At 46.1% G+C, this 288,358-nt stretch overlaps 1 protein-coding gene across 1 annotated transcript; it reads left to right on the forward strand.

Annotated features, from left to right (window-relative positions):
- The first annotated feature begins 2,791 nt into the window (after positions 1 to 2,791).
- On the forward strand, positions 2,792 to 219,136 carry SETD6 (SET domain containing 6, protein lysine methyltransferase). Its single transcript, XM_078671270.1, has 9 exons — positions 2,792 to 3,045; positions 55,502 to 55,624; positions 90,462 to 90,606; positions 92,690 to 92,831; positions 130,933 to 131,127; positions 131,571 to 131,688; positions 146,536 to 146,716; positions 186,180 to 186,322; positions 216,459 to 219,136. Exons 1-9 carry the CDS (start codon positions 3,013 to 3,015, stop codon positions 216,771 to 216,773), a joined length of 1,395 nt encoding a protein of 464 aa, XP_078527396.1. The 5' UTR covers positions 2,792 to 3,012; the 3' UTR covers positions 216,774 to 219,136.
- The last annotated feature ends 69,222 nt before the right edge of the window (positions 219,137 to 288,358 follow it).

A 288,358-nucleotide genomic window follows, 5' to 3' on the forward strand; every position in this document is an offset into this window, starting at 1 on the left:
ATCGAGATAGAATGTGTAAAGCTTGGGGCACTCCCCGTTAGAGCCATGTCTATGTTCCTGTTGGGAGGGAGTCTCTTACAGAGGTAGAACACGTTGATACCAGGAGCAGTGTGAGGAGGGGGTCTGAAGACAGGATTTCAGGGATGGGCACTTCTTGTTGTCGTGGTATCTATGTTTATGAGAAAGCCTCTTACAGAGAGGTGGCACGGGGTGGGGGACGGGGCTGTGTGTGGAGGTGGTATGGAGGCAGACTATGGTGCCAGCCTAGTTCTCGAGGAACCTATTCTTACGTTGCTTGGGAGCCTCTTCTAGATGAAGAATAGGGTGGTACCTGGGGCTGTGGAGGTTGCGGGGGAGGGGGGAGAGGCAGCTATTCTAGTTGGAGAGATGTCTTGCCTGTGTCTGTAGTGAGCATCTTACACATGTACAACGGGGTGGTGGGGGAGCGCTATGTGGGTCATGGGTATGGCAAGGGGTGGTGTGTGTATGAGGGGGCAACTCTTACCTATGTGAGATGTGGACACGGTTGCGTTGCCCGCCTTGGGCTCGTTGTAAATGACCACAGCGGCGGCGATCCTGCGGGCGGCGTTGAAGACCTTTTCCTTAAAAGTGCAGCCCCCCTGGGCCACCAGCGCGATCCATGAGCCGGTGACGCCCTCCTCTCCTTCGACGGGGGGGTGAAGCCAGGCGGCGGCCCCCGCCACATAGTACACCGTGCCTGCAGCACAGCCCTCCAGGGCATCGGGGGGTGCCTCGGGGACCAGCGCGGCCCTCGGGACGCCCACCAGGCCCTGCACGCTTTGCTTGGGCGAGCTGTCCCCGTAGCGGCCACTCTCCGTGCTCCCCGGGCACCGACAGGTTGCTGACCGGGTCCGTGTAGGCCGTGTTCACCAGCACCGTTTACCACTCCAGGAAGCGGCCCAGACAGGGCGCCGAGCAGGCCCAGCACTAGCACCACGGCGGCCAGGGGAGCCCGCACCACCGCCATGGCCCTGGGTGAAGAGGAGCAGCGAGCCGGGTACCAGGCAGACGACGGTGGGAGGACGGCACCGGACCCGGAAGTGTGAGAGGAGAACAGGTCACATGGGAGGAAGGGAGCAGGAGACACAGCCGAGCACCGCAGGAGCCGGGCACCGGCAGCCCAAACTGAAGGCCTGAACAGGAAGCTTCCTGCTGTCAGAACAAACACACAGTGAGCAGGGGGAGGAGGCGAGAAGAGGGGGAGGCCGGTGTACAGGCCTGGAAGCAGGCATGCACTGGCTGAGAGGAAGGCAGGGAGGAGACATGCAAGGGGGGGCCGCCTGAACCTTTTCACTGATAACCAGAACAAGCTGTGCACTATCTGGCAGAAGGGAACATTTAAGGCACATGGAACGGAAAATAGACACAAACAGAGAGTAACGCTGTGAGTAACAAGCGCTGGCCATGACGTCGTCATTTTCTCTTTGTCTGCCGACTTACTGCTGCGGTAAAAGGTTCCTTATCTTCTTTATGGGCCGAAACAGATGGCCCCATAAAGAAGATAAGAAAGCTTTTACTTCAGCAGTAAGTCAAGTAAGCCAGTCTGAAAAGGACGGAGCTTAGAGAGAAAGAAGAACGTCACTAGGACCTCTTCTCCAATGGCTGGCCACCGTTTAGGACGCCAGCCAATGGAGAAGAGGGGCGGGGCTTAACCTCGCTAGTGAAAGTTCCTCTAGCTCATTAAGTCTCGCCAGCTCGACTGCGCATGTGCGCAGTCTTTCGCAGGCTGAGACCTAAAAACGCACAGTTGCGTTTCGAATATTCGATCCTGCAGCAGCAGACTTTAAAAGCCCATACATGACAGTAGCCCGATTCAGGCCCAATAGAAGTCAATGGGGCAATTATATTCTACCTATTTTTTTATAAATCCTCCACTTTTCTCTTCTAAAATGTTAGCATGTATGTTGTATGCCTTCTTGTTGTGGAAGGTAAATAATGATGACTGCTGTAGCAGAAAGGGGAGGCGGAACAGACCACCGTTGGCACAAAGAAAGAGGGTAAGAGGAGGATGACATAGACTGTTTTGAGGGGCATTGTGATTGGCTACTGTTACATGTGGTATTGAAGTAATTTTACTGTTATCCGTGAGAGTTGTAGTTTTAAATTCTTTGCTGCTGTGAGTTTTGAAGTAAAGAAAAGTTAAGCATATATGCACCGCCGTGTCCTTAATAGAATCGAAATTTCCATTCATACTAGCTGGGAATGTATATGTCTCTGTGTTTGCTTGCACTGTGCAGGGCCAACTTTAGGCCGCGCGTGCACACAACACTACCTATGTAGGCAAGTACTTCAGCGATCCAGAGGGGGTAGTAAACCCTATATTATATAAATATTACAATACAACACAAATCCCAGCATATATGCCAACAGACCGGGAGACTATCAATTTCTACATTTTCATTCTCCCTATTTTTTTCCTAAATCTCCCACGTCCCTGTCCTAATATGTTGGCATGTATGTCCCAGCAAGAAATGACACAAACTGCATTGGATGAGCTATGGCATTGGTACTTGCTCAAGAGCCTGGGAAACTTGAGAACTGTGTGCGCTGCAACATGCAAGCGCTAATTGCAAGCAGCACTGACGCTAGACAATAGTGCAAAAACTTGCTAAAAAGTAATTTTTGACTTTTCGCCCTGCTTATTTTCCACTTTAAAGCTCAGGGAAATGGGTGTAGAAAATAATCCGGGGAAAAGTGAAACTAGTCTTCTTTTAGTTTCTATGTACAGAGAGATTTGTTATTGCAGTCCTTCTTCAGTTTTCATATCCGAGGAAGGCTGATATCGAGCTCCTCCGGTTTCTATGTTTAAAGGCTGCCACTGTCAGGATTGTCCTGTTTCTATCCCCGTTGCCCCTGAACTAATTGATCGGTTAATGATGGCGGCTGAGACCTGATGTTCAGGGAAGTTGTTTGTCCTCTGCCTGTTCAACTTGCTCTATCCGGGAGGAGGTGCAGCCGCCACACTTGCAGAGAGTGTGCCGGTCGTTGAGCATGCTAGCGGCCATGGAAGCCAAGCGGCAGAAGGTAATGAGAGCGATAACTAAAAGATGAAGGGTATTAGAGTGAATTGCCACTGTTATTTGTGGTGCTGTTCCCCGTGTGTTGGTGCTCCTTGAGGTTCATTGTATGGGGAAATTACATTGGTTTTGGAATAGGGTGTGTTGCCTCAGTCTAATCCTGGAATACATTTCGGGCTGTTGAAGCACTGACGTAAGCAGGATACACCTTCGTACAAGCTTGATTATTTGAATTCGTTGTTAAATTCCCAAGTTGAAAACACAATAGTCCACGTCTGCAGTACTTATCAAAATTGTTTGCAGACGTTCCCAGGTTTTGCAGAAATATTGTCTGCATATTTTCCCCTAGAAGCAGTGGGTTTTTATTTTTTGTTTTTAAAGTTGGATGTGCTGTATTTTAAGCTAAGGAAAGGGGAAGAAACAAGACTGGGAAGAAAGTGGTTTTAATGAGGAAAACCAAACGACATGTCCTGTAATGCAAATGTTGTTGGCAACAAAAGTGACGATTGGCTATGCTTACACACTCTGTCAAGCAAAGTCGATTGGTTTTACAGCACATTCAACCTAGATATGTTTAAAATGTAGGTATCAGGGCGAGCAGGATTGTTATGTAATTAATATTGCTTGGTCATCCCTATATGCGCACCTTGGTCTCAAACATAAGTATCCGTTTCCAAGGAGATTTGCTGTAATGCTAGGCACTTGAGCGAAATGATTGTGAACTGGCTGAATATTCTGATGTATTGTATTTGCATTTATTTAGCGCTTACTACCCCTGACGAGGAGTCAAAGCGCTTTTTTGGCGAGTAGCACACTACTCCAGAACCCATAAAGGATTAGTGTGAATTAGTATGGTGAAAATATTAAAGTAATTTGAGTGGTGTATATGTTAGTCAGTTATTTGGATTGAGAATGGGGAAAAAGGTTTGAATTTATATAGAACTTGCTACCCGTGATGGATGTTGAAGCGCTTTTTCTGTGAGTAACACGCTGCTTTGGAACCTATAAAGGATTAGTGGTGAATTAGTATAGTGAAATATGTAAGTAATTTGAGTGGTAGATATGTTAGTTATTTGAATTGAGAAGGATAGTGAAAGGGTAGAAGAGGTAAAAAGGTTTGCATTTGTATAGCCCTTGCTACCCCTGATGAGGTGTTGAAGAACTTTTTCGTGGAGTAGCACGCTATTCCGGAACCCATAATGGATTAGTATAGTGAAATATGAAATTAATTTGAGTGGTGGGGACGTATTAGTCTGTTATTTGGATTGAAAAGGATAGTAGAGGGATATAAGGGAAGGATTTAGAGTTATTTTTTGTTTGTTTTGGAGCTCATAGCAGTAGGAGGAGGTTTGGGTGAGTAAAAGGAAGGTGGAGGGGTAAGTAAAAGGGAGGGGGAGAGTAAAAGATGGAGGGGGAAGAGTCAGAGGGAGGGTTTAGAAAGGCTTGTTTTTCAGGGATCAGAATAGTAAAAAGAGGTATGTGATGATGCAAGGAATGGTGGAGTAGGGAAGAGTCTTGAAGGGTATTTTGGGGATCATAGTAGTGATATGGGGTTTGAGAGGAAAGAGTGGAGGTAATGGATATATTGATAGAGGTAGAGGGTGAGATAGGCTAGTGTATTGGAAAGAGTAGTAGAAAGTGGTTTGAGATGTCAGTTGAGCTAGAGGCTATATTGAGAGCAGTATAGGGTAAAAAATAGGGTAGTGCATTGGATATGCTGAATTAGAAAAAAATAAATAAGTAAAAGTAATAAATATATAGATCCAAAAGTAATAAAGATCTAGATCCATAAGTACATGGAAGGTATATAGATACATAAAGGAAGGTAGTATATGTAGATCAAAGATGCATTAAATAAACCCCCGGGTTTCAAGTGTTGTCCTTTAAATTTGTTTATATATATATTTATATATATATATATATATTTTGGTAGATCAACAGTGAAGCAATTGTAGATAGTTATGATTAAAAGATTTACTTATTTATGCAGTCACTTAACATATAATAATGTAACTATCAGTAATATGTACATTTGTTAAGCAGAGCTAATAAATATCTATAATTTTTTTTTTAAATAACTATTCTACACATTTATACAAAGCAATACACATATGTAGGTACATATCTATAGTACAAATAAATGCTTATATACAAGGAGATATGCTGTATATTTCCATCTATTTGTGTATGGTGGTTATGTGGGGAAGAACCAATTCTTGATTAGTTTTCTGAATATAAAGTGGTTATCCGTGGATCTTATGTCTGGGATAAAGAGTTTCATAGTTTAGCTGCTTGAACAGGGAATGATGTTCCACCCTTTGTTTATTTCTTGTATCTTGGGAATTTGAGGCGAGGTGCCACTCTAGGACGGAGGTTCCTTTGTTGAATGTGTTTGGTGGTTTTATTCCTGATGAAGTGGTCCCTTTCCATGTATCGCTTTGTGTGTGATACAAATCAGCTTGAGCGTGGATCTTCTGGCAACCGGTAACCAATGCAGGGCTTTCAAGGCAGGGAAGAAGTGGACCTTCGGTTTTATACGTAAGAGTAGTCTGACAGTTGAGTTCTGAATCCGTTGTAGTCTTTTCATGGTCGTTAAAGGTGATCCATGGTAGAGGCTATTGGCGTAATCAAGTTTGGACAAAACAAGGCAGATGGTAGCCTGGACTTTGTGTGGAAATCGGGAGAAGATTTGTTGCTGAGTTCTTATAGTAACAAAGCTTGATTTTGCTAATTTGTCCACTTGGGCATTCATTGATAGCTTGGAATCCATGGTCATTCCGAGATTTCTTACTTCATTGAATATTTTAGGCGGTGTTCCCAGATCATCAGACCACATGGCGAGTGGGTCATAATGTTCCCAGTTGCCACACATGAGTATTTCCGTTTTGGAAGCATTCAATTGGAGGTGGCTCCACGTCATCCATTGATCCACAGCTCTGAGACAACTGAAAATTGGTTTCCAAAGTTTCCAGGGTCTTTAAGGCATTGCAGTTGAATGAGTATTTGCGTGTCATCTGCGTAGTTATTAAAAGGGGGTGGCCAGCCTGCTTTCCTGCCTGCTTGACTCAGACACGCACAACTATAAGTGATTTACAATTTGTTGACAGAAGTGTAAACAGAAACTAAATTGCATTCAATATTCTTTATTCATTTTGATTTAGTTATACTTTCTCAAAAAAATGTTTTTGACATCTGCATTGTATAAACAAGAAAATTGTGATGTTTGTACATATTTATTGAATGCCATAGTGTTTGTAATTTAATTTTGTACACATCAAGTGTAGGATGTCATACTTTTGTTGGAAATTCTTTTTTGAGAAAGTATAACTAACAATCAAAATGATTAAAGAATATTGAATGCAATTTAGATTCTGTTTACACTTCTGTCAACAAATTGTAAATCACTTATAGTTGTGCTGTCTGAGTCCAGCAGGCAGGAAAGCAGGCAGGCCCCCCCCTTTCAGTTTACATAGAGTGTGATTAGGTACACACCATTGGGCACAGCACACTGATCGAATTAGTTAGATTCAATTTTTTTAAATAGGAGTGCGTAGACCACCCACCATTGAGATTTGCATAGTTATAGCACATTAGGTGAAATCAATTGATCAGTGCTGGTAATTACTTCTTGTAGATGTTGAAAAGAATGGGTGAGATAATAGAGCCGAGGGACCCCTGCTTTTATGACGTACGGTTTGGACAAGAAAGGTGGGGATGGATGACATTAGTTCTGTTGCAAAGGTAGGATGTGATCCAGTCTAGAGCAGTCCCCTCTATGCAGGCTTCGTGGAGTCTTTGTATCAATGTCATGGTCAACTGTGTCAAAGGCAGCCGAGAGGTCTAAGAGAAGTAGCGCAGTAACCCTGTTGCAGTCAACTGTGTTCTCCAGGTCATTCCAGATGGCAAGGGAGCAGATTATGTGCCTCTTCCTGGACGTAACCCCATTTGGAAGTCTGAAAGTATGGCATTCTCTTCAATGATTTGTGACTTCTGTGCGAAAGCTGCTCTTTCTATCAGTTTGTCCAGGAAAGGTCCATTTGATATCTGTCTGTAGTTGTCAGAATTCAGCTGATCCAAGTTTGTTTTCTTCAGTAATGGGTGTATGTATGTTTTTGTTTTTTTTGGAGTTTTTTTTAGTTCTTTTGGAAATATTCCGATAGTTAAGAAGTTGTTGATGATTATCCTTACTGGAGTGGCAGCAGAAGTTGTTATAAGAATTGCCTTGAAGGTTTGCGGTGGACAGGGGTGAGAAGGGCTGCCGGCAGCCTCCTTGCTTTGACCAGGTCCAGAAATTCATCGTGTGAAATGTGTTGGAAGGAACGGAGAGGCTGGGTTGGAATATTCTTGGATTGTAGCTTTGCAAAAGGGTCAGTGCTGATGCTTTGTCTTCGTTTTAAATAGGAGTCCAACATGTCTGCTTTGTCCTGGTAATGATTTGCCAGTTTGTCTGTGAACTCCTTGCGTAATGGGATGAGCTGCTTCAAGGCAATTTTGGTTTACAAAATTAATTTAGAATTTTTATATAATTCTTTATTTGCACATTTAGCCTTTTGAATTCTGTCTGACTAGTATTTTCTCTTCACTTTTTTGATAGCTGACTTGTTCAATCTGTTAATTTTCTGTAGGTGAAGTTTGTCTTGGTTGGTGTTTGTCTTGAGCAAGGCACGTTGCTGCTTTCTAATTTGTTGTTTTATCTCTTTTATGTCTGATTTCTCCATGGTGCTTGTTTTCTTGTGTTCTGTTGTGTGGTTTTTAGTGGTATTGGGATATCAAAAACTTCCTGTAGCCACTCATATAGTTTTTTAACAGAATTTATTGCTGCTAGATCTCCACTAGATGCTAGTTGTGTTTCTAAGTGTTCCAAATTAAGTTTGTTCCACCACCAATAGGTGGATGAACGTAAGGTGATTTTAGGTGCGTCACTTAGTGTTGTTTTATGTTAGAAGGCAAGCAAATGGTGGTCTGACCATGGACTGGAGTCATCGTTTGAAAGGTAACTAGTTCTGTATTAGCAAAAATGACATCTAGGATGTGTCTAGCGATGTGTAGGGGTTTTGTGGACGATCTTATGCAAGTTCAGGGCTTCTAGGCCAGAGATGATTGTATAACATTCTTACTCCCCCCTCCCCCCATATGTCATTTACATTAATTCTGGTTGCCCTGTATGCGATTTACTTTTCTCATTTTCCTTTGTGAAGCTGTGAGTTTAGACCTTCAATCTGATGTTTAGACAGTGGTCAAGAAGAGCGATGCTTAGAAAGTTGCCTGTGCAATAAGTAATGATATATATTTATGATTATGTCGCTCATTAGTTCGATCCTTTGCTGTGGAGAGCTGTGCATAACCTGGCAGTCACTGGTTCAGTTCCTCCACCCTTAGTTCTTCTGTGATTTTATAAAATAAATACTATTGATAATAGGCTTTCAGATCACCCTCATGCGACCTGGAATTTAATAACCCACACCTGAGCATTATGTAACTATAATTCATTCTGGGAGTTGTAGCTTTGGATCCCTTCGCAGGAAGCGATCATGAGAAATCAAATGCAGCACATAAACTGCCAAACAAAACGAGCTGCACCTGGAGGGAAGGTATTGAGACCTTCTGGGTAAAAAGTAAACCATTCCACATTCGGAAAAAACTGTTTAGTGTGCACCAGCCCTGGCTCCAGGAATTTTTATTTGGGTGGGTCAAGGGTGCATTTGGGTAGGCCACTGTGGGCCCAATTTGTTGCTTCTTGTGGTAGCCTACAAGCCCTAGATTACATCGTATCTACTTGCACACAGTCGTAATGATACAAGGGATCGATGTTGTGTGTATACAGAGCATGTGGAGAGTTATTTGAAAGTAAGGGCAATGTCTGGACCTAAGTGCAAACCCTCAAATTCCAGCATGCCAGGCTTCAACAAAAGTACTTCCAGGCCCGATTATCCACTTTTCTAACATCCCTCACCTGTGCACCTTATCTTACAGCTAACCATGGGCTCCAGCCCCATATCAGCCACCGTCCAGCTCCACTTCCATTATTCCTGCAAAAAATATTAGCAAAATCACCTTCAAACTTAAAACATTGAGTAAAGCAGTAAATATAATTAGCACACACTTTAAAATATGTTCCACAGTTGCCGTAATGACCTGACTGCAAAATTAAATAAAAACAGAAAGGCCATGACAGTCGGATTTAGCCCTAGTGTGAAAGTCTTTTTTGGCGCCCCACCAATGACCTCTTTCTCCAGATACCATTACTATCCCCCTCCAACAGTGCCCCTCATCTCTCCATAGGCCCATCTCTCATATGCATTTCATTTGTTGTATAGCGCTACTCCTATCAGAGTAGGGGCGTTTCACAGTACTTTACATCACACACACATTATACAGAAACAAGGAATCATACAAGTATGTAACTCAGTATATAGGTAATGTCACATAAGCCAATGAGAATTACAAGGTGTAGGAATCACATGTCATCCATACTGGTGGGCAGTATATTTTAAGAGGGTTTGGGCTGGGGAAGTACAAACTCAGGATTTAAAGCATACCCCAGTGGTTGGGGGGGTTATGCTTTACTAATAAAAATGTATATCTGCCCAAACTCTTTTAAGCAACATTAGAATAATGAAAGACCGGGGAAGTTCTATATCGCAACACAAAAAGTGAAGTTCTAACTATACCATTCATGTTTGTATGCCGCACTTTGATGACAGTTATAAGGTCACTGTCCAAAGTTAGGACTGTAACTTCTGACCTGCAAGTAACACAAGAATCTCTGACAAAGGCAGTAACCCACTGAGCTATCCACACTAAATACAGTTTATCTGCATTTCAAAACTACCAACATACTAAGGATTGCTCTCCAGCAGGATCATTAATCACCAGGTATCGGGACATTCATTGTCTTACATCCATGGCCATGGTAATGATAAACTATTTAAATGAAGCATACTCAAAGTATGTGCTTTTCTGGTCCTGTGCAGATTTGAACAATAAGAACAAACAGTAACACATTCTCTTACCAACTAGGTTAGTCAAACTTTGTGTCACAGCCTGTTCTAATTAGCAGCTGCAGGGGTCAGGAAAGGCGAATCAAACTAAACAAACTTCTTTTCTCCAGCGCTGAGTAGAAAAATAAATATTCACAGCAGCCTACCTTTCAAAAAGAAGAGAAGATGCGTGATTAGGGATGCCTGTGAGAAAGAGCCCAGGCCTAATCACGCAACTCCCAGAATAGGAAGAAAAACAAAGTTCTAAGGAACGTTTACAAAACCCACTTAGAAGAACAAAAAAGGAAGGGAGCTGCACTTGCTTTTGCAATTGGATCAATCCATAAGGAACTACAAGGCCCAACTTTCGCACCAACAATACAGGTCGCTCAGGCAATAATCATTCTCACACTAACCTACGGCAGTGAAGTCCTCAAAGGCTTGGACAGTGGCCAATTGGACAAAATCATCACAAAGATCTACAGAACAGTGTTCAAGTTACCGCCCCAAACATCACCGGCACAAATCAGGTTGGAACTGGGAATCTGCCACCAAACACACGCCAGAGCCATGTCTTTTCTCGTGTGTTGCCATAAATTGAGGTCATCCAAGGAAGGCAGCCTAGCTCAACATCTGTGGGCTAGTCTTGACAAGAACTTATGGCGTGCAGGGCATGACTACTGGGAAAAAGGCCTAACAACTTTGTCTAAATGGCCTTTGGAGCATGCACATAAGTCAAAATGAATTCAAATGGCTAGCGAAAATAACCACATAAAGCAATCAATAGTCGAAGACAAGGCTCGTCAAGCAAAAAGAAGTCTTGGGTGGTTAACCTTGCAATCTTACGCCTTGCTGACCCCACAGCAGTACTTAACTGTATCTTTTACTGCACAAACAAAATTACGTTTTTTAAAACTGAGACTGGGAGTGATCGACTTGTTGGTCCATCTACCAAAATGGAAAAGAGATTACGGACGAGAACTATGTCGACTTTGTGGGATCCACAGAGAAGACATAATACACATAATTTGTCTTTGCCCAAAACTGCTGAATGAAAGACGGTTGCTCCTTAAGCATCTCTGGAACACTAACATGATTAGATCGTGTAGAGCAGCTGTTTTGGCCTGCTTTGACCCCAGGAACACCAAATTAAACTGTACCCTGGTAAGGTATATGGATCACGTAGCAAAAAAACTCTGTGAGGGGCCCACAGTCTGTGATCTATCATCGGCATAACATTTCGGCAAGCTCCATCTCACACCTGCATCCAATTTGGACTTAATCCACTCCCTTTTTAAATGTATTTTTCTGAAATCCCATGCTTGCAATGTTTTTGTATTTTTTAATAATTAAAGTGTCTATTTTTTATTGCCCTTCATGTTGTCATTGCAAGGGCCAAGGCTCATGTTTGGGTGGGCCAGGCTCCTGTTTGGGTGGGCCTGGCCTACCCGCTTGAACCGGGCCTGGCATGCAGGAGTAGTGATGTGCATGCATGTATTTCTTGAAAGAAAATCACGCCAAGCAGCGTTAAACCTTTTGAAGATGATGCTCTTCAATGCTGTGCTCCTAAAGAGGACTTTTTCAACATCATTTGTCCAGTTTTAGATGCTTGGAGGGAGCTACGTTCATCAGTCTCATGGACTGGTGAGACCCTGTGAGGGAACCCATGTACCCAATCCCTCTCTAAACTGGTCACAGAGATTCTGTGTCCACTGCTAAATATATAACATTTATGGGAAGGTATGATATCAAGATATCTTATCAATCACATGAGCTAGTGAGGGCCTGTGAGGAGAAAGCTGTTTTAACATTCTTTAAACCCATGAGAACTGTAGACTAGAGGCAGAGAAAACTCAGCTATTCCTAAGCATGGCATGAAACTTAAAGCCTTTGGGTGTATACCTTTACCCTAGTCCTAATAATGCTTCGAAGCCAGGAAGATTAAAAGAGATTTTGCAGGCACTTGTTGGATGCAAAGACAGAACAAAGATTGGCATTTTTAGGTTTTGCGTACAGACAACTGTAGCTGTGTGTGTCAGAGGTGTTCTGTTATTTTTATACACGCTTGCACGCATGTGTACAGTACGCAAGAGTGGACTTTTGGTCAGTCCCCTTAGGCATCAGTGTTTACCATTTTTTGGAAGTTTCTTTGACTGAGTGTGCTGTCCATAATTAAGCGATAGCATTTCCATGAAGGTTAGATGGGATTGTAATCAGACCTCAGTGATAACCTCTCTAATTTTCTGCTGCCCTTCCTTTCCTTTTTGTGTCCTACCTCCAACCCCTAGTTCAGGATGTGGACCGCGGCCATCCCTGCAACCGACACAATCATATTTTGGCAAAGGCAATCCTTGTTGATTTGCTTCATAAGCATAGCTATCTTGCATGCAGAAAATCAGAAGGTGGCCATCTTGTGAATTAGTTTCACGCACAGATAGGAAAGAGTATAAACCTGGTGTTGTATCCCTTCTTTGACACTGAACCCCAGTCTTTTGCTACTTTCCAAGGGAAATGAGCCCTCTCATACTTAGATTTCTATGACTTTATGAAAATCAAAACAAAGATCTTCAAATCAGATCTTCACAAACCACCTTTCTTTACCTCTTTGAACTGAATGTGTATGGGGGACATGTTGCGTTCAAGATTTACAAATCTCTGTGTAGTCAGGACTTGAAAAATCCCACACATTGCGTGATCCTAGGCAAATATTTCATGTAATCGAGTAGCCTTTTTCTTCTTTATCAAATAGGAGAGCAGCTTCAAATATGTCAGTTCAGCATGTGTGCTGTCCAAAAACTATTTTGATTGACTTAATAGACTGAACTTTTGCTCCATGTGAAAATATAAATCTAGACCAAAAAAATGTTAACATGACCCCTCACTTACCTCTTGGTTCATCAACAGCATTGTCATCAGGGCTGGGATAGGGATGTTTCTAAGTTCATGTTTAAAAACTGTCCCTTTGAATAGATCTGTTACTAAAGTGCACTGTCATTTACGGACCGCACATTTCCATTGAAAGGGTCACAAACTCACCCACTAACATGCAGTTTTACTGTACAAATCATAATATGGTAATTGGAATTCAGCATATATTTTGCATTTGCAAATTACCAAGTAAAGTGTTCAGATTTTTTATTTTTTAATCCTATTAAAATATTTGTTTCCAAGAGAAGACTGTGGAGTCCACATGATCGTCTCCTGAGCACACTCTAGGTTCCCCGCCCCTGTCAAGACACTGTTTACGCTGTTCATGCCACCAGGTGCAGGATGCCAAGCGGAGGATGCGTGTGGTTGAAATGCTTTAGAGCATGCTCGCCACTTTCGTAAAAAAATAATTCTCCATGGTAGCACTGGCAGCTGAGAATAAAAAGAACAGTGGGCTTGTGGCCTGGGGAGTAAGGGCGGCATATGACAGCAAAAAAGGTTTGCATTTGAAAGTGGAGGCAGAGTTCTTTGCAACCCTGTGCAGCGGGAAGGAGGCTCGCTAAACCTGCATGTTTCAGCTGCCACAGGGGATGCCACCAGGTGCCTGGTTCTGATGAGTAAAGAGCCCAGCAGCTGTGAGGAGTCAGGTAGCTTTCAATACCTGACCTAGGGCCCCTGGGTAGGTCCTCCGGCTAGGTGAGTTTGTCATAGGGCTGGTCAGAGAAAGGACGGTACTCTATGATTCAGCGATGAAGACTTTGCAAAACTATTGGGACAAACCTCTGTAGGGGATAAACCTTTTACTCTGTCGAAGGGACTCAATGATGATTTGGATCAAATTGTTAAACTTGAAAAAGAAATCTAAAAGAACAGAGTCCCATCCCAATTTTATGTTGGAGTACCTCAAGGCTGGCACTATACCGATAGGCCTTAGAGTAAGAAACATCACTGGTCTATTTATTGAGATAAAGAAATACTTAGAGAAGTGGGCTCTTATCTCAAACTGATGCTCGCAGGACTGGATGATCATGATTATTGAGACGGCTAGGGAGGTAGTGACACTGTTGAATAAAGAAATACAAGATCTAGAAGAAAAACTCAAAACAGATTAACTCCCTTGAAGAGGCTAAGAGGAGAATCGAAGAAGTCAATCTTGAGCTTGACTCATTCAGTGAATATCTTATTAAAAAGAAAACTGAGAAAGGATATTTGATTCTTTTTCCAAGAACCTATTTAGCCGTTCCTATCTGAAAATTACTAGTCTGGTACTAGAGAAGTGGTGGCCAATCAAGACCAACAACCAATAGAACAATTCCGACCTTTTCAGATACTACGGACTCTGACGGAGAGGGTCCCTCCAATCCAACCAAACCCTATAACAGGAGGGAACCATACCATAGATCCATCCCTAATAGCCGTTTTTTAAGGAATCGAATGGGCAACTATCGCCCGAGATTTAGGAACAATCCGAGAGATTGCTTTGTGGATACAGAACAACCCCAACAATATATTCAAACCAGAAGACAGCAATATTAGTGGAAGTAAGCATACTCGTCTTTAATCTATCTTCTGAAAATCTAGACCCTAATACAGAGAAACTTCTTACCAAGGTACTCCGTTCCTACCTCTGGTGCTGACAAATTTGAATTGACCTCCAATCTAACACACCAATAGACTATGGCTCTTGTGAAATTGAAAAAAATAAAACTCATTTGACTATCGAAACCCGTGACAAAGGGGGTGGAATTGTCATGCTTCACACCGAGCAATACAAAAATAAGATGGCAGCTATGTTAGAGGTTAAAGAACACCATATTAGAGTCAAAGGGTACCTGGATACCAGAGGGAAAACCAAAATATACCACATCTGCAAAAAGGCAGAGAGTGATGGGGTCATCTGCAAGAAGGAATTTGAATTTCTGACTCCACCCACAAACCAGATTCCGGTGAAATATGGTGTGCCCAAAACGCACAAAAAATCCAGGATCCTCCATTACGTCCCATTGTGCCTACAATAGGGGCAGCCACGGAACCTTTGTCTAAATACATAAATGTCTACCTTAAACCTCTAGTTTGTTTGCTCCCATCATACATCAGAGACACTGGCGATCTCGCCTTCAAAATAGGTGTCCAGTTTGACCACCAAAGAGCAATCCTGGTTACCATGGATATAGAAGCCCTGTACACTAATGTACCACAATAACAGGCATAAGATGTTGTACAGGACTTCGTATCGAGATCAGAATTACTTCAGAACCAGGATTTTCTAATACAATGCCTTGACATAGTACTTAGCGAAAACATCTTTGAATTTGATTCTGTGCTGTACAAACCAGTAAAGGGAGTCGGCATGGGGGCAGCCAGTGCCCCCAGCATAGCTAATTTGTACATGGGCAACTTTGAAAGGAAGTTTAAACACAATGCAGTAGCCCCTTTCTTTGTAAAAATACCCTTGTGGTATAGTTTCATAGAAAATATATTTTTTATTTGGAAGGGTGTAGAAGAAGATCTGGACCAGTTTCCTGAATGGATTAATCTTTACGATGAAAATCTCGAATTTACCCCTGGAAAAAAGCAGAGAAAGGGTTTAGTTCCTCGATATCTGGATAGGAGATGAGAACCAACAGATGGCGGTCTCTCTATACACTAAACCCATGGCCGCAAACACATGACTTCAGTATAACAGTTTCCATCCGCGCTGTCAAAAGGATGGGGTACCTTTCAGCCAATTCCTGCGTCTCCGCAGGAATTGTTCAATTCTCACTGACTTCATGAAGCATGCAGAAATACTTAAACAGAAACTAATGGATAGAGGCTATCCCAAGAGATTGGATACTTTCTGTCAGAAGTCCATCACTGGCACACATCCAGTGAAAGGCAATCCTAGATGTGTCTAGTGTCAGGTGTGTGATAATGCCATAGTATCTAGCCTAATTAATGTGGCAACAAGAATATTGAGCTAAGAACCATGACAAACTGCAGCGCTGCCAACTCAGTGTACTGTATTGTATGTCCCTGTGGACACCCCTGTGTAGGGGAAACGGGGAGAGAAATTAGAGTCCGGATTGACAAACACAAATCAAATATTTGCAGTCGTAAAACTCTGCCCCCATTGTCCAGCACTGGATGGACCAGGGCCATACCGAGAAGGAACTCTGATGGACCATATTGGAGAAAATAACACCCCTGAATGGGAGAGACAGCACCGAGTGCCGTAAGAAGAGGGAGGTTTTTTGGATCTGGCTTTTGGACTCGCAACAACAGGGATTTAATGAACTGACCCCATGGGAAAATGCCCTATAGACTGTTTCGGGTGACTGATGTCTGCCTGCATTTTCTATCTTAGCAGCTTCCTTTATGCCCCCTGTATGCAAGATATTTCTGTCCTTTGTTTAATAACTTAAGGCCCCTTTGAGACCTTTTGCCCATTTTTACTCGCTCTTTATAGGCTGCGGGTGCCTGATTTTTCTGCATATTCATTAATTGCCGCTGGAGGGGTTCTTTACCTTCTTCCAGCGCCAGATTCTACCACTGGTTATACTTCCCCCTTTTTCCTTGGTGTCCCTCCATCATGACCACCGCTGTCTGACACGTTCTCCTTTTGATACGCTCTAGTTGTTTTTAAAATCTTCTAAGCTATGCCCGATCACGTGACGGGGCGGATATCAGCCCGCTACCGAAATCCACTTAACTCCATAAACACGGGTCAAGCCTAGACATAGTCGTTGGTGAATCTCTTGACGTTGGTCGTTTTTCTGTATCTCTCATTATGGGCCGCGGAGATGTGGAAATGGACATGTATTTGTAAGAGATTCAAGTGAGTCCTATTTGTAACATTCGTTCCATTTTCGACTTAGCACGAGGATGAGTATTTTAGTAGCTTTAACCTTGATGGAACCGTTCTCCAGTGTTTATTGGTTTATAAATCGGCAGTCTTCCCCGTCATTACTTTAATATCTCTGTCATGTGCCACCAGCGTCACTCGGCACATTCTTGTGAGCTCTTTTACAGCTCCAAAGTCTGTCCTCTCTCCATCCTTCACATCCGAAATAGCGATCTGTCTCGGGGACTGTGTATCGGATTGATTTCTATAGCCTTATTTAGCTATATTGTTTGATTTTTTTTTCCCCTCTATTGATAGGGCTCTCTATTTCAACTTGAACTGCCGCCCAAGAGCACCAGACACACAGGGAATGGACCTTATAAGCTTAAGCCTTCCATAGCCAACTATATACTGTCCTGCATTCATACAAACTTTGGAGGTAATCTATTCTCGTCTATACTCTGAAATAGTTGGCATCTATTCTTCTGTTCCATCTATTTCATGTGGTTCCTTTTCATATCATTTATAGGATCCTAATGGGTCTCAATGCTTCTTAAGCATTTCTTGTATGTTGTCCTCAGTTCCATCAAACTTCTAGAATCTGAGAAGAATTGTGAGTAAGTCTGCTTGCTTTTCTGGATTTTTCCTGATTTCTCTCTTAAGTTGGGAGTCAAGTCTTTTGTGTTTCAGTAACTTTTTTTATCCTCCTTTATCTGTATGGTATCAAACTCTCTACTTATATGCAACCTGGAGCTGCTCTGGGAGAAACCAAGTCTCTATTATTATATATTCACGATTTTATTAATCTGCATTATTTTCGTGTGCGGATTACGAACTCTGGGGTATATCCTTGCTTTCTCACTGTGAGTGAACTGCACTCACAACACTGGGTGTTGGTATCTGTATCTTGGACTATCTATCACTGGTGGTGTGATCACTGATATTCCTTGTTCGGGGTCACCCACCGTTTTTTTTTTTTTTACTTATCTTCACTCTTCTCATCCTTAGAATCTCTCTGGGTGGTCTCTTGAGCTTGTACATCTACCTAGTTTATGTATAAAATATAATTATTCTGGCATTGGATTGAGTAATTCAGATTGGTTATATTATTTTATATTTTTGTTTTTAGGGTGTCTCCAGTAAAACTGAAATGTACCCTCATTGGTAGTCCCCTTACCCCCGTTTATATATTATTGAAGGAAACGATTGTGCCCTGAGGAAGGTTTTGGCCCTACTTTCGGTCCCTACCGAAACGCTCGTCGGCACAAGTCCATGATACAACAGGGATATTGGTCACTTTCTTGACGAATTAAGCATAGGGAAATTTCTTACTAATATAAAGACGAGCATCATAAACACTGCTATTTTCTATATATTTAACTGCCTTGAGACAAAGTATATACAAGACCTTTTGTCTGACTCTACTGACTGATGAAAATACTTTTCTTTATGTGAACCTGTCTAAGTTATGTGTCATGTTTGCTCTTATTCCTGTTATACATATTGATTTTCACATTATTCTTTGCCTTAAGTGGTATAAATATAGATGTAGGATGAGAGATTTTTGGTTGAGGATGGAGTGAGTGAGTGTGAATGTTGTGGGGTGAGTGTGAGAGTAATAAGGGGAAAAAGGAGATAAAAAGATTTTTAAAAAAAAACTCTTTTCTGTTGTGGCACACCTACTGTTATAGTAACTATTTTATTGCAAATAATATATTTCTGATATGCTATTCGAATGATCCAATAAATTGCAAAAGGATTAACAATTTGATTAAGGTTATTGTTTGAATTCTCGATCCATGCTGGTTCTTTCTAAATTCTGTATACTTTAGCAAGATATTTCCGCATTTATATAAGTAAAGGCAGGCGGCAATTCTCTCCCCCTACGGTTGGTTTGTCCAGCTCTGTAACTACCACGAGGCAACACCTTACTCATGGGGGGGTCAGTTGCCGGTACAAACACTTCTCCCTTAGCACAAAAAGTGGAAAAACGTACTGGAAAGCCATGCCCTACCACATTTCATAAAGATAACATTTCAGTCCATAGAGTCTAGCAAGTGAGACTATGGAGAAAGTGGCTACAGCAGATTTTTCAGTATCAAGTATGGAGAGAACAATGAGATTGTTACTTCTTCTAGTACAGGATTGAGGAATGGTGATCTGACGCTGTCTGGACCCTGCTTGGGGAAGGAGGTGCCGTGGCCAATAGAGTAACATCAGCAGTAGCTGGGCAGAGTTTAAGAGCCAGGTTAAACATTTTTACTGTATTTGCGAGACCTTCGAGAGGACATAATGAGGTTGTTACGCTAATTAAGCACCCACCAACCCCCTTCAAGTCTGTATTGGAGCCAACAGGTGGAGTAGAATCTAGTTTGATTATTGTTCCAACACATACCTGTCCCATCGAAAAGGTTAATTTGAGTACCGCAGGCTGCAATTTGGAACAGCCTTCGAGTAGTCCGCTAATAGGCATGCAGGAACAGGAAGGGGTGTGATCCGCCGGTCTAGTGGACCAACCTGTTCTATTCCAACCCTTCTAAAACCATTTTAGCTGAAATCCGCAAATTCAAGTTAATACAGGCCCAGGAAGTTGCTGCACTTCATCAAAGGCTAAATAAAATTGAGGAGATTGTTCAAATTCAAGAACAATTTTAGCAAGTCGAGCAAATGGTTACAGATTTAGAGGATCAATTCCTTATCATGGGCATGGATTTCAGTAATATCCAAAATAAATTACTGGCATCACAGAAAAAGATTGATTGAAATGGAAAAACTACGCTAGGATGAATAATTTGTGTTTTGTGGTGGTGCCTGAGGGGGTGGAGAACTCGAACTCATTCAAACATCTTGCAGTGTATGGACTCTTTGATCAAATCATGTATTCTTAACAATGCCCCGTCGGACCTTACTATTATGAGGGTTAATTGAATCCCCTTTCAACGTCCACCCAATTCTCGCCCCAAGTATCCACGCACTATTGTAGTCCATTTTATATCATATAAAGGAGCGCATTATATCACTGGCTTTCCAGAAAAGAACCTTTTCAACAGCAGACAATGTAGAGTATTGAATTTTGTCAAATATGTCTGCCACAGCTGCTTGCCGGCAAAGAGTCTTTTTGGGGTTGGTGAGCCAATTTAAGGCAGCCGGTGCTCAGGCTTCAACGGCCCAACAATCCAAGTTGAAAATTTTGTTTAAAGGTCCGTTCCCTTGTTTGACACACTGGAAGAAGTGCAAAGACAGTTTCAGGAAATACAGGGCTGATTTAATTTAGTAATTGTCGGTTTTATGATTGGATGAATATTGAGGAAAAATAGAATGCCTTATTTTAGACCTAGTCTGATGCTGGTTTTTCTTTACCGATCCTGTTGTTCTTGCTTCTTTTGTTCTTTCTTCTTTTTCAGGGGTTGTGGGTGGGTCATCTAGAGCGTTGGCAGGTGCAGTTCCATGTTATTTACTTGGAGGTTAGGGGTAGCTGTGCGCTTTAAAAATCAATAAAAATGATAGGGAAAATGGTGGGTAGTTCTCCCTCACTGGATGCTAGGTGTAGTAGCAAGACACCAGCAGTTGAGGTAGGGACCGGAAAAGCAGGCACTTCAGAATGGGGTATTTCTGGGTTGGGAGGGGGGTGGGTCACTAGCAGAGAAAATGAGCAGTAATGTGATTAAGAAGAATTGTTTTATACAGCCCGAGTGTATTAATTTAGTAGGTAAAAAAGGAGGAGAAAATGAGGTGGAGGAACATGTCTGCAAGATTGCGTTTTTTTTAATGGCCTAAGAGATTAAGATCTTTACATGCACTATAAATGGGATGTTAAAAAAGCATAAATGCGATGCCATGATTAATTGGAATATATACATTCAACCCAAAAGTGATTTTTCTTAAAAAAAAAAAACATAAGGGGAACAATCCAAAGTTGTTTATTCCAAGAAGGTATTCCCATGCATACTTAGCATCATCCGTCCGCGGTAAGGGGAGCAGTGATCTATCTGGCAAATTCTATAAATTGGCAAGTGAGAGAGGTGATTAGTGATGGAAAAGGGAGGTGGCTCTGGATTAAGGGTCTAGTTATGGGTACCACGATTAATTCAGTGCATTATTACTGCTCTATTAATGATGACATAGAACCATTAGTACAACATGCATAATCTAGCAATGGTGGCAAAGGGACCAATTGTATGCAGTGGTGATTGGAATTCTATACAGGATTTAAGACTAGATACCTCTAATAAAGCCAAGAGCCAGCTGGAACCTAGCATGTTAAGTTTTTCATCGCATGTTAGTGATTTTTCATTGGTGGATCCATGGCTTGTTAATCACCCAGAGCACACACAATTCACTTGTTTTTCTTACGAATATAATACTGCATCACATCTGGACTTTGTTCACCTTATACGCTCAATTATGTGGGGTATGGTTAACATCTGGGCAAAAGCATCTTCAGACCATTCAATTGTTTTGCTTCAATTTAAAATAGATATCTCACCAAGAGAAAGACCTAGATGGCGATTTGCCTACTCTCTACTTAGACCAGATTAGGATAGAACATACAAGGGTCTTTATAAAATCTTTCTTCGAGATAACTCATAATTAAGTTAACGATTCTGTATTTTGGGAAGGCATTTAAGGCCGCATTTCATGGTCCTGTTTATAGCTTTTCAGGCCCATAAAATCAGGGTACCTCATACCAGAGTTCGCACATTGCAAGCAGCTGTGGATTGTGCCACAAATGCTTGTTTGGCGTTAGGGAAGGGGGACTCACAGAAGGAATTGCTTGAAACATCAAAGCAGGAGTTGCAAGATTTCTTTTTGATTAGAGATCAATGGCCAATCGAGCCTACCAGCAAAAAATGTATGATGAAAGCCAACATATTGGCCGATTTCATTCATGGTCCACAAAACTTAGGCAGAATAAGCTGGAAATTAGTGGAATTGAGAACCCAGATACCCAGGTATTGGTGGAAGAGAGCAGTGAGATTGCTAAGGTCTTCGTAAGTCATTACATAAACTTGTATGAGACAACAGACTTGGTGCCCACTCCGATGTCGTACAGACCGGAGTCCGTCCAACATCTGTTTTGGAATTGGAACTGAACAACCTCCTGTCATCTGTTCCAGCCCAGGAAGTAGAATGCAATGCCTATTCTTTACAATAGGAGCATGCATTCCTTACGAAATGCATGCTGTCATTGGAAAGAGCAGAGGTGCAGTTCATCCCTGCACCTTGTGGGAGTCGCCTCAAGGCGCCTGCCACAGGGTGCAGGGATGAACAGGGGGTGGGGTCCCTGCTGGGGGCCCCTGCTGTGAGCACCCAAAGACAGATTCCCAGTGCCTTTATGTGTCAGAGAGGCCAGCACAGAAAGCCAATAGGAAGCTGCCATTGTAATCCCTCAGCCGGAAAGAGGTGGCCGACGGGTTACTGCAGACTTTCCGAATGGTGGACGGGCTCTCCGAGCCCGTCGGAAGCCATCCAGAAAACCGATTCAGATTCCCTTCTGACTGAGCCCATTGAAATGGGTCGGTCGGAAAGGAATCTAAACGGGCAATTCCGATGCGGTCGGAGCTGTTCCCAACCGCATCAGAATCTGGCCCTTAGTCGGGAGATCTAAGTTGCAGTGGTTATTTTGCCCCCTCACTTTACTGCAGGTAAAACAAAACAAAGACGAGATGTGATAGTAGAGAATGTTCAGGTTGCAGAGGTGACAAACCCGCTAAAAAACATGCCCAACGCAAAAGGTATCCCTACCGAGGTTTACAAAATGTTTGCCAAAGAGCTGGTTCCTTTTTTAATCTGACCTATTTAATCAGTACAGTAAGCTGTAAGCATCCCAAAAGCGTTCAAAGAATCGATTATAGTCCATTTAAAAAAAAGAAAAATACAGCTACGACAAATATTAACTCTAATAGGCCGATTAGTCTTTTGAATTGACTATAAATTATTTCCTAAAGATTTGGCATTGCGTATCAGTCCATTGGCCCAAAGTTAGATCCACAAGGATCAGAGAGCAGTTTTTTGACACATAGACAGATCTCTGCTAATGCAATTTTTTTAAATGCAGGCAATGGATTATTTTTCTAAAAAATGAAGAGAAGGCACCTATTTAATTATGGATGCAAACGGGATAATATGCAAGGGATGTTGATTCAGATTGCGGAATATACTGGAGTTGGGGATATTAGGGTAATCAAGCAAAAACTGATATATTATTGTTCATCTTCTCTCCCATGAATCTTCCAGGTGGCTTACGGCATCAGTACACACCCCAAAGCCCTATTCGATAACTAGGTATTTATGTCACTAATGACTCTTCACAATTATTTCAATTAAATGATAACGCTTCGTTTTTCAAGGTGAAAGGCTTATTGGATAGGTGGGCCCCACTTCCGCTCTTTTGATTGCTGGGTAGCATTGATTAAAATGACAATGCTTCCATTCGTAATACTTCTTTTGGCAAGTCTACCGATTTAAATTGATGCATCATATTTTAAAGAACTTGATCAACTTTTTAGAAAGTTTATATGGAACAATAAACAGTCCAGGGTCAAGATTGCAGTTTAACAGTTAGACAAATCACAGGGAGGACTTGTCTTACCCCAATGTCAGACTTATTATCAGTCTGCCCTGTGGGATAATATAATCCAAATGTCGGTAGACATAGATGCGTTTGCCAATTTTATTGTAACTCGTATGGCTAACGAATCTTCAATTGATATACTTTTCTTTTTAAGAATCGACCAGTTTCCCCCAAAAAACAAGATGCTCCAGGCCTTTGGGCACCGTATTAAGACAGTTCATGGTACCTTGCGGGTGCTGCAATAATATGCGTTTACATTGATTCAAGATTTCAGATTGTCACGCCTGGTTTTGTCTAAATCTATTTTGGAAGCTTAATGGTTTTGTGAGGATGGAAGATTTTTTTTTTGTTGGCGTGAGGAGGTTGTGTTACTTCTTGATGGAGAAGCCCACCAGCTGATGTTTAGCTATAGGCAAATAATACATTTTCTAACTGCAAATTACCAAGAGATGAGTAAAGATGTAGAAGTGATGATTCGGTTTTTACTGATGAGTAAATTAATAGGGGTGGGCAACTGGTACCGAGCACTGCGAAAAATATAGAGTTTAATAGTTCCCGGGTTTTTGGTTAGGCTTTATAGTGCAACTGGCTCTAAGATAACTAAAGGGGAATGGCAATATATTTAAGAGATGAGGTATAAATCTTTGTTAAATTTATAAAAGGATGGCCTTTGTTTGCAGGTGGTTGGCATATTAGACCCTCCCATATCATGCATAAGATGGTAGACATAATTCCTGATTGTTTTCAAAGCCAGTCTAATGCTTCGGGAGATTGGCCCGACACCTTCTTCACTTGCAGTGCACTTCTGTAGTACAATTTGTTTTAGAAATAAGCAAGTTGGCCAAAATTCTGATAGTGTCTGAGATTACGATAGCTTTATTTGGTTCATCACATGCTGTCAGACGCATACATAAAAATATGCAATATCTTGTGTTCATTGTCATAGCAGTTGCTTGTAGCTTATTTTTGAAAAAATAGAGAACGCTAGATTTTTCAAGTATCGATTATTGGCACTCAAAAATGAAGAAGACTTAATAATTCAAGGAAGCTTCTGCATGGTGGGTGGGGTGCCTCCTGAGGTTTTTGGCAGTTTGGGTTACAGTTGAGCCGGGTTCTCTAAATGATGAAATAATTAATTAATTGTGGGTTTCTAAAGCGCTAGAATCGACTCCCGAAGGAGTATCTCTGCGCTGTAGACCACTGGGGAACCTGTCCTGGCTTTCCCTGTGAGATGGTCCCTACTGGGTATCTCCAAGGTGAAACCAGGCATCCCCGGCGTATGTGGGGGGGCCGTTGTGGAGATGAGGCAAGCTAATGCCCAGAGTTGCCGAGTGTGATCCCTGGTTAGAGTGGGCACCGAGACGAGAATTATCGAGTCCGCTGACCCTGGACCACGACCCTGCCGCGTCGGGAGTAGAACCATGGATCCGGGCCGTCCTCTGCTTCCGGGTCTGCCGCCTCTAACCAGTGAGCCACACCACACCACTCCATATACAAAGATATTCTGCTGTTTACAAATATGATATTTTGAAAGTAAAATAAATCCAGGGGTTAGTTTGTAGGAGCTTATTACCCAGGAAATTTGAAAGCTATGTAAATTACGGCATGATGCACTCTATTTATTATTTAGGCTGTACTGAATGTATAGGTCCGGGTAGAATGACGATTCCTTGGGTCTTAGTTCATAGGTAGTGTCGTTTAGGTATGCTAGTTATGTTAATTTCTGATGAGCTATAAAGATATCTGGGCAGGACATCCAGTAAATAGGTGTTACGTCTTCAGTGTTTGGGAAACTGCTATATAATGTTTGTACCTGGCATTGTAGCACTTTATTTGGGATGCAGTAAACCTACTGGGGGTTATCCGAGACCACCTAATGGTGTGCATAAAAAAAGTAAGCAGCGGTATATTGTTTATGCACTAGGTAGGTTTAGTATTCGATTGAAGATTTAAAGAGCCTGTTGGTTTTTATATCTGAAACCTTATTTTCAGAATTTTTTGAAGTTAAACTATTGCATTTGAAATAATATTTTGTAGTAAACGCCTTTAATTCTGTTTATGCCTCCCCTCCCATACTTTATGGTATGATGAAGCTACTTCATCGTCGTCTGAGAAAACCCATTGCTTAGATATTTTGAACTCTTATTTGAGAACATGCAAGGGGTTATTTAAGGTAAATGATGTTTGCACTAGGCACTTGTAGCACTTTACTAGTGTTGCAGTGAACTTTCCTGTCATTATATTAGAGACTCCTTCTTTTATTTATTTACATGCTCTTTATGATCCTGAGTTTGAATCTCAATGCTATTTAGGCTTTTTTCCAGAACATGTAGTATAGCGTTTTTAGGTTTCGACCTGGCCGTAGCACCTGCGAAGCAGGTGCTCCGCCCAGGGCGAAATCTTATGATCCTACACTATGGGGCTTCGTCCCGCCTCTGTCTTCCATTGGCTAGCTCCATAAATGGAGGCTAGCCATTGGAAGAGATTGGCTGTCAATCACGCTTTCCCCGTGAAAACGCGATTCGGGGCGTTTCTGTGTCTTTTTTTAAGTCCCGCCCTCTCCTCTTCCCATTGGCTGGAATTTTACCTTCCAGCCAATGGGAAGGGGAGAGCGCGAAAAACACGCCCCCGAATCTGCCGGCCGGGACACCCCCGTGACGTCATTCCCCGGGCCGCGCTGTGATTGGCTGCCGGCCCGGGACCTGACTTGTTTATATCGCCATTGATCACAGACTTGGAAAAGGAGCCATTCGCATCAGTTATTTACAAACGCTAGCACACCCGTGATTAGCAGGCAAGTGTACCAAATGCCGAAAACGCTCTCTACAGCATTAACAAAAATATGTTATTTGAAACCAAAATTTTGTATAGCTTCCGGGATTATGCCACTAAGAAATGTCACGAATTATATGCGCGCGCTAGTTGTTACGTGACGTTCTGTAGTTTAAAGCCTTCCTATTAGTTCATTCTATTTTGGAACTGATGTCCTTCGTTTATGTCTACACACAGCTGGCTCTTTCCAAACACTCGCACGAGTGCACCGGGTGAATGGGGCGGCCGACTTTGGAAAAGGGCTTTCAGTCTTCCGCAAGAGGAGGAGTTTGGCTCTTGTTTAATACTTTTGTTTTTATCCCGTTCCCGACCCCCCCCTCCCGCTCTCCGTGTGCCCGTTCCCGCAGCACTTGTAAATGCTCCCGCCCCCCCTCGCGCTAAAGTTTTACTCTTGCATTAACTCAGTTCTACTCTAGGCTGAGAAGCCCTCGTGCGCAACGTCCCCGTAGCCATGACAACTCAGTCACTCTATTGTTTGTGAGCAACGGCGCAGGAAGTGGTTTGCGGCGTCCAACAGGAAGTAAACTTAGTGTTTGCCACTTGCCAGCACTGTAGCCGGTGCACGGGAACTGTCACCTCCTCTCTCGTACCGCCCTCCGCAGGACAGGAGAGTGCCCCGACATCGGTGCGAATAATTAGACTTGAAAGCGCATTTTAAAAACAGAACCAGGAAACTCTGCTTCCTGTGGCTGTTTCACCAGATGTTTATGAGGCGTCGTCTTGTAGGTGCGTGTAAAGAGGCACGGCAACACATTAGTTGGTCTCCCAAAGTCACTGTACCTGTGTAAAATGAAAGTGTGAACTGGGGTAGTTGTCGGGACCTCTTAAGTGCTCCGTGCTCACAATTAAGTACTCTGCTTTGCAGAGAAACAAAGTGCGACCCGACAGCAGTTTAGATTGGGAGATGCCGTTCAACAATTAGGGTTCTCACTATCTCTGCTCATTCGTCAGTACAAAGGGAACTGCGGCAGGACTGTCCATTGTCAATATAACATTTTGATTCGGTTCTGAAACATTGGGCAAACTGCGAAGAATGTCTTAGACGAGATGGCCCGCATTTTATCAAAATATGGCAACAACGTTATACTGTAGTTTAAAAACTCACATTTAAAAATCTCTGCTGCTTCAATCGCCTCTTTAGTCTCTAGCCTTGCTCAAAAACAAGCTCAAGACCAACCCCTCTGGCCGTGAGATGCCACAATCTAAGATAACTTCATGTAACGAATGTTGATCTGTTATATGGCTGCAATGTGAATGTGCTGAGGCGTCATTGCAAATCTCCCACTGCTTCTATGTTTCTGCGATCCACTACACTCACTACAACCTCACGTCCTGGTTCTTGCTGTGTTACACCATCCTCATTAAAAGAACTACTTTGACATACCAATAAACAAACATTGGCAAAGCCAATAGGTTTCGCCTATGCAAGATTTATTGGCTTTGTAAAAAAAATTGCATGTTGCACAGCGGTGCGAGCTGCTGTGCTACATAGCTTAAAGTAAAACAAAAGGAAAACGGTATGACGTGGCCAGACTTTGTCACAGTGCTTTTTATTTTTTTACTTTAAGCTAGGCACATGCAAATAAATTACAATTGTAATCTTCCCTATACTTAATATGCAGTTTATATTCTTGAACAAATGCCCATTGCAGTTACCAGCGTGTCAAAGTGTAGCTATCTGGAACACAACATGGAGAGGCTATGGCTTTTACGGTCAGAGCTACTGACTTTGGGGCTATTGTCTGCAGCACTCCCTTTCACCAGTGTACATGATTGCAGCCCCTTTCACACTTGTTTGTTGCCTGTACAATCCCTTGTACACCTGATGTTACACAAAGAGCTTCTCCCACCCAAACCTACCCATTATCTACACACTCCCTCTCAGACTTCTTGCTGTGTACAACCCTTTTCACACTCTTTTTTTATCTACACAATCCCTCTCTCTCTCACTCCTACATCATCATCTCTCTCCCCAGTCTGTCACCTTTGAAGTCCTTTTTACACCTGTTGGTTACCTATGCGGTCGGTTCATCTCTAACAGTGTATAACTTGCACAGGGGGGCTCTGTGTGGGTGTGTGGAGGGCTCTGTGTGGGTGTGTGGAGGGCTCTGTGTGGGTGTGTGGAGGGCTCTGTGTGGGTGTGTGGAGGGCTCTGTGTGGGTGTGTGGAGGGCTCTGTGTAGGTGTGTGGGGGGGCTCTGTGTGGGTGTGTGGGGGGGCTCTGTGTGGGGGGCTCTGTTTGGGTGTGTGGAGGGGCTCTGTGTGGGTGTGTGGAGGTGCTCTGTGTGGGTGTGTGGAGGGGCTCTGTGTGGGTGTGTGGAGGGGCTCTGTGTGGGTGTGTGGAGGGCCTCTGTGTGGGTGTGTGGAGGGCTCTGTCTGGGTGTGTGGGGGGCTCGCAGTGTGTGTGAGGGCTCTGTGTGGGTGTGTGGAGGGGCTCTGTCTGGGTGTGTGGAGGGCTCTGTCTGGGTGTGTGGAGGGCTCTGTCTGGGTGTGTGGGGGTGCTCGCAGTGTGTGTGAGGGCTCTGTGTGGGTGTGTGTGGGGGGGCTCTGTGTGGGTGTGTGTGGGTAGGGGCCCTGTGTGTGTGGGGGTGGCTCTGTGTGGAGGGGCTCTCTGTGGGTGTGTGTGGCATTTGCGAGAGATTAAGCTATTGGCATTGTAAATGACAATGCCATTTATTTATCGGTTTTCAAAACGAACACATAAATAAAAAAATTGTCATTTACAATGCCAATAGCTCTAACTTTTCCAAAGGCGAAACCGTTGCATTGTAAATGCTTGTTTTATATATGTGTGGTATGATGCACCTTATGTGTTACTTGGGCCTATGTTCCCTTATTGTACTGTGTGCTGACAAATTTACTTTATTGCTGATCTAGTTAACCTGTTGGCTAGAATTTCTGTGCTCCTACTTATAAATTTGTTAGGTCATGTAAGTGCGTTTTATAATTTTTGCATTAGACACTCTTAGCACTTTATTTGCAAGGCAGGGATCTTCTGTATTACTATGTCGGGGACTCTGTTCTCGAGTCTGTAAAGTTATGCAACTGTGGCATAATGTTTCTACTTATAGTACTTTTTAGTACTATATTGAGGTCTTATAGAATTAGAGGATAAATTGCCTATTTTCTATGTGATCTTGGTAAAGAGATGCTAATGTCCCTAATGTTTTGCACTGTGCCCTTTTTTATGTTATCTAGGCTTTGTTTCAATATGCACTATGGGATTCTTATATGTATTGTACTTCATGATGAATTTGTAAGTGGATGTTTCAAAATTTCTGGTATTTTTCACACGTTGCTCATTAAAAAAAATATATCTATATCAGCTGCTCGCATTCACAGAACTCCAATCATCCTTAGAACAAGCATTTACAATGCAATGGTTTCGCCTTTGGAAAAGTTAGAGCTATTGGCATTGTAAATGACAAAATTTTTATTTATGTGTTGGTTTTGAAAACAGATAAATAAATGGCATTGTCATTTACATTGCCAATAGCCTCTGCAGTCACTAACAATGCAGCAGACACACCTGACACGGACAGGCAAGCAATGGAAGAATCAATGGGACACAGCGTGCTCTCGCACAAACTTCCATTCCGTATGACGCATGACACCTTTTCCATGTCCCAAAGGATTTTGCTCGGATACCATTAGCACCACATTGGGAGGCATGATCAGCCACGTCCGAACGATGTCCGAAACAAATAAGAGGGTGAGACTAGAAATGGACTGCCTGTGGAGAAACGGAGATAATGCTGGACAGGTAGCTGACTCCAACGTTGGCGTGTGCAGAGGACGTAGTTGCATGTCAGGCCTTCCTGACATAGGAGTGGATCTTCAACAGCCTCACCAGCCAGCTAAGCAGATACTGTGATTGGTGTCAGGGATGTCTCAGTTTTACATAAACAGCCCCTCTCTGCCATCTCTTCAGACTGGGCACGCCTCCCTCTAATGATGAAACCCCCCTCCCTCATCCCCCTTTCGAATAAGCCACAGTGAGTCTGCAAGGCTGCCAACCCCACCCACCTCTAAAGAAAGTAAAAAAAAAAAAAGACATTTTTTCATTAAATTACATTCTGCTAGTGATCTGACCTTGATTTGAGGAGGGCCTGTAGTTTGTTTTCCCAGTTTATGACAGCACTAGACAGTCCAGTTGCTAATTATGCACTTTAAAGTGGGCAGAAGTTGCCTCAAAAATGTTGGGCTCAGTACCCTGCTCAAGAGTTTATGCAGATCACTATACTGCAGAATGGCAGTGCTTTCTTCTTTTCAAAAGGTGTTAGGTGGCTTACAGAAACGTAAGTATATCCTACTTTCAACATGACAGCTCTATATGAAACTACAGTGTGCAAGAAAGAGACTGCAGCCTGCTGTCGATTATACCTATTTGACAATAAATATCGACGGCACTGATTAACGCCGACCGGTTTAATCCAAACAACCACTTTCTGACTCGTTTTCAAGACCTCTCCAAGACACAACTGGTCTTCAAATGTAATCTAAATAAGTCGAGTTTTTCTTTACACCAACGCAGTAGTCAATACCTAGCTATTCCAACTTTCCATCCGTCCCCCTCCCACCCCCGGTTCCCGTCTAAGTGCTTTGAAGCGAACGTATGCTGGCACAAACCCCTATACAAAATGATCAACTTAGCATCCAATAAGCAAGGAAGGTGCATTCATCGTCATTTACCCCGTCAAACGGGAGCTTCTCGAATAAATGCGCCCCTGTCCACTCCACAGAATAAGAGCAACAACGGAATACTTAATGTGCGTTTCGGTGCTCGAGATGGCAGTGCTTCCTATGACTACGACACCATTTTCACATGCCGACCGGTAGCCATTCAACATATAAATTATTCATGTATTTACAGAATAGGAGAGGGAAGATTCATCTTACGTACAAAAAGCATTAAAAATACAACTACCGTTTGCCCAAAGGCACCGTATAACAACACAACAAAGTATGTTGTATGGAAAACCTTTACCAACAATAATAAAAATGCATTAAAACATTTATCCCGAGTGCTTATTTCTCCTAGCGATTCAGTTTTTAAAACGCACCGCTAGTCATGATCATACTTTGCTGGGCCTCTGAAACATGCATGCATCGTTAATTAAAAGGAATTGGGCATAAAGCGGTGACAGTTCATGGTTATCCAGTAAAAAATGTCACTCGGGATAGGAGTTTCATCTGTAACAGAAGTGGATGGATTTTTTTTTCATTGTTGGCAGAAGGGGTAAATAATATTAAAGGAGAGAAAATAAAAAAAGAATAAAACTGCCCGTTAAACAATAACAATGAGAAGAAAATGAAACTTTTCAACCCCACCCCCCTTCTTTGTTTGTGAAAAGGACCCTCATTTAGTGTCCGTGCCTTGAGTGGGGTGAGAAGAGCCGGAACCAGACACCCTCAGGACAATAGCGCCGGGAGACGCATTCACCTCTCACCGGTGCCGCTGCGGCTGCTGCTGTGCCCGGGGAGGATGGGCCGCCGTTTGACAGTCGCGATGCTAACGGTGCCAGCCATAGTATCACTGTTACTTGCCTATATATTTCATCTTTCACATAAAATGACCCCTAGATTGTGCTCTACGTTTTCAACACTTTGGCTTTCAGTGGATGGAGCAGCGAGCGGTTTTAGCAGCTAGAGATCTCTGTAAAACTCGAAGCGCTGAGTGGGCCGCCTCCATGCACTATTTCCTACTATATAGCTTTCTTAAAGTCGAACAAAATCTACACTGAAATTAATATGCTACCAATATTTTAAAATATACTTAGAAAGGGCCTTGGCTCCTCCCAGAGTAGTATTTCTCTTTCACCTCATGATACGGGCTGTTGTATTTTTCCAAATCCAGTGGAGTGATTTCATTATTGCATAAAGCACTCGAAATCACCACACATTAAATTAGCTCTCTTCGTTACCGTTCATTGCATAAAGAAAGCAGTTTTTTTGCTTCGGTTTTTTTCACTGCAGCAGTGTTTTTTTTAACTAAATGTTTAAGACTCAAAACGCGAGTCAGATCAATCAGCTTTGCCACCACTTCTTTTTTTCTTTTAAAGTAGCATTTTTTGATACCATTACATTGTGCAACAAATATTTTGCAATGTGGTTTTTTTTTTTGGGTGGGGGGGGGGGAGGGGGGTCACACAGCCCAGTTTCAACCATGGCCCATGTTGTGGTCATTAGATCGCTCAAAAGTATAACCTGTAATTGACATTTTAGGACTGCCTGTTGTGGCACAGACAGCCTGAAATCACTTTCAAGATGCAGGATGTAAAGCATTAATCACAGAACGTATGATCTGTTTGGCAGGCAGGGGGGGGGCGTAGAGTAGCACTGCTCGTAGCTGTGACGATCAATAGTCTGATTGCACCCAGTTATCAGTTTCTAGTGGAATATTCTGCATGCTCGAAAAATCTAACTACTCATACAGACATTGTGCTACTGAATCAAACTTCAAATAGAGTTTATCATGCACGGCAGAAAAACACGGCCCACTGTTAAGCTTCCTCATTTCTTCAAGGACATTTTGCCTCCTATCTCGCGCAGAAACTTTGTAATAACTTGCTGGCTTGCATAAATGTTCTCCTGAAGCCAAAGAATTAGTGAGACTAAAATGTAGCAGTGAAAGTCTGAACAATGCTTTTTGTGTTGCTCTGGCCTTTCACTCTCTATTAGTGTGATGAGCATAATATGTCGCACAGATTTAACAGACAATCACAGTCATGTGCTGCTACATCAATGTTTAAGTTAAGAGGCTCTCGACTATCAGAAAATAATGAGGTACGTAGTCCAAGGCCCAATTAAAACATCCACAGGGAATTGAAAAGGAAGGATACATCTATGGGAATCGCCTTATTTTAACCCACAGTACTCCTACTGTTCTGTGCATATGACCCATATTGAAATGGAAAACAAGTCAGGTCCCGGGCCGGCCAGCCAATGACAGCGCGGCCCAGGACAAAGGGGCGGGGCTTAAAAAAAGACCGAGAAACGCCCCCGAATCGCGTTTTCTCAAGAAAGCGTGATTGACAGCCTCTGTCTCCCAATGGCTAGCCTCCATTTATGAAGCTAGCCAATGTGAGACAGAGGCGGAACCAAAGCCAATATGTAGGATCATGAGATTTCGCCATGGGCGGAGCAACTGCTTCGCAGTTGCAACGCCCAGGGCGAAACCTAAAAACGAAAGGCAGAGACCCAGGTTTCTTGTGCAAAAACGGGTTTATTCGGCAACTGCCCGCACCTCCCAAAAAAATAACACACACACACCGAGCCCCACACACACACACACACACACACCGAGACACACCCACACACACCGAGACACACACACACACACACACACACCGAGACACACACACACACCGAGACACACACACACACCGAGACACACACACACCGAGACACACACACACCGAGACACACACACACACACACACCGAGACACACACACAACACACCGAGACACACACACACACCGAGACACACACACACACACGCCGAGACACACACACACACACCGAGAGACACACACACACACACCGAGAGAGACACACACACCGAGCCACACACACACACACACACACCGAGCCACACACACACACACCGAGCCACACACACACACACACCGAGCCACACACACACACACCGAGCCCCACACACACACACACCGAGCCACACACACACACACACACACACCGAGCCACACACACACACCGAGACACACACACACACCGAGACACACACACACACCGAGAGACACACACACCAAGAGACACACACACACACACACCGAGCCACACACACACACCGAGCCACACACACACACACACCGAGCCACACACACACACACACACACACACACACCGAGCCACACACACACCGAGCCACACACACACAGAGCCACACACACACACACACACACCGAGCCACACACACACACACACCGAGCCACACACACACACACCGAGCCACACACACACACACCGAGTCACACGCGCACACACACACCGAGCCACACACACACACCGAGCCACACGCACACACACACACGAGCCACACACACACACACACACACACCGAGCCACACACACACACACACCGAGCCACACACACCGAGAGACACACACACCGAGCCACACACACACACCGAGCCACACACACCGAGCCACACACACACACCGAGCCACACACACACCGAGCCACACACACACACCGAGCCCCACACACACACACCGAGCCACACACACACACACACACACACACCGAGCCATACACACACACACCGAGCCACATACACACACACCGAGCCACACACACACACCGAGCCACACACACACACACACCGAGAGACACACACACACACACCGAGAGACACACACACACACACCGAGAGACACACACACACACCGAGAGACACACACACACACACCGAGAGACACACACACACACACACACACCGAGAGACACACACACACACACACCGAGAGACACACACACACACACACACCGAGAGACACACACACACACACACACACCGAGAGACACACACACACACACACACACCGAGCCACACACACACACACACTCCGAGCCACACACACACACACACTCCGAGCCACACACACACACACACACCGAGCCACACACACACACCGAGCCACACACACACACACCGAGCCACACACACACACACCGAGCCACACACACACACACACCGAGCCCCACACACACACCGAGCCACACACACACACCGAGCCACACACACACACACACACCGAGCCACACACACACCGAGCCACACACACACACACACCGAGCCCCACACACACACACACCGAGCCCCACACACACACACACACCGCGCCACACACACACACCGAGCCACACACACACACACCGAGCCACACACACACCGAGCCACACACACACTCTCTGAGATTATTGCCCAAGACTGTATTTTTCGATAGTTCGCCCTGGAGCATTATGGGATTGGAAGTCTTTGTGCGGATGTGAAAGTTCACCGGGAGGCGGACATTGCGTGGAGAAATGACACACTTCTTGGTACTCCGTGGTATTTTTGTTAACACTATCAAAGCTTCCGGCCCCTTGTGTACGATATGGATACAATGTAGCGATTTCACCGGGGTGCAAGTAATCCCCAACTTCGCCCTCATATTTATCAGAAGCAGCGTGAGAAACTTTTTAAATAACTCTGTTTCTTCATTCTTAAAATAGCCATAGCACGGCAGCATGCATTTCTATCTAAATGTGGGTTGTTTTATTACATGAAGGGCTTAGGATTCTAAAGTGATTGGCGCCACCGTTTTGATTTAGCCTAAAATACACTCCCCCCCCCCCCCCCCCCCCACTACACTCACTACAACCTCACGTCCTGGTTCTTGCTTTGTTACACCATCCTCATTAAAAGAACTACTTTGACATACCAATAAACAAACACTGGCCAATCCAATAGGTTTCGCCTATGCAAGATTTATTGGCTTTGTAAAAAAAATTGCATGTTGCACAGCGGTGCGAGCTGCTGTGCTACATAGCTTAAAGTAAAACAAAAGGAAAACGGTATGACGTGGCCAGACTTTGTCACAGTGCTTTTTATTTTTTTACTTTAAGCTAGGCACATGCAAATAAATTACAATTGTAATCTTCCCTATACTTAATATGCAGTTTATATTCTTGAACAAATGCCCATTGCAGTTACCAGCGTGTCAAAGTGTAGCTATCTGGAACACAACATGGAGAGGCTATGGCTTTTACGGTCAGAGCTGCTGACTTTGGGGCTATTGTCTGCAGCACTCCCTTTCACCAGTGTACATGATTGCAGCCCCTTTCACACTTGTTTGTTGCCTGTACAATCCCTTGTACACCTGATGTTACACAAAGAGCTTCTCCGACCCAAACCTACCCATTATCTACACACTCCCTCTCAGACTTCTTGCTGTGTACAACCCTTTTCACACTCTTTTTTTTATCTACACAATCCCTCTCTCTCTCACTCCTACATCATCATCTCTCTCCCCAGTCTGTCACCTTTGAAGTCCTTTTTACACCTGTTGGTTACCTATGCGGTCGGTTCATCTCTAACAGTGTATAACTTGCACAGGGGGGCTCGCAGTGTGTGGAGGGCTCTGTGTGGGTGTGTGGAGGGCTCTGTGTGGGTGTGTGGAGGGCTCTGTGTGGGTGTGTGGAGGGCTCTGTGTGGGTGTGTGGAGGGCTCGGTGTAGGTGTGTGGGGGGGCTCTGTGTGGGTGTGTGGGGGGGCTCTGTGTGGGGGGCTCTGTTTGGGTGTGTGGAGGGGCTCTGTGTGGGTGTGTGGAGGGGCTCTGTGTGGGTGTGTGGAGGGGCTCTGTGTGGGTGTGTGGAGGGGCTCTGTGTGGGTGTGTGGAGGGGCTCTGTGTGGCTGTGTGGAGGGGCTCTGTGTGGGTGTGTGGAGGGGCTCTGTGTGGGTGTGTGGAGGGCTCTGTCTGGGTGTGTGGGGGGGCTCGCTGTGTGTGTGAGGGCTCTGTGTGGGTGTGTGGAGGGGCTCTGTCTGGGTGTGTGGAGGGCTCTGTCTGGGTGTGTGGAGGGCTCTGTCTGGGTGTGTGGGGGTGCTCGCAGTGTGTGTGAGGGCTCTGTGTGGGTATGTGTGGGGGGGCTCTGTGTGGGTGTGTGTGGGTAGGGGCCCTGTGTGTGTGGGGGTGGCTCTGTGTGGAGGGGCTCTCTGTGGGTGTGTGTGGCATTTGCGAGAGATTAAGCTATTGGCATTGTAAATGACAATGCCATTTATTTATCGGTTTTCAAAACGAACACATAAATAAAAAAATTGTCATTTACAATGCCAATAGCTCTAACTTTTCCAAAGGCGAAACCGTTGCATTGTAAATGCTTGTTTTATATATGTGTGGTATGATGCACCTTATGTGTTACTTGGGCCTATGTTCCCTTATTGTACTGTGTGCTGACAAATTTACTTTATTGCTGATCTAGTTAACCTGTTGGCTAGAATTTCTGTGCTCCTACTTATAAATTTGTTAGGTCATGTAAGTGCGTTTTATAATTTTTGCATTAGACACTCTTAGCACTTTATTTGCAAGGCAGGGATCTTCTGTATTACTATGTCGGGGACTCTGTTCTCGAGTCTGTAAAGTTATGCAACTGTGGCATAATGTTTCTACTTATAGTACTTTTTAGTACTATATTGAGGTCTTATAGAATTAGAGGATAAATTGCCTATTTTCTATGTGATCTTGGTAAAGAGATGCTAATGTCCCTAATGTTTTGCACTGTGCCCTTTTTTATGTTATCTAGGCTTTGTTTCAATATGCACTATGGGATTCTTATATGTATTGTACTTCATGATGAATTTGTAAGTGGATGTTTCAAAATTTCTGGTATTTTTCACACGTTGCTCATTAAAAAAAATATATCTATATCAGCTGCTCGCATTCACAGAACTCCAATCATCCTTAGAACAAGCATTTACAATGCAATGGTTTCGCCTTTGGAAAAGTTAGAGCTATTGGCATTGTAAATGACAAAATTTTTATTTATGTGTTGGTTTTGAAAACAGATAAATAAATGGCATTGTCATTTACATTGCCAATAGCCTCTGCAGTCACTAACAATGCAGCAGACACACCTGACACGGACAGGCAAGCAATGGAAGAATCAATGGGACACAGCGTGCTCTCGCACAAACTTCCATTCCGTATGACGCATGACACCTTTTCCATGTCCCAAAGGATTTTGCTCGGATACCATTAGCACCACATTGGGAGGCATGATCAGCCACGTCCGAACGATGTCCGAAACAAATAAGAGGGTGAGACTAGAAATGGACTGCCTGTGGAGAAACGGAGATAATGCTGGACAGGTAGCTGACTCCAACGTTGGCGTGTGCAGAGGACGTAGTTGCATGTCAGGCCTTCCTGACATAGGAGTGGATCTTCAACAGCCTCACCAGCCAGCTAAGCAGATACTGTGATTGGTGTCAGGGATGTCTCAGTTTTACATAAACAGCCCCTCTCTGCCATCTCTTCAGACTGGGCACGCCTCCCTCTAATGATGAAACCCCCCTCCCTCATCCCCCTTTCGAATAAGCCACAGTGAGTCTGCAAGGCTGCCAACCCCACCCACCTCTAAAGAAAGTAAAAAAAAAAAAAGACATTTTTTCATTAAATTACATTCTGCTAGTGATCTGACCTTGATTTGAGGAGGGCCTGTAGTTTGTTTTCCCAGTTTATGACAGCACTAGACAGTCCAGTTGCTAATTATGCACTTTAAAGTGGGCAGAAGTTGCCTCAAAAATGTTGGGCTCAGTACCCTGCTCAAGAGTTTATGCAGATCACTATACTGCAGAATGGCAGTGCTTTCTTCTTTTCAAAAGGTGTTAGGTGGCTTACAGAAACGTAAGTATATCCTACTTTCAACATGACAGCTCTATATGAAACTACAGTGTGCAAGAAAGAGACTGCAGCCTGCTGTCGATTATACCTATTTGACAATAAATATCGACGGCACTGATTAACGCCGACCGGTTTAATCCAAACAACCACTTTCTGACTCGTTTTCAAGACCTCTCCAAGACACAACTGGTCTTCAAATGTAATCTAAATAAGTCGAGTTTTTCTTTACACCAACGCAGTAGTCAATACCTAGCTATTCCAACTTTCCATCCGTCCCCCTCCCACCCCCGGTTCCCGTCTAAGTGCTTTGAAGCGAACGTATGCTGGCACAAACCCCTATACAAAATGATCAACTTAGCATCCAATAAGCAAGGAAGGTGCATTCATCGTCATTTACCCCGTCAAACGGGAGCTTCTCGAATAAATGCGCCCCTGTCCACTCCACAGAATAAGAGCAACAACGGAATACTTAATGTGCGTTTCGGTGCTCGAGATGGCAGTGCTTCCTATGACTACGACACCATTTTCACATGCAGACCGGTAGCCATTCAACATATAAATTATTCATGTATTTACAGAATAGGAGAGGGAAGATTCATCTTACGTACAAAAAGCATTAAAAATACAACTACCGTTTGCCCAAAGGCACCGTATAACAACACAACAAAGTATGTTGTATGGAAAACCTTTACCAACAATAATAAAAATGCATTAAAACATTTATCCCGAGTGCTTATTTCTCCTAGCGATTCAGTTTTTAAAACGCACCGCTAGTCATGATCATACTTTGCTGGGCCTCTGAAACATGCATGCATCGTTAATTAAAAGGTATTGGGCATAAAGCGGTGACAGTTCATGGTTATCCAGTAAAAAATGTCACTCGGGATAGGAGTTTCATCTGTAACAGAAGTGGATGGATTTTTTTTTCATTGTTGGCAGAAGGGGTAAATAATATTAAAGGAGAGAAAATAAAAAAAGAATAAAACTGCCCGTTAAACAATAACAATGAGAAGAAAATGAAACTTTTCAACCCCACCCCCCTTCTTTGTTTGTGAAAAGGACCCTCATTTAGTGTCCGTGCCTTGAGTGGGGTGAGAAGAGCCGGAACCAGACACCCTCAGGACAATAGCGCCGGGAGACGCATTCACCTCTCACCGGTGCCGCTGCGGCTGCTGCTGGGCCCGGGGAGGATGGGCCGCCGTTTGACAGTCGCGATGCTAACGGTGCCAGCCATAGTATCACTGTTACTTGCCTTTATATTTCATCTTTCACATAAAATGACCCCTAGATTGTGCTCTACGTTTTCAACACTTTGGCTTTCAGTGGATGGAGCAGCGAGCGGTTTTAGCAGCTAGAGATCTCTGTAAAACTCGAAGCGCTGAGTGGGCCGCCTCCATGCACTATTTCCTACTATATAGCTTTCTTAAAGTCGAACAAAATCTACACTGAAATTAATATGCTACCAATATTTTAAAATATACTTAGAAAGGGCCTTGGCTCCTCCCAGAGTAGTATTTCTCTTTCACCTCATGATACGGGCTGTTGTATTTTTCCAAATCCAGTGGAGTGATTTCATTATTGCATAAAGCACTCGAAATCACCACACATTAAATTAGCTCTCTTCGTTACCGTTCATTGCATAAAGAAAGCAGTTTTTTTGCTTCGGTTTTTTTCACTGCAGCAGGGTTTTTTTTAACTAAATGTTTAAGACTCAAAACGCGAGTCAGATCAATCAGCTTTGCCACCACTTCTTTTTTTCTTTTAAAGTAGCATTTTTTGATACCATTACATTGTGCAACAAATATTTTGCAATGTGGATTTTTTTTTTGGGTGGGGGGGGGGGAGGGGGGTCACACAGCCCAGTTTCAACCATGGCCCATGTTGTGGTCTTTAGATCGCTCAAAAGTATAACCTGTAATTGACATTTTAGGACTGCCTGTTGTGGCACAGACAGCCTGAAATCACTTTCAAGATGCAGGATGTAAAGCATTAATCACAGAACGTATGATCTGTTTGGCAGGCGGGGGGGGGCGTAGAGTAGCACTGCTCGTAGCTGTGACGATCAATAGTCTGATTGCACCCAGTTATCAGTTTCTAGTGGAATATTCTGCATGCTCGAAAAATCTAACTACTCATACAGACATTGTGCTACTGAATCAAACTTCAAATAGAGTTTATCATGCACGGCAGAAAAACACGGCCCACTTTTAAGCTTCCTCATTTCTTCAAGGACATTTTGCCTCCTATCTCGCGCAGAAACTTTGTAATAACTTGCTGGCTTGCATAAATGTTCTCCTGAAGCCAAAGAATTAGTGAGACTAAAATGTAGCAGTGAAAGTCTGAACAATGCTTTTTGTGTTGCTCTGGCCTTTCACTCTCTATTAGTGTGATGAGCATAATATGTCGCACAGATTTAACAGACAATCACAGTCATGTGCTGCTACATCAATGTTTAAGTTAAGAGGCTCTCGACTATCAGAAAATAATGAGGTACATAGTCCAAGGCCCAATTAAAACATCCACAGGGAATTGAAAAGGAAGGATACATCTATGGGAATCGCCTTATTTTAACCCACAGTACTCCTACTGTTCTGTGCATATGACCCATATTGAAATGGAAAACAAGTCAGGTCCCGGGCCGGCCAGCCAATGACAGCGCGGCCCAGGACAAAGGGGCGGGGCTTAAAAAAAGACCGAGAAACGCCCCCGAATCGCGTTTTCTCAAGAAAGCGTGATTGACAGCCTCTGTCTCCCAATGGCTAGCCTCCATTTATGAAGCTAGCCAATGTGAGACAGAGGCGGAACCAAAGCCAATATGTAGGATCATGAGATTTCGCCATGGGCGGAGCAACTGCTTCGCAGTTGCAACGCCCAGGGCGAAACCTAAAAACGAAAGGCAGAGACCCAGGTTTCTTGTGCAAAAACGGGTTTATTCGGCAACTGCCCGCACCTCCCAAAAAAATAACACACACACACCGAGCCCCACACACACACACACCCACACACACCGAGACACACACACACACACACCCACACACACCGAGACACACACCCACACACACCGAGACACACACACACACACACCGAGACACACACACACACCGAGACACACACACCGAGACACACACACACACACCGAGACACACACACACACACCGAGACACACACACACACCGAGACACACACACACACACACCGAGACACACACACAACACACCGAGACACACACACACGAGACACACACGCCGAGACACACACGCCGAGACACACACACACCGAGAGACACACACACACACACACCGAGAGAGAGACACACACACCGAGCCACACACACACACACACACACACCGAGCCACACACACACACACACCGAGCCACACACACACACCAAGCCACACACACACACACCGAGCCCCACACACACACACACCGAGCCACACACACACCGAGCCACACACACACACACACCGAGCCACACACACACACCGAGCCACACACACCGAGACACACACACACACACACACACCGAGCCACACACACACACCGAGCCACACACACCGAGACACACACACACACACACACACCGAGAGACACACACACACCAAGAGACACACACACACACACACACACACACCGAGCCACACACACACACACACCGAGCCACAGACACACACACACCGAGCCACACACACACACACACACACACACACAGACCGAGCCACACACACACCGAGCCACACACACAGAGCCACACACACACACACCGAGCCACACACACACACACACCGAGCCACACACACACACACCGAGCCACACACACACACACCGAGTCACACGCGCACACACACACCGAGCCACACACACACACCGAGCCACACGCACACACACACACCGAGCCACACACACACACACACACACCGAGCCACACACACCGAGAGACACACACACACACACCGAGCCACACACACACACCGAGCCACACACACACACCGAGCCACACACACACACCGAGCCACACACACACACACCGAGCCCCACACACACACACCGAGCCACACACACACACACACACACACACACACCGAGCCACACACCGAGCCACACACACACACCGAGCCACATACACACACACCGAGCCACACACACACACCGAGCCACACACACACACACACACACACACACCGAGAGACACACACACACCGAGAGACACACACACACCGAGAGACACACACACACACACCGAGAGACACACACACACACACCGAGAGACACACACACACACACCGAGAGACACACACACACACCGAGAGACACACAAACACACACACCGAGAGACACACACACACACACACACCGAGAGACACACACACACACACTCCGAGCCACACACACACACACTCCGCGCCACACACACACACTCCGAGCCACACACACACACCGAGCCACACACACACACACCGAGCCACACACACACACACCGAGCCCCACACACACACCGAGCCACACACACACCGAGCCACACACACACACACACACCGAGCCACACACACACCGAGCCACACACACACACACACCGAGCTCCACACCCACACACACCGAGCCCCACACACACACACACACACCGAGCCCCACACACACACACACACACCGCGCCACACACACACACCGCGCCACACACACACACCGAGCCACACACACACACACCGAGCCACACACACACACACACCGAGCCCCACACACACACTCTCTGAGATTATTGCCCAAGACTGTATTTTTCGATAGTTCGCCCTGGAGCATTATGGGATTGGAAGTCTTTGTGCGGATGTGAAAGTTCACCGGGAGGCGGACATTGCGTGGAGAAATGACACACTTCTTGGTACTCCGTGGTATTTTTGTTAACACTATCAAAGCTTCCGGCCCCTTGTGTACGATATGGATACAATGTAGCGATTTCACCGGGGTGCAAGTAATCCCCAACTTCGCCCTCATATTTATCAGAAGCAGCGTGAGAAACTTTTTAAATAACTCTGTTTCTTCATTCTTAAAATAGCCATAGCACGGCAGCATGCATTTCTATCTAAATGTGGGTTGTTTTATTACATGAAGGGCTTAGGATTCTAAAGTGATTGGCGCCACCGTTTTGATTTAGCCTAAAATACACTCCCCCCCCCCCCCAGTCAAATGATATCTTTCTGGACAACTGTTTTCACACACAGTAAGCACAGTCAAATGTAACCAAGCCTAGTGATTCAGGATGATGCAATGTGTTTTTTTTTATATTGATCACACTATGTGATTTAAAGAAGCATTATGGCATTTCATGCTTTTATTTAATATTTGCGTTTCTCTGTTTATAGATGTCAGTATTATGCTTGCACATTTGCAATAGGTTTTTCATTCATATGTGTTTTGCGCACAACAGTATTTCCTTGATGTCTATTGGTACCTTAAGAGGGGAAGGGCTTTGTAGACTCTCTAAGGTGCATGGCGCTAATTAGATTGATAAAGCTTTCTGTGAAGCCGAAACGCGTCTCTCTAGCCTTTGGATCGTGTGAGACCTGATTTATTAAAGAAAGCCATACCTTCACATCTTTGAGTACGTGCCTTCTTCTTTGCTGGAGTGGGATGGAATATATATAAATATAGATATAGATATAGATGTAGATGTAGATATATAGATATATATATCTCTATCCTTTACGCCAACCTCCAAATTCATAGAAATGACGAACGGACACTCTGGAAAGTTGCAGAAAATATCCTTTATTACTGCAGAAAGCAACGCGTTTCAGCAATAAGCCTTGTTCACGCTGAAGACGTAAACTGACACAATTCCTTATGAAGCCACCATTACAACTTCATAGAAAGAAGACTAGTATCCACCCATTGAAAAAGGAAAATAGCCGCCATCTTAGCCTAGTATTTTCTTAATAGACACACAATGTTTAAATAAAGTTTTGTTGAGATTGTAACGCCAGTTATTATGCATCACAAAACATATATATAGATTCTTATATTTTTTTTTAAACAGAATTTATTGGGTTTTTTGTTTTGAAGGCATACATCCGTTTCAAGGTATCAATAAATGCATGGTGAGCTCATTACGTCCAAATTATACAAGCAAACATAGTAAAACAGTGCTTCACCGTTTAGCCAATCAGTTTTATTCTCTGCCCTTTCAGCGTGCCGTGCACAGCCTTCCTTGAGTCAGGTGTCACAGCTTCGTCGCATAGCTGCATAACTCCGCAGGACAAAAGCTATTTGGTACTCAATCATACTAGATAGTCCTCTTCCATTCAGTAGATCAGGAAACATATTGATTCTTATATGCATTGTAGTATATCAGATAGCATAATTGATTACGTATTTCGAGTGCATTCGAAATTCACTGTTGTTCAATCGTTTTTGCACTTATTAGCCCCCACATATTTAATGATGGCATTTCATAACACAATATTCCACAGATTATCAAATGATATGTAAAATAAGTGAATACATGTGCTAGATAGCAGGGCAATATAAAAACGTTACGATTCATCATGCTGGGGCTGGCGCATGCGCAAATATGCAAATCCTATTGTGTACTTGTTAAGCATGGATAATCTTTACCGGATTTCTTAACAATGCGTTCCCGCATCTAGGCTCAATAAAGCCCCAGTGGGCTTACTGTACTTAATGCCAAAAATAAATCTAATAAAAGATGTAACAATCTCACATCCCCGGTATCTTTTAGCAAGTCCAAGTTTGGCATTTGCAGTTTTGTCCGACTCACGCTCCGCAAAGCCACCAGCAAAGCCCCCATTCCATGGTACAATCTAAATTTAAATTTCAAATGAAGACAGTCATGTCTTGTTAAGAAATCCGTTTAAGATTATCCATGCTTAACAAGTACACAATAGGATTTGCATATTTGCGCGTGCGCCAGCCCCAGCATGATGAATTGTAACGTTTTTATATTGCCCTACTCTCTAGCACATGTATTCACTTATTTTACATTTCGTTTCGATAATGTGTGGAATATTGTATTATGAAATGCCGACATTATATATGTAGGGGCTAATAAGTGCAAAAACGATTGAACAACAGTGAATTTCGAATGCACTCGAAATACATAATCAATTATGCTATCTGATATACTACAATGCATATAAGAATCGATATAGGTTTTGTGATGCATAATAACTGGTGTTACAATCTTTTCAACAAAACTTTATTTAAACATTTTGTGTCTATTAAGAAAATACTAGTCTAAGATGGCGGCTGATTTCCTTTTTCACTGGGTGGATACTAGTCCTCTTTCTATGAAGTTGTAATGGTGGCTTCATAAGGAATTGTGTCAGTTTACGTCTTCAGTGTGAACAAGGCTTATTGCTGAAACACGTTGCTTTCTGCAGTAATAAAGGATATTTTCTGCAACTTTCCAGAGTGTCCGTTCGTCATTTCTATGAATTTGGAGGTTGGCGTAAAGGATTTTGAGGGTTGCCGGTAACCCAGGGACGGACCGCCCTGCTTGACAGCCCGCATCCTTACCGGGATCTGTGAAGTGTGTTTATTTTGACTGGGAGGGTGACCCCGCTGTTGTATTTGCTGCCGCCGAGAGAGGAGTTCTGAGAGATCAAAGAATTCCACGGACACCAGTCAACCGCAGGTGATTGCATCGGACGGTGAGTGTCGGCGGCAATTTGTCATATTGTTATTGCCACGAGACTGTCTACCGGTCGTGGTGAATCTCTGTGGCGGGGTGGGCGCTTTGAGCGGTGGTGTAATCTTACGCTACTGCCCTGGGTGCTAACGCGCTACGAGCGAACTAGGGCCGGCGTGGCTATCTGCGTGTCGGGATTGCAACGCGGGAAGGGAGCTGTGATAAGTCCCAGGCTTACTAGTCGGGGGTACGGCACTGGAGAGGAGCATTTGTATACTTAACATGGCTGCAGCTCTGGAGGCGAGAAGAAAAACTACGGCCAATAAACTGTTTTTCACACAAGTGGACGCCATGGGTGAAGTACTCACCGGAACTACTAATCTCACTGAGGAATTGAAGGTGCAATCCTTGAATGTGCAATTAGAAAAACTACATAAGAAAGAACTCTCAAAATGGTGGGAGGCTGAGTCTTTACAACGATATATAGAGGTGGCCCGGGTACCAAGGGGGTTGCGTATATTTACAATCCCCACCTATGAAGAACCTGACCCAGAGATGCTGGAGGATTGGGCCAATAACTCAGCAGCTTGCTCTACCACTATGTTGAAGATATTGGTCAAGTATGCCCTGAAAGATCAGAGCAAGTTACTAGCAGAAATTGATGTGGTCCTTAGTAAATTGGGGAAATTGGTTACGAAAGACACCCTAGATGTATTCATAAAGACCCTAATGACCAAAATGGAGAAATTGGAAGAGGAAATCACGGCCAAAAAGCAACGGAAATTCCTGCGAGACTATAAAGACTACCAAGCAGGCCGTACACTAACCTTCCATAAAAAGTATGATCATTTGTTTAGTAAGGAAATGGGCATTTTGCAATCAATCCAGTTACCGAATAGTGTGGAGATCAGTGAAAGTGATGTGTCCGACAGCAGTCTTTCAGATTCATCAGCTACGGTAACTAATGCAATGGCCAAACAAGCTCAACAAAAGAAAGGAATAATTTTTGTACCAGTTCCAAATGTTGAGCAAAGGAAGGACAGACCAATTTCAGGATCAAAGTGGAATGAGAGGCAGAGGACGAGGCGGCAGAGGAAAAACAAGAGGAATAAACAATCAAAACAGAATAGCAAAAAGCGACGTGGGAGGCCCTGTGGGAATGGTAACAAGGTGCAAGAAGGCTCAGCAATGACGGTTGTCAACCTCTCGGATCGACTGCTCTCCAAGGAGGAAGAGGAACTACTTGAATTAGGTTTGTCGTTTTGCCCTACTACCCATTTTAATTTTGTACAGACCAAGATTGACTTATTCTATTTCTCTAGGAAACTTAAGTTAAAAAAAGGTATGATATCAAACTAAGGAGGCAACATTGGTCAGTGTGTCTTTGAGTAATCTTAACATTGATGATATTGAAGTTATGCATGCGTTTTCTGAATTAAGTGATCGAGACATTTCGAATGAGCATGCTATTTTGAATTTACACCATTATGATGTTGACTTGGATGTGAATCCAGTGAGTGGAGTTAAACCAAAAAGTGTATTTCTTCCGATTATTGAGTGTGATGCCATAGAGGTATTTTAGAGGGGCGTTTTGAAAGATCTCAAGAAATTGAGAAGTTCGAAAATTCCAGGCTTTAAGAACAACCTCAATGTTGAACAAATACATGCATTAGAAAGCCTTAAGTCAGACAGATCTTTTGTTATCCAACAGTCTGATAAAGGCGGAAATGTTGTGGTTTTAGACAAAATGGCCTATCTCCGAGAAGGGTACAGACAGTTGTCAGATGGAACATGTTATATGGTCTCGGATAAGCAAGCGGTCGTGGAATCAAATTTGAAATATGGAGAAATGTTGGTGGATTGGAGAGAGAGGGGTTTACTCGAATGGGAGGAGTTTAGTTATCTGAAGTGCTCATATCCCAAGAGCCCCCTGTTATATCTGCTCCCTAAGCTACACAAGGGTCCTTTGAACCCACCGGAGAGACCTATTGTCTCCTCGATGGGTTCACTACTAGAAAACACATTGCGATTAATTGATCAGTATTTAAGACCATTTGTGGCGGCATTACCAGCTTATCTGCGGGACACAACTCATTTCTTGACGGTGATAGATGGCATCCATTGGGAGCCCACTTACACATTAGTGACGCTTGATGTGTGTAGTTTATACACAAGGAAACAACATCATCTAGGGCTACAAGCCATCAGATTTTTTTCTCAAGACCTGTTGAATTTCACTATTCTTTCACTCCGAGATGATAGTGGATATGATTGAGTTTTGTTTGTGTAACAATTTTTTTCTGTTTCATGATGGCACCTGCTACGCCCCCAGCTACGCCAATCTATTCATGGGCTGGTGGGAGGAGCAGGTGGCCGCCCAGTTGGAAGAATTTGCCAACTGTGTCCTGTGGCTTCGATTTATAGATGACATCTTTTTAATTTGGAACGGAGACCCTGATTCAGCCAGAGCTTTTGTACGGAAACTCAATGATAACACCTGTAATTTGGCATTTACAGAACAAATAAGTAAAGACAGAATCGAATTTCTTGATGTGGTTGTTGAGATTAAAGAAGAAATGATTCATACACATCTATTTCGCAAGAAAACCGCAGGAAATAGCATTCTCAATGCTTCTAGCTCGCATCCTCGGAAACTGGTATACAACATACCGTATGGCGAGCTACTACGCGCGAAGCGCAATTGTAGTTCGGATATCAGTTATAACAAAGAAAGAGATATTATGTCTCAACGCTTTCAAGAGAGGATATAGCCGTAAAACCATCCAGGAAGCATGTAATAGTGTGGAGAATGTGACCCGAAACCAATTGTTGCATCCGATGAGGATTCAGGACGAACCAGAGACCCTAAGGTTCATTACGACCTATTCTGGTCAGGCCCATGATGTTCGCCAAGTGTTACAAAAACATTGGCATGTATTACTCAGACACACATTTGCAAAAACATCTAAAGAGTAGTCCCCAAGTAACATTTAAGAAGAATAGATCTTTGAAAGATGAACTGAGCCCCAATTTAATAACTAAGACTACTAAATATGGTAATGAAAGCAGACCTGGGTATCGACGTTGTAGGAAGTGCAAGGCCTGCAGCAACAGCACGGATTGTTCCATACTCACCATATCGAGCATAAGCAGGGGGTGGGAAATCAGAAAAAGCCTCACTTGCAACACTACACACTGTGTGTATGCCTTGGTTTGTCCATGCAACATGGCCTACATAGGGAGTACTATTCATTGTGCCAAAAAAATGAGTCCTGGAGCATGTCCGTGCCATCGGGCATAACAACAAGCAATACCCAGTGGCCAGGCATTTTTTTGAGCATTACTTTCAAATTGAGAAACTGTTACGGATGGTTGTCTTGGATACCATTGATGTGAATGTCCGTGGGGGTAACAGGTTGCTCCTTTTTAGACAACCTGAGTCCAGGTATATTGTAGAATTGGGAACTACGAGTCCAATGGGATTGAATTCAAGTGAGGAATTGGCAGTCCACTTGCATACTTGATGTATAATATTTAGAAGATTGTGGCTATTTGATAATGTTTTCCGATGTTTTTTACTTATTTTTAATCATTTTATATTTTTGTATTTTTTCTAGGTGTGGTTTTCACTTTTTTCAGCCGCTTTCTTGAAGCTGTGATACAGGATTGGTTGATTAATTTTGCCCACTTGGGCGGGACTGTCTTCATTTGAAATTTAAATTTAGATTGTACCATGGATTGGGGGCTTTGCGGAGCGTGAGTGGGACAAAACTGCAAATGCCAAACTTGGACTTGCTACCGGGGATGTGAGATTGTTACATCTTTTATTAGATTTATTTTTGGCATTAAGTACAGTAAGCCCACTGGGGCTTAATTGAACCTAGATGCGGGAACGCATTGTTAAGAAATCCGTTTAAGATTATCCATGCTTAACAAGTACACAATAGGATTTGCATATTTGCGCATGCGCCAGCCCCAGCATGATAAATTGTAACGTTTTTATATTGCCCTGTTCTCTAGCACATGTATTCACTTATTTTACATATCGTTTCGATAATGTGTGAAATATTGTATTATGAAATGCCGACATTAAATATGTGGGGGCTAATAAGTGCAGAAACGATTGAACAGTGAATTTCGAATGCACTCGAAATACATAATCAATTATGCTATCTGATATACTACAATGCATATAAGAATCGATATATGTTTTGTGATGCATAATAACTGGTGTTACAATCTTTTCAACAAAACTTTATTTAAACATTTTGTGTCTATTAAGAAAATACTAGGCTAAGATGGAGGCTGTTTTCCTTTTTCACTGGGTGGATACTAGTCCTCTTTCTATGAAGTTGTAATGGTGGCTTCATAAGGAATTGTGTCCGTTTATGTCTTCAGCGTGAACAAGGCTTATTGCTGAAACGCGTTGCTTTCTGCAGTTATAAAGGATATTTTCTGCAACTTTCCAGAGTGTCCGTTCGTCATTTCTATGAATTTGGAGGCTGGCGTAAAGGATTTTGAGGGTTGCTGGTAACCCAGGGACGGACCGCCCTGCTTGACAGCCCGCATCCTTACCGGGATCTGTGGAATGAATGAATGAATATGAATATATATATAATCACACACCAGACTTTAAATTTTAAAAAAAGTAGTTTCCTAACTACTTAAATATTTTGAAATCTTTGTACATTTCATTAACAAGATGTTAGAAAACAACTGACATCTGGTAGCCTTTCATTTCATACAGCACGATTTTCAGACTTTGCACTTTATTTTTCTTTCTCTAACTGCAAAGTTAGAGGATTTTGTAAACACGACCTCCTAGATAGAATGAAGAACAATTTGCAAGAAGAACGCACAGCAAATGGAACAAGATTTAAAGCCTTCTATATTGCTCTGTTAATATCTTACTTAAAAGAATATCTGTTCTTTATCAGCTGGAGTCTCTCGCCAGACGGGACCAGTAGTCCCTAAAAATAGTTTGCCCTGATAACATCTGACTCGTCATAGCGGCTGGGCTAGTGGATTTCTCAAGGTCTGTTAGTCCCACTGGTCAGTCCTAAAGTGGTTTTCTTATTTTCACGATACAGGTAGAACATCTCCCCCAGTCGAGGGCTTGCCCAAAATCTGCTCTCATTTGACCCAGAACAAATGTATTTCTTTAACTCAGACCAAATTTGTTTGCATCTCACTGTCTATTGTTTTTTATGTAAAGCACCCCCTGGTGATCCAGAACATGTTATTCACATGTGAATGGGTGACCTGTTACTGGGATAAAATGTGTTACTGAGCTAAGCAAAATCTTCAGCACAGATGTTCTTATATATTTTCCAACAAAAATCCTTGGTCCTTATGAATGCCCAATTCCAGTTGCACATTCAGACTTAGAACTTGCCCTCCTGGACCTTTTAATATCTATTGTGCTTAAAGTCTTTCTCCTAGACTGGATATTTGCTTATAAAGTATCCTTTCAAACACGGTGGGCCTGTATTACATACCTCAGAATTGAGCACAATGACCAGTCAAAGATCCTGGGGAACGCTATCGCTTCTCAATACATATGGAAGGCACTGGGTGTGATTCAGCCACAACACATAAACTTTCTATTTCCCCAGGGCTCTTTGTCCTAGTTATTGCAATAACTCTGGTTTGGTGATCTCCATTTGGACCACTTGATTTTTTCCCTCCCTGCCCCTGTTTCACCTCTCTCACCCATTTCCACTCTCTTTTGTTGTGTATTTACTTATACTATTCTTTCTCATCTCAATACATGGGTGCCTTCAAGACACTGCTATAGATCTTTTTTTATCTCTTTTTATTTTTCTTCTTTTATACTCCATCCAAAGTTTATTTAGTATCTAAGATCGCTTTCCTACTGCGGCATATGTTCCTGTATGTGTTGTACGCTGTTTGGCAGACCCTAATCACTATCCAGTTTTTCTATTTAATGGTATTGGGTTTTTTTCATAGTTGTTTTATTGATTATGAGCCAATCCATTTACACAGTCTATCTTTAAGCACTCAACAGTGCAATCAATGTATTGTTAATGTATTTCATTTCTCATTATTTCTAAAAATCGATAAACTCTTTAGAACAAAAAAAAATAGAAAACCTCATTCATGCATAATAATAAAAAAATCATGGACAGGAGTACCAATAGCAACTGTGTGCTGGCTCTTCAGGCGCTGCATTATTGATTGGGCCTGCTCTTTCTCCCTCCTTATCCCATGTAGTCTTAAGTGCTTACGACTCTCTAACATCGCCTCCATGCTCCCCTGCTCTTGCAGCCTCAAAGAGCCATAAGTGTATGCTGAGTTTGAATCCATCAAATCAATTGTTTGGTTGTATTGGCCTGAGTGCCCTTTCAATAGTGCGCATTACACCCAGTTATACTCCCTATCCCAGAAACTAGGGTTCTCAGGCTCTACTTAAAATGCTCGCTTAAGCCAGTAAATTTGCTGACTCACAAGTGCACCAGCTCCTGGTCAGCAGTGGGACCACAGATGAGGCCGCAGAGGAAACATTTATGCCTGTGTCCCTGACCGTTCTGAAGCTAGCACCATCGCCACTTTAAGACAGTGACCTTTCTGCATGTCCAGGACCGCAGCAGGTGGTCTGAAGACCTCTTTAGGTGGCATGAGCAGAAATGTGCTCTGCGAAGCACTGGCACTGCATTCAAACATGGGGTTCTGAGGGACTTCTAAAAAGGTGTAGGCATGGCAGTGAGAGCTTCACAATTATACCTTTCATAAAATTGGCCGCTGCACTAAAACAAAGGTGAGACCTATTTGCATTTACAGTGCTTATTAAAATGTTTACTTTTTTCCAGATACCAATAAAGCATATATATTTTCACTGAAAAAAACAAACTTTACAGGGACATAGTTATGTTGACGTTTTACCCACACTAAACCATAGAAATTCAGCAGTTCTAGTTATAATTGTGGTAAGAAACTATAATACATGGCCTAAAGTTAGTTAATGGCACAAGTTATAGTTTCTTCAGATAAGTATAACTGCTGAATTTCTATGGTTTTGGGTTGGTAAAACGTCCCTGTAACCTTTTTTTTTTCCAGTGAATTCTATGTTTTTTTTCGTAATGTAAAGTTATATACATACATACAGGCTGTTGTGGGCACCAGGCATTCCCGGTGCGGCGGATGGGTGGGGGCCGTTTTTGTTAATGGGGGCCGGTGCAAAATCAGCCCATTGTAACAAAAGCACAGCAGCAGTGGTCTGTCCAATTGACCAACCCCCTCCCCCCCCCCCACCCCCAATTGCCAGGGCTGGTTTGCGATCCTAGTCTGAACCAAAAATATATGATACACGTATATGTGTGGGTATATATAACATACCTTATGGGTATATTGTGCGAGTGGGTGAACTTTCTCCCCCCACTGGGCTTTGGATCACCGTGAATACCTCCGGATCCTCGATTCGGGCTCCCAAAAATTGTTGGGGCAATTTCTTGGCCATGAAGGTTCCCTCAGAGACACTTCATGTGTCCTATGGGGTCAGGGTACCTGTATCCTGACCCCTTATATATTGTAATACTTTATTTTTCCCTCCCATGGGCCAAGCTGCAAACAAAATTGCAGCAGCAACTTTCCTTTCAAGTTGCGACCAGCCAATCAGGGCGTTCCTTTACCCTCGGATATGTGGGTACCTTCTAATCCCCTGCGGGTAGATCCACGAAGGATCCACGTCCCTGGATATATATGCATTTCTTTCTTTCATAACTCCAATACCACTGGTCAGATTTACCCCAAATCACAAAAAGCACAATCAGCGCTTCGGGCTGTAGCAGTTCCTAAAACTTGCAACATCTCCAAAGACATTGCATGGGGAAAAATCCCCCCCCCCCCTTTTTTCAGCCCCACTTGATAAATCACCCAAAAACTTTCCAAACCAGCTAAAGTAGCTTGCACACTACAATTGAAAATGTTGATTCGTCAGATGGTGCCAAAGTTTATGGCAAAACAAAACATGCTTCGTTTATAGGAAAGGTTGGTCCTACCTATAACTACCCACTGGCTATAGTATGCATGTATGTATGTATATGTATATATAAATGTTCGTATGTTTTGATGTTGGCCAGTGAATAAAGAAAAATACATCAAAACACTTGCACACTATGTCATCATCTTTGGGATCAAGGAGGAAGTTGAGATATACAACTGTGCTTTTTGAGGCGAAACGGAGTGTTTCAATGCCATATTGGAGCATAAGGCTGTGATGAGTGTATGATGATGTACTGGAAAGTTTTGAGTCTGTAGTGGGACATACAGATGCCCCTGCCTCTATTACATTTAGACTGCACCCATGACATATCCTAGCTTTACATACCTGATTTTTAGTTAATTTTAAGTCATGACATCAACCTTGTTCATAATTTAATTTGGTTCTCCAAGGATCCATAGTGTGATGTCACTTGATTAGAAGCCATGCCATTTTTCACATACTGTGATGTCGTGGGGGTACCAAAAATGTACATGATGTCCCTTTTGCTGCTTTGGCATGTTGATAAATAGACATCTGATATAGAATGTGCACAAACACCTCTAAGGAATTATATCTGAAATGCATGTAGGTGTGTATTTAATTGTGAGAGTGGTGATGGATGGTCTGGGACAGTAGTCAGTAACACATTGGATGGGGTGAGTAACTACAGATGTGGCAGTGATCTGAGCACAATCACCAAGGATGCACATCTGAAGGATTCTTTTGTATTTAGCCTTGTATGTGTGTAGCAATACCAGAAGACAGAATGGTGTAGTGTCCATTTCATCGCCAATGTAACACTCTTCTTATTTCCTGTTCCACGTTGGGGAAATAGAGCAATTCTACCCAGCATTAAAAAAATCATATCTGCCCCATCTGATGTATATCTCATGTGGAGGCTACCAGGAGCATGAGAGCACCCAGTCTATCCATAAGAAATGAGCAAAGCGAGAGGACCTCTCTTACAACAGCCCTCAAAAGAGTACAAGCCCCTTGTACCTTTTGAGGATAGAAAAAGCAGTCCGCAGCACACTCCTCAATGTACGCAGTCCAGCAGAGTCCTTAAGATAACTTGTCACAGTCAGAGAATGGAGAGGAAATCCACTGGTGCTCTTCAACATTGGTAGAAGTGGCTAGGGGAGTGTAGGGCATGAGTATTTGGCTGTCAGAATTTGTTGTACTTTGTACTTTTTTTAATCTGTCGATTTATGTCTGTCAAACTCCCCTGCCTGTTTGTATTCTCAGTGTATGTGCTTACCTGATAACTTCTTCTTATGCAGATGTCTCCCAGTGAGGATGGGGCACTGGATGTCGCTAAAAAGCCTGCATCTGTCAGCAGCAGTGATGCACTTTCAGAGTTCCTCGCCTGGTGTAAAGAGCTGGGGCTGAAAATGAATCCAAAGGTGAGCAGTGAATACAGAGGGATATGGAGAGCTTTGGGAGTGATTGTGTTGAGCTTAGCAGTAGGAACTGGGATACTGTAGGAGATAAAATTGAGGAGTGAGTGCTCCTTGTGAAAATAATTTAGGCCTGGCAAAGTAAGATGTCTCTCTTTGATTCTGCCTGCATATCTTTCTGCTTACTGATCAAAAGTCTAAGTGTCTTGTTGTAGGCATTCTAGGCACACGAGAACCTCGAGGGAGTAAGAGCTGACAATACCTCAACAAGATATTAAATGTTGTACACTTTTTGTTGATCCTTCTTCTTAGGTTGTCCTTTCATTTTATCGCAAAATAAATACAATTCCTTTCAAAATAGCCATATTTTAGAATGGATGGATGAATGGACCAGGAAAACCACAGTGCTCTTCACGTTTTACATTTTCAGATTCTTTTATTTGCCATTGTTGCAGGATCCTTAAGCAGTCTGGTCATACTGTTCATCTTTCGATTATTCTTCAACATATGAGTGTAAAGACATTTGAAAATGTTGAAAGGCTTATTAGTTTGTCTTAAAGTTTGTGACTTTGATATGGGAAGGAAGCAGTTTTTTTCTTAATCATACTGAATGTCAGACTCATCGCTTACCTCCAGGCCACAATGCTGAAAGCTATGCATCGGTATGTTCTCTTTACTAAACTCTCCTGAATTTGACTTATGCTGGATGCTGACAAAATAATAAAGGGGAGCATCTCCTCTTTGAAAACAAAGGCGGATTCTTCACCTGATCTCCAGATCCGTCCCCGCCCGCCACTCATTTTCCCCCGCCATATTACTATGGCGGGGGGGAGGGGTGGGGGGGACCGCGGCGGACGGAAAGACCGTCTGCCGCTTTTCCGCTCGGTCAATAAGTTGACCGGGCAGAAAAGAGTTTAATATGGTGTCCGCCAGCCATATTATCATGGGTGTGGAAACATGCCTATGGGGGGTGGGGTTGCACATGGGGGGTACCTATGGAACCCCCCTGCAGTTCCATGCACAACAGTGCAGGCACCGCGCGGTGCCTGCCCTGTTGTGCATGGAAGTGCACAACATGCTTTCCTGGCATTGTGGCGGGTGGTGCTGAGTGCACCGCCCGCCACAATGATAGGAATGCAGGATGCGCCCACCACAGTGGCGGGCCCATCCAAATGGCCCCCACGGGACCCCCGCCCGCCATCCTAATGACCCCCATTGTGTTTAACTGAACCCCAATAGCCACTTGTACCTTCAGAAAACACTAGGAACAGCAGCAGCGATTTCAGTGAAGGCAAATTCTCAGAAAACAACTGTGCAGACAAAATGTTTTTCTTCTCACTGAGCCTTTGGGATTATTGGATTCACATTTAGTGTGGAGACAATCAGTTACATTACCATGTAGATCGTGCATGGCCTTTTGGACTTAATCTAAATTTTTGTTTAGTCTATCTAGCATCCTGATGTCTGTACTCTAAGTGCCAGGGATTAGCTTGGCAACAGCCCTAAATATAAAAGTCAGCCTCCATGTCAAACAGCTTTCCGTTTTTACGAAGCTAAGGAACTTTGATGTAATTATGAAAGAGGTAATGTATTTATACCAAACTGGTTAGGAATTACTTGCAACTACGGGCAGGACTGAAAAGATGTTTCTAAACAAAAGAGAAGAGTCACTTTAAAATAATTTTGCAACCCTTTGTGACTTTTTCGTCTCTCCAGGAAAGACCCTATATGGAAGGCACCAGAAGTTCAAGGCAGATTTTCTGTAACTGAAATCCCTTCTTCAAGGGAGAAGTTGTTTACATCATTGGGGAACATCACTGCAATATTTTATCTGAAAAAGGAAGAGTTGAACTTATGCTGCTTCCAATCCAGCATTATAGCTCTGCATCTGGTCTGTGGTCTGCAGTCTTCTCCTGGTAGTGTCCTATCTTTAGGGCAAAAGAAATGTAGAGGCTGATTTTCTCAGCAGACTGCAGCATGATCTGCATGAGATCAGTCGACGACCTCAATGGAAACCAGAGGTTCTCAGTGAAAAGACCAGTCCATGATTAAAAAAACACAACAAAAACTCTATACCCAGATTTTTCATCAAGTCTGCAAAAGTAGAAGCAGTTAGGAGTTGTTCATTCTTTCGACTGATTTGAATATATAGTTGTTTGCTTCTCAAATTCTGGGTTAAGACAGATAGTCCCTTTTTAATTTTTGGCAAATATAATCCACAGAGTTTCCTCTTCTCTCTTAGAAAACAGTTCAGTTGTTTCCTCATGTTCTGGATATATTTAATCCAGAAAAGAGAGGTTTCTCCTTCATGGCCTACCACTGCTGAATTTGAAGGCTTGGTTCCAAAAGAAAACAGCATAGACAAGTTTGTACTTTCCTGAAGAAAATAAAAGCCATCACTTGTATGGATCAAGAGGATCCACCTAGTGGTAGCATTAAAGCAAATAAGTAATTGTGGGACGATTAATGAATTCCATAAAGGCATTTTCAAAACGTTTTTTATTCCTTTCTTATTTTTGGACACCATAGGGATTAAAATAGAATCCTCTAGACACTACCTGTCAGCTATTGCGTTGTAGTGTTCTACTGAACACATGCCTTCTAAAATGGTCTGCTTTAGAAAATGAGGTTGTAAAGAGGCGCTAAGATGGAGTTCCTGTTCATACTTCTGTCTCAGCAGTACTTGAATCCTGTGTGGCCTATATTATTAATAAATAAACCATTTGAGCCTATGGCCTTCTGTGACACAGGCTTAAAGAGAGAAAGACTGCTGTCTAGGTGGCAATATTTCCTTCAAACCGTTTCATCTGAAGAGTCTTGCATTATCCTCCACAAGAAAATGGTTGTTTTTTGACAATCCAACTTCCTAATGTGGAAAAAAAGCCTGCACAGTCTAGACTTTTCCTAGGGTTTGGAATTTGTACCTGGTAATGACCGAAATCTTTGTATTTCATGTGTATCATTTATATTTATTTAATGTTCTTTTATAGCGTCACTCTACCTGTTGGGTGTTGGAGCTCTCTACAGTATAAAAACTTTACTTGAGTTTACCGGTGTTGCATTAAAAACCATGATCTCAGGGGAAGGGGGGGGGGGGCGGGGCGCGTGGCTTGCAGCCGATCAAGATGGCCTCACTCTAGAGGAGCTCCGGGGAGTGCAGTGAAATCCCGGTAAAATCCGGCATGGATCCGTGACCAAAGTTAACCTCAGGAACACCCAAGGTAACCGGAACCCGAGGGGCACCGAATGCGCCGTTTGTCTATCCGGCAGGAGCTCCGGACGGGCCCGTGATACAGAGGCCTGCATCCTAGAGTGAAGCTGGGGTCTGGCGTGGTACCGCGGCCGCCGGAAACAAGTGCGGCCAGTGAAGAGGCGAGGAGAGTGGCAGACGCCTGAGCAGCACTCGGGGGCAGGACGCATACCGTGCCTCCCGGACACCGTGGGACCCCCGCTGTGCTGAGACTGCGCCGTGGAGGAGAGGAGGTGAGAAAAACACCCGGGACTCGGCGGGGAAGAAATACGGACCCCTAATTACTGGCGCGGCGTGCATAGCTCATCCGGCAGAAGTTCAAATGAAAGCAGAACGCTGAAGGAAAGTTTAAAGGACACCCGCAGTGCTACAGACCTGAGGGGCAATAATTGCACTGGAGACTACTCGGCAGGAGCTCCGGACGGGCCCTGGCGCACAGCGGCCTACACGTCAGTGTGAAGCCAGGGACTGGCGTGGCACCGCGGCAGCTGGAGGCAAGTGCGGTCGGCGAGGAGGCGCGGCGTGAGGCTGACACCTGAGCTTCATTCGGGGGCAGGACACATGTAGCGGCCCACTGACGCCGTGAGGGCCCCGGTGTGGTGACTGGGTGCCGCGAAGGAGCTGAGGAGAGAGCCTTGCGTGGCCCGGGCGGTGAAAGTACAGACCACTGGATACTGAAGCGGCGCAACGGAACAGTAAAATGGCGGCATGGTTGAGTGGGTACTGACATGTCAGCCGCCGACCGGGGTGGCTGAGTGCTTCTCATTACTACTAAACAGTGCCCACTATTGACTGTTACGTGCAACCCACATTACGGCCAGCATAGCTATCGATTTGAACAGCTGGGAGCCAGGGTCAGTGAATTGGGCCCCGGGCACAGGCGCACTGACAGTGCCAACGAATAGCTGCGTGTCCCCTGAAGGTGGTGGCCGGGTGGCGGTGGCCAGTGGGAGACACTGCAGCGCATTGGCTGTTCTCAACAGTGACCAATTGGTGATGCGTTCAAGTCTTACTGCTACCCATATTAAACATGACTACCCCATACCCAAGGGATTGTACTACGGTTACCACCGGCCCCGGTGGCTGGTGGCCCCCGAAGGCTTAAAGGAGATACGCTGAGCATAGACGATATTGCACTGCTGCAAGCGCATAAACTGCGGTCTAAGGCCTTATAGGTCAGGAGGGAACAGCGCGGCGGGAAAACCGACACGCCGCGCGTGGAGTGGGGTCCTGTGACAGTTAAAAAAAAAAAAAAAAAAATGACCGCTAGAGTCACGGAGGTTGAGCAAGTGACAAAATCCTTTTCAAAAGACACCACCATGTTACTCAATAAGGTCAGCCGTCTAGAGGCTGAAAATAAACTCATGGCTGAAAAGCTGGACGACCAGGAAGGGCGCTCACGTCGGAACAACATGAGAATCACAGGCCTTCCTGAGAGTGAAGGGAACTCCGCCATGGACCTCTATTTTGAGGAACTTATTAAATCCAGACTCCAGCCCAGAGGTCTCTCTATCTTCTTCTCTGTGGAAAGAGCACACAGGATCCCTGGGGGTAAGCCTAAACCTGGGGCGCCCCCCCAGACCAGTCTTGGCCTGTATTTTTAACTTTCGCGACAGTCATGTTATATTGCAAACAGCGAGGGTGGCCCCACCACTCCGTATTCACAACTCGTTGGTGTCCTTCTTTCCGAACTATACAGCGACTGTACTAAACGTCGCAAAAGTTTCCTCGAAGTTAAAAAAGAAATTAGACGCAAGGAGCTTCCATACTCCATGCTGTTTCCGGCAAAACTGCGAGTGGTGGCGGACGGGAAGACCTGGTTTTTCGAGTCGCCGGAAGAAGCACACGACTGGCTCGAGGGTTGAAGGCGAGTCGGAGGGTCCAAGAGGACGGAAGCCACAGCGACAAGAAACGGAAGACTCCACGGACAGCAGACAGTCGTGAGGAGGCCGGCACACAGCGGGCGGACAACGAGGACTGACAAGTAGCATTACTATAACGAGGAGGTATTCTGTAGCCAAAAGGTGGCTATTTGGTTGGATCACATCAACGAGGAGCATTATGACAATGGTGGAGGAGACCTGTGCGATGTACTCTTCAACCTTAGCGAGGGAATGCCCTGGAACAGAGCAATGAGACGAGACACAGAGTTACAGCGTATCATAGTTAATAGTTCGTTCCTGGGGAGGAGACAGCCTGTGGAGCTCTACGGACTTCTATTTTCCAACGTACACGCAAGTGCTGTTGATGGGGTTGAAGCACTCTGCTAAGTTGGGGTGGCGGATGGTTGGGGATCCGTCTGGCAGGGAGGGGTAGGCAAGGGGGGGTATTTTTGCTTTGTTAGTTTGTTGGGGTTTCATCTGTGCTTCCTGGGCTGCACACAGTGAGAAGTCAGATCGGACACTAACGGAGTAGTCGAGTATCGGCCCCTGTCTGCAATTAGATGTGTTACTCCGATGGCATCTGCCTCACATGGACGGGGCCTGCTCTAAAACACACCGACAGCAACATCATGCTGAATCATACACAGAAGCATGACTCTACGGTCTGGAAGGTCTAGGTTGGGGAGGGAGGGTGGGTCGCTGGGGAGGGACGGTGGGTCGCTGGGGAGGGTGGAAGTGCTACTTTTCTATAGTGAAGGGGGTGCAGGTATGGGACGAACGGGAAGTTCTGTTTTTTCAACAATGTTCGCTCTTTGTTCAGCAAAGTTTTCAGGTGTGAGGCCTTATTCTTCTCTTTCCAGCAATTGAGATACACATTATATTCCGTACTTTATCACACACATCATCCACCATGGCAGCACAGGTTCCACCTACCCCTGATCTCGCAGGGCACCTTACAACTCAAGTGACTTCTCTGTCTATGCTTACATGGAATGTTCACGGTCTGGGGGACAAAATAAAGAGGGGTTTAGTTCTGCAATGCCTGAAACGACATTCACCAACGGTGGCCCTGTTGCAGGAAATGCACCTTACTGGCGCGGCATGCAAGGCTATGGACAGATGGGTTTTAAAATGGTAGTACACTCGGAGTCCTCGTCTGGCTCAAGGGGAGTGGGCATTCTAATCAAAAAGCAATCCCCGTTGATAGTGCTTAACACAAAAACGGACGATCACGGCCGCTTTGCAGCCGTTATAGGTCAATGGGAAGGATGGTCCCTAAACATTGTCTCTGTATACTTTCCCCCCCGCCCTTCACACAGTGACACTCCCAGTATTCAGTATGTTCCTGCTTGACCTTCCAGAAGGGGAGCTGCTGATCGGGGGGGGACCTCAACGCAATTATGGACAACACCCTAGATCGCCACCCAGCAAAATCACATGCCCCTGGCGGGTCTCGTCTTGGGAGTTTCATGGAGGCAATAGGGCTCACGGATGTGTGGAGATGGTACCACCCCACGACGCGACAATTCACCTTTCACTCAGGGCACATAACAGCCTGTCCCGCATCGATTACTTTTTAGCTACAGCGGACTGCCTGCAGAACGTTGACAGCATAGAGATAAAACCCAGGGGTATCTCCGACCACTCCCCAGTGCTATTGACATACACACACTGTCGCAAGGTTAGGCGACGCATTTATCCCATTTACCCGGGCTACTTACAGGTCCTTGAAATTAAAAAAGCGATTCTTGCGGCGACAAAGCATTATTTTCAGGAGAATGAGGCGTCTGTTGATTCCCCAACTATTCTGTGGGAAGCATACAAAACGGCCCTTAGAGGGCAAGCCATTGTCTCAGTCACGGGGCATAGACGGGAGAAGCAGCACGACCTACATGAGCTGGAGCTGGCGCTGGGCGAAGCGGAGGCTCAACACACCAGTGACCCCACGCCGGCAACAACTCAGAAATTGCGGCTTGCACAACAGCAGCATAGGAAATACTTAGAAGTACTGACAAGTTCGCATCTGACGGCTACTCAGCATAAGATTTACGAGATTGGGGACAAAGCCGGGAAGCTTCTGGCATGGCTAGACAAAAGGGAACGAAGTACCAAATGGATAGCGAGGATTGGGATGGTAGATGGGAAAATTACAACAGACCCGCAGATCATAGTGCAGACCTTAGCACATCAGACCTTAGCACATCATTTTCAGAGCAGGTATATACCTCGACCTCTGAGATGTCGGTAGAGGAAGCGCTAACCTCCATTCAGGATATTGACATGCCCGGGCTCCCTCCGGAAGCTGCTCTAGCACTTAAGGCAGACCTCACCGTGGAGGAAATACAGGGGGCGATAGGCGCAATGCAGTCTGGCAAAGCGGCAGGCCCTAATGGCATCCCCATTGAACTCTATAAGAAAACGGTGGGAACTGTTGCCCCCTATCTGCTATACATGTACAATGACTGTTTTAAGAAGAGAGAGTTACCATTGGATCAAAGAACGGCCACAATAGTGGCAATACCCAAACCGGGCAAACCTGCAGATGAATGTACCTGATATCGCCCAATCTCACGGATTAATGCGAGGATGGCGTTTGATTTGGTGGAGTGGCCATTCCTGTTTGCGGTGCCTCGCCACTTAGGCTTTGGTCCTAAATTCTGTACATGGGTCCGTCTGCTTTACACCAAACCTATAGCTCATGTAACGGTAAATGGGCACATATCTGATGACTTCCCTTTGGCACGGGGCACCCGCCAGGGTTGCCCCTTGTCCCCACTGTTTTTCGCGCTGGTAATCGAGCCCATGGCAGCGTGGATCCGTTGGGAACCAATGATAAAGGGATTCAGATGGACGGAAGAGTGGGAAGACCGCATTTCATTATACGCAGAACACGTCCTATTATATCTGACCCTTCCCAGGCATTCCATACTGGTACTCCTGAATTTCTGTGAACTCTTCGGGCGGGCATCGGGATACACCATAAATTGGTCCAAATTGTGGTACTGAAATTCTGGACCCGTGTCACAAACATCGTCGTATCATGACGATTTTGGTATCAGCAGACCGAGAATGACGAGTATACTATATTCAAGCATTTTCGTCGTATTGGAGTGGCGAGACCACCCTGAAATCAGGGATTCCGTCCTGGACCCTCGGGTTCCATTTTGTGCATGACAGCCATCTTGTGGTTGCCCTCACATAGGCCGATGACTAAGGCCGAATGAATCTTTTGGGACACGTACACCTTTAGCTGACTTCTGTGTGACCTGGGCAAGCTGACTCCACTGCCCGAAGCCAAACCTGTTCGGCCAGTTCCTTTCCCAGTGGCCGATCGAGATTAGGATCAAGGCACAGCATACCATAAACCCTTCATTGCACACAACTATGTCTAATCTTACTCACACCTGTCTCTGTTCCTTTCTTTATGGCCTGCTTTACGATGAGGAGGTGCCCAATTTTATTAGGGGTCCGTCCGATATCTGATGAAAAGTGTTGGGCCTTGCCGGGTAATTGAGCTTCGTGTGAAATTCTGGAGGAAGGCCAACCACTTCATCGACCCCTGTATGTCGTCGTGGTCCGAAAGTCTTTGCTGCGAGGTTCCCCGCTTCCAACGGCTACGAAGGACTGCTGCCCTGACTATCGCCCTGCCTTGGACCCTTTGATGATTTGTAGAGCGAGACGATAGACGAGTCTTCTGGTGACGTCATCGATACCTCAGTTAAGTATGAGTGGAGCGTCTCCCAGTCCTTAGGTTTTGGTTCTTAGTTTTTGGGTATCCCCTTGGGATCTTTGATTTGGAACTTGCAAGTACCAAAGCCGAGGGACTCGTGTATTCACGAGACTATCGTATTCGATAATCCTTTGAAGTTTGAAGCTAGACTAAAGAGCGAAGATGCCTGGTCTTAGCAGACTTGGAAATTTGTTTTGTCTTGGTTGTAATAGGGATTCCCGATTGGAGGACTCGTGTCCGGTTCCTCCGATTGGAACTCCAACCTATGAGCTTTATGTGAAGCATGGCGTAGGCCCCATCACATATAATGAAGTATGGATCCGATACACCAGGAAGGATGGTGTTCTAAAGTGGCCCCAATATGGTAGTTTTGACACAGAGATTTTAGATAATCTAGAGGTTAGACTTTTTAAGAAGAAAGCCCGGCTGGCAATGTTTGACTCTTTCCGCCTATGGCGAAAGGAAGCCAAACAGAAAGAAATTAAATTAGCAAAAAGGAATAAAAAAGAAAAGGGTATCTCGATAATGCAAGCTGCTATGCAGTATAAAGATGATGAAGAACAAGCGAGTGAGCAGTTGCACAGGCAACGTAAAATGGCGATTGATAAATGCTATCCAGTTTTGCCGCCTCTTCAGCAGGAAGCAGCAAAGGAACTTGAGAAAGAACCTCTAATGTCACATTTATTGAGTTCGCCACCCCCCTATGCGCAGAGTGCTACTGCACCTCCGCAACCTTTAGTTGCGCAACCTCCGGTTGTTGTGCCTCAGGTTCTTCCACAGCCGCCAGCTGCTCTTCAGTTGGCTCCTACTGCTACGGCGCAGCCTCCTCAAGGGCCGCCGACTTTGCTACCTGTTCCACCTGTATTTCCCACAACTTTGCCTACTCCATCAACTACCTCTTCTGATGTTCCTTCTGATACTGCCTCTGCGTCTGCATCTGCGTCTGCCTTGCCTCACTCTGTTTTTCCCCCTGTTCTTTCGTCAACTTCTCCTTCTGTTTGCCAGAGAATGACTGACACTGTTGCTAGTCTCCTATCTCCTCTCTTTGGGGCAGCAAGTATGACCCCTATTCCAACGCGCAAACGGTTGCGTAGTCAACTTCCCGACTCTAGAGAGCGGGAAACATTGGATTATTTGGCACATAAGTGGGTTACGGACCCCACAAGATATGAGCTAGAGTCTGTTATGGATGTCTTCCATCAGTGGGAAGCACCGAAGCAGAGATATGTTTTCGAGAAAATTTGCGCATTTCTTTGTGAGGATTTGGAGGATAATGGTTCGGGACCCAATCCACCTGAGCTGTGCCGTCTACGGTTCGAATTCGCGAAAGGCACGATTGTGGGTTCCGATGTTGAGAGAGCAGTTGCGACATTGTTGTCATTTAGGAGTGAGGCTATCTCTCGGTCGTTGTTTGAACCTGATCCCTCTGCTAGGAGAAAAGCGTGACAATATCCGATGAGAGAAGTTCCCCCAGTTTGGAAAGAAGGGGACCTAACAGCTAGCCCACCTATTCAGCCTCATTTTCAGCGTGTTTGGGTACATGTCCCTTGGAAGCGAGCTGAAGTTTTGGCCCTTAAGCAGACTTTACCTGACCCTCGTAAAAATCCTGCAGGGTACTATAAGGAGTTATCACAGACTGCAGACTCATGTTTTATGAATCTAGCTGATATAGACATATTGTTTGGAAATGTTGTTCCACAGCCTTTATAGGGTTTAATTTGTCATACAGATCATGCGCAAGAGTTAGGTGATACCTGGGTTAATATTGCTGCTGCAGATGGCCGACAAGTTGGTGGTGCTAAACCTGAGCCTGTAGTAGCAGAACTCCCTGGTAAGATCGTTACTTATATGAAGACTTTAATGCCTGCGATGCGTGTAAATTGGGATAAATTGTCTGCATGTAAGCAGAAGAAAGAGGAAACCGTGTCTGATTTCTTCACTAGGTTTGAGGAAACATTTATCGACCACAGTGGTCAAGACATGAGTACAGAAGGTGGTCAACGGTTGTTCGTTGACAAGTTTGTGCACAATTTGCTTCCCGAATTGTGTAAGAAATTGAAAGATTCAGAGAGTTCTTGGGCCGTTTCCTCATCAGCACAGATATTGGCTACTGCACAGTATTATGAAAATAGGGATAAGGATGAGAAGGATAGAGCAGACAAGAAAACGAAAGAGTTAAAAACAAAGGTTCTTTTACAGCAAGCTTATCCGCCTCGTAATGGTCAGCGTGATTATCAGCAACCTCGGCAGTTTCAGAGAAACTCGCAAAGGTTCGAGTTTTCTCAACCACGTTTTCCTGTAGGCCCTAATCAGTGTGCATATTGCAAAGAAGAGGGTCATTTTAAACGTAGCTGCCCTTCTTTGTTACAGCGTATGAATGGTGTTCCTAGCGCAAGAGGTCGAGGTGTTCCACAAGCATCTAGAGGTAGAGGACGTGGAAGTTTCCCCCAGAATGCACGTTCCTTTCCTCCACAAAATTCAATGAATAGTTTTGATCAGCAGAATAACGCGTCTGGTAGGACGACTCAGTACTATGCTGATGACTACTATGCAGAGGATGAGACTATGGAAGGTAATGATTGCTAGGACAGCCATAGACAAAGAGAGGGAGTTGTTTCAGTTCCAGTAGATCAGAGTGGACCTTATGTTGAGGTGATTACATCGGGTGTGTCAGAACCTTTTCTGTTGGATACTGGTGCTACAAAGAGTTCTATTATGCACTCCAAACTCCCTGGCGCACCTTTGTCTGGCGAAATGAATGTTTCAGTAGGTTTTTCTGGCGCCCCGGTAAGGAACCCGATTTCTAGTCCTATGTCTCTGTCTGTTGGACCTTATGAATTCGAAGCACCCCTTATTCTGACGACGGGTTGTGGTGAGAATTTGTTAGGATTGAATCTGTTAAAGAGATTGTACGCGACATTGTATTGTTCCCCTTCGGGAGTACAACTCACATTGGGTAAGAAAGTGGTCTGCCCGATGTATTTATCGAAGGATAAACTTCCGGCAGAATTGTTTTCTCTTCCTGATACTATTTGGGCTACTGGTCCTAATGATGTGGGTCTTTTGGAGATACCGCCATATGTTGTGACATTGAAAGCGAATGTTAAAATGCCACGGATTCCCCAATACAAGATCTCTAGTGAAGGTGAAAAGGCGTTGCTAGCGATCATTCATGACTTGATTGAAAAAGATGTAATTGAAGAAACAAGAGGTAACGTTTGCAATAGCCCTGTTCTGCCTGTTCTGAAACAAACTGACTCTTCCCAGCCACCTGTTTCCAGGTTTGTGATTGATCTTAGGGAGGTGAATAAAATAGTTGTGCCACAGTTTCCAGTTGTCCCTGATATCACTGCCTTATTAACGATGATTCCAGCTTCCGCCACTTGGTTCTCGGTGATTGACCTAAAAAATGCCTTTTTCAGCATCCCGATTGCCGAGGAGAGTAGGGATATTTTCGGCTTCTGTTTAGGAGGACGAAGCTTCCGGTTCAAACGCGCTCCCCAAGGCTATTGTGAGAGTCCATCAATATATAGTCAGGCGTTAAAAACACAGCTTGATACAATTGTTTTACCTGATGGCGCTACCCTTATTCAGTACGTTCACGATTTGCTAGTCGCTGCATATACTGAGAAAATTTGTAAAGAAGCAACGTTGTCGTTGTTGCGTCATTTGTCTGATTTGCATCACAAAGTGTCCCTTTCGAAGTTACAATATTGTCGACAAGAAGTGACCTACTTAGGTCATTTCTTATCGAAGGAGGGAAGGAAATTGACCCCAGAAAGAATTCAGGCAATTACAAAATTAAGTGTGCCAATGACACAGAGAGAAGTGCGTGCTTTCTTGGGTATCACGTCATATTGCAGACAGTGGATACCGAATTTTTCCCTGCTGGCCAAACCTTTAGTGGCATTGACCTGTAAAGATACACCGAATCCCCTTCCATGGTCTGAAGATTGTCAGAAAAGTTTTACCGAATTGCGTGATGCATTGTATTTGGCTCCTGTGTTGGGTACCCCCGACTACAGTAAGCCTTTTACACTGTATGTCCATGAGAAAGAAGGTTGTGCATTGTCAGTGTTGACACAGTCTTTTGGCGACAAGCAACGTCCATGCGCGTATTTTTCGTCGACTTTGGATCCGGTAGCTAGAGCGTTGCCGAGTTGCTTGAGAGCCACAGCGGCAGCAGCTGTTTCTATTCGACAATCCGCTGGTTTAGTGATGAATAATATGCTGATTGTAATGGTTCCACATGCAGTGGACACTTTGTTAAACAGGACCAAGACACAGCACTTAACTAGTGCTCGATTGTCAGGTTATGAGTTAACACTTTTAGCGAGTCATGTGCACATAAAGAGATGCAACACGTTGAATCCAGCTACGTTGTTGCCGATTGTAGCAGAGACAGATGATGTTGAACAGCATGATTTCCTTTTTAGGACGGAAGAAGAAACGAAAGGGAGAATAGATCTTAAGGACACTCCTATTGTGAAGTGTGATGGTACCTTATGGGTGGATGGTTCATGCTTCAAGCTTCCGAATGGTGATACAACTGCGGCATATGCTGTTACGACTTTGCATACGATTGTTGAAGCTGCACGTATCCCACATAATTCAGCTCAAGCAGCCGAATTGATTGCACTTACGAGAGCGTGTGTGTTATCAAAAGGAATGAAAGTGACCATATATACTGACAGCCAGTATGCATTTGGTGTGGCTCATAGTTTTGGACGATTGTGGAAAGAACGTGGGTTTTTGACTTCGCATGGAGCCAAGATACAGCATGGTCAGTTGGTGAATGAGCTTCTTGAGTCACTTACTTTGCCGTTGCAAGTTGCGATTGTGAAATGCAGTGCACATAAGAAGGTTACTGATGATGTTGGTCGAGGCAATGCATTTGCTGATGAAGTCGCGAAAGAAACAGCAAGGGATGTGATGAGTCGAATGTATGTTGCAGGCCCTGCGAGATGGGTTGGTGACATTGGAATGTGTGAAGATACGATAGAGAGTGTGAAGTCTATTCAAGCTGAAGCTACAGCGAAAGAGTTGAGTGTGTGGAGAGAGAGTACGGGTAAATTGGACTCGAATGGTTGTTGGGTTGAATTGTCAGAACATCAGCGATGGTTGTTGCCCGATGCATATGTGCTTGCAGTGGTTACAATGTCCCATGGGATGGCTCACATCAGTGTGAAAGGGATTTGTAAGGTGTTGGCCCCAGTATGGCAAAATGCTAAAATTCCTAAGTGTGCAGAGAATGTGGTCAAGAATTGCATGGTGTGCTTGAAATACAATCCTGGTAGGGGAACTCCAACTCCAGCTGGTCATTTTGCATCCTCCAACGTACCTGTTCGAGGTTTTGCAGCTAGATTTCATCCACATGGAGAGGTGCAACAACTTGAAATACGTACTCGTTGTTGTTTGTGCCTTTTCGAGATGGGTAGAAGCATAGCCCCTGAAAGACAATACCGCCTTATCCACAGCTAAAGCCCTTGTCAAAGAATTTCTTCCAAGGTTTGGCTTACCGAGAATGGTCTGGAGTGATAATGGGAGTGAATTTGTGGGCCGAGTGATGAAGAGAGTATGTGAAGGGCTAGGTATACGCCAAAGGTTTCACGCTGCAAATCACCCCCAATCAGCTGGACTAGTAGAGTGCTATAATGGCACGTTAAAACTGAAACTGGCCAAGATACAAGCAAGCTCTGGTCTTAAATGGCCTGATGCTTTGCCCCTAGCCCTTCTATCTACAAGAATGACTGTGCACTCACGAGTGGGACTTGGTCCATGCGAAATTGTGTTTGGCCACCCGGCCAACATATGGGGAGTGCCTAGACCAACAAAATTCAGTGAGATTGAACACCCTGTACTGCTTGATTACTTGTATGATTTGACGGCTAAATTGGGTGTTTTACACCAACAGGTTCACGATACTCTGCCTCAGGACTCTGAAGATCCAGGACACGCTATTGATCCTGGTTCGTGGATGCTGGTAAAAAAATTCCAGCGGACAAAGAATGATCAGCCCCGTTGGACTGGCCCCCACCTAGTCCTTTTGTCAACGAGATCAGCCGTGCGAGTGGAAGGGAAGAAGAACTGGATCCACGGCGTACATTGTAAGAGGGTGCCTTTGCCTCTGCCGTACGACCGGTGGGTCCAGGAGGGTATTGCTGACTCTGAGACTGTGTCTCGTTTCCTGCCTTTCAGCGATGCACGTGTAAAAGGAACAAATTCCGAACGTGAAAGTGACAATCTTTTGCAGGAAGCTGTGCCACCGTCAATTCGATTGGACACTACCGAACCTGAACTCTTGTTCCAAGACCAGACATTATCTGGAAAAAGTCGTTATAATCTGAGGCCGAGAACTATGGACAAATAAAATATTTTTCTTTACTATTTTTTAAAAGTGCAGCTCTCCCATCTGAGAAACTTTTTTATTTTTGTTTTTCGAACTACCATCCGGGTTGCGGGCGACAAGTCTTTGGAGTGCAAGCCGAAGACACAAGGTCGACGGTTCTGGTTGGTTCTTGGGCGTTTCCCTTGGACTGACAGGCGCATTCCTTAGCACGGAACACCCTACCTCCGCGAGCACCAAGGATAGAGGATGGAGTTTTTCAAGATGGAGAGACCTGCCAAAGAAATGAACTTTAAAGCCAAAATATGTATAATGATGACCAGAAAACGCTTTTTGATATTATGCATTTTCATGTTGTTTAGTGTAATGACGTTTTTAATAGGGTATGTTTTATTCTCTTTTCGAGTGACATTTGCACCCACCGCACAGCCCATGCCTCCTTCTACTGTTTCCTCACATTCTTTTCACCCTTTTCCTGAACATGAGTCCGTTAGAAGATTAGAGTTTATCAATAACTCCTTCGTTCAGCTTTTGCATCAACACCAATTAGTAAAGAACACGACTAACTGTTGGGTGTGTGGTCTTATGCCTCATACTACTGATAAAGGTATCCCTTATCTGCTCCTGCCATTTAGCTACAATGGTTCTGTATGGGCATACAGAACGATGTTCATCTATGCTCATGAAGTCCACCCCCTACGTTCTGTAAAAGATAATCCAAAGAATAGTGTTCTAGTTAAGGGTATAGTAGATATGATTAGAGAAGCTACTTCCTATGAGACTATCCCGAGAGATGAGGCACTAGCGTATATTGGATGGAACGTGACCGGATATGGAGTTACTCTGAGTGAAAACCAGCGAGCAACGAGATCCTCCCCGATTTGGATTGTACCCCATCAGGGTCACCTATGTCTACAAGGTAATGGCAAGAATCCCAGAGCTCAGTTAGGGAAGAGTATCTGCACTGAGACATACGTCTTTGCATCCCAGACTTCCCCTTCGTTCCTAGCAGCTAGGGGTACCTATTTCCTCTGTCACGATAGAGCCTACACATGGTTGCCCCCTGACTTCTCGGGCACATGTTTTGTTTCGTTCCTGTTGCCTCCCACCTACACAGCTGCGGCAGATTACCACAGGACAAGGATAGTTAGAGGTGTCTTCAGTAAGGAAGATACTGCAGGACAAGAATTGGGAGATTTCGTGAAGGGTTTACTGCCGTTTTGGGGACCCATGATTAACAGCAGGAACATAAGGCAATTGACGAGGGTGGTTGAGTCCACCGTAGTTGAAACTGCCGGTGCCCTTAGTAACTTGACTGCTGAGCTCCAGTCGGACTGTCTTATGACTCTTCAAAACAGAGTTGCGCTAGATATCATACTTGCAGACCGAGGTAGGGTATGTAAAGTGATCCAATCAAGTTGCTGTATTTTCATCCCGGATAATGCTCCAACAGTGTACCAGGCCATTTCCAAACTACATAAGATCTCTGAATCTATTCATGTGGATAACGGAGATTGGTCGTTGATGGGGTGGTTCTGGGAACTGTTATCCGCCTGGGGATGGAAGAGTCTGATGGTCATTGGGATGATCTTAGCCATTCTTTTCCTGTTCTGTCTATGCGTACAGTGTGCTCCTGCTATATGTGGCCTCTGTGCTGCATTATGTGTAAGGAAACCTGTATCGAGAGATGAGCTAAGTAATAGGATGATGCTACAGCAACATCTCAATGATTTTATGAATATAGACCTGGACTCAGATTAGCGTGAGTGTAGGTTAATTGCCTATGTAAGGGCAAAAGGAGGGTCTGTGGTACTGAAATTCTGGACCCGTGTCACAACCATCGTCGTATCATGACGATTTTGGTATCAGCAGACCGAGAATGACGAGTATACTATATTCAAGCATTTTCGTCGTATTCGAGTGGCGAGACCACCCTGAAATCAGGGATTCCGTCCTGGACCCTCGGGTTCCATTTTGTGCATGGCAGCCATCTTGTGGTTGCCCTCACATAGGCTGATGACTAAGGACGAATGAATCTTTTGGGACACGTACACCTTTAGCTGACTTCTGTGTGACCTGGGTAAGCTGACTCCACTGCCCGAAGCCAAACCTGTTCGGCCAGTTCCTTTCCCAGTGGCCGATCAAGATTAGGATCAAGGCACAGCATACCATAAACCCTTCATTGCACACAACTATGTCTAATCTTACTCACACCTGTCTCTGTTCCTTTCTTTATGGCCTGCTTTACGATGAGGAGGTGCCCGATTTTATTAGGGGTCCGTCCGATATTTGATGAAAAGTGTTGGGCCTTGCCGGGTAATTGATTATGGGCTGGACAAACTGAAAATGGGCTTGTCATCATGAATCTGCTTTTTCTTTGTCGTAGAAATATGTGAATGGTCAACTGTAAAATAAGGAATGTTTGCCTAAAGCATAATATTTTGTATAAAAAGGGATGGCTGGCTTTGTAAGTTGAGCAGTCTCCTGGGAACATACACCGTGTTGTACTTCTAGGATACCTGTTACTGGCTGCAGCCAATAAATCTGATCTTTGACGTCACCAAGAAGTCTCTGCGTTTCTGTAGTCTGAGACAGGAGAATCCGAAGTCTTTGGGTGTGTCCCCTGGCACCGCTGGGTTCTTAAAAACCCAGTACTTCAAAATCTATACTATACCAGGGCTCGACAAATCCACTCGACCGCTCGCATTTGCGAGGTAAATTTTATGAGGTCGAGCTATTTTTAGGTCCTACTCGCCCTTTCTGGCGAGTAGGAAAATATACTAACTTTTGTCCTCCGTCTTTGAAAACAGAGCAAATGTCACAATATAACAAGATTTAAAGGCCTCTTTTATTGCTCACAAAGCAAATGAGCAATAAAGATGCCTTTAAATCTTGTTATCTTGTCACATTTGCTCCGCTTTCAGAGATGGAGGTCAAGTAGGTTACTGTTAGGTCGAGGAGATTTTTCAAGGTACTAGTCCTGCAGGACTAGTACCATTTTTCAGATTTGTCGAGCCCTGTATACGTGCTACACGGCCCACCGCCGCAGCTCCCCCATGACTGCCCGCTCATGATCGCAGATGGCATGTTCAAATATTTGGGGATCAATGTTACAGCCGACTCCGCGGACTTTTATAAATATTATCTGCAGCCCCCACTGGAGCACCGTAGAAGTGACCCATCACACTGGGGGGGGGGGGGGGCGGCTGCCGCGTACGCTGTTAGGGAAGGCGGCACTCTTTAAAATGATGGCGCTTCCTCGTTTCTTGTATGTGCTGGAAAACACGCCATTCCCGGTGCACCCAAGCTACTTTAAGGCAATAGAGGCCCAGGTCTCCAACCTGCTCTTGGGACACAAGCCAGCGCGCATAGCACAGACTAAGTTACTTCGTAGCTGGTACAATGGGGGGTGGCGCTCCCGAATATACAGTTGTATTACTGGGCCGCACAACTGAAAATAATCAATCAATGGATACATGCCCCCCAGGAGGATCCGGCGTTTAGGGCAGACAGGGTGACTTTGGGTGTGGGTGATATACTGTCCCCCCCCTTTATGACAAAAAACGCACCAACCCTTTATGACAAAAAGCGCACCAAATCCCTCATTGGACCCGCACAGCAGACAGTCACCATATGGCATGAGGCGCAGAAGAAACTGGGTTGGCAGGGGACTATAACCCAACTCACCCCTCTTTGGGACACGCCGCAGCTGGGTCAGCTCAGGAATAGCAAGGGTTTTGCCCAGTGGGATGCAATTGGAATCTCCACGGTGGGGGACGTTTGGCGCAAGGGAAAGGTTGTGACATTTGAGCACCTTCAGCAGCAGTATGAGTTGACGCCAACTGAACTTTTTAGGTACACACAGATAAAACATGTCCTGTTGATGGCCCTACCTCCAGGTACTGAGGTCCAGGAAGCCTCGCCTCTGGAGGACAGACTATTAACGGACTATATACAGAAGCGGGCTACTTCATTCACATACCGGAAGCTAGTTAACAATCTCCCAGACCACACGATAGGGCTCAGAGGGAAGTGGTCCCACGATATAGGTGACTTTGATGACTCGGACTGGCAGGAGGCACTTGCCTCCCCGAAGGAGGTGGGCATACCCTCGCGACTTAGGCTGGTACAACTCAAGATATTGCACCGAGTCTACTTCACTAGACTCACCCTACATAAAATAGGTAGAATGTCACATCCATACTGTCTACGGGGATGTGGGGAGGAGGTAACCTTCTACCATACCATATGGCAATGCCCGAAGATCATGGATTACTGGGTACAAATAATGAGAACAATATCACAGGTGGGGGAGGTGTCACTTTTGCCAGAGCCCAGAAGATGTTTGTTGAATGTCTGGGAGCCTAATGACCTTAATCACCCTATGCTGGATTGGGCAATCCTTGGGTTAATGGTTGCAAAGTGTAATATTGCACAGAAATGGGGGGCGGCGGAGGTACTGAAGTTACCCCCATGGTGCATGAACATGGATATGGCAATGATTACAGAACGGACGGTGTTTGTTAATCGTGGTTGCCCGGGGAAATGGAACAAGATCTGGGGGGCTTGGAATATGTTCAGGAAAAATGTATGTGAAGCGCTGAGGGTTCGGGTAGATGAGCGTGCGGATGAAGAGTTCTAGGAGGGAGGAGGCGTGGGATGGACGGGGTGTTGGACACGATCGTGGTGTACTGTATATTGTTATACTACTGTACTGGAAACGTGTTGTGCTGGAATTTTTGATGATGTATAAGTATTATCTGGAGGAAATGTACCTTCCTAATGCTGATTATATTAAGAGTTTAAAAAAAAAAAATCATCTCATCGATGTGGACTTTGAATGATTTGCTAGCTCTTCAGTCAACAAAGTGGCTAAAGATGCTCCTACCAGGTGGATAGTGAATGTCTAAATCCAGTTTACGTCAGGCTATATTTGTCTTGTCAAAGACTTCATGGTCATTCCATCTTAACACGTGGTGTGGCGTTGGTTGCCTTTCAGAAGTGTATCTCTTTTACAGGTTTGAAGAACAGAAACCTGAGGTCCTCTACATGATGTTTGCAAGCACTACTGTTTGGACGCACTTTAAAGAAAAGATGCTGCTTTTTGGCAGAAAATTTGGCTTAACTATTTGATTGAAATCCAACTGTCATTTATTATCTTCTCTCCTTCCTGAACTTGAAGCAAAGAAATCCGATTTCTAACCCATTGAGAAGGAGAGTGATCGGGAAAAGATAAAAAAAAAAATATTATCTTCACTGTCAGTTTGTTTAAGTTGTCTTAGGCATTGCTCTACCCTATTCACAGAACCCACCCAGCCACCCTCCAGTCTGCATACACTTGGGCTACAACTTTGCTTTCTGGAAAAAGCAATAGGAATTGAGTGTAATGCTTGGTAACACACAGGTAGGGGTGGATTGCGCTCTTTTAAAGCGACAATGTTTATTTTATTTTTATTTATTTTTTAAACAATTGTTTTTTCCCTCATCCTGCCTAGCAACTAATTTTGGCCCCATCCAGGTTTTAAGGAATTGAGAGCAAGGGATAGGTGTGCTCAAAATACTCGAACATACGTTTTCTCATCTGCCACAATATATTGGTGGCATACGCTCCCAAAGTTCCAGAGAGACCTAGGAAGCTCTGTCCATTTATGGAAATTAATATTTGCCATTTTAGCAAGCTGGCTGGGGCCTTGCATATTTCTCCTAAAATTATTTATTTGAATTTCAGTGAGAAATATGACCTACAAGAAAACACAGTAACAGATCCGACCACAATACACAATATATTTATTTACTTTGAGAAAAATAATGTTTTGGGTGATTGTGCGTCGTTTAGAAAACATTTTAAACGATGATGTATATACTAAGGAGTGGTGAAATTATAAGTGGGGTTTAACCCTACTAGAACTTGCTTGTTTGGTTAGAGTTCAGTCCGTGTGCTTCAGTTACTTTTATTTCTTTTATTGTTTTTCATTTGTTTTGTTTAATAAAAACATTTTGATTTGATTCAGTATCTTAATTGTTTGCTTGGATTTGTTTATAAGTTTTTATTGGGCATATATCAAAGTTACAAAACAAACCACTTCGCAGGCAAAATTAAACTATCATTGGTGGACAGTTCGGAATGTATCCCTAGGGAAGACAATACATACATACATTCTGCTGCAAACAATTCATGAAAAGGTGGAGAACTCTGTGTAGCATTAGCAGATCCCTCTTTTCCCATTCCTCTTGGCTTCTTCCCTCTTTCTCTCCTCTAGTTAGCCCGTGGAAACCTGCTCCTGCTGCTACTGTATCTTATGTTTCTGAGGACTGTACCTTGCCTTGTAAATGGCTGTCTCCAAGTAGAGGCACTTGTTCGTTCCTCAAACTCGCCCTTCATTGGGGCGGGAGGGCGTAATATTCTTTGCCCTCCATTGTTGTGTGATGTTCCACTGAGCAATCAGTAGACTTTGCAGAATTAAGACCAGGTGATATGCATTGATGTCATAGTCCTTCCTTATATCCAGCAGGGTCAGCTTGGGGGAGGCACCAGAGGCCATTCCATTACCCATGACAATGAACTGAACTGAACTGAACTCATCCTCCAAAAGACATTTATCATGGGGCAGCTGCAGATCGTATGGAAGAATATTCCATCATTGTGATGACAGCTGAGGCATATGTTATGTTATGTTATGTTATAGGTTTTTATTGTGCGCGCAGCTACTCCAGCTAAGGAGCGTCCTAGCGCATTGACAAGGAGATAGCATGAGAAACATAACACAGCTAAAAGAACCAAAGAGGACCACTCTAAATACATAGCACAAACTGGGGGTAAAAAACTAAAACAGGAATGTTTTCAAGGCTTTCCTAAAAGCCATAAGATCCTCTAACAGGCGCAATTCCACCGGAAGGGAATTCCAGGCTGATGCCGCCTTTACACCAAAGGAACGGCCGCCCATGCGGCAGAGCCTGTATCTGGGAACTACAGCCAGGGCCTGGCCCTGGGAGCGAAGAGCGCGAGTAGGGACATAAAGGGAAAGAGAGCCAGACAAGATTTCAGGACCCATGCCTCTCAAGATCTTAAAAGCGAGGCAGAGTATCTTAAAAAGAATCCGCTTCCGTATTGGGAGCCAGTGTAGGGAACGAAGAACATTCGTGACCGAACAGAATTTAGGGAGGCCGACGATTGCCCTGGCTGCGGCGTTTTGTACTCGTTGTAATCGAGTAAGTTCGGCCTGGTTGGCCCCGGCGAGAAGGGAACTCGCGTAATCCAGGCGAGAGATGATAGTAGCCTGGATTACAAGCTGTCTGGTTGGGGCATGAAAGTACTTAAGAACAGGTCTTAAGCCTCTCAACAGACCGAAACAACAAGCCGCTGTTCTTTTAGTGTGCCCTACAAAAGTCAGGCCCGAGTCTATCCACACTCCCAGATTTTTCAGCTCCAGAACCGGCGTCGGGGATGGTCCCAGCTCAAGTGGCCACCATTGGTCGCCCCAGAGTTCCGCTCCCCTGCCGACAACCATAACTTCTGTTTTAGTGGCGTTCAGCTGGAGACAGTTCCCTGTCAACCAGCTAGCCACCGCCTTCAATCCATCCTGAAACCTGGGGGCATCCACTTCTGCGTCCCCGCTGAGAGTAACCGCCAGCTGTGTGTCATCGGCATATGAGACCAAGGTTAGGCCCCACTGCCTCGCGACATCAGCTAGCGGTCTCACGTAGAGATTGAACAACGTGGGGCTCAGCGAGGATCCCTGTGGGACCTCCATGGCCAGTGGTTGGAAGTTGGACTTGAAGGGAGAGATGGAAACACAGAAGGAACGATCGCCAAGGTAGGAGCGGAACCATTGCAGGGCCTGTCCACCGACACCTATCTCCTCGAGCCGATGCAGGAGGATGCTGTGAGAGACGGTGTCAAAGGCGGCGCTGAGGTCTAACAATATCTGGGTGTCTGGGTGGGGGACCAGTCCTCTTTCTCTAAAGTCTTCCCCTAGAAGACCCTGTGCAGGTATTTGAACTGAATCGCAACCGCTCCGAAGACAGGCAGAGCATCCTTCAAGTCCTCCTCCTGAAAATAAATGTCTTCCTCTCGGGCTCATTTCAAGACCTGACATTTTTCTGGAGTGTTGCTAATCGGAGATCTATATAATTTAAAGATCCGTCCCAGGATCCCTATTGTAAGTTTGGATTCAAGCTGATTGAAGAAAATTTCAAGAGTATTGAAGTAAACTATCTCTCCGCATCTCAAAGGGAACTTAAGATTCCAGTCTGCTCTGTAAGTTTTGGAAGACATGGGATCCCCCAAATCAAAGTCGTGTTGCAGATCCAATAGGGACAGTGAGGTCACATCTTTGAGTGGGGAGATGCCTGATTCATCCCATTTGGTGAAGCCTTCAAGGATAGTTACTGGAGTCATTTGGGTACCACCCACAGAGGGGGTATCTTGTGAATTTGCCCGCTCAATCAATCAATCATGCCACTTGTATAGCGCGCTACTCACCCGGGAGGAGGAGGGGGTCCACTACTGCTCGAACAGCCAGGTCTTGAGTTGTCTCCTGAAGGCGAGATGGTCCTGCGTCAGCCGAAGGTGGATGGGGAGGGAGTTCCATGTCTTGGCCGCCAGGTAGGAGAAGGATCTGCCTCCGGCGGTTGCTCTTTGGATGCGTGGTATGGCGGCGAGAGCGAGGCTAGTAGACCGTAGCTGGCGGGTGGGCGTGTAGAAGGTCAGGCGGTCGTTGAGGTACTTCGGGCCCAGGTCGTGGAGAGACTTGTGTGCGTGGGTGAGGAGCCTGAACGTGATCCTCTTGTTGACGGGGAGCCAGTGCAAGTCCTTCAGGTGGCCGGAGATGTGGCTGCGTCGGGGGATGTCCAGGATGAGTCGGGCGGAGGCGTTCTGGATGCGCTGGAGTCTTTTCTGTAGTTTGGCTGTGGTTCCGGCGTAGACGGTGTTTCCGTAGTCCAGTCGGCTGGTGACGAGGGCCTGGGTGACCGTCTTCCTGGTTTCGGTCGGGATCCATCGGAAGATCTTGCGAAGCATGCGTAGGGTGTGAAAGCATGATGAGGAGACGGCGTTGACTTGTCTGGTCATCGAGAGGGAGGAGTCCAGGATGAAGCCCAGGTTGCGTGCGTGGTCCGTTGGCTTGGAAACGGTGCCCAGGGCTGGGGACCACCAGGAGGCGTCCCAGGCAGAGGGTGATGGTCCCAGGATGAGGACTTCCGTCTTGTCTGAGTTCAGTTTCAGGCGGCTGTTCTTCATCCAATCGGCGACGTCTTTCATCCCTTCGTGTAGGCTGGTTCTGGCGGTGTCGGGGTCGCTGGTGAGGTAGAGGATCAGCTGGGTGTCGTCGGCGTAGGATATGATGTTGAGGTTGTGTTGGCGTGCGATGGCGGCAAGAGGTCTCATGTAGACGTTGAAGAGGGTGCGGCTGAGTGATGATCCTTGCGGAACGCCGCAGATGACTTCGGCGGCCTCGGATCGAAACGGGGGGAGGCGGACTCTGTGTTCTTCCGGCGAGGAACGAGACGATCCACTCCAGTGCCTTCTCTTGGATGCCGATGTTGCTGAGGCGCTGTATTAGGGTGCGGTGGCAGACAGTGTCGAACGCTGCGGAGAGGTCCAGGAGGATGAGTGCCGCTGTTTCCCCGTTGTCGAGCAGGGCTCGGATGTCGTCCGTTGCTGCGATGAGGGCGGTCTCTGTGCTGTGGTTGGCTCTGAAACCGGACTGCGAGGGGTCGAGGGATCCGTTCGTCTCGAGGAAGGCGGCAAGCTGTCTGTTGACGATCTTCTCGATGACTTTGGCAGGAAAAAGAAGGAGCGAGATGGGGCAGAAGTTTTTGAGGTCGGTGGGGTCTGCTGTTGGTTTCTTCAGTAGGGCGCTGAGCTCGGCATGCTTCCAGCTCTCCGGGAAGGTGGCGGTGTTGAAGGAGGTATTGATGACGTCTCGGAGTTGGGGTGCGATGGTGGAGTTGGCCTTGTTGAAGACGTGGTGGGGGCAGGGGTCAGTCGGAGATCCGGAGTGGATGGTGTTCATCGTGCGGGCTGTGTCTTCGGTGGTCACCGTGGTCCAGGTGCGGAGGGTGGCGGTGGGGGGCGTAGGTTCGGCGGTTGGGTGCGTGGGTGGTGCGCCGAAGCTGTTGTGGATGTCGGCAATCTTGCGGTGGAAGAACGAGGCGAGGGAGTCGCAGAGATCTTGTGAGGGAGTGATGTCGTTGTTGCCGGTGCTGGGGTTGGAGAACTCCTTGACGATGGTGAAGAGTTCCTTGCTGTCGTGGGCGTTGTTGTCCAGTCGTTCCTTCAGTGATTTCTTCTTGGTGGTGCGGATGAGCTGGTGGTGCTTGCAGCACACCCTCATGGCAGGGGGGCACATCCAAAGGGATACAATTCATGTTTATAATGGAGAGGGTATGGTCCCCCAGGGCACTTCTCTCAGTAATGTAGGCTGATCATCCAGTTTATGGTAAATGCAGCTGTTTATGATCTCCTGATGCGAGGCCCCCTAGAACGAAACAGTGTAGTAGGCTGAGGCCAACATCATAGGGGCACTTAAAGCATTTGTCATAGCGTTACGAGGGGAGCCACCCAACCTTGGAAAAATCTTATGCAAGGAGTTAATCTTCTTTGATCCATCAGGAGAGAGTACTGTACTCACGGAAGCAATCTGTTGGAGAGAACTTTGGCCTGGACAGTTACTTCAGTGTTAATCACTGAGATTAATCTGTTTGACAACATTATCTGATAGAGACATCTAGCCACAGGTTCCTTAACTTTTGAATTCTCTCCAGGCGGCAGACTGGATCTAGAAAATTTTCAGCAGTCCCTCTGCGTTCTGCTAGACTGTGCACACGACTCTGTGATTCGCCTACTCCGTTTATGATATCCGTGGAGTCATTTAGGTCTCCTCTGGTGCGTAGAGGTCTGTTTTCCATTCTGCAATGCGGATCCGGAAAAGCAGTTCCTCAGGCTGTTTTTCTGGCCGATTTCGACAGTTTTTGTCAGTAGGGAACAGTGTGCCTTATTTCCTATGTCGTGAGGCTTTAAGCCTTGTGGGTCTTGTACTAGGCAGTTGTCGGCTACAGACCCACATTCTGTTTGTATGTGGTGTTTGGGAGAACACCACGGCTCTGAGGAATGAGCCTCTTGCCAGAGGCTAAAGCCGAAGGCGCTCAAGGAATGTCGTATTACGTCACTGGCGGTGTGTCTGCCGCTTTCCTTAGAGACTTCACGACCTCAGTTTACATCTTCCAAAACCGTGGGACGTTCACAGGGCCATTCCTGGAGCCCCAAGCAGATCCAGGGTTACGTCGCTCTCCAGAGATGTCCAAAGGTGGGCATAGGCATAGCCATTTGAAGTCGTGACCCCCCACAACTTTGATGTGTGCAGACTCCGTCTCCCATGACTCTACCCCACTATTCCGTGTTTCCAGGAGCAGGGGCATTGATGGTTCAAATGAGAGAGTACTATAACTCTCTGCATCTCATCCTTGGGCCCCTGCCTTCCTCTGAAGAGAACTCCGGTCCCAAGGAGGTGAGTGGAGGTACGTCAGTGGATGTGCTCTTGGTGGTACCATCTGAGTCACTGGGTCAGCGCAGGCCGGCGTTGGACGACTCCGCTTCTGTGCCGGTGCACAGTTCTTCGGGGACTCCACCCTCACCATCTGTTCTTGATCAGCCGACTTTGGCATCAAAATCGGCGGCACCAATCTAAGTCACCCCTCCTCTTATCATCAATATTTGTCGGGTGCGAAGTTGACAGAGCAAACTGAGCGGAATGTGGCATTTTTACTTCCTACTCATGGTAAGACTTATGGGAGTCACCTTATGGAGGGTGATACAAGAAGTTTGGCCATTTCAGGCGATTTTTTTGTGGTTTTTTTGTTTATTGATTTATTTATTTTTGTTAGATTATTGTACCTCAAGTGGAGGAGTGTTGGATATCTGCACTTGCTGAGGCTAGTGGGCTGAAGTTTTCCCCAACCTCTGGGCTACTTTCCCCTCCTACTTTCGCTACTGAGTCAAGTTCCTCTTTTGCTGATATGTTGAGGAGGGTGGCTGCAGTTTTGGAGTTGTCACTGCCGATGTTGCAGAAGTCCACCGACTCTCTAATTGATGTCCTTTATCAAGGTCAGACGGGGGAAGGACCTGTTCTTCTTACAGTGATGCTCTGTTCGACATATTGTTGGGAACTTGGCACAAACATGATACAGGGGACTCGGTGGACCGTGCTGTATCTTGCCACTTGTAGTCTGGTAGTTCAGGCTGCTGCGGCTTCACAGTATGTGGATTCCTCACCTAAGACTCCTTTGAATAGAGAGTCTAGGAATGAAGATGCATGTGGCAAGCACATCTTTTCTTCTGCTAGTTCTGCTTTAAGATCCGCAAACACGTCTGGGTGGTGTTGGGTGTTTTTCCCACACCTTGTGGGATTCTTAGCAGACTATGTTGCCATCACTTCCGGATAACCTCCGTTCTGATGTTGAGCAGCTGATTAAATATGGCCATCAGTCAGCTAAGCTAATAATTTGATGTGGCGTGGATACTACTGATTCAGTAGGTCGGGCCATTTCATCTACGATGGTGCTACAGTGTTGTGCATGGTAAGAACTAGAGGTTTTTTGCAGGCGTCCAGGCGACTTTGGTCAATATGCCCTTTTACTGCACCCATCTTTTTGGGGCTCAGGCCAACTCTCAATTAAGGAGCTTCTGTGATGGGCGAAGTGATGCAGAGTCTTAATTACTCTTCCTCTGTTTTGTGTTCTTTAGTTGTCCCAATACTTGAGTTGTATAGGTGATTAGGGTTTTTATATTTTTGAGGTATCCTTGTTAGGACATTGGCATGTCCACCTTTTGCTTACACCAGATTAGTGTTCCTGCGAGTAGCTGAGCTTATTGTTTTAATACTGTCTTTAACAGTTCATGTGGTAAGGATGTCTGAGGTATATTTTTACTTTAACTTTTTCCTCTGAAAATGAGCTTCCTGCTCAAGAGGTAATTTGCAGGTGTGTTTTCTGGTTAGGAAGTTTACCTTTTGACATGCTTCTTTAAAGTAGTTTGTATGCTGGTGTGCATTGCTGTTGACTTACAACAATTCGAATAGAGCATAAACTTATGCCAATTATGAGACCTTGTATGCAGAGTGTATACTTGTTTTTTGTGTATGCTCTGAATTTCCACTTCAGGGACATTTCTAATCTCTATTTTGCACAATGCAGTTCTTTTATTACTTTAGCGGAGTGCACTTTTCATCGAATTCAAATGGTGCACGGATAGCTTTTGCATTGGATAATTTTGGATTATGCTTCCCTGGGAGGGGGTCAGACCAGCTTTATTATGTGAATTGTTCCAAACCTGCGCTTAGGAATTTGTTCCATGGAAGTGTTCTCCTTTTTTACTGAAGACAGTACGTTTGGCGATTTGTGGTGTCTGATTTGTATTCTGCTGAATACTTAGTCTCAGTTTCCTCCATTTTTGAAGGAGTCATTTATTCTTATATTCAGTTTTGGAACATGGTTGTCCCGTGAGCTCTGCTTCTGAGGTTATATGTGATGCAATGGCTGAACATTTACCTTAGGGCTGTTTACGGCTATGTCCTGCATGTTTGAGAAGATTTCAGTTTTTTAAGAAGAGAAGGGTTTTTTTTTTAAATCTTCCTTCAATTTAAGAACATCCTGGATATTTCCTTATTGGTTGGCTGTGGAACTATTGATAGCCATGTATTTCCTGTCCAGAGATTGGATGTTCTCAGTCTTCATGGGGACATTTCTCTTTTTCTGGACCTTACAGGCCTTCAAGGGATCATAGAGCGATGCATGATGTGGTGCTTCGTGTGTTCTTATAGAACTAAATACGTATATTAAAGTCCTTGTCTACCTTCCGGTCAGATTAAATTTTGTCGCATTTGCCTTGCGGACAGTTACTCCAACTGGTTTTCCTTTTTTTGGGGTATTTTCCAGGGGTTTGGTTTATCCTGGTTGTCTTGGCCTTCTAGGCCAAGTGTGGTAGTAAGGGCTTGCTGCTGGCAAAGGCTCATTTTCATGTGGGTTTTCTTTATGTAGTACCTGCTGGTTAGGATACGTTTGACAGGCAGTATTTTCTTAATGCTAAGTCACCCAAGTTGTTTCATTAAGGTTGCGCATCTCCCTTGATATTGTATGGTATTTTGGGATTGATTTTCAGTTCCATTTGTCCACGTGTACTTATACGGAGTTTACATAAGTGTGTTGCATATGTGTTCCCACATGCTGAGAGATAGTTCTGCTATATGTAATAAGAAGGATATTACGTTCTATTTTAAAGTTCGGATCCATATGTTGGTGTGGAATGCGGATATATAGATCTGGGTGTAACTGATCAATATTTATAGCGGATTCATATCTGTTTAATTGCCATTTTTCATTCTCTACGGACACTATGCATTGTGTGATCCTTCGTGTGGTCATTTTGTATTTTTTTTTTTTAAATGTTCTTTATTTTAGGCATGGACTATGAAGTTCATCCTTCTAGACACTTGGTCTGATCTTCCCTACCTTGTTAGGAATGGATTTATTCATTTTGGTTTGAATGGAAATAAGGTTTGGAAGCCATTATTTTCTGGAGTTATCAGCACAGATTTCCTTCATATATTTCTATATTGATGTAGCGAATCCGGGTGGCATGGCATTTGCGTTGCCTTCGACCTTTCTAGTCTAATGGTTCACTCACCCTATGGGGGTTAAATACTATTGTCTGTCTGTCTGTCAGATGTCTTCAGACAGGGATTTATCCTGTTCCCCTCAGGCTTTTGTTTTTTTGTGCCTGCAGGATTGTTCCTATTTACATTGGCTGCGGTTGGTACCACGGTTTCTATAGAGAGTCCTGCTCTTTTGCATTTGATTCCTACATAGGTATGGTCTGTGGTGAATTCTGACCAGCTGGGTCTCATTGAGAGTGTTTGTAGGATTAGTTTGAAGACCCTCCTCCTGGTAGGTATAGCTATGGTATCTAATTCAGAAGTTAAGAAATCTGTGGCTAGATGTCTCTATCAGATTAACAATTTACTTACCTTCAGTAAAGTATTATCGGGTAGAGACACAGTCTAGCTGCAGATTCCTTAATTCCCTGTCTATCCTTCCCGCTCTGGGACCGTTTTGTAGTGTAAGGGTTATAACCTTTTCAGTACTAGTTTTATATTCCAGTGATCACTGTTTCACAGAATGATGTGGTTTAACGGACCATTTGGTCTTACTTCTTAAATTTTGACTTGGTATTGCTGTACCCTTCATTTCCAATTTGATTTGTTTCATCATTGGATCTTTCCGTATGGGCCTTGTCTGGGTATTATCATACCATTTATTTCCATATTTGAATTGTTTTTAAAAATGCAGTAAACTTTTTTTGGCATACCATTTAAACAGCCAGTTTCTACAGGGGCGCCGTATTTTGGCACGGAAGGTTTCACAGAAGAAACAGACGTCCGCGCTCCACATGGGACTTATGACTCCACTAACATCACTACGGGAGTCGAGTTCATCACAGAGTCGTAAGGTGCTGACCCCCAGTGACTGTTGAAAAATTTCCAGATCCAGTCTGGCACCTGGGGAGAATGTAATAATTAAGGAATCTGTGACTAGATTGTGTCTCTACCAGATAATACGTTACCGAAGGTGAGCAACTTGTTTGAATTGCTGGCTTCAGAAGGACTGCTGCGGCAGAAGAACTCCATCTACTATCAACCTCCAGAACATGATTGCCTTATGCTGAGTCAATTTGGAAGGGAGCTGATGACTGATGAAACCATTCCAACGGAAGGCTGTTCTGCCTAGTGGGACTCATAGTCCTAAATGGGAACCTTCCCCAAACCCTGCCCCCCCCCCACCTTCTCTTCATATGTGATTGTCCAAAATGTCTATCTCTGCTTGGGAAGCCCTGTGCTATGTACAGCAACATGAACAGAAGATGTAGTGTAGTTCCTATTATCCCAATAGGCTCTGCGCATTGGAATAATATCTTCAATAGTATAGACGTAGGACAGAGGTTAACTAGGTCTTCTACTGACGATATTAGACTTGAAGTTTAGTGTTTGCCAGCTAGCTCAGAGTTCATTAGAAACTTTCTCGAATAGACAAGGAGGAGTTTAACCTCCCTGGATAGACAAGAAGGGATTTAGTTTCTGACAACCATAGAACATGACAACTTTGCTCTCCCCTAATCAAGAGTGTATCTCTAGAGTCGTGTGAAAACAAAAGACAACTTATTTTACTCAGTCAGTTCAGTGCATTCTTAGTTTCACCAGATTGTAGAGAAAAGGAAGAGACGGGCGTGTTCAATAAAAAGATGTTATTTATTGATCAGTCTCTTTTCTCATACAAGAGAAATGAATCGCTATTATTGCAATACTTTAGAGTTAAGTAAAGTGCATACAGTAATAACAGAATTATAAAATAATACTGTAAAAGCATTGATATGGTTTCTTAGCCATATGATACTTAAAATGGATAAAATAGATACATACATATATACATTGACTAATCGTACTCAACTGGTGCTTCTAACTACGCCTACCCCAATGTACCTGACCTAAGCCTAATACGTGGCGGGAGTAGATAAGTAGCAGTTTAAGTTAAGTTTGTTTTGCCAAGGGTCTGCTTCAAGAATTCTCTACAAAGGATGATTCAGTTCAGTACCTGGGAGTTTAGAAGGCTGGAGGGCTGGTATCTCTATCTCAGGTCTTGATATTCCAGCTGCCTGCGAGGGCTGCTTGGAAGCGCCGGAGCTGGATTTCTCGGCAGGAGAAAAGGCAGCGTCTCTCTCTCGCAGCGCGTCAGAAAGGAGGGGCAGCGTCTGTGGGCTTCGCTGTCAGCTGGGCTCCTCGGCAAGTCTCGCTGCTCCAATCTTGTCACCACCTCGTGTGTTTGCTTAAGGCAATGTCGGTATTATTTATACCTGAAAGGTGCCGGGATTGACGTAAGGATGGACATAAATACGTCAATAAGGATGTCATACGAACTTGATCGTTCGCACATTCTTTACTGAAGTTCTCGGCTAAATCAAAACAATGGCTGTGGGGATTTCCCAGATCGTGGTAGGTTTGATTTGTTTTGAGAACACCGTATGCCTATTAGGGGGCTGGAGGAATAGTGCTTGCCTAATGAGATGGCATGCGCTATGACCTAATCAGATAAAGGGCTTCTGTGCCGTTGTGTGGCTAATCAGATAACGGATTTCTGTGCAGTTGAATGGCTGCTAGTTAATTATTAACCAGACAAGGGTCAGAAACAGGGGGATCGATACAGTACCCATAATAAATACACCACAAAGATGTGTCTGTTTTGAACACACAGAAACAGTCTTACCTCAGAGGATAAAACTCGCATTAATTTTGAGGCCTGAAATTGAGCCCTAGCACAATTCAGGTAAGTGAACCCATTACTCCTTGCCATCCAGCGCTCAGAGATGTACTATGTTGTTTTATGAGGGACTATGAGGCATGTTTACATAATTAAAGATATTTAAAAAGTGCCTCCACTCAACTTGGAACAAGGATGAAAAACGTGTCAGTGAGTTGTGCCTCCCATTTTGATTATTTACTTGTATATACTTAACCATCCTTATGGGAATATACACAACGGAAAGAAGGTAAAGCCTGTACCTGGCCTTTGTTGACCTTACGGCCGCATTTGACTGCGTACGTCACAAAAAACTATGGAGTATTTTTGCCTCAGTGGGGGTGGAGGCTCCATTAATCCATTTTCTAAGGGAGCTCTACAGAAATTCAAAAGCTCGGGTGCGGTTGGGCCCAATGGAGAGTGTTTAGCCTTGTTCCGAGAGGGGGGTTGGGCAGGGCTGTGTTCTGGCACCTTTCCTATTTACATTATATACCAATGGTTTGGAGCAATCTATGTTGGAAAGGTGCCGGGGCCTACCTCAGCTGTCTAGTCGTCCAATACCTGCCCTACTCTACGCTGACAACGCTGTAATTATGGCTTGAACACCAAGGGGACTACAACGGGCTCTTGTTAGTTATGAGTTAATGAAAAACATAGGCCTGAGAATAAAAATCACTAAAACTTTTATAATGAATTGCGGGACAGGTAGCAGGAAGCAGAGGGACATCTATATAGAGAATAAAAAACTACTATAACGTACCCTTATTTAGGAATTTTAATTGACCAAAAGGGTTCATGGCGTTGGGCTATCAAGGCTAGAAAATTTCTCTTCATGAGAACAATGACCGCTTTGGTGAATTTTTCAAAAAAGTTAGGGAAGAAAGCCTCAGTAGAGTTGATCCTTATCTACCAAGCCCAGTGCGTCAGCACAGCCATGTATGGCGCCGGGATATGGGAATACTATGACGTAAATGAAATCCAGAAAGTGGCGAACGCATTTCTAAGATATTTGTTGCCGGTCCCACGCTGTACATCATCCTATATTTGCCATACAGAGTTGAGGCTACCATACATCAGACATAATAAAGGTGCAACCAGCTCTGCTATGGCATTGGATCTGGTCTTCGACTAAAACCATATTCAATCGTAATGTATTAAGTGATGGCCTTAAACTAGATCATGCATTAGAGATTAGGTGGTTAAAGTACGTAAAAGTTTTTATATCCGACTTGGGCCAGCCAGAATATTATCACAATCCTTCTTCGATGGGTTCCATCTCTAGAAAGGCTTTCAAAAAACAATGCATGACCCATTTGGAGGCAAATAGATGGCCGTTGAGGCATCACTGCCCATGGTTCAAACCAACCAAATGATGCGCTGTACCATTGGCATGCAATCATATTTAGCTTAAGCATTAAGTGGGTACGATAGATTTGTTCTTACACGTCTTAGACTCGATGTATTCCACTGTTTGTTACGCTTTCCGACTATAAACGATTGGTCCAAAATCTTACCAAACTGCCCCTGTGTCTGCGTCTCCCCGCAAACATCAATTCATGTAGTCCTGTTTTGTAAATTCTATTTGGAACAGAGGAGGAGGTGGATTAAACCTTTACCGAAATTATGGGGTATGAGGCAGTGTCGCCCGGCCTGTCTTGCATTGCAGTTTTTAGATAATGATTGTTTTGTGAGATACATGGCCCTATTTTTGAAGCGCACAATCAAGTGTAGGAAACACTTATGATCTTTGATCCATTTAAAGTACACTTCTAGGTTCTTAGGTGCTATGTTTGTTTTTAAATTATATTTTTTAACAGACAATTGTATAGTAATGTGCTATATAACTTTGCTTTTATGTTTTTTTTGTTTGCTGATTTGAAAACTGAATAAAGCAAATTTTAATTGATTGATACTTGTATATATGTTGTCATAAAAGGTCCTTTAAACGCCACAACTAAATAACGAAATGATGCTGTACTTAAAGAAATTGAAAGGAAAAAGTGGGTACAGGATAGATTGTTTTGTCATATATATGAATAGGTATTGCTTTAATTTACTTAGTTGTTTTTTTATTTTCCCTCCTCTCCATTTGCACCTGTGTGTTACCTTGGAGGCTATTTGATTCTGTGACAAAAAGTTACTGTGAAAGCCAGAAAATATTGGAGACCGCTTTGACAGGACAAAATTGACTTCTGGGGCTTCCGGATTAGGTGCTTGAGAAGACAAAAGAGAGAAAGGATGGATTTGTGGTTGACATGTATCCTTGATTCTAATATTTGTCATTTTTCCAGGTTTGCATCCGCAAAGAGGGGACTGCGTCGGAGTATGGCATGTTAGCCCAAGGAAATCTCTCAGCTGGAGAGCTTCTCTTTTTGGTCCCCAGGTCAGCTCTCCTGTCCCAGTACACAACCTCCATCTCTTCTGTTCTTCAGAAAGGTACTCTCTTGCTCACATTTGCATGTTCTACTCCATAAAACAAGGCAAAACCTATGTAACTCTGATAGTTTCCTAGTAATGAGTTAGGGAGGAAAGGGTGGGGGACCCCACTTGGTGTTTGACAGATAAGTTACATCATATGGGAACATTCAAATTAAATAGGCACTTCTCCCTATGTAAAGCATCCACAACTTTCTAACTGAATAATCCGACTGAGGATGTCCACTTTGGTGGGGCTGGCAGTCTCTTAAACACAGATAAAGGTCCTGCATAGCTCTGCCAAAGAGGTCCTGGAGAATCAGGCTGCTAGCTCCTATTGTCTGGAAGCGAGAGCAGTCCTAGAGAACTATGCTGGCCCAGCAGACCCATTCCTTCACTCCTAGTACCACCTGTAATGTCTTAGTCCCTTCTGTCTCCTTTTAGCCTACTAATGTAGTCTCCACTACTAGTCTTCTGGTAAATGTATTAACAATTAGTTAACTGTGCAGTAGAGGGCTGGTACATTGCATGCACTCTTGTGGACATAAGAGCCTTCTTGAAGGTGGGACAGTTATAGATTCATTGTCGGTTTGATACTGAGGTTATCAAGCAAATCCTCTTCAGTATAGCAGATCACCTTGAAAATGGCATTTTTTGACCACCAAGAACAAAAGCTACTGTTTTTGAAAGCTAATGAAGTACATTTCTAACCAAGAGATCTCATTTAATATTCAGATCAATTAGATTTAATTTGAATATCACACAACACACAAGTGTGTGTGCGCGCAGGTGTGTTTTTTTTTGTGTGTGTATATATATATATATATATATATATATATATATATATATATACATCTCTTTATGAAAAGGACATATATGGTCAAATACACATATTGAAGCGCCAGAGCCCTCCCAAACCTATCCTTCATTCAGCTGCTCGGCTCCCGTAGGTATGAACACAAATAACTAAGGAGCAGAGACACTTGAGGTTTGAATTAAAAAATCTGAAAACCCCTACTTGCCAAATCACTATCATTTTCCAGAACAGCTCTTATGCTCTTGAACTCTTTTCCTGTTCAAATGCTTTGCCAAGAAGACTAACATTCCGGTAGAAGCCAACAACTTTACTTTATTACTGGTATCTGAACAACCTTTTGCAATAAACATGTTCTGCTCCAAAAATAATTCCAGAAAAGAAATTAGCCCATACGGTGAACTTAATTACTACATCTATTCACTCCCCGTCCCCTTTTTTCTGTTTCCCTCGTGCCCTCTCAGCTTCCAGTTTAGATTCCTTGGCTTTGAGTTAGTTAGTATCAAGAGGCTTCCCAAAACTAGAGAATTTCCTTTAAAGGCCGTATTAGCACTGCCTGTGATTACTACAACACATTTTGAACTGACCAAAGTTTATGGATCGTCTGCATTTTTAGGTAAAACGAGGACACTCTGGACAAGAGTCTCCTCCTGCTACACGTTTTCATTGGACTATAGAATTCGTTCTGTTCGCCCTCAAGTTTGTTTTGGTTTGTGAATGCCCAGTTTGACTGGGAGCTGGCCTCCCAGTTAACTCCATCCCATGTTTTATCGTAGTGTCTATCAACATGTGTGGGCTCTCTTCTAGTTGCTCTTGTTGATTCTATCAGGTTTTCCTGTTTGAAACATTCTATTGGTTTGACATTATGTTAGTGTTCTGATTTCCCAAAGAGAAATGTCTAAACTTAGTAGAAAAAAAGAAACTGTAATAATATTTGTTGCATTGAATTATAATGGGCCAATATAAAGTCCTTTGCACTAGTGTGTGGACATAACTGTAAATATCACACAGCCTTGTTGATTCTATTAGGTGTTTCCTGTATATAACATTCAGTTGATTTGACATGTTAATACGATCTGATTCTCCAAAGAGGATTGTCTTTACTTTGAAGAAAAAAAAAAGAAATTGTAATACTTGTTTAGTATTACACTAGTGCACTAGTATTACACTAGTGCACAATAAAGGCCCATGCACTAGTTTGTGGACATACTTATAAATATCACACAGACTTGTCAGTTGAAAAGGTTTCAGTACAAAAACAACTGATTTTATTTTTTATTTAAACTGCAGAGAAAGCCTCACTGGTGAGTGACTCTGGCTGGGTGCCCTTGCTTCTGTCTTTGCTGTATGAATACACCAACAGTGACTCACTCTGGAAGCCTTACTTTGCCCTGTGGCCAGACCTGAAAGGCTTGGATCATCCCATGTTCTGGTAAAAACACAATTTGAGCTGCCCGTTTGTTTGATCCCTTCTATCTTTCTGGGATGTCACGTTATAGGTTAATGGCATGAAAAGTGTTTACATTTGTTGAGTTTCACAATATTCCTAGTTGCATGTGGGTGGATGCGTGGTGGGAAGAAATGATGGAAACATTAATCTACTCAATATAAAAGTTTCATCACTTAAATGGAATAGAATAATAGCTTTGTATGTACAGTTGTATCCTATTAATTAAGGAGCTGAAGACGTTCAGATACTTCTTTTAAAAATATTGTATGATTGAAGATCTAGTCTAAGCCCATAGTTCTAGTCAAGAACATTTTATGCCATTTAAAGCCAAAACTGAATCTTTCAGACTCACTACAATGCAATACCTCAGTACAACGGATGTTGGGGGATAGGGTGTGATGCACATGAGAATGTGGAGGTGCACAGAAAGCAGTAGATGTCAGCTTAATTCTTCTAAGGGTCAATCCGTTCCTGAATTTTCATATTTTTGTTGGTCATCTTCAAGTAGAGTTGTGGAGGTGTACCCAAATGCAGCAGAGTTGCATTCAGTGCTTCAAAAGAAGTCAATCTGTTTTTAATATATGCTGCAAAAAGTCTCCAGTCTTATGATTTTATGCATTAAGCACTTTGGAAATATTATGGGGCAGATTTACAAGAGGGGTACAAATTAACAGTTGGCAAGGTGATAAATATTTTAAGGTGAATGGATCAGACCTGACTGAATTAGTTGCTTTTGTAACAAGCATTGGCCGCGCAACAAGCAAGACGTGCGACCGGGAGTTGTGTGCGCACGCATAAACAGAAAGAAAACGTGCGGCCGCGAGTTGTGTTTGTGTTTAAAAAACACGCAAGTGGTGCGCGCTGGGCGAGCGAGAGGAAAGCCAGATGGCGCCTCTGCTCGTGCCTGTGCGCGTAACAGCACGCTCCATGCCACCGAAAAAGCTGTGGTTGGACTTTTAAAAGCCCACTCATAAATCTCTCGCCAGAGTAGCGCATGCCCTGGCCAGACCTAAAAAGTTGAGTGTTGTCTGATCACCACATTTTCTGTGAGTCTTGAAATGTGTTTGTATTAGATTAGCGAAGCCTTGTTACAGGATTTTACTTTGATCTGCCCCACCTGTTTTGGCACCTATCTCGTAGATTGCCTTTGAGTTCCAAATACACATCCAGTCTGTCCACAAACAGTACCTTAGTGTTTGGAATGTGTCTGCCAATTTGACCACAGCAGTGATAGACCAACCTGGAACTTAGAGGAAAATAGTGCTTCAAAACTGATCACTTTGTAGTGTGCTGTATAAGTGCGCTCCCACTATGCTGTCCGTTCAGACTGCATGTGATAAAAGAGGATGGAAAGGAATTTTTAGCAATTGACAGTGCTATTGTAGCATTGGGGCAAGCTTGTGAAGGGGCAAGTGAACGGTCACAGTATAAAACCTCACATCATTGGGATTGATAAGGGTGTGTAGCTGAAAAACCTGGTTGGCACAGATGGCATTTCAGACTTCTTTTGAGACACAGGTGGATGACTGTGGCTTAAATTATACATTTGCACACCAGGGTAGTTGGTAATTGATTGATTGGGTGGTGGTAAGTGAAGCAGCTTTTGATGTTGAGGCAGAAGCAAAGGCTTAGTTCTTGTTCATTGCTACCACTTTCAGTTCTTCTGGTATCTTGTTCTCATATGGGAATGCGAATCTCCCCAACAAACTGGCATCTCTGAACTTAGTTTGTCAACTCTAAGTGATTCTGGTTCCTTGCTGAGCAGTTTTGTTCTACTCCTTGAGTATTGTCTTGTACTCCTCTTTTCTTGGCAGAGAACTTGGAGTCAGTAGAATTTCTATTCATTCAACCTATCCTCTCATTTCTTGATCTTCTTTTGATTTTTCTGACAAATGCACAGTTTCGAAGGCATAGTAATTAACGTTTACAGCAATGCCTTTCTCTTGGTTTGTTGCAACCTGACAAGATTCAAGGACTCTGTTAGTTATCCAGCAACATCTGGGGTGAGTACTTTGCCTTCAGTTGCACTGGAAATTCTTGATTCAGAACTAAAGTAAATTTTCTCTGAATCTTTTCTTGATGTTTTAGCAGGACAACACATCTGTGAAACCGTCACTGCAGACAGGAGTGAAGCGGATTCCCTCAAGCATTTGAGCAACATGTGGTTCTAGATGAAGTTTCACCAAGAAAAAGTGGAACTAAAAACCATTCCTGATAAACATTTTGACACAAAATGTGATCAGCTTCACGTCCCAAAATAGATCCATTCTCATGTATTGAAGGTTAAGCAATCTTTGGATTTAATTCCACATACTAAGTTTTTATTTTTTAAACTTGCTCCCTCAAACACTTCTAAACCAATGTTATCAATTGAACAGTCGATTGTAGACTGATCTATAGTCAACTAATCATAGCCTGATTCAGAACCTGCACATTGAAGGCTTTAGATTCTGAAGTACAACACTACTAAATAGGATTCCTTCATAGTTCTGGAGAATCTTCCTGTCGGTAAAGGGCCGGCTTCTCCTGCTTCTTCATTTCTGAACAAAAAAGAGAAAGCTTGGGAAAATCAAGGAGAAACAAAATCTACCATTGCAGTTTCCCCCACTGTTATTTGCTGTTATAGTTGATAGATTGAGAGAACACTAAAACAATTTGCAGAATTCTGCCTCAAGAAACTGCTAACATTTATATTCTGGAAGTCCGTGGACTAAGGTTATGCAGCACGGCACTTCAAGAACGTGGTGGACAGTGCGGGCGAAAGCCTTAAACTATACCATTGCATATGCAGACATGCATAGCTAAGACCTCCTCTCTCCATTCAAGATAATGTTATGGTCATTCATTTCTTGTCTACCACTGAAAAGGCCCTTGAAAATACAAGTGGGGAGTGGTGATGGTTATGTCCATTAGTTCCATCACCAAATACTGAAGGATCGCAATCCGCGCTTTTATGCCTTTTGGAAAACTTTTGGTAATTTCTTGTGGAGAAGTGTGGCTCAATGGTTAGAGCGGCAGACCCTGATGCAGAGGTCTAGCCCGGGACCAGGGTTCAATTTCCCGCCTCGGCGGGTCTTGGGCTCAAAAATTCCACGGACCTGATAATTCTCACCTCTGTGCCTATTCCAATCATGGAGTCCCACTCTGCAACTCTGGGTAATAGCTTGCTTAATCTCCACAACAGCCCCCACAACGCTAAGGATGCCTGGCCTCCACCTTGGGGGTGCCCAGGAGTGGACACCACACGGGGAAACCCAGGATGGGTTCCACAGCGGTATTCGTAGAAGCGCCTTGAAACCCTTGCGGGTGAGTAGTGCGCTATACAAGTATCAATTTACATTACATTTACAATTGGGGATATGGATTTAAAACATTTTGTAGTACGAAAAAAATGATTTGAATGGCATGCTAATGTTTCCTAAGCTTAATCATTATCTGTATAATATTGAACTCTTTGTCCAAAATAAAATCAGTCCCACCAGTATAGTAAGGGTAGAGGTGCATTTCAGATGAATATATACATCTGCCCTCTGGAGCGACTGACTAATAAAGGAATTCTACTTCAAAACACACACAAAAAAGTCTAGTCAAAGGTTGGAGTTCTGCAAGTAATGGGGCTCCAAGATGAAACTTTCTGTTTCTAATCCAGTCTCAGTACAGCACATCGATCACCCTCCTGTCTGAAAGTAGTGCTGGATTCATTTGGAAAGACCTTCTTCAATTCCATAAAAATGTGCCTTAGATCTTCCGTGGTGTGTTTTTTTACAGTTTAAAGTGAAAGTTTATTGAAAGAATTTGCAATAATAACACTTAAATGTACAATGCAATCATTGACCAGATAATCGTTAATCATGAAAAAAGAACACAAAATAACACTATCAGGAAAAATAAATGATAATAACTACATTGTTACGATGAATTAAACAATATAAATTCAGAAAATAAAACATAATAAAGTAGAACAATTTCATTAGTCTAAATAGATAATGGAGGTTTAGGCACTTCTTCAATTCGAGGATTATGAATTTGATTTATGAGCAGACTTAACCAAAAAGTAAGTAACTGAAAGCCATAAAAGGTCTCTTTTAATAATTAATGAAACATAACATACACCGTACCTCCATGCTTGAAAGGACACTTGAGGTATCCTTCCAAGATTTGGTAATCTGTTGAAAAACTACTGCAAGGAGTAAATCAATTCTACAAAAATCCCTGGATCGAGATGACCAATAATCAGAAGTGCTACCCAGAAAAAGGTTAATAAAATTAATAGGAAAATGTGAGTTAAAGATAGAATTTATCTGTTTCCAAACTTAGCCAAAAGTCGTATATAAAAGAGGGCATTCAAATAACATATGTTTAAGATCTGCCAACAGTTGAGAACAGGACCAACAGTTGGACAATATTGTACAGTCTAATTTATGGAGCTTAACAGAAGTAATTAATAGTCTATTATAAATAGAAAATAATGATTGGGCTGCGTTAGCCACTCTCAAAGATTTTTTTATTTTGGTCCAAATTTTATTCCAAAGAGATGTGGGAATAGTAGATTGTGGATCTATTTCCCAAAGATGTTCCACTTCTGATTTATTTCTATCTACCGGAATTCGAGATATATGTTTCTATATTTGATATGCAGATGGTAATGTATCTAGTAGCTTGCAAATAGGAGAGGGAGAAAATGAAGATAATTGTTCTGAAGAGAGATTGTGATAAACCACCTGTAGTGCTGAGACAAGTAATTTATATTTATCTTCATACGAAGCTGGAAGCAAAAAAAAGAGATTGCGCTTCTGAAAAAGGAGGACATGAACCATCATGATATAATTGAGAAACCCATTTCAAACCTTTAGAATGCCAATCTTTCCAAAAAATAACTCTGTTGTTAATTTTAATCGAAACGTTATACCAAGTAGAAGAGGCTAAAAATGTATCTTTAGGTGCTTTGAAGGAAATAAGAATGGGGGAAAGTATCATGCACATATTTTTGAAAATTGGAGGAGATAAGAATGTAGGTTTGGACGTGAAAGACAAACATTCCAATCAGGGAGAAGGGACTGAAACAAGATTTTTCCAGATCTGCCCATAAAGGTATAGATAAAACATCATTATCCTGTGATAAAAAGGAAGAATGTTAAAGACAAAATGCTAGATGATATGTACAGAAATCCGGAAAGTTAACTCCTCCGAATGCTTTGGTTTTTTAAGTTTACAAAGAGACATTCTATATTTTTTTCCCATTCCATAAAAATTTGGACAAAATTTTGATTTTTTTTGTAGTAAGTTTGGGGAATATTAACAGGAATATTTGAAAGATAAAATAATATTATAGGAACCAGCATCATCTTGATGGTATCAAGACGACTCCACCAGGATAAAAATAGTGGGTTACAGCGAGATGTAAGGTCCAGCAAGATTGTAGATAAGGAGTTAAAATTCAAAGTTATAGAATTCTTAACAGAATCCGAGCACCATAAGCCAAGATATTTAATTTTATCTGGACTCCAGTGAAAAGAAGATGCATTAAAGTCAGCATGGAAACATACATTATTTAAAGGAAGAATTTCACATTTTTCCACATTTAATTTATAACCAGAGACTGATGCAAAACTATCCACTTCCAATAAAAAGGCTGGCAAAGACAACTGTGGATGTGAAATAAATAATAGGATATCATCAGCTAAAGCTAAAAGTTTAAGTTGAGAATTTCCATAAGAGAAACCAGTAATTTGTGGATTCTTTATTAAAAAGGGTTCTAAGGCGAGAATAAATAATAAAGGAGAGAGAAGGCAACATTGTCATACTCCTCTGCGAAGAGGAAAATAAGGAGACATCAGACCATTAACTAAAATAGAGGATTTAGGAGAAGAATAAAGTAATGAAATTCATTGAATAAATTTCGGACCAAACCAGGAAAGAGTAGCAAAAATAAAAGACCAATTAACTCTATGAAACGCTTTTTCCGCGTCTAATGAAATCGCTGCTAGGGAAGACTTTATTTGGATTTACTGATGACATTAAAAAATAAGCGAATATTATCGAAGATAAGTCTGTCTTTAATAAATCCACATTCTTCTCTCCCAATTAAATTTGGTAAAAAAAGTTTCTAGACCCAGAGCTAAGATTTTTGCTAAAATCTTATCTAAATAAATTAAAGAAATTGGGCAAGAATTCTTACACAATCTATGGTCTTTACCGTCTTTAGGGAGAAGGCATATCAATGCTTCTTGAAAAGAACCACCAGAGGAATTAGATGAAATAAAATAAAGAAAAAGTTGGTGTAATTTAGGTATAAAGAAAGATGAAAAGTAGGAGTAGAATTCGATACTGAAACCATCAGGTCCAGGAGCTTTGCCTTGTGTAATGGAACAAATAGCAGTGGACATATCTTGTATCTGAATATCTTGTTCTAATGAAGAAAAATCGAAGTTGGGGTGTGTAGGTGAAGGAATAGAAGATAAATAATTAGAAGAGTCATGCATGTCTGACTGGAGCTCTGGGGAATAAAGCGTCTGATAACATTTTGAAAATTCTGAAAGAATATCTTTCTTCTTATATAAATTTTGATTAGAAAAAGATAGAATAGAATCAATAATAGTGCATTCTTTTTTGATCATAAGGTAATTCGCAAGAAGTTTCCCTGATTTAATTTGACCTCCATAGTACTTTGCACTGGCCTTGAGTAAATAAGAATTAGCATTATCTGTAGAGATGTTATTAAATTTAAATTTAGCTTTCAGAAGATCATTTATGGTATTCGTAGAGTGGGAATTATAGTAAGAATATTCTAATTTCTTAATATGGGAAGTAACAGTCTTTAACTTATTGGCAGCTGATTATCTTTTTTGAGAAACAAAATTTATAATAAAATCTCTGGAAGCGGATTTAAAAGCATCCCAAACTACTTGAGGAGATATCTCAGGAGAATTATTTTCCATAAAGAAAGTATGGGCAAATTGTTCAAAAGTACGAGTAAATTGTGAGTCTGGCAGAAGAAAATTATTGAACCTCCACCGTCTGGTTCCCTGGAAGGGGGGAAGGAATTCCAAATCTAAAGTTACTGGTGCATGATCAGAGATCAATATAGATCCTATATCAGAATTAATAACTCTCTGAGCAAGATTATTGGGAATAAAAATATAATCTAACCGAGACTGAGAAAAATGGGCAGGTGAAAAGAAAGTGTACTCTTGAAGAGTGGGATTGCATAATCTCCATGCATCGACGAGATCTTTGGGATAGAGTTGTTTTATATTGAAAGTGTATGTGCGGAGGTATGAATCTAGTTTTGGAGTGTCTGTCTAGGATAGGATTAAAAACCATGTTACAATTGTCACCCACGATCGAATAGTCAGTATAGGTCATCAACTTAGATAATACTCCTGGCCAAAAAGATTTATCCGGAGTAGTAGGTGCATAAAGATTAACAATAGTTACTGGAATGTTATCAACAAGTAAAGAGACATAAATCCATGTGCCATCACAATCCACATCTTGGGTAAGCAAATTGTATATTGAGACGTTTATGACATAAAATTACTACCTCATTACGTTTTCCTGAACCTGGAGAGGCGAAAACATGGCCAACCCATTGACGTTTAAGCTTGGCAATTTCTTTATCTGCACTATGTATTTCTTGCAACAAAACAATATCCCCCTTTAAAAAGGAAATATGAGACAAAACCCTCTGACGTTTTATAGGGGAGCCTAAACCTTTAACATTCCAAGAATTGATTCTCTAAGTCATTTATCACGTAATATTAACCTATAAAGATTACAATATATAATAGTAACTGGTGTTTTATAAAAACAATAAGAAGAGTATGATAAGAAATAAACTTGAAACAATGAACGTACAATAGAGAAAATTACAAATAGAATAAAGATTAGAAGTTGAAGGTAAAAGAAAGAAAAGCGATGCGAAATAAAGTTGTGTGCAGAACTAGTGTTGAAAAACATTAGACAAAGAAAAAAGATATGTAAGTAAGTGATGAAATCCTTTGTAGGAGAAGGAAAAGAAAAAGAGGAAGAGAAGGAAAAAGCACAAGAGTTCGAACTATGCAAAAAGAAAAATACTAAACCATGTGTAAGATACAAAAATTGACATACCAAAAACACACAAAGGATTGAGGGTAGTGGAGCCACAAAGGGGGATGGTACATCAACCGTAGCTCTTGTGACTGGTACGGGAGGAAGACAAAATACCATCAGACGAGCGGGTATTCACATGAATGATTATGAGAAGGTTGAACCTAATGAAAACCGAAATAGAACAAGTTATAAACAAAATAACAAATACACTATACAAACAAACAGCCAGAACATTCCAATAGAATACAAAGACACAACAAAGTTAAACAGTGGATCTTGAAACGTCCATATGTTCCTATCTGCAATTCTCCAAAAACCGTTGAAGGAGACGGGGATCTTTGTAAGTTGTAGTTTTATTTTTATATGTAACCTTAAAAAGGCAAGGATGAATGAGGCCGAATCTGGCATTGATGTTCTGTAATGCTAGTCTCATGTCCAAAAATTGCTACCTTCTATCTGCTGTTGCTTTGGCATAATCTTGTGAAAAGAAAAAGGTAGAGCCTTGCCAAGAGATATTACCTTTGACCTTAGAAGCTTGTAAGACTTTCAACAGATCTGTGTACTCCAAAAAATACAATATTACTCCTCGGTTTATTTAGGGAAGCTCTCGAGTGTGGGACATGACCCAAACGATGGGCTTGTTGAATGTTCAGAGGTGGAGAATCTGGGATACCCAAAAGCTTTGGGAGAAAAGATTGAAAGAAGGAGAGAGGGTTAGTTCCTTCAAGTCCCTCCATTAAACCATAAATGCGTGACCTTTTAATTGTATATAAATGTTTTATTTCTTTTATGATTTTTGATAAATCGAATAAAGTGTATTTGACTGACTGACAAACCATAAATGCGTAAATTATTGTATCTATTGTGATTTTCAAGGTTTTCAACCTGCTTTTGAAGACTTGAAATCTGAGACTACATTGAGGGAACTTGCACCACAGTAGAATGAAAAGAGTCCACGTTATTCTCCAACTGAACAACCATACTCTCCATATGAGACCATTTATCGTCTAGTTGCTGAAAACGGCTATTAGTCTCTTCCATATGAGGCTTAAGAGCTCGGATTTCATCCAGGATTAACTCCATTGAAATTGGAGGAGGGGACAATGTTGGTGAAGGAGGGTCTTGTTTAACTCTCTTCACTGGTGATTGCGACGATGTGCCAGGTAACTTCGATAAAGCTTTAGAAGAAGGCAATGAAACATTCGTCATGGGCGAATTTAATAAGACATGTTCAGAGTCAGCCATATTATCTTGGAGAACACTGAAAGGGTTATAATCCACCACAGGAATAGAGGACGCTGCCTTGGAATGCTGAGCAGATTTTGTTGTCCCCATACATGAAAATCACAAGAAAGCAGGAGCAAAGAGTTTGAAGAGAGGTGCCGCAATACAATATACATCAATTTTTTGAAAAATATTTTTTATTGCCATTTTCTGTATTCATACAATATACATCCATACATAAACCTCCAAGAAAAAAGCCAAAGGTATTCGAGGTTATTAAACATACCTTGGAAATGATTCAGGAGGTATGGAAGAGGCAACCTAGAAGAAGCCAGCATTAAAATTCCTGAAGAAAAAGCAATAAATCATGGTTTTCCACGCTTGGGAGAAAAAGTACCTCATTCTGTGAGGAAAAATCAATGCTCGCGGTAAAAACAAAATGGCGGACACGATTCTCCAAACACTCGCGCCCTCACAAGAGGATAAAACAAGCTGTCCGCTCACCGCATGGACTTCATAGGGCGAAGCAAACTGTGGCCAGCAAGTCCATCACTGTTGCAGCTCCTTTCCGGGCCGTTCGCTGAGGTTCCGACCGCCGAAATCCACGTCGAACTCCTGCACCATTACAGAGCTCACGGGAGAGCGGCGTCCAAGCCACGCCCCCGTTTTTAGGTCTCGTGACCTATCAATGCGCAATGCGGAGCGAGATATAAAGGGGCTTAAACAGAGCTTACCGAGATCGGGCGATTCCATGCAGTGCCCGTGAAAAGCTCGCTCAATGCGCATGTGCATTGCCATAAAAAGCACGTGCACAGACACCAGCCTCCCTCCCACAGGCATCCCCCAGCGTGCGCTGTGCCAACAAGCCTTTGAAGTGTTCGCAAGGGTTTCTGCCAGTTCGCGAGGGTTGTGTACCAGTTCGCAATTGCGAACTTACTTGTCGGCTCGCAACGGCCGCGACTATGTTGTTTCTACGTCTGGTTCATCATCACAGGTTCACAGCACCCTCTGTTTCACCACTGCCACCCTCTGGTACACCCATGCCACCCTCTGGTACATCACTGCCAACCTCTGGTTGGTTTATCACTGTAGATTATGGGGGTGAAAAAAAGCAAGCACACCTGCCCTGCTTCAACTGACATGAATTAATTTGGGGTTGAAAAATGTGTCACTGAATTTAAACTTCCAGTCTGGCTGGCACCTGCTTCCTTATCTGTAATTTGCTTTCTGTTGCAGTGCAATTTTTTTTCACAGGACCTTTGTGGCCTACTTGTAGCTATTCTCTGAGCCTGCTGTGAGGGTCAGAGCAGGGTCATAGAATAGTTGCAAGTAGGCAACTGAACTCTGAAGGGGCCCCTCAGGAAGCACTACAGGGAATGGTTACTAATGATAAGATTGAACTTTTGCACCTGCTGAGTGCTTTCAGTTTTGTCTGTAATTGCTTTCTGTTGCAGTGTAATTTTTTTAACAGGACCTTTGTTGTATACTTGTAGCTATTCTCTGAGCCTGCTGTGAGGGTCAGAGCACAGGGTCATAGAATAGTTGCAAGTAGGCAAATGGACTCTGAAGGGGCCCCTCAGGAAGCACTACAGGGAATGGTTACTAATGATAAGATTGAACTTTTGCACCTGCTGAGTGCTTTCAGTTTTGCAAAAATCCAAATATCCAGCAGCATCCACAAAAAGTAATCCTTCCAGGTCAAGATCCAAATCAAAGTGACCAGCACATGAAGAAAGCACTGGGAGGAGCCTGCTGGACAGGAACAGGAAGTTGGAGACTGTGGGGCACTTCCTTCCTCCCCCCCCCCCCCCAAAAATGGACTCCTTGCAAAGAAAAAGTGCAGGCAAATGTCAACCTGAGGAGTTATTCTGATAAAAATCATAATTTTCAAGGTTTATGCTGCCTGCTGGTGGATTTCTTGTGCGAAATTGCAAATTTTGCAATCTCGCAATTGCGAGATTGTCGCTGCCCGCCGCATCTACGTGTTCGCAAGTGTTTACTCCCGCGAAATTGTATAGTATTCTAGTTACCAAGTGCGACCAAGCAAAAAATCTGCTTCGCACGGATTTTACGAATTTTCGGCAAGTTCGCGAGAGTTCGCGGATTGCGAATTTGCCCAAAATCCGCGAGCGCAACGGATTTTACGCTCATGCTTAGTTATGGCAACAATTTAACCGCTTTATAACAATAATGAAAAGAATACATAACTAAAAGAGAGACATCATATTACCGAGGGTGCATGCATCAGGTGCCTAGGTTATCATTCGTGCAGGGTCACGGCCTGGCTGGTGTGTGTGTGATGTAGGGGCTGCTACTTTACTCGTCTGTGCGATTGTGTGGCTATGTAGGTGACGCGCTGCATGAGCTGCTTTATATATATATATATATATATATATATATATATATATATATATATATATAAATTCCCCCCCCTCTCCCATCTGGGGGGGTAGTGTGGGGTACCTGCTCAGCCCAGTAATTGCAGTCGGGGTGTCATGTGTAAACAGCGTAGTGTCGGCGACCAGGTGGCTCCTTAGGTGTCAGGTCCTGCCTGTTGTATCGTGGGTGCCTGCAGCATAGCGTCTAAGTGTGTGAGTTTTCTCAACATTTCATCCCAGGTCTGCGCAATGGGATACTTTCGCAACCCTGCCTTTTCTTCCCTGTGCAGGGTGGTTCCCTCCGCCCGCGCCTAGACTGCAAGGGATTTTGTCCAGTGCGATACCTCTGGTGTATCCTCGTGTCTCCACCTCTTAGTTATAAGGCACTTCTCTGTGAAGAGGCACAGGTCCGGAAACCTGGAGCCCACTTTATTGGCCTTAGTTCTCTTATAGAGCCCCAGAATGCAGACCTCCCACGTGGAGGATATCTCCTCATTTGTGCAGTTGGCAAGTGTTTCCAATATCGCACGCCAGTAGGGGAGAAGCAGGGGGCAGGACCACAGCATGTGTAATAGATCAGCGCCCAGGAGACGACACCTAAGGCATTTGGAAGTGTTGACATTAAAGTATTTGTTAATCTGGTCTGGTGAAAGATACGCCCGATGTAATATGTAAGTTTGGATAAGTTTGAATCAGGAATTTCGTGGTACATGCGTGGCACTGGCTGTAACGCGCTCCCACTCCCTATCCGTCCAAGGACGGCCTCTGTCTTCTGTCCAATGTGTGAGGAGTGTCTGTAGTGGTTTCAGGACATATATGAGCAAGGCCTGCACCAGCCAATGTATCACATGCGATCCCTCCCCCATTACATGAAAGTACTGCAATACTGATGTGTCACTGGCTTGTTGGTCATGTCACCCCACTTTTGTGTAAATGTTCACATAATGGCTGCGTGCAGAAGAAATTGGCCCACTGGTAGCCCATGGTCTACCGCCAGTGTCACGAAAGGTAGTTAGGCACAGTCAGCGTACAAGTCTCCGAGTGTCTCCTCACCCACTGTAAGCCATGGTGCCAATGCGTTGTCTGTTATAGGAACTCTGCCTCTGGGCGTCCCGAGAAGCGGTAATATGTGGGCATATGGTAGTGTCTTTTTAGAGGTGAAGGCTTCTCCTGAAACACCTGTGGGCCAGCTCGACGTGTATTTGCGACGGGCGGGGAGTGTTGCCTAGCGGATGAAACAGTCCGCAAATCTGGGCCAGCGCCCAAACTGTATCTCCGGTTGCCGTGTCTGCTAGATTGTTACCGCTTAGCCACTTTGCAACCCACTGAATTGCGCTGCTAAATAATATAGTTCCAGATGTGGGACCGCCAATCCACCACATTCCGGGGGTGCATATAGTTTCTGCAGTGCTATCCTAGGTCGCCCCGCATTCCAGATCAGGCCACGAAGCAATCCCCTCCAGGTCTCTGAAGAGCTTCACTGGAACATACACCGGAAGATTTGCGAAGTAATATAACAACCTGGGTAGCACAATCATTTTGGTTAAGGTGACACGGCCCATCACGTTGAGTGGCAAGGACTTCCAGAACTGCATCTGCGCTCTGATTGAGGAGACAGCGCGAACCAGATTACCCTCCAATATGTCAGAACGGGACCTGTAAATATATATTCCTAGGTATCTGAACCTGGTCGGATACCAATTAAGCGCAGTGTTGTTAATGGTTATATCAGTTGCTGCCACGTCCTCACAGAATGAGTAAGCGCCCGACTTGGCCCAATTTACCCTGAGGCCCGATACAGCCTCAAATTTGCAGAACAGAGCTAATATCCCCGGCGGCACAGCATGTAGATCCCGTACATACAATAACAGGATGTCTGCATATAGGGACACTGCATGTAATCCGTCGCTTAAGGGGATGCCCCATTCCATGCAACCCTCTCGGAGGAGTACCACCAATGGTTCCATGGCCAGGGAGAAGAGTAACGGAGACAGGGGGCACCCCTGTCTCGTCCCTCTCCTTACCCTGATTTCGTCTGAGAGGAGCTTGCCCGTGCGAGCCCGCACTGTGGGCCGTTGGTATAGCAATTGCACTAGCTGCAGATAATCATCCCCTAGCTCATATTTACGTAAGACCGCCGGAAGATAAGGCCACTCCAGCTAATCAAATGCCTTCTCCAGGTCCAGTACTAGACAGCCGGATCTGGGCCAGCTCTCCGTGGCATATTTCTGGACCCGGAATAATCGCCGATTATTTAGGGAGGTGTTTCTGGTGGGTACAAATCCATTTTGGTCGGCATGTACCAGGGTTGGCACAAACTGGGCAAGACTTCTACGGAGGGTCGAGGCAAGAATTCTGTAGTTCGTGTTTAGCAGGGCCAATGGGCGATAAGATCCCAAGGGATTAGGGTTCCTGCCTGGCTTCAAAAGAGAAACCAGCGTTGCCTCATTTTGTGTGGGGGTGAGCGTTGAATATTCCAGCGCTGCCTCGTAACATCTCCGGTATCAATGCATCCGAATATGCCTTGTAGAATTCAGCCGGCTACCCATCCTGTCCCGGCGTCTTGCCATTCGATAGAGAGTATATGCTATCCCTTATTTCCTCCAGCGACAGAGGAGCACCTACTTCTTCCCGTTGACTGTCCGTAAGCTGCGGCAATGTTGGTGTCGACAGGTAATTCTGTATTTCCGCATCTGTAACCGTCAAGCAAGATCTGTACACCGTAGAGTAGTGTTCCTCAAAGGCGTGGTGTATATCTTTTTGGGTGTGTACCATGACCCCTTGAGTAGTCTGTATCGCTGTTACGGGTGCAGTAACCATGTCTTGCCATATCAGCCATGACAGCAACCAACCAGGTTTGTCTCCCATGTGATGGGTACGCGCTGAATGTGCTGCATAGTTTAAATTACGGTGTCGGTCTAGTAATCTCTGAAATGTTCCAGAGCGCCAGCATTACCCTCCAGCGCCTCCCCTTCCCTCCGAAGCAGGTCTGTTTTGAGGCACGTAAGATCTGCCTCTGTCGCCTCAAACCTGCCTGTGCTCCAAGGCAGTCCCCCTTCACCACTACTTTGAACGCGTCCCACTCCACCAATGGCGTAGTGGCCGTGCCAGCATCCTCCTCAAAATACCGGGGGACACTAGCAGCTAATAGGTCTCTGAAGGGCGAATCTAGTAAAAGGTCTGGTTGCAGCCGCCAGGTCGGGATTGGCGGGCGAGGGTATTCTCATGACACTTCAAGAACATGCGGGTTGTGGTTAGAGTGTATCCTGCCTAAATAGTATACCGCCGATACATAGGGGAGCAGCTCATCCGAGAGCATATGCCGGTCAAGTCGTACGTGCAGGTCATATGGGCCCCTGAATAGTAAGGGTATACCCTTTCTTGGGGGTGACGGTGCCTCCAGGCATTCTTCAGATGCCATTGTGTAGCCCAATTAGTCAATGCCTTCATAGCGTGGTACGTGTTTGTGCCCGGAAGGGGTGGGAAGGATCGATCTAGTGACACGTCAAGGACACTGTTCTAGTCGCCTCCCAAAACCATGGGGATGTCGTGCCATGGCGCAAGAATATGTGACACCTTATCAAGGAATGCAGCTTGTTCTGTGTTGGGAGCGTATATCGATGCTAGCACTATTTGTCAGCCATCTAATGCGCCCCTAACTATTAACATACCTCCTCTCTACGTCCACCAGCGACTGCGTGATCGTGAGTGGAACACCCGCCCTCACCCATTTTAGCGCACCTCATGCAAATGCCGAGTACCCCGTGGCAATAAGTTGGCCGCTTCAGCGGCGGTGTAAGCGTTGTATCTCTGATTTTGCCACATGGGTCTCTTGTAACAAGGACATTTTTATATTATGTCGCTTGAGATAGAAGTAGATCTGGTACCTACGTGACGGCGAATGCATGCCCCTCACATTCCACATACCTATATTAAATGATGACATAATTCCCACATTGCATCAAATAAACGTGTTTGCAGCAGCCCCACAGACAAATACATTAAATGCAACTCAATATTGTACATCCTTCCTAGCACTCTGACTCACAGCCCATGATCTTGCATAAAGCCACTCGTAACTGTTGATGCCTCGTCATAAAAACTCAAAGAAAACATAATCATGTATAATACCAAAAGGTCGAAAAGGCAACCAGCAATCGTCCAAACCTCCAATTGGAGGCAACAGTCAAAACAATCCGGGGGATGCACTGCAGACCACTCTGCGTTAGTATACAATCAACGTGTCTAGCTTCCCAGGGGATCTCCATTCACAGGCAAAATATAACATTAACAGGACCAATTACATATCTGGATGCAGGAGCACAACAGTACTCCCACCAGTGAGTGAATTGTGTAGGGTCACAACAGCTCGCATCACAAATGTCTATCTGCCCAACAGCAGTCTGTCTCTACACATATTCCCCAATACCTCGATCCGCAGACCAGACAGAAACAGGAGCCTACAGCGTTCATGCTCTCAAATCCGCAGTTTGCGGGGTGACATGAGGTTGCTCGGTCGAGTCCTGTGAATTCTGCAGACCATATATCCGCTCATCGTCACTGGACAAGTCACGCTGGCTGGAGGTGGATGTCTCCTCAGTTCTGGGTGACCCGCTAATCTCTGCCACCGCCTGCAGGGTGTCCCGCTGTCCGCTGAGGATCAGTTCCGAGTTGGGGCCCATCGGTGGCGTGGGCGGTGTCTCCGGTTTCCCAGATCTGTGCTCCCCGCGCCGGCAGCAGAAAGGGCCTTTCAGCCTAGGCAATGTTGCAGCTATACGTTTATTTCGAGGCCCCGCATTGGTGAATGTATCCAGCTAGTCTTCCGCCTCCTCCGATTTGTTAAAGAAGTGCGATTTATCGTTGGCTACCACACGCAGTCTCGATGGGAATAACAGGGAATATTTCTGGTCATTGTGCCGTAGACGTCTCTTCACCGCCATAAACGAAGATCTCGGACGCTGCACCTGGATGGTGTAGTCCGAGAAGAACATTACTCTGTGGTTGTCTATGTGGACATCCTGGGGCTTCCTGGTCTCCTGCAAGATGGCATCTCTATCCCGGTAGTTAAGAATCCAAAGAAGCAGGGGCTGCAGATTCGATCTCGTAGGGAGGGGTCTTGCTGGGACTCTGTGGGCGCGCTCTATGACAAAGTATGGTGAGAGGGACCCCTCTGGCAGTAGGTCTTTGAGCCAGTTCTCCATGTGTAGGGCAGGCTCTTTCCCTTCCCATTTTTCGGGCACGCCCACTATTCAGACATTGTTGCGTCGTGCCCTTCCCTCGGCATCTTACGCTCTATCCTCTAGGAACTCCATGCGGTTCAACAAGTGCCGTATTTGTTTATCCGACTGCGCCACCTGCGGTTTGATGTCAGCAAGCGTAGATTCCAGAGCTGTGGTGCGGTCTTCTAGTTTCCAATGATCTGCGTGCAGGTGAGTAAGGTCGACAGCCAATTTATCTATTTTGGATTCCAAGGAGGTGCGGGTTTGATTGACGGTCTCCTTCAAGCGCTCCATTGCGGCAAGTACCGCATCCAACTTGCTTGCGGTCTGGTCTGCCGACCCCTGCTTCTCCATTTTGTCCGGTTTGAGCTTGGACCACGTTGGTATGGCTTGCGCTCCGCCCGTTCCGCGCTCGGGTACCGCCCGACATTGGGTGCAGATTCCAATTGCCCCTTCTGTCCACTCACCGAGGAAGAGCCCAACACAACGTCGCCGGGATGCGTTCACCACTATAGTCCCTTCGTCCGTGCCAGCAGGTCCCAGTCTGCAGATTCTCAACAGTTCTCAGCCAAAGTAGTGGGGTCTTGTTGGCCGCTCTCCCAGATTCTCACTGCGCTTCAGTCGGCAACCGCAGCATACGGTCCTGGCAGGTGGAGGCGCAGCAATGCACTGTCCAGTCAGAGATCGAGTCGGGTCAGGTTCGGTGGCGCTTTGAGCTGGCTACTACCACCAACCCAGCCATCGGGGACCACTCAAATAGAACGTCTGGGATGCAGCGGGTGCAGCTCGGCAGCGTGGCAGACCGTTAAGATGATGGCAGAGATCTCGCCGCTGCTCCAGACAATGGTATTCCGGGCCCCAAGGTTGCGTCCCAGCTCCTGCACAACAACAGCCCCATGGGGGCAGCGGCCTCGCGGTATCTCTGAGGTCAGCTCAGTAAATGAAGAGAGCTCCGGGGTAGCAGAGTGTTATTTCTCGGGAGACAAATATTGGGTGCCCCATCCGGAGTGTGCGCAGCCGGGTCCCGGCGCCGTCGCACAGCCACCAATATCACTTTCAGGTGTGATACATTAATGCCCGCCAGGGCATAAGGGGAGTGGTGGCATGCAGCGGGCAAACGCCCAAAGAGAAGGCCCTCTGTAAGAAAGTCTCACCGCAGATGTAGCGGCGGCCTGATCTGCCCAAGCGGTGCCACCCCACAGCACCTCTCCTCCTCCTCCTCATCAGTGAATGCCCGGTGGATGGCAGGCAGCACAGACCCTCACTGTGTGCAGGAATTATCCCGGGGGCCTCAGTCTCAGCGCGCCTTACACAGTGAGTGTTGTGCAGGTATTGTGCCAGTTTCAGCTCTCCATTCCTCCGTGAGGAATACAGCCCTGCTCGATGGCAGCTAAACCGGCTTAGGCAGCAGCCGCTCCCAGCCCGTCCGCGGTGGGAGGGGGGGGCGCACCCCCAGACCGCACCGCGTAGGCAGCAGCAGCCCGATTGTACCCACATAGGCAGGCATCACTATCAAGTCCTTCGCCACAGCACCTCACATAACGATGGGCATCAGGTCAGCGCCAGTCGCCAGCTTGTTTAAGGCAGCTGCGCCATTTCTCGCGGCCCCGTCGGATCTAGACCCCGGGTGCGTAGCCAAATCTGTTTTTTTTCAGGGCCATGCAATGAGCGCCTTCATCCGACAGGTGGCACTCAGCGGGGCGTGGGCGAGTCCAGATCGGTGTCGCCACACCAGGATAATGCCCCATGTGTGCTCCGCTATGGCAGTGTCGTCCTACACTGCAATATCTGGAGCTAACCGCCTGTTCAGGTGAGCCCTCTGCACAGCTCTACCCGAACATGTCTGTCTCCATTGTAGCCGCAGCCACGCCCATGGATAACTAAACACTTATAAGGTCCCAAAGGTGAGACCTATTGACTATGGCTAAGCTGGAGATAGTAAGAAGAGGAGGACATTTGCCAATCAAAAGTTAGATAAACTGTTCAATCTTGAGGCACTCACATGAGCTATACATTTCCCCATGTTCGCCTTAAAATACAAAGGATTGCCAGCCAAATATTGGTAGAAAAACTAGCCATCAAATTACCATTTCAGTCATCGTCCTCTCAATCTGTGCTCTTGATAGGCACGGGGGGGAAGTAACAGGCTCACATTTGATGTTTGGCCAGTTGTGGGCCCTGATTGATCTTCCAATTGTTATTACACTTGGTTAAAGTAAATGGACAGCAGAAGACACTTTCATCAACTTCAAAAAGTGACAGTCCTTTACAATCTCTTTATAATATGCATGTGCCTCAAGTGTTTGTAGATCTACTGTATACACACACTGTATGATCCAGGCCTTAGTGAAGCCACTGTTTTAAATGTTGAGAGCTGCCAGTGGAGAACAGGTACAAGGCAGCAGGATTTCAAGTTCGATTTGAGCACACCCACACAACAATGACATCTTGTATGGAAGCAGTTAGAGCTTACTTTATATACATATAGATAGACACAAGTATTGCCCTCACAGGCAGCAGCAGTGAAGGTAAGGCTGACTGATGAGGTTGAAATGAATAGAGAGGAGGTTGTGTTTCAACGAGTGGATGTTGAAGCAGACAGAGGGGAGGGAGATAGGTAGGAGTGCGAGAGGAAGGTGAGGTAGAGAGGAAGGATACTGAAGAAGCGAGAGTTAGGAGGTAAGGAGAAGAAAAGAAGGGGTGGGTGAGGGATAGAGTGGGAGAAAGGTATAGCAGTGAAAGAAAGGTGAAGTGAGAGAGAAGAATGAAGTGGAATCACAGTAAAGGCTAGTGAAGACAAAAGAGAGGAGATTGAGGCAGGAAGGGAGCCGGATGATGAGAGAACAAGATGAGGGTGAGGTGGACTGAGGGTGAGGGTGAGGTGAACGAGGAGGCCACTGTAGGGAGACTGGAGGCTGAGATGACAAAAGAAGGATGAGGCAGAGCAAGGGGATGGTGAGGTGAAGAGACAAGTCAGGCAGGAGGATGCAGAGAGTGAGAATAGTTGGCTGAGGTGGAGACAGAGGAGCGTGAGGCAAAGAGAAAGGAGGATGAGACAGAGAGAGGAGAGTGATGATGAGGAAGCCAGAGATAAAGAACATAGATATAAAAACAAACCCTTAGAAGTAGAGTTACCAGAAATCACATCCCCACAGAAGGCAGAACATAAGCTCATCCCCCTAGAAGACCAACTAGCATGCCTAGACCCAGGTCTCCCACATCAGGGAGATGCTACGCAAGTTCATTCTTCATCTTGCCCCCCATGCTTCTTCATGGCCCTCTCGGGACCCGAATCCTGGAGCCGGGCCTGGCTGTAATGCACCACCTTCAATTATTCTTCTGCATCAATGCTTATGTCTTTCAAACCACATCTGATCATGGACTTTAAGTGGGATCGGTCCACCCAGGTCTCGAGCCCTGTAGTAACTAAAACCGGACCCTGAAACGGGTCCCTGTTGAGCCCTGTGTTCATATCTTTAACCATAACCGCAAACACACAGGTTGATTGCTAAATGATGGATGTAAAAAAGTTACAATATTTCATCTCGGATTTAGTTTCTGTTTATATTTCATGTTTTACTTAATCTCGAGTGTAAACGATTTCCAGGATGCTGTTTTGTATTTTTACATGTAGCATTTTACTCTTGTATAGTGCTTTATGTTAAATAGCTAACAATCACTGGAAAAGCCAATAGTCCTGGCTGATTTTGGGCGTAAGTCAGTTGTTGTGCTATATATCTGGCTGCAATAACAGGAAGATTACAGAGGCACCAAAATAGCGGTTGGGTAGCACACTACGGAAATCACAGAAATTTAGTTTACCTGGAAGTCGCACGCTTAATTGTACGTCACGCCCCTTTTAAAGACTCCCCACTTTCATCATCCCACGTAAAACCTGTCACACATCTTTGTTCGAAAAGAAGAAAGGATTTTTCTTTTAACATTTACTATTTTGCGCCACATGACTATAAGATATTTACATTGGAAAACCAATTGACCGGAAAACAGCACATCCGGTAGGTACACACACAACAAATAACAAATTGCTTACTCGCAGGAGAAAATCGCTAGAATAATTATTCACTGTGTCTGGCCCATAAATACTGGCTCCAAGCTGTAAGAAGATGAGGGGGTGTCGAAGGACAAATGGCATTAACAGATGTTTGGGCGGGCATGGATATTAGTGGTTACATCTGCCTTCAGTCACACATTAACCAGACCTTTCAGGACTTGAATCTTATCTGAACAGTTTCTGAATGCCCGGATAATTAATTGGCGCTAATGAACCAATCGCGTCCTGCGGGAACATAACAGCTGACACACTCGTGCACTGAGATTGTCTCTCACTCTGCAGATGTAACCCCTTTTGCCCGGGTTTCAGGTTCAGGTAAACTGGTCCCAACCGTGCCTTATTGCTGAAGTTGATTGTACTTACTGGAGACTAGACTCTGGGGCAATGAGTGAACCATGAAAACGGGGCGGTGACACCAGCACTGGTGGTGCTGCACACAGAGCAGGGTATCTCTTTCATGGACGTTTAGATCGGGAATCTAGTCTGGTATCAGAGTAAACGAGGTGCATGTGTTCAATGTACAAAAGAAAAACAACGTCCGCGCCTCCCGCGAATGAAGGTAAAGAGGAGGGCGTGAGGATGGAAGAGACAATAGAAAAACACAAGGGGCAGAGGAAGGAAGGAAGCAAGGGAAAAAAGAGCACTGAGAAAGATAGAGAGAGAAAGAGGTGGGGCTGCAACGGGAGCAAAAATAGAGAAAGGGCTGGTGCTTTGGGGGCGGGGCCAACAACCAAACCAAAGAACGAAGCTGCTGCTCTGTGAGTGCGCGAGCAAAAAGGAAACGGAGAGGGCGGAGCGAGAGAGTGGCCGGGACGTGTGGGCGAGGAGAGAGGGAGATGAGGTAGGGAGCAGGAGTTGAGCCTGCGAGTGGTGCGCGCGCGTGCTTGGGAGAGCAGTCTTCACTTTTCAAGCACTCCACTCGTGCTTGTGGCACGCCGCTGCTCGCTCCCGCAAGGTGGATGCCGCCACAAGTGCAGTGCTTGAAAAGTGAAGACCGATGGCTAAAGGCCCTTCTAGGGCAGTGCATGCGCGCTACCTAGGCGAGACCTAAAAAGGGAGAGAGTCAAGGGATTCAGCCACAGGCAGACAAGCGTCTGTTGTGTTGGCCTGAAAAAGGACAGAAGCAAGTGGCAATGTTTAGGTTGAACACTTTTGTCATGCACTTTGAGTATTACTGTATAGCATTTGGCGCTAATTCAAACTCTAGCACATTGTACTATAGGAATGTAGCAAGTCCATAATTATTAATATGTCTGAACTCCGAGCTGAAGGAATCTTAGCAGTGCCTCTTAGTGGTGGGGATTGACAAGCAAGATTGAAGGGCTGATGATAAGGTGCTGCTCGCTCAGAGTTTGACGCAGGCTTGACCCTCCTCAACATGACATTTCTGCAGTGCTTACTTTCTAACTGACTGACTGTTTTGGAGTGTGAAGGAGGAAGAATCGTGGCCAAAGCAGATGAAATGTGTGAAGTACAACTGTTATCCTCACCCCATGGAGGTGACGCTTAGAGGTAACAGCCAGGACAACGATTTTATAACAAAGAGCCTTAAGATTCTATAGCTCAGTGCTCAGAAATAAAGTAAGTTGATGTGGCATGCTGCATCAAGACGCTACTGGAATATATATATTATCATTTTAAGAACAGACCACCCGGCACTTGCTCTTTCTTTATCTGATTCTATTTCTAGCAGGTTCTTTTTCATCGCTACGATCGCCCTTTTCGCTGGTTTCCTTACTTTCTTTCCCTCCATTCTTCTCTCTTTTCTACCATTATTTCTGCAGCTCTAGGAATGCCTACTGTAAGAGTATTTTCATATTCATTGACAACATTCTAAAACAGCGTGGCCCAGATTGCGAAGTGAAAATAGATTTTCCGCAATCAAATGTCAATACCAGCAATATTTTTCTTTAATTCATTCTGGAGATTAACGGTTAGTAGCATTGTAGAAAATGTAATTAAAATTTGAGGTAAGCGTCTAAGTGTAAATATTAGTATTGTCAAAAAAGAAAAAATAAGGTGCTGATTTTGATGTGTGTGCTAATAGGGAGTAAAATCCATTTTTGGAGGCTGAAGTATTTGCTCCAGAATCTGTATTTGCATGCTATTTTGTTCCTTAGAAAAGTCTTTTTAACCTGCCCATTACTCCAAAAATATTGGAGGTAATTAAATTTCCTCCACTGACAGTTTATCTCCAAACATTTGGAGATCCTGCCATGGTTACCACTACTGTTGGATTTTACCCCAAATGAGTTATTATGCAGCTAATTTTGATCCCACTTACCTACAGTTTTCTAGCGTTGTTTTTGGAGGTATTTTCCTCCAGGGTGAAGCTGGAGGTAGCAACTTCATTTTACTTTAATGACCAGATTTACGGTACTGTCATATCTGGAAATTAGTTATATCTTTGTCATTTGTGTATTTTATCACAGAATACACTTTCATCAAAATGGCAGCAGTAGGAGCAGCTTTGTGGAACGTTTTACATCTTTTGCGGTGCATATAAGAGCAAAATAAAGATCTTAAAAGACATTATGAGGTATCTCTTTTATTATTTATCGAAAGTGATAAACTTATTCAATCAAACCAAAGTCAGCGGCAAGTGGCCTGTTAAACAATGTGCAATCAATAGGCAGTTGCACTGTGCCTTAACAACGTGGTGTTTGAAACCTACAACTATTGTAAGTGGCAAAAAACCTGCACCTTGCAAAGTAAACAACTATAAGTACATGCATTGAATTGTACGACAGAAAACTTACACTCTGCAACTCACATGCAACCTTTATGAGGCTTCAGTAACAGTTAGCAGGAGGCATGCATTGCAATAATTTGTTAAATACGCCACTACTTTTATGGGCAGCTCTGGTGGGGAAAGCCAGGGCTGGGGTTCCAAAAATAAAACCGCCCGCCTGCTAGAAACAACAAGCATTTGTTCTGCAGAAGGTCTGCATTTACGCCAATTTAAGCTATTGACATTGTAAATGACAATGCCTTTTATTTATGTTTTTGAAGCCAAAACATAAATAAGTCATTGTCATTTACAATGCCAAAAGCTTAAATGCGAGACCTATAGCATTGCAAATGTTTGTTAAACTTGGTAACACTCTCTAGGCATTATTTGCACCTCATTATTACCAGTTTAACATTCATAGGCAACAGAATGGTGACCAGTTTGGCAAAGGGCCTTCCATTGCGAGGCAACACGTATAATATTTTCAGTAACGTTTGAACCATTTGAGCCAGAAACAATAATTTTTATTGTTCAAATCCGCGGATTATGCAGCAGATGTTTGATTATGTGGCAAATGCGGCAAATCTCCAATTACGCTAAAATCTACACGCCCGCACACTTGCATAATTACAGTGGCCCTGATTATAGCACAAATTGCATGCTTGCCTCATTTTTTTGTTAATAGGATGCATTGCTCGCTATATACATAATTGCAAAAAACAGAAGCACTGGAAACAGCATGCACTAGAGTTCTGATCATTCGTATTGTTCTCTGCTAAATAATTGCTGCTTATGATGCTTAATTATGCAACATGGGATAATACATGAATTTAGGAAATGTTGCCTAAAAAGCGAAACGTGAAAATTACCAAAATTTTGCAAGGTTGTGCTCTCGTAACGGACATTTAATTAGGGCTTACATTTATTTTAACATAAGGAGAAGTGGAGAAGCTTACCTGGCTGTTCATTTTCTGTGCATTCCAGGGTGGTATCAATTCCATCTAGTCTTTCCAACCTAGCAGAATCCATAATCTCCAACCCTTTTAGTTCAACATAAGGGGCACCCGCCACCTGTCCCTTTAGCGTGCAGCTTTGCCTTGCTATAATCTTCACGCACTTTCTTGCGCAGGTCATGACACCTTTTTTTAATATCAGTTACAAGGCGTTAGGTAGTGGAGATGGCATTTATCTTTTGCAGAATGCTGTCCCAGATACCATTTTTAATGTGCAGAGATGTACGATGGGACTCTGTATCAAATAAAACATCATAGATTTCCATGACATTGTCAACAAGCAGTTCAAAGATTGTTCGGAAAAGTTGGCTTTTCTTTTTCTAAATAGATTTGCATTAGCCATGATTGCAAATAGATTACCTTCAGCCGAGTAGCCTTTATTCCAAAAACTGCTCTGCTAAACAATCTTCTGAACAGAAATGTTTCTCTGTTATCTTCCTGAACTGGGCTTTCCAGCAGCAGTTAAATTAAGAATAATTTATTGCCAGCAAAGTTCACAGGCCAGATCATCTTTCAGCATACAAAAATGCAAACACCCTGGCATGCTTTGCTTTTAACTCCACAAATCCACTGGCCTTCGACACATTTACAAACAATTTATAATGGTTGCTAGGCAAGCTCTTCTAAAATATTGACAGAACACCAACTCCATACCGAGGACTTAATTGTAACCTTCAAAATAGGTTCAACCTTACACTTTCCATGCTAAACTGTTGAAAGATAAATGGAGATAATTACTTGCACTTCTCTTTAAACAAAATCAGCACCCAAGAGTGGCATTTTCAAAGATAGTAGGTTTTCATTTCCACCAGTTTAAAAAGATGTTACTGAAAGCGACCATTTGACTGTAGCAGAACAGGATAGTGATCTGGGCCACCTGTCAATCAAGCCACATATTTTGTTTTGTAGTGTTATATAGCATGGTAAATTCGGTTTGTATGTCACTAGAATTTTTTTCCTGGTTCAGCAAGTCGTCGTTCAATACTTAGTGGTTAGGATTTGGTCGTTGATTAGCACTCGTGGTTTAGGCATTCGTGATTTCAGAGGTAGTTTTTAATCATACCACCGACGCTTTGGCCTACCTTTTTAGGTCTCGCCTGAGCCAGAGCATGCGCCGCTCTGGCGAGACTTTTAGTAAGTGGGCTTCAAAAAGCTCACCACACGCATTTGCTTGTGGCCTAAAGCTTGCGGTTATGCACACAGTTACGCTCACAGACGCCATCTGGCTTTCCTCTCAGGTCTTTGGGCCGTCGCTCTTCCAGGCGCTAGCGCGGCGCAGGCTCACCTCCTGCTCCCCCTCTCAGTTAACAGTTAACTTTCGCGGCCGTGGGGCCGCGCTTGTGTTTTAGCGCTTGTTTTTATCTATCTTTGCTTGTTTTTTTCTGAGCCTCTGGAAAAGGAGTCAAGGGTTGTGGACTGCGGAAGATGGCGGAGCAGTGCAAACCTCTCCCACTCACTTGTAGAATTTGCAGCATGCTGAAAACAAAACATAAAGGTTTCTTAGACACAGACTTGCACCTGGTATAGTTCATGTCAAAATACACACCTTGCCACTTTCTCTATGAGACCCTGTAGTTTACATGAACAAAAAACTATACCCCAAAACAGATTGCACATCACTGCCCGCTCCTCGTCCCTTAAGACAGACCCCTAGTTTCCATCCATTGCGATGTGTGCAAAATATCTGTTGAAACTTAGTAGAAAACAGAGTTTCCCTCAGCACATCGGCGAAGCCTCCCTGACTGCACGCGGGCACTGGCTAGGAAGGAGGGACAGATAGTTACACTGCTGCGCTGTCGTTGTTCCAGCCTCACAAGCCACCCTAAGGGTACATTGCCATTCATTGTCAGGCTTCAGGGGCACAACGGAACTCGGACAGCCGCTCTGATACAGCGCTTGGAGACCTTTTTGGTGATTAGCGCTCTACAAATGTATTAATAATAATAATTGTCGCTTTATCCACGCTCTGATGTTCTCGGGCGTTGACTTTCAGGCACATGGTCAAGTTGCATTCAGCTCCCCTCTCTGTGAGGCTCGAGAGCGGCGCTGGTTTGCCTCGTCTCTCTCCGGCAGATTAGCAGCGATGTTTCTGCTCACATAGCCTTCCCTCCCTTCTGATAGCTGCGTTATCTTTGACATGGCTGTCCGAACTGCACAGCCAGCAAACAAAGAGTGGGCTTTCCTGCATACCCTCCTCCCTGCACGAGCCCCTTACTACAGACCAGCGTAGTAGCAGCAGTGACTGTCCGGTGCTTCCTCTGTGGTAATGAGAGCTGCAGAGAGCACCTGCAGGGCACGCGTCCCGACTGTCAGCAGTGGAGCGTTCCCAAGGTGTCTTCACAGTGAGGGGTTCGATGGTTGTCAGCACTGGGGCAAACCTATCAATAGTGCACCAGGTGGTATGGCACCGGGGTCCAAGGGGCCACTTGGCACCCCAAATAGGACTTCATGCTCTATGCTAATATACAAATAAATGAATGTGAGTGAAATGCATGCAGCGTACAGGAAAATAAAAACACATGGTTAAGAAAACGTCTGGGAGGATTGAATCTTATTTTAAGTAATTTTAAATTATGAACATTTCTATGGTACTTGACTTTCCTCTCTGAATGTCTCCCCCACAAAGCGTTACCAATTCAGCATGCCGACAACGAGCAATGTCTACATATCAAGGAATTGTCCACTTCTATGGATTTGTAGTTGCTACAAATTAACATTAACTTCAGTCAAGTTTATAAAACAAAAACATAAATAAGTAGCTAAATACAGGCGTAAAGAACCACTGACGGCCGACCAGTCAGCTGGCTCAGTTGCTTGCTGTAAGACACCACAGAAGGCTTTTTGGATCCCTCCCCCTCTTTGCCTCCTTTTATGCATGCCCCATCCAGGATTCCTGATGTAGAAGATTAAGACCTCCCTTCTCCCCCTTCCATTTCTCCTAGCCCTCTAAGGGATTCTGCAGTCCTCTCGCTGGAACCTTACTGTAGCTTATACCGCCACCATTTGCACCACAGCCACGTCACAGATGAGGTGTTAAATCTGCCACAACACTTCAGAGGGCGCGCCTTTTTTCAGTGCTGCCCATTTCACCTCTGTTTTTCACCACTCTGTGCCGCTTGCACCTCGTTTCACCAGCTGCCAGGCAGCAAATAATGGCAGGATGACTGCTACTTAAACACTCACCTCTGAGACGTGCTGTAATCTGAGAAGCAGGTGTAAACCACCCCCAAGGTCAAAAAAGCCGTCCATCATTGTAAGTCAGCAGACTGAGCAACATTAAACTGCGTCACAGGTACCCCAGGAGAAGTGCAATATGAGACGCTATATAGTGCTGCTGTTAGCGGTGATTGAAGTCGTGTTCTCTAGAGCTTCATCTGGCTGCAGGAATCCCCATGAACAAACCGGACGAAGGATTCTTTTACGTGGGCCCTAAACTTTGGAACAAACTCGCCCGAGTCGAGATATAAAAACTTCTTTCTGAAGCGAGTGAGAGCGTGGAACAAGGGACTGACAAAGGAGCTTGTGTGCTGGGGTGAGGTTCAGAAAGGGGCACTAATAATCGTAATGCCCGCGTGCTGCAGGCATCAGTTGTTAAGTGCCCTCCGATGTTTTATGCGCAATGGAAGTTTTTTATCGCTCTTAATAGGCCCTCTCCTTCAGCTGGGAGTCAATAAGGGACATATCAACAATTAGCAGCCTGTACAGAGGTTGTAGCTTCCGCAGTTGTGGAGAAGTGTGGCTCAATGGTTAGAGCGGCAGACCCTGATGCAGAGGTCTAGCCCGGGGCCAGGGTTCAATTCTCTGCCTCGGCGGGTCTTGGGCTAAAAAATTCCACGGACCTGACAATTCTCGCCTCAGTGCCTATTTCAATCATGGAGTCCCACTCTGCAACTCTGGGCAATAGCTTGCTTAATCTCCACAACAGCCCCCACAACGCTAAGGATGCCTGGCCTCCACCTTGGGGTGCCCAGGAGTGGACACCTCACAGGGAAAGCCAGGATGGGTTCCACAGCGGTATTCGTACAAGCGCCTTGAGACCCTTGTGGGTGAGTAGTGTGCTATACAAGTATCAATTTACAGTTGTTGTAATGCACAAGCACCGTTCAGCGATGTGCTGCTTTACAGATGTTGTAGGACAAGAAACCAACCCTGGGAGTAATTACTTAAAAGGACGGTAAAAACGCTGAGCTTTAAAAACAGTGCTCTCAATGTGGGATATCGAGTGCCTTCCGCAGTACCCAGAGCTTGACAGGCTTCCTCTTCCAAGCGGCCTGTGAGGAGGAATCCTCCTGAAACGAGCATTTGTAATGCAATAGGTCTCGCATTTACGCAACTTTCAACTATTGGCATTGTAAATGACAATGCCTTTTATTTATGTTTTGGTTTGTACAACATAAATTAAAGGCATTGCCATTTACAATACCATTTACAATACCAATAGCTCGAAAACTCGCAGTAGCGAGACATATATCATTGCAGATGGCAAGTGTTAGCTGAGTAAGTGGGATGTCATCCAGAGAGTCCGAGCAATTCTTCTTTTCACATCTGGGCAATTTAACCAAGTCCTTCAAGGTCTAGGTGATACCATGAGATTGAGGGGTTTTGTAATGGGTGGCCCTCTGACCTTGTGAGTTTAAGCAGTTTTCTGTGGAGCTTGTAAGCGATGAAACAAATGAGCAGATGCCTTGATTTATGTGCTCCCAACACGCTGGTTGTGCACTTTGGTTTATATATGTACACATATTTCTTGATCCCATTCTTTCCTAACTCCTATTTATCTATTTTTAGCCGGATAAAATGATGGAAGATATAGAGGTATTTTTCCTTGATTCCCATTTGAAAGATTTTGTAGCCATTATTTGATTTTTCCATTCTTCTTTTCACTGTGCACCTACTGTCTCCTTTCCTTCCTCTTCTGGATGCTTTCATCCCTACTTATTAGCGGTTACGTTCTCTGACTGCTTTGCAGGATTGTCATTTAAACACAAGACAGTAGAACTCTAGCATCTGCTCCCTGGAATCCATGCAGTGGTTCATCATCTTTAGCTGGGTTCATATATTGACTTACAGTTTTATTGTGCTGGCACTTAACCTGCTGTCTTCCAGGTTTGTTTGGTGTAGGGAATGTTACACAACTTACCAATTTTGATGGAGATCCCTGCTATGCTGTATTCTGCCAGAGCTTAAGATTCGGTATAGAAAAATGGTCCAAGACCTCTATATTTGATGCCTGAATTAATCAGTGATTTTTTGTTTCAACAAAATTGAAAGCTTGTCACAAGGGATCAGCTATGTTCAATTAATGTATCTCATTATATACCATATTAAGATTTTAAAGCAAGCGACAGCAAAACAATATACAAACCTAGAGTAATGTTTAATACCTCAAGGTCAACAACTTGATCATTTTCCAAGCATTATAGAATAAATAAATAACAACGGTTGCCCCAATTAGAGCGTGCAGATAGAAAAAGTATAGTGATAAAGTGTGTGGGATTAAGAAGGAAAGGAATTCACAGAGAATATTTGTGACATAAAATATTTTTTTTTTAAATTACGCGTGGACGAGGTACTCGCCGCTATTTCTCGCCTTCGCCCTCTTAAATCCCCGGGACCGGATGGCTTCTCTGCCAGTTTCTATAAAACCTTCAGTCATATGCTGGCCCCAATCCTCGCTCGGCTTTTCAACTCCTTCGAGGGTCCAGGCTCTATCCCCTCGGACATGCTCGCAGCCGAGATAGTAGTGCTGCCCAAACCGGGTAAAGACCCCACGTGCTGTTCCGCATTTCGGCCTATATCTCTCCTTAACCTGGATTTGAAGATTTTCACAGGGATCCTGGCGGCGCGTCTGGGCCCTTGCCTGCCCGGGTTTCTGGAACCTGACCAATCAGGCTTCGTTCCAAGTCGACAATACCAAGCGGATACTTCATCTGATAGACAAAGCCCACTTCCAGGGCTCGGACTCTGCGTTACTGGCGATCGACGCGGAGAAAGCGTTCGATCGAGTGGACTGGACTTACCTCCAACAGGTCCTGCGGCGCTTTCGGGTCGGAGATCGATTTCAAGCCTGGATCGCGAGCTGCTACCACCATCCTCCAGCTCGTGTCCGCATGGGCGGTTTGCGCTCAAATCCTTTTGAGATTCAACGAGGCACGGGTGCCCTTTATCGCCCCTCTTATTTGCCCTGTATGTAGAACCTCTGGCACAAAAAATCTGCGATAACCCTGCCATTCACGGCATGTCTTTTGGCCGGGAATCTCATGTGATAGGCCTATACGCCGATGATATCCTGGCCGCTCTGGACCGTCCGGAGTGCTCAATTCCCGCCTTTTTGGAGGAGCTGGAATCCTTTGGTGCTGTCTCCGGGTTTAAGATTAATAAAGGGAAATCCCTCATCCTGCCTCTGGGTAGCAATGCCCAACCACAACCATCCATGCACGCTTACGGGGGGGGGGTCTGTCGTCGACCACGCGCCTCCCATACTTGGGCGTTACTCTCACCGCATCCACGGAATCCACAATGGCACTCAACTATGCAGCCCTCTCCTCCCAGATCCAATCAGACCTCACGCGCTGGTCCAGGCAACCTCTCTCCCTGCTGGGACGCATTGTGGCAGTAAACATGTCAGCTCTACCGAAAATACTGTACATTTTCCAGACTCTCCCGGTGCTCCCACCGGTTGGCACCATCGCGGCTCTACAGGAGGCCTTCGAGCATTTCATATGGGGGGGCAAGCGAGCGCGCCTCCACAGAAGACTGTCCTATAGATGCGCAGACGAGGGGGGCCTTGGGATCCCCAACCTTTTCCAATATTTTCAGGCTGCACAGCTTCGATACCTAGTGGAATGGTTCCGACCAGAGTCCGAGAAACGCTGGCTCTTTCAAGATAGGGCAATGGCCCGCACATCCCTTTGGAAAATCCCATTCATGCCCTGGCGACATAGACCACGCTATCTCTTGTGATCCCCCATCACCCGCACTATCATGCGGGTCTGGGATACGGTGGCGATCAAAAGAGGGCTTACCACTTTCCCATCTCCACTCGCCCCCGTTCTGGACAATCCTGACTTCCCACCTGCCAACGACCCTCTGGCGTTTCTGCAATGGTGCGATGTCAGCCACCTCTCTGCCGACCATTTCTTTGACTTGCACGGATTCCTTACCCTATCTGATATAATCCAAGGTTACGATGTCGCCTCCCCACACTTATTTCAATATTTTCAAATCAGACACTGGCTCATGCACCCGGATGTAGCCCCCCTCGTCGGCAGGCCCATGACAGTCTTTGAAAAGTGGCTCGTGACGAAGGACTCAGACAAACACCTTATCACAGACCTTTACAAGATGCTCACACCCCCCGCCCCTTCAGGCAAGACGGCAGGTCAAAAACAATGAGAGGCGGAATTAGGGCGAACCCTTTCACCCAAAGAATGGAGTGCCGTGTATTACAGAGCATCTCACACCACTCGAAACACCGCAGGTAGGGAAGCGGCGACGAAGTTAGCTATAAACTGGCACCTTACCCCGGCCCGGCTCCATAAAAGTAACCCCACACGCAGTGCGCTATGCTTGAGAGGATGCGGGGAACATGGCACCTTAACTCACCTCCTCTGGGAATGCAGGGAAGTCCAGGAATACTGGAAGACAGTCCTGGACGACTTAGACTCAACATTCGACACTGAAGTCCCTAGATTCCCGGCTTACACCATCCTGGGTCTGCCCAACGCGCTCACTTTCCCCTTGAAATCCCCCAGAGGTCGCCAGATGGGGATTGCCATGCAGGCAGCTACACAACACATTCTGTCCCTTTGGGGCTCTAACACTAGGCCCACTCACACGGGGTGGTTGCATAAAATATGCTTTACTTTGGGCATGGAACGCATCCAGGCTACGCTCACACACTCCACAGCCGCTTATCGGAAGACATGGCTTCCGCTGCTGTTGCTACTATCCAGGGAATTCAACGAAGTCACGTGTCCCAGATACCTCCGCATATTGCGACTCACAGAACATGCACATGAATCCCCAAGCTCATCTGGGTGATCGCGCCCTCTACTACAAGAGCATAGCTAGGTTTGCTTTACGGTTCTGGCACACTGGGTGGGGTGGGCAGGGGGGGGGAGTTGGGGTTAGGGCGGGAATTTAGGTTCGGGTTTTTACTTCTGCAATTCCAATCCCTCATCCCTCATCACAAGTGACAATTGCAAGCTGGGCATTACAGCATGGTCGGTTCGAGCATCACCTGAAGCTTGTTTGCCTTGCAGTATCCATGTACCTATTTGCCTCGATGACTTATTTTGTCTGCTCTGTCTCTTGTGTGCTGTAATGTTTATTGCCATCTTTGAAATCAATAAAAACAAATTTAAAATAAAAAAAAACCAATTTTTACATCCATAACAGACAAAGAATCAATTCATCGTACTGTTCAACCTGGCCAACCAAAAATTGAAACAAACTTTTTTAACTATTCATAATTGATCAGTGTCCAAAATTTTTGCACATTAATATGTAGGAACAAATTGGTCCTATTCACGCGAATTGCACTATAAAGAATAAATGACAGAAAAATCCATCAACCCCTTCGACAACCCACAAGGGTTACATTCATAAAAAGGGTTTTTTAAGGAAAGGACACTATACCTTGTGGTGTTCCAAATATCTTCACAAGTAAGTCGAAGGTATATACTTTTCATTAGAAGATTGACCTGATCTGATTCAAAATTAGCGGTTTATGCGTCAGCTATAACGTTACAGCGACCTGTCAAAACAGTGAAGCCTACATTACACACTCACTCTGGGCCAATGTTAAGCTAACCAAAGGAAAAGAAGATGCAACGTTACTTCACTGTACCTGCGTGCCAAATTTCGGGAAGATTAATTCTCCACCTTGTACTTAATTCGTCAAGCGAAATCAAGACAATACATTCCCACTGACAGCATCTATGAAAGAACGGTCGACGTTTTAGCAAAGGAACCACTAAAATTGGGTGTTTTCTAAAGCCATCTTGATTCCTAAGTGTCTTGATTCTGCTTACCGGATATTTACCGGAAAAATGGTTACTGTTCAGTCTTGCGGGTTAGTCACAAAACGTGGTCGAGGGACACGAGGTCGGGGCACCGTGTTCCCCCACACTGCATCTGCAAATAACCAGACGCTATTAAGGACCCATTTCTTCCAAGATATAATGCCAAAGTCGGCCATAAATTCTTCGCACAGGCTTACCGATTCGGAAACTGATTGCCCAGACCTTCCTGCTCTTAACTGCCTTGTGGTTAATAATAGAGACCGACGACAGACTTCAGTCTCGGCTTTGCTGGTAGACACCTAATTACCATCAATATTTATCGGAAAATGAATCCATCTTAAACTACCGCGATACCGTTTGCCATTTCCGTTCCAATCTTTTTTGTAAAAATGAAAACATTTTAGACAGACATGGTGATAAAAATTATATATCCGCCATCTTGGATTGGGATTGCGTTTCTTTACATACCAGTACAATTAAGACTGGACATAGGAAGGTAGCCTCAATCGATTAATGACTGTGTGCTCTAATAATGAGCACAGTTTCACATCATAATCGCCAAGAACTAGTGAAAAATTGTCGATTCTAATATCAAGCGCCCGCCAATTATGGGGTCTCATTGATAGAAAATTTCAATAAGCATTTCCACCACAAAGTTCACAAATTAACTTTACAACAATTACATACAAATTACAACACATTAACAATAAAAATTATCACATTAATAACATATATGATAAATAAGTTGCCCTTATCTTGATGATACTGTACTAACTGTAGAGTAGGAACTGTCATATTCAGAGCATACCACAGATATGTTCACGCCTGAAGGTATGGTCATATTCTCAAAAGGGCCACCTGTCTATTAATCTCCTCAGATTCATTCAATCCTTTATTTACCGTGTCCAGTTGGTGTATCCATTTACATTCCCTGCGACTGAGCACACAACTCAGGTCACCCCCTCTTGGGTTGGCTTTTACCTTCTCAATAATCCACCACCTTAAGCTGTTAGCTTCATGTTCAAAGGTGGTAAAATGTTCAACCAAAGGGGCTCCTGGTGTTTTACAGCGTATGCGGCTCATGTGCTGTAGGATATGGCATTTTGCCCTCTGTATAGTCTGGCCTACATACATGAACCCGCAAGGGCACAGGATGGCATAGATGACCCCTGCGGAGTTACAATTACTGTGTGCTTTCAACACGTGTGTCTGCCCATTGTGGATGAATGTAGTGCATTCTGTGGTCAAAGGGCACGCCTTACACGTATCACATTTCATATGTCCCATCACTGGGGGTAAACCCCATAATGTGGTTTGCTTCTCAGTTTGACACATTGGTAAAAGGGACTTTACTAAATGATCTCTGATGTTTCTGCCCTTGCGGAAGGCATGGAGTGGGGGTCCAAGTCCACCCACTTCCTCCTTCACTAAGTGCCAATGCCGATTTATTGCCTTTTTAATTGCATTGCTCTTTGTATTAAATGTGGTGACACACACCAATCTTTCTTCACCAGTTCCCTTTTGTTGTACATTAAGTAGATGTTCCCGGTGGTTGTACCAAGCCCGTTTCCGGGCTTTCTTAAGTAAACGAATGGGATACCCTCATTCACTCAACCGTGTAATGAGTAGTGACGATTCGTCAAAGAAATCTTCTTTCTTAGTACAATTTCTCCGTAACGTCAGAAATTGCCCAAAGGGCAAGTTATCTCTGAGGTTACGTGGATGATGGCTTGTGTACCTAAGAAGTGTGTTTCGTTCACTACTTTTTCTGTATAAGCTCGTATAAAGGTGACCTGCGTCTGCTTTTATTTGAATGTCCAAGAAATTAATTGATGTATTCTCAAACTCCAGTATGAACTGGATGTCATTCAAGGGTGTGTTCAGCCAACCGTGAAACTGGACTAAATCTTCCTTGTTTCCATCCCAAATCATAAGCACATCGTCGATGTACCTGACCCATACCGAAATATGATTTCGGTATGGGTTGATGTGAGTTAACACATGGTCCTATTCATATTCACTCATGAATAGAATTGCCAGATTAGGGGCAAAGCTTGCCCCCATTGCCACGCCTTTGGTCTGTACATAAAACTTGTCTTGAAACATAAAATAATTCTGTGTCATGGCTAAAGTCAAGAGTTGAATAATAAATTCCGTTGGGACCCTGTGTGGTGCCGGCCTCCGGTCCAAGATTGTTTGTATACAAACTAAGGCAGCCTGCTGGGGGATGTTTGTATATAGGGACTTGATGTCCATGGTCACAAGAAAACCTGTCTGCTGATTATATATTAGTCCTTCTACCAACTGAATGGTCTGGGTAGTATCACGTAAGTATGTGGGAGTCGATGTCGTTAAAGGTTTTTAAAAAAGTCTATATATTTACAAAGAGGTTCATGTAAAGACCTGCAACCCTATATGATAGGTCTTCCCGGGGGGGTCTTCCATTCGTTTATGAACCTTTGGGAGCGTGTAAATTGTAGGCATCCGAGGATGTTTGTTATTCAAAAACTCAAATTCGTGTTTATTGATCATGCCATCCTCCATCGCTCTGCTCGTAATTTTGTTAATCCGTAAACTAATCCCTTTAGTTGGATCTGATCTCAATAAGGCATAATTACCTACCACTTCCAACTGAGAGAAAATCTCATTCTTGTACTTACTGGTGTCCTGAACCACAATGGCCCCCCCTTTGCTGCGGGCTTTATTACAATTTGGGTGTTATTCTTCAGGGTGTATAGGGCAGTTTTCTCCTCTTTGGTTATATTATGCGACACATATTGTCGACTGGCGAGACCCTGATCTACATCTCGCAATACCACTTGTTCATAAGCTCTTATTTTGCTGTCCACCAAATGGGACGGAGGGTTGAAATGTGAAGGGGGTCGCAGGCCACTCTCCGAGAACACGGAGTCATAGGGGATCTTTAGGAAATAATGTTTTAGTCGCAGTTTTCTAAAAAAAACTGTTGTAATTAAATTTTCAAATTGAAACTATCCGGCAGAGTAGTCTGAACAAAGGACAACCCTTTTGATAGAACCCTTTGTTCATCAGAACTCAGTTCATAATTTGACAGGTAAATTACTGTATTCTCCGGTCTATGCACTACCATGTGTAGTGATTTTGTCTGGTCCTGATGTCGCCATGTGTGTCTTGCTGGAAGTTCGACTGTTTCCTCCCTCTGCCCGTGCCCTGGTTCCAAGTCACATTGCGTGTTCCCCTGGGTCTCCCCCAGGGGCGGCCCCTCCCTCGTGGGCCCCACCATTGGTCCTCGGCTAAAAAAGGTTGTTGTTCGGGATAGTTTTGATTGTTGGTGTTGTTCTCAGTTTCCGAATCCGGTTATAGGGACTCGCTTGGCCCAGGCTTAAACGACCGACAGGCCACAAAGACGAGTCGAAACGTCGACACTTTTAGAAATAACCTGGACCAATTTGTTGCTACATATTAATGTGCAAAAAATTTGGACACTGATCAATTATGAATAGTTAAAGTTTGTTTCAATTTTTGGTTGGCCAGGTTGAACAGTACGATGAATTGATTCTTTGTCTGTTATGGATGTAAAAATTGTTTTGAATATTTTATGTCACAAATATTCTCTGTGAATTCCTTTCCTTCTTAATCCCACACACTTTATCACTATACTTTTTCTATCTGCACGCTCTATTAGGGCAACCATTGTTATTTATTTATTCTATAATGCTTGGAAAATGATTAAGTTGTTGACCTTGAGGTATTAAACATTACTCTAGGTTTGTTTATTGTTTTGACGTTGCTTTCTTTAAAATCTTAATATGGTATATAATGAGATACATTAATTGAACATAGCTGATCCCTTGTGACAAGCTTTCAATTTTGTTGAAACAAACAATCACTGATTAATTCAGGCATCAAATATAGAGGTCTTGGACCATTTTTCTATACCATATGTAACCCAGGTCCAGTACCTTTTTGGGTCACCCCATTACTTTAATGGTCAGAGTTTAAGATTCAGCAGCTTCAGGCTGTCCTTGTCACAAGTGACTAGCTCGACTAGACCTATTCATTCAGAATGCAAAGAAAACACTAACTGGGTGAATTGCTCCCGTCTGGCATAGGACAGCCTAAAAATAGAACTTATGCAATAAAGAGGGTCCTCCCACAAAAGGAGTACAAAACACAGGAAGGTTGGGAGGGGTCTTATTACCCAATGAGGCATTTTAAAATGGTGACACCCAAGGTAACTTTACCAAAAGGAAGGTACGCTCTCAAATAAGCACTGCCATTGTTTACTGCGTAGACTATTTTTACCCAGATGTTCATTTATACTTTGCTGTTTGTTTCCATTTGCCACAGGCCAGAGGATGAGCGTAAGAGACTGCTTCAGGGTACTGGTGTGCCGGAGGTGGTAAAGAAGGACCTTGACAACATGCACTTGGAGTATTCCACCATAGTGCTGCCCTTCATGAGGTCCTACCCAGATCTTTTCCAGCCAGAAACTCATACTGCCGAGCTGTATAAGAAGCTGGTGGCGTTTGTCATGGCTTACAGGTGAGCTACCAAGTAACAGATAAGAAAAGCGATATGTTCGGTGCCCATCACAATCATCTTTCATTGCTTCACCATCGTCCCTAGTCTTCATATCTGTTGTAAACTAAAATAAGTGCGCATTTTAAAACAGACATGTTACTTTTATATTGCTTACTACCACAAATGTGTTGTTTCTTGGCTACCTAGTTGTGACTTCCCTCTGTAAGAAAGCCTTTCAGAGTTCACTGTATTTTGTAAATCAAAACTAATCTTCAGTTGTACTACCATTACATTTTTTTTTTTTAAACAAATCTTCAAGGGCAACAATAGTGAAATACACCTTACCTTCTACACTCACACTTTTGTGTGATCCATATTGTGTACTCTTCCCCAGTGTATGTTGGTTGCTTTGGTGAGACGATGCACTGTACCTAACATGTTCTCCCTTGACTATCCACCCAAAGCTTTCAGGAGCCCGAAGACGAACAACAAATGAAACAGCCCATCCCTCCTATGATGGTCCCTGTGGGAGATATCCTAAATCACGTGGCTGACCACAATGCACATTTGGAATTTTCTAAGGTAAATTGTGGGCTGGAGGGCTGTAAGGTAATACACAGTATAGTTATTGGTAAGCTCAGCCCGTTATTTATTTTAAATACATTTTGGAAGGCATAAGATCTTGAGAAATGGAAGGACTTAATAAATGTGCCATTCAGACTTAGTGGTGTTTTCCAAGTTTGCTACATTAGACCCCCCCCCCCCCCACTATTCTGTCTATGAACATAAGCAAATTCGAGGCCCATGCAATGTACTGGTTCCAGCTCCATTTTGGTTGGTTAAAGCCAACAGTGTGATATTTGCGCTGTTTTATTATATGGAAGTTCCCTTTTATTTGAATATGGCTCCTTGGATGTTAGCATCTCCCTAAACTCTAGACCTAGAGATAGTCTGCTGCTCATTGCACAGGTTGAACAATACACTGTGGTGCCTGGGATGATCTGCATGTTAACCATTTACAGGCTGTCATCGTAGTCCTTTATCTAGCTGAGGCTTCCAAAGCAGCAAATTATGTTGTTTGATAAACTTACCTCATCCCTCAAACCTTAAACTAGCTAGGTAAATTGGTGAATTTTGACCATACATTGATGCCTAAGGAGAACCTGAGTATGCAAAGTGGGTATGATATAGCAGGAGTCTTAAAACGTGTATGCGACAAATATTCAAAAGGCTTCCAGGTGATTATTTCTGACATTTTCCACCATGACCTGGCAAAAAGAAAATATGTCTATGAATTTGCTTTTGAGTCCTATTTTACTTATGGGCTTCATTGAAGAAGGGTGGTGAGAGGTTGATGGCTTTCAGATAGTTTTCAACTTTAAATGTTGGTGTGTGGGTGAAGTATTTAGTCACTTAAGAAAAAACCTTTTGGACCTGTATTATGATTCGTTATTGAGATCACAATTCATGTATATAATATAAACACCAACTTCTTCTAAAAACAACAGATAAAAGGATGTTATTGTTGCTATCCAGTACGTTGGATCCACTCATTCTGCTGCGTTGAGCTGGACAACCATAAAGCCTCCCAGCAGTGATCTGACACTTGATGTGCGATTACATCACAAATAACATTACTGCTGACATCGCATGACCATTTTCCTATCGGTAAATAGATGTGCTTTTAACAAATTTGAGCAGAAGATGTGTCAGCCGGTAGCTAACTCCCCTCATTGTTGTATATTGAATCAACCTTTATTTCCATTCTTGCCAGTCTGTGGCATCAGTGAGGTCATCACCGATGTCCGTGGCAGTCATGTAACATTAGCACCAAAGTCATACCGCAGTGTCTCTCATAAGAAATACATATCCTTGTAGAAATTGTTTGTAATGTGAATACTGCAGTACAACAAATAAGATCCTGCTGCCCCTGCAGCCAGTTTGTCTACAAACAAGATGATGGTTCCATTCTCAACAGATGTGGAAACAGGGATTCGATTTAGGCTTTATCAATGTTAATAATGGTAATGTGACATCTATCATCAGTGATGTCATCACTGTTATTGGTCAGTGTGTGCGGTCATGAATAGTAAGTAGAGTAAGTGAAGTTGTGAAACAATAGTTCACCATAAATGATGTTCAGAGGTTTCTATTTCTTTGGTGATTTTCTTTTTAGTAGGGAGTCGATTTGTCGCCATAGCATCCATTCAGCCAAACCTTTTACTGGAAATGTGTTTCTTCAATATAACTTTATTTGGGATGCGATTAAACCATCATTGTTTCCTTGAAGTTCTTCAAAGAATGTTGTTGCTTTTTAGTGACTTAATTTGAGTAGATGCCACAGCACTCATGTAGTTCTCTGCAGAGGATCAAAGGCAAGCCCTGCGCCGTGAGGTTTGCATGTCTCAGGCTATGGATGTTTACTACACCCCAAGCCATTCCCCCCACCACAGTGTCTGCTGTGCATGGCTGAAGATTATCCAGTGGGCTTTTTTTTTTTTTTAGGGGGTGAGTCATTTATTTGTATCGATGAACAGAGCGAGTGTGGCTCAACCCTCTTGGGAAAAAACAAGAGAAAAAGAAGAAAAGTTGTTCTCTTTGGATGCTGTACAGTGGGGGTAGGAGCCTCATTTCTTTTTCAACTTTATTTAGTAGGTTTTGAAAATACAAAGCAGAGCACAGAGTTCAATTGCATTACGTATCAGGTACATCTCGACAAGGGCAGATCAGCATACTCATCAGTGCACAATATTACAGCGCGACAGTGACACATTTCAACGGATACATTCAAAAAACTTAATAGTAAACATGACCGATCTACAGTCAAAGGCAATCTCGCTCGATTCTCCAGAAGAGTTCCAGCTGTAACTACAGCATTTTGTATCATACTACACAGGATGTACACAGTCACGTTATGAATGCAATATCCCTTTCAGCCCACACCCGTTGGCTCCTTACCCTGGCCTTGCTGTGTAGGAGGGGTTTGCTGGTGTGAAGCCAGGAAAGTCCGGAAAGTCCCCCAGATATCCCTGGGTCTAGAAGATGCCGGAATAGTACTGGCATACATATCACTTTTCGTTGTGCAAGTTGCCATGCTTTGCAACCATCCCTTTTTCGTCGGCGCTCTCTTACTACCCCAAAATATTGCAACTTCTCTTTTAGCTAGGAGTAAGGAGGTAGCAGCAAATCTACAAATCTTTAGAGGGATTTGTACCACATACCCCAATAGTGCTATCTCGGGCAGCAGCTCCAACGGAATGTGGATCATTGTACTGAGAAGCTAATGGACTTCCACCCAGAAATCATGGATCCGTGGGCAGCCCCAAGCCAGATGTGAGAAGTCTGCATGTGGGGCTTGGCAGCGCTGACAGGAGTGCGGTCTGGATGGGTCTATCCTGTGTGTTCTAGCGGGTGTAGCATAAAGTCTACGCAGGAATTTAAAATGCAGCAGTCTATGTTTGCTATTTAACAATACCGTTCCAGTGACCTTGCAGCATGCTAGCCATTGTTCATCCGTGATTGAATTGTCCAAGTCGGACTCCCAGGCGGAGCGGACCCTCGTGTCATCTACAGGCATCGCAGCGGAGCAAGCCTTATAAAGCTGTGATATGAGGTGTAGCCCCTTGTTGCTGTCTATCACCAATGTTAGGGGGGTGAATTAAGGTGGCTCCAGCGGGTAATCTGGAAACTTGTCTCGTAGTGCTGCTCGCAGTCTGGCCAGTACAAACCTGTCCATGAATGTAGCCTCCGAAAACATGGACATATCCTCTAGATCAAAGATATGGCCAGCAGGAAAGAGATCCCCCATTGTGTGGAAGTTGAATTTGGCGCAGGTCTTTTGGACTAGCTTTCCGCTGGTCATGGGTAAGAAGTGAGCATTCGGTAGGGGAAGGAAGGAGGAATATAGTGTGTTCATGTGGGTGATTCTACTTAGCTTAAGCCATGTCCAACTGGTGGTGTAAACTGGCTGTATATCTTTGAGATCGCGGGGGATACCGGAGGGTAGAACTGAGGCTAGTACGTCAGGGAGAACAAAGTCAGATTCGGGGCGGAGATAGGTATTCCTAGCATCGGGATGGTACCAGGCATGTGCGAAGCTGCCTTGTGCAGCCAGATAATATAAGTGCAAATCAGGTACCCCATATCCACCCCGGTCCTAAGGAAGAGTTATCACTTGCCATTGTACCCTGGGTGTCTTGTTTCCCCAAACTAGCTTGATCAGTAAGGACCGCAGAGCACTGAAAAATTTGTTGGTTAGGGGAATTGAAATGTTCTGAAACAAATATAGAAATTTGGGGAGGACTACCATTTTTATCAGGGCTACGTGTCCCGCCATGGAGAGTGGAAGTTTGAGCCAGGAGTCAATTTGTGTCTCCAGCTGGGAAATTGCTCCCCCGTAGTTGCGGCGCACTATCTGCTCGGTATCTCGATGAATGTGGATTCCTAAGTATTTCACTGAGTCAGCGCACCAGTCTAATGGGAATTCCGAGGTCCAGCGATTCGTTCCTGCAGTGAGCGGGAAGACAACTGACTTACGCCAATTGATTCTCGGGCCGGAAAAATTACCAAATCGGAGGATCTCTCGAAGTAATGGGTCAAGATTTGTTTGGGGGTCGTGGACATATAGAATGATGTCGTCTGCATATAATGAGACTAATAAGGGGCCTGTCCTAATTACCAAACCTCTATGGAGGTGTTTTTCTTGGAAGTGTCGAATCAATGGGTCCATTGCTAAAATAAATAATAAGGGGGAAAGGGGGCATCCCTGACGCGTTCCGCGCGATAGACCAACGGGGGCAGAGAGCCTCCCTTTTAATCGAAGCCTAGCTGTAGGTCGTGTGTAGAGCAGAGCCATAGTTGCTATAAAGCCCTGGGGCATTCCCATACGCTGCATTATGGAGAGAAAGGGCCATTCTAGGGAGTCAAAAGTTTTTTCAGTATCCAGTAGGATCGCCGCTGCAGGTGTCTCCGGGTCTAATCTGTGTAGGGTATTAAACAAGGTCCGAAGATTGAAAGCGGTGGACTGGTGTGGAATGAATCCTGACTGGGCTGGGGAAATTATAGATTCCATGAGTAGGGAGGGGCGGCATGCTTATGATTTCGCTAGAATTTTATAGTCTAAATTTATTTTATTTTATTTTAGGTGCTTGTATAGCGCAGGAATTTAATCTCCGAAGAGGTATCTCCGCGCTTTTGTTCTTTCCGAGTGCAGAGCCAGACAGTGAAATCTGTATGACTTTGGTGAGGCTATTGGATAGAGAATAGGTGCGTCTTCAGGCATTTCCTAAATGCAGGCAAATTAGGGTTTAACCTAAGAGTAAGAGGCAGAGAGTTCCAGAGAGTGGGGCCTTTGTATGATAGAGCTCGGCCTCCTTTTCTCTCTCTTTTAATCCTAGGGATCTGGAGCAAAGCATGATTTTTAGAGCGTAGGGTTCGACCTGGTTGATAGGGTTTAAAAATTTCCGTTGGGTACCTGGGGGCAGATCCGAACAAACATTTGTGAATGATGCAACAGATCTTAAATTTCACTCTCTGGCGAATGGGTAGCCAGTGTAGTTTATTTAGCAGAGGACGGGAGGAGGATCTGGCAGGAGCATTTAAGATCAACCTAGCAGCCGTATTCTGGGCTACTTGTAGCCTCCCCAGCTGGTCCTCATTAGCAGATATGAGCAGCCCATTCCAGTAATCCAGCCTTCTGATTACTAGGGTCTGCACTAATGTTTTTCTATGATGGTCTGCTAAGTAGGGGAAGACTCTCCTCAATAATCCAATCACCCTCATGCAGGTTCCTGTAACCTGTATGGCATGATCTTTAAGTATCAAGGGTTGATCAAGTTTAACGCCTAGATTTTTTACAGTTTCTTTTGGGCATGGGGCCATACCTAATTCAGGAGGCCACCACTCAGGTGACCAGAGGAGTGGGGCGTCTCCAAAGAGCATGACCTCCGTTTTGCCCACATTACACTGCAGGCAATTGGAGGTCATCCAGCTGGCTATCGCTCTCATTCCTGCAGCAAAGGAGCTTTTTACTGTTGGTGTCATATTCTGGAAAGGGAATAGTAGCTGGGTGTCATCAGCATAAGATATTGGTGTGAACCCATGTTCTCTCACAATTTTCGCCAAGGGGGCCACATACACATTAAACAATGTGGGGCTTAGGCATGAGCCCTGTGGAACCCCCTTTGTGAGCTCCCTGAAGATGGAAGAGTGGGAGCCCAAACGAACACTTTGTGAGCGGCCAGATATGAAGCTTTTTAACCATGATAAGGCCGTTCCGTCAACTCCCACCCCCTTCAGACGACTGATGAGAGTTTCATGAGACACCGTGTCGAAGGCAGCGGACAAATCTAACAGCACCAGAATCATAGAGCCTCCTCTATCCTGTGCCATCCGGATGGTATTGGTCACGGAGAGGAGAGCTGATTCTGTGCTGTGATTTGGTCTGAACCCAGATTGAGAAGGGTCCAGACCGTCCGCTGCCTCGATGAATTTAGACAGGTGAGTGTTGACATGCCTCTCAGTCATCTTACTCAGGTGGGGTAGGAGAGATATTGGACGGAGGTTGTTAAGGTCAGACCATGGTAACGCGGTATTTTTGCGGACAGGGTTCACCACTGCCTTTTTCCAGACACTGGGAATCTTTCCTTCTTTAAGGGAGAGATTAATCAGTGATTTAAAGCTCGGAGCTAACAGGCTGCCTAGTGGAGCTATCATCTTAGCAGGTAACAGATTTATGGGTGAGCCTCATTTGATTAGGTTATATAGGGTAGTGACTTCTGTCAGGCTGATCTCCGGAATCACAGTGAGCTTGCTGCTTTCGCTCTTGGCTAGCCAGGGGCAGGGAGAGTCAAATGTGTCCCTAATATTTGATGCTTTGGTGATTTTCTCGTATATTAGTTCAATCTTATCCTCGAAGAATGCGGAGACATCATCGCACAAAGTTTGGCTGAAATCATCCGGGCTTTCGCAGGCTATAGGTTTGACAAATAATTGCAAGATTTTATAAAGTTCTCTAGTAGAGTTCCCTGCTTCTGTTATCTGTAACTCGAGTCTATTTCTCCTGGCTTTTTTTATGTGTTTAAAATAGTTGGATTGTGCCTCCAAATAGTGTTTTTTACTAGTGGGTGTATGTGTTTTTCTCCACTTTTTCTCCAATCTCCTACATTGTTGTTTCTCTGCCCTTAGATCTTCCGTATACCAAGTTTCTTGCTTAGTTTTAGAGCATTGCTTATGTAGTTCTAGCGGTGCAAGTAGATCAATTGCTTCCAGGAGTGCTTTGTTAAACTTAAATAGACCTTGGTCAATGTCATTGTCTTCGGAGAGAGTGGGTTCTTTCCATACTTTCTGTAGTCCTCCTAGGGTTATTTTGTGCCATTTCAGTTTCCATATAACAGGGAGAGGTTTTTGGTATGGAGGTTGAAGACCTGATATGGTAAAAGTTAACATATAGTGGTCTGACCAACTAATAATAGTGGGAGGGCAGCATGTTATTTTAGGGCAATTAGTTAGGATTAGGTCAAGTGTGTGCCCACCCAAGTGTGTTGGGCCCTTATTCTGAAGTTTCAGTCCCAGACTGGAAAGATCAGCGAGCAGGGACATGCTATCAGGGTGATTTGGTAGGTCTATGTGAACATTAAAATCTCCAAGGAGAATGAAATCTTCCTTAGCTCTAAAATAAGGGGCTAAAAGTTCCATAAGAGTGAGTGAGAAATCAGAGCATGGGCCGGGGGGGCGATATACTAGTGCTCCTTTCCACTGTGTTTTGGAGGAGAGGGAAAATCTGAAAATCATTATTTCCATCTGAGCATCGCATCTTTGATCAAGTACTGATACTTTTATACTCTCTTTATAAACAACAGCCACACCGCCTCCTATTTTTGTCAAGCGATCTAGATGAAGAATCTTATATCCAACAGGGATTCCTAGCATGATTGCGGGGACTGTATGGGGTTTTAGCCAAGTATCCGTGAGAAAACAGATGTCTGGCATGTCTGTGTTTATGAGGTCCCATAGTTGCTGGTAGTGTTTGGGTAGGGAACGTATGTTCAATAAAAAACATTTTAGTCCAGAAGGTCCCTTTCCGGCAGTATAGTTATCGGCGAGAGTACTGGCTACACAGAACAAGGAGGGTATCTGAGGGGGCAGCCCTGCAGCGGCTGTAATGAGGGCGCCGGATAAATTGTCCCCTGGTAAACATGTATGATCAGCCTGAAAGCGACAGTTTGCACAAGAGAATGGACCCTCAAAATTAGGCCAGATCTCGCACATACAGGTAGCAGGAGAAATAGGTATCAGGCTAAGAAGTTTTTTCCTTGAATAGGATATGATAGTGCTAACCTGTGAGTCGGAAGTACCAGATGTTGGAGCCATGTCCCTTAGTCCCGTCCTGTCGCTGACGGGCGCAGACGGGCTTTTCTTAGGCGCTTCTTAGGCGCCCCCTGCGCGCAACCGCTGCGCGCTTGATAGGGAGGCGTGGCTAAATAGCCCTGAAGACGGTAACGACTAGAGCGCTGACCTCCGCTCTAGCGGAAGTGGATGTTAGTGTGCCTGGCTCTTACCTGTCCGCCCTCCGCTCTACGGCAGTAATTGCTGAGTCGGACTGGGGCGGGCAGGCTGCAGTATCGAGCCCAGGCAGTGCGGGGAGAGTGTCAGGATATTTCCAGCAGTTAGTGAATATGGATTATTAAATCAATCCCAATTGTTAAAACGATTATAAAATCAATCGCAAATGTTAAAAACAATGCCAAATTTTTAAAGATACTTCCTAACTACTCGCAGTCAAGACAGACAGTCTAGAATCTCACTCTACCATCGGGTGAACAGCGGGTCGGGGAGATTTTAATAATCGATAGTGAGGTACTGGGTTTTTCAAAACCGGTACTGAACCGGTAACCCAGCGGTGTCAGGGAACACACCCAAAGACCTCGAGTCCTTTCCTGATTTAGACCACAGAAACTCAGAGTCTTCTAGGTGAAGTCAAGGATCGATTTTATTGGCTGCAACCAAGTAACAGGTCCTAGAAGTACAACACACGGGAAGTATATTCTCAGGAGACTGCTCAATCCTACAAAGTCAGGCTTCTCTTTTTATACAAAATATTGTGCTTTAGGCAAACATTCTTCGAATTTAAAGTATACTATTTACATTTTTTCGTTACAAAGGAAAAGCAGAGTCATGATGACATGTCCATATTTCACTTCGTCCAGCCCACAACAAAACACCCGGCAAGGCCCAACATTTCATCAGATATCGTTGGACCCCCAATAAAAACGGGCACCTCCCCATCATAAAGCAAGTGAGAGAAAAAGGAGCAGGGACAGGTGTGAGCCAGATTCGGCAGGGTGTGTGCGATGAAATAGGTTTATGGCCTGTTGTGCCTTGATGCTATCTCATTCGGCCACTGGGAGAGGAACTGACCAAACAGGCTCGGCCTGGGGCAATGGTTTCAACCTGCCCAGGTCAGAGAAAAGTCAATCAAGGTGTACGTGTCCTTTGGAATTGAATTTAGCTGTATCATAAGCCTATGTAAAGGGCAACTCACAAAATGGCTGCCGTATACAAAATGGAAGCAAAGGGTTTCAGAACGAGAATGACGATTTCGAGGTGAAATCGTCACTGGAATATGACGAAAATGCTTGCACTTAGTGTACTCGTCATTTTCGGTCTTTTGATACTAAATTCGTCATGTTACGACGAAGTTTTATTCTCAAGTCCAGAATTTTCAGAACCACAGTAGGAGCCACATTGGAGGGGATCTTTGCCAGGTTTTGGAAGCAATATTATTACTGCTTCTCTCAAGGTAGGAGGGAGCTGCTGGGTCTCCAGGGCCTCTGCGTAAACATCCAATAAGTGTGGGGTCAACAAGTCTCTGTATGCGTTGTAAAACTCGGGTGTGAAGCCATCTAATCCAGGGGCTGTGGATGTGGTCAATGCAGCTATAGCCTCATGTATGCTGTCAGTGGTTATGGGTTCTGCTAAGAAATAATGTAGGACCTGCCGCCTTTTCAGAGTGTCGTTCAAGCCTCTAACGTTCCATGTAGCCAGGGTGATGTTGGAGGGGCCAGTATTGTGTCCTATGTGCGCCATAACTGCATGATGCAGTTATTTTCTAGGTAAACTAACGCAGTTTCTGAGAGGTATTCTTCTTGACCGGAGTGGTTGGGTCCCAGCTTGGTAGTGTATAGTGTTTTGAAATAGGACAGGAACTCCTCCTGTATTAATAGCGGGTCTGTGAGTGTGTGACCCAAACGGATTGTAATTCTGTGACATTGGATTTCGCATAGGGAATTCTAAGCATCTGAGCTAAGATCCTGCCGGGACGATCCCCCTCTCCGTAAACTTTGGCGCTATGGTATTTACCCATGTATAACATTTCCTTATCAGCTACCTCCCTATACTGCAGGAGTAACGTTATCCTCTTTATATCATACCCGGGATCAGCAGTCGTCCTCTGTGAAGCGTCTAGCGTAGTCATGTCTGTTTCTAATCGAGACAGTGTGTTTCGCAAACCCTAAGTGTCCCAGCACACAATGAAATACATATACCTCTCATGTAAGCCGTGAAGCCCTCCCATAATACCGCTTCAGAGTCCACCGAGCCCATATTCATATCAAAGTATTCCTCGATGGCTACAGATGGCTCCTGCCTAAATTGCTCGTCATCTAGTGCTCGTGTCTGGAACCTCCACTGCCGTTCATACCCTTCTGGGCGGGGGACAAGCAACCCCAACAGCACTGGAGAGTGGTCAGAGTAAGACCTGGGCAGTGTATGTATGTTGTGGAACCACCCGGAAAATTCAGGGGAGGCTAGCCAGTAGTCGAGCCGAGTCCAAGTATTACTTGCACCAGTGTAGTGCGTATGTGTGGTATGGTTTGGGTCACGTACCCGCCCCAGGTCTATTAATGAGAGGCGGTCGCACAAAGAATGCAGGGCTTTGCCTGCTCTAGGTTTCGGGTCGGGGGCCGTTGATGTACTGTCTAAAAGAGTCAAATGTAATGTTGAAGTCCCTCCCAGTAACAAGGGTGTGGAGCTGAATTGTAGTAGCTTCGCTTAGAGGGTATGAAAGAAATCAGGGAAGTCAGTGTTGGGGCCATATACACATCCTAACGCAATCTTGTAATAGAAAAGTGTGCCCTCCACTATAATAAATCTACCGGAGTCGTCGTGTACGACAGAATGGCATTTGAAGGGGAGTCGCTTATGAACCAGGATGGCCGTACCTCTGGCATAATTGCTATAATTAGTGAAGTAACAGTTTGGGCCCCACGATGATGCAAACCGGGACCGGTCAGTAGGGGGAGGTGATTTTCTTGTATCAATGCAATGTCCACTTTGTGCCGATTCAAATAATGTAGGACCTGCCGCCTTTTCTGAGTGTCGTTCAAGCCTCTAACGTTCCATGTAGCCAGGGTGATGTTGCAGGGGCCAGTATTGTGTCCTATGTGCGCCATAACTGCATGATGTTCGCGATAAAGAAGAACAGCCTATGTCTGTACTCTGCCAATGTGTCAATAGTTGAACAAAATCTGAACTCAATGCAAAAACAATTCCCATCCCGCCTCCCCCCACCCAGCCTTCCCGCCCAGTCGGAAAGGCAATATCCAATTGCCAATAATAACCCACAGTACCCAAAACAGTCGACATGTTTGTAAAAGTAAACCTATGGGGTACATGGTAACGTGATAAGCACAGGTTAGAGGTGTACACCAATAGGGGGACGTTCGCTATCCCGCAATCTAGTAACTAAGAACAAATAATTCCATTGTATCATAAAGTACTATTAAGGAACACTTGCGGCGACAATGTTCTAGAGGATATGTGTTCATCCGGGGCCGCACGAGGAAAACAGATCCGCACTGGCATCCTACCCACTCAGAGGGGGGGAGGAAGTGACAGTGTCAGGTGGACCCTTGTTATTGAGTTTGTGAGTGTGGCAGAAATCCTGTACCTCCGCCGGGCTTTCAAATATACGGGAGCGACCGTTGATTTCTACTCGTAGTCTGGCGGGATATAACATGCCGTATTTCAATCCCAGGTTCCTGAGGGTAGCTTTAACTCCTTGAAATTTCCTCCTGGCGTCTTGCACCATAGTGGTGAAGTCAGGGTTCGATGACAGTTTGGAGCCTTGCCAGGTGAGCTCTCCCTTTTCTCTGGCCGTCCGCAATGCAGTGTCTTTGTCTCGGAAGTTCATTATCCTGTCGATGATGGGCCTTGGAGGGAGGCCGGGGTTGGGTCTCGGGCCGAGTGACCTGTGTGCGCGTTCTACCACGAAACTTGGGGTGAACGCTTCTCTTCCAAAAAGGTCTATCTGGATGGTTTCCACAAGATTGTCCATGCGTCCAGTCGCTGTAGATTCCGGCATGCCTACGAGGCGGATATTATTGCGGCGACTCCTGGCCTCCAAATCCTCGTTTTTTATTGCCACCTCCTTCAGTTTTCTCTCCATCCTGTCGACCCTCTTCAGGGATTGAGCCATGCCATCTTCCAGGTCGGATGTTCGAGATTGCACCACCTCCAGGCGTCGGTCGTGCACTTGGAGTTTAGCCCCCAGGTCAGCTATATGCTTGTCTAGGGTGTCGAAACGGACGTCCAACGCTTTCAACCCTGCTCGCATTTCCTGTAGCAGGGGGCCCAGCTGGCCCGTGTCTTCTGGGGATGTGGATGGGTTCTGGCCGCCCATCGCCATATTGAGAGGTGGGTTCTTGTGGATGTCCGCTGGCTTCTCAAAAGAGAGCTGGGTTTGTTTCAGGTCTTTGCGGCTCATGCCGCATCAGCCAGCCGTGGATTATGTGGGAGGGATGGAGACTTGAAGATGCGTAATAATGAACCCCAGCAATGTGCAGTCTACAAAATCTGAGTCAGGCAGGAAATCACACAGCCAGAGCCCACGTGGCGGCGATGAAGGATGCTGGCATGTAGGTGAATGTATCGTGTGTGTAGTTCAAGTGGGTATCCACAAGGGCTGCGGCCTGTTCCCACGGTGGCCAGTTATATAGAGGATCACACGCTTATTAATGTCTGTGCGCCGTGTCACCCAAGAATTAACATCGGTCCGCTTGTGGTGAAAGGGGGTCCTTTTGTCTGAGGCAGAGAGCGCAGTGAGGAAAGCGTGTGTAGCAGCGCGGTCGGTGTACAATGGGGGGAGGGGGAGCGGTCCCCGGGCAGTGCTGTGTCCAAAGTGCTCATGGGGGCCAATATAGTCGTCCGCTACTCACCGCACCTTGCCGTAGCAGCAAAATGGAGGGTGGTCCTCCGCACACTCGCCTCTCCCTCTGTCGTGGCAGTAAGCAACACCCGGGTTACAGGATGATCCGCCTGGCGGTGTTCCGATATCCGCCTGATCCGCCAACTGTCCTCACCGCTGGGTAGGGTGTACGGCCTCAGCGGTCACAGAGTTCTCACTGCTATTCCCTGCAACGCCGACCGTGGAGCCAGCAGCTGGAGGGTGTCGCCGGGATAGTTCAGTGGGCCGCCATCTTGTTTTTCGCGGCCGTGCGTCTCTCTGACCATTTCGCACAATTCCGCGCTGCAGGCTTTAGTAGGAAAGTTTCTTGAAGCTTAGTAATCTAAAAACACTTTTTCTATTGGTTGTTTGTCTCGAGCTTGGCTTGCTGTTCTTTTTGTATATATATATATTATACATACATACATGTACATATAATGGAGAAATGACCACATATACAAATCTTAACGTTTTGGCGCAGTTGTATTGTTTACTCTTGGCTCTTAGTTCCAAACGTGGTGCAGATTGTTAAGGAAAGTGGGGCCTTATTAGTCTAAATGACCCTTGGAAAATTACACAAAAGATCCATGTTCATGTTTTTGTACTTCAGTGGAGCAAAAACTGATGGACAGTTTAATGCCAAACTTAACTTGAGAATAGATTTTTCATCAGAATGAATATGTTTTATGGTAAGTCAGTTCAGTAGTTTTTTAATTGTTAAAGCAGTGTAGACTCAGATTCAACAATTGTAAGTATGGAAGTACGGCTAAATTCTTTAACCAGTTTGTGAACCTTTGTTCAAGCTAGCATTTTTGGTGCCTTCCGCTTCTGGTTCAGAAGTTGATGGTGCGCTGAACCCCATCTGACTGGAGGAGGAAGGAAGTATTCCACTACACTGGCTTTTAAACTCACAGAACCTGCAGTTCATGAAATTCTCCCTGCGAGAAGGCAAGTTGCTTATAGATTAACCACATGGGGGTGTTAAAATAAGTGCTTGGTACTTCAGAACCACAACTCCACCAAGTCATTGACTATTTGAGAGCTACGGGGGTTGCAAGATTGTAGCCTCAGGGAAAGGAGAGAACAAGTTAAAACAACGAATTACCAAAATAAACATGAACAAAAAATTGTGTAGCTGGATAGTAAATCCACGTAGTTAACTGGGTTCATGATTTGTGTCGATCAGAAAAACAGGATCTGGTTTCTGGCGGTTGCTCAAAAAAATAACTATGATCTCAAGTAGCATTATAATATCCTACAATAACCCTTATAACCATCTTTCGTCAGCTCATTGTAAAACCCTCTTGTTTCATGTGGAACTATTAATGTAGTCTCGATGGATCTTAAACAAGAATTACTTAGTTTATATTTATGTAAATATTGATTGATATTGTATGTTGAGCCAAAAAATGTGGCTTCTGAATAGCAACAATAGCTCACTCTAAGCCTCCTATTCTCAGCAGACATTAATGTCACCCATTTCTTTGACACCATCAAAGATATATTTTGTCCATCGCATCTCATATGTTAACACAAACGTGAATGCTCCAGACGATACTGAGCAACATTCTTGTTTTGTATACAAGTGGTAGCACTTATTGATAATCAAGTTATCATGCACTCATTCATCTGTATTTGATTAGCTTAACTGATCGGAAGCATTAAGGGTGTTCTTATTTTTTTTCACACAGGACTATTGATTGTTTGCTAAATTATTGTTTAATAAATGATGGCAAAGTGAAAGTTCTGTGCTATTTATCACGAGGTTATATTTATCTACAATTAGGACTTTTTGAGGACTAAATTATGATCAGATATGTCTTAATGTATAAAGCCATCGAACCTCAAGGTGGTGTACTTTCTTTTTCACAAACCTATACATGTCATGAGCAAATACCAACAAAATAAATGTAAATATTACTTTGTTTTAGCTTATATTGCCACAATAGTTCCATATAATAGTTCGGTCAGGTACTTCTAGGCTTTTGCAAATGTTTTAACATTACAGCTTAAATTGAAAAAACTGTGACACCTCTTAATATCCAATTATTCTGTCTGTAAAGATTCTTTATGCGTAGAAGTAATTTTACCAGTGCAGCTGTTATTGCTTGGTAACCTACCATTCTCCTTGTGTCAGCTAGGTTGTTTCTTGTTTTTGTCAGAACTTACTATGTGTGGGTGTGTATCGTTTGCTTTCACCCTTTCAGAATTATCTACGAATGGTGACAACTAGAAAGATCAGCAAAGGCCAAGAAATTTTCAATACCTATGGACAAATGGCGAACTGGCAGCTACTACACATGTATGGATTTGCTGAGCCTTATCCTAGCAACACCAATGATTGCGCTGATATCCAAATGGAGACTATGCGTGCTGCTGCAATGCAGGGTTAGTAAACACACAACTTTGTTTGGTGCGTCAGAATGCACTGCTACCTCAAAAGTGTTAATTTGTGCAATTTAAAGGTTACATGTCGGTTAGTTTAAGGACACCTTCGAATTATGGCATCTTGTATTCATCTCCTAACCAATGCTTGCCAGTGTGGGAGATCAGTCAAGTAGTAATTCTCAAATCAATGGTACAATCATTGAGAAATAGGTCTCACCCAGTGATTGCTACCTATAAAGTAGCAAAAGGTTTACAGTGGTGGTAAGCAAAGAATATTCTGATTATTTGTTTCTTTACAGAAACTTCAGGACTTTGGCCATTATCAATGATGCCCAACACACTTGCTGGGCACACTTTTAAAAAATACACACGTCAAAGGGCCATGGAAGGGGGAGTGCAAAACTGTACTTTACGCTTTGGAGGGCAGAATCAGGTTCCACTGTATTGGATGTCATTCTAAGTCTGGACCAGAGAGATGTTGTACAGACGCTAAAGGACAATGCCTCATAATAAAATCATACCCTCTCTTGAATGCTTAACTCAATGGCCTGTTGCTCAGAAGTTCTACCTGGCAGCATATCTTGTACAAGGCGAAGTTATTGACATTGCATATACACCGAGCAGGCGGGAGGGTCTCACCCAAATGGGAGTTACATCAACCATTGTTAGACAACATCTTTGGACCGTGAGGGCATCTTTCATAAATAGATTAACATCAAGATTAATATAAAAAAAATCCCAGACTTTGGGTCAAGGTACCCACACATCTCTTGGGTCAAGGTACCCACACATCCTCTCCAGGCTAAATGCACCATAAATTAATTGGACTCTCCCTACACTTTACCCCGATTCTACTAATTGCACGAGTGTCGAGCAAGTCTCACACCACTTTTATTGTAATAGCACCAGTCTGGGCTGAAATGCCATGGTAGTGATGCCAGAGGAACATGTCCATATTGGAATATCAGGAATTGTATCAACCATGTAGAAATGTGCAAGTTGCACTTCCAAAACTCAGTGAACTTGACAGTGTGGCTCCTAAAGTCGATGAATTTAGATTTTTTTTTTTAAAGATAGCTTTTTGGAGTAGTACCCACAATCGAAAAAATAGCAGATTCTGTGGTTACAAATCCAGTCTGAGAGCTTTATAACACATAGATTGCACAATGGTATCTTCGCATGCGGGTAATAAGAAAAGATTCTGTTCATGCCCAGTGATGAGTGTTCACAATGATAGCCGTGAGATCCTCTGGGTGTTTCAAAGTTAATACATGGAATCACTCGGAGTACTATGAAACTGGTGAGTAATGAAGTAACTTACATGGGGAACAAATAGGGGTACATCCGAGCTTGGAAGGGTGACACCAGTCCAGAGGGAGGTGACAAGGAGATTATTCATCAACAGTTAGGATGAGTATCCATTCAAGTGAGCGGGAAGGAGGGTCAGGGCTGTTGGCCCAGACCATGGGTGTGTACAGAACCCCAACAGGAGGTGGTGGGCCAGTCTCAGTATAAAGAGGGAGGAAGTGAGTTGCAGCCCCTCTATGAGGTGCTTTGGGTGTTGCAGGGTGATGCCTTGGGTTGGTAGGGGCAAAGAGAACAGTTCTCATGAACTAGATGTCTGGATTCTGGGTTACAAAGGTAGGGATCCGTGGGTAGCTCAGAAATATTTGGATTGATGGTTCCATTAGGAGGGCAAAGTATTGTCTCAGCATTTATCACCCAACGCCTACCAGACCTTGTCCCACACCTCCATAAATTGCTATTTCCGGAGGCCCCTAGTGTCCTCCCTATTGAGGATTTTCCTTCCCGCTTGGGTGCAATGGAATGTTCTTGATCACCAGAACAGTGCTGAATGAGCCACATATGACTTCCACTGGGATGTCATTGGCCTTTTGGCCAGAAGGAGAACCAGGCTTAAGAATCTCAAGGTTACTCAACGTCTACAGTGGTGTCAAAAAATTCCCAGTACACAGTGTTCCATGTGATTTGAAGCAGTATGCATTTACATGTTGTCAAATCTTGAAACTCCTAGGACCAGAAAGTCATCAAGGATAGGCAATCTCATGACTTGTTATGTAAGTCTGCTGATGCCTGCGAGAGGAGAGAGAAGCCTTGGGAAGTTTCTGTCAATATGAGATTTGGAAAGATAAGCTTGGTGGAGTATGAAAAGCTGAATTAATGGGAATCTTACCTTACATAAAACTGTACGTTAACATTCAAGAGCTTTAGCCCATTCCTTGTCATTCAAGCCTTGTAGGACCTCGGTCACCTATGTCTCCTGAAGGTGTTACCATCTGCTCGACCTTCCTCTTGCATTCTAGCTGCGAAGGGTTCTATAGCAAGTGTGAATAACTGGGGGAGGGGGGCAACCTTGGCCTATCCCCTACCGACTATTATTGGAAGTGAGACATTACCCTCAAGCTTTGACCCTAGCTATAGGGATCGCATAAAACCGAGGAATCCTATGGATGAATTTTGACCCAAATCCAAATTGTTGAAGCACTTCAAAGAGCTTAGACCAGTCTAGAGCATGGGTACTCGCAAATATTTTCCCTGGGGACATAATGCTTGATCTTTGATTGCCAGTGGGGGTGGTCCGGTGAGGGGGTTGGGGGGATTGGTGTGTAAGGCGGGTGTAGGCGCAGCAAATGAAATACATCTAGTGGCTCAATTGAACAATTTGAAACCAGAAAACCTGAGATTAATCCCAGCTTCCCCTCTTTACCAAAATGCGTGATCCTAGGCAATTTGTTTAATTTCACTTTCTCTACTTTTTTTTCATTATTACATATTAGAGGACCTTGAAACACATGATTTCAGGGTGTGTGCCGTACAAAACCTCCATGGCTTAATAAACTATAATGTTATTCGGGTATAATAAGGGACAGCGGGGAACCGGCCATGGGTTCCCGAGGGGTGATCCCACAGTAAGGACGCCCCTTTCCTGTCAGCGCTTGCCTGGTTGTTGCACCGGGTCTCCCTGGGGGTTAATGGGGCCGCCTGGGGGGCCTGATGAGTCGGTCAGGCCCCAGGCGGAGGCAAGTGGGCTTCAGTGCTGCAGGTCGGCCAACACACGTGCGCTGGATAGAGGCGGAACAAGTCAGGCTGCCGGCTGGAGCTTGCCTGCGTTTTCATCACCGATGCGTACAGAGAGCTTTCTCTGCTCCCAGTCCCTGGAAAATATCAGGAGGGTCGATTTGAAGGAGGAGGCTCTGAAACAGGGAGTGAGGAGCATCCACCATATGGAGGAAAGTGCTTTAATTACTGGCAAGCCTGCTGATAGAGTTCTAAGTTATACATTGCGTACCAAGTACATTAAGGGTGATAAGGGGCTTGTTGTGCCAGACTTGCCTTCTGTAGTGGTCCCCAGTTTAAAAAAAGTTGCAAGAAAGGGGAAGCGATGTGTGCTTGGTGGGGTTGCAGGGGGTTTGAGCTCTGCTTCCCTACATGGTAAACCTGTAAGGTCTCCTGGTAAAAATCCAGGGGCAAAAGGTCCTCAGCTCAGCAGATTAAAATAACCCTCTCCCTTAAATCCTACTTCAGAGTTTTACCATGTTCACCAAGCAGAGGGGGTCGTAAGCTCTACCCTACAGCACAGAACACCCAGTACTGGGATGGGGACCTCTGTAGTAGCTCCCCCTAGCAGTAATCCCAGTATCATGGATTATCTGGTTTCAACTAGGCCCTCTGGGAAAGAAAGGTCCCTGGGCGCTGCACTACCGAGGTTGACTCCTGTTCCTACCTGCAATAGGTTTGAAGCCTTGGCATCAAGTGGAGAGCCGGAGCTAGCTGAGTACTTGCTGTTGAGGGACCAATTGATTAAAAATGGTGGAGAAACGTCCAAGAAAAAGGTAGACGATTCATTGATGGGCATCCTCTTGGGGCTAGAAGAAGAAATACAAAATTGGTTTGTGGTCTCAGAGGCTAATCAGGAGAATGTCCAAGCCTCATGCCCGGAGTTAGCGCAGAAGCTCGATGCAGTTATTGCCCGCACTAAAGTACTGTAAGAGGTAGGATCAATAAAGCGAGATGTGGCGAAAAAAGCCACTGGGATTTCTATGTTGGCCAAACAGAATAAAGCTCTGAGGGAGGACATTGAGAGGGTCGAAAATCATTTGAGGAGGAAAAACAAGATTTTCGAATGTCCCTGAGGTAGAGGAGGGTACAGATATGAAGACTTTTATAAGCAAGCTCCCACAAGATACAGCCCTAAAGATAGGCCAGAGATCAACTTAGAGCAAGAGGTCCAGAGAGCTCACAGGGATCCTTTCAGGTGGACCTCCAATGGACTAACCCAAGTAAGATCCTGGTAAACTTCCTCTCATTCTCAGTTAAGGAAGCCATCTTGAGCGCAGCCTTATGGGAGGGTCCCTACACTGTTAATGGTTTTTCTCTCCCAATCAGTTCAGATATATGCAAGGCAGAGCAGAGGCAGTGGGAGTTAGGCGAAAGGATGGAGCATCTTCGGAAATTGGGGGGGAAATGTACTACTAAAATTCTCTGCACCTCTTCGTATTATATGGAACCATCAAATGTATAATCCTTGTGCAGTCGAAGATCAATCAATCAGGCAATTTATAAAGCGCGCTACATACCCGCGAGGGTCTCAAGGCGCTGGGGGAGGGGGGGGGGCTGCAGCTAGTTGTCCAGGAGCCAGGTCTTGAGTAGTCTTCTGAAGGTCTGAGGATCTTCTGTCTGCCGTAGGAGGAGAGGGAGGGAGTTTCAGGTCTTGGCGGCGCGGTAGGAGAAGGACTTGCCTCCGGAGGTGGTTCTGTGGATGCGGGGGACGGTGGCCAGAGAGAGATCGGCGGAGCGGAGTCTCCTGTTGGGTGCGTAGAATGACAGTCGGTTGTTGAGGTATACTGGGCCTGTGTTGTGAAATGCCTTGTGTGCGTGGGTCAGGAGCTTAAAGGTGATTCTTCTGTCGACGGGGAGCCAGTGCAGGTTTCTCAGGTAGGGGGGTGATGTGGTCTCGGCGGGGGACGTCGAGGATCAGGCGTGCCGAGGCATTCTGGATTCTTTGGAGTCTGCTGAGGAGTTTAGCTGGAGCTCCGGCGTAGAGGGCGTTGCCGTAGTCGAGCCTGCAGCTGATGAGGGCGTGGGTGACGGTTTTTCATGTGTCGGTGGGGATCCATCTGTAGATCTTGCCGAGCATGCGGAGGGTGTGGAAGCAGGTTGAGGAGACTGCGTTGATCTGGTTGGTCATGGTGAGCTTCGAGTCGAGGATGACTCCCAGGTTGCGTGCATGGTTGGTTGGTGTAGGGGCGGTGCCCAGGGAAGTGGGCCACCAGGAGTTGTCCCAGGCTGAGGGGTTGGGTCCTAGGATGAGGATCTCTGTCTTGTCCGTGTTGAGTTTGAGCCGGCTTTCTTCCATCTAGTCGGCGACTGCCTTCATACCGCGTGGAGGTTGGCTTTGGTGGTGAGGGGGTCGTTGGTGAGGGAGAGGATCAGCTGGGTGTCGTCGGCGTAGGAGATGATGTTGAGGTCATGGAGTCTGGCGATGCGTGCAAGTGGAGCCATGTAGATGTTGAAGAGCGTCGGGCTGATGGATGATCCTTGTGGGACACAGCAGATCGTCCTGGTGACTTTGGAGTGGAATGGAGAGAGGCAGACTCTTTGGTTCTGTCGGAGAGGAAAGAGGTGATCCAGTCCAGGGCCGTGTCGCAGATCCCTGCATCGTAGAGGCGTGTGTGTAGTGTGTGATGGCAGACGGTGTCGAAGGCGGCGGAGAGGTCCAGGAGGATGAGGGCTGCTGTCTCACCTTTGTCAAGTAGGAGTCTGATGTCGTCTGTGGCGTCGATGAGGGCAGTCTCGGTGCTCTGGTGTTTGCGGAAGCCTGACTGGGATGGGTCGAGGATGTTGTTGTCTTCTAGGTATCGGATGAGCTGGGTGTTGGCGATCTTTTCGATGACCTTCGCTGGAAATGGAAGCAGGGAGATGGGCCGGAAGTTCTTTAGGTCGCTCGGGTCCGCCTTGGGTTTCTTCAGTAGGGCGTTAATCTCGGCGTGTTTCCAGCTCTCCGGGAAGGTCGCGGTTTTGAATGAGAGGTTGATGTTGCCTAGGTGGGGTGCGATGGAGCTGTCGGCCTTGTTGATGATGTGGTGGGGAAGAGGGTCGGTCGGGGCGTCTGACTGGATGGTACTCATTGTTTTGATCGTGTCCTCGGTAGTGACGCTGGTCCAAGCGGTGAGGCGGTCGTGGTCGGTGGGTATCGGTGGGACGGGGTGGTGGGGTTGGCGGGGTTCGTCTGAGGGTTGAAGCTGTCATGAATGTCGGCAATCTTGCGGTGGAAGAAGGCAGCGAGGGCGTCACACATGGCTTGTGACGGGGGGGGATGTTGTTGGTGCAGGAGCTGGGTTTGGAGAGTTCCTTCACGATGTTGAAGAGCTCCTTGCTGTTGTGTGCGTTGTTATCGAGGCGGTTCGTGAAGGCGGCCTCCTTGGTGGTCCTGATGAGGTGGTGGTGGTTGCGGATGGCGGTTTTGAGAACTGCTTGGTTGTCGGGAGTTTTCTCGTTGTGCCAGGTGTTTTCCAGTCTCCAACAGGTGCGTTTGGAGTCTAGGAGCTCCGGGGTGAACCAACTGGCTCTCTGACTTGTATCTCTGTGGGCGTGTTGTCTTGTAGGGGCTAAGGTGTTGGCGCAGTCTTCCATCCAGAGTCTGAGGGTGCGGGCTCCCTCCTTGAGGTTTGTGGGGTTGGTCAGGGGGTTGAGTGCGAGGTGTGTTTGCAGTAGTTCCTTGGTGATTTTGCCCCAGCGGCGTCCGGGGATCTGTAGGGTGCGGTGATGTGCGACGGGTTTCTGGAAGGTGAAGTGGATGCAGCGGTGGTCGGTCCAGGTGAGTTCGGAGGCGTGGCTGAAGACAATGTGGGGACTGGAGGAGAAAATGGCATCGAGCGTGTGGCCGGCGATGTTGGTAGGCGTCCTGATGATCTGTGTCAGTCCGAGGGTGGTGAGGTTGTCCATCAGGGTGGAGGAGTTCCTGTCGCTGTTGTTTTACAGGTGGTAGTTCAGGTCGCTGAGAAGGATGTAGTCGGTGGAGGTCAGGGCGTGCGTGCTGATGAAGTCGGCGATGGAGTTGCAGAATTTGGGGCGGGGTCCTGGTGGTCTATAGATGAGGGTGCCTCTCAGGGTGGTCTTGGAGTCCGTGTGGATCTGGAAGTGCATGTGTTCGGCGGTGTTAAGGGTGTCGGCGGTGTTGGTGGAGACCCTGATGGTGTTCTTGTGGATGATGGCGATTCCTCCGCCAACTCCGTTGGTACGGTCTCTGCGGGTGATCTTGTATCCATCGGGGATGGCCACTGCGATGTCTGGGGCGGAGGCTTCGTTCATCCAGGTCTCAGTCAGGAAGGCGATGTCAGGTGATGTGGAGTCGAGCAGGTCCCAGAGCTCGACGGTGTGTTTGCGAGTGGAGCGGGTGTTGAGCAGGATGCAGCAGAGCTGGTTGGGTTCCGTTGTGGCGGTCGTCTCGGCGCCTACGATGCAGGAGAAGCTGCAGTTCTGATAGGTGAAGGGGCCGGGGGTGCACTTGGGAGTGGCCTTGTGGCAGCTGGTGGGTCGTCCGGGGTTGAGAGCGATGAGGGTGTTGGCGTCATATCGGATGCGGGCAGCCTGGATGGTGCGTGATCCAGGGGTCGTGGCGCTGGGCGCGGTCTAGGCGCGGACGGGCGCCGACATGCTTGCCTTAGGCGCATCCGCTGCGCGGCCTCGCAGCGGCCGCCATATATGGCGCGGTGGGGAGGGAGGCTCAGCTGGGAGGCGGGGGAGGAGGAAAGGGACAACGAATGAAGAGCGGGGGGGGCGGGGCCGCAGGGGAGCAGCGGCGGGGAGCCTAGAGGAGGGAAGGGGACAGCGGGGAAAGGAGAGGTGGAACACCGGGGAAGCGGAGCTGGCAGAACGGATGGGGAAAAGGGCGCAGGCGGTCAGGCAGTCAGGGATACAGAAGGGAAGAGGGGCTTGTCACGAGTAGGCAGGGTAGGTAATCAGGCAATCCGGCGGAGAAGCGCAGGCAAGAGCAGATGTCACAGGAGACAACGGCAGAGCTGCAGAGGGAGGGGAGCGACCTGCCAGAGGGTCACGGGTCGAAGATGTGAATGCACTGATAGATTCCATCAAAAGGAAAGGAGAGGACCCCTGAATCTTCGATGGCACTCAAAATCAGCTATACGGGAATAGGAATGACTGGTGTAGCCTGCTGCGTTAAAAATCCATCTGGCCCCGTGGTGTAGCTTGCAAGGCATCTATATCCCTACAAGATTTGGGAGGGTTTTCCAGGGTGGGGTAAGGGGAGGAGATGGGATGGGGGGGTCTAAACATGACCTCAATGTCACCAAGTAGGTTTTCTTTCCTTTAGAGATAGATTATTTGAAGAGGGACCCAAAGAAAATGATGGCTGAGGGAGGTAGAAAAAATGGACGTTGTGCGGCTTCGTGTCCGTTGTATTCGTCCTGATCGCCCGGATCACGTCGCGGCAGCTACTTAGATGCCACCCTCGCAAGCTGATGTCCGTTCTTTCTTTTTCCGCGACAGCAAGCACAGATCCGGAGAGAGCGCTACCCCCAGTCAGTTTTTGGGGACTTTTGTCTCTGTCTTTTTTGAGTCTTTGACTCCTGGTGTATAGGGATTCCCGGTTTCAAGTCTTGCGAGTTTTGTCCCCGCATGATGTCGGTGACGGACCCGCACCGCGAGTGTCTCTACTGCCTGGGGTGCGACCACGACCCTGCGTCGTGCCCCGACTGCCGGGCCATGGCTCTGAAAACTTTGCGGGAGCTATCCCGAAAGTTGCTTGAGGCCTGCGAGTCAGCTCCGTGCCGTTCAAGGTCCCGTTCCCATGGGAGGTTGAGGGACCAGTCGCGGAGCCGCCACCATCGTTCGACTAAGTCTTCGCACTCTGGGTCAGGTAAGAGGAAGCACAAGAAGTCGAAGATGTCGGTTGACCTCGTACGACCTACATCGACGTCTACGGTGCCGCCACCGGCGTCGGCTGGCTCCACGCCGGATGTCGTCCCCGGCTTCCACCCCGACATGGAGACGGTGCCGGACCGGTGTCGATCGACACAGATTCAGACACCGATGGGGAATTTTTATCCCTATCTTCATCCTCCATCTTTCCCACCTGCCCAGCAGGTTATGGAGGATGGGTAGGACTGGGAGGGGTCTGAAGACCCTCTCGCAGTCCTATGCCCCTTAGACCCGGACTGGGCAGAGGATTTGGGGGATGCCGGTGATCTGGATTCCTCACAAGAACCTGGCGCACTGTCTCCTTCTACCATTGCTACGGAGGAGGGTGGTACTTATTCAGTGGTGTTGCGTAGGGCAGCAGAGGCTCTCCACCTCGAGATCCCTACAGTGGCCGTCAGGACTAACTTCCTGACCGAAGTTCTTCGGCCGGCGGGTTCCTCTGCGGAGCCGCTGCTGCCCTTTAATGATTCACTTTCAGACGTCCTTTTGAAGACCTGGTCCAGGCCCCGCACAGCGGCTCCTGTGGATAGGAACGTGGCCCAATGCCATCGGCCAGGTGACCCCATTTTCCTCTCCCAACACCCTACCCCTAAGAGCTTGGTTGTCCAAGCCTCTGCCTCCCCAACCGCATTTCCTTCCGCACCTCCGGAAAGGGAATCCAAGGAATTGGAGCAGTTTGGGAAGAAGACTTTCTCTTCCGCCAGTTCAGGGCTGCGGTCTGTGAACACTGCATGCCTCTTTAGTCGTTATTCCCACTCTGTGTGGGATACAGTAGCGCAGGTGCTGCCTCAGTGTCTGAAGGAGGCCTGGACGGTGCTCTCCCAAGCTATTGCTGAGGGGAGAGATGCAGCCAAGTTTACGATTCATTGTGCCCTTGACAATGCCGACTCGCGGGGCAGAGCAATTTCCACGACAGTGGCGCTACGCCGTCACGCCTTGCTGAGGACCTCTGGCTTTTCAGGGGATGTCCAGAACACGCTAATGGACATGCCTTTTGATGGCACTCGCCTTTTTGGCGACAAGGCAGATAGTGCGTTGGAGCGCTTTAAGGACTCGCAGGCTTCGGCCAAGTCCTTGGCCCTTTATGCCACGCGCACTCCTCTGGCATCTGCTTTCCTCTCCTTTCATGGCCAAGGAAGGGGCGCCCAAACACGTTTGTTTCAAAGCCACAGGCCTGCACGGCAACAGTCTCCGCACAGCCGTGGATGTGGGACCCGCCGAGGTGGGTCATGGGGCCAGCAGGCGGGTCAGTCCAGCAACTCCCCTGCCACCACTGCCTCCAAACCTTCCTAGTCCGGTGTTTCAGGTCCACCACACGCCAGTGGGCGGCAGGATTTGCCATCACCTCCCCCACTGGCGCACCATCACTATGGACAGGTGAGTTTTACAGATTGTCCTAAGGGGTTACTCCCTCCCCTTCGAGACCACCCCTCCAGCCATGCCACCTCAGAACCACCGCATGTCGGGGGATCACTTGGCACTTCTCCAGCAGGAAGTTGCGGCCCTCTTGGCCAAGGGGGCCATCGAGCGCATTCCGACGCCAGAAGTAGGTTGTGGTTGTTACTCCCACTACTTTCTGGTTCCAAAGAAGGACAAGGGACTGCTTCCTATCTTAGACTTTCGGAACGTCAATTGCTTCCTCCGGAAGGAGAAGTCCAAGATGCTCACACTGGCTCAGGTCTTGTCTGCCCTAGACCTGCAAGACTGGATGGTAGCGTTGGACTTGCAGGACGATTATTTTCATATCCCCGTCCTGCCTGCCCACCGGCGTTACCTGCGGTTCACCATAGGCCACAAGCACTTTCAGTTCCCCGTGCTCCCTTTTGGCCTTACCAGCACCCCTTGGGTGTTCACGAAAGTGATGATGGTGGTCGCAGCTCATCTGCGCAGTCAGGGGTTTCAGTCTTCCCTTATCTCGACGACTGGTTGTTGAAGGCGGGCTAGCCCCAGGCAATAGTCTCCCACCTCCAGACTACGGCCGACCTCCTGCATTTGCTGGAGTTCTCCATCAACGTGCCCAAGTCACACCTGATCCCCTCTCAGAATCTCCTCTTCATCGGAGCGGTTCTGGGCACGGCGCAGTTTTGGGTATACTCCACCCGAGCAGTGAGTCCAGGACATTCAGGCTATGATTCCGATCTTTCAGCCCTTGTCCTGGGTTTCGGTCAAGATGACCTTGAGGCTGCTGGGCCTCATGGCCTCCTGCATCTTGCTGATCAATCATGCCAGATGGCATATGCGGGCTCTGCAGTTGGATTTGAAGTTCCAGTGGATGCAGCCGATGTCGGTTGACCTCATACGACCTCCACCGGGGAGAGGCGGAGATCATAGGCCTCTGGTCTCCGGCGGATTACAGGCTCCATAACAACCTTCTGGAGCGCTGGGTGATCCTGCTTGCACTGAAGGCATTCCTTCCCTGTCTCAAAGGGAAGGTAGTGCAGGTGTTCACAGACAATACCGCCGCCGCCATGTGGTACTTCAACAAGCAAGGCAGGGTGGGGTTGTGGACCCTATGTCAGGAGGCTCTGCATCTCTGGACATGGTTGGAACGTCATGGCATTTCCTTGGTGGTTCAACAATTGGCAGGCTCCTTGAACGTCAGGGCGGACAAACTCAGCCGCAAGTGCAAGATGGATCACGAATGGCGTCTTCACTCAGAGGTGGCGCAAGGTCTCTTTCAACAGTGGAGAGAGCCTTGGTTAGATCTATTTACCATCGAGGAGAACGCGCAGTGTCAGCAGTTCGGCGCGTTGGAATTTCCAAGGCGGCACTCACTCGGCGACGCTTTTTGTCACGAGTAGAGTTACGGTCTATTGTACACCTTTCCACCTATACCACTTCTACCCAGAGTGCTGAAGATAAGGCGCGACTGGGCCCAAGTAATTCTTGTGGCCCCGGACTGGGCTTGATGAGTTTGGTATCCTGAGCTACTCAGTAGGAGCGTGGATCCCCCGATCCAACCGCCTCTTCGGGAGGATCTTCTGTCGCAGCAGCAGGGGACGGTCCTCTCCCCGAACCTGTCCAGCCTCCACCTCCTTGCATGGAGATTGAGGGGCGACAGTTAATTCCATTTGACTTGCCTCGTGAAGTCTGTGATATCATTCTGGCAGCCCGGCGGCCCTCCACTAAATCGGGATACGCCTGCAGGTGGAACAAAGTTGTGGCATGGTGCACAGCAAGGCTGTAGATCCCCTTTCTGCCCCTCTTTCTAAAGTCTTTTTGTTCCTTCTTTCTTTGGCCCAGCAGGGCTCTGCTCTGGGCACTATTAAGGGCTACCTTTCTGCAATTTCGGCCTTTCTCAGGCTCCCTGATCAGCCCTCTCTTTTCAAGTCCCCTGTCGTAAGTAGATTTCTCAAAGGCATTACTCACCTTTTCCCTCCTATTCCATTTGTGATGCCGCAGTTGGACTTAAATCTGGTTCTTACTTATTTGATGTGCGCTCTGTGAGAAGTTGGCCTGGTATATGCTGTCCACTAATTAAAGTGGGCACTTTGCACCAGTCCAAACTACCCTTATTGATGATTAGGTCAACTATAACGTTAATGAAAGTTATCCTAGTGGTAGCTATGGAGTGCAGCCTTCAGGCTAAGTCTTGAAGGAATGTAAAGCAGCTTGTTTTACCTGTTTGTAACCTCCTGAATAACCAAATGAAAGGAGAACCACTCAAGAGATGCATAACATATATGTATTTATTACTTAACACTCTCCACTAACTTCTATACGAGAATAGTGCACAAGGCACACAATTATTAATCAATAGAACAACAGTAAATACCACAATACACAACGGGCTCCAGGGGGAGAATTAACAATATTCTAAGAAAGTGGTATAACAACCGCAACATGACTAGACACAGTGCCTAGAGCACGTAGAATCGCGGGGACACCAAGGAACCACCCAAAGTAGTGACACAGGGGACCCACGGAGGACGGTTGGAAATTTACAGGATAAGGACACTTCGGAGAGGACTTCAAGCAAACCATTTGGAACATAGAAGATTCTAAGGTCAGCACCCTTGTGAGTACCAAAGTACCCGTATTACCTATTCCAGGGGAGCCGGGGGTGCATAGTTGTCAAGTGATGTCGGAAACCTTCCTCGATTTCAATGGCGTGACTCAAAGAAGTGCTGCTGCGGGAAGATGAAGTGTCCAGTGGAATCCAAGCCTGGATGCGAGGCGAGAAGAACCTGAAAGCAGAGGGGACAGAGTCTGGGTCACTTCAGTTTGACCAGGGGCTCGGGAGACACATGCCCACCGATGTCGGTTGCTTCAGGTGAGATGACGGGATACTTGTCTCTGCAGCCACGGGGACCAGGAGATGTCAACGACGACCAAAGTCCGGAGGTGAGCTGTCCCGAAGAAGGATGTCAAGTGCTGAGGGGGTCAGTGTCCGGATTGAAAACCAACAATCCTTGGCAAATGCAACCCACGTGGGCAGAAGAAACTAGTCACGGTGTGGACCAGCAAGGTCCAGGAGACTCTCCAAGCTATTGGAAGTCAGGGCACGGCTGGAGCAACCATGGAAGCCCAAAAGAAATCAAAGTTACCTCCACAAGGACCCACATGCCAACGGACATGGGATCGCGAAGGGCCCTCGAGCTGAATCACAAAATACCAGCCCACGGAACACTCGTGGAGTGTAGGCCGGAAATCTTCGGTGCAGTTGCTGCTCGGGGTCAGGACTACACGTAGCCCAAAGCACAACCTCAGGGATCCCCAAAAAGCATATGCTGCTGCAAAAGTACAAGGTGCACAGGGGTTCGGGTTGCACGGTCCCCACGAGGGATACTGGTCTCAGAATTTCTGAGAGGGTAGATCAACCTCACGGATGCTCGGGAACCCACCTCCTGTGTTGCAGAAATCTTCGGAGTCCTCAGGAGCTCGGGAGATGCAAACTGGTCAGATGTGTTTAAGGTGCCTGCCTTGCAGGGGAGTAACTACTTTACTCCAAGGGAAATTCTTCAGTCATCCAGGGTATTGTAGATCGTCTAAATACTAGAGTTTAGTTCAGGTAAGATCTAAAGTCCTGCAGTCTGGGTTCCTAATTTATACCCTAGGAAGGGGTTGGACAAACTCTGGGTACCCACCTATGGGAGGGTCAGGACATAGGGGTAGTTATACCCATGTCCTTTGTCCAGATTCGCACCAGAGCAGGAGCAAATGGCTCCTTCAACCAGTTTGAACTGGACAATGCACAGGGACACCAAATATGCCCCCAGTGCAGACTGTCAGGCACTCTCAGAGTGCACCCACCCAGCCCCAATACACTTAATCCTGTCTGGGAGGTGGTCACAGCTCCCTGTGACAGGAACCTATTGTCCAGCCTCCCCTGTTCGAGCTGAGCTCAGCAGCAGGAGGGCAGATGCATGTCTGTGGCTGGCAGCATCCATTTTGTGATGCCCAGGTTGAGAAAGCTGGTACCGGGTAGCCCGGAGACCCACAGTAGTGGATCCAGAAGGGAGGAATCATACCTCCCACACCAGTTACTGGTGTGGAGGTATGATTCCAAGGTGTTTGACACCAAACACAACATGTTTCTATGCAGCCGTTTTAAAGTTAGCATTTACTTCGAGGTTATAATGCACTTAAATATATATGGTTGGCTGCATCACAAACAACCCCAGAAAATAGGTTCTGAAGGCCGCAAAGGGGCTCTGCTCATGCAGGAGCACCCTCTCACATAAAACTCCCCTGCCCCTGCTTCCTTAGCGCTTATGGGCAATCTCAAATCTGGGTCGCCTTTGGACCCGTGCCCGGCCAAATTCTTGGCAAAAATCGCGGAAGTGATTAATCCGCTGGCGAACCCTCTCCTGAATCTTTCGCTGAGCCAGGGAGTGGTTCCGCTGGCCTGGAAGCAGGCAATGGTCATCCCTCTGCTTAAGAAGCCTGGTCTTGACCCGAAGGCCCCAGTCAATTATAGGCCTATTTCTCTGTTGCCGGCTCTCACGAAAATTTTGGAGAAGCACGTTCAGACGGTGCTCTCCAATTTTTTAGAGACACATGAGATTCTGCACGCCACCCAGTCTGGCTTTCGTCCAAATCTCAGCACAGAGACCGCGCTCCTAGAGGTTTCAGAAACCATTAAAGGGGTTCTGGATACTGGGGGCAAAGCCACGCTGGTGATGTTGGACTTGTTGGCGGCTTTCGACACCGTCCCCCATGATGGCCTTCTCGCAAGACTCTATGAGATCGGCCTACGGGGGACGGTGCTCAGCTGGTTTTCTTCCTTTCTAGCTGGCCGCCGGCAAACGGTCTGGGCCTCCCCAGATTCCGCCGTGATGCCGCCTTTGGGAGTCGGGGTTCCACAGGGCTCTATATTGAGCCCGACCCTTTTCAACATCTTTATGACACCTTTGGCGGCGTTGGCGGAGTCATTTGGGGCCCAGATCGTATCCTACGCAGACGACACCCAGCTCCTCTTCTCTTGTAAGAGAGGAGAAGACTTTGATGGGGAGAGTATCCGGGATTGCCTTGGGGCTGTTTTTAAATGGTTCCAACTGAACAGCCTCAAGTGCAATTCCGATAAGTCCAAGGTACTCTTCTTTGGGTGCGATACGGAGCAAGACTGGCAGGCCTGGTGGCCCATTAATATGTTCCCTCCGTCTTGTTCTTCCCAAACTGCTAAGAACTTGGGGGTCAAGATGGACAAGGGGCTAACGCTGAAAGCCCAGATCCTTGGTGTGACGGGTACGTGCTTCGGCCTCCTAAAGATGCTGCGGAGCTTTTTGCCCCTTTTGTCTGAGGAGCATAGGAAGCTGACTGTGCAGGCTTTGATCGGCTCTAGGCTAGATTATTCGAACGTTCTTTACCTAGGCCTACCAGAGTATCTGCTACAGCGGCTCCAAGTCGTGCAGAACGCTGCCGCGAGGGCCATCTTTGGTCTGAACAGACGAGCCAGTGCGTCGGGTTTGTTGCAGACGTTGCACTGGCTTCCCATCCGCAAACGGATTGCCTTTAAGGCATTGACTTTGGCCTATAAGGCTCTCCATGCGGTGGGAGCGAAGTACCTCCAAAAGAGACTTGCCTTTTACCATCCGGCTCGTTCTCTGAGGTCAGAATCTCTATTCCTGGCGGCTGTCCCGCGAGTGAAGAGAGCCCGCCTGGGAGGCCGCTCCTTCGGATTGCTGGCACCACAGATGTGGAACTCATTGCCGCTCACACTCCGGGGAGCCACCAGTCTACTTGTTTTTAGGAAAGGCCTCAAGACCTGGCTGTTCACCCAGTAGGCCGTCCAGTTGTTTGCTCTTTGTGTTCTTTTCTTCTCCTTTTTGTTACTTGTTATGTTATTGTGCTGTAGTTCTCCTTACTTAAAGCGCCGGGACACTCTTTTTGAGTAGCCGTGCGCTATATAAAAATAAATATAACATAACATAACATAACATAACTCAGCACATTGCCTTCAGGATTGATAAGGCCTGCCATAGGGGTGATTGATAGGTTTATATGTGCAGTGATTTATAATAGATATAGGTAACCTATATCTAAGTAAGGGGTGGATGCACCACCTTACACAGGCTGCAGTAGCAGACCTGTGGTGTCCGTTTGAATGGTCTCTCAGGGGTGGCACAATACATGTTGCAGCCCCCGAGAGGCCTCTGGGGTACCTATGCCCTGGGTACATAGTGTACCATATACTAGGGACTGATAAGGGTACCCCAGTATCCAATCTGGAGTGTACCTAAAGTACTTGCAATCAATTTAGAGGAGAAAGTAACTAGGCTGGGGTCCTGGAGAGCAGTATCCCAGTCAGACTAAGTCGAAAACAGAGATACATCAGCTAAAAGTGGGGGTAACCATAAGAAGCAGATACTACTCTCCTACAAGCTCCTTTTGAGCTGCTTCACAACTGTCTTCTTCGTTTACTGACTTTAAAGACTGCTTTCCTGGTTGCCATCTCCTCCGCTAGGTGCCTGAGTGAGCTCCAGGCTCTTTCCTGTAAACCTCCTTTTCTGTCTGTTCATCCGGACAAGGTTGTGCTCCGCACTCGTCCTTCCTTCTTGCCAAAGGTTGTTACTGCCTTCCACATCGGGCAAACTATCACCATGCCCACCTTCTAACCGCCTCTGCACCCTTCCAGAGAGGAGGAACGGCTCCACCGTCTGGACCCAAAACGTGAGCTCTCCTTTTATCTATACCGCACACAGCAGTTCCGGGTGGATGACCAGCTCTTTGTTGGCTAAGTAGGCGCCAAGAAAGGCCGGGCTGTACACAAGAAGACTATCTCCGGATGGGTCGGCTTGTGTATAAATACCTGTTATTCTCTGGTTAATGATGGAACCTCCGGTGGGGCTACGCGCCCATTCTACCAGGGCGACAGCATCTACGACTACATTGGGACGTGGTGTCCCCCTGCAAGACCTCTGTCAGGCAGTCACGTGGGCCTCGCTGCACACTTTTACTAAGCATTATTGCCTTGACAGCCAAGTCCAGAGAGACTGCTTCTTTGGCCGTTCTGTTCTCCGTGACTTTCTGGTGTGATCTTGGTTTGCAGACCCACCACCGGGGTTTGTATTGCTGGGGTATCTATTCTAAGGTAAAGAATCTATCACTAACGAGTCTCTTTCAGATGCACAAGTTACATACCTTCGGTAACGATTTATCTGTAAGAGACATTCGTTAGTGATGGATTCCTTACCGCCCCACCCATCTTCCCCATTCGGGGAACTGATTTCTATGGTTACGGTCATCCCTTTCAGGGCCCTAGTTTCAATGCACCGGTGGTCAGTATCTTGCGTGGCTTTGCGTTCCTGCTGCGGAATGTCATGTACAGAACTGACGTCCGCACGCGAGGGCGGGACTAAGTAGCTGCCGCAACGTCATCCCGCCGATCACTACGCCTACGAAGGACACGGAGCCGCACAACGCCACCTTCCGACGCGCAGGGCTACTGCTGACGAAAACTTTCCAGATCCAGTCCGACGCCTGTGGATAATTCTAAGGTAAGGAATCTATCACTAACTAATGTCTCTTACAGATAGATCGTTACCGAAGGTAAGTAACTTGTGCACCGAGGGAACTGTGGCCAGGGAAGCCTCTAAGGGCTGCAGCACTTATTTTGCCACCCTTAGGAGCCCTGTACCTTTACACACACGGGAAACAGCCACTACAATGCGGCAGTTTCCATGCATACCCTTAACCATGCATGTATTACAACGCTTATGTGGTTACCACGCATACCTTTACTACGAGATACGTAGTAAAGGCGTGTGAGTTAAAGGTGCATGCCTACCAGCACAAAATTATTGATTGAATCTTTCATTCACTTCAAAAAGATAATAACATTTAAAAAATGCCAGCCTGGCGGGAAGGAGGTATCATCTTTGTGAAATGTGGGAAATGGGGAGGTGGAAGGAGAGTCAGACATTTCTCAGGTCTAAACACTGGTCGCGGCTCAAAGATCATAAAATAAAAACGCACTCACCAGCATGCCAGCCGGACGGGAAGGAGGTATCATCTTTGCAAAATGACTTTCCAAGGCTTGAAAAGACGAGATGGCTGCGGCTCCAAGACTTGAAAAGACGAGATAAGGTGCTGTGCCTACTACAGTATTCCAGCTGATAAAGATGGCAAAACAGAATGCGATTACCTGGCAGTGGATGGATTCCGCTATCGGCGTCGTTAGAGGAAACAGACAGACGCTTCCTCTTTACGACGTGCGCAGCAAGAAGGAAGAGCTTGGAGAGATGTCATGGAGAGGTAAGGGGAATTTTAGTTTAAAAATATATATATAAGGACTGGGGTGGTTGTGTTACGCAGGGGTACGATTTTAGGGTTAAGGGCAGGTCAGGGGTATTTGTTAGAAGGGTTTGGGGTGGGGAAATTGCAAAGAGAAACATTTTAAGGGTACCGGGCAGGGGTATTTCTTCAAAGGATTGGGGGCTAGGGGTCGGGGGGGTCACGTAGGGGTACAGGGTTACAGCTGGAGGGGGGAGGGCGCAAGAGAGCAATTATAGGAATTGTGTAATTTGTGAGATAACCTTTACCATGAATATGCCCTTACCATGCATGAATTTACAATGAAAATCGTTGTGAAGGTATGCGTGGAAAAGGAATTTTCGTGGTAAAGGTTATGCGTGATAATGGCATTCGCGTTGTAATGCATGTGTGGTAACGGAATGCGTTTAAAAAGTCATACAACCTACACACACACACACACACTGCAATTGCAGGCTGTGTGTTTTGGTGCAGAGCAAAGTGAAGAGTCGACATGGCACACATCCCTGTGTGCCGTGCCTACAACCCACTGCCCTGGCATATGTCAGCCACTCCTATAGCTGGGTGTACTATACCAGTGGTGAGGGTACCGGTGCATGAGCCCTGTACCCCTACTGTGTCTAAGCCAATTCTTAGACATTGTAAGTAAGTAATGCCATGAAGAGTATATGTTGCTGGGAGGTTGTCATTACGAACTGCACAGCACCATAATAGCTTTGCTGAAAACAGGGAAGTTTGGTATCCAGCTTCTCAGCACATTAAACCCACACTAATGCCAGTGTGGATTTAATGAAAAATGCATTCAGAGGGCATCTTAGAGATGCCCCCTGAAAAACGACCTACTACTAGTGTCCTGGCTGAGTGCCTGCTGGCCAGCTTCCACCACCAGGCATCTTTCTTGACCCCTGGGTCAAGAGCCTGCTGCTCTCGGGGGTCTGAAACAATGCCCATCCTGGGACGAGGTGCCAAGCCTCCTTCTCCAGGATGGGCAGGGTCCACGAAGGGAAAGCTTCAAAGGCTTGCCCCTTTTGTGAGCTACCCCAGCCATTGACTGCTCCCAGCAACTGGCCCCCACCGGTACTGACCCCCACTTTAGGTGGGAGAATTGGCGGGAAAACCAAGTGAGGAATGGAGGTGTGCCCACCTTTGCCAACCCAACCCTCAGGTGGGGGAGATGAGGTGAACCACAACTCTCAGTCCCTGCCATTTGCAGATGGGGGGGAGCCAGCCAACCAGAGAGAGGCATATGCCTCCTTCCCACTGGAGGGTAGCCTAATAGGGGGGGGACCCACCTAAAGGAAGGGACCCATTGGTCTCGACCTTTACTTAGTAATGCCCCTAAATCTAGCATTAAGGGGCAGCCCTACACCTTGTCTCCTCAGACAAGAACCGCCCAGAAGGACCGAAGAAGCTGTGTTGAACTAAGAGGTGGAGGACGCCTACTGACTTGGTCCCAGCCCTTCCGGCCTGTCCACCCCTCGAACCTAATCCAGCAAAATCCCAGTGTGTCCTGCAGCCAACATCCCTTAAGAACCTGCCCTGCTTTCCAAACCCAAGACTGTCTCCCATGAGCACCGTATTTGCTTACCCAGAATCTGGCTCCGTCCAAATCCCAGAGTCTGCACCACTCTGCACCCGACTCCCACGGGGCGAGTACGAGTGGCCCAACACCATGAGGAGGTCTCCCCAGCGATCCTGACCTGAGAATTGGTATCTCTGACCTGCCCCAAATCTCCAAATGACACCTGCAGCCCCTTTCTGTAGGATCCCCCCGACCACGACCGGAGCTGGTACGAAAACCAGATGCCTAAAGACACCCCTTCACCCCACGTCCCATGGCCATGGGTGGCCCAACCGACGGTGTCCCAGCATCCCAACTTACCTTTGCAACCGGTGGTCACCTCCAGAAGATCTTCGTCCCCGAGCCTGCACTCTTAGTTGCAACCAGAGAATCCCCATTGAAAACAGGGCACCAAATGCATAAACAGCACCCTGCACCCAGCTGCCGCTGCTGTTATACTTTGGGTGCTAACTCTGATCCTCCTTTGCCTTTAGCCTAACACCAGGAGCTTTGCTCCCACAACCTTTTTTTTTTTTTTAAATCTCTTTATTGACATTTCTAGTGCAAATCAGCACGTCACCCCCAACGTGAGGGTAGCACGAATTACAACATAATAGCATATGAATGTGCATTTGTTCCTGAATTAACAGCTTAGACACTATCATTCTTATAATTATAACATCGGTTGGCAGCATTACATGCATATACATAATACCATCACTCCGTTACAGTGCATTCAGTTTCCTGAGTTTGCGAGCTAAGGAATTGGCGTAGAGGTTCCCATATGTCTTTCGGCTTAGAGGAGGTAGGGATTTCCTCCACATAGAACTCCAGGTTTTCCCTACAGTATACCAGATCTTTAACCCGGTGTTACACCATTGGTGCTAGTGTGCTCGCCCAGGTTAATGCGACTCTCCACTTTGCCATCAACAGTGCTATATGCACAAACTTTCCCACAACCCCTTTCAACTGTGGTATGTAGCTCAATAGGCCACCCTGCGGCAGGCATTGAAGGGTCACCACTGTCATGGTCTGTAGGTGCTTAGCAACAGAGGTCCAATATTTGTAGACCACAGCGCAATCCCATGCTAGGTGCCAAAAATCTGCCTCTTGTTGCCCACATCTCTTACATTGGCTTGTCACGTAACCCCAAATTATGCAATCTAAGAGGAGTGTGGTATACCTGGTGTAGATATTTGAAGTGAATTATTCTTAAATTGCCGTTGGGCGAGAGGGAGCCCGTGAGTTTACATATTTGTTCCCGTTGTGGCAATGTAAGTGAGGGAAGAAGTCTATCATTCCATCAAGCTGTACTTTTGTCACTGGCATAGGCCTTCTCTCCCCACACTGTTCTATATAGTTTTGTTACTAATTTGCGACGTGTGGGTGTAACTAATAGTAACTGCAGAGCTTGCAGAACAGGTGGTTCCGCGGGAAACATAGGATAGTGTGCCTTCATGGCTATCTTTAACCTATGAAGCGCAAAGTTAAAAAGCATAGTGGGATTGGATACATATTGAAGCTCTTCTGGTGTAACAAATTCCCCCTCCAGGTAAATACCGCGCATCACCTCAATGCCCACTTCCTTCAGTGATCTCACAGGACCCGCCTCTTGCATCACCGATAGCGCCGCATGGTGAGTCGGCGGCAGTGCAGGTGCATAAAGTGGTAATTTGGCTGTTAGTTTTGCAATGGCCTGCCACTCAGAAATTGTAGTGTCAATTGAATTAATTTCTTGTCGTGGTGTACCTCTTTTTGAGTGCGTAAGAATGCCAGCAAGTGGGATGGGATGCGCGTCCCCATCCTCCACTACCACGTGTGCGTGAAAGCGTGTGGCTTATTGTGCCTGGGCGCAGAGATAATAGATATAAAAATCAGGAGCACAGAATCCCCCTCTGGCGTATTCCAGAGTCGGTGTGTACCAGCTAACCCTTGCTTGTTTGACGCCCCATATCAATATCAGTAAAAGCGAGCAAATTGTGCAGAAGAACTGCGCAGTTAGTTTTATTGAGATATTGCTAAAAAGATATAAAAAAAAGCGAGGTAGTATTTTCATCTTGATTAGAGCAATACGGTCTGCCAGTGACAGGGGTAGTGTCGTCCATCTTTCGACCTTCTGCTCCAAAGAGGTGCAGGTCTTCCCATAATTTTCTCTTACAACAGTCTCCGAGTTCCGATGTGCCCACACCCCCAGGTATTTAACTGGATGTGTAGTCCATATTAGAGGGTACTCCATGTCTGGAGGTGTGGTCACCTCTGTTAATGGAATTATCACTGATTTCCCCCAGTTAATAGTCAACCCCGAAAAGAGACTAAATCGGATGTATTCCCGGAGTATCTGAGCTAAATATTGTTGAGGCGCCCGTATGAACAACACCATGTCATCAGGATACAACGAGATACCGACCGGGCGATGTAGAAAGTTTAAAGCTGTTTCTCTGTGCCGTTGTCGGATAATACAGTCTAGGGGCTCTAGCACCAGAGCGAACAGCAATGGTGATAGGGGGCATCCCTGCCGCGTGCCTTGCTTTATAGTGAATGGTTTGAAAGTGTGGCCACCAATGCGTACCCTCGCCGATGGGTTATTGTACAGGAGTCTGATCTAATTTTCAAAAACCGCAGGGAACCCCATGATCTGCAAAATCTTAAACATATATCCCCATTCAATGGAATCTAATTCTTTCGCAGCATCCAATAAAACTGCTGCTGCATGAAGTGTGGGATCCAGCACATGAAACAAAGAGAATATGGTACGCAAATTATGAGAAGTAGATCGCTCCGTTATGAAACCAGATTGGTCAGGTGACACCAAACGTGTCATCAGGGGCTGCAGTTGCGTGGCAAGTATTTTGGCCAATATTTTCCTGTCTAGGTTAATCCGGGAGATGGGGAGGTAAGATTCGCATTTAGTAGGCAATTTTGTTTTTAAGAGCAATGAGCATTGCCTGTCTGAGCGATGGGGACAATCTCCCAGACTCATGTGCCTCAAAGTACATATCTAATAAATAAGGCGTCAGAAGATCTGCATATTCTTTGTAAAATTCGGCTGTGAGGCCATCTGGGCCCGGGCCCTTTGTGTTTGGTAGGGAGCGGATTGCTGCCTGTATGTCAGTTGCTCCCACAACCTTGTGGCCTGCTCGTGAGCAGCCACAAACTGGAGGCCCCCTATCTCCCATTGGATAAGATTGGGCTTCAGTACTCTGCACCCGGCCCCCCTAGTGCCGCTGAGGGTGCTTTGGGAGTGCATCCTTGACCCTGGGGGAACGCTGGTTCTAACCCCAGAAGACCAACTCCCAAACCCAAGTACTTACCTTGAAACCAATAACTTCCTTTCCTCCCATAAGACTGCATTGACTTCTTTCTTGTGAAAATGTTTCTAATTGTGGAGTTGGTTTTGTATGAGAACTTGAAAAACTGCAAATATCTGAAAACTGCTTTACTTGCCTTTCTCTAGGAAATGTCCCAGTGTGATATCTAGGCATAGTAGAAAAAGTAATTCATAAAGTAATCTAACAGTAATTTCCACTGTATTGAAAGTATTTGCAAACCGGTAACAAAGTCATTTTTATCCATCTTGTTTGTATTGTTCAACCTGCCTTGAAAAGTACCTTTTACACTTAGCTGTGCCAGGCTTGCTTTGTTCTAGAAAATAAATAGAACTAAATAATATTTTTATACAAACAAATTGATCCGAGTTCAGCCTTTTGAGTGTGTGACATCATTTGCTGCCTGTGTGTGTACTACAGATGCTTAACACTACCCTATGAAAAATCCTTACTGCTCGCTCACACTACCACAAATGGAGAGTAAGGTGCTATCTACTTTTACCTCTGCATACCTTTGGGGTGCCACTGGACTCTGTGCACACTATACCTCGTTTTGGTATAGTATATACAGTATACAGAGCCAGCTTCCTACAATGGTCCAAATGTGTATGATCCCCAACATATCGTGGACCAGGAGCTGAATTTAGTAGAGACTTCAACTCCTTTGCTTCTGGGGGGGACTTCAGTATCTTATTGGATCCTATTTAGATAGATCAACCCAGAGGCAGTGTGCTCAGGCACCTAGGATGAGACCGGCCCTCAGAATCATGCTTCAGGATTTAGGATTGGTGAATGCTTGGCACCATTTAAAAGGTCCTGGCAGAGGATACACCTTTTATAGTACAAAATAAAGACACTCTTCTAGTTTGGATTTTTTTTGTTTTGTTGATAGGGGGTTAGCGACACATATTGGAGATGTAGACCACCTTCCAGGGCACATCTCGGAGCATGCAGCCATCACTTTGTCACTGCAACCTCCTGGATGTATGCCCAACTTAAGGTGGACCCTGAAGCGGTCTATCTTTTCGGATAATGATGTGGCACTCTTATTAAAGAGGGCCACAGCTGAGTTTTTCTCAGATAATTTAGGTCCAGTCCCCTTAGGAGTTTTGTGGCACACATTTAAAGCTTTTATTCAAGGGATACTGATAGGCCAGACACATTTAAAGAACAGTGAGGAAAGGGTGGAATTGGCCAAACTAGAGCAAGAGTTTGGGATGTTTGAGGCCACTTTACAGATGCAGAGTGAATTAAACTATAGGGAAACGCTATTAAAACAGCTAGAAGAGGGCACAGTTAACTTATAAAATTAAGCTTGACTCCAAGTGCAGGGAAAGGTGGCAGGCTCATTTTATGAGGCAATTCGAGTATGGGGGACGAGCTGGGGCTCTGCTGGCATGGAAGGCAAGAGTTGAGATCTAGGAAGTTGATTAAGGAGCTGGTTGTAAGTTCCCATGGGAAGGTTACACATAAACTGGATGATATGCTGAGTCGTGCATCAAGATGAGGTAGTAGTGGAGACAAGATGTTCGCTTCGTATATCAAACCAATTTTTTCGGGCAAACTGTGTTGTAAAGGTATAAGTACATTGTCCTTATTAAAGTAAAGGTGCCACTCATGGTAATACCACACCCTACTACCTTAGGTGTGAGGGCACAATGGACAATGCCCTTGTGTTACAATATCTTTTAGATAGTATCCCTCGGGACTCAAACAAGTTGTTTATATTTAGTCATATGTATTTAGAAATTACCAAACACAATTTTTCTCTTTTCACATGTTCACAAATGGCAGGAGAAATTAATCATATTTCAACCCTTTTAATGATTTACTGAGCATATCTAATTAGTTAACATTTTTCACAATGTAGTGTTGAAAATTTCCAAATCCAATTAATGTAGAAATGTTCGTTGATCAACAACAGCCGACAAGTGTTTCATCATGAAGGAGCCTTTTTCAGGGCTTCAAATGCGCAACTTCAAAGTTGTGCCAAATGTGAAACAAGGCCTATGATGCACAGACAAACAGTCGTTTAGAGAGCCTCCCGATGCCAGTCTTTACTGATATTCACAACAAAGAGATAGGAGAGTGGTGGACTCCAAACTCTGATACCTCTAAGATTATTCACGTAATGAAGATGTTGGTAAATAAAATAGGCAGGCTCTCAAGCTACAATTGAGTTGCCAAAAACGCTTCCAAAAGTTACCTTCTCCAATAAGTAGCATGTCAGTTCATCATTTATGGACCATGATAAGTCCCTGTATTATCCTAGTTGTGGCTACGATTAATAGTCAGACTATTATACACCCCTCAGCCAGGCTAGCTTGAATCCTGTGGCAAAATGAGCTAGGGATCCACGTCTGGGCATACCCTACCATCTTAGGGCAAACAAAACAAACCAGGAGATGATGGACGGATCGCTGAAACTTTTCAGACACTTACCCCCAGTCTGGTGTTCCTAAAGTTAAGTCAGGATTGGCTATTACTTATTTTCTTTTACACCTGTTAACCTTGAAATAATGGATTGCCTACATTTAATTTTTTTTATTGTTGGTGCTGAGTTGAGCTTACAGCAGTCCAGTGCTCCTGTTGACTAAGGAGCTACATGTAAATGTCAAGGGGGCCACATGCAGCCCATGGGAAGTACTTTTAGTATCAATTGTTTAGAATGTCAAATGCTTTCTCCAGGTTCAGGATTACTGCTGCTGAAAAAGGCATGTGTTCCACAACTGCATTCATAAGACTGAATAATCTCTAGATATTTAGGGAGGTCGATTTTGTTGGTATAAAGCCGTTCTTTAGTAGGGGAATCTCTGTTATAGTCATAATCTTGTGAATAGTCCCGCCCATGTGCGTGGACCCCGGAGCAATCGAAATAGTCTCTTTAAGTTGTCTTCTTCTGCAGTCCTGCATAGACACTTAGGAGAAAATCCAAGACAAATAATGCAGCCTAAAAACTACAAGGCTACATTGGCCAGCACTTCATCTTCAGAGAAACTCCCCTTCACAAAAATCCTTTGTAATGATAGAGAGGAAGGGTTGGACAGACAAGCTCCCGTAGACTGCCATTATGTGTCTGGAAAAGGGATACTGTGCCTTTAAGGAACTCTCCAGAGACCCTCGGTATTCCAGGATGCACAGCCAAAGGCCTTTTACTTTCAGAACCAGGTGTGAGACTACTCCATGTAGGCAGGTTGCTAGCGCTGTACTAAGTATTATGTACTCTGCATGCTACAACCCTGTTGACCTGTAAGACACATGTTCCAAGGGATCCGAAAGGGGTTTTGGGACTGGAACTAGGGAAGCCTCTCGTAACAATGTAGGGAGCGGCCTGAGTCCAGGGCCCCCAAATAGAGGTGAGACAGCATGGAGAGAGGATTGGAGAATTTTTTTTATAGAATTCAATTGGTAGGCCACGGGCTGTTCCCAAGGCTAGGGTTTTAAGCACCGTTTTTATTTCCGAGGGATGGTCGGACCCTCCAGCCCCTAAGGAGTTCAACTAAAAGCTTTGGAAGGTTAATCTTGGTCAGGAAAGCTTGGATCTCTGGTGAGGTTGGTACCTGGGGCCCTTTAGAGCTGGTTGTATAATATTTAAAGAGTGTGTGACAGATGTTGTATTGGGATATATATCGGGTTGCCCGTCTCATCTCTGGAGTGTTGACAAATGATGTCTACGCCGGTCCTCTGAGGAGACCCAAGCCAGAAGCCTGCCTGATTTATCTGCTATAGAGTGGGTTCTGACAATATAGACTGACCAGTCCAAACAAAAGGAGCTTTCCTATCAGGCTCACCTCCTCTTTATGGGGGTTACAGAGGTCAGCCCTTGCTACGGGGTCGGTTTGCAGTCGACATCAAAGTAATTGTGTTCCACCTGAAGCAACTGTTGTTCGAAATGTTCGAAAGTTCTGCGTTCACCTACCCACACTTGGATATAATGGCCTCAGACCCCAACTTTAATCGCCTCCCTGCCCAGGGCTCTATTAAAGGCGGAACTGTGGTCAAAATTTTCTATTAGGAGAAGTGACCAAGGTTTCCCGAAGGAGTCTATCTTCGAGTAGTGAGGGGAAGAGGCACCAGGTTGGGCTGGGTGGGTGTGATTTGCCCCATTTTTGGTCCAGTATCAGGGGCTATTGCCATATATGTCCCTCCGCAAGTATTCCAACTGTGCAATATGGGGACAGATTGGTGAGGAGCATATCCCTCCATCCATTCTTATGTAAAGGTGATAAAAACGAGTTAAAATCACCCCCAAATGATGATGAGATAGTTGTTCATTCCGCTAAGTGGGTGAGTAATGTGTCAAGGAAAGATTGTTTTCGGACATGGGGTGCATGGATATTGCCGAGAACTAGAAGAAAGACTCATGAAAAATTAACCAGCTCTCTGGGTTTCCAAAATGTTTCGGTTAATAATAAATAGCACCCTAGCCCTTACCCAGATTAGGACACCCCTGGCAAAAGATGAGTAACGTGTAGTAAAGGCCTGGCCTCTCTAACGCTGCCATAGTCTCATACCTTCTCAGGTGGTTTAGGATTGCTGTAGATGTGCTATATAAACTTTAGTGCATTGTAACAGTGAGTGAATCCCTTTGTGATGTGTCACAAATATTCCATGTGGTAATCATATATGTATTAATTGCCTTCAACAAAGATAAGGTGTACATTCCCCGGTAACACCCCCTCCGCACCCACTCGGAAACCCCCGCCCATTCCAACCATCAACCCATGGCCGAATAGTAGCTCTGGTAGATGGATACAAACCAGTATGAACAACAAACTTACAGAGAGAACCAACTAAATGGGGAGGACTCCCCAAAGGGCACCAGTGACCTGTTGGATGATCCATGGGGGGAGGGTGTCTGCTGGCATGGTAGTAACAGAAGCCAGCGCTTGTGACAATGAGCGGTTGGAATTGTCCGGGTTGAGAGGGAATGTCCAAGCCTGTGCATCTGTGTGGAGGTGGAAGAAGGTCTTTCACAATCGGGTCTCCATGGAGCTCCCCAGGGATTAGCAAAGCCCCAAGACCGGGCCACAGCTGCAGCTGAAGTACATGGGAGTTGCGCAGAGTGGACTATCACTTCCTATCCAAGATGTTAGGTGGGGAGTCAGAGAGGTAGGCTGCCAACACTCCTGAGAGGGGTAACTGGGCAGAGTAGCCTTGCAGGGTAGATGGGAAAGGCTGGATGCACATGTGCCTTCACACTAGGTCATCTTCAGTGTTGGGGAGGGGTGTGTACACCAGCTGGGATTCTGTTGGGTTACTGACTACCAATGGGGTCCTTGAAAGATCCAGACCCGTGCCACCGCTGGTTCAGTGAAGAATTGGAGCATCTGGTCAAAGATAATTTTAAAACGAGCTGGGAACAGCACTGAGTATCGAATTCTGTGCTCTCGAGCTTCTCTTAACTCCCAGGCTAGACATCCAACTGGTGTTGTAGCACTATCGTGTCGTCTGGAAAGAGCATGATTTGAGAATTATCTTTTGAAAGGGGGCCCGCTTGTCTTGCCTCTTGTTCCTGGGAAGAGCAGGTGGTTGCAGGTGTAAATTTGTGGAACCAGGATTTGGGTTAATCCACAGCACCTGAACCTTCTATGCCCTCGGGCATGCCAATATGGATGGTATTGCGCAGAGAGTGCTCTCCAGCTTCCTCCACCCTACGTCCAACGGTCTGGACACTCCTTGTCAGGGAGTACACCTAAAGGCACAGATCCAGGGTAGCAGGTTGAAGACCAATGATTGGTTTCCCTGTTTGGGACTCTGTCAGCCATTTTGATATAACCATTTCGTAGAAGTTTGATATCTCCAAAAATAGTGCCGATTTTAGATTCCAGGAGCGTTTTCATGGTTTCAGTGGCTGCAAAGATTTGGTTGAGTTTGTCACAGTCATCCAGGGGGGCCCGTATGGTATTCAACACAGGAGGGGTCTTGGGATTCCAGGATTCGCCTGTTCTGATTGATCCATGTCAGTTGATTCCTGGGGAACGTAGACCCCAAGGAAGAGGATCAGACTGGTGTGGCGAGATGAGCCCAAAAGGGAACTCTTAAAATGAATACAAGGCAGCAGGCCTAGGCTGTGCAGCTGAGTAGTGACTCGGTAAAGACTCAATGTCTTGTGGTGGCTTTGAACCCTTTTGCCCCACTTAGTGGATAATGGAGGAGGAGGAGGAGGAGGAGGAGGAGGGAGGCAGGAGCAGCACTCTGAGTCCAGCTCAGTGTCCAGACAGGTACAAGTGGTAGGCCATCATCCCATCCAGGTCGCATGCTTTAGAAAGGGGTGACCATCCGTGTCCCAGTGATCAAGAGAGCAATGGATAGGAGTATTCAAAGGAGGAAAAAGGTTGCTCACTCCCCTAATGCCAGTCAGGTTAGAAAAGCCCTCTGGGTGCCATCGGAGGAGGCAGACCAGGCCCATGTGTACAGCCTGCGCAAGGCCCGAGCCGGATCACCTCTCTGGGGAATGGCAGTCCAATAGGGGTCCAATAGGGGTGCAACAGGGGTTGGGAGGGGCAATTGACTGGATACCTTTTCCTCCAGTGGGACAGGCAGCTCCCCTCAGTCCCTGAAGGGGGCTGGCCGCTGCTTCAGCAACCCAGGTGCTCCTGGAAGATAGGGGGGAGAGACTAGTATGTGGCTCGGCACCCCTCAGCTGCAGCAGCATGGACCGTCAAGGCCAGGAAAAAAACAATTCAGTGGCAGTATGCAGGAAATCCTCTGGATGGGTGGAGCCCTGGCATCAGCGTAAGAGAACAAGCCTCCCAGGTGCCATTGGAAAGCCGCAACTCGACCAGTCAATTAGACCCAGATGGAATGGAGGCCCCAGGGACTGGACAGAGTGGAGGCGTTTAACTCTTCTTGTCCCTGACAGGAAATAACCACTGCCAGGGAGTACCCGGGTTCAGATCCGCTCCACAGAAGCGAGCATTGGGGGCTCGACCACCCAGGAGGAATCAGGATGCACAAGCAGAGTGACGGACCCGCCTCAAAGTGCAGGTGCCATGTTGCCGTGCAGGCCACACTGTCCAAGTTGAAGAATTTAGAGCCACATATATAAAGGTAATCATTTGCGATTAGAAGTTAGCAAATTTTCGCAGTTCACTATTTGAAAATCGCCAACACCAATGTACAAATGTGTTGTTGATACATTTTGGGATTCCTAGTGCATTGCAAATAAACCTACCTCATGAATATTAAGGAGCTAGCGGTTTGTCACCTATTGAGAATCTCCAAAATCACTGGGATGGTGGCCTGCTGGGGGTCTGCAGACCACTATGACTGATTGCTTTTAAATATTTTAGATTAAGCACATTTTTTTAAAATGCATACCATTTTAAGTAATTCTAGATGCATTAAAAATGTTTTACAATATTAAATGTTTTGTTTTCTTTTTTTAAGAGTAGACAGTTGTCTATGGGACCACTGCCTACTCTTAAAAAAAATATTTTCACAAAGACAAAGGGGTCTCTTGGGGACCTCTTCCCATTTGCAAATAGATACCGACTACTTGGAGTAAGTAGTAAAATGTGAGTGTTTTGCCACCAAATTTTAGTCGGAAAACATTCACACATACTATTGCGATTCGGTAGGAGGAAAGGATGCCCTAAACCCTCCCCTTCCTAATACCAAATCGCAAACCTAAATTGCAATTTGATATGAGGTTACAGTCACAATTAGGGCATTGTACATTTGAAAAAGCCTTTTTTGCATTTGCAAACGGCCAGATTTGTGACCACAAAAAGCCTTTGTACATGTGGTCCATAGATGATTACCTTTACCTGAAAAGTGTATGGAAACTTTGAGAGGCCTGCATACCAAAAATATGAATTCATTGTTCCTTACTGGACTGCAATAATAAACGCCTCTCTCCAACAGGGATCGATTCCGGACCCCTTTAAAGCTGGCCAAGTCCTCCTCATCTTAAAAAAAACAGCACTGGATCCATCCTCCCCCGAAACTTTCAGACCCATCGCCAATATCCCGCTACTAGCCAAAGTACTCGAGAAATGCGTACAGCTACAACTAAGTCAGCACGCCAGTAACTTCCACCTACTTGATGACTTCCAATCTGGGTTTAGAATGGGGCATAGCACTGAAACCACTATGCTCCACATCTCCACATTGTGGATGATGCCCTCCAAGCCCTAGGTCCAAGGCAAAACCTGCTTGCTAATCCTTTTAGACCTATCCTCCGCCTTCGACACGGTCAATCATGATAAACTTCCTGATCGCCTCAATCTCAGAATGGGTCTGATGGTGTGGTCCTTGATTGGTTCAGGTCCTTCCTCCATAATCGTTCACAAAGATTCCTCATTAACGGCAACCTATCCGCTCCATCTCCGGTTACGGTTGGAGTCCCCAAGGATCAACCCTGTCCCCCACCCTCTTTAATCTTTATTTAGAGCCGCTCACTGAAGTTCTTCGTACCGCCAACATTTCCTACCACATGTACGCGGACGATACCCAAATATACATCAATATCTCTTCATTGGAGGAGATCCTCTCCCTGAACGAGACCTTGGAAATGACTGTCCAGTGGCTATCGCTAACCAACTAAAACTCAACGTAAAGAAAACCGAATTTCTCCTAATTTCCCCTTCTAAAGCCAACCCTGAGATTCAGACGTGGATCAAGGCCATCACAGCCCTAAACTGCCCGCCGACCATCATGGACTCTGCTAAATCTTTGGGCTTAATCCTAGACTGTAATTTGAACATGCGGGATCACATCAACTCAATGGCTAAAGCAGCTAGATTCCACTTGAGCTATCTTTGGAAACTGAAACCATTCATGGAAGATGCTGACCTAAAAATGGCAGTGCAAGCACTAGTCATCTCCAGACTGGAATATGGGTGCTCCACCCTCACTGGTCTACCCAAGATCTCCCTTGCACCATTGAAAGCTTGCCTCAACGCCGCTGCCAGACTACCTACCGGCATCAGGAAATTCGACCACATCTCTCCACATTTGAAAGCACTGAACTGGCTCCCCATAGAGGCCAGAATTCAGCTGAAACTAGCATGCATCACTCATAAGGCTCTTTACTCAAACTCCCCTGCTTATCTGGCACAAAAACTAGTGATATCTGGAGGAAGCAGGAACTCCAGGTCCGCCAGAAACCTCTTACTCCAACCCGCCCACCACAAGAAAAAAAGAACATATAATAGGGCATTCACTGGGGCAGCCCCTAGAATCTGGAACTCCTTCCCACCCAACATCAGAAGAATCCCCTCTCGCACTTTTCAAGAAGGACGCCAAAACCTTCCTCATGGGTAAATTCCTCGTCTAATTGCCTGACATACCTGACCATAAGTCTGTTGCTCCTCAGACTAGTGCTTCTCCGTTAGACCTCCAACTCTTCTCGAAGAGAACATTCGGGTTCCTCTTTTTTTACTTTTACTGTTTACTATGTTATTCCTATTTTTATTTTTTTGGCCGACTTTAAATATGATTGCATTTGTACTGTGTATCACTAGCATTTCCATGTTCCCTACACCCCGGCACATCGCCATCCCCCTGTACAGTTCTGTATGTATCTCATTGCACCTTAACGTTGTTTGTACTCCTCTGTATATCCTGTAAAGCGCTCTGATACCCTCACGGGTCAAGTTCGCGCTCTATTAAACACTAAAAATAAATAAAATGAATGTGTTATTTAGCCAAGTGGAAGCATTTTGTTCAATGGTGCTATTCCAACCACCATTTGGTATACCTACCTGATTCTAAGATCATCCTTTTGTACTGAATGCTTCCAATGGATGCCAACCAGTCTACACCTTTGAGTCCAGGTGGCTCATCGATCAGCATATATGAGGGAATCGGCAAGCTAAATGACTTTTTACACTCTTGTTATTCATAGAACAGAAGGTATGAAACCAGTTTATTTTTGCTGATCATACCTCATCTCCATTTAAGAATTCAACGAGTTAGAAATAGGCTAATGTTAGCTCCTTTATAACCAAGGCATACAGCATCTTTAAAACATCTCTCCCTGAAAATGGCTTTTTAGTAGCCCTTATCTCTTTGTCGGGTTAGTGAAACTTTAGACAAACTGTATTTTCACATAAAACATGCAAAGGGGTTGATGCAAATGCAGCCAGACTTTGAACCCAACTAGATTACACCCACCTTTTCATTTCAATTGGGCAATCTAATTACTGTCTTTCTTCATAAATATGAATATAGCTTCATTAAAAAAACTTTGCATGTTCTGCCTATTAGAAGGGCAATGCTGTATATATGCTAAGACTAAGCCTCTCTCAAGAGTTCTTTGTTTTTAAAGGAACAATTCCTGGATTAGTTACATCGGCTATTCACTTTTGTTACTCCTTGGTAGGGCTGAGTCTTCACCCAAGACCCTTGGGCCCACCACCAGGATGAAGAGTCCTCACTGGCCTTCACCAGGAATATTTAATTTAACTGACTTAGCAGTGCGCCTACACCATCATCCTTATACGCTTTTACCAAACATTTATTGTCTAGGTAGTTTTGAACAAAGCAGCAATAGGTCAAAGGCAGTTAAAACCCTTTTGTGCAACAAATAGAGCTACACAAATCCTCTTGTTAAGGGGCATATTACAGTGCAGTCTACAGCACGTGAAACTGGAATAGTGGATCCACACTGCTAAACAAACAAGTTACTCAAGTTACTTTTGTCTAATCATAGTTTTGCAGCTTGAGACTATTCTAGATTAATGTGTCTCCCTCTTGACTCACTGGTGAAGAGTGGTGCCCAAGCAAATGTAGTCGTTAACTGTAATTAAACGTTTGTATAATACAAGTCAGTAGCACATCCTTGCAAATCCATGCCAGTGGGAAAATAAAAAAAGAATATGTTGGTCACCCAGTAGGCCACCATGGGCTTATGTTTACCTTCCTCATGAACGATTCAGATTCTTGTCCACGGTCTGTTTAAAAACATTTCAGGACCTAGCTTGTGGATCGTGGAATTATGAGAAGCAAACCCAGAGTAACCTTAAGGTGCAAAACTATACCTTTGCAATTGAGTAACTTGCTTTAAACATAGACTATGGAGGACAAGCTGTCTAGGATTACTCCCTCAATTAGAAATGAAAGGCTGATAAAAACTCCACAACCCTACTTGCCTCCATTGGGTTGCTTAGAAGTAAACACAACCATCTTGAACTACCTTCAGCATTGAAGAACATTACAAAAGACTGTTGGATTCTAGCCGTTATACAGAATGGGTACATGGTCAGATTTCAAAGTTGTCCTCACAGTATTCACTTTTTCAACTGTTTAGGAATGTATGAGCCATAGGCATGACTGGGCAAAGCTAATCCAAAAGTTGCTACAACTTAAAAAATGTCTTGATACAGTACTTCCTTCTCCGCAATCAGCCACACAGTGCAGGAGTATCCTGCTTGGGGAAGTTCATCCTGTTAGTTTGTCAATTCTGTGCATTATTTTACAAGCATGGTAAATGAAATAACGGATACTGTCACTATGTCTGTATTACCCTATTCTTTTTTGGTTATCCACATCAAACGGATCAAAATAAGGCTGGGAGACTTTTCAGTCTGACATATCCCATACTCTCCTCAGCCAGTGGTGTAGCCCATGGTTCTAGAGAAAGCAGTCTAAAAGGCTTTAGCTACGAAGCCATCTGTTATTAAGCTGCCTAATGGAGACATCTATACTCTGAACCTTTATTGTCAAAACTTATAATGCCAGGTAACAGAACCTTCAAAGATTCCATCAATGTGAAGCTCCCAGTTCATTCTGCTGTAGCACGAGCAGTTCTAACTGGGGAAGAAAGCACGTGTCCGTCTAGCTACCTCCTTCCTGTAAAAGGAAGTACAACTTTCCTAAAGAAATGATTATTTCAATCTTTTCCTGCTACTATGTGCAACATTAGGATGCCAACAAATTGACTTTGTCTTCCTTTTGAAAGGAGCAATACATTTTCTTGTCAGGCTCTTGGAAGAGATTGTCATTCCTCTCTTACTTTCAGATTTTTACATGAAAGCCTGAGCTCTTATTTACTCTGTGCATATCCCTAGGTATTCTGTGCTCCAAGCATAATTCTTACATGGAGATATACTCTGATCTCAATACTCCATTTTCTGTTGGCCGTGGAAATGGTATGGGTGGTATCTTTGTGAGCTCCGTTCATCTTTGTACATTTAAGCTAATCGCAGTCCCGATGACCAATTTATGACATTTAAATTGGCGCACTAATGGAGAGACGCCTCCTTCTCGAGATGGACACAGTTGAGGACTCTTTAGGGTGCCTAACAGGAGGGTGACACAAAGCTGATGGGGATGACAGAATCCACAGGTGGCATTTTGCCCTCTGCCTGATAGGATTATGTGTGCCGAAACCTCTAATCCAGTAGCAGGGGGAGGCGGTGGCAATGTGTGAGACAGTAGACTAGCAGCAAAATTGGCAGCCCACCCACCATACCGCTCTAGATTACAGGTTGGGCTGGTGCAGCCTTGCCGTTTTTTTTTTGCAGTGGAGGGCTTGTAGTGTTTGGTGACACAGCTGCTGTGAAGCCTGTATGCGAGGAAAAGACCATCCTCTGACGGGTCTTTTGGGAGCGGAAAAGTCCTTTACTAATGTGGGCAGTGCCGCGCATATGCCTTAACCACGCCTATGTGTGAATAAGTCAGTGCGCGATGTAGATGCCGGAATGGGCAGGCCCAGGGAGGATCGGGAGAGGACGTGGTGAGGTAAGTTGGGCTTTGGCCAGGTTTTGGGGGTGGGGGTGTTTTTTTTTAATGTTTGGGGTAGTTTTTAGGGCTCATGGGATTGGGTCGTTTTTAGGGCTCGGGGGTCAGGGTAGTTTGTAGGGCTTGAGGGGGGTTCTAAGTGCCCACCACTCCTCCTGGCCCGGTTAGGCGTGCCTAAACCAGTTACAGAAGAATACATTTATGTTGTGTTATCATTTTATTTTTCGGTCACTGACTTTGCTGAGTGAGGCGACACTCCTCCGCAATTACAGGGGAGCCTAACCCGCTTATCCCAGTTGCCCTCTCTACATTAGACATCAGAGCCTCCCAGATTCCCTGTTGTACATATTGCCCGAACAAGGGTCTTAGCCCAGGCAACAGAAGGAAAACCACTGTCATATAATGAAAGCAAATGCTTACAATGCTGGCAAATGTGTTCCAATTGGCGCAACCATCAGGGTGCATTGCCAATTTGGTGGTTCTACTGTCACGTTATGACCGGTTTCTTGGGAGGTGATTGAGGCAGTCCTACAGCACCTCCCTGATACACAAACAACACTTGGCACACCGCCGTGTGCAGTGTAAACACCAGTGTCCTGCTGCACAGATATGTATGGTTTTGTATTTCAGGCTTAAACCAGAGGTGCAGCAACACCACCTCAACATTCCATTTGCGGCGAACATCTTTTTGGACTCCAAGTTGATGAAATGCTAGAGAAAATGTAAAAAGATACTGAGATTGGGAACTCTATGGATGCCCTCCGGTCCACCACCACCCCAAGAGGCACATTTCGTAGACAACCATCTAAGGGCAAGAAAACGACACCCACTAGACATTCCCAAACCTACTTCTGCCAACTACAGGCATGAGTTTCATGACTCCTAGTCAGGTAGGGGGTACTTAAGGGAGTTACAGGGGCAACAAAGGCAGGGGCAAAGGTGGCTCAAGGACAGGAGCCTCCACTCCCAAATGCTGGCTTCCTCCCATCTTACAACACCTGCAGGGGATGCCTAAGCAGGGAAAAGACGTTTACTCAGTGTACTTCCTTATCTCAAAGGAGGACGGTACCTTCCAGCCCATCTTGGATCTTAGACAGCAGACTTGATAAATCCTGTCGGAGCACTTCCAAATTACAACCTTGCAGGACATCATCTGTTGCTCCAACATGGGGACTTCATGGCAGCATTATACCTTGAGTCTGCTTACTTCCTCTTAACCATCCACCCTTCCCATTATAAGTACCTTTAGTTTGTGGTAGGTGAACAGCTCTACCAATTCACAATACTTCCCTTTGTAGTCACCACAGCTCCATGGTTCTTTACCAAGACTCTGGCAGTGATTGCTGCTCATCTACGGAGAATGGGCATCCATGCCTTACCATATCTCTACGCCTAGTTGATCTAGAGCAGCAGACAGCAGTATCCAGCATACACTCAGTGCTAGCCATGCTTCACAGCTTAGGGGTCAAAGTAAAGTCCCACCTCCTACCTCAACAGATCCAATCGTTCCTAGCCTTATTCTTTAAAGCTAGAACTGGGAAAGCACACCCCAACCAGCAGAAGATAGTGGCATTGAACAGTTTTTGTTGTCTTTTTCAATCTTTTTGTTCATTAACTTTAAGAACTGTAATGAAGCTTTTGGGTATAATGGAATCTTGAGTAGCAATTGTCCTGCACGCCAGATTATACAAGTGCCCACTCCAACAGTACTTTGCGAGCCATGATTGCAGGAAGAGGGTCGGTGGGAAGATCTAGTATGGATAAAGCCCAGCACCCGACTCTTTCGGAGGTGGAACAGCAACAACCTGTTGCTAGGCAGGCCTTTCTTGGAAACACTTTCGTAGGTGATCTTTTCCACTGATGCATAGAACATTGGATGGGGCGCACATGACTGTCCAAGGCCCATGGTCTCATCTTCACCAAGGCAGGCACATCAACTACGTAGAGCTCATGGCTATTCACCTAGCCATCAAAGCCGCCTACTGGCTTGTCTGCGACAAGGTAGTCCATTCCTTCTTAGGATGGACAACATGCCAACCATGTGCCTCATAATAAACTAGTGGCACCTGCTCCCTACAGCTGTCTGCCCTAGCACAACAAATCTGGCAGTGACCGGGGCCTTGCGTGATCACACTGGACTATCATAACCTCATTAGAATGCACATCTCTTCGTTACTTGCAACCTGTGGTCACAGCCTGCCGCAGCAGCCATTTTGGGCTGCAGATCACACGCAGGCAGCAGCAGAATTGTGCACTGTCGGCGGACAAAGTCTCTCATATTGCAAGTGAGGTGAGATAGCAGGGCCACACACAGTGGCATGTGTCCAAAGGAATAATTCTTAGCAGGGGGCTCTTGGGGACATCGCCTGAGCCCACTGCATTCACAAGGATTGCATACTGCATACATTCTTCACTCTGCCATAGCAGATAGGTACAAGCCGTGAGCGGCCATAAGAGGCGAGTGACTGGTGGGCGCTTTGATGATTTCACCACCAGGCTGATGGGTCTTGGGTAGACCCCGTTGAAAATGACAGGCATCCTGGAAACCCAGGGAATTGTTTTAAAGGATTTTAGCACGAGGCTCATGGTTCCCAAACCTATGTGGCACATATGGACCAATGTCTAAGTGGGCAGCTTGTATGATATTTTGTTAGCAATTTAATTTTCCATTGTGAGTCTAAAGCTCTTTTAGATTCTTAAACAACTACCTACTCCTTATGTTTAGTTAATGGACTGGTTCATATCCTTGGTGAGGTCAAAGTGTCTTATCTCTCATTAAATTCTTGGTTGCTTTTCACTTTCATGATTGAAAAAGGGGGTGGGTGTAACTAGGGCTGCATGGAAAATTTGGAGGCCTATGTTAGTACTTCGATGGGTGACTTATCTTATCCATTTCACTGACAAGTCTGGATAATTTTCACCCTGTATGGCTGCATGGCTTCTAAAATTGAATAAATACATAGACATTTTTCATATAGGGTGCATAACCCATTTTTCTGTTCTTTGCCCTTTTGCCTACCCAGCTTTCTGTTAAATAACCTCTCTTGGCACTTCAATCCTGCATTATTGTACATGTAATATACATTTAGGTACAAACTAAGCACCAATCTATACATAGAATTTAGATGTCTAGAGACTACTAGAGTCAAGCTGTTTCACAATAAGTGCTGAATATTAACCTGTACCTGTCCTTTTCTGTCCTTCTTATCAGGTGCAAAAGGTCCTCTCGAGTTGGCGAGAATTGAGGAGATGTGGGACTTCCTAAGTCACATGGAGATGGTGGGTGAGGAAGGTGCCTTTGTCATTGGGACTGAGGAAGTGCTGACTGTGGAAGAGCTGTTTGTTACGTTGAAGGTGAGAAAAATTCATCACAAAATCTGTCGTCTTGTGATAAAAATGTGAGGCAGCCCTGTAACAAAGGTTATGCATCCTTGGTCCGTTCGCCAAAGACTGGACCACTGGACCTGTAATTCATTAGTATTTATTTGTCTGACTGTCTTTCAGGAGCAACCAGAACTGTTGTGTCAAAACACATTTTACATTGCAGCAGAGCCCTCAATTTAGAGGTTGGAGCTCTGCTTCTTTAAAAGGTTAAGTGTTGCTGTGTGATTCTTGATAATTTGATATTTCATAGATTCACATTCTTGAGTAATTCAGTTAGCTGGCATGAAATCCTTGGTAAAATGCCATACATTGACGTATCAAAACGCACATATTTAACACAGTAGTGTTTGTAGCCTATCTACCTCCGCAACTGGATCTGCAGGGCACTGTTAGCTGAGTATGCTAGAACAGGCTCTTATATGTACTACTGAACTTCATGGGTAAGGAGATCCCTGTCGAAATCCCTGCTAATTCGGTGCTTTCTATAGTAGTTTAAAGATTAAAACTGATACAGCTTCTGCAGCTTCATCCTCTCCTACTCTGCCACAGGAAAGAGACTGCCTATACGTTTCCTATTCCCCAAGTTTCCGTTCATCTAAGATGGTCCTTTGGGAAGCTAGAGAAAGAAAAGTTTGCATATCTCAAAATGTAAGAGTGCTGTTATCTTCAGCTTGGATGATGTACCTACTAAGAAATGACTTTTAATTTAAAACGGGTTACCTTAAAGGGTTTATCTATGACCTACGCTTGAAGTAAGTTTATTGGTTGAACTCTTACAATATTCTTCATGTGTGGTCTATCTGCCAATTTTTTTCTGCTCAGCTCCCAAAAGATAGAGTAGAGATTGGTGTTCGCCCTCCGAGAGTGCACTCGATGACGAACATTGTCCCTGCTGCTCCTAAAAAAGACCTCACAGACTTTCTTGGGTTATATGCATGGGATGTTGGATGACTAAGAGGTTTTCAGAGCCAAACTCTAAACTTGCACTATCTTTGCCTTTGGGTCAGGTATCCCCATGCCCTGTACCATAAAATTGGTTCATGCTTCAGCACAAGCAGAGATTCTGGTACCTATGCAGACCCAGAGTTCTTCTATCTTCAGTCATAAAAGATGAAGATGATGCTTCACAAACTTTTCATTGAGACACGTCAAAGTCTATAAAGAAGACATAACTATAGTAGAGATGAGCATAAATATCCTTTAAGTGTTAACTGTCCCACAGGATATGAGTGCAACAACTATGTAGTGTCAAAGCAACACCCACCCAAAGTATATTCAATTTCATCATACTTTATTCGACAATTAAGTCATAAAAGCATACATAAAACATACATAAGATCACAATATTTCAGTATAAAATTCCATTAAAAACCATTCAATAAATATCTAAGATTTGAATTAAACTACTTGTAGACAATTGTCGAATATCAATTATTTTTGAATGCATAAAAACTAAGTTCATAAAACCAAACCCATCATGTTTAACTGTACAGGGGGTATTGCACATAAATTACACAAATTGAGTAGGCCCACATATTTATACACAGTCTACAAATAATAATCAGAGCCCTTCTGCAACAAGGCGCATACGGATTACCCAAGCCCATTTCAGAAATTTAGCCATGGCAATAGCAATTGGAGGGCTGGGATCGCTACTTAAAATTCTTAAAGCCTCAGTTTACCTTCGTGTACCAATCACTCTGCAGATAGGCTTAACCCACATGGCCTGGGTGCAGAATATAAGGGGCAAAAAAAGAGAAGATGACTTATTGTTTCTCGTTCTTCACCACACTTAGGGCATTTGTCCCTACCGTTTTCCCCTGCCCAATTGGCTGTAAAAGACCTAACTGGAAGGGAGCCTACTCTAAATTGAAAATAGAGTTTACGGTCCTGATTTTTCTCTATGGCGTCCCAATACAATTCCAGTTTCGGTTGGGCCTTAAATTCCAGGAAACGGCCTGTTAGGTGTGAGGAAGAACCCCTTATACATACTTCTGCATTTATCATCTCCCAATAGCATACTTTCAAAAGTTTCTTGGAAGGGAATATAGCCTTTGTCGGATCGTCCCATAGCTCTCGCAGTCCCAACCTAGTTAGTAGGGACCGAATAGACTTCAGCCAGTGAATTTTTTGGGAGCCATCTTTTGTCATAATCGCCCGTAAGCCCTGTGCATAATGTTGGAGTTCCTCTGTGGTCCACAATCGGCGCCAATACAGCAAGGGCCGTAGAGCGGCAAGGTCCTGGACCGCTTTTTGCCCAAGATCCCACATTAGAGGTGTTAAAGGAGTACTTATAGGGACGCTAGTTGCTTTACGCAAAAATTCGTTTTCTGCTAGCGTCAGATTTTTCAAATTCTGGAACCCCCATAGCTCAGCACCGTACAATGTCGAGCTTAGCACCTTCATCCTATAAATTTCCAATAGTGGGCTAATGGCCTTTGTTGTTGATAAGCTAAACTTTTTCAGAAGAATACCAGCCTGCTGATGATGTTTTAGTACTGCGATATCTAATTGGTTGGTCCACCCCAGATCTCTCTGGAGTGTGACCCCCAGATAAGTGAAGGCATCAACCCGCTCTAGTGGGGCGCCATTCATATACATCACTCCTCTGAAAGGTTTAGCATGCCCAGATGATATACGGCCATTTAGGACCATAAACTTTGTTTTTGCCGTGTTGATTTCTAGGCCTCTCTTCAGGCAGAAAAGTTCAAAGCGCTTTAAAGCGCGCTGGAGCCCACTTGGTGTTTTTGACATGATCAAAGTATTTTCATTGATTCCTCTTTTTTGTGAAATAGCAACTTTCTGTCATTCTTGGGAAGCCTTGGTATTACTTTTTCTTCCCATGGCCCCTGAAGAAAGGTAATGTTTTCTTTGATTTCAAGGAATCTTACCAAGACGTCTAATCCATTGTAATTTTAGACCACCTATGAGAGAAAGGACCAGTATCAAAAAAGTCTCAGGCCATGTGGCTGCTCTTGCTCGAAGTTTGGAGAAGATATACAAAGTACAGGACACCTACTCTGTCTTCTTCACCAGTCAAAGTCAGGCTCCGTATTTAACAGACCTATGAAGACAGCCCAGAAACCCTAACTCCACCCAGGATGCCACTCCACATGTATGGAAATTCAAAGTCTTGACACATTCAGAATAAGAGCATTACTGCAGTAGCAGTGAAGACCTCAAAGTCCTGCATTTCTGGCCTGGGGTGTTACAACAGACAAATATGTCACACCATTGCATCACTTTTGGATCTGTTCTCAGAGGACAAGAAAGCAGAAGTAAAGAACAGCTTGCATGATGGAGCAGTGGCTCATTGGAAAGACAGTGGACATCATCTCATCCCTCTCCTAACAGCTAGCCAAATCCTCATACTATTGGGATGGTCATGGTGCACAACATTAAGAACGCTTATATACAGTATAGGCACACATTCTAGACATGCCCCTTCAAGCGCTTTATTCATCAGGCAAATTGTTGAGCTCTGTATTTTGTAATGACCGCATGGAAAATATCAGATTCCTTGATTTTTGAAAGACGGGAGAAATGTCGTACTTTGCGCAAAGCTCAAGAGGATAAACTCCCTCAGTGTCTATATGTCCTGACACTATCAGTCATATGAACACTATTGGCTGCATTCCGACCAATAGGGATTAACCTACAACAGACGCCTGCAAATAAATTAATCATAATGGACCACTGATATATATATACAGGGGTCAGGTCCATCAATCAAGAGACCATAACTAGTGAATTAACACCTTCTTTTTAATAGACTTTTAGAGAGCGGTATTTCACCAAATCTTACAGTTGAAGCTGAGTAATGGATACAGTCCTTTTCACCCATTTATCACAATCTTAACATAGATCTTTATCAGCCATACAAAGCAGCATCTCAAGATCCTCAAGAACAACGCTGTCATTAGACTCCTAGAAAAGGCAATAGAGAGCGTTCAGAAAAGATAAACAAAAACAAAAAAGGGGGGTTTTGCTCCAGATTTTGTGGTGAGGTAGATATCTGTCTACATCAGTTTTGAAATGTACCGTCTGGATCTATGCATAATGCTGCATGCTTTGGCAGCATGGTCTGGCATTTTGGGACTCTGGCAAAGTGAGTGAATAAAGCTTTCAGGTAGTGGGATTTACATTTGATCAGGTGCTCTAGAAACATTTTTCTAAGTCATTCTGCCCTTTACACTTTATCCAGGTTGTAATCCTAAATTGCAGAATGCATGCTATTATCCCAACCATATCTGCTTTAGACAATTCTAGTATACAGACCACTAAACCCTATCAGTAAAAGATCACTCAAATTCAGAGTTCCAGATTTGCACCAGAGTTTCTAGAATTTGAGACTTTGGATATTCCACAAGACCAGAGCAGGAAGGAACACAAAAACACTCTCTCTCACCTAGGAGATTAAGGGCCAGATGTATGACCATAGCATTTTGCGACTCGCGAATTGAGTCATAAAATGCTATGTACAACAGTGTTTGAGACACCATTAGCGATTACCAATGTGGTCGCAAATTGCATGTCTCATGAATATTAATGACGCTGTCGCAATTTGCGACCCCATTGGGAATGGCTAGCACTCTCAGGGATGGTGGCCTGCTGGGGTCAGCAGACCTCCATGTCTGGGACTGCTTTTGAATAAAGCAGTTTTTTTTTTAATTCCGCCTGTTTTCCTTAAAGAACAAGGGAAAGCATTTAGAAAATAAAATTGTTACTTTTCTTCTTAATTTTTTAAGGGCAGGCATTGGTCCCAGTTAAGTCAAGATATTGAGACCTTTTCCCGAAATAGCACTCTTATAAAAGATCTTGTAAGCATCCTTCATAAACTTCAAAAACCTAGATGTTAACTGTACATTGTACCCACTCAAAATAAAGCCTATCGCTGTTTTAGATTGCCTTATTCCCAAATGGAGAAATATTGGTTTAACACCTTAAGTCCTTCAAGCCACTACAAAGGCATACTACATGCAACAGCGATTCTTGCTTATAGTTACGCAGTCAGTAATTGCAAACAGCAGACCTTTTGAGATGTCCATATTTATATGCTTTTAATTGTATTATTCCACGTCTCAGCCTTATTAGGTCTTTTTTTCTGGCCTGAGCTCATATGGCAGGCTAAATAGAGGGCCTTCCCAATGGACTGATGAAATGTTGCACACAGATCCAAATGGGCCTTCAGTGCCATCTTATGCTGGTCGTCTTTGACAGATTTTGCTTTTGCATTTTTATGGGAATTTCAGAACACAGTTTTAGTGGCAGATTTAGGTCAAGGAAGTCCCAGGCACCCAAAAAGTGAATTGAGTCTAGGAGCTTTGCTTTTGCCATGATAGATTGCTTACGTACGCTAAATTCAAGTTAGATTTGGGACAATGGAGTGGCATCAGGCAACTGAAATAACTGTCTGTAGCATCAGCAGTGCAGTATTTCCATCCAGGTAGCTTAACTGTCCTTGAATATCAGCAAGCCATACAACAATGTTGGCATAAGCTTAGCCTTTTTTTCGTTTTTGAAAGCTGATAATCATGGATGTGAATATGCCTTTTAATACTGAGAGTTGTGCTTGATGCAAGCTGTGCTGATTAAAATGAATACCCAGATACTTAATGTTTAATACTTGCTCTAGTTTCACCTGAAGCATGGGATTTGGCTTTGTTGGTAGTTTTGTTTCCTCAGACCATTATTTTAGTTTTCAAGGCATTAAGATTTTATTATCATTACAATAAATGGTCAGAGTGCCTAAGGATCACTGCAAGCCTATGGCTGTGTGGTGAAATATAATAGTGTCATCAGCATAGGGTAAACACTGAAGGTGGACGCCTGCGAGCTTAGGGGGGAATGCTCTCACTTTAGCTAGGGCTCAATTTATATCTGCCAAAAAGAGATTTAATAGCAGGATTGCCAGAATACAACCCTGCTTTAACCCTTGATTTGTCCAGATCTTTTTTGATGTTGCTCTATTGGCTGAAACTTTAACTTTCACCCAGGTCCTTGCATACAAACCCTTTATGGCTCTTAGCAGTCATGACGCTTGTGCCAGAGCCTCGCTCTGTGGACTCTGCCTAATGCACTAGTGTAGTCGATGAATGCTGCATAGAGTGATGGGGTGTCATTTTTTTGCTTGCGGCTTCAATTAAAGAGGCAAGGATAACCAAGTTATTTTCGGTACTATTCCCTCATCTAAACCCTAGTTGTGTAATGGGAATTAAGGCTCTCGATGTGCCCTATTCTTTTAACTCTGAGATAAGAGCTTTGGCTAGGCACTTACTGTCCACGTCAAGAAGTGCAATCAGTCTCAAGTTGCCCGTATGATTTGTTGAGCCTTTTTAGGTCGTGCCTATGCAGCTCATGTGCTGTCTTCGAGACATGTGGTATTAAGTTCTATAGGCATTGAACATGCCCAGCGCTTTCCATTGGTTCTTTCGTCCGTCTTTACAAATCCCTTCGTTTTCATTGGTTAATAGTATACATTTATCTGGCCTTTTGGCTGTTTTGTTCCACCCTTCAGACTGCCCCTGCTGCATGGATCCTTTAACTAGCGGCCTTATGTTTTAGTTTCAGTGCACTACTTTTTTCTTTCTGCTCTCTCCTCGCAGGCACATGTTGCTGCTCCCAGGACCCTTCATTTTCCCGAGCTGTTCCCCCAACATCACCACCCGCCCCTCTCAGCATGTTTTGTTGCAGTTTCCTTTGCTAGCGTTCGAATGTGTACAAATCATTTTTTTTTATTATTATTAATAATTGTTTACTGCTTGTGTCTTTGCTGCAAGTTCAGCATCACTACTTGCGACACTAAACGCTAGCCCCCAATCTCACCTCTTGGCAGGTTCATGACAACGTGACGAGGAAGCTGCCTATAAACACCCATTCCTTCACTTCCACATTCAGCAGCTTAGAATTCTTAACAGATGGCAGGTTCTCTTTCTGCAATATTCACGTTGTTTAGTAAGCTGTTCTGCCTTAGAATAATGTAAGATGTCTCTGTTTTCTGTTGAATACATGCAAGTCCTAAAGCAAAGCATATTACATCAAATAATTCCAGTGAATGTATTTTTATGTTTGGTTAGCATGCCAGGGCTTATGACATTAGGTTTACAAATTCAAATTAGAAACTTTTTATTCTGTCTTATTGTTTTATAAAGCCACAGAGTGATTTTAGGACTGTGAGTCAAGTATTAGTTTGTCGTACTTTTTTTCTCCTTTTAGTCTGGTTGTTTTTTTTGTTTAATGCAACACTGCTCATCCACAAAAATCATTTAAAATCACTGTCATTGTTATTCATTGGGCTGTGGTACACCAGCGAGGCGAAGTGAGGCATTTAATGTTTTTATTCCATCTATATTAAAGGGGTTATCCTTCCATTCTTTCTGAATTTCCAAATGATGCCAGGCACCAGTGGCAGACAAGATATCCTCGCACATTCCGTCATCAGATGTGGCATATAGGTCTGTTAATTAGTCAACCCACTTTGCTGCCAGAATGCTAGGTGCCACACTCTGCATGTTCCCATTGGGTTGTTTCTGCACCAGCCTTCAAAACCTGTTCGAGATTTCTGTTTTAAAGGCTTCATGAAGTTCAATCTACTGTTCTTCTTTGGTTTTCCCTTACCTTGGATAAGTAGGCGTTTATAGCCTTTTGTATGTCAGAAATCAGTGAGCGGTCATTTCTGTTAATTCAACCCTATGCTTAAAGACTCTTATTTCTGGTGTAGCGTGCATTAGCAAGAATTAATGATTATTTTGGCTTTATCAATTTACTGATATCAGTCCCCCATTGAGCCTACACTTTTGACTGCCCATCCGCTCGCCTGCTGTTTCTGCTTGTCTGACCTTTAGTTTAGTTGCTTCCCTTGGGTAATCCTTTGTTCCCGGTGTAAGGCAATACATCCAAGATCTTTCGACTCTATCATATCTACTCCTGGAAGGGCTTTTAACATTTTAAGTACATTGCTATTAAAAAATATTAAGGTCACCCAATAATTCTCCCTTTCATGGATATCTTTTGATTACGTATAGGAGAGAAGGTCTTCACGAGAATTTACCCTTCCACCCTGATCGCCTTCTGGTATACTTGCGACCTCAGGATAGACATTTTCCTCTGCTCCTACTAGGTGGGCTGATCGATTACTATCGTAGTGGCGATATGCAATTTTTTACGTCCATATGTGCCTACCACTGCGCACGATGTGGTTAGTACAAAAACGTATATTTGATATGGGGAGATCAGTGTCCTTTGCTTGAGTTTTATTGTTATTTTCTATTGCTATGATCTTCTGGGGTCAATAGTATTGTTTTTAATGTTTTGCACCAGGTGATCAGTTGCCTGCTGTTCCCTGCTAAGGGGAGTGGATCGGGTTAGCCCCCTCCCCATTTATGTGTTTTGCAATGCTGGGACCTTGGGTTCCCCCAACTCTGTAGACTGGCGTGAGCTGCCAGACATTTGTTACATCTCTTCTGTCTGGGAATATGCAACAACCATCTTTTTTGGCGTGCTCACATCTTTGTTTGTAGCTTGATGCATTTTTTCCGGTACCCTCTGCTCGGTTTGTTTGTTTAGACCGTTGAGGGGAGCAATTCCTTGATCCTCTTGTGTAAGCTGTTCTTTTCTGAAATTGATGTTACTTCGGGTACCTTATTGTTTTTTTTGGTTTTTTTTTTATCGTTTGTTTGGTCCTTGGTCATTTTCTTTCTCACAGCCGGTAGTCTTCGAATATAGGGTATACCTTATGTGCCGATTTTGTGTGGCAGTTTAGTTTTTCCTTTAATTTCCGTAAGCTCCTTTTATTTTCCTAGAGAGATTGTTTGTTGCTATGCCTGCTCTGATTCTCATCTAGGGATTTTAACTCATCCTCCTTGTGAAGTCGGTTTTGAGTGCTTGATGTTTCAGAAAGTTGTTCCAGTGGCCCAGCAACAGACAGGCATTCTCTATTTAGCCAAGGTGCCTCCCTGCCATGGCTGTCCTGTTTATCAGCTTTCTCTCTTGAGCTAGGTTTGGAGGCTATGGTTTCACATTCTTGGACCAATTTTGACATTGTTCCCGGAAGGGCAGATTTTTTCCCCTAATAAGTGTGAGCAATAACAGAAGTCTGTGGACTTGTCGACAGAATGCTGGGCTTTGATGATCATAGCTTTCAAGTTGCCCAACCGAGTATCAATATTTCTAATATAAGTTGCCAATGAGTGTAAAATGATTATTTGCATCTCTAGTTTATCTGCATGCAGCTTGGCCAATAGCTGTTAGGGGTTTGTCCATCGTGTTTCACCATCCCATCCCAGTCCATTCCTGCCAGAGTTGTGGCCATTATTAGTCTGGGAGGCTAAAATCATGCTGTTTAGTTTTTGTGGGCTTTCCAGGGTTTTACAAGGCAGAGCGCATTTGATTACGGTCTGCACATCATGCTCATTATCAATTATCTTCTTTTCACTGTGCCCACTTTTAATCAATGGCTTTTATGACGTTATCATTGTAGGTGACTGAATTTGGTCTTGTTTTCGTGGATCAAACAGATCCATCTCCTTGTCCTTAATGTATTGTTCTTCTAATTTTTCATGGGAGCCTTCATTGTCATGGGAGCTCCTATGAGACCTACTTGCTCCCCCTTGTTGATTACATTTGTTTTGAGGGGATGGGTTGGCTCACGATTACTGGTGATTTCATCATCCCTACAATTTCATTACTAATATCGTGGCCCTCTATACACACTCCCATTTCTTGAAACGTTAAGCCCTTAATTATTTGTGTATTTTCAAACCTTTTAACGGGCACTGTTTTAATTTCTGGAGATAGGGGCCATGGTGGTTTCACTTGTTTCCCCACGAGCAGGGGATCTATATCATGAGATTCCTTGTCGTCATCTTTACTGGCCTGTTTGATTATTGAGCCCACTTTCGTTTGAGTCTCCATTTGTTCCTTTTGTCCCACAACATAGTTTGTCTTCCACCTCAGATTTCATAATTTTGTTGTTTCCTTTTGTTTTGTTCCAATGATTGGTTGAAGCGCGCTCTTTCCACTGAAATTGGTAAAGTTTAAAATCTGATTCGAAGGGTCCTGGGGGAGAACAAAATCCCCCACTCTCAGCCTGTTCGCTTTTTACTTTGTAGTACTTTTTTATTCCCTCATTTGAAGTTGTTAACTTAAAGGCTCTGGTAATTAGTGAAGAGTTGCAGTACTTCTGTTGAGAAGACTGTCCTGCTTTTTCTTACCAGGTTTCACCTTAAGGCTTTTGCATGCCCTTTTAGGAGTGAAAAAGTATTGTGCGCATCCTTTGGCTAATCAGGCTGCACAGGCTTCCTCCGCTTTTATATATTTGCGTCTTTTGTTGCCTTTCATGGCCTCTAGTTATATCAGTTATGATGTGGTTAGGATGCAGTTATTTTGCGATTGATTACTTATAGTTATGCAGCAATAGAAACCAGAGTAAGCATCAGGCCAGTTCTGTAGAGTCTGTAGGCAATTATTATAACCAGTATTACAGGTGGCCCTGGAAACTTGGAAGCAAGATACTACTGCAAGCTCATTGAACTAACTTGTAACTCATTTTAAACATTGATGAGGTATCGAGGTTGAACAGTCCACTTGAATGGTAGTATGGCAGTAGAACGCCTGAATCATCCAACACCTGTATCACACAGTAAGTGTAATATCCAATAAGTGGTATGGTTTCAGAAAAAATTGTGTTCATATTAAGTAAAATGTGTAGTAACTTCAGGACGTCTTGTGGAATTGATAACAATTTGCAGTAATTCTTATTGTTACTTGGCTAACCATGTACCTATGTGCATCATGTGCGCATATGTAAATGTGTTGGACTTGTAAAGCGCACGGCTGCCCGTAAGCGTCCCGGCGCTGGAGACCGCTGGGGAACCCGTCCTGGCTTTCCCTGTGAGATGGTCCCTTCTGGGTTTCTCCAAGGTGAAACCAGGCATCCCCGGCGTCTGTGGGGGGCCGTTGTAGAGATGAGGCAAGCTTAATGCCCAGAGTTGCCGAGTGTGATCCCTGGTTAGAGTAGGCACCGAGGCGAGAATTGTCGAGTCCGCTGACCCTGGTCCACGACCCTGCCGCGTCGGGAATTGAACCCTGGTCCCGGGCCGTTCTCTGCTTCCGGGTCTGCCGCCTCTAACCAGTGAGCCACACCACTCCACGGGCTGCCTGAATACAGTTAGAGATCCAAGATTTCACCGCTTTTATTATAAGGTGTTTGGGAGAGAATCCCACCATATGGGCACTGCCATGCCAAGCATTCTTTTTTTTTTTTTTTCTTGTCTCTCAATTTCTCTGGTAATCATGAAAACATGGGTGCTGCTCCTGACATGGAAGCAGTTCTCTACAGCACCGAGGTCACATTACCAGCACGTGGGCATTGCATTAAAGTTACTAATGGTTGGTTGAGGATCTTGTTGAAACTCGGACTGAATGAGCCCTTATGGTCTCTTGGTGCTCTCATCTGGGCCAACACTGATGCAGCACTGGCTTTGGAGACACATGGGGCATTTTACTCTTACCTCTCATCAGGTGTCCTTAGCAGCCTTGATTTTATCAGTTCCTCATGGTAGAGCTTATGGTCAGCGAATTATGACTGGCCTAAAACTGCTGCATACAAAACAATTGTAATGGGAGGCTTCGTTAATGAAACGTGAAAGTCGAAAGGTATAGTAAATTAATGTAACATACTCAAATATGGAATTTGAACATTGTGATTATACCACCAACTGAGAAAATCACTTTAAGCTCTGGAATAATTATTTAGACGTTGTCTCTCATAGCAAGCACTTAGTAGGGTTTGAGGTACTTAATATATCATTTCAGTACAAGTCCATAATTCTAAATGCCGATCAAGCTGGGTTCAAGCAAAAGTGTACAGATGAAAATCCAGGTATACGTACAAAAGGGGTGCGTGTGCCGGCAAGATGGTGACCACACTTAATAGTTGCTGGCTCCTGAGCCCCCAGCATTAATCCTGCAAAATCCTGCGCCATAGAATATGCTACAGCACCTAGCACTGTAGACATCAGCGGTCTGAGGACGGGCCCGAATAATGACCCACCGGCCACAAGAGCCGATGTAGCCAGCCATGAATCCGCCGCCTGTCAAAATGGCAGCCCCGGCGATGTAGGGTGCTTGGTACTGGCTCCCAGGCATGTCTGGACCGATTTGGAGGGCCGCAAAGGCTGAAGGAGGTGAGCGGGAACTGACAAGAGCCCTTCCCACCTCCCAGTGAGGAGAAGAGCTGAGGGGGCCACACTGGGAAAGTGCGGCTCTCCTACCTGATGCAGAGGTAGCCCACACGCTGGGGCAGCAGGAGGTGGTGGGCCCCGTGGGAGGACCGGGGGGGGGGTTGAGAGTTGTGGTGAACCATCTCCCCAGAACAACAGGCCAAACTGGGCCGGCGAGTGGAACATGTGGGAAATTTTGTCTCCCATGCTGGACCCTACAAAGAGTCCACATGGAGAGGCTGGGCGAGGGATGGCGGATGAATGGCTGACATGGGCACCCTATCCACAATGACATGTGGGAGCTGCAGCGAGGAAGCTCAGACCCTGGCTCCTGGAGAGGAGGATGCCTTCTTGACACCATACTTCCTTACTGGTAAAAGTGCTGAGTGCCCACACAGAGGCCACAGGGAGACAGAGGACCCAGCGAGAGCTCCTTGAGTTGTGGCAGCTGCTTTGAGCTAGCTGCTGAGAAACCACCCCCACCCCCAGAGGACAGTAACAAGAAGGCGATGTGGGAGGGGGGTGTGCAGGTTTGACCCCACGGAATGTCCAGATACAACAACTGGGAATCCGGGTGTGGCTGGTGGAGGGGCTTCCCACCTCCACTGTCAGATGAGGAAAGGCCTCCCAAATAATCTTGGCAAAGCAGCAGTGACTGGCCTTGCCAAGAGAGGATGCACCAGGCGACAAACCTCTGCTGACCAAGTTAATGGGAGCAGAGAGGCCAGGGGCTGTCAGAACTGCAGAGTCGATAACTCCCTGTCTCACGCTGCCTCCAAGAGTGGATATCCTTGGGGAAGCACCCTAGGCCCATCAGCCAGCTGACCAGTATGGGGGAAGGGTAGACCATTCAGAAGCACTTAACAGACTAAAATGGACCAGTATACTTCACCTGAACTATGATGAGCTGTGGGGAAACAAGGGCTACGGCACCAGACCCCTTTGGGGATCTAAACACTTACAGCGATCGAGCATTCCAGGTCTGCGCTTGAAAATAAGATTAACACCATCACCCTGGATGTTAACCTCCTGCCGACCGACCTATGTAAAGTAGCATAGAGGTTACAGGAATCCTAACAGTCTGTATCTCTCCTGCAAGAAGAAATGAAAAATCTTAGGGCCACAATTTTAGCGTTGTCAGAGACCGCTAGACGCCTGGAAGACTGGGTTGAAGACGCAGAGGGAAAGTCAAGGCATGGGAACCTGAGATTTGTGGGGTTGCCTGAGGGAGTCCAGGCTGCCAGCCCTGAGTTGTTTCTGGGAAATGGATCCTGACGACCGTCTCCCAAACGGCTGCAGCCTATGTGTCATAGAGAGGGCTCACAAGGTGCTAGCCCCCCCAGCTGCCCCCAGGAGTGCCACAGAGAGCAATGATTTCTAAAATACTCTATTATCGTGACAAAGATGTGATCCTACAGGCGGTCCGAAAAGCGGGTGACCCCAGATATGCAAACCACATTATTCGAATCTTTCCAGAGCACACCAAGAAGGTGCATTGCCTCTGGCAGTCCTTCACCACAGTAAAACAAAAATTGAGGGTCATGGGGCTACACTATATGTTACTGTTGCCAGTCTGCCTGCAGGCAATCCATGGAGGTCCGCCCACTTCATTTCCCCTGATGAGGTGTGGTCGCTAGGTGAAAGTGGACCAGAAGAGCGCAGCTTTGGACGCCCCTTGGAGCTTTCCCTCAGTCTGTAGGCAGAGAAAGCGCAGTCCCAGATTGCAGGGGCGACAAGCTAGGGGGAGCCGCAGGGACACTCAAACCGCAGAACGGATCGTTGTGCTCAAGAGAGCACACTTTATTTAAAAAATCAGAATGCAAAGAGAGAGGGGAAGCCAGGGCCCACGTGATGGCAGTGACGACAGGAGCAACGGACGACTTTACGCCTAGGGACGGCACTCCCAAACATGCCTAGCAGAGACACTTGTTGAATGGTATAGAGCAGGAGTGCCATGGACGCTTGGGCCTGCTAGTTGGACTGCTGGATTCCTGCCAACCAGAGCAGTATGGGCCTTTGCTGTGGTGGAGCCGGTGCCACTGGGAACACTGAAGTATCCACCTGCTACAAGAACACGGAAGCAGAAGGGGGGACCTGGACAGTTCTTGGGCTCACTGTCCAGTACACCTTTATTTTCTACTCTATTTACTGCTCAAAGTTCACTGCATGTTGCAGACATTAAGAGATTGGGAATTAATTAGAGTATCTCCGGGGTACTTCCAAGCCCTGCTACTGCAAGGTCTCCAGCTGCGGGCATGGGACCAGAGCAGTGGCCCCCAATATAGGGACACAATAGTTACTTGAAAACCACAACATTTGTTCACTGGACATTTAGGTTGGTGCTGGGGCCTCAACCACATAGATACATGATTGGGACGAGACAGTTGGGAGTGACAAGTGTTTACCCAGTGGGAGGTGGGCGGAATGGGATGTTTGATCATTCTGCGGCAGCAAGACGCAACGAAGCGCAGGTAGCGGTAATTGGTGAAGAGTGGAGCGATGGTGAGGTCCGGGGGAGTGCGTAGAGGGGAGGGTTAGTGGGGTCTTCCCCACTGAATCAAGGGGGGAGGGTCCTGAGACTGAGGTACAATGTAGAATGGTGTACCTCATAAAATGGTTATGCAGAACATGCAGGCCTAAACACATTTGTAAAGAGAGATGGAATGCATACACTCCTCAGATACCAAAATATCTGCATTGCTTTCCTACAGGAAATGCACTTGTAAGACAGGGAGGCCCAGAAGTTGGGGGAAAAAGTGGCGAGGTCGAATGTATTCATCTACTTATTCTAGCAGCCCAAGGGGGTGGCCATTTGGGTAGCCCATAGCATCACGTTTAGAATGAGGTTTTGTAAGGCTAAGGTAGAGGGAGGAATATTCTTCTCCTGGGGACAATGGCATGCAGTAAACTCTGAATGTTGAACGTCTACATCCCCAACAACAAGGTCTCCACCATTTAATAGAACTCATCCACTACCTTATAAAGATACACCCACACTCTGGGCAGGCAACTTCAACTGCATTCTAGATCGACAGACACCCTCCCAAAATGGGGACGAAGCTGCACATGTCAGCTGAACTGATAGGCACTATAGCATACCTCAATTGCATCGACATTTGGAGAGCCTTGCACCACGAGAAGGAGTTTTCATACCACACACGGTGCACAATACTTCGACAAGATAGGTTCCTGGTGACGGAGGAGATGGCCCATGAGGTGCAGGTGACGTTGTACTTGGTGGGTTACTTTTCGGACTACGCCCCACTGTTAATGGAATTTGGGGCAGGCTACACTGAGGCCTAAGGTGCCGCTCTGGAGACTCTGAACTGAAGCGGTCCGAGTTTGCGCATTCTGGGAGGGCTTGGGGGAGGTGATCATGAGGTATTTCAAGTCAAACTGCCACTCGCAGAATAGAATAGGAAGCGCTCAAAGTGGTGAACTATGGGGAATGCCTCTCCGGGGTCTATGGCAGATAGAAATAGACTTGATAGATGGAGAGAAACAACTGGAAACACTTCAGTCTAATGCCCCAGAGCAAGATATGGGAGATACCCAAATGCTGGCGGCTAGGTGAGTGCTACAAGACATCTGGGACAGACTAGATGGCCTCACACGATGAGACGTTAGACCGAAGCTACACAGGGAGGTAGACAAGCTGGGAAGGCTTCTGGCCTGGCCACTAAAGAGGAAACGTTCCCACTCCACGATACTGGGGCTCAGCAAGCCCGACTGCATGCACGCAAGCGAGCATAGCCACATAGCTTCACGAGCACTTGGCAGACATATACAAGCAATCCACGTCTATAACCCCCACAGGGATACAGGAGTTCCTGAACCAGGTGCAGATACCCAGACTAACAGTTCAACATTACTCTCAATTGGAAGTGGACCACCAGGGAGAAAAACTAGCAGAGGCATTCGGGAATATGCCGAGATGCAAAGCCCCAGGGCCTGATGGCCTACCAGTATATTGGGATCAACAGTACAGGGCACAAATGGCCCGAATCTCCTGGAGACATTCCAGGAAGCAAACCACACAGACCTAACACTGCAATCCAGGCAGGACGCGCGGACTGTAATGATCCCGAAACCAGACAAGGACCCCATGGACCCAGGGTCATATCGACCTTTGTCAATGATGAATGTCGACACAAAAAAATCCACTTGTAAGCCTTGGCTACTAGACTACGGAGCATGGTAACGCATTTGGTGTACAAGGCCCAATGTGTGTTCATTCCCGGCAGAGCTACGCATATGAATCTATGACGATTATCCCATGTAAAGCATATGATCCGTGAGAACAGATAAAGGGAATACTGGTGGCCCTCGACATCGAAAACGCATTTGACTCTCTCAACTGGGAGGATCTGTGGGAGTCACTTCGCAGGATGATCTTTGAGCCTTGGTTCATGCGATAGGTGTAGCTCCTTTATGAGGCACCGTTGGCAAGGCTGCACGCAGAGAACATTGTTTCAGGACAGAAAGATATAGCAAGGGTAACCAGGCACGGCTGCCTGCTTTCCCCACTGCTGTTTACCCTGACATTGAACCTCTAGCAATCTACCTTAGGGCCCAGATAGACTATACAGATTGACCACAAAAAACATGTGTCGCTGTATGCGGACAACACCCTTGGGTACCTAAGACAGCCTGTAACTTTGGTGCCCCTACTAATGCAGGTGATGGAAAACTTTTGGGCTGCCTCTAGGTGAACAAACTCCTCTGGCGGAAATGATGGGCCAGGATCTAAAGGTGGGCATGCCCTGGGAGGTTAGCGTGTTCCAATGTCTGGGCTTCCAAGTGGCCCATGCCCCAGGAACAGCAATATGAATATAATATGGGTAGGGTGATGCGAGGACTTAGAAGTTCGATTGTATTTTGGAACACCCTGTCGCTTTCCACCATGGGAGGGGTGACACTGAGCAAAATGGTACCCCTACCAAGATTCCATTAGATCTTACAGAATTCTTTCTGCGCCATACCCCAAACTACAGTTTCAGAGCTCAACAGCCTCCTAATCTTGTTGGTATGGGCGGGAAAGAGAAACCAGGTTGAGCTTGAAGGTGGGCTTGGACAAAGGGGGGACTGGGAGTTCCCAACTGAAGCCTGTACTATATAGCTGGGCATTTAAATTATGCATCTCTATGGTGCGATGAAGACCCAAACTGGGAGAAACTGCTGCTAAGTGGTGTACTCCAGGAGTATGATCTCCCGAGGTATCGGGACTCCCGAAAGGGGGATTGCTTCAGCGACCCAATAAGGGTACGGCATCAATGGGATGATGACATAGACCCTTTGACAGATGGGGAAAGGAGAATAGTCTGCGCACAAGTAAAGGAGGTGGCAAGCAATGCCAGATTCAAACTGGTAAAATTCCACTTACTGTGCCAAACATACCTCACTCCCCAGAAACTACACAGACTTTTCCCTAGAGGTGCCATGGGAGATTACTGGCAAGTAGTAGTGGAGACTCTTGATGTAGACTACACCGGAGTTCCCACTGAGACATGTCCTACTCAGACTAAGGCCACCCCCAGAAGATGGCACAAGGATCTGCACCCACTTTGCCTCCTTAGGACTCCTCCTGGCAAAGAGACTCGTAGTGATACAGTGGAATGCATTCAAACCCCCACAGGCGCACAAATGGACTTAGGATATGCAGGAATGGTATCTGGCAGAGGAGAAGAGGCTACACATAGTCAGAACAGATGACAATGCGGAACAAGACTCAGAAAGATGGGTGGAGGTTGTCAATGGACTGAAGAATAGCGACCCTAGCTTGCCAGGCCAGGCTGGGCTCTCTACTAGCTCCCTGCGGGGCCTGGCAGAGCCACACTGCTTGGGGAGGTGGATGCAACAGGGAGACTAGGCGGACAGGGAGACATGTAGACTAGAGCCAGAGGGACCCCGCACAATACGTAAACACATCTGGGAAAGTACCCCACTGACCCTATGACATTAGCTCCTCCTCCACGATGAGGTGAAGACACCCGTGGCGCTCCTGGGTGCCCTCGATTTATGGCTGAAGGCCGCTTTCAACACCACGCTACACCACATGACTCGCCTGGTACTTTTTAAATTTGTTTGTTTCACTTTATCTCACCAAATACATAAAGCTTTTTTTTAAAGTATACATACAAAACAAATTACAGGAAATCGAAATGTTTTCTGAAGCAGTAATCCAAAAAGAACAATCTGAACAGATCGTATCTATCCCTGTGTATCTGCAAGTGTTGACTTTTTAACTTGGTGATCAATGCCAGCTCATCATCATTGCTGAACAATTAACACAATTGGGCCTAGTTCTCTAATATATAAATAGTCAAAGACTGATATTAGTATTAATATACCCATTGGGATCAGCTATAGAGACAGTGTTGTGTGCCTTACTGTTTTGCACTAGCCTAAAGGTCCAGTTGATATGTATGGTTAGTCCTGCAAATTATTTGGGATAAATAAAATCAGCCTCAAGTGGGACTTACTTGCAGAAACACTTTCGAGGGTGAGCAAACTTCCATACTCACAAGTATCGTATAATGCATCTGTTTGCTAGTTTAATTCACAATACATGCGAAAACAGATTAATTGTAAAATAAGTATTTACTGCATTGAGTAAGGAACACCAAGTAAATATGTCGTTAACTGAAGGGACTCTGCGATAGAACTACTAGATGTATGGTGAAGGGTGTCCACAAGTGCAAAGTAGTACAGTAACTATGGTGCTTAAGAACAAAAAGGTATTGAAAGTGGATGCTGGTATGGAATTAATTTAAAGCATTTACCTAGTCACAAAGTTAGGGAAAAATACCTTGGGCTTAGAAACGGGAACATGCCCAAGGTGGATGACTTAGATGATGGCACAAACTGTCACCGTCCAGCAGCTCCTCTTGATGCAGATACCCTGAAAGGTGAGCGTTCCTTTAAAATGTTCCTCCTTTTGCTTATAAGTGGCTCAACAAGTTGCGTGAGCACAGAGCAAAAAAGAATAAAATGTGATGCAAAAGATGATAAACATATTAAAAATGTGTCAATTTGTTTATGTTCAAGTGAAGAAAAGCACACTTTTTTATAAATAGTAAAGAGGAACTATCTGGGCACAAACAGATGATCCCTTTTGGAAAAACCGTTACAGCAGTCCAAGGAGCAACTCAGCCCTCTAATCAATAGGAAAAAAGCACCCAAAGGCTCCAAACTCAATCAGTGACTACTTATTGGATCTGATACCACGGCTCATCACCCCACTTGAATGAACGTGTTTTAATCATATCTCACTGTGGAAGAGGATAACTAGATAATATCACAATAGATGTGAAGACCAGTTGCTACACTAGCGGATTACGGAAGTGCATTCTAAAGAGACTGCTTTAGAGTATTTCAAAACATCAAAGTTGCAAGGTTATCTTCTCGGCCATTTCTCTGACCAGAACAGAAGCTGAAGTCAAGCATGTTGTCCAATCTTTGACCTAAAACTAGCAAATGCTACAAAAGTAAAAAAAAATAGAAAGAAAGTTTACATTGCACCAGATTTTCCTTCATCTACATCAAGGCAATTGGAAGCACTCTATACATTTTCAAAACCCACACTTTTTCATCCCTGAAATTCAGGAAAGCAGAGATTCTCTGCCTCTTAAACATACTTCTAATGGGAAACAACCTTTAGTGCGAAGCCGGAATCATTCTGTGCCTTTACCAGACCGGCAGTAGAACAAACGCATCATTACCACACATTCGTTTAGCACACAATTCATTATAACAACTTGCTTTAGGTGGGCACATTGCTGGAGTGGTGTTGCGCAGACTGAAGTTGGATTAGTAAATGATTCTAATCCAAAGTCCAGCGCCCTCCTAAGGCAAGTCGGTGTAAAGACTTGCGTGCAAAAGAAACATGCCGTAACAGCGCTTTCGTTCTAATTCCGGCGTTGAAAAGGAGTGCTTTCCAAATACATGCATGATTCCATCACACAATGACTTCTAAGGCATGGCCCTGAGATCTGCAGTACGTAGGTGGTGAGGTGGTGGAGAGGCGTCTTAGCCTATCCATTCCTAGACATTCATTGCACAGGCCCTTCAATTCTCAAAAAAAGCTGAAGGACCTTCAAGCAAGTGGCAGCGTTCCTCAGGACATGAATCTAGATCATTGCAAGAAAGTTAAACTTACAGCCTGCTCAGGTCTTCCAGTACTTTCGAGTGGTAATGGAAACCAGAATCATAAATGTGTTTGAGTTGGAGGACCGACTATATCCAAAATAAATACCTTTTGAGGATAACCCTGCATCCCAACATTCAGGCAACTTGGGCAAAGGAGCTACAGCTGCTCTCATGAGAACTGTTCCTGTCCTATAGCTCTTTCAACAGAATTTTCTTGACTGTCATTTGATACCTTTGCTAAGCATCGCTATGTAGGCTCTGATTCCAGAATCGATTACCTGCTGTGTCAAGACACCAGATGTAATCCTTTCCATAGTATCTTTGGTTCCCAGCTCCTGTACCTTGTTTCAACTTTTCAATGTTATTAATCTGTTCAAAGATATCATAGATAATATACCACATGATGCAGAAGCATTGAAGAAGCATTGTACTTTATAGTCCTCCAGCGTTTGAACGTTCATAGATTCACTGGATGCTTCAGATGTTGGAGGTGCTTGGGATAGGTCCCAAATTTCTGGGCTGAATCAAGCTCTTATAAACTGCTCCGGTGGCACGGGTCCGCACCGGGAGGCAGAACTCGTGGTCTTTTCATATAGCAAGAGGGACCTGCCAGGGGTGCTCCTTATCCTCGGGGTTGTTTGTGCTTGCCATGGAACCACTCACTGCCATACTGCGTTAGGTCTCCTTTGGGGTGTTAAGGTGGGGCCAGATTGGCATATGGTATCTTTGAACATGGACGATGTATTGCTGTATCTCAGGGAACTTGACCAATCACTACCATCCCTTTATGATCTGCTTGATCTTTTTGGGGAGGTGACGGATCTCAGAGTGAGTTAGGATGAGTTGCCTTGAGAGAGGTGGCCCTGAAGATGACCGAACCAAAAATCCAAGTGTTTTCTGATGGATACTCTGAACTGTAGATTTCACATCCTTTGAATTCCCCAGGGGCCAGACCGGATTTGGAACTTTTTCAGCAATTGCTCCACTGCACCTGCAAGGATGCCACCGTACTCTGCAGCTGCTTTCAGAAGTGACAGCACAGAGCCTTGCATAGGCACCGCACCTGCATGTTTATATCCGTTCCTTTCTTCCCTGGCCCTGCGATGTCAAGCCGCAGCTCTGTTCTCCAACTTCTTGTCTGTATCTTATCAACCCCCAAATGTTATTTCAGAGCAGTGTACTAGGAAAACTGTTTCCTCAGAAGACCCCAGTCTTCATACCGTGCTACAACTGCAAGAAGCAGATGTTGGTTACAGACCAACATGATGTAGGCTTGTGGTTTCTAAGGTTCTTGCATGACTAATATTCCTCAACGCCATCAGGGAGCAGGAGGCAAAACTGTACATCGCAACACACAAGAAACTAGGCAGGACACGCTCTAAGCCCCATGCCTGCTTGAAGTCATGTGCCTGTTCTAGTTCACTTAACCACTCCAACTTGCCATCCTGGAATAAGTTTGAAGAAAAATCTCTCCATAAGCCTAAGAAGTCGAAATCAGATTTTTCTCCTTCCCATCATTCCTGCTATAGGGAAAAGTTGCGCAGTTGGAACCCGAAATATCTGTTTCCCTCGCCTGACTTAAAGCCTGACCTAAGGCTGTTCTCTGCTCACCACAATTTATCAGGCTATCAATCACCATGCGACAGGTAAAGGCCTTAAAAAAAAAAAAACAGGCCACAAATCTTTTTGAGACGGTTTCAGGTACTGCTTGAGCACCTTTAAGCTCCATAGATCCATCAGTCTGGCTTCTGCTGGCAGGATATTCCCCTGCAGCGCTGACATGATTGGGTCCCAGCCTGGCACATATCGCCATATGTGCGCCAGAGGCCATATCTGTTCCAACCTCTCAGATGTCAGCCTTGGCGCCAGCTCTGAACCCTATAAAGACGCCTGTTTCGGATATGAAGGAACTACACTGGTCAGAAAGTACTTTTTAAAAAGACCTTGCTGGCTTATTGAGCATTCTATCTAAAAGGACCAGTTAGTATTTGGGAAAAACTAAAGTGATGTGTTCCAAGTAAGTCTCTAAGATCGGGATAAGCCTTAATCTTCACTATCCTGATTTAATTTAAAAGAAAGGGAGGTAAATCCTTTTCCTTTCTTGCCTTCAAGCTATGGAGTAGCCACCCACTCGCCCTTCAAGCTGAAATAAATCACTGAAGGTTCCTAAAGAACTTGAAGACTTAGCTGTTCCAGCAAACATTACTTGGTTTCAATTACCTAGCACCAGGACACCCATGCAGGGTAACAGTTTGATATGATTTGATATATTTCTAAAATGCATTGTGGGTGCATCCAGCGAAAAGACTCAGAATACTTCATGCATGTAAATTTGTGGAAGGTTCCAAAACTGGGAGAACTGGTTCTTTTCCATCCTAGGTATTTTCTCTTAATCCATAAACATTCTCCCTGACTCTCTGTGGACTAGGACATAGTTAAAGAATGTGTTGCTTTCTGACCCTTTCTCTTCCTCAAAACATGCCTTATTGAAACTGCAGGTGATCATTATACAAAGCACCTTCAAAACTCCTGAACGGAACAGTGTCAGTTGCCTGTGACTGAGCCTTTTCCCATTTTGTTCGGTGTTTAAGGCTTTGGCTAACTGGCTGCATTTGAAGAAGTTAAAATCTGAAATGACGGAAAATTTTGCAATGTAATGGTTAAAAAAAAAAACAGGTACCCTTGCACCATCCACTTCACAAAGTAACAAATCCACTAATCCGTGACAAATGCCACAATGCCGCAAGTGGGAGGTCCAGATCCCTCTGCTTGATCAGGGCTTTGTGAGCCACAGGTTGGCTACAGATAACACAGCAACTCTCCAGGAGCTTTGCTGTAAGGGTGGGAGAGGGAATATTGAGGAGTTCACAGCATTCCCTCTGGTGCCAAGCATTGGGTGGTGCGGTTAAGCTAGCAGATCCACTAGGCCTGAAGAGCCCAGCAGTGAGTGGTAAAATCGTGATTCAGGATTTAGTCCAGCTGAAAACCGATTTCTATTCTTCAAGGGTTTACTGCAGGGCCATCAAAAGCTTCTACTAACTATCTGAAAGAAACACGTAAGTTATAGCTTCCTTACCTTAGAATTACCCCCAGGCGTCAGATTGGATCAGGAAGGTTTTTTCATCAGCAGTACCTCTACGCTTCTAAAGGTGGCATCTGTCCGCTCCGCATCCGTCGTTGGCGTCGTGGTCGCTCGGATGACGTCGCAGCAGCTACTCAAACGCCTCCCTCCCGCGCTGACGTCAGTTTTCTTTTTCTGCGAAAGCCAGTGCAGATCCAGAGAGAGCAGTACATCCAGTCGCTTTTTGACTGAACTTTTTGGCGACTTTTGTCGACATCTATTTTGAGTCTGCAGCTCCTGGTGCACGTAGGGATGCCTCGCTTCAAGGCCTGCGGTTGCTGTACCCGACTGATGTCGGTTATGGATCCACACCGTGTGTGCCTCTTTTGCCAGGAGCGTGACCACGACCCCAAGTCGGGCTCTGACCGCCGGTCCATGGCTGCGAAGGCTTTGCGGGAGCGGCCCCAAAAGCATCTTGAGCACCGGCAGTCGACTCTGCACCGTTCGAGGTCTCGGTCGCGAGGGAGGTGGAGGAGCCATCATTCTTCCAAGTCTTCGAAGTCTTCGCACTCGGGGTTGGGTAAGTCGAAGCATAAGAAGAAGTCGAAGAAGCATCGTCTATCTTCGACTTCTCCCCGTCGGTCGGCTGACGCGATGAGGGATGCGTGCGGAGCCCGAAGAGTCGACTCCGGGCTTCCCTCCCTTTACGGGACCCAGAGCGACTCCTGCCCAGCTTCGTAAATTTTACGAGGCGATGCACGCCATCTTTGGACAGCCAGAACCTACCGGCGTGCCTTCGGGCCCCGCAGACTCGGTTGGGGGGCTTAGGCCTTCTCTGCCAATGGCCCCGGTGCAGCGGCCCCCCTTGGATCCAGGCATGGATCTGTATCGGTGCCGGTTGACCTTATAACCCCTCCACCGACGCCGCTTCCTCCGGCACCGCTACCGTAGCAGACGCCGGTCATGTCCCCGGCCGGCGTTGACCCCGGCCTCCATCCTGATGTTGACCCGGAGCCAGACCTGCGTCGCCCGACGCTGGATCTGGCGCCGAGCGGGGTTTTTGTACCCCTTATCACTCCTGGGGTCCCTTTTTGGCCAGATTGGCACCTAGATGATGAGGAGGACTGGGAGGGGTCAGGTGACCCTCTGGCTGATCAGTTAGAATCTGAACAGGACTGGATAGAGGAACTGGGGGATGCCAGTGGTCTAGACACCTCACCTGACCTTGGCATGTAGTCTCCTCCTATCGTGGCTACGGAGGAGGGAGCGTCGTACGCAGTGGTGTTGCGTTCGGCGGCCGAGGCTTTAAACCTTGAGCTTCGTATGGTGGCGGCCAGGACTAACCTCCTGACAAAGGTGCTTCAGCTGGCTGCGAGCTCTTCGAAGCCCCTGCGGCCATTTAATGAGGCCCTTACCGACGTCCTTTTGAGCACTTTGTCCAGGCCCAACATGGGGGCTCCTGTGGACAGGATGATTGCCCGACGCCCGGCTCTGGGCGACCCCACTTTCCTCTCCCAACACCCCACCCCGGAGAGCTTGGTGGTCCAAGCCTCCACTTCCAAGAGCGCATTCCCTACCACTCCACCAGAAAGGGAATCCTAGAAGCTGAATCATCTTGGAAAGAAGATTTTCTCTTCTGCCAGTTTGGGACTGCGGTCGGTAAACACTGCATTTGGCCGTTCTTCCCACTCCGTGTGGGATACGGTTGCGCAGGTGCTGCCTCAGTGTATGGAGGAGGCTTGGACGGTGCTTTCCCAGGCTATTGCCGCCGGGAGGGATGCAGTGAACTTTACCATCCGTTGTGGGCTGGATACCGCCGACTCTCTGGGCAGGACAATTTTAACGTCAGTAGCCCTTCGTCGCTATGCCTGGATGAGATCGACTGGCTATTCGGGGGATGTCCAGAGTCCCCTCATGGACATGCCCTTTGATGGCGTCTCCTTTTTGGCGACAAAGCGGGCAATGCTCTAGAGAGTTTCAAGGATTCACGGGCTACAGCCAAGTACTTGGGCCTCTTCCGCCGCCCTGCACAGTCTGCGTTTCCCCCCTTTCGTGGCTACGGAAGGGGTGCCCCACTACGTCCCGCCCAGAGCCACAGGTCGCAACAGTTTCCCAATCTTCGCGGCCCCGGGGATGTGGGAACCATCACCATGGTTCAGGGGCACAGCGGGCGGGCCAGTCCACCAACCCCTCCCTCTGCAGCAGCCTCCAAACGTTCCTAGTCCTACTTTTCAGGCCCATCAAATACCAGTGGGCGGCAGGATCCGCCATCACCTCCCCCACTGGCGCACCATCACGCCGGACAAGTGGGTTTTGCAAATAATCCAAAGTGGCTACTCCCTCCCCTTCATGGCTACCCCTCCTGCCGTGCCACCTCAATACCACCGCATGTCGGAGGATCACCTGGGCCTTCTTCAAAAGGAACTTACAGCTCTCTTGGCCAAGGGAGCCATCAAGCGCGTTCCTGTTCCAGAAGTAGGTCATGGCTGTTACTCCCACTACTTTCTGGTACCCAAGAAGGACAAGGGCCTGTGTCCTATCTTGGATCTCAGGAATGGCAACCGCTTCCTCCGGAAGGAGAAGTTAAAGATGTTGACGCTCACTCAGGTCTTGTCTGCCCTAGCGCCTGGAGACTGGATGGTAGCCTTAAACTTGCAGGACGCTTATTTTCACATCCCCGTCCTGCCGGCCCACTGTCTTTACCTGCGGTTCACGGTATGCCATGAGCACTTTGTTTACCGTGCTCCCCTTTGGCCTTACCAGCGCCCCTCGGGTGTTCACAAAAGTGATGGCGGTGGTCAGAGCTCATCTGCGCAGATCGGGGGTTTGTCTTCCCCTATCTCGATGACTGGCTGTTGATGGTCAGCTTGCCCCAGGCTGTTGTCTCCCTCCTCCAGACTACGGCCAACCTCCTGCATTCGCTGGGGTTCTCCATCAATGTGCAGAAGTTACACCTGATTCCCTCTCAGAAGACCCTTTTCATCGGAGCAATTCTGGACACGACACCGTTTCGAGTTTATCCTCCCGAACAGCAAATCCGGTATATTCGGCTATTATTCCGATCTTTCAGCCTCTATCCCGGGTTTCGGTCAGGATGACCCTGAGGCTGCAGGGCCTCATGGCCTCCTGCATCCTGCTGGTCGATCATGCCGGGTGGCATATGCGGGCTCTGCAGTGGGACCTGAAGCTCCAGTGGGCACAGCAGCAGGGGAATCTGTTCGATTGTGTCCAGATCTCGGAGGGAACTGCACAGCAATTACAGTGGTGGCTCACGAACCAGGATTGGGTCAACGGCAGATCCCTTTCCCTTCCCCAACCAGAGCACACAGTTGTGACAGACGCCTCCCTTCTGGGACGGAGTGGCCACATGGGAGAGGCGGCGATCAGAGGCCTCTGGTCTCCAGCGGAGTCCGGGCTCCATACCAACCTTCTGGAGCTCCGGGCAATTCGTCTTGCACTGAAGGCATTCCTTCCCTCTGTCCAGGGAAGAGTAGTGCAGGTGTTCACGGACTATACCACCACCATGTGGTACTGCAACAAACAGGGTGGGGTGTGGTCATGGACCCTATGTCAGGAGGCCCTCCGCCTCTGCTCATGGCTGGAACATCCGGGCATATCCCTGGTGGTTCAACACCTGGCAGGTTCCCTGAACGTCAGCGTGGACAAACTCAGCCACAAGGTGCATGATGGATCACGAATGGCGTCTTCACTCGGAGGTGGTGCAAGGTCTCTTTATTATTATTATTATTATTATTATTATTATTATTATTATTTCGACAGTAGGGAGAGCCTTGGTTAGATCTTTTCGCCATCGAAGAGCATGCACAATGTCAGCAATTCTGCATGTTGGAATTTCCAAAGCGGCACTCGTTAGGCGTCGCATTTCGTCTCGAGTGGAGTTGCGGTCTGTTGTACGCCTTTCTGCCTATACCACTCCTGCCCAGATTGCTGAATATCAAGCGCGACCGGGCCTAAGTCATTCTTCTTTCTCCGGATTGGGCACGAAGAGTCTGGTATCCCGAGCTGCTCAACATGGCCATTCATCCTCTGATCAGACTGCCTCTTCGGGAGGATCTTCTGTCACATCAGCAGGGGACGGTCCTCCACCCGAACCTGTCCAGCCTCCACCTCCTTGTGTGGAGATTAAGCTGCGGCAGTTGACATCGTTTGACCTGCCTCCCGAAGTACGCGATGTTATCTTTGCAGCCAGGCGTCCCTCCACTAAGACGGCATACGCCTGCCGGTGGAACATATTTGTGGCATGGTGCACAGCAAAGGCTATGGATCCCCTTTCTGCCCCTCTTTCTGAGGTTCTCTTGTTTCTCCTTTCTTTAGCCTAGCAGGGCTCGGCTCTGGGCACTATCAAGGGCTATCTTTCGGCCATCTCCGCCTTCCTTCGGCTTCCAGATCAGCCTTCTCTTTTAAAGTCCCTGGTTGTTAATCGTTTTTTGAAAGGCATAACTTTATCTCTTTCCTCCTACTCCCTTCATTATGCCTCAGTGGGACTTGAATCTAGTCTCAACCTATTTAATTTGCGCTCCCTTTGAGCCGCTTCACAACTGTCCTTTGAGGCTTCGGACGCTTAAAACTGCATTCCTGGTAGCCATCACATCTGCCAGAAGAGTGAGTGAGCTCCAGGCTCTTTCCTCCAAGCCTCCTTTCCTGTCTGTCCATCCAGACAAGGTAGTTCTCAGGACTCGTCCATTCTTCCTGCCCAGGGTTGTCACTGCCTTTCACATCAGGCAGACCATCACGTTGCCCATCTTCTTTCCGCCTCCGCATCCTTCGAAAGAGGAGGAGAGGCTCCAACGTCTGGACCCAAAACGTGCGCTTTCCTTTTATCTGGATCGCACCAAACCGTTCCGGTTGGATGACCAGCTCTTTGTTGGCTACGTGGGCACCAAGAAAGGTCGGGCCATACACAAGCGGACTATCTCCCGATGGGTCGTTTTGTGTATCACAGCCTGTTATTCTCTGGCAAAGAAGGAGCCTCCAGTGGGGCTGCGCGCCCATTCCACCATTGGGCGAAGGCAGCAACTGCTGCTTTGGGACGGGGAATTCCTCTGAATGACATCTGTCAGGCAGCTACGTGGGCTTCGTTGCACACATTTACCAAACTCTACTGCCTTGACAATCAAGTCCGGAGAGATGGCTTCGTTGGCCGTTCTGTTCTCCAGGACTTTCTGGTGTGATCTTGGTTGGCAGACCCACCTCCGGGGTTGGTATTGCTGGGGTATCTATTCTAAGGTAAGGAATCTATAACTAAAGTGTTTCTTTCAGATTGACAAGTTACTTCCCTTCGGTAACGATATATCTTTAGGAAACATTAGTTAGTTATAGATTCCTTACCACCCCACCCATTCTTCCCGTTCTGCGAACTGATTGCTAGGGTTAAGGATATCCTTTCAGAGCCCTGGTTTTGTGCACCAGTGGTCAGTGTCTTGCATGGCTCTGTGTTTCTGGTGCGGAAGTCGTGTACAGAACTTACATCAACGCGCGAGGGCGGCGTCTAAGTAGCTGCCGCAACGTCATCCCGGCGACCACGATGTCAATGACTGACGCAGAGCCGACCAACGCCACCTTTCGACCCGCAGAAGTACTGCTAACGAAAAAACTTTCCGTATCCAGTCTGACGCCTGGGGGTAATTCTAAGGTAAGGAATCTATAACGAACTAATGTTTCTTACAGCTATATCCTTACCGAAGGTAAGTAACTTGTTTGTTAAGTCTGTGAGGGATAAGGTGAGTTGGTGTCTGTCAAACGCAGATCTGCTCAGGAAGGAAAGAAAGCATGCAGTCCTCCTAAGTAGCATTTTGAGAAATGATTGGACTAGACAGTCTGCTTAAGTTTAGCAGGAAAGATCGTTCAGCTGCAGTAACATTTAAAGAACGATGCACCATTTGGAAGGTTGTAACTAAGTGCATGTCCTCCCAGATGCAGTGCATTGCCAGGAAGCTGTTTCACATCAAAGTATTCGGGAGAAATGGCAATTGCAATACAGCCCATTAAAATGTCAGTTCCTCCTTAGTTGTCACAGAAAGATAGGCCACTGACAGAACAGCACACATGGGCACAGTCAGCTTGGTTTGGAAATTTGTTCACATAAATATAAGTTTAGCACATTAAATTGCCAACACTTTTTAAATACAAATTAAAGGCTTGTGTGTGTGTTTTGGAGATCTCTGGATAAGGTGGTGTGAGTCTGCACTCTAACTAGAACATTGAAGGAGTCCTTCATTGTTTGTACATGCACTTATTGAACAGATAATTTCTAGTGCTCCGTATGGGTTCTATGAAGATGTATCAGATTGTCGGACATAAAGATGTAGCCTAACAACACGTTCAGATGTATACACGGCTATGCAGAGGTGGTGCAGTCTTCTCTGTATTCTGTGAATTTTTGGGTGTCCTCTTACCTTTGTGGAACAGCTATTTCCCACTTTCCCTCATGAGTGTTCTGGTTAACAGTGGAGCTACCAAACCGTAAGTACTGTGTGTATGGTACTCGCATGTTACAACTTAGCACATGTAGCTTGCATACCGCATAGACCTACAATCTGTTTGCCTACCTATGCCGTTAAATGAATGAAATGTGTTTTTACTTGGCTAGTGCCATATAAAGTGCTTTGCTGTTGTGTTTCATAAAGAAAAAAAAATATATATTTTTTATCTTTAGGTGATGTGTTTCTCAGAAGAAGAATTCAGAGACTACAAAGAAAATCGGGTTTGGGAGGATGACATGGTAGCCGAAAAAGTAGTTAGCACGCTGACAAATGAGGACATCTCTAAATTTAAGGAATCATGGAAACGGCTCCTCCATGCCAGCGTTCAGCTCACACTTCAAGCTTACACCTCCGACCTAGCAACAGATGAAGAGCTTATTAGTGACTCTCAAGCATATGCAAAACTGAGTAACAGAGAGCGCCACGCACTTCAGGTCCGTTATGGGCAAAAGATCATCTTACACCGTCTCTTGGATCTGACTAGCTAATGGAAGAAGACTCAGAGGTGGGCTGGATCTTTGTAGATGCCCCTTCTGTCCTTGAATTAGGGCACAGCTAGAGAAACCAGATGCTGCTCTGTCCATTGAGCAGAGTCACATTGGTACAGCCAATAATCCTCTGTCCCTGGACTGTCTCCATTATAGTCATCAATGCATGCAGGCATTAAGGCCAATAATGGAAAAGAAATATGTGGAAAAGAAACATGGTCCAGCAACTCTGGTGACGGCCAATAGTAGTGTTCGGATTGCTGCATGGCACAATTTATTAAGGAGCGATTACATTTTCTGTATTTTCTACCAACTCCTAAAACATGATTCATTTTTAGCGTGAAATTAAACCTATTAAATGCATTAGTGCTTCCTAATCTGTCCAGCCAAAAATTGTATCTTTGCAGTGGATCTCGCCTCCTCCTAATAACTATGATGCAACACCTTTTCTTATCCTGTTAAATGTCTCCTGGGGTAAACATGTAAGGTGGGTCTGGTAAGAAGTAACCTTTTTAATTTAAACTCCTCATATTACATATTATAAATCATTGATTAAATGACAAATCAAATATGCTACCCATCCCCAGATAGGGGATTTTTTTGTCAGCACCGGAATCACAGTGACTGATAGCCTGGATGTTTTCATTTCATATGTGGGAAGGGATTTGTAGAGCTATGTGAATCCGTGTTGAAGTAAGGAAGTGTGCATTTTGGGGGTTGTTATTCCGGAGGTGGAAAGTAGATTTGCTGAACTTCATGGGGATCATAGAGATGCAATTATTGGAAGCACTGAAGATCTGGATGGAGGCGTTCTAATAAGTCCAGCTCTTGCTGTAGGATTGATGCAGGGATTTTATAATAAAACATTGTGTTTAAGCAAGAGTGCCTCCCAGTGGGTTACTGTATACTAGTGAGAGAGATGTAGGGTATAGATGGCTTGTTCTTATTTTTCTAATAGGCTCCACATTGAGCTGTTGTAAAAGCCATAGTGTTGACTTAAGTATGTATTTTTATGACTTGGCTGGGTTGCCCACAGGAAGATGCTGAGGAAGAACTTCACATACCTGTCAAGCAACGTTAGAAAAACTATCACTCATTCCCTAGACACCAGAAACACCCTCTACTCCAGGATCACCAAGCAACTCACTAGAAGACTACAATCCCTCCAGAACTCGGCAGGCAGACGGCGGCGACTCCCACACACACAGCAGACCTCACTTCACACCACACCTCAGGGAGCTCCACTGGCTCCTGATAAAAAAAAATGCTAATTTCATACTCCACATCCACACTTTCAAGGTACTGCACAACTTAAGCCTCACCTACCTGAACAGTTGCATCTCCTTCCACCAACCACCCGGACACTTCTGCTCTGCAGGTCTCCTATTTGCACACACCCCATGCATAGACCGATTCAGTGCAGGAGGATGGACATTCTCTTACATGGCTCCTAAAACGCAGAACAGCCTCCCAATCCTCATTAGAGCCTACTAATCCACATCCGATCCTCCTCCTCTCATTGAATTCTGCAAGAAGCTGAAGATCTGGCTTTTCAATTATCTAACCTACCATAGGCAGGGCTAGGAACAGACGCACCTGCTCAGCACCAGGATAGCCTTGTGGGGATAGAGTGCTTTACAATTACACATAACATAGCAAGAGTAAGGGACAGCAAGACTTGTTTTGCATCAGCAATAAAGATTACAGTTGCTGTGGAAAAGACGTATATGGGTGTCCTCACCAAATTGGGTTAACAGATGTGTTAACTGCCTTTTTTATCCACCTGGTCTGGCCTATTTTGAGGAAGAATAACCTCTACATCAAGTACTTTACTGCACAACTGAGAGATTCAGCAACAAAAATTGTTGAAGTGAACATACTGGTTTTGAATATGAATGGTCTAAGAAAGGTTTGACATAGAGGAACTAGATTCTGGAAATAAATGGGGTCACTCTACAGAAGTATACATTTGTTGTTGAATTTGATTGCTGTAGGTTTGGGCTTGTGTCTGACCTATTTAAAAAAAAAAACAAAAAAAACTAGAACATTAAATTTGTATTTGCGTTGTGGCAAAGAAATTCAAAGGGGCATGCCTTTGAATGGATTTCTGGGCTTTTTATGTCCAATAAATAATCACAATGTTATTTATGTATCAGTAGATTGTTTTTATGTTTCCTTTTATAAGTAAAATATTGAAATTGTGGGGGCCAGCTCTATTACTCCATATTTTATATCCACTGGGAAAAATGTCTCATTTCAAGTGGACACGGAGCAGCTATAAGCGCCAGGCAATCAACTAGTGTCAACACTAATTGGCTGATTTACAATTCATCGTTTTCAAATAAATATTTCATTGAAATGTATTGTGTCCCATGGTTCTAGTAGTGCTGTTTTGTGAATAGAGCTGCAACTCTTGTTCTAAAAATTGGCTTGATGTTATCCTTTGGATGGAGGTTGAACACTTTATGTATTGTCAAGAATTGTACTGTGTTGCTATCTACTACATTTGCAGAACAATCTGGTAAAACTGCAGTATTGTATCCATGTAGATGTTTAAATAGTTATGTATCCTCTGACTAAAAAGCGGTGGTATGTGTCTTGGGAATGTTTGTAGCATGTGTTGCTGTAGATACACATGTTCTGCTTGCTCTCTTGCCATTTAGTGTTTGTTTTGGATGTTTGCACGTTGATTTTAGGTCTCGCACCTGGCGATTACAGCGCAAAGCGCTGTCTCGCCTGCAAGACCTATAGTCACCGGCTATGCTTTCAAGGAGACAGGAGATGGGCACGCACAGCATGCCGGAATCAGATCAGGTCGCGTGCGTGAACGTGCGCTCCATTGCGACTGGAACAGCATGCCGGAAACACACGCGCGCACAGACACACACGCACACGCACCGACACACCCCCTCCCCCTACCCCCCCCCCCCCCACTTACCGGGCTCTTTCTGCTGCTACAGGCTCTGTCACGTCGCCGCATCACCTGGCACACGCTGCTCTTCCTGGTAAAGGTACAGTGTGCCACGCTGGTTGTCCCGCTCTCCCTGGTCAGCGGGTCAGTCTCAGCAGCAGGCGGGGCTCTCCACGAGCACAGGAGCCCCGCTAGCTCACACGCTCACTTCCGGCTGGCTTCACGGGCACAGGAGCGCGGGGTAGGCTCCCGTCTGCTTCCTGTCTTTTTGCGGCCCCGTCCCCGTCCCAACACAGGTTGCCTGGCTTCCTGTCCAAGCCGGGCTGCAACGGTGAGTTTCTCAATACGTGACTTGTTTTTTCTAGTAAAGGAGTCATGTCATCAATTGTGTTTTTTGATTTAACATATTTATTGCACGGATACTGTTACCACGTATATGTGGCAGTCTGTGTTTATTTCTTTTCGTGTTATTTGTGTGGCATGAACTTGTTAATCTTCTCACTGATCAGTCTGCAATCCCCACCTACACCATCTAGCTCACGTAGGGTCAGCATCCCCTCCGTCGCTGCACAGGGGCCGGACCTCAGCCGCAGTGTACTGACCCCACAGCACACTCTGCATCCCTCTAGTACTACGGCGCAGGGGCCGGGCCCCTAGTGTGAGCTCAGTTCCATGGTACTGATTGCACAGCACTCCTGTGTGGCCCCAGGGTACTGACTCCTCAGCTCACCTTGCGCCTCTGTCGCTGTACAGGGCCTCCCGTTTGACTCCACTCCCATGGTACTGACCCCCTCAGCACACTCGGCGCCCCATTCCATTGCTGCGGCGGGGCTGGACCCACCCCTTTGACACTGACCCCTCATCACACTCCGTGGACCCCCCCCCCCCCACCACCTGTAGCCTCCAGTGTGACCCCAGCCCCTTGGTAATGATCCCAGCGTACACTCCACACCCCCTCCCACGCTGTGCCTGAACCGGACCCCAGTCCATTGGTACTGACCCCACAGAACACTCCACAGGGGCCAGTCCCTCTGTGTGACCCCCAGCCCTGTGGTATTGACTTCACAACACACTCGGCGCCCTCTGCTATGGCCCCCATTGTGGCCCGCACCCCTTGGTACTGACCCCCACAGCACACCCCTCTGCAGGAGCTGGGACCAAGTGGTACCCCAGTCCATGCTACTGACACCACAGCACACTCCGCACCCCTCCACCACCGATGCGCAGCGGCCGGGCCCCCAGTGTGGACTCAGTCCCGTGGTACTGATTCCACAGCATACACTGCACTACCCTTCACTGCTCTGTAGAGACTGGACCCCCACTGTTACCTTAAGCCCATGGTACTGACCTCTCAGTACACTCCGCATCCCCTCCACTACTCTTTGACCCCCAGTGGGACTCCATCTCATTAGTACTGATCAGTCAACACACTCCGCACTGCCCCATCATCAATCTGCAGGGCCCCCAGTGTGACCCGGGACACCAGTGTGACTCCCTCCACAGGGGCCCGGCCCCCAGTGTCACCCAGGACTCCAGTGTGACTCCCTCTACAGTAGCTGGGCCCCAGTGTGACCTTGGCTCCATTGTACTGCCCCCGCAGCACATTCCACACTACTCTCCACTGCTCTGCAGAGACAGGACACCACACTCACCCCATGTTACTGAGCTCTTAGCACACTCCTCATCCCCCTCCACCCCTTCACGGGCGCCAGTGTGTCCTCAACCCCATGGTACTGACCACACGGCACACTCCGCACCACCCTCTGCTCCTCTGCAGGGTCAGGACCCCAGCCTCACCCCATGGTACTGACTGTGTAGGGGATTGTCAAGTTGGTACAATTACCAAACCAAGGCATAAGTCTCCTAATACAAAACACAATTTATGTGTAAAGGACGTGATTCGTCAGCCACCAGAAGGCGGCATGCTTCATCATAGGGTTCATCCTTACACCCCTTCCTTTTGGGTGTGGGCTACAACTCCCACTCGGGGAGGGCAGCCTTCAGTTTTTTTTGCTAACCCTATGTGAGCTAGAGGGTGTAGGTGGGGATTGCAGAGTGATTAGTGTAAAGATTTAAAATACATCTTGGTGGAGTAAAACGTTCTATTAAGTCTTCCCAAAGAGTATATTAAAAACAAGCATTTACAATGCAATAGGTCTCACATTATTAAAGTTTGAGCTATTGGCCTTGTAAATGACAATGCCTTTTATTCCTTTGCATCGGTGCGTAAAAAAGCACTTTGTACTTATAGTCCATGCTTATGAGAAGCAAGGCTGGCAGTCTTTTACTGCCAGCCTTGCTCATTGTAAGCAAGGACTATACGTTCAAAGTGCATGTTGATGCACCGATTGCAGGTTTTAAAAACAAATGAATAGAAGGCATTGTTATTTACAATGCCAATAGCTCAAATGTAATAATGCGAGACCTATTGCATTGTAAATGCTTGTTCTTCTCAGAAATCTTTTGAGTCACGAGGTAGAACGACTTCTCTAGCTGGCAAAGCGCATGGGCATCAACTCCATGCTAGAATGTTCTTTTTTCACCGACAGGTTCATACGTGTACTGATGGGGTTCCTTGTTATGCGCTAGTATCTCTTTCCTTTGGGCCCACTTTATCACTCTTCGACTTTGGTAGCAGCGGAAAACATTCCGCACGGTGATGGTTCTGTTTCCTTCAAAAAGCAGTGTTGTGAACAGTCACCTCCGACGCCTCACCGACATGGCCTCGGGTCCTCTTCTGGGCTTATGCTCCTTGCCCTATAAGTTCCGTCAATGAGAATGCGTAAACTGAATTAGAAGGGACACCCTTTCAATACTGTCTTCCGTGGCATTCCAATTTTGCTTTGACTGACCAAGATCCAGTCTGCAATACCATGTGGGCAGCCTCCCTCATCTTTTGGTCCAAAAAGACACTTCAGTACCAACGTAAGCGGAGGTGGGACAGCTGGAGGAAACAGAGGCAAGAGTCAGAAGATACTCCCGATATCTTCAGAAAGCATGGCTTTGAGGCAGAGGAGGAAGAGGGCACCTGTCCTTCAGTATCAAAGTACCTCTAGTCGTCTAGGAGCCCAGAGGAAGCCTTCAGCTCAGAGTCCAAGGAAGGACAGCAGGAAACAGGTGCCTCACATGTAAGTCCGAAAACGTATACAGTGAGTACATTGCCTTCCAAAGCTCGACTCAGTCCCGGTCTGAGGATGAACACTGTCACCGTAAGGTCTGAACTCCAAACCCAATGGCTAAAAGACAGTCCACTGCACTGACCAAATACAACGGAGCTGACAACGCCCCCCCCCCCCAATTCAGGCACTAAAGTAACCTGTCCTTCAAGCCCAAAGATCCTGCAAGGCCTCTGAAGCTTAAAGGGCCTTCAGCGTCTGCACCAAAACCTTCAATTCCGATACCCGCATCAATGTGAAAACAGCCTTCAACGTTGAAAGCACTGCTGGCTCAGAGAGCTTAGTTGACACTGAAAGCACCCTTGTTGGTGCGCTCCGAAGACTTGGAGCTACCTATCTTCCAGCGCCTGCAGGAAGAATTGGATGCAGGACAGAAACGCCAGTTCATACGCCCTCAAACAGGCAAAATCACTACAACGTCTCCACCGAAGCCAACAGAGACTTTGTTTCGGAAGAGAACGCTATCTATTAAGGAGGAGTTTGGGTTGGAGAAGCCACCACCTTCCAAGCCCATGAAGCATAACCCTGTGCCTACAGATGACCCGTGGACCGATAAGAGCATTGATTCCCATACGTGAAAGAGATACTGATCTGTATCCAGCTCGGCCATCTTCCCCCAGATGACAAGACCTCCTACCACAAGGTCATTTAGAGGCTACATAATATAAAGTGGATATGCATGTCCTCCCAGGAAGATGATGACTTCTGGTAGAGATACTACCCAAAACACAGCGGTCAGTCCAATTCCTCTTGAGGTTTAAGACCACCACAGAAACATTGAAGGAGCCTGTTCAATCTAAGAAATCACCCCACAGGTCAAAATTCAAACCCTCTTGCAACAACCTCTACAAACCTTCGTGGGTAGCTACCACCCAGTTTCCTACATGTGCATACTGTGTGCAAGCACACCAACACCTAGGCTACAGGAGATGCCCCCATTCCAGGTAAGAAGGTCAAAAGGTTAGCATTGTAGGAAAGAGCGTAGAGATGCAGGCAGCTACCCACTGGAGGATTTCCAGCTCTGTTGGTTTGCTTTCCCAGTACAATAGACCACACTGGGATGAGATGCAAGACTTTCTCCAGCATCTCCCTGAAGAATACAGTCCGAGAGGTGAAGACTTGATGGCAGAAGGGAAAACGATTTCAAACGCCACCATCCACTATGACCTAGCTGCCTAATAACCCTGCAGCTCGTGTTATCACCCAGAGGGGCTCCTTTCAGAAGCAGACACCTCACAGCAGCAGGCCTATAACCATCTGTCTCTTACGGGATACTCCTGAGGGACATATAAGAACAGCAATAGAGGTAGAGGCATGGGAGGCTCCCGTAAAGGGGCCATAGTTACCAAACAGTGACTGTTCCCTCCCCCTGACAACACACACATGTGGGGGAGAAGCTCCAAGATTTACTACCTTGCTGGCAATAAATCAATTCAATAAGTGGTTACTAGGCATAGTTCAGCCTAGAAATTTCTTGCAACACCACCCTATGTGACCTCCCTACAAACTGCTTCTCAACACCAAACCCCTCCATCTGTTACAAGAAGAGGTCTAAGTGCTCCTTCAAAAGGCTGCTATCAAGCCAGTGCCCTACCCCCAACAGGGCCCAAAAAAGATGGCTCTCTAAGATCCATTCTGGCCCTAGGACAGTCAGCAGATATATTCTCTCCAAACATTTCCACATGGTAATACTGCAGGGTGCCATATCTCTACTCCAGCAAGAAGACTACATGGCAGGGTTTGACCTCAAGGACACCTACTTCTACATTCCCATCCATCCCGACACCTTTGCCTTTCGGGCATGATGGCCTTGTTAATCGCTATTGTACCTCAAGCCCATCTACGTGTGCCAGTTGTAACAGTGCCGGTAAGCCAATGGTGACAAGTAGGGGGGTCAGATGAAGACCTAGTGTTGGGAACGGTCAACACCCAGCACTCTCTGTAATGGTGGAACAACAACAACTTACTCAAGGGCAGGCATTTCCTAGACTCTGTTCTGCAAGTCACCATTACCACAGACACTTCTAAAACTTCTTGGGGAGCTCACCTCACAACACACTGCAGGATGTGCGCACTTCACAACAGCAGAGCTCAAATGCCTCTAGCTTCTGGCAGTCCATTTCACCATTAAAGCATGACTACAGCATATTCAAGGCTAAGTAGTCCTGATTAGGACAGCCAATATGACTGCTATGTATTACTTTCAGAAGCAGGGTGGCACTCACACTGTACCCCACTCCTTCTGGGCTCAGACAATCTGGCATTCGGCCCTTCACCACTGCCTTCACTTGGTGGTAGAGTACTTTCTGTGGGTGGACAACAACCTAGCTACCTGTTAAGCATGACGTATCAGCAAGTCCATGAGTAGGAACTCCACCCACAGCTCCTGCACCAATACTTCCGGTGCTGGAGCACTTGTGACATAGACCTGTTCACCACCCCTGAGAACACCAAATGTCCAAACTTAACCTCCAGGTACTCGCACCCTTGGTCCATGGGCAATGCACTAAGGGTTAGCTGGTCAGGGGTATTTGCCTATGCTTTTCTGCCTCTTTCGCTCCTTCCAGTGGTGATGCAGAACATGCGGCAAATATCGCTAACCCTTATTCTAGTGGCCCCCCACCTGGGCCAGGTGTAGCAAAGTGTCCCTTTTTGCATTGTTGCTCCCACTTTTTGCCTGATGTTTGATGCTCTTTGACTAAGTGTGCCCTGGGTTCCTGCTTATCAGGTACAAAGGGCTTGTGTTCTTTCCCTAAAACTGTACCTTTGCACCCCCAATTGGCACCTCTTTGGCCACATGTAAATCCCTTGTAAAAGGTATCATGGGTACAAAGGGCACCGTGACCAGGGAGTACCTCTAAGGACTGCAGTACCTATTGTGCCACCCTTAGAGGCCCCGTACCTTAACACACACACGCACACTGCCCTTGGAGGCTGCGTTTTTGGCGCAGAGAAAAGTGAAGAGTCGACATGGCACATGCCATGGCCTACACATGGCGCATGCCATGCCTACAACCCCCTACCTATGGTATAGGCAAGACACCCCTCTAGCTGGGTGCACTATACCACTGGTGAGGGTACAGGCGCATGAGCCCTGTACCCCTACAGTGCCTAAGTCCATTCTTTGACGATGTAAGTGTAGTAAAGCCGTAAGAATATATGGACTGGGAGTTTGTCATTACGAACTTCACATCACCATAATAGCTATATTGAATTCTGGAAGTTTGGTATCAAACTTCTCAGCCCATTAAACCCACACTGATGCCAGTGTGAAATTTAATGCCATGTGCACTAGGACCAAAACACACAAGATGATGGATTGAATGTTGCACATTGGTAAAACATTCACCCCCAGTCAGATCTGGGTTTAATCCATCGTTCTTTTGCTCACCACGCCACCCCAGTTCAAACATGGCCATATGCAAATCAGTCTTGAACCTGTGCCTCATGGGAACTGTCCACCCCGAACAGCCAAGCCATGTCTTACCTGGACCGGAATCAAGCATCCTAGGACCGGTTTCTGGCTATCAGCCGTCATCAGCCAGGATAGCTTGACTCCAGCGGTGTAGTGAGCTCCGGACCCACGTCTGGGCATACCCTTCCCACATAGGGCGAACAGCAAAACACACAAGATGATGGACGGACGGAATGTTGCACATTGGCAAAACATTCACCCCCAGTCACAGATCTGGGTTTAATCCATCGTTATTTTGCTCACCATGCCACCCCAGTTCAGACATGGCCATATGCAAATCAGTCCTGACCCAGTGCCTCATGGGAACAGTCCACCCCGAACTGCCAAGCCATGTCTTCCCTGGACCGGAATCAAGCATCCTAGGACCGGTTTCTGGCTATCAGCCGTCATCAGCCAGGATAGCTTGACTCCAGTGGCGTAGTGAGCACGGGACCCACGTCTGGGCATACCCTTCCCACATAGGGCGAACAGCAAAACACACAAGAGGGCATCTTAGAGATTCCTTCTGAAAAACGACCTAACTCTATTCTCCTGGCAGAGTGGCTGCTCACCAGCTGCCACCCCAGACAGGTTTCTGGACCCCTGGGCCGAGAGCCTTCCGCTCTCGGAGTCCTGAAACAAAGCACATCCTGTGCAGAGGTGCCAAGCCTCCTCCCCCGGGATGGGCAGGGTCCACGAAAGTGATGCTTCAAAAACTTGCCACCTTTGTGAGATGACCCAGCTATTTGCTGCTCCTAGCAACTGGCCACCACCGGTTCTAACCTCCACTTTAAGAGGGACAATTGGCGGGAAAACCAAGATAGGAGGAGAGATGTGCCCACCTTTGCCAACTCCACCCCTCAGGGGGAGAAGGCGAAGCAAAACACAACCCTCAGTCCCCACCATCTTCAAGAAGGGGGGACCCAGCCAACCAGAGAGAGGCTTATGCCCCCCTCCCACTGGAGGGTGGCAAAATAAGGGGTGTACCCCCCCAAGGAAGGGGCCCTACCTGAAAGCCCCTAAATGTAGTATTTAGGTGCAACCCCGTTGTTTGCCTCTTCAGACAAGGAAGAAGGACCGAAGAGCCGTGCTGAAGGAAGAAGAAGAGGAGGATACTGTAGGAAAGTAGGGTCTGCTTTCCTATGGTCATCCCAATTTTTGCTTTTTGCTTCACTGGTTTTCGACGTAATGTGGCTGTGGGCCTGCTAATCAGACCCACAGCCTGCTGTTCTCTCTCTAAATTTACATACATGTACTTATCACCAATTTGATATTGCTCACCTTATCAGCCCCTGTACAGTGTACTATAGGTACCCAGGGCATAGGTGCATCCAAGGCCTACCAGGGGCTGCAGCATATCTTTTGCCACCCCTGGCTGGCAATCCAAACAGACACAACTGGCTGATCACTCAGCTGGGGCAAGGTCGTGTAATCACCCCTTGCTTAGATATAGTATACCTATGTCTAAACCTATATCTGGACACATATGCACCTATAAGTCACTCCTATGGCAGGCCTTAACAATCCTGGAGGCAGAGTGCTTGGTCTTATGTGAGATGGTGCACTAGCATGAGCTGAGCCTGTCTGCAGCTTTCGGAACCATTTCCTTATAGCTGTTCCAGGGTATTGCCATACCATATACTCTTAAGTGCATTATAATCCTCGCGGTTATTGCTAACTTTGGTTTGGCGTTATCAAAACATGTCGTGTAAGGTGTCATACACTTTGGAATACTACCCCCTCGCCAGTTCAGGCGACGGGGTAGCATTCCACCCTTCTAGAGGGAGAAGACATGTTACCTTACTTAAATGCGGTTAAATCTAACCAGAGCCCCAGCATCACAAAATGGATGCTGCTGCCACAGACACGTGTCTGGCCTCCTGCTGCTGACCAAAACTCTGGCAGGGGAGGCCTGGACAAATGGTATCCTGTCACAGGGAGGTGTTACACCACCCCAGACAGGAGATAGTGGATTGAGGCAGGCAGGGCGAGTGAAACTAGACACTGCCTCGGGCGCACAAGGCTCCCCATGCATAGCCCAGTTCAAACCGGTGCTGGGGCACTCCAGCCCCAGCTCTGGCGTGAAACTGGACAAATGGAAAGGGGTGTAACCACCCCCTTCCTGGGTCCCACCCATAGGAGGGACCTAGCAGGATATCCAGCCCCTTGATTTGGAATAAAGGTAGGAGCTGTGCCCATAGACTTTAGATAATCCTGACTGAAACTTTGAAACGAAACTCTGGACCCTTCGACATCCCACTCGACGTGGAAGACTGAAGAATCTCCCTTGTGGTCAAGGAGTGACCACCCTGTGCAAACAGGCACCATCCAGCGCCCAACAGTTTGCTTTGTTGCAGCTCCCGCCGGAGCTCGAGCGACAGAGATCGACAAGAACCGGATTCCCAGACATCCTACAGCCCGATCCACAGCAAAGCTGAGACCGTGGAGGCGATGTGAGACGTGGGACCGGCCATCTTGAAAAGACTGCGAGGTGCTGACAGTGCAGCTCCCGAGGCACCTTCGAAGCTGTGCATTGGGGTTTGAGAAATCCCAGCCCTGAGCAGCTCGTGCACCGAAGATCACCACTCCACACTCACCGAGTGCTGCGTGGGGCCCTTTTGCATTTTCCTGCTCGACGCGTCTGTCCGGTCACTTGCCCGTTGGCTAGTGACCTCTACGACGACTAAACTACGAAACTACTCTGCTGTTCTGGTTGCTCCAGACTGGCCCTCGCTCCCCTGAAATGGAGCAGCATCTCTGACCTTGCTGGTCCGAGTAAGATGTGATCTTCAAATCCTGCGTGGGTTGCCTTTGCCAAGGCCTGTTCACTCCAATCCGGAAGCCGACACCGACGACAGCGAGAGGCTTCGTCGGACAGCTCGTGATCCACTCCTGGTCATCGTCAATGCCCCAGAGTCCACGAGGCAGTGGAGACAAGCTTCTCCACAACCCCCTGATTGCGCCTGACATCGCCTGGTTCCATCCTGGTGACTGGCTAGTGTCCCAGACTCTGTCCCATCTGCTTTCAGGTACTCTACATCTTCGATCCACCCTTGGATCCAACCGGACTCTTCTCTCCTGGCCGTCTGCAGCATCTTCATCTCCAGGCTCCATAGAACTCCACGACGAAACCCAACACACTTTGGCACCTATGCACCCGCTTCCTGTGGGTGAGGTAACGATCAAACACCGGTGCTCCTGTAGTGGTTTACACCTCTAGTGTCCTAGTTTTAAGTGGCTACGTTCTAGTCCAGTCGGAAGACTTCTAAAACAATAACTTTGTAACTTTTACGCACCGTTGACTTTGCATTGGTGCATGCGTGTGCTTTTAGCGCTGCACCCGAGTCCCGCGGGCCTCTCCCGTCCTAACTACTGTTAGCCCAGAGTAGCCCCAGTGATTCCCAAGGCCCTAGGCCTTACCATTGTTCGACAAGTGGTTCTTATACCACTTATTTAGTATATGGTTTAAGTGGCCACCGGGCCTATCCATAACTGCAACTTGTGTATCTTTAACTGTGCTTTTGTTTAAACGCTTGTGCCTCTGTCCTCATAAAGAGTACAGAGGATTATTCTAGTAATAAATACATATATTTTTATAATATATAACTTGTGTGGTGTCCTTTCATTTGATATTAAAAGGATTGCATATGGTAAAACACCTGGCTTCACATGCCCTCTTGAGTTAAGCCTAAGACTGCTTAGGCCTATGCTACCCCTAGGATAGCTTGTCTGTAAGGTTGACTTACAACCACTCACAATAAGGGTTGCTTGGACTGATACAAGGTGCTCACTAGAATAGTGAACATCATACATCAGGCCAACTTCTCACATTGGTGTGCAGCGGTTGGGATTTGAGCTTGCTGTTGTTTTACCAATTGTAATCTTTGATATCATTTGAAAGATCACATTAAGTACCATAGGTACATATAAACAACGCTTAGATACTTAAGTTCTACTGAACTTAGTAGTTGTAGATTAAAGGACTTAGCACACCCTGACTACAACTCACTATCAAGGTTCCAGTAGGAAAACACATAGTGTAGGTAGGTGCATACACCCACACCTCACTAAGTCATGTCTGGCACAGGTGAACCTTCCAGTTCTCTACATGTGACAGGTGACCTTACCAAGGCACCTTCCAGCTATGACAAACTCAGCTTCAGAGACTTGAGTGCCTTGTGCACTACAAGGGGGCTGAAAAAGGGTCACAACCCTACCATTCCTATCCTGATAGGAGTCTTAGAAAAGGATGATCTTGAGAAGTCTAGTGCAGGCCCCTCGGGTAATACAAGAGAAGGAGTAAACCCCCAGATGATAACACCATCACCCCAGAGTTAGAAGAGGAGGAGTGAATGGGGATCAAGATTCAGATGATCAGGGGGATAGCCAGGACCAGGTCAGAAGACTTAGCCAGGCTAACTTAAGCCTACATGGGAATTGAGAGGGGAACCACCTTTTCAGACCTAATAGTAGAATACTACCTGGCAATAGAAGAGAGAGATCCCTTTCCAGGGAATCTAACCTTTCTAATGCCTCAAGGGCTTCTCAAAGGGGAATGGCTTCCCCTCAGAGAAAAGAGCATGAGGCCAGGATGAAGGCTGTCCAACTCTAGATAGAGAGGGAAGAGGTAGCCCTGGCCCAAGCTAAACTTGCTTTAGCAAGGGAACAAAAATTAAGTGGATTAGATTCCACTGGTGGCAGCAATATCCCTAGAGATAAAGACCGGTCCTATGAACATAGAAACCTGACTAAGATTGTGCCCCCCTATAAAGAAGGGGATGACATCCACAAATGGATGACTGCTCTGGAGAGGGCCTGCATGGTACAGCAGGTTCCCCAAGATCAGTGGGCAGCAATCTTAAAGTACTCCTTTTCTAAGAAAGGGAGAGATAAGCTCCTCACAGTTAGTCCTGGGGATGCTAAAAACTACACTGTCCTGAAGAGTGCTCTTATTGATGGGTTTGGCCTAACCACTGAGCAATACAGGTTGTTGTTCAGAGATACCCAAAAAGCTCAGACTCAGGACTGGACTGATTTTGTTGATTGTGCCACTAAGGCTCTGGAGGGTTGGTTGCTTTGAAGTAAAGTCACAGACTATACAGGATTGTACAATCTAATAATGAGAGAACAGATCCTTAATAATTGCCAGAACCAGCTGTTGCATCAACACCTGATTGACTCAGATCTGACCTCTGCCCAAGAATTGGGAAAGAAGGCAGACAAATGGGTCAGAACCAGGGTTAAGCAGAAACCCCAGAACCATGGAGGTGATCAGAAAAAGGCAGACCGGATGGGTGCAGATCAGAAACAAAAAAAACAGAAGTCTTCTTCAGGCCCCCAAAATACTTTTAATGAGGGGGGGTCCCAAACTGGAAAGAAAAAGAAGAATGATGGGCCAAGGAAACCTTGGTGCAATACCTGTAAATCAGTTTCACACTGGGGTAGTGAATGCACTAAGAAAGGTACCGCCCCTACCACTGCAGCCCCTAAGGCACCTGCACCCCCTAGTACAGTTAGCAGTGGTAGTGCACAACCCAAGGCTATAGTGGGGTTAACCATGGGTACTGAGATGGAGTCTGGCCTAGTCAGGGTTCCAACTCAGGCAGTTCTGATCTGTGATGTGGACATGGCTATGTCCACTACTGTGAGTCCCAATACTTTGGGCAAGTACAGGCAGACGCCTTTGATACATGATAAAGTGGCTCAGGCCTACAGGGACACATGTGCCAGTGTCACTATGGTGACACCTAACTTTGTGGACCCTGGACAACTTATACTAGGTGATAGGTACCTAGTGGCCAATGCTAGCAATGTAACTACCCATCACAGGGTAGCAGTTGTTAACTTCTCCTGGGGAGGGGTAACTGGCCTCAAAAGAGTTGTGGTGAGTGCAGACGTCCCAGTTGAATGTCTTTTGAGCAATGATATAGAGGACTCAGTATGGTCAGAAGTGGAGTATAGGACTCATACAGAGATGTTAGGTATTTCAGCACATGTCCTTGCTGTAACCAGGTCCCAGGCCAAGAAGTGCCTACCTGAACCTGTGGTGGATCTTGAAACTATAGACCAACCACAACCCAAGAGAAAGAGCAAGAGGGTTAAGGCAGTGCCTTCCACCTTGCCCCAGGTTGAGGATCAGCTCTCACAGGAGGCTGATTCTGTGATCTAAGAGGAAACTGTCCTGGAAGAACTTGAACCTGATCAGGTTGTGTTTCTGGGGACAGGGGGACCCTCAAGGGCAGATCTGGGGCAGGCTCACTTAACTTGTCCTACTCTTGAACCCCTCAGACAGCAGGCTGCTGCTGAGGCTGCTGGGAATGCTCAAGGTGCCCATAAAGTATATTGGGATGATGGACTCCTTTATTCAGAAGCTAGAGACCACAAGCCTGGTCATACCTCTGCAATTTAGGGGCTTCCTTCTAACCTTGGCCCATGAAATTCCGTTAGCAGGACACTTAGGCCAGAACAAGACTTGGGAAAGACTTGTCCCTCACTTTCACTGGCCTCACATGTCAGAGAATACTAAGGAGTTTTGTTGCTCCTGTGACACCTGCCAAGCCAGTGACAAATCAGATGGCACCACAAAGGCCCCCCTAAAACCACTACCTGTAGTGGGGGTACCCTTTGAGAGAGTTGGGATAGACATTGTTGGACCAATGGATCCCCAAACAGCATCTGGGCACAGATTTATACTGGTGGTAGTGGATCATGCCACCAGGTATCCAGAGGCAATTCCCCTGAGGACCACAACAGCTCCTGTTGTGGCAAGATCTCTGCTTGGAGTTTTCTCCAGAGTGGGCTTTCCAAAGGAGGTCCTTTCAGACGAAGGTACCAACTTCATGTCGGGATATTTGAAAGCAATGTGGAAAGAGTGTGGTGTCAACTATAAGTTCACCACACCTTACCATCCACAGTGCAATGGGCTTGTTGAAAGGTTCAGTTAGTTAGTTAGTGTGTTCCCGATCCCCTTAGGCGTGTGCCGGGGGTATAGGCTGTTACCTTGCGAACTTTACAATTTTAAAACTGCACTTGACTAAATTTAAAAATATCGTTTTTATAATATCGTGCTTACACCTATTTTACTTGTACTAAATATTGCTGCTTCACACTTTGCACTTGCACTTCATTGCCTGTATCGACAGCTCTAACCCCCACCAGGAGGAATTGCCGCATACGCGCTTGCCGAAAGGGTACCGCCATCTTGGGTGAATACCAGGGCAGCGCTCTAGTTGTTAGTAGTCCCCTGCACATTATAGTATTTAAATCGCTCATTTCTCTCGCGCAATCAGTTAGTGTGTTCCCGATCCCCTTAGGCGTGTGCCGGGGGTATAGGCTGTTACCTTGCGAACTTTACAATTTTAAAACTGCACATGACTAAATTTTAAAATATCGTTTTTATAATATCGTGCTTACACCTATTTTACTTGTACTAAATATTGCTGCTTCACACTTTGCACTTGCACTTCATTGACTGTATCGACAGCTCTAACCCCCACCAGGAGGAATCGCCGCATACGCGCTTGCCAAAAGGGTACCGCCATCTTGGGCGAATACCAGGGCAGCGCTCTAGTTGTTAGTAGTCCCCTACACCTCTCTACTAGTATAAAATGAACACCTGGGGCCGACGGCGCAGCGGGCGGGCGCAGCGGGTGCGCCAAAGGCAAGCCCGTCTGCGCCCGTCCGCGCCACGACCGCGACAGGCGCAGGACATGATGGACATGTCCTCCCCATTCGCAAGTATAGCGGCATTGAACTGTTAGCACATCGGCCCAAGGCAAATAGTGTATGTGCGTGCTGCTACCCCATGGAACAGCTATGGGGCCTGTTCTCCTGCTTACACTGTATATGGTCCTCCTTCTAGCCATACTCTGACTCTGACTTGTCAGTAAATACAGTCTCTTTAAGGTCAAGCTGTTCCAATTTTAAGGGTGGATTAATAAATGCCCGTTCCATGTGCGGCCATAGTCAGGATATCCGTGACCTGATTCTAGATTCAGATCTTGATTTTCTCTTTGTGACAGAAACCTGGCTCAACGACTCCACAAATACCGATCTTGCCACCGCCCTCCCTTCCAACTTTAACATCTTTAGGCAGGATAGACCTAAGGGACGGGGGGGAGGAGTGGCCTTCATCATCAAAAAATCCTTTAAATGTCATATATTCGATCTCGGCTCTCTTAAAGGAGCAGAGGGTATCGGATTTTCGATTATGCTGAATGCTTCTACCTCATTTTCTGGTGGCTTGGTATATCGCCCTCCTGGCACTGCCACTTCATTTCTAGACTCTCTCGGGGATAATCTGGGTCAGCTTTTGTTACGCTACCCTCAATTCACCCTCATGGGGGATTTTAACCTTCAGTTAGAATCCATAAATGATGTTAAAGCCACTTGTTTCCATCAGACCTTGGCTATTTATGGATTAAAACAATTAGTGAAACTACCTACTCATTCTGCCGGGCATACATTGGACGGTGTTTGTTCCAATTTCTCGACATTGACCACCTTTACCCCAATTCCACAAATCTGGACAGATCATTGCCGGGTTCCTTTCAAGGTCTGCCGACCTGAACAAGTTAAAACACCTAAGATGGGGCAGCAAACTATCCCCCATACAAACTGGAGGAAGGTGATTGACAACATTAAGTCCGATGCCCCCCTACTGTCACAAGCCCCCAAATTGTCGGGAGATACGTCCCAAGACTCCCGTAACTTTCACTCTTGGATGCACCAAATTATCACAGAAAATGCACCACCTAAAGGGCACCATCATAAGGGCATAAGGAGGAAATCAAATGCCCCTTGGTTCTCACAGGCGTTAGCAGACAGTCACTTGCTCTGTAGACAAAAAGAAAGAAAATGGAGGAAAAACCTACGATGACTCAGCAAAAATCCTCTATGTTCAACAGAGGAAAGCCTATTTGGTCAGTATTAAATTAGCAAAGAAACAATATTATATCAAGGCTATTTATGAGGCTCAACAGAAGCAAAGCATGGTCTTTTCCATTGTAAAATCTTTTACTCATCCTAAAGTACTTCAGAAATTCCTCCTTCCGCAACTTTGTGTAATCAAATTGCTGATTTCTTTGAGGAGAAGATTATGCTTATCCAGAGGGATTTTCCCACACCTTTATCTCCCTCCATCTTAGAGCAGCCAGTTCAGAGAATGAACAACCAACATACCCTGAATGTCTTTCAAGCGGCCTCTTTGCATCAGACCAGTGAAGTGATTCTGGCTTGCAAATCAGGAGCCCCTACAGATTCATGTCCCCCCTTTATACTCCATCAGTTAATTGATGCTGTCAACCCTAGCATTAATGCGATTGTAAATGCGTCTTTATGCTCAGGGGAGGTCCCCCTGGACTGGAAAAAGACGGTTGTTAAGCCCCTAATGAAAAAACTTAATAAATCTACCACCAATCTGTTGAATCTCCGCCCAATATCACTTCTTCCTGTATTGGGAAAAATTACTGAACAAATAGTACATCATGAACTGAAAGATTTCGTAGATAGGCATAATATTCTACATTCCCAACAGTCATGTTTCCGTCCTAGGCATTAAACTGAAACCTCCCTTATTGAGCTCACTGACTCTATCAAGTTTTTGCAAGATGAGGGTAGAAATGCTGTCCTCATCTTGTTAGATCTCACAGCAGCATTCGACACCATCTCTCATGACATCCTGATTAAAAGGTTGAGAGATATAGGTGTGACAGATATGGCTTTGGCCTGGATAAAATCCTTCCTGACAAATAGAACCCAAACGGTCTCTTTGGGCCCTTACCTATCCAGCGAAAAAAAGATCACATCAGGCGTTCCCCAGGGGTCCATTTTAAGCCCATTACTTTTCAACATCTATATGGTCCCCTTAATAGCTGTGATAGTCTCATGGGATTCTAGTTACATCATAAGCTGACGACACTCAACTTGTTGTCTCGATAGACAAAAACTCCACCGATGCGGAACAGAAGTTCAAGATCTGCCTGACTGAGGTTTTCCAGTGGATGAGTAATAACCACTTAAGATGTAACGCCAACAAAACAGAAATCCTTCCGTTAGGTAAAGGTCATCAGTTCTGTCCCAAAGACTGGTGGCCTGATGACTCACCTGCCCCGCCTAGTTCAGTGGATTCTGCAAGAAATCTAGGAGTCCTATTTGATTCAGCCCTCTCTTTTGACCAGCACGTAGGGAACACAGCAAGATGCTGTTTCGGCATAATCAAGTCACTAAAAAAGTTTTTCAACCTCCTGCCCATTGATTCCAGAAAGTCAGTCGTGGTAGCATTAATACTATCACGGTTAGATTACTGCAATGGCCTGATGGCAGGAGTGAAAAAAGCCACTCTGAGGAAACTGCGGCAGCAAGACTGATACTGAAATTACCAAAAAGATCTTCTGCCTCTGCCGCTCTTCAGACCCTACACTGGTTACCTCTTCATAAGAGGATCTTGTACAAACTTTTATTGACCTCTTTCAGAGCTCCTAAAAACATAGGCCCAAAGTACCGTAGGAAGCGTTTTGTACGCTATGACCCTTCACGTTGCCTGAGGTCCTCCGGATGCAACCTAATTAACATTCCCAGATACAAGTACAAAACTAAGGGAGGAAAAACACTTACGGTACTGGCTTCGAGGGCATGGAACACTATGCCCAAGGGCCTCAGAATGCTTGACAAAGAAAGTGCTTTCAGGAAACATCTTAAAACCTGGGTTTATAATTTATCAGACAGTTTCGCAATGGCAGCAATCTAGATTTTCATCGCTATGGGACACATCTGCACAGCGCCAAGATGCTCCTTTCGGAGCGACAGGTTGCGCTCTACAAATATCCAATACAAATACAAATACAAATATACCCTAAAGGGAATGGTAAAACGGTTACCTGAAAAGCTTAGGCGAAGATGGGACATCCTTTTACCCTGCCTACTCTTTGCTTACAGAGAGGTCCCACAAAAGGGGGTTGGCTACAGCCCTTTTGAGCTTTTGTTTGGACACCCTGTAAGGGGTCCCCTGTGTCTTGTGAAGGAAAGATGGGAGTTACCTCTCAAAAAGCCTAAACTTGACATAGTGGACTATGTACTTGGTCTCCGCTCCAGGATGGCTGAATACATGGAGAAGGCTACCAAAAACCTTGAGGCCAGTCAAGAATTACATAAAGCTTGGCATGACCAAAAGGCTGTGCTGACTGAGTACCAGCCAGGACAGAAGGTGTGGGTGTTGGAGCCAGTGGCCCCAGCAGCCTTCCAAGACAAATGGTCCGGACCCCACACCATACTTGAGAAAAAGGGAGAGGTCACCTACTTGGTGGACCTTGGCACCCCTAGGAGCCCCCACAGGGTGCTCCATGTCAATAGATTGAAGGCATATGTGGACAGGGCAGACATGGGCTGGCTCATGGCAACAGATGGGGAACAGGAGGAAGAGAGTGACCCTCTCCCAGACCTGGTATCCCAAAACCCTGATGATGGTTCAGTGGATGGAGTAGCCCTGGCAGGCAACCTCTCTGACCAGCAGCAATGGGACTGCAGACAGGTTCTGCAGGCTCAGACATATGCTTTCTCTAACACCCAGTCAAACTAACTGGTGCACCCCTGAGGTGGACACTGGTGACAGTCTGCCTGTGAAGAATAAAATCTACAGGCAACCTGACCATGTCAGGGATTGTATAAAGGCTGAGGTGCAGAAAATGCTTGAACTTGGAGTGATTGAGCCATCAGAGAGCCCCTGGGCCAGCCCAGTAGTCCTTGTGCCAAAGCCTCATACCCAAGATGGAAAGAGAAAAATTAGGTTCTGTGTGGACTATAGAGGTCTCAGTGCTGTCACTAGGACAGATGCTCACCCTATTCCAAGGGCAGATGAGCTCATAGATAAATTGGCTTCTGCCAAATTTCCAAGGCCAAAACCGCTTTCTCAACCCCTGGAGGTCATTATCAATTTGTGGTAATGCCCTTTGGTTTGAAGAATGCACCTGCCACTTTCCAAAGGTTGGTGAACCAAGTCCTTGCTGGGTTGGATGACTTTTGTGCAGCTTATCTAGATGATATTGCTGTCTTCAGCTCCACCTGGGAGGATCACCTGATCCACCTGAAGAAAGTTCTGGAGGCCCTGCAAAAGGCAGGCCTGACTCAAAGTCTACCAAGTGCCAGATAGGGCAGAGTAAGGTTGTGTACCTGGGCCACCTGGTAGGTGGGGGTCAGGTTCAACCATTGGAGAGCAAGATCCAGGCCATACAGGACTGGGCTCCTCCAACTACCCAGACACAAGTCAGAGCCTTCTTGGGCCTGACAGGGTACTACAGGAAATTTGTAAAGAATTATGGGTCCATTGTGACACCATTAAATGATCTGACATCCAAGAAGATGCCCAAAAAGGTTCAGTGGACAGCTAGCTGTCAAAAGGCATTTGATGACCTGAAGAAGGCCATGTGCTGTGCACCTATCCTGAAGAGTCCTAACTACTCCAAAGAGTTCATTGTCCAAACAGATGCTTCTGAGTAAGCATGGGCGTAAAATCCGCTCCGCTCGCGGATTTTTCGGATTTTCGGCAAATTCGCAATCCGCGAACTCTCGCGAATTTGTCGAAAATCCGTGAATCCGCTCGCGGCGGATTTTTTGCTTGGTTGCGGCGCGCGGCGTGGTGCACGGCGTTCACTTTCCGTCATTAAGCGTTTGCCGAGTTGTTTTTCTCGATCATATTTTGCGAGTGCCGCGCCATTTTGGATCTTGCTGCGTGATCCCGCGGGAGTTTGGCGCCCGCGAATACGTAATCGCGGCTTGCCACCTTGCACAGCACACCTCGCGAGAGTTCGCAATTGCGAACACGTAGTTGCGGCGGAAAGGAACAATCTCGCACTCGCGAAATAGAGATTTTGCAATTCTGCACAAGAAATCCACCAGCAAACAGGATAAACCTTCAGAAAATGATGATTTTTATCAGAATCACTCCTCAGGTTGACATTTGCATGGCCTTTTTTTTTTTGCAAGGAGTCCATTTTTTGGGAGGAGGGAGGGAAGGAAGTGCCCCACAGTCTCCAACTTCCTGTTCCTGTCCAGCAGGCTCCTCCCAGTGCTTTGTCCATCTCCTGGTCACTTTCATTTGGATCTGGAGCTGGAAGGATTACTTTTTGTGGGTGCTGCTGGATATTTGGATTTGAGGCCTTTTTGACTTTCTTTGGATCACTTTTGGATTAGAAATCAACTTTCACAAGTAAGTTTGTTTGGGGCATTACAGTTGCTGCAACTACAATTTTTGAACTTTTTCAGAACATTAAATAAATTATATTGTGGGTAGCCACAGTATCCAGTAGGACCAGGGTTGGTTATGGGTGCATGATACAACTGTTTTGTTGAATTTAAACACCATTGAGGCCATGGATGGGCTGGGATTGTGCTGATTTTTGTTGTTTTTGTTGTTTTTTTGGGGCTGCTGGTGGGGCCCTTTGCCCAGGGGTGGTGAGTGTTGCATGGGCCTAGTCTTTCTGTGGGGTGTCTTCTTGAATTTAAACATCATTGAGGCCATGGATGGGCTGGGATTGTGCTTATTTTATTGTTTTTTGTCGTTTTTTGGGGGCTGCTGGTGTGGCCTTTTGCCCAGGGGTGGTGGTGCATGGATCTGAGTGTGCCTGTGGTGTGGTCTCACTCTCTTTAATGTAAACATCATGGATGGCATTGGATTGTGGTGATTTCTGGCTGTTTTTCTGTTTTTGGGGGTGTACTGTTGATGTGGACTGGCTTGGGGTGTAAGGGGCCATTTTGAAGAGAGGCAGTGTCTGAGGCCTGCACTTATTTTGCCTACTTTTCATCCATTATGCCCAGGGGTAGTGAGTGTTGCATACTTGCATGGCCCTAGTCTTTCTGTGGGGTGTCTTCAATGTAAACATCATGGATGGCATGGGATTGTGCTGATTTTTCTGTGTTTTGTTGATTTTTTGGGGTGTATAACTGAACTGATGTTCCTCTGTCTTCCATTGCTTTTAGGTGCACAAGACTCAAGAGAACCACCAGTGCCAGGAAGAAGTCCTGCAGCGGTGTGTGTGTGCAGCATAACGTCACGCGACGTCACGTCTGGACACAGACAACTCTGTAACTCGTGCAACTGCTGCCTGCTGTTCTGACCTGCTCTGAAGAAGATGGCCCCAAAAAAAGTTACCCGTAGCTCCTCTAGCAAGAAAGGTGCCAGTAAGGAGCAGAAGAAGCAAGTTACCAAGGAGACTGGTGTACCGGCCGCCCCTTTTTTTGGGAGTAAAAAAAAAAGTATGCCTGCAGCAGCAGCGGGATCTGCTGGAGAACAAGCTGGGAGCAGCACCCCCGCTCCATTGGGCTCAGTGCCACCACCACCACCACGCCAACTTAAGTCCAAGCCCTTGAGTGCTGCAGAGGCAGCCAGTATAGTTGTTCAATCACCATCGACCAGTGATGTTGGCTCATCGCAAGAAAGCAGCAGCAATGTCCCTCAATCAACACAGGTTGTTGTAGCTCATCTGACGAGTGTTGAACAACCACAGCCGCAACAACTATCACATGTGCAAGTACAAGCCCAAGTACATGTGGAAGGAGAGGCAGCGCAAGGAGATGCGCAAGCAGAGGTGCATGGAGGGTCACAAGTGCCCACAATAGTTGTTCCTCCCGAAGTAGGGGCACATCAGGAAATCGACAATCAAGGCGAGGTATCATTTGAGGAAGACACTCCTCCTGATGATCATTCATTGTCTTCCACACCCCTAGCAAGGAAGAGATCAAGGGTGGTGTCTACATCTTCTTCAAGCACACCTCCTTCTGATGATATGGATCAAAATTGGGAACCAGCACCACTGCCGTCTGAGAGTGAGGCACACCATGATCTGACAAAGGTAGTTAAGCGTAAAAGGAAGCTCGTCCAAAGTCTCAGAGTTATGGAGTGTGATGATGAGGCTCAGCAAGAAGTGGCGGATACTGCTGCTGATGAAGACTCTGACAACGACGACCCAGTCATCATAAAGGTAACTGCAGCCCCAGCGGGCATGCAGCAAACAGACATTTTGACCCTAGCCCGAAAAGCTGCGGAGCGTGATGATGATGATGATGTTGTCCACGAGGAGGCAGTGGAAACACCACCACAATCATTGGAGTTAAGTAGTACACCAACTCGTACCGCTTCCATATTTCTTTCTGGCAAGAAGGGACCTCCATCCACCTCGACCTTAATTAGTGGCGGTGAAAGTGCACAACGTACAAAAGTTGGGCAATCCAGATCCTCCACTTCATCTGGCATTAGCAGCATGACCACCACCACCAGTATCGCCACCTCCTCCAGGCCCCACAGACACTTCAAGTCACCAGTTTGGGACTTCTTTACTGTTTGCCCAAAAAGGGAAAAGTTCGCCATTTGTACCCTTTGTAAGGTTGCAGTTAGTCGTGGTAAGTCAGGTACCAACTATGGTACCGGAGGCCAGAGAGGTCATCTTAAGAGACAGCACACTGTCCAATGGTTTGCGCACCTAAAGGCGATCAAGGAAGCCCGAATTGGAAATCAAGAAAACGTTGATGTTTCATCTGATGATGACGAGGAGGAAGAAGACGTGTCAAACACTTCACTTACACCCAGTACCCCTGTCAGCAGCACACCCCATGAGAGGCACACTAAGAGTGTTGGAGCGAGTGAGACACCAACGCGCAAAAGTTCACCAGCGAGCATAATTGCGTCAACGAAGTCATTATCATCCCGTAAATGCTTGGTCCAGGGCAACATTAGACCATGTTTTCTTTAGACGCGCCATATGAACGCAACCACCCACTGACGCGTCTGTATAACACTAAGCTGGCTAAAATGCTAGCTGTGGACCTTCTCCCTTTTTCTTTTGTAGAAGCGGTAGGTTTTCTAGAATTAGTGGCAACGCTCTGCCCTAAATGGAAGGTTCCTAGCCGGTTCTATTTTGCCAGAGTTGCGGTTCCAGCACTACATGAAGATGTGCTGGAGGCGATTAGGGCAGCTTTGCAGAAGAGTACTGTTCACACTATACATCTGACAACAGACATGTGGACCAGTGGCGCAGGCGCTGATTACATGTGCATCACTGCACACTGGGTCTCTTTTTCAGGTGTTAAAGCAAAGCTAAACGCAGGTGTTGACCCGGACCAAGTTTTTAAAGCTGCTCGGAAACATGCAACACTAGCCATGTTTGGCTTGGAGAAAAGTCACACAGCACAAAACATTTTGGACGAGTTTAACAAAAAGGTCTTTCACTGGCTGTCCCCAAAAAAACGCCGGATTGGTTATGTTTCCACGGATAATGGCGCCAATGTAGTTAAGGCCATGGCGCTGGGTGACTATTTCAGAGTGCCGTGTTTGGCGCACTGTATCAACCTGGTAGTTCAAAAATTCTTGAGTGATAGAGACAGTACAGCGTTCGAGGTAATGGCCACCTGCCGCAAAATGTGCAACCATTTCAGCCATTCTTTTAAGGCCCGGAAGCATCTGAGGAGGCTGCTACTTGAACGTCGAATGCCAGTGAAAGCACTCATCCAGGAGGTGGCAACACGTTGGAACTCAACCTTCTACATGCTTGAGCGTCTGTATGAGCAGTATACGGTACTCGATCACTATTTCTTAACAGAGGGTACAGCTCAGATGGACCTGCGGATGGGTGCGGCGCAATGGGACATAGTTAAAAGCCTGACAGACATGCTTCGTCCTTTTGAGTTCTTCACGCGTGCAGTCAGCCAGGAGGACTGTAATTTGGGAAAAGCTATCCCATTGTTGTGCATGCTGGAGCACCAACTGAAGGCGGTGTCTTCTGAGTTTGAAAAAGATGCCAAAAAAAAGACCCTTTTATTTTGTCGGAGAAATTATTAGAGCGCCTACGTGGTGATGAACGTCTTAAAAAGATCAACTCAGAACAGCATTACATTTGTGCTACTATTCTGGATCCACGCTACAAAAAGGCGCTGGCAGGCCAAGCATTCTTTCCTTTTGCTGATGAAGATGTTAAAAAGTACAAACGTTGGCTAGCCTGGTCAGCCAAGAGGTTTGAAAAAGAACGGCAGGATATTGAAGGAGAAGAAGGCAGTACATCAGCATCAGCATCAGCAGGCCATCCCCAGTCAAAAAAATCCACTTCTGAACCTGTGGCTGTGACACAAGTGACCTCTCAGCCGTTAAAGACACCGGCAACCGGATCATCTGCACCAGACACAACAGTAACAGTGGCTGCTGTAGAGGATTGGCTAACTTTGCTTGGGGATGGTTCTCGAAAAAATGTCACAGGCACAGCAAAAAGTAAGCAAAGTGGAGGAACCGCTGAGGACCTTGAGTCGATGGTGCAGGACTATCTGAATGACTCAACAGAGGTCTTTCTTAATGATGAGCCATTGCAGTATTGGCATGGGAAAAAACAATTGTGGCCACAGCTCTCCAACCTGGCTATAAACTATTTGTCTTGCCCACTCGCAAGTGTGTCTTCTGAACGGGTTTTCAGTGCTGCTGGTGGCATTGTAACTCCCAAACGGAGCCGCCTCTCGCCCAAAAATGTGGAGCGGCTGACAATGATCAAGATGAATCAGCACCTCATACCACCAGATTACAAAGTACGAGAAAGCACGCCGCATGAAGACCAGGAGGACGGCAACGTAGATGAGGGGATTTGTTCTCTGTTCGGTCACACTGACCTCATCCTGCCTGAATTCGCAGAGTATGATGACGAAATCTTCTTCTTATTCCCTGACACCGAGCCCTGAAAATGAGACAATGAATCAATAACTTTCTTTTTCGTCCTTATTCACTTTTATTCCTGTGTGTCTGTCTTTCTTTGTTTTGCACAGTTAATTTAATTCAAACTTTAATCACCTAATCCCAAAAACAAGCCCATCAGCAGAACTGTCTTCACTTGTTTGCTTATTGATTTGAAGGTGCCGCAGTCTACATTCCTCAGGTTCACAAGTTCTGAAGAACATGCTCCTCTATCCTCCTCCTCCAGACTCCTATTTCCCTCAAAGCAGAGGGCTGGATTACGCCCAATGAAGAAAGACTCAGCACTTTTGGAGGTGTTCTACTTCTTTGCGGGTGAGTTGACGGCTCTGGGCCCATTGCTGTGAAGCTCTAATAACGGATAAAAGTGTTTTGGACCAAATATGACGCGGAAATTTCTTGCCGTTTTTGCTGACTTGCTTGCCTTTGAGGTGATCTTTGGCGGGGTTCCGGGTGTTTGTGGGTGAGTTTTGGGGTCTGGGAGCACTGCTGCGACAGTCTAATCTTGATTGCATTTGCTTTTCAGGAAATCCGTGGTGGAAAACAGGAGTTATGATGATGACCTCGCTGCACAGCGCGTTTGGACCGAAGGCCGAGAGATATTGTAAGTATGAGATTTTGCTTTTTGGCTGTTTGGGGGTGTTGTCGTGTGCTTTTTGGCGGGTGGGTTGGCGGGTCTCTTGGGGCATTCCTGTGAAGGTCTAATAACGGATAGAAGTGTCTAGGACAAAATCCATGCAGATTTTTTTTTTGCTATTTCTTCTGACATCTTGCTCAATGTAGCGTTTCCGGGGACCTGTTTGTGGGGCTTCCTGGTGTTTGTTGGTGGGTTTTGGTGTCTCTGTCGGAGCACTGCTGCGACAGTCTAAACTTGATTTGCATTTGCTTTTCAGGAAATCCGTGGTGGAAAACAGGAGTTATGATGATGACCTAGCTGCACAGCGCGTTTGGACCGAAGGCCGAGAGATATTGTAAGTATGATATTTTGCTTTTTGGCTGTTTGGGGTGTTGTCGTGTGCTTTTTGGCGGGTCTCTTGGGGCATTCCTGTGAAGGTCTAATAACGGATAGAAGTGTCTAGGACAAAATCCATGCAGATTTTTTTTGTTGCTATTTCTTCTGACATCTTGCTCAATGTAGCGTTTGCGGGGACCTGTTTGAGGGGCTTCCTGGTGTTTGTTGGTGGGTTTTGGTGTTTCTGTCAGAGCACTGCTGCGACAGTCTAAACTTGATTGCATTTGCTTTTCAGGAAATCCGTGGTGGAAAACAGGAGTTATGATGATGACCTAGCTGCACAGCGCGTTTGGACCGAAGGCCGAGAGATATTGTAAGTATGAGATTTTGCTTTTTGGCTGTTTGGGGGTGTTGTCATGTGCTTTTTGGCGGGTGGGTTGGCGGGTCTCTTGGGGCATTCCTGTGAAGGTCTAATAACGGATAGAAGTGTTTAGGACAAAATCCATAAGGAAAAACCTTTTGGCACTTTTTGTAACTTAGGGTTCGTTAGTGTTAGCTAACTATTATTTTGGCCATACTTATTTATCCTTAAAAAGGTGACTCAGACAGAGTACGCAATTTCAACAATATTGTACTGTCTTGGGGAAATCAAAGTGTGACTTTTTGCACCACACAGCGTACATACCTTATATTTATTTATCAGTGGTATTGTAATAGAACTTCCTGTTTTACGTTCAATAATTACAGGCCGGGTTTCAGTCAACATCCGCCAGGCAGGCAGTGGACAGGGTGTCTTCTGTCAGTGGTCACCAACATTGATGGACGAAGCATCAGCTGGAATGGAGGAGTGCCGCTAATAAGAGGAATTGTTTGCTGCATGCACCTTACTTACCAAATTCAACAGGACAACTCCAACAACATACAGAATACAGATACAGTATCCATTGTTTTCTTCTATGAGTGTGACTGCATGTGGTTAGCTTTAGTTTGTACCCAAAGATTTCTTTATCTTCAATTATTGTTTGTCCATGCTGTGCTTTTTTTTCTTCTCTCAACACAACCTACCCAAAAAGAAACCCCCATTCCCATCCATTTTCCAAACCCTAACCCTCTTCCCCCGGGCTGTGTGGTTTTGCTTGATGACTGACTAAATGACATCAATAATTCCACACACTTGCTGGGGAGGATAAGGTCATAGCAACAGGCTGGTGAAGGAATACGAGGATATATTCTAGCCTTACTCATCTTCAGTACTATTTCTTGTAGTAGTAGGAGCCAATGTCAAATAAATTCAACGCAAGTACTAGTTATACTTGCAATACTTTACCATTTGTTAGGCTACATTGTGGCACTGTTCTAGTGTACTGTCACCTGCTATATTCTCGATCGTGTCGTAACCGTTGTAATGCTACAGTAAGGACAAACCAGGTTTCGTTTTATTTTTTTCCATAGGCATGCAACTGCCACTGTGTCACACCACTAGTACCACCGCAATGAGGAAATTTCATCCGCCCAGGATTGCCAACCTTAATCCCCATTTCACGTGGAGCCAGCCCTGGGCCTAGCCCTAATTTCTAACACAAATTACAGGTAAGATAAGCGTTTGGTGGGAGGTAGTATAATGGAGTATTAGGACTAGACGAGAGATTGACGGTAGTACTACTAAAGTCCTAGGACTCTTCAGGAAAACAAACTTACTGTTACACCCCCACCCACCAGACTGAAAAGCAGTACAAAACAGGTATGGTCAGATAAAGTTTAAAAAAGTATATTTATGTAACCCTAACAAAATAATCTCCCTCAAGACCCTCCCTAACCCCAACGATTGTCTTTGAAAAGTCCCAAAAAGCACCCAACTCCCAAATCCCACCCCCCAAAAGTCTCTAAAAAAAGGGCAAGGGACACTCCACTACTGGAGGGTGCTGGTGAATTTTGCGGCCAGGGCATCATACTCCTTGCGGAGGGTGGCATGCTCGAAGCGGAGGCCCTCCACCAAGTTCTTGTACCTATGGACCTCCTGCTCCAGGTAGGACATTCTCACTCCTAGGCGGCGCTAGCGTGCCTTGCAGCTCCTGTGGGGGGCAGCTGGTCTTTTTGCTGCTTGGCGGTGGCGGTTGGCTTTGTTAGCCCGGCTCCGTACTGCTGGAGCACTGCGCTGGCTGGCAGCCCGTGGGTTCACAGAGGAGGATGCAGCTGTCCCAGTCGAGGATGTTGTGGTTGCACCGGTCGACTGCGTGTCCTCCGACTCTTCCAGGGCCACCAGCCGCCGATATTCCTCGACAGTGGCATCCAGCCTCCGTTGCTGGGCCATTCGAGCCTGCTCCCTCCGTGATGTCGATTTGGAAGGAGCAACTATATGAAGAAAGAAAGACATAGTCTGTAACCATTGCTCCTTAACATTAATAACACAAAGTGATTGAGTCGAAAGTTGTGTCACAATACAAGTAGCAAATTGAAAGCACAGTACATAACTATTGAGGACAGTATCTATCTAACCTCCCACTTCTGCATCCTTGCTCTAACATTAGTGGTAGTTTAATGAACAAATTCTACGACCACTATGGACTTCCATTACAGTCGACTATGACAGTACACCAGTTTTATTCTTCTTCTCTCTTGTTTTGGAAAATTGGTACGTTATCTTATGCAAGCCGGCAGAATGCCAGCGCAGTGAACTTGCACCCGAGAAAAACAGACGCACACCATGATGAGTGAGACAGACTTGCGTTACTGTACCGGTCCAGTACATGCAGGTGGTGAAGCTATTACTTTTATATTACGGGTGGCACTGAGAATACTCTGTTACCAGGGCTACTGCTTAATTAATTTACCTTTCACCCTACAGTGCAAATAAGTACTAGAAAAGGAAAATGAAGAAGCTAAATAATTAGATTATCTATCACTTCACATGGGATGTATTTGATGACATATGGGATGACTTTAGGTGCTTTGCTTATTATTGAGTGAACAGTGATACACCCACACATGAATTACGTACTACTACTAAACTAAAGTTATTAAGAGAGGTACGGAGTGTCCACCGTAATAACCGGATATATGCTGTGCTTGCAGTTGCAATACAAACTATTGCTACTATTCATGGTAGTATTGGACAAATTTACAATTTCTTTTCTTTGCCTTCCCTACACTGGAACGGACGTGCGGGTGCGGTGTTACATGCTCTTCAAGGTAACACTTAGTTCATCCAGTGACCATCTACTCTCTCTAGATACACATGTGCTATCTAAGAGTCAGATAATACCATGCTCCAGGCATCCACCCATTCAAAGTATATGCACACATACAGTTTATGTTTCACCCACCCAGGCTGTTGTCCTTCCACCCATCCTTGCTTCATCATTGACCCAGCCATGCACCATACCATATTCTTTCCTTCCCAGCCACCTCGGGGGCCAAGCAAACACATATCATTCTTCTTTGCCAGCCATCATAACATTTCTCGTCCTTCCACACTTATTTACACCCTTCTTTCGCTTTTCGAATATATAGCTTACCTGTGCCCGCCACCACCGTGTCAACCCTCACAGGCACATTGGTGTTGTCCAGCACTCGCACCGCCTCCTCCCCAGAAGAGTTGTCCTCCTCATCCACCACCTCCGCGCTGGCCCCGCCACCAGATGTTCCACCTACAAAGTAAATTTTTAGAATGTTAGAATACACCACTCACTACTGTATAATATTTGGTCGAGGAGGAATAAAGAAAGTTAAAAAAAACGAAATACAATGTAATAATTTGTAACTGTATACTCTACAGTAAAAATGTCCCTTTTTTCAGGGAAGGCTGTTGTCTTGCTGCACTTTTTGTCACAACTGATGAATGCTTGCTTTTTATTTTTAACACACAACACTTTTTCTCCTAACAGAAGCTTGACTTCTAAGAACACGATCAGGGTCAAGCTCAAGTAGTTCAAACCAGGTGAGAGCTCAGCTCGACCACAAGAAATGTGTCCAATTAATGGTTAGCACTAAGCACTTTTCCATTTTCAGTTAAATGTTTACTTTTATGACAAAGTTGATTTTAATAAATGTGTTTAGTTTTAATAAAGCTTTTAAACTTAAATAGACTCTGTGGTTTTTGGTCCTCCAGACTAGAGTGGATGAGCTAAAGGTTTTGGAATTTTTGCAAGCATGAGTGCTTCTGACACTTCTTGACTGTGACTCCGTACTCTTGCCCTGCGTAGGATAATCTAATGATCATTGGGGATCAATTATCGGTGACTTAGGGAGCTAAATGACTCTGCCACACTATCTAGTCAGTAAGGAGATTGGGGGTTCTTCAAAGTCTGATATCACTGAGGTATGTGGAAAGAAAGTCTACCTGCGCCTATTATAATTGATAAACAATGCACTATTTAGTGTTCATAGTTCGGTTTGTGCAGATTTGTCCCTGCAACAGTGGTAGAATGGATTGTCCTTCTATCCAAAACAAAAGTAAAGTAGTATCTTATTCTTTCTTGGTGGTCATTCACCTTTGTATTGTTGGCAATTGTCAAAGCATAAACATTTAGAAGACTTGAAAAGACATTATGGACAATCCCAGAGGACTGCACTCAGTGCATAGAGCTATTGCTGACTAGAATGGGAGTCCAATGGAATTGCCAAATGTGCAATCATAGTTAGCTACACAGACAGACTAATAAGAATAATCTAGTAATACCACAGGGAGTCATAGTCGAGGCAGGATAAGAATTTAGATCCAGTCTACAAGAAGATCAAAGACGATTTAGAAAAAATCGAATGAGGAACGCTAGGAAAAAATAGGTACTCTTTATTAAAATTAAAACTTACTGGGGCCAGCAAAGGAGCCCTCGCCTGCCCGATCCTGGCCTGCATCCTCCTGAACAGCACCCTCCTCCTGTGTCCTCTTGCCCTTGGGGGGAGCTGATGTACAACATGAAAGAAAGAAAGACCAGAAAACATGGATGAGATTTGTCAACCAAATCAAACATTTCAAAAGAACTATAACAAAATATTTTTGAGAAATAGCAAATAGATAGACAACTATTCCACGGGATATATTGACCTATCTCATGTGGTATACTACGTTATTCGTATTGCCTGATTTGCGGACCGTTGACTTTCAAAGTTCCTATGTAACTCAATAAACAGACTACTAAAAAGGTTTGCCTAGGCCTGGCAGGCAGCAGTCCGCAGCACGCAAAGTGACAGACAAAGTCTATCCTGCTTGCAGATCAGTGAATACTCAAACTATCAATCCACCGACCACCACCACTATTTCTTCTTATAGCCATGTGTCTAAAGGAAGGACTGGACTTCAGTCTGTTGGGGCTGATTTAGAAGTCCCTTGCGGCTCATTTTCCTCCATTATTGCGTGACTTTTGTGACGCAGCGGCAGAACAAAAGAGTCGCCATGGTGCGACGTATATATTAAAAAAAACGCATATGGGAGATGCATCACGTTGTAAAGCCCTGCGCCATCAGGGGGCGTTCCGGCGCAAGGGAGGGCGTTCCTGCGCAGGAACGAATCCTAAAAGTGAGTGAGGGAAATCTACAAGATGTCAATCAGTCACTTTTAGGACAATGATGCGTGACTCAAACCCTGCGCCTGCTTGAAGCCGACGTACGGCTTGATGCAGCATTGGGGAGATAGGGCACCCCAGAGCATTGCTGGAGCTGCGCCATCGTTGGCACGCAACTCCAGCAATGCGCCGCCTTTACGGCACAGATGCGTAAGGCTTCTGTGACGTTTTGGGCCAATGGGTGGTGGTGGCATGGCGCACAATTACTGCTGCATCCCTGCTACTTTGCAGGGATGCGCCGGTAATTGAAAATATGACCCTTAGTGTCTAGCATTACGCAGTTCTTATCTTTACACTACACTCATACATAATTTCTCAGGCCAATGAAATGAACACAAAATACAAAACAAATAAGCATAGTAGCAAGCAAGGCTACTGAGAAGGAGAGCAGTGCACCTGAAATGCATAGAAGATTTTGAAATATAATTTACCTACAATGTAATCGGCAGCATTATTGCTCTTGGTAAAGAACAAAGATTTGCAAATAACAGAGCCGGATAAAACAGAGTAGTGATGAATAGCTACTACTACTTACCAAGCCCGGGGACCTCTACGCCGAGCTCGTCCAGCAAGTCCCGTTCCCGGTCCATGACATCCGTCCAGCGGTGGGTGGCCTGGTTATAGGTGCGCCGGACCCCAGAGAGCTTAAACATGGCCCGGCACACCTTCTCCCACCGCTTCCGGCGCTCCCGGATGCCATAGCCGGTTGCGATCTTGCCGCCTCCCAGGATGGTCTTGGGGAGGCGGCGCTGGACGTAGAAGATTAGTGCGGCCACCTCCTCCGCGCTAAAGATCTCCCGTGGCACCACTTGCTCCCCCCTCAAACGCCCGCACGGGAGCCGGGCACGGGGTGCGGGACCCTTCCCCTTCTCAGGGTGCTTCCCGGCTCCCTTTACCATGGTCTGGGCAGAAATAAAGTTAAATGATAAAGAAGAAATAGAATAGTGAAGAAGAAAAGAAAAGAGTTTAAAAAAGTAGTTTAAAATTAACTAAAAGTAGCAGAAAACACAAAAATATAGAGCTAGAAAAATAGAGGGATAGATAATAAGTAAAATAGATCAAATAAACTTCAAACAAGCAAAGGATGGCAGAGATTCAGAGAGGATACAGAAAGCATGCCCAGAACCATAGCAATGAATGAGAAACAAGATGGCCGCGCCCATTCACGACCGCGTGGGTAAGTTCGCGCGAGATTTTCCTCGCGATCACGTGCGAAATTGTACTAGCGAGCAGCACACTTTGCGAGATTACACATAGCGGCCGGAAACGGAATTACGTCACGCAAACAAGATGGCCGCGCCCGTGTACGACCGCGTGGGTAAGTTCGCAAACGTATCACTACAAGCGCCTTGCGAGCATGCAAAAAATCACGCGAACATACACGCCGCAAACAAAAAATTAATGTATTCGCACGCATTCGCGGCTTCCGAAATCGATCTCGCACGGATTCGCGCCCCGCGAATAGCGCGACATTGCAGAAAAATTATTTTTGCTAAACTGAAAGCAATCACCAGGTGCAAAAGTTCAAACTTAACATTAGTAACCATTCACTCTAGTGCTTCCTGAGGGGCCCCTCCAGAGTTCAGTTGCCTATTTGCAACTATTCTATGACCCTGCTATGACCCAAACAGCAGGCTCATAGAATAGCTAAGTAGACCATAAAGGTCCTGTGAAAAAAAATAGCACTGCAACAGAAAGCAAATTACAGATAAGGAAGGAAGCAGGTGCCAGCCAGACTGAAAGTTTCAAAATTACTGACACATTAATCACCCCCAAATTAATTCATGGCAGTTGAAGAAGGGCAGGTGTGCTTGCTTTCACTGCAACAGAAAGCAAATTACAGATAAGGAAGGAAGCAGGTGCCAGCCAGACTGGAAGTTTCAAAATTACTGACACATTAATCAACACCAAATTAATTCATGGCAGTTGAAGCAGGGCAGGTGTGGTTGCTTTTTTTCACCCCCATAATATACAGTGATAAACAAACCTAATGGGTGGCAGTGAGGATGTACCAGAGGGTGGCATGGGTGTACTAGAGGGTGGCAGTGGTGAAACAGAGGGTGCTGTGAACCTGTGATGATAAACCAGATGTAGAAACAACATAGTCGCGGCCGTTGCGAGCCGAAAAGTAAGTTCGCAATTGCGAAATGGTCCACAAATCCTCGCGAACGCGCGCCAACACAAAAAATGTAAAAATCCGCAAATCCGCGAGAGTTCGCGTATGTTTGCGGATTGCGAATCCGTAAATACGCAAATTCGCGTACGCGAGATCCGCTAGATCCGCCCATGCTTACTTCTGAGTTGGGGGCTGTGCTTTCACAACTTAATGTAGATGGTCAAGACCAGCCCATTGCTTTTATTAGCAGAAGGCTGACCCCTAGAGAGAAAATTTGGTCAGCCATTGAGAGGGAGGCCTTTGCTGTGGTTTGGGCCCTGAAGAAGTTGAGACCATACTTGTTTGGCACTCACTTCAAGATTCAGACCGACCATAAGCCCCTCTTGTGGCTTAATCAGATGAAGGGTGAAAATCCCAAACTGCTCAGCTGGTCCATTTCCCTACAGGGGATGGACTTTACAGTGGAGCACAGACCAGGGACTGACCATGGTAACGCAGATGGTCTCTCCAGGTACTTCCACTTAGAACATGAAGACTTATCTGGTCAAGGTTAAGTGTAATGCCCTGCGTTTAGGGGGGGGGGTTATGTAGGAGAGTAGGGTCTGCTTTCCTATGGTCACCCCAATTTTTGCTTTTTGCTTCACTGGTTTTCGAATTAATGTGGCTGTGGGCCTGCTAATCAGACCCACAGCCTGCTGTTCTCTCTCTAAATTCACATACGTGTACTTTAGGTACATCACCAATTTGGTATTGGATCACCTTATCAGACCCTGTACAGTGTACTATATGTACCCAGGGCATAGGTGCATCCAAGGCCTACCAGGGGCTGCAGCATATCTTTTGCCACCCCTGGCTGGCCATCCAAACAGGCACAACTGGCTGATCACTCAGCTGGGGCAAGGTCGTGTAATCACCCCTTGCTTAGATATAGTATACCTATGTCTAAACCTATATCTGGACACATATGCACCTATAAGTCACTCCTATGGCAGGCCTTAACAATCCTAGAGGCAGAGTGCTTGGTTTTTTGTGAGATGGTGCACTAGCATGAGCTGAGCCTGTCTGCAGCTTTCGGAACCATTTCCTTATAGCTGTTCCAGGGTATTGCCATACCATATACTCTTAAGTGCATTATAATCCTCGCGGTTATTGCTAACTTTGGTTTGGCTTTATCAAAACATGTCGTGTAAGATGTCATACACTTTGGAATACTACCCCCTCGCCAGTTCTGGCGACGGGGGTAGCATTCCACCCTTCTAGAGGGAGAAGACATGTTACTTTACTTAAATGCGGTTAAATCTAACCAGAGCCCCAGCATCACAAAATGGATGCTGCTGCCAGAGACACATGTCTGGCCTCCTGCTGCTGACCGAAACTCTGGCAGGGGAGGCCTGGACAAATGGTATCCTGTCACAGGGAGGTGTTACACCACCCCAAACAGGAGATAGTGGATTGAGGCAGGCAGGGCGAGTGAAAATAGACACTGCCTGGGGCGCACAAGGCTCCCCATGCATAGCCCAGTTCAAACCGGTGCTGGGGCACTCCAGCCCCAACTCTGGTGCAAAACTTGACAAAGGGAAAGGGGTGTAACCACCCCCTTCCTGGGTCCCACCCATAGGAGGGACCTAGCAGGATATCCAGCCCCTTGATTTGGAATAAAGGTAGGAGCTGTGCCCATAGACTTTAGATAATCCTGACTGAAACTTTGAAACGAAGCTCTGGACCCTTCGACATCCCACTTGACGTGGAAGACTGAAGAATCTCCCTTGTGGTCAAGGAGTGACCACCCTGTGCAAACAGGCACCATCCAGCGCCCAATGGTTTGCTTTGTTGCAGCTCTTGCCGGAGCTCGAGTGACAGAGATCGACAAGAACCGGATTCCCAGACATCCAACAGCCTGATCCACAGCCACAGCAAAGCTGAGACCCGTGGAGGCGACGTGAGACGTGGGACCGGCCATCTTGAAAAGACTGCGAAGTGCTGACAGTGCAGCTCCCGAGGCACCTTCGAATCTGTGCATTAGGGTTTGAGAAGCCCCAGCCCCGAGCAGCTCGTGCACCGAAGATCACCCCTCCACACTCACCGAGTGCTGCGTGGGGCCCTTTTGCATTTTCCTGCTCGACGCGTCTGTCTGGTCACTTGCCCGTAGGCTAGTGACCTCTACGACGACGAAACTACTCTGCTGGTCTGCTTGCTCCAGACTGGCCCTCGCTCCCCTGAAAAGGAGCAGCATCTCTGACCTTGCTGGTCCGAGTAAGAAGCGATCTTCAAATCCTGCGTGGGTTGCCTTTGGCAAGGCCTGTTGACTCCAATCCGGAAGCAGACACCGCCGAAAGCGAGAGCCTTCGTGGGACAGCTCGTGATCCACTCCTGGTCATCGTCGATGCCCCCGAGTCCACATGGCAGCGGAGACGAGCTTCTCGACAACCACCTGATTGTGCCCGACATCGCCTGGTTCCTTCCTGGTTCCATCCTGGTCACTGGCTAGTGACCCAGACTCTGTCCCCTCTGCTTTCAGGTACTCTACATCTTCGATCCACTCTTGGATCCAACCGGACTCTTCTCTCCTGGCCGCCTGCAGCATCTTCATCTCCAGGCTCCACAGAACGAAACCCGACACACTTTGGCACCTATGCACCCGCTTCCTGTGGGTGAGGTAACGATCAGATCAAACACCGGTGCTCCTGTAGTGGTTTTAACCTCTAGTGTCCTAGTTTTAAGTGGCTAAGTTCTAGTCCAGTCGCAAGACTTCTAAAACAATAACTTTGTAACTTTTACGCACCATTGACTTTGCATTGGTGCATGCGTGTCCTTTTAGCGCTGCACCAGAGTCCCGCGGGCCTCTCCCGTCCTAACTACTGTTAGCCCAGAGTAGCCCCAGCGATTCCCAAGGCCCTAGGCCTTACCATTGCTCGACAAGTGGTTCTTATACCATTTATTTAGTATATGGTTTAAGTGGCCACCGGGCCCATCCATAACTGTGCAACTTGTGTATCTTTAACTGTGCTTTTGTTTAAACGCTTGTGCCTCTGTCCTCATAAAGAGTACAGAGGATTATTCTAGTAATAAATACATATATTTTTATAATATATAACTTATGTGGTGTCCTTTCATTTGATATTAAAAGGATTGCATATGGTAAAACAGCTGGCTTCACATGCCCTCTTGAGTTAAGCCTAAGACTGCTTAGGCCTATGCTACCCCTAGGATAGCTTGTCTATAAGGTTGACTTGCAACCACTCACCATAAGGGTTGCTTGGACTGATACAAGGTGCTCACTAGAATAGTGAACATCATACATCAGGCCAACTTCTCACAGATACCAACTGCCTTGGCCCCAGTCCTACCTACCTGGCCGGACATCGACCTGTTTCAGCAGAATCCCCTTGTGTCCTGCAGCCAGCAGCCCCCCAGAGGACTGGCCCTGCCTTCCCTGAAAAAACTTTGTTTCCCGTGAGCACTGGAGTTGCTCAAGAACCAGACTCTGGCTCTGGCTGAATCCGCAAGTCTACCAATCTGCACCCGACGCCCACGTCCTGAGTTCGAGTGGCCCAACACCATGAGGAGGACCCCCAGCGATACCTGGCCTGGGGTCTGGTAATCCTGACCTATCTCAAGCCTCCCGTCGACGCCTGCAGCCTCTATCTGAAGCCCACCTTCCCCCCGACCACGACCGGAGCTGGTAAGGAAACCTGACTCCTAAAGACACCCCTGCACCTAACACCCCATGGCCTTGGGTGGCCCAACGGACTTTGTCCAGGCAACCCCCTGCATCCCAACTTACCTGTCCAACTGGTGGGTGCCTACAGGAAGCTTCCCTGCCTGAACTTGCAGTGTTTGTTCCGACTGGAGATCTCTTATTGAAACCAACAGGGCACTGACTCCAAAACAGCACCAGGCAGCCACTGTAGGGGTGTGGTTGCACCATGTGGGCTTACTCGGATCCCCCTTTGCCCTCAGCATAACCCTAGGTGCTTTACTCCCTCAACCCTGTGATTTGCCTGAGAGCCGCCACCAACCGAAGGCCCCCCTAGTTTTATAGGCTTACATTGGGCCTGAGCCCTATGCCCCTAGCTGCCCTAGTGCTGCTGAGGGTGCTCTGTGAGTGCATCCTTGACCCTGGGGGAACCCTTGTTCTTACCTCAAAAACTCAACCCCAAAGACCGATTACTTAAATCGATAACCTCATTTTCCTCCACAGGATTCCATTGACTATTTTTTCTCTGGAAAGGTTTTAAGTGTTGAGTTGTGTTTGTATGGAAACCTAAGCAACTGTGTTTTCATGCAAAAGTGTTTTACTTACCTTTGTCTAGGAAATGGCCCAGTGTGATATCTAGGCATACCACACTGAGTAGAAAAAGTTATCTGAAAAGTACTCTCGAGTAGTCTGAATAGTAATTACAAATACCTTTTGTCTTTAAATATTTTACAAACCTGTAACAAAGCCAATTTCATCCTACATACTTGTTTTGAACAACCTGTTTTGAAAAGTACAATTATACTTACCTATACCAAGTCCTGCTTGGTTCTCAAAATAAAATACAACTAAAGTTTTTTTTTTTATACAAACAATTGGTCTGAGTTAAGTCATTTCCTGAGTGTGTACAATAAATGCTTTGATAAAGCCTTACTGCTTTCCCACACTACCAAAAACAGAGAGTAAGGTATTGTGCACACTATACCTTACTTTGGTATAGTATTAGAGCCAGCTTCCTACACCAGGCAGCACTGTTATTTAGCTCTACTAGAGACGTTGATCAGTTCCCATGAGCCTCCCCAAAAAGCTTGACTTCTCACAAGGAACCACGTCCAGATCATGCATCCCGATCCCAAACAACCATTCCTAGCACTTGAAGTCCTAGAATTTTGTTACTGGAGCCTCCCCCAGAAATGCTTGTACATCCTGCATGAGTCCCCTAGACCTACCTTACCTGCATGCTATGCCGCAAAGTGTATAAGATGTGTCCACTACTGCATCGTCGAGAAGCTAAATCCTCCAACGCATGCAGTCCAAGATATCATTTACCTACTCCACCTCCGCCAGATGTCCGGTCTAACCTACACTTAATTATGCCTCGATTTGGCAACATTAGGATTGCTTCCTTTTTTACATCCCTATTCTCATGGTGTTCATGGAAGACCTCGAGTCATTTCCTCTAGAGTATCTCCAAATGCCAGTGTGGAACTTCAGTATCATACTTACTAGGCTCAGGGGTCTCCCATGCGAACCCTAGCATTCTTGCCTATACCAGTGCCCGTCCTTGAAGGTAGCCTTCATAGTGGCAATAATCTTTTTGTCCTGAATTAGTGAGTTGCAGACACTCACTCTGTAAGAGTCCTTCATACAAGTTCACAAGGACAGGATAGTACTCGGGCAGTCCCTCAGTTCCATCCTAAGATGGTTTCCCCATTCCATCTTAACCAATACCCATATCAAGTTCAATGAATGCATGACTGAAATTGTCCAGATTAGGAAGACCAACTGTCTAAAGCTGAAACCTCCAAGACCAAAATCCTGATCTTCGGGAAGCGCACTTCCTTTGTGGGATTCCACCTGGTAGCCAACAGAGCTAGGAGCGACACCCACCCTCACCAACCAAGAACCTCAGAATCAACCGCAAACTCTACAAAAGCCCATGTCCATTCCATCACCGCCTCATGCTTCCATACCCTGAAGATGGTGAGGAAGATTTTCAAAAGGCTCTCGATCAGCACCCGGAAAACAGTTGCAAGCAAGCTGAACTATGGGAACACCCTCTATGCTGGATCAACAAAAAACTCACCAAATGGATGCAGACCATTCAGGATTCAGTGGCCAGAATAACTCTCAACCTCCCACACCAAGTAACACATCACCAGTGCTTAATTTGAGTTGGTGGTTCATCAACACCAGCGCTTATTGCACAAACTCTACCCAAAGTTAGATTAAGTGATTTGACAGAATAACAGGATGTTGAGCCAACACCAGACTCGAACCTGGCTCCCCCGCTCCGAGGTTGGCAGCTCTGGCCATTGTGCCGCATCTTCTCCCCAATTGTTTAATGGTTCATATTGATAGATTAGAAAAATAAAGCTCCTCACCAGAATCATCGGGAGCAGCTGCCAATCCGTAGTGAGGTGCATTAGAAGAGCGCTATGCTGTCCACAGAACCGACCAGGGCAGAAGGAGGACATTGGCAGGGCTGTTTGTGAGACTGATTTTTCTAATGGCTGGGGTGATTTTATTCTCTGAACATTGCCACTGTTGCTTGTATATAAACAGACCGACTACTCTGTAGTGCTTACTGAGTACTACTGCAAATTCTCTACAACTTCCAAGAGCGCACCCACAGAAGGTGAAACCACTTTTGTGAAAGGGAGAGAAGGGACCCATAGAAGAGGACGCTGTTTTTGTGAAAGCAAGAGAAGGCCCCCAAAGGAGATGATGCCACTTTTCTGGAAGGGAGAGAAGGCCACCACAGGAGATGGTGCCATTTTTCTGGAAGGGAGAGAAGGCCCCCACAGGAGATGACGTTGTTTTTGTGAAATGGAGAGAAGGCAACCACAGGAGATGGTGCCGTTTTTGTGAAAGGGAGAGAAAGCACCCTGTAACAGAGTAGACTCGCAGGATACTCCTGTTCATGATCACGGGACATTACAGGAGGTTTTTACACCTTCAACATCCCTCTTCTACCCTTCACAGCACGGCAATACCGGAACCAGCACACAGGAGAACGAAGAGATAAACTGGCCCTTTAATTCTGAGACAGCGGAGGAATGGGCGGGTCTGTATGATGAGGCGGAGACGTCTTATACGGAGGAACGCCAGAACCAGGTGTGCTTGTTCACCCGGAGAGAAGAAGAGTTGCGGAGGAAGACTATCGAGGGGCGGAACAGTATTGAAGAGGAGACGAAAATAGCGGAGGAGATAGAGAGCGGAGGAGCTACGGCGTCTGGGACGGAGGAGAAGCCAGGAGGCCAACGTCCTCCCGAGTCGCCCGGGCACACACCCAGGGGAGGTGTGTGGCTAACCCAGGTACGCAATTCCATCCGGAGCTAGGTGGGACGTAAGGGCGGTTCCACTGTTTAAACTTGGTATCTCCCTGTCCCGGTTTACCCTTCCCTGAGCACTACCCTTCACACTTAGTATCTTATACCAAAGAGTGCTGCACGGGTTACTGCGTCCTCACACCTTTTCCCCTCCACTTGTATAACTAAGAAGACCACTCTCACGAGACATTATTTTTGTCTGTTTAATCCGAGAGTCAAGACTGACATGGAAGAAGTAACGCCCCGACGGAGTCCAGAAGGCTTTCGCTGACTCGACCCACCCAAATGTCGCCACAGGAGGTCCAGTAGAAGTCGATCTTCACGTCGAACTGTGCCTTTAAGGAAAACGTGTACTGATCACCTATATAATATAATAAAACCCGTTAAAACCAAGACCCGCTTATTGCCGATTTCTCTCGAGCCTGTCACAGTGGTGGAGAATGCGGGCATCGACACCATCTGCATAGAAAAGATGGAAACAGTCGTTCAACAACTGGTGAAAGGGCAAGAGAGACTAGAGTGGGTCATAGAACAACAATTAACGTCTGCACAAGCAGACCGGGAAATATGGAAGAAAGCTTTAGAAACACAACCCGAAATCTCCCAGCCATGGAGTGACCCTGTACAGAGGAGTGGAGGCGTGGAACGACCCATTCCACATGGAGCACCAGCAGTATCCCTCCAGAAATACCAACCCGGAGAAGACCCCGACTCTTTCCTACTGAACTTTGAAAGAGCCGCTAGAGCCTGCGGATGGCCAATCAGTAAATGGCCCTTCTTCCTGGCACCACTCCTAGGAGGTGATGCACAGGCTGCCTATCAGGTAGCCAACCCCACAGGCGATACTCCTTGATATAAAAAAAATAATACTAGATCATCTAGGTCTCGATGCCGAGGCCTATCGCCTGCGTTTTCGAAAAGAGAGAGGGAACACCGGAGAAAATCCGAAAACCCTTTTCGTAAGACTCAAAATGGCAGCCGATAAATGGCTCACTCCAGCGACTAGTACCGAGGAAGAAATACAAGATCGCATTTACTTAGAACAATTCCTGGAGGCTCTCCCCTATGCCACTCAGAGATGGCTTAGATAACACCATAATCTGACAACCAATCAGGCAGTTGAGATGGCCTCCACATTCTCTCGAGCACAACCTAAGAACCCCAGCTGGGATTATGAAAGATACTCTAAATTAATCCCAAAAACCGAGAAACGATCGACGCGACCATTGGACCCTCCCTGACCTCGTACATGGAGAACCGAGCAGGCGGGAACCTCAGAACCCCAGTGTTTCGACTGCGGTAATTGGGGACACATCGCCCGACTATGCCCTAAAAGAAGAAGTACAGAAGAGCCGATTGAGGTGGGGTACCTACCCAAAGCCGTACTCTATTCTGCAGAGATGGGAGGTTCATACAGAGTAAGTGTCAAGGTGAATGGTTCTTCTATACAAGCACTTTTAAATTCAGGCTGTCGTCAATCAGTCATTCAATCCCAACACTTTCCTCTTGCTCAGTATATTCCACGGGAAGAGGTAAATATCAGGTGTGTACACGGGGACATTAAACCTTACCCTTTGGCCAACGTACCAATCCAACCCGCCCTGGGAAAACCTCATACTATTAGGGTGGGAGTCCTCGCTACTCTTCCAGAAGACTTAATCATAGGGACAGATAACCCAGAATTTTTACAAATGGTTAAAAAAATGTTGGAACAGGGCTTCCCCGTACAACACCGAGACATTTATCGTCCAAAAATAGGCACCAAGGAAAATAACCACAAAGAGAGAAACGGAGTTGTCTTACGCTTCCTAAAATTGTCGGAACATGCAACTACTCCAACACGAGGCTCCAGTAAAGCAGCCGGATATGATTTATACAGTGCTTATGAATATGTAATTCCTGCGCAAGAAAAGGCACTAGTAAAAACTGACATCCAAATTTCTGTCCCAACAGGATGTTATGGAAGACTCGCACCACGATCTGGGTCGACGGTGAAATACTTTATTGATGTAGGAGCTGGGGTCATTGATGAAGACTACAGAGGGAATGTTGGAATCATACTTTTTAACTTTGGAAAAAAAGAATTCCAAGTAAAAAAAGGCTATCGAGTGGCACAGCTGATTTGTGAACGCATATCCTATCCTACCTTGGAAGAACTAAACGTTCTAGATGATACAGAACGTGGTTCGGGAGGTTTTGGCTCCACGGACAAATCTCATGGTCCATTTCCGGCATTACTCTCCCCAGACCCCTGGGTTATGGATAAAAGTTTTCGGTTCGCACAGTTTAACGATCCTACCCTCTACAATGCATGGGAACAGGCTCATGAAGCGCAAGATAAAAACATCAATGTCTATCCCAGGTTCGTGATACACAAAGAACTACTTTATAGACAAGGAAAACCAGACGATTCCCTCCAACTTCTAGTACCCGCGTCCTTTCGAGACCAGGTATTATTTTTCGGCCACAGCCATTTAATAGCCAGACATGCAGGGACCGAGAAAACTACCCAAAGCATCCTCAAAAATTTTTTGGGGCCAGGAATATATAAGGACACATCCATATATTGCAAAGAATGCGGTATATGTCAAAAGAAGAACATGACCAAGCCGCCATCAGTCCCATTGCAACCATTGCCCATCATTGGAAAGCCATTTGAGAGAGTCGGAATGGATCTCATTGGACCCTTACCCAAGACCAGAAAAGGCTTCCAACACATACTTGTGGTTGTTGATTATGCCACCCGGTTTCCGGAGGCTTTTCCATTGACCACCGCTACATCAAAACAAGCTGGTGAGAAAATGATTGAGTTGTTCAGCCGAGTAGGATTTCCCAAGGAGATCCTAACGGATCAGGGCACCCCATTTGTGTCAAAGTTGATGAAGGAAATTTGCCATAACCTGAATATCCACCAGATTCGTACCTCAGTATACCATCCTCAGACAGACGGTCTGGTGGAACGTTATAATCGCACTCTGAAGACGACCCTTAGGAAGATGATGGAAGTCAGCGGCCCCGACTGGGACCAAATGCTACCCCTAGCACTATATACCATAAGGGGCCAGAAACATAGCAGCATGGGAATATCCCCCTTTGAGCTACTATATGGAAGGCATCCACGCTCTCTCCTGGAGATGACCAGAGATGTGTGGGAGAACGAGACACCGGAAGAAACGGCCGCCACGCTAGACTATGCCAAAAACCTGAGAGCCAGACTCGGGAAAGTTAGAGACTTGGCCTCGACTCACCTTGAGGAGTCAGAAACGTCAGAAAATTGCCTATGATAAGGGGAAGAAGTGGAGACAGCTCACAATAAACGACTGGGCCCTTGTTCTCCTCCCCTCATCCACACAGAAATTTTGTGCTGAATGGATCGGACCCTATAAAGTGGTCGAGATGATTGGGAGAACCAGCTACAGACTACAATTGAGTCTGCACAAACAACAAACATACCACATCAATTTGCTAAAGAAGTGGTTGGGTCCATTGCCTGCAGGAGTACATATGATATCTGATCCACAACAACACTCATCCACACGTGAACAACTGATACTAAACGACGAACTGAGCGAACTGCAACAAAAAGACCTTCAGAACATGTTCCGGAGACATGATTCCTTATTCTCGAATACTCCAGGTAGAACAACACTTGCAGAACATTGCATAGATACGCCTCCCGGTAAGAGAGTTAAGATCCGCCCTTATTGAATACCAGAGGCGAGACGGGCTGCCATCAGGAAGGAGGTCAACGCCATGTTGAACATGGGGGTTATTCGACCATCTAAAAGCGACTGGTCGAGCCCCATTGTCATGGTTCCAAAGCCCGACGGAAGTCGGCGTTTTTGCATGGATTTTCGTGCCCTAAAGGAGATTTCGCTTTTTGATGCCTACCCGATACCACGTGTAGACGAACTTATCGAGAAACTGGGTGACTCCCAATATATCACCACACTGGACCTCACAAAGGGGTATTGGCAGGTGCCCCTCAGAGAGGAAGACCGAAAGAAAACTGCTTTTTCCACGGAAGATGGGCACTTTGAATTTACAGTGCTCCCCTTTGGACTGCACGGGGCTCCCGCCGCTTTTCAGCGTCTCATGAATACTGTCTTGAAGGGTTTGGCGGAATTTACGTCAGCGTATCTGGACGACATAGTTATCTATAGCCCGGATTGGTCCACACATATCTCCCACTTACACACCGTTTTTAAAGAGTTGGAGAAAGCCGGACTCAGGATCAACGCAAAAAAATCTAGAGTTGCCTTTCAGAAGGTGAAGTACCTCGGCTATTTACTGGGACATGGAGTTATAGAGCCACAGATAGAGAAGATACGCGCCATAGCTGACACCCCATTCCCAATGAACCGGAAAGAAATGAGGTCCTTCCATGGGTTGGTTGGATACTACCGGCGATTTATCTCAGTTTGCTCATGTAGCTGCCCCCCCACCCCCACTAACTCACTAAGACGTCAAGGAAAATCCACAGCCCCCATTCAACCCACGACTACCATGCAAGATGCATTTCACAGGTTGAAATTGATCATCACATTTACCCCAGTCCTTACCTCTCCAGACTTCTTCAAATCTTTTAATTTACACACCGACGCCTCGGACTATGGTATTGGGGCAGTTCTCTCTCAGCTGGGGTCAGACAATCATGAACATCCTATCCTATACATAAGCCGCAAATTGTTCCATCGTGAGCTAAAATATGCAACAATTGAAAAAGAATGCCTCGCCATAAAATGGGCAGTGGAGAAACTTGCTTACTATCTCGAAGGACACAAATTTGCCCTATACACAGACCATGCCCCCCTGTTGTGGATGGCTCGCAACAAGTCGAACAATGCCAGGGTTTTGAGATGGTTTTTGTCCCTACAGCCCTATACATTTACAATACATCTTCGCAAAGGTTTGGACAATGTGGGGGCTGATTTCCTGTCCCGTCACCCACTCCCCGATCGTGAGTGTCCAAGGGGGGAGGTGTGTAACAGAGTAGACTCGCAGGATACTCCTGTTCATGATCACGGGACATTACAGGAGGTTTTTACACCTTCAACACCCCTCTTCTACCCTTCACAGCACGGCAATACCGGAACCAGCACACAGGAGAACGAAGAGATACACTGGCCCTTTAATTCTGAGACAGCGGAGGAATGGGCGGGTCTGTACGATGAGGCGGAGACGTCTTGTACGGAGGAACGCCAGAACCAGGTGTGCTTGTTCACCCGGAGAGAAGAAGAGTTGCGGAGGAAGACTATCGAGGGGCGGAACAGTATTGAAGAGGAGACGGAAATAGTGGAGGAGATAGAGAGCGGAGGAGCTACGGCGTCTTGGACGGAGGAGAAGCCAGGAGGCCAACGTCCTCACGAGTCGCCCGGCCACACACCCAGGGGAGGTGTGTGGCTAACCCAGGTACGCAATTCCATCCGGAGCTAGGTGGGACGTAAGGGCGATTCCACTGTTTAAACTTGGTATCTCCCTGTCCCGGTTTACCCTTCCCTGAGCACTACCCTTCACACTTAGTATCTTATACCAAGGAGTGCTGCACGGGTTACTGTGTCCTCACACCTTTTCCCCTCCACTTGTATAACTAAGAACACCGCTCTCACAAGTCAATATTTTTGTCTGTTTAATCCGAGAGTCAAGACGGACACGGAAGAAGTAACGCCCCGACGGAGTCCAGAAGGCTTTCGCCGACTCGACCCACCCAAACGTCGCCACAGGAGGTCCAGTAGAAGTCAATCTCCACGTCGAACCGTGCCTTTAAGGAAAACGTGTACTGATCACCTATATAATATAATAAAACCCGTTAAAACCAAGACCCGCTTATTGCCGATTTCTCTCTAGCCTGTCACACACCCACAGGAGATGGTGCCGATTTTCTGGACGGAAGAGACGGCACCCACAGGAGATGGTGCAGTTTTTCTGGAAGGGAGAGAAGGCCACCACAGGAGATGGTGTCGTTTCTTGGAAGTTGGAGAAGGCAATCACAGGAGATGTGCAGTTTCTCTGGAAGGGAGAGAAGGTCCCCCACAGGAGATGGTACTGTTTTTCTGGAAGGGAGAGAAGGCCCCCCCACAGGAGATGGTGCCGTTTTTTTGAAAGGGAGAGAAGGCCCCCACAGGACATGACGCAGTTTTTGTTAAAATGAGAGAAGGCTCCCACAGGAGAAGGTGCCATTTGTCTGGAAGGGAGAGAAGGCACCCACAGGAGATGGTGCCGTTTTTCTGGAAGGGAGAGAAGGCACCCACCGAAGATGGTGCCGTTTTTCTAGATGGGAGAAAAGGCCCTCACAGGAGATGATGTTTTTGGGAAATGGAGAGAAGGCACCCACAGAACGGTGTGCCATTTTTCTGAAAGGGAGCGAAGGCACCCACAGGAGATGGTGCCGTTTTTGTGAAAGGGAGAGAAAGCACCCACAGGAGATGGTGCAGTTTTTTTGAAAGGGAGAGTAGGCACTCACAGGAGATGGTGCCCATTTTCTGGAAGGGAGAGAAGGCACCCACAGGAGATGGTGCCATTTTTCTGGAAGGGAGAGAAGGCACCCACAGGAGATGGTGCAGTTTTTCTGGAAGGGAGAGAAGGCACTCACAGGAGATGGTGCTGTTTTTATGGAAGGGAGAGAAGGCACCCACAGGAGATAGTGCAGTTTTTCTGGAAGTGAGAGAAGGCACCCACAGGACATGACACAGTTTTTGTTAAAATGAGAGAAGGCACCCACAGGAGATGGTAAGGTTTTCTGGAAGGAAGAGAAGGCTCCCACAGGAGATGGTGCCGTTCTGTAGTAGGGGATCTCTGTGTATAGTCATAATCTAGTGAATAGTCCCGCCCATGTGCGTGGACCCCGGAGCAATCAAAAATAATCTCTTACAGTGTCGAAAAATGCAGAACTGCACAGACACTTAAGAGAGAATTTAAAGACAGATAATGCAGCCTAAAAAGGCTACGCTGTCCAGTACTTCAACTAGAAATTCCACCACAAAAATCCACAAAACAGCAAAGCCTGTACAGATTTCCCTTGCTTTAACAGCAAAATCCCTCAGGAATGATAGAGAGAAGAACCTGGACAGACAAGCCCCATAGGCTGCCATTATGTGGCTCAGAACAGGATACTGTGCCTTTAAGAGAACTTTCCAGAACTTCACAGTATCCCAGAATTCCCTGCAGGTCCCAGTTACTTTCAGTTCTTTTTTCCGGCTCCTGCAAGCAGGACCCTGGAGCATTGAGCTCTCCCTTTTCAAGGGTTTATTGGTGTTTTTTCACTGTAAAATCGATTTGAGTACTTGCTAAGTACTTTTAGGCTTTTCTTCTTGGGGTTTTGCACTCTTTTGATGTCAAATATGCCTGCATTATTTGACAAATGCCCGGTGTGCTCCAGGAAGAAGGCAAAGTCAGACCCTCATGAGGTGTGTATCCTCTGCCTGTCCTCTTCCCATATTCCAGAGGAGTGTGAGATCTGTCAAGGCTTCTCTGGCAGGACCCTGAAGGACAGAATGAAGATCAGACTTCAGGGCCTCGAGGAAAGGAGGCTGAAGGCGCAAGGTGGGTCTGGAGGGGCTTCATCTGCCCGTGCTGAGGCCTCTGGGGGGCTCCCCAGGGGCAGGAAGTCCAGCAAACGCCCACATTCTCCATCTAGGTCGGTAGCACTGACCACGACGTCAAGAGGGAGGTCCACGGCCAGCTCCCAGTCTCCCCAGGGCTCTGGGTCGAGAAAACGTCGCCCGCCGACGTCGAGGGACTTACACAGGCCGCGGCCGAACCCAGTGACGATTTCTTCATCGTCGTCTTCGACGTCGAGTGATCGGCGTCGACGGGCCGTCGACGGACAGGACATTGTCGTTGTCGAGGGGATCCTCGTCGTCGAGGCCGCCGTCGAAACGGAAGAGGTCGCCGTCGAGGCAGAAGAGATCTCCGGCGAGGAAGAAGTCGCCGTCGAGGCGGTCAAGGTCGCCGTCGAGGCGGACAAGGTCGCCGTCAAGGCGTTCGAAGAGGTCGAGGTCGCCGTCGAGGCACAAGAGATCACGATCGAGACATAAAGGATCGTCGTCGAGATGGTCGGGCTCGACGTCGAGGCATGGAGGCCGTTCGACGCCGAAGCATAGAAGACGGTCGACGCCGAAGGGGCGCTCGACGTCGAGGGACCTACGTTCGACGCCTGGTCACCGTTCTTCGGCATCGAGGGGTCGTGCTGACAGGCCTAGGACTGTGGGGGGCTCCCCTCAGTCCGGAAAGGATGGCGGGTCACCGGGATCGGTGCACTCGGAGGTGTATGCCCCGAAGAAGGCTGTTCCACCTCCTCCTCCGTTGCCAGGAGGTCTACCTCCGAGGGCTCCAACCCCTCCTCCGTTGCCTCCTCTGCCTCCACTTCCAACAGGCCCTAGGACCCCTGTGCCAAAGTCGGTCTCGTTGCCCAGGCTTCCGACACCTCCCAAGAAGACTCCTAAGTCTAAGGAACCACCCAAGCCCAAGACGTCCGCCCCGGGGAAACCCGCTGAACGCCCCAGACCTAGGAGGTCAAGGTCGCGCTCCAGGCAGAGAGACAGGTCGAGGAGCAGACACAGGTCCTCCACCAGATCTAGACATCGCCACAGGAAGCATAGTTCCAGATCCCGTACAGCATCATCTAGGACCCGTTCCTATTCGCCTACTCTATCGGATTCTCCGGAGACTAGGGTGTCCCCGGTAGACGACATTGGCAAGTTCCAGGAGGTGCTCCTGCGGGGGGCTGCGAAGTTGGGTATCACGGTGACGGCTCCTATACCTACGACGTCCGTGATATTCGAGACGCTTCACAAGAAACACCTGTCTCGCCCTCTTCTGCCGTTGGTCCCAGGACTGGTCGAACCGGCGGAAGCGCTGTTCCTTACACCGGCGGTGGTGAAGGCTGCTCCCTCAAGACTCCTGAAAAATTACCGAGCTCCTGACTCGGACCCGGCCTTCCTACGTGTGGACCCGATGCCCGACTCGGTGATAGTGACGGCGGCCAGGAAGTTGCATTCTACCTCCCCGTCCTCCACAGTGCCACCGGATAAAGAGAGCCGCTGGATTGATTCGGCTGGTAGGAAAGCCTGTGGGACTTCTTCCACCACTATGAAAGCCTCCAGCGATTCGGCTTTGCTAGGGCGGTACAACCGTGCGCTATGGGACTCCCTGGAACAGTTTGCGGACCTTGTGCCACGCAACAGGAGGGAGGACTTCCTGGAAATTGTCTCGGAAGGGATGCTGGTTTCCAACCAGGCCATCAGTGCCGCTGCGGACATAGCGCTGTTGGCCGCACATGTCTACTGTCACGGGGTCAACCAGCGCCGCCATGCTTGGGTCAGGCTTACGTCACTCAAGCCTGAGGCGCAACAGCGGGTGGCCAATCTGCCGTTTTCCGGTGAAACACTCTTCGGAAAACATGCCGATGACGAAATGGCCCGGATGAAGGCCGAGGCTGAAACCCTGACGGCTGTGGGTCTGGAGAAACCCAAGGACAAAAAGCCTTACCCCCAGTTCCAACGGCGGTTCGGCTCGCAGGGGAAAGGAAGAGGACCGTCTTCTGGACAACAGCAGCAGCAACAACAGCAGCAGTTCCGAAGACCCTTCCAAAAACGTCAGAGAGGTAGAGGTGGACAGCAGTCCTCTACCGCGACCAAAGGCCCGGCGGGTCTCGCCCCTGAGCGGTTACTTCCCCTTCATCCGTTACCCACTCCGGTGGGGGGAAGCGTTCAATTTTTTCTGGCAGAGTGGAGAGAAATTACTCGGGACAAGTGGGTGCTGAATATTGTTTGCAATGGATACAGTCTTCGGTTCATCAGCCCTCCTCCATCGATTCCTCCGGTCAGCTCGCAGTATCAGCTGCGTGAGCTCCAGGCAGAGGCCGATATCCTGTTAAGGAAAAGGGCGATAGAAGATATACCTCTGTCTCAAAGGGGAAGAGGTCTGTACTCCCGGTTCTTTCTGGTCCGCAAGGAGGACAAGAACGAGTTCAGGCCCATTCTGGACTTGCGACAGGCGAACAAATGGATTCGCAGAGAGAAGTTTCGCATGCTGTCGTTACATCAGATTTATCCTCAGTTGCAACAGGGAGACTGGCTATGTGCAATAGACCTACAGGATGCATACTTCCATGTTCCCATTGCACACAAACACAGGAAGTTCCTGCGATTTCAAGTCGGCACCAATCACTATCAGTACACAGTACTTCCGTTCGGGCTGAAGTCTGTGCCCAGGACATTCTCGAAGTGCATGGCAGTGGTAGCGGCACACCTGAGGAAGAACAAAGTGTTTGTCTACCCGTACCTGGACGATTGGTTGATCAAGGCCTCCTCCTTCTCGGAAGCTCAAGCGCACTTCCAGAAGACGTGCGTTCTCTTGAACAAGCTGGGGTTGCACATCAACATGTCCAAGTCTGTCCCGACTCCGGTCCAGTGCATTCAGTACTTGGGGGCCACCATCGATACGAGGTCAGCAAGCGTGTCTCCTTCAGAGGAGCGATGATTATCGCTTCGTCGGAAGGCTCAGGCTCTTCTGACCACTCCTTCTACAACAGTGAGGACGGTGTCTTCTCTACTGGGATCGATGGCCTCTTGTATCTTCCTGACGCCACATGCGCGGCTGCACATGAGACCGCTGCAGGAGTGCTTGGAGGATCAGTGGGACCAGAGGAGAGGATCTTGGGATGACAAGATACGACTGTCTCTGCATGCTCTTCAGTCTCTGAAGTGGTGGTGTTCAGCGGAGAATCTCCTCAGAGGGGTTCTCTTCCACAAGGACATTCCCACTCAGACTATCGTGACGGATGCGTCTCTCATGGGGCTGGGGAGCGCACTCCGGAGACTTACAGATTCAAGGGACGTGTCCCCGACGGAGTCCACGTACCACATCAATTTCCTGGAACTCAGAGCTGTTCACTTGGCACTGAAGGCCTTTCATCCGTCCTTCCAGACCAACTCTCTGCTTGTACAGACGGACAATACGACCACGATGTATTACCAGGGGGGCTCGCGATCACGCACCCTGTCGCAGGAGGCACAGGCGATCTGGCACTGGCTTCTGGCCCGAGGACTGTCGATAACGGCCACTCATCTGCCAAGTGTGCAGAATGTTCAGGCAGATGAGCTGAGCAGGCTGATTCAGGAAAACCACGAATGGGTCATAAACGACGAAGTACTAGGAGAGGTCTTCGCAAGGTGGGGAACTCCAGACGTAGATCTGTTCGCCACCGCCGAAAACAGCAAATGCCGAGACTTCGCCTCCAGGTACTACCAGCCAGGGACGCGGGGAACGCGTTATGGATCGACTGGTCGAACAGCTTTCTGTACGCTTTTCCACCCATTCCCCTGATCCCGACGGTTCTCCTCAAGCTGTCCCAATCCAGGGCGAGGATGATTCTGATTGCCCCGGAATGGCCCAGACAGTGGTGGTTCACGAACCTGCTTCACCGGTCTCTCCTTTCTCACATGAAGCTGCCGTGCAGGCCGGACCTTCTCACGAAGTTCTGGGGGCGAATGGTGCACCCCAACCTCTCGTCTTTGAGTTTGGCGGCATGGCTCCTGAAATAGTGCAATATGGCCATCTGAATCTCCCAGAGGATTGTATGGACATACTGAAGGAGGCTAAGCGACCTTCCACTAGGACTTCTTATGCTTACAAGTGGAAGAGGTTTTGCATCTGGTGCAAGTCTAAGAACTATGACCCTACGACATGCAAGGAGGATGTCATCCTTCCATATCTGCTACATCTGGCGCAGTCTGGCCTTAATGTCCATTCCATTAAGGTTCATCTGGCTGCTTTGACTGCCTACAGGAAATGCCCTTCACAGACTTCCTTCTTCCAGATCCCTGTGATCAAAGATTTTCTGGAAGGCTTGAAGAAAGTATTCCCTCCTGTCAGGCTTCCTTCGCCTTCATGGAACTTGAATGTGGTGCTGTCCAGGTTGATGAAGGAGCCTTTTGAACCTATTCACCTGTCCTGGAAGGCAGCGTTCCTCGTGGCCATTACATCGGCCCGCAGGGTGAGTGAAATTCAGGCGTTGTGTTGCCAAGAACCTTATACTGTATTTCATGCTGCTAAGGTTGTTATGCGTACTCACCCTAAATTTCTTCCCAAGGTTATTTCTGATTTTCATATCAACCAGACTATAACTTTACCTACGTTCTTTCAGAATCCTTCATCTCCAGCGGAAAGGTCCTTGCATTCCCTGGATGTTAGGAGGGTGCTGAAATTTTATCTGGATAAAACCAAAGATATTCGTAGGTCAGACCAATTGTTCATCAATTATGGATCAGTCAGGACGGGTCTTGCTACCTCTAAACAGTCCATCTCGAGGTGGATTGTGTCCTGCATACAATTGTGTTACCAACAAGCTAATAAGACCTTAGGGGGAAAACCTAAGGCTCATTCCACCAGGGGCAAAGCCGCCACGACGGCTTTGCTTCGTAACGTGCCAATTGCGGAAATCTGCAAGGCGGCCACTTGGAAGTCGGTCCATACCTTTGCTAAGCATTACTGCCTGGACTCTGATGCCAGGTCAGACGCTCAGGTTGGGCAGGCTTCGCTGTGAAATCTGTTCGCACAATAGTGGTGTTATTTCTCGTTTCTCCACCGCCGCTTTGGTGTGGGGATGGGCTTGCCATTCTATTCACTAGATTATGACTATACACAGAGATCCCCTACTACAGAAGGAGTAGTTTCTGTCCTGTAACTCCAGTTCTGTAGTAGGGGTAGCTCTGTTATAGTCATAAGCGCCCGCCCTCCTCCCCGGTGGAGAGAGATATTCATGTACGGAATGCTACAGGTCTGGCGTGTTACGCCTTCAAAAAGAACTGAAAGTAACTGGGACCTGCAGGGCATTCTGGGATACTGTGAAGTTCCGGAAAGTTCTCTTAAAGGCACAGTATCCTGTTCTGAGCCACATAATGGCAGCCTATGGGGCTTGTCTGTCCAGGTTCTTCTCTCTATCATTCCTGAGGGATTTTGCTGTTAAAGCAAGGGAAATCTGTACAGGCTTTGCTGTTTTGTGGATTTTTGTGGTGGAATTTCTAGTTGAAGTACTGGACAGTGTAGCCTTTTTAGGCTGCATTATCTGTCTTTAAATTCTCTCTTAAGTGTCTGTGCAGTTCTGCATTTTTCGACACTGTAAAAGATTATTTTTGATTGCTCCGGGGTCCACGCACATGGGCGGGACTATTCACTAGATTATGACTATAACAGAGATACCCCTACTACAGAACTGGAGTTACAGGACAGAAACTACTCCTTCTAGTCAAAGGGAAGAAAGCACCGACAGGAGATGTGCCGTTTTTTTGAAAGGGAGAGAAGGCACCCACAGGAGATGGGGCAGTTTATTTGAAAGGGAGAGAAGGCACCCACAGGAGATGACGTTTTTGTGAAATGGAGAGAAGGCACCCACAGGACAGTGTGCCATTTTTCTGAAAGGGAGAGAAGGCACCCACAGGAGATGGTGCAGTTTATTTGAAAGGGAGAGAAGGCACCCACAGGAGATGACGTTTTTGTGAAATGGAGAGAAGGCACCCACAGGACAGTGTGCCATTTTTCTGAAAGGGAGAGAATGCACCCACAGGAGATGGTGCCGTTTTTGTGAAAGGGAGAGAAGGCACCCACAGGAGATAGTGCAGTTTTTTTGAAAGGGAGAGAAGACACCCACAGGAGATGGTGCCGTTTTTCTGAAAGGGAGAGAAGGCACGCACAGGAGATGTGCCGTTTTTCTGGAAGGGAGAGAAGGCACCCACAGGACATGACGCCGTTTTTGTTAAAATGAGAGAAGGCACGCACAGGAGATGGTGCCGTTTTTCTGGAAGGGAGAGACGGCACCCACAGGAGATGAGCCGTCTTTCTGGAAGGGAGAGAAGGCACCCACAGGCGATGTGTCGTTTTTATGGAAGGGAGAGAAGGCACCCACAGGAGATGTGCCGTTTTTCTGGAAGGGAGAGAAGGCACCCACAGGACATGACGCCGTTTTTGTTAAAATGAGAGAAGGCACCCACAGGAGATGGTGCTGTTTTTCTGGAAGGGAGAGAAGGCCCCAACAGGAGATGACTTTGTTTTTGTGAAAGGGAGAGAAGGCCCCCACATGAGATGACTTTGTTTTTGTGAAAGGAAGAGAAGGCCCCCACAGGAGATTGTGTCGTTTTTATGAAAGGGAGAGAAGGCACCCACCGGAGATGGTGCAGTTTTTCTGGAAGTGAGAGAAGGCACCCACAAGAGATGTTGCAGTTTTTCTGGAAGGGAGAGACGGCACCCACAGGAGATGGTGCTGTTTTTGTGAAAGGTAGAGAAGGCCCCCAACAGGAGATTACTTTGTGTTTATGAATGGAAGAGTAGGCACCCGCAGGAGATGATGCCGTTTTTGTGAGAATGAGAGAAGGCATCCACAGGAGATGGTGCCGTTTTTCTGGAAGGGACAGGTTCAGAAGGCCTATGCTTCAATTTGTGAAATAGGCAGGGGTGTTCAGGACTAGAAGCTGCCATTTTTATGGACTAAATCCTGACATAGCCACCCCCTCCCCAGGGTAAGACTTCTATGGGACCTATGGATTAGTGGCTAGGGCAAGGTGGGCGATGGTGGACAGTGAAGGACACATGCGAACACCTCTTCAAGGACCTGTGATTTCCTCAGAGTGACGCTCAAGACAAAGGACAAGTGAAATAACGTCATGGACACATAATATTCAGGCACAAACACACCAGAGGCCTAACGGCACAGGTTTCAACCCAAACAATGGACAAAAGACATGACTAACAACGCACACTGAAATACACTTATGCTTGTGGGACCCTGAACCATATTCTGTTTTAGGCGACGCTAACAGGAGAAATGGGCTGGTGCAAGCTGCCTCTTGAGAGCCCCGGCATTTATTATTTATTTATTTATTTATTTATTTAATATACAAGTAACCACTGCACATCACACCACACCTGAAGTTGCTATACTGCCTTCCCATGCACAAATGAGCACAATTCAAACTCCTCACCCACAATTTAAAGGCGCTACAGGACACTGGCCCCGCATACGTCAACAATCTTATCTGTTTCCACAAACCTTCCCAACACCACCTCATCCGGACTCCTACTTGCACACATCCCACAAATGGAAAATTAGATCTAGTGATTGCACCGTCTCCTACATCGCTCATAAAGCATGGAACGACCTGCCGCTACACATAAGATTCCTCAATTAAGCAAGAAACTCAATACTTGGCTTTTCGAGTAGTCTCATTAGGCCCTAGGGTTGGCTAGACTCACACATGCTCAATGCCAGGACACCCTCCTGGGTGGCAGTGTGGTCTACACATTTGCATAACATAACCCTCGCTGGTACTCCTATGGCTCTATCTACTTGAAAGAAGGCTGCTACCACGGCCATTTTAGAAAATAATTCCCTAGTTGACATATGCAACGGCAATACATAGTCAGCCCCCCACTTTTACTAAGTACTACTGTGTGGATATTCTTGCCAGAGAACAGACCTGGATTGGCCAAGCGGTTCTAAAATCCTTATTCCAGGCATCTTCATCATTCACAGGCTACCCACTGCTTAGAGGTTTACTGCCTTCTAGTCTATGCATGTCTATTTACAGCAACACATGCCACAAATGGAAAATGTTAATTACCCTGTAAGCATCTCTTTGTAACATGTAGTACTGTAACGTCACAAGTGCCCATCCTTGTCCCGGACACAAGGGGGTCTGATCACAGATTTCTTTTTTCCTTAAATCATTATTCTTTTTCTGCAATAGTGCAACATTTACTGTTCACTCACAACCCCATACTACTCTTGCCCACTGTGTGGGAAACAGTCTAATATGGAGCTGATGCCCAAGCGCATTGCTAGCTAAGTGAGGAGTCACTACACCTTCGGAAAAAAAGTACTTGCAAAAGAACTTCCGAGCCCAACACCAGATGGCAGGGAAGTATGCAGAGCATGTGCATCTACAGCCCTACACGCTATGGACAGATGCTTACAGGGTAACATTTTCCATTTGGCCATTCAACAGCAAATGGAAGGAGCCTATTTTTGCTGTGTCATATATTCTGATACTTATAATCAAGTGGGGGAAAGGATCACTCGTCCTGCGTAAACCAAGATCTGCAGGTACGTAACGGGGTGTCTCCCAATAAAAAGACCCTCATACACGTGTTTTAAAGTTCTTAGGTTCTCGTAGCGGTATATGATGTGTCCCCGCTCTTGTTTTACACGTGCTTACGTAATCCTTGGGTCAATTCTTTGTGTGCACCCTCCGCCAGGAGGTTTTACCTTTGGTTTAAGGCAGTAGTGATCGTGGAAAAGTGGATGGTGGGGTAGTGGTGACAGTTTGTTTAACCACTTGGATGCTAAGGTACCTGATACTCTTCCATGTAATTTCCATTGAAATCAATGGAAACTCCATGACGAGTTACCCTTGTCATTAGCATCCAAGTGGTTAAAAAACCCGGACAGCCAGATAAGGTACTTTAATCGGTCTGGATTCGGGTACAAATTATTCAAAATTGTGCTGCTGTGGAATCTGTTATGAATTCAAGCGCACTTTATGATTGTGGTTAAAAAGGTCGACATGTTTCAGCCTTAAGTGCCAAAAGGTCAGTAGGCTTTCTTCGGGACCAGGGAGTGGTGAAGTGACTAATAGTGAAAAGAATAGGTAAATTTAGAACCTGATTCTTCTGGCAGTAGAAGGTCGCATTGTACCTGCAAAGTGAAAACAAACATACACACAACAGATAGGGGAGATAGAGATAGGGAAAGACACAAATTATGTACAATAGTACAAGCTCAAAATCAGGTGATTTTGAAAAGTAACTAAAAAATGGCAATACTTAGCACAGAATCACGGTCATATCAGGCGTCAACTCTTCCATACTCATGCTTCAGTGGAGTAGGTGATTTTGCAAATACTGTAGTGCTGTGCCCTTAGTTCTAATGCTTCCAGTGTCATTCCAAAATTCAGGTGAGTAGTTATCATTGAAATCCTTATAATCGTTTTTTTATCAAGTGGCATGCTTGTAGTGAGACACACATTGCTTGCTGTGTATATTATTATCTTGTAACATTCGATATTAATAGCTCTATTTAGTGAGCTCACACAGTGCCCGTTAATATATGTATGCCAATATGCCCATTTGATGTTGTTTCAGAATGTGTTTGTTGTTATTGTGGTAACGTTCTGCGTGAGGAATCGATTATCTATCTCCTTTTCAATTCGTGCTATTGACCCTGTTATAAGTAATTTATCTTATGTAAAAATTGAGTTTTTATAATGCTGTTGTTATTATGGTGTCGCTTGTTGGGAAATGTGCTAAAATGACTAGCCCTTTAATATTGCACCTCGCTGTCTCCCTACGTTCGCGGCAAGAGCGGTACTGAAGCCGTTCTGCTCGATGTGTGTTGGTGACATTTAAGTCAAAGGTAGCAGTGTTTTGGCCGGTGTGAATTTTGATGACAAATAATTCCCATGCGCGGCGTGAGCCATGTACATGGTGCCGGTCGTGTGGCGTTTCATTGCGGCGGTTATCGGTAAATTCATACCTCTACAAACAGAGCAATTTGCCTCTTCGGGGGTCGCGGCTTTTAGGATGGAGGTTTCACTAAAATGAGGCAGAGAATAGGCGTTAAGAAGATTAAAAATATACTTGCGGTTTCGTGGTGAATTGTCACGAGTACCCCGACATACCTGGTTCCTTCTCATCCTTGCCTGCATACTTGTGCTGACTCTGCCCAGCAACGCCCGGAATACGTCGCGGGGCGGTTGCTGGGAGGTTCATATTCCCAAGAAATGGAAATAGAAGAAGTATTTAGTCTCGGTTTGAAATAATGATATACCGATTTATGAGGGGTTAGTGTAATTTCCAATAAAATGAATTAAACACTCTATGGCATATTTAACTTCTGAGTTATGTTAATTCAGGCGCATAGTTTTGGTCTGACTTAATGAAAGGCTGCTCGTTTCACGAGTGGGTCTTTGTTTACAAACAAATGCAAAGTTATTTATGATTTATTTCGAGGTTATGGTTAACAAAAAAATATATATAGGAATCGCTTATTGATAAAAGCGGTTTTTTGAAAAGGTGTGATTGATCGTGGGAAACTTATATTGCACAACTGTAGGTTTCAGGTTAGATAGGGAGGCTTGTTGTGACCTCGAGATGATATTTAAAAATTACTCTAGGGTTTTTTTATGGTGCAAAATAGCACTTGTACAGTTCTGGGATGGTTAAGGCACTGAATAGTACAGAATTTGGATTGAGCTGGGGAGAACAGTGAGCAGACGACGCCGCACAAACAGTCCTCTTGGTAGGTATTAGGTATGTCATCTGTTAAGGGATAGCCACGGAAAGGAGTCGTTCAGGCCTCTTGTATCCGTTTGGAGCCTGTGCACCCAACGTTGCTCCTTTTCGAACAGACTTTTTGTAGCATTGCTGTCTATTGTATCAAGTGTCTCAAGGATCACCCTTTGTAGGTCATTAGCAGTATGGCCTGATTCTATGTAGTGTGTAGACATTTTGGTGGTCATCCTCTTGCAGTTCACGTTACTTCGATGTTCTCCAAGTCGTTGTTTTGCCTTCCGACACGTCATGCCAATATATCTCATCTGGCAAGGGCATTTGATCATGTAAATGACGTGGCTCGTGTTGCAATTGGTGTGTCGTCGTAATTCCCACTTGAAATTTGGGAGTAATTGTAATGCCTTCGTCGGTTTTGTTGTGTCACAAGCTACACATGTGCCGCACGGATAGTGTCCTGTCACAGGTGGATTGTCCCACAACCTTAACTGTTCTTTCTTTTTCTTAGGAGGTGGTCTTGTGTGTACCAAAAGGTCCTTTAGATTGCGGCTTCTTCTATTCGCGAACCTTGGTTTCTGCCAGTTTAAGGTGTTGGATGTTACGATTTTCCAGTTTCTATTGATGATTTTCTTTACCTGGTTCGTTACCGGGCTACAGGTCGTGACACATGTAGTTCTCTCTTCCAGTGGTCTAGGATTGGTCTCTAGAAGGGCTTCTCTCGGTTGGTTGCGCGCTCTCTTGTTGCAGGAGGTGATTATTCTTTTGGGGTATTGGTGGTCCATAAGTTTCTCACATAGATCATCTGCTTGTATCTTGTAGTCAGATATTTGGCTGCAGTTCCTCCTCAGACGGAGGAACTGGCTGTACGGAAGGTTCTCTCGTAATGGTCTTGGATGAAAGCTTTGGAAGGATAATAAGCTATTCTTTGCCGTTGGCTTGAAAAATGTGCGGGTTTGTAAAGTGTTGTTTTCCACATAAATGGTTATATCCAGGAAATTCAGTGTCTTCTCGTTGGCAGTGTATGTGAATTTTAAACATTCATCTTGACTATTTAGCCAGCAATGGAAATCTTTTAGGGTCGCATTATCTCCTTTCCATATCAGCATGATATCGTCTATGTACCTCTTTCAAAAAAGGATATGACATAGGAAGGGGTTGTTTTCATTGTGGACGAAGGTGTCTTCAAAGGTGCTGACATATAAGCCTGCCACACTAGGGGCGAATGTACTCCCCATAGACGTCCCATGGCGCCGGAGGAAGAGGGTGTCTTTGTACTGGAATTTTTTTTCGGTTAGAGCCAATCTGCAGCACTCTAAAACGAAATGTCTTGGTGTTTTGTGAGGCCAGTCAATGTTGAAGAGTATTGTTTCCAAAGTTTCAAGGGTTTTTTGTTGGGGCAAGCTCGTATATAGGCTCTCGACATCTAGCCCTACCAAGAGCATGGTGTCCTCTGAGTATTCAAAATTGGTTAGCATGTTTAGGAGATCCCGTGTGTCCTTGAGATATGTTGGGGTTTTCTGAACAAGCGGTCTCAGATATTGATCTGCGAATTCTGAAAGGGGTTCTAGAATCGGATTTATCCCAGAGACTATGGGCCTGCCTGGTGGTGGCATCCTTCCCTTATGAGTTTTTGGTAAGGAATAGAAGTAGGGAGTCCTTGGCGACTTGGTTACTAGATAGTCTGCCTCCTTTTTGGACAGCCAGTTATTTGCTTCCGCTTCTTCTATCATCATGGATATGGTCCTCTGTAGGCATGCGGTCGGATCTGTTGCCAGTACCTCATAGAATTTTGTATCGGCAAGTAGTTCCATACATTGGTTGTCGTATCCTTGCGCTGATAAAAGGACTATGCCTCCGCCCTTGTCTGCAGGTTTGATTATGACTTCATTGTCATTCTTGAGTTCAATGAGGGCTTGTTGTTCTGCCTTAGTGATGTTCTGAAATTGTTTCTTTGGTTGTTTGTTTAGTTCCTCCACTTCTTTCATTACAGCCTGTTCAAAAGTACATATCTCCATGGGGACCTGTGAATTGAGAGGGCAGAAGTTGGACTTATTTTTCAGGGTTGTGTCTCCTTCTCGGGGTGGTTGTTGTTCGTCCTTGAAGAAGGCTTTCAGTTTCAATGTTCTGCAAAAATCTGCGAGTTCGCATTTAGTTTTGAAGATGTCTATTTTCGGTGTGGGGACATATCCGAGTCCTTTGTTGAGGACACTGGTCTGGTCTTTCGTAAGGACTTTGTCGGTCAAGTTGACGATGAGGTTGTTGGACCTGATCCCGTCTTGGCCTTGGTGACGCTCCTGGTTTGGACCTGTCTTGTTTGGTCGAACCAGGTGACGCCTTTTTGTCTGGACCGGCGATTGGCCTGGCCATTCCCTAAAAAAGGACGTCCTTGTTGGTAGTTCTGCTTTCTTTGTGGCTGCATTTGGTGGTTCATTGGCACTTGGAAATAAGGATTGGGCCATCCTTGGAATTGAGGGTTAAAGGGGTGGAAGGGCATGCCTTGTCCGTTGTTCTGATAATAGGGAGGGCGCCAGAAGTTATCATGGCCTCTTCGATTGCCTCTCCTATTTCGAAAGTTGCCACGGTTTGTTGACTCGTCGCCGCTTTGGTCAGAGCTTTCATTTGACGAAACGCTGTTGGAGTCATAATTCGAAGCGGTATCATTTGCTTTGTAATCCTTACTGCTGTAGGGGTGTATGCGTTCTAGGGAAAACCTTTTCAATTCTTTTGCTAATTTTTGGAGCTTAGTTTGCATCAGATACTCTTGACTCTCTTTCATTTCCTTATTTATTTCTTCTAGACGGGTCTTGTAGATTGTGATGTTTACGGTATTATTCAGTTTTGTCTCCAGAATCTCTACCTTGACCGTGAGCTCATCCGTCAGTCTTGTGGCTGTTTTTATTATCAGTACCAGGTAGTCCCTGGTGCATTTCCATGAAATGGAAGACCAATCCTTTCGTAATGCTAGGTCTTTTAGGAAGATCCGTGGGGCGTTTGTCACCCATAGTCCTCTTGGGGCAGCATTGACGCGGAGGTACTCGGTCATTATGATGCTATGTACGGCTGTTCTCACTTGTTCCTTCTTTGTTTCACTCAATTCATCCCATTCGGCAGTCGAAGACAGAGTCTGGTCGAGGTCGTCTTCCATGAGCAGTGGTGGTCTGGCTAGTATCTCATCAATGTCCTCAGTGGTGTAACCGAGTCCAAAGCTGCCTGCCATGGCGGATTACCAAGCAGGGTAGCTTATTGTGAGTAAAACTCACTGTTGAATTCTTTTCAAGAAATCTCCCACAGCTGTGCGCTGCTATACACGTATGATCAATTTTGAGGAGAGAGAGTCAGGATCCTTTCAGTCTCCGTTTGAATACTTATAATCAAGTGGGGGAAAGGATCACTCGTCCTGCGTAAACCAAGATCTGCAGGTACGTAACGGGGTGTCTCCCAATAAAAAGACCCTCATACACGTGTTTTAAAGTTCTTAGGTTCTCGTAGCGGTATATGATGTGTCCCTGCTCTTGTTTTACACGTGCGTGCGTAATCCTTGGGTCAATTCTTTGTGTGCACCCTCCGCCAGGAGGTTTTACCTTTGGTTTAAGGCAGTAGTGATCGTGGAAAAGTGGATGGTGGGGTAGTGGTGACAGTTTGTTTAAAAAACCCGGACAGCCAGATAAGGTACTTTAATCGGTCTGGATTCGGGTACAAATTATTCAAAATTGTGCTGCTGTGGAATCTGTTATGAATTCAAGCGCACTTTATGATTGTGGTTAAAAAGGTCGACATGTTTCAGCCTTAAGTGCCAAAAGGTCAGTAGGCTTTCTTCAGGACCAGGGAGTGGTGAAGTGACTAATAGTGAAAAGAATAGGTACATTTAGAACCTGATTCTTCTGGCAGTAGAAGGTCGCATTGTACCTGCAAAGTGAAAACAAACATACACACAACAGATAGGGGAGATAGGGATAGGGAAAGACACAAATTATGTACAATAGTACAAGCTCAAAATCAGGTGATTTTGAAAAGTAACTAAAAAATGGCAATACTTAGCACAGAATCACGGTCATATCAGGCGTCAACTCTTCCATACTCATGCTTCAGTGGAGTAGGTGATTTTGCAAATACTGTAGTGCTGTGCCCTTAGTTCTAATGCTTCCAGTGTCATTCCAAAATTCAGGTGAGTAGTTATCATTGAAATCTTAAGTATTAGAATATCCCCAAATGCCAGGCAGGACCTGGAAGCATAGCTCGTGTGTGCCAATAGGTGGCGCTGTGTGACTCTGCGTCAACTCTGCTCCGGAAGTGACTGCTGGAGCCACATATTTGCATCACTCAATTGTGCTCATGTCAATTCCTTTCTTTCTCGGCAATTGTATGGATCTGGACCTAGCTCCTTTTTTTTCTTCTCAGTTGCTGAGCGTTTCTCTTGAAAGAAATGTGAAGTGTGCAAGAGAACATGTCCCTCTCCCACAATTACAGGATGTTGCAAGCAAATGTCTGTGACAAACTCCCCACAGCGTATGTCTCTGGTGTTTGGGGTCGAACTACAACTCCAAGTTGTATGGGGAGTGTAGCCCAGTATCCCCAAAAGCGATTCAGGGCCGCTAAGCTGTATGTCCAGTGAGGAACCAATACCGCAATAGATTCATATGCACCCCAAATTCCCAGATCCGTCGGAAACACCACAACAAATTGAGGTGTTTGAGGAGTCCATGCTCCACATCTTCGACACCCTGTTGGCTCCCTCTGGTTTGTCTTTGTGCCTCATGGATCTGCAGAGGCCTGCAGTTGGGTTACCACAAGCAGGTCTGCCCTCTGCGCCGTGTGTCCTTCTTAAAACCACTTCAGATTCAGGTCCAACTCCACTCCTGGCCCCAATAACTATGCCGGTCCCAGCGGGCACAGACACTGGAGGAAGGCTTCATTCCCATTGTTCTGTCTGACTCCATGCTGAATCAGTTTCTTTCAAAGACGCGTTCTAGCTCCATTCCTACATGCCCACTCCCCATACCCTAACTGATAAAACAGTGCCTTTGCCTAGGAGCCATTCACTCAGTGATTCAACAACAGTTTGGATTGGACTCTAGCCAGAGCCAACCATCTTCTGGTAATGATGATGGGGACGAATTCTTCCCATCATTTGATGGCAGTTTTTATCTGGACCTACAAGAGACCAGTGGGCTGGACACTTCAACTGATACAAGCTGGTTTCCCCACCCTGCCCTTACACGGAAGACTCTGCTTCTTTTGCCAATGTTTATTAGATGGGCGTCCGAAGTCTTAGATATGCAGTTGCCTTCTGCGAAGGTTAAAACCAACACCTTCACAGAGGTTTTACAACCTGGATAATCTTCATCTGAACCTCTACTGCCATTGAATGAGGCCCTGACCAACACCCTCATTGGCAATGAAGCCAAATCCTGCTCTTGCCCACCTGTAAACAGACAGGTGGCAAGTCATCTCAGACCCGCTCCACGTGACCCTGCCTTCCTAATGCAGCACTCTACTCCTGAGAGCCTGGTAGCACAGGCCTCAACTAGCAGGGCTAACCCCAATTCCTTTCCCACTACCACCCCCGGATAGAGAGTTGAAAAGTATTAAGGCACTTTGGCAGAGGATGTGTTCTTTTGCTAGCCTTGAGATCGGGTTAGTTAGTTCCAGCTGATTGCAATGAAGGTACTCCCATGCATTGTGGGAGTCTGTTGCTAAATCTTACCAGCTATCCCAGAAGAATGTAGTGCCAGTTTCGAACAGACCATCCAAGATGGCCAGGATGCAACTGAGTGAGTTATCTGTTTAGGCAGAGCAGTCTGTGTCACGTGTCGATGAGATCCATGGGCTTCTCAGTTAATGTTTTGACATCTCTCATGGACATGTCTTTAGAAGGGTCTCGCCTGTTTGGCGAAAAGACAGACTCTTCCCTTGAGCACCTCAAATAAAATAGCCACTCTACTCTCCTCTGTCTTTACACACCTGCAAGGCTTTAATCCCTACAATGCAACCCCTTTCAAGGCCTCGCTAGGAGTTTCATCTTTAGGCGGTGTCAAGGCTCACCAAACCAACAAGACGAACCCCAGTCCTTTCAGGGTTGAGGTAGGGGATCTGCAGATAGTATCCAGGCCAGCTTCCAGTTCCCAGCCCTTCCAGCAGCTGCATCGAACACTCTTTAGTTTGCCCTTTGAGGCACATGACCACCCCGTGGGAGGTAGGATCTGTAATTTTCTCAGCAGGTGGCAAGACTTTACATCTGACAGGTAGGTGCTGCAGATAGTTCAGCGAGGTTACAACCTGCCGCTCCTCTCAATCCCTCCTCATCTTCCAACTACATCAGAGGAGTTTTCTGAGCACCATTTGCCATTTTGATTTTGCAGCAGGAAGTTGAGGCTGTTTTGGAGTAAAGAGCCATAGAGAGTGTCCTGGCCTTGGAGATCAGAACTGGGTATTACTCCTGTTACTTTCTAGTGCTGAAAATCGGCAGAGGTCTTCGCCTTAATTTAGATCCTTGACCTGTAAATTTCTTCTTGTGGAAGGAAAAATTCATGATGATTATACTGGCCCATTTTCTTTCTGCCCTGGATCCTAGGGATGGGATCTTGGCATTGGACCTCAAGGACCCCTATCTCCATATGCACTTCCTGAAGGCCCACAGCACTTACCTGCAGTTCAAGGTAGGCAACAAGCATTTTCAGTTTGCTATGCTTCCTTTCAGCCAAAGTGCTCTTCGGATGTTCACAAAAGTGATGGCGGTCGTTGCAGTGTACCTTTGGAGGGTGAGTGTACCAGCCTTCCCCTACCTCGACTGCTGGCTGTTGAAGACCAGTTTGCCGCATTTATGAGCTACCTCTAGAAGACAGTGAGCCTCCTTACATTGCAATCACATCTGACTCCTATGCTTAGGCTCCCTCTAATCTGAGCCATCCTGGATACAGTGCACTTTTAGGACTTCCCTCTCAATCAACAAGTCTAGGACATTCAGGCCTTGATCCTGATGTTCGGCCTTGGTCCCGGGTTTGAGTAAAGATAGCACTGTGGCTTCTTGACATACTAGCTTCCTATATCTCCGGTTTGTTGACCATGCTAGATGGTACACACAGGCTCTACAGTGAGATCTGAAGTCTCAGTGGGCCTAGTACCAAGGGAACCTGTCAGATTCCTTTTAGGTTTAGGATTTGGTCTATGGAACGAGCTCTGGTAGCCCAAGAGCCTAGGCACCGCCCACCCCCCCTTCTACCCCCCACCGCCCACCCCCACCAGTAAGCAGTGAAGAATATAGGAGTCTGGATGGATGTCGCGCTTAACTTTCAGACTCAAACTAAAAAAGTGGCAGGAACCTGCTTCGGATTGTTGCGAGGACTCAAACCCATCCTGGGCTTCTTTTATGGCCCTACCAGGCAGGCCATCATCCGGTCCCTGATTATGTCCAGTCATGACTACACCAGCTCACTGTATCTGGGAGCGAACAAGTCAGAAATACAGAGGCTACAGGGAGTTCAGAATGCCGCCGCAAGATCTCTCCTCGGTCTGCATAGAGCCTGCTCAGTGACGAGCGCTATTCGCCATCTCCACTGGTTGCCTGTGGCTAGGCGAATTGAGTTTAAGGCTCTCTCTATAGCCTTTAAAACCCTGAAACTGCCATCTCCAAAAATCCTGCCCGACATGCTGCTACCCTATGTACCCTCCCGCCAGCTTCACTCCATGGGACAATACCTGGTGGTGGTCCTCCGAGTAAGGAGGGTTTGCGCCGGAGGTCATTCCTTCCGGAACAGAGCGGCTATCCTCATTGCCGGCCCACATTCGAAGGGTCAATATTTACCTAAAATTCAGGAAAGCCATAAATACCTTTCTCTTCCCCACTCAGTAGGTTTCCCTGGGCCCTTTCCGAGTTCGGTCACCTCACTGCTGTTCAGCGCCAGGACGCCTCTTTGCTGAGGTAACTGTCACGCTCTATAAAACCTGCTAACATAACATAACATTTAGGAAGGGACTGAAAGAGATTTGCAGTGAAGGATGTTGAACTCCAATTGGACCAGTGGCAGACCATCTTCCTAACAGTAAAATCTGATGGTGGTGACAGATCTGTTACTGCTGGGTTTGGGGAGGTTAAATGGGAGAGTTGGAGATGAGAAGATTATGCTTTCTGTTGCAGACCTGCCTTCACATCAACTTGCTAGAGTTGTGGGTCATTTGCTTGGTGTTGGCAGCCTTCTTGTTATCTGTGAAGAGAAGGATTGTTCAGGTCCTCACAGACAACACCACCAAGTGGATCTGCAACAAGCAGGGCGGATGTGGTCCTAGGTTCTGTGCCAAGAGGCCCTGAACTTCAGGACTTGGCTGAATCATCAGGACATCTCCCCGGGCATATACCACCTAGGGGGAATTTTTAAATGTCTGGGTACGTAAACTCTACCAGTGACATCTATTCGATCACAAATGGTATTTTCAAGCAAAGGGGAGAAACCTGGCTTGATCTCTTCACCACCACTGACAAAGGGCAGTGTCAACACCTATGCATGTTGGAGTCCCCAAGAAGGCTCTCTCTTGGAGACACATATCTCCTAGATTGGAGCATGGATCTTCTGCATGCTTTTGCTCCGCTACCCCATGTGTCTTGAGTTCTGTAGAAGATCAAGAACGACAAGGCACCAGTCATCCTAGTGGCTCCAGATTGGGCAAGGAGGGTGTGGTACCTGGAGCTTCTGTCCCCCGATCAGGCTGCAGCTTCGGGAGAAACTTTTGTTGTAGTAGCAGGGCAGGGGCCTGCATAATCTACAACTCCATACATCCAGACTGAGCTGCGATCTTCTACAAAATCTGTTCACACCAGATGCGGAGATGTTTGTGGTTTGGTTTGGCACCCATAACACAGACCTGTTCTGTGATACTGTTTGTTCTGGTCTTTGCCCCAGCAAGTTCTGAAGTGCAACCTATTAAAAGATATCTGTTGGCTTTTTTGCGTTTACCAAACCCAATCATCCTTGTTCAAAGTACTGGTTATGATGCATTTTCTCAATGGTTTGTTCCATTTTTCCTCCTAAACCCTTTGTGATGCCACAAGTGACCTTATTCTGATGGATACATCTGCCTGTGGATTCCTCACCTTTTGAATTACTCTTGTGCCAGCATTCCACGGAAATTATTTTCCTAGCTCTTCCACGTCGACGAGGATGTCATAATAGCACGGCTCCACTCGCGCCCCCGTATGACGTCATCGGAGCAATAAGAAGACCTTGTCGGCGTGCTGATGTACATTGCCTTTTTACGTGCCGTTGACTCATAACGTTTTTTTCTGGGACTCTCCATTTCATCGGGATTACTTTCTTCTTGTCTTCTTCGTGTTTCTGTAGAAATGGCTAATTTGAAGAAGTCCGGTTTAAAGCCCTGCAGGGAGTATGGGGGCCATATGTCTATTACAGACCCTCAAGAACGACGGTATTTGGTGTCTTTCGTAACTCGATGTCGAAGGGTGTTTGTGTTGTCGAAAGATGAATCCTAAGGCGTTGAAGGAGCGTGAAGCTAAACTCTTCATGGGAAGGCGAAGAAAGAAAAGATGGGTTGTAAGCGCTCGACGTCATTGACCTCGCATACTTCTAAGTCTAAGAAGTCGAAGAGGAGACACTGTTCTTGACATCGCTCTTCGAAGGGCATGGCTTTGAGGTCGACTTCACCTGTTCAGCGATACTGGGGAAAGGATTCTGTTTCTCCGTCTCCTTCTCCGCAGGCAACTGCAATCCACTCCCTGCGTCCAGAGGTTCTCCTGCGCCCAGAGGTTCTCCGATGCCCAGAGAGTCTTCTCCTGTACCTGTGACTTCAGCTGTGCGTCCGCCGGTCTCACCTGCTCCTCAGCCTCCAGTTCGGCCTCGGATGCATCCAGACCAAGGAGGCCCGGATCCTTACCCTCCTTTTTCAGGACCAGAAGCAGATCCCTCACATTTCCTAAATGCGATGTTTGGCATGTTTGCCAGGGCATCCCACCTTTCCGGTGCGCTGTGTGACCCTGTGGGCCCGCTTGCCTTTAACTTGGCTGTTCCCCAGCAGTATGCCCAGGCGCCTTTCGTGCCTTTTATGCCGACGGCTCCACCCTGGCAGTTTCCGACGCCAAGGTTTTTTACTCTGAATCCTCAAACTCCATCTGTTGTCGAATCAGCGCTGTCTCTGATTCGTTTGGTGCTGATGCCTGTTTTAGAAGCTTCTCCTAAAACGCCGCGGCTGGTGCCGCCGACCCCGAAGCCGTTTTCCAGGAGAGAAGCACAAAGGCTGCTAGAAGAGGATGAGTACCGGCAGGAGCTGGAGAAAGGGGAGATACTCGACTCCGTGGATCAATTCGAGGGTCTGCAAGAGGCGAGTGGTTTAGACACTTCCCCGGAGTGGGAGCTCTCTTCACCAAAGACCGTCCTCTCTCA

Source organism: Lissotriton helveticus, chromosome 12, assembly GCF_964261635.1.
Source record: "Lissotriton helveticus chromosome 12, aLisHel1.1, whole genome shotgun sequence".
Classification (NCBI taxonomy): Eukaryota; Metazoa; Chordata; class Amphibia; order Caudata; family Salamandridae; genus Lissotriton; species Lissotriton helveticus.

What these genes read in the sequence shown, in the direction of transcription:
- SETD6 (XM_078671270.1), top strand. Translation starts at nt 3,013, where the DNA reads ATGCTAGCGGCCATGGAAGCCAAGCGGCAGAAG. An exon ending in TTGGATCATCCCATGTTCTG is followed by an intron (nt 92,832 to 130,932) that starts GTAAAAACACAA and finishes CATTTGCCACAG; the next exon opens with GCCAGAGGATGAGCGTAAGA. An exon ending in GCGTGCTGCTGCAATGCAGG is followed by an intron (nt 146,717 to 186,179) that starts GTTAGTAAACAC and finishes CCTTCTTATCAG; the next exon opens with GTGCAAAAGGTCCTCTCGAG.